The 220,850-nt window shown below is 38.3% G+C and overlaps 8 protein-coding genes across 23 annotated transcripts in view; 4 read left to right on the top strand and 4 right to left on the bottom strand.

The window, feature by feature from the left end:
• Nucleotides 1-5,620: 5,620 nt before the first annotated feature.
• On the bottom strand, nt 5,621-9,668 carry ACOT13 (acyl-CoA thioesterase 13). Its single transcript, XM_039325412.1, has 3 exons — nt 9,396-9,668; nt 8,070-8,254; nt 5,621-6,618 (listed from the first exon to the last, which is right to left on the bottom strand). The coding sequence occupies exons 1-3, from the start codon at nt 9,477-9,479 to the stop codon at nt 6,456-6,458; spliced, it is 432 nt and encodes a 143-aa protein (XP_039181346.1). The 5' UTR covers nt 9,480-9,668; the 3' UTR covers nt 5,621-6,455.
• A 111-nt stretch (nt 9,669-9,779) lies between these two features.
• TDP2 (tyrosyl-DNA phosphodiesterase 2) lies at nt 9,780-21,798 on the top strand. The gene is made up of 7 exons (XM_039325411.1): nt 9,780-10,120; nt 10,576-10,658; nt 12,520-12,690; nt 14,798-14,889; nt 15,596-15,714; nt 17,402-17,572; nt 19,243-21,798. Exons 1-7 carry the CDS (start codon nt 9,914-9,916, stop codon nt 19,522-19,524), a joined length of 1,125 nt encoding a protein of 374 aa, XP_039181345.1. The 5' UTR covers nt 9,780-9,913; the 3' UTR covers nt 19,525-21,798.
• A 740-nt stretch (nt 21,799-22,538) lies between these two features.
• On the top strand, nt 22,539-56,014 carry KIAA0319 (KIAA0319 ortholog). 3 transcript variants are annotated; one of them, XM_039325433.1, is made up of 20 exons: nt 22,539-23,625; nt 29,427-29,595; nt 30,446-31,200; nt 32,616-32,808; nt 34,726-34,823; nt 37,557-37,644; nt 39,422-39,514; nt 40,306-40,438; nt 41,140-41,368; nt 42,437-42,560; nt 44,642-44,774; nt 47,202-47,350; nt 47,656-47,807; nt 48,728-48,866; nt 49,536-49,695; nt 50,384-50,526; nt 50,654-50,776; nt 51,189-51,279; nt 52,291-52,382; nt 53,117-56,014. In XM_039325433.1, exons 2-20 carry the CDS (start codon nt 29,496-29,498, stop codon nt 53,293-53,295), a joined length of 3,174 nt encoding a protein of 1,057 aa, XP_039181367.1. In that variant the 5' UTR covers nt 22,539-23,625; nt 29,427-29,495; the 3' UTR covers nt 53,296-56,014. The 3 variants fall into 3 exon arrangements, with proteins under 3 accessions (XP_039181367.1, XP_039181370.1, XP_039181368.1); XM_039325436.1 differs by having other exon boundaries at nt 22,540-23,625; nt 30,458-31,200; XM_039325434.1 differs by lacking the exon at nt 22,539-23,625 and adding an exon at nt 23,723-23,855.
• A 193-nt stretch (nt 56,015-56,207) lies between these two features.
• Nucleotides 56,208-70,887, bottom strand: ALDH5A1 (aldehyde dehydrogenase 5 family member A1). Its single transcript, XM_039325443.1, has 10 exons — nt 70,361-70,887; nt 68,478-68,561; nt 64,840-65,010; nt 63,941-64,057; nt 63,523-63,666; nt 61,161-61,304; nt 59,382-59,540; nt 59,076-59,245; nt 57,865-57,923; nt 56,208-56,787 (listed from the first exon to the last, which is right to left on the bottom strand). The coding sequence occupies exons 1-10, from the start codon at nt 70,700-70,702 to the stop codon at nt 56,579-56,581; spliced, it is 1,599 nt and encodes a 532-aa protein (XP_039181377.1). The 5' UTR covers nt 70,703-70,887; the 3' UTR covers nt 56,208-56,578.
• Nucleotides 68,568-133,672, top strand: GPLD1 (glycosylphosphatidylinositol specific phospholipase D1). 6 transcript variants are annotated; one of them, XM_039325438.1, is made up of 29 exons: nt 70,909-70,958; nt 72,651-72,851; nt 73,448-73,619; nt 74,327-74,423; nt 74,863-74,968; nt 75,962-76,017; nt 77,192-77,270; nt 78,142-78,239; nt 112,056-112,166; nt 112,750-112,798; nt 113,560-113,614; nt 114,794-114,901; nt 116,496-116,523; nt 116,613-116,752; nt 117,175-117,240; nt 118,029-118,149; nt 119,396-119,535; nt 120,861-121,047; nt 121,877-121,987; nt 123,163-123,237; nt 123,952-124,108; nt 125,781-125,922; nt 128,065-128,167; nt 128,282-128,375; nt 129,763-129,939; nt 131,099-131,259; nt 131,862-131,888; nt 132,881-132,931; nt 133,537-133,672. In XM_039325438.1, the coding sequence occupies exons 5-29, from the start codon at nt 74,875-74,877 to the stop codon at nt 133,612-133,614; spliced, it is 2,508 nt and encodes an 835-aa protein (XP_039181372.1). In that variant the 5' UTR covers nt 70,909-70,958; nt 72,651-72,851; nt 73,448-73,619; nt 74,327-74,423; nt 74,863-74,874; the 3' UTR covers nt 133,615-133,672. The 6 variants fall into 6 exon arrangements, with proteins under 6 accessions (XP_039181375.1, XP_039181372.1, XP_039181373.1 ...); XM_039325439.1 differs by lacking the exon at nt 74,327-74,423; XM_039325437.1 differs by lacking the exons at nt 73,448-73,619; nt 74,327-74,423.
• Nucleotides 132,984-170,617, bottom strand: MRS2 (magnesium transporter MRS2). 4 transcript variants are annotated; one of them, XM_039325452.1, is made up of 12 exons: nt 170,253-170,617; nt 153,737-155,567; nt 148,429-148,502; nt 147,662-147,698; nt 147,303-147,415; nt 145,897-146,070; nt 143,834-143,964; nt 142,794-142,910; nt 139,506-139,658; nt 138,108-138,225; nt 137,369-137,482; nt 132,984-136,018 (listed from the first exon to the last, which is right to left on the bottom strand). In XM_039325452.1, exons 2-12 carry the CDS (start codon nt 153,951-153,953, stop codon nt 135,908-135,910), a joined length of 1,359 nt encoding a protein of 452 aa, XP_039181386.1. In that variant the 5' UTR covers nt 153,954-155,567; nt 170,253-170,617; the 3' UTR covers nt 132,984-135,907. The 4 variants fall into 4 exon arrangements, with proteins under 4 accessions (XP_039181386.1, XP_039181385.1, XP_039181387.1 ...); XM_039325451.1 differs by lacking the exon at nt 170,253-170,617 and adding an exon at nt 163,896-163,996; XM_039325453.1 differs by lacking the exon at nt 170,253-170,617 and adding an exon at nt 151,695-151,786 and having other exon boundaries at nt 153,737-153,875.
• Nucleotides 163,552-207,540, top strand: DCDC2 (doublecortin domain containing 2). Of its 6 annotated transcripts, none has more exons than XM_039325446.1 (12): nt 163,552-163,731; nt 165,526-165,882; nt 167,276-167,327; nt 173,832-173,846; nt 183,716-183,792; nt 184,157-184,288; nt 192,914-193,060; nt 194,920-194,974; nt 195,315-195,465; nt 202,047-202,147; nt 204,218-204,514; nt 205,373-207,540. In XM_039325446.1, the coding sequence occupies exons 2-12, from the start codon at nt 165,590-165,592 to the stop codon at nt 205,475-205,477; spliced, it is 1,425 nt and encodes a 474-aa protein (XP_039181380.1). In that variant the 5' UTR covers nt 163,552-163,731; nt 165,526-165,589; the 3' UTR covers nt 205,478-207,540. The 6 variants fall into 6 exon arrangements, with proteins under 6 accessions (XP_039181380.1, XP_039181382.1, XP_039181379.1 ...); XM_039325448.1 differs by having other exon boundaries at nt 163,552-163,768; nt 165,560-165,882; XM_039325445.1 differs by having other exon boundaries at nt 163,552-163,768; nt 165,529-165,882.
• Nucleotides 207,541-215,233: 7,693 nt separating this feature from the next.
• NRSN1 (neurensin 1) overlaps nt 215,234-220,850 on the bottom strand; it is an 11,667-nt gene continuing 6,050 nt past the window's right edge. Inside the window, exons 2-3 of the mRNA XM_039325499.1 lie at nt 218,822-219,022; nt 215,234-217,506 (exon numbers count right to left, since the gene is read on the bottom strand). Of these exons, the coding sequence (XP_039181433.1) occupies nt 217,108-217,506; nt 218,822-219,013 (591 nt within the window). The 5' untranslated portion in view covers nt 219,014-219,022 and the 3' untranslated portion in view covers nt 215,234-217,107. The remainder of the gene's footprint in view (nt 217,507-218,821; nt 219,023-220,850) is intronic.

Here is a 220,850-nt window from a genome sequence, read left to right as displayed (position 1 = left end):
TGGAACTCCCCCTCGCTTCAGGGTTGGGGTCTCTGGCCGGTGAAGGCAGGGTCTGACAGGCTTCCTGCTGGGCTCCCCCAGTTGCTGTAGGCCCCAACCTGGTTGCAGATTTATGCCCAGGGGTTGCACGTTTGGGGGCTATGGCCAATCTCCTTGCTGTGGCTGTTCTCCCAACAGCTGCTGATCTCCTGGCATCTGTACCACTCCAAGGCATTGCAAGGCCTCTATTAGCTGTGGTAAGTTCAGAGGACATGGATCAGCCACCTGCTTGAAACCCAATCTCCCCATTGCTGCAGAGGATTCAGACTGGATTCTCTCTCTCTTCAGGGCTGGAGTCCCTGGCAGGTACATTTGCAATGGAAGGGCTGTAGGTTTCACTTTGTAGGAACTGATTTCTGGTTTTCATTGAGAAGATAGTCTGTCTTCTGTTTTCTAGATGGAAGGGATCAGATGATGAGCCCTTTAGGCCTGTTCAGGTATGGCATATGCAGATAAAACTTGAGCAGATGGTATTTCAAATGAAAACTACTGCCTTTTAATGCTGATCAAATTTGACTTTTGGATTCTTGAAGCTGCAGTTAGCAATCTGGTGCTTTAGTGTTACTTTGAATACAACTTCCATGTGCTTTCCAACGACTCACCCATAACTGTGTTATCTTTCCATTCTGCTTTTGAAGTCTTTGCTCTCAGCTGGGAAATCTGCCAAATTCCTCTCTCCACCAGCTTGCTGGCTGTCGCTTCCCCCCCCCCCCCATTGGAGACACGGGGCTGGCCTCAGGCTTTCTTTTTCCATAATGAGATCTTCCCGGAATCTTTACCAGCTCCTCTCAAGCATAGAGAGACAGTGGATGGGGCTCGGGACCCCATTGAAAAGAATGTGAGATCCTAGCATGATGTTGTGGTTCCGGCTAATGAAACATTCCAAAGAACTTCCAGGCATTTATTTTCCTAAAAGTCTTTTATTGTTACAAAAACAACGGAGGGATGCTAGGATCTAAGTTCTCTTCCTCTGAGCAGTTAAATTATCAGCATGTTCCCTCCCTAAATTAGCCATCATATCTCACATTACCCAGTTAGTGTGAAGGTCAAATGTTTTCTTCCTCTTTCTTTCCCAGGCTTTACCCCCAACCCCCCTTCTGCTCTGTATTAACCCCATAATTACCAGACAATTCTACATATTGTCAAAAGCAAGAATATGTAATATTTGCAGCGTTGACACTAAGTTGCAACAAACCCCAAAAAAGGGGACTTGCAACTTGGCTCTGAAGTTATGGCAGTTGCCTCCCCTGTGGCCACGTGATTGGCAACATGATTGCATTTACAGCCATTTGAGATTTTCTGTAATCAAATGATCATGTTTTATGATGGTTTTGCAAAACCACACTATAGAGAACAATGGGTTTGCTTAGTGATCATGGCATTCACTTAATGACTGTAACATTTGTTTTAAAGTCACAGCATTTGCTTAATGAACACCGCTAAAATAGGTCACAACTGACCCATTTTACAACCATTATCACTGACAACCATAATGTGTAGGTTCCATTACAGTCATCACTTGACTATCTGTATAAGCTACCCATCTCATTATGGTGACTAGGGGTCAACATCTAAAAGTGCAATGCAATGAACACCAAAGTGATAGCTTATTGAACCTAGAAAGACATAACCACATCCCCACCATATAGGTTCCTAGTGAAAATTCAATCTCCATCCATGTCTTCAAATCCTTCTGAAAAGCTGGCAAGGTTTGGACCAATCTAATTTTGGAACGGATGGAATAGGTATGATGTTCCAAAGGACAGGCACTGCAACCAAAAGAGCCCACTTTCTGGTTCCAGATGACATTTTTCAATCAATGCCTCCTGTTTCAACCTGCCTGGACAAGTAGACAGAATCGGAGAGGTGACCTTTCAAACAATCCAGCCCCAAAGCACGGGTACCTTTGTAGGTGATAACAGCAACCCAAATTGCTTCTGAAAGCACCCTAGGAACTTGGGAAACTGAGGTATTAATATGGGTTCTCCAAAGTGCACCTGTTTTGTTGCATTCTGGAGCAGCTACAGCTTCTGGATGTTCTACGAGAGCAGCCCCATGTAGAGCTCGTTAGAAGAATCCATTTGGGACATGAGCAAGATATGAATAAGTGACCTAATTCAGGAAACCGTGCAGTTGGCACACCTAACAATGTGTAAAAGCACTTCTAACCATAGTTGCTACTGGCTCTTTGAACAGGAGCCTGTACGTTAAACTCCCAAATTGCACAGTGGTTTTGTCTGACGCAATGCTATTCTATCTAAGATGGAAAATTACCCAATTTAGGAAACCTTAAAAGCTTGCTACTCAATCTTGCTACTCAATCTTGCTAGAGTTAAATGAAGCCTGTTCTTGTCCATTCTTGTTCATTCACCGCCTCCAGATACTAAGACAGCACTCAACTGGTCCAGCTGGGGTGAAGATTTAAAGCTGGATATCATATACAGGTAGTCCTTGACTTACGGCCACAATTGAGCCCAAAACCTCTGTTAAGTGAGATGTTTGTTAAGTAAGTTTTGCCCCATTTTAGGACCTTTCTTGCCACAGTTATTAAGCGAATCATTGCAGTTGATAAGTTAGTAACCCGGTTGTGAAGTGAATCTGGCTTCCCCATTGACTCTGCTTATCAAAAGGTTGCAAAAGATGATCACATGACCTTGGGACGCAGCAGCGGTCATAAGTATGAACCAGTTGCCAAGCATCTGAATTTTGATCACATTTTGATCATGGGGTTACTACAAAGGTTGAAACTGTAAAAAATGTTACAAGTCAGTTTTTTCAGTGCCATTGTAACTTTGAAAGTCAAGGGCTCTATGTCCCTCAACCTTCTGCTGTTGAATGGTCAACATCAAGGAGTGAGAAGAGCGTCCAGCTGCAAGGGACCCCACAAATTAATTAGCTAATGAAACTCTGGCATAGAAATATTTTTTAAAAAATACATTATTTTAATCATTGGTCTTCATAAGAGAAAAAATTAGTTTAGGTGCCCCTCTTTATCCAAGAACAAAGGAGCCAATGTTATGAAGGCCGACTACTGAGTACTGAACATTAAATTTCCTTTCTCCAGCACTGGAGATGGAGAATCCACCAATGGGTTTAGACTGTGTTCCTGCCCAATCAGATCAAGTCAGCCAAAGTTGCAATGCCAGGGTAGACTCCTTGGAAAAAACTTGAGGGGCCTTATCTGGTCTGCTATCAGTGCCCATTCTGACACAATGCATTAGATTCATTAGTTTTGGGGTTTTTACATATTCCATCTTTGTAATTATGGTTCCAAAAAACAGTAATTTTCTATCTTTGTGCAATTTCATTCCATTTGTTGTTCAACACGCTGTCTTCATTTTAACAACTTGATTGGCTTTCCTATAGGACAGTGGTGGCAAACTTATGGCACAGGCGCCAGAGGCGGCACTCAGAGCCCTCTCTGTGGGCACGCGCACCGTCGCCCCAGTCCTAGGCCTTCAGCTGGGTTTTATAAAACCTTTTCGCTTTAGGCCTCCGCCGTCGTGTACAAAAAAAAAAAAAAGGTTCAATCAATCAGTCAATTTCAACTTCTCGTGGGGAAAAAAAAGATCTTGCAAAGTTGGAATTGATTGATTGAACTTTTTAGCCCCACCTAGTCTGCTGTTACCACTGCAGCCACGCCCACCCAATGGGCCACACCCACCCAATGGGCCATACCCACCCAGCACCCGACGATGCATAACTGGATTTTGGGTTGCAGTTTGGGCACTCGGTCTCTAAAAGGTTCGCCATCACTGGTATAGGATCTCTTGTATTTTTTCCCTTCCTGCTCAGAATGAGGACAGGGAATAACCACAGAAGTGCAAAAGTCAAAACTGTAAGCAATTGAGTAGTTGTTTAAATTGAAACAGCCCACTCAGGCAATTCCAGTTCTAGATGTTTTAACAAGCATGGTATCTTTTTTGTAGGAAGCACCAAGGACCTATTTCATCCCCTGCTATTTTACTGAAAGGCTTTATAAGCACTTTGCTTATAGTTGCAACGTAAGGGCAGATGACTGCTTGCAGAATATCATAGAAGAGTTTTGTTAGTCGATGGCAATAAAAAAAATCAGGAAAGTGGTGGTATTTTTTCAGAGCAGTGTGAGCTATAGCTCACAAAAGTTAATGCCTTTTAATAAAGTTCGATAGTCTAAAACAGGCATGTCAAACTCGCGACGTCATGAGACGTTGCGCAACGTATCGGGACTGTTTTGCCATTGCCGGCAATGGGGTGGGCGCGGCTTTTGTGTGATGCATCCAGCCCGTGGGCCAGCAGTTTGACGCCCCTGGTCTAAAATATACTACAAGGCTCCTGATTTTTGATTTGTAGAAATAGTATTCTTTCATTCCATCCAGATCTACTATGGTCATCTATTTCTACAGTGTAGTCCACCACCTATACAACCCTGGTAGACTTCACTGACGCAGGCATCTAATCTCTGAATAAGCTGGAGAGGAACAGTCTAAAAAGACAAATACTGCAATTTGCTGAAAACCACAAGAGGCATATTTATCTTCAAGCAAATTCACAATCAATGAAAAAGTCTTGGGACACGTCAAAATGTAAGAGAGTTGGGTGCTGAAATGACCTAAAGAGATGACTCAATAAGAGAGGACCACACTGGAGATGGCTACAAGATACAGGTGCTGACTAATTAGCTGACCACACTTCCTCCCCCCGCACCCCCCCCATGCTTTTTGCTTTCCTCCACCTATCTTTTAAATTCGTATCATTGTATTTTCCTTGTTTCTTTTTATAGTTTCATTGCTTTGCTATTGTTATGTTTACATTTTTAAATTATTTTTCCCATTTTACTGTTGTAAGCTGTCCAGGGTAGTCCTGTGGCGAGATAGGCAGTGAATAAATTTAACAAATAAATATATAGCCCACAGCCCTGAGATTTCCCAGTGCTCTGCCATCCAATTACTAAAGAGGGCTGATCCCCTTAGCTTTTTTTCAAAATAAGCCAAGGTTGTTAAGTTCTGCCACCTGCAGCGAATAACCCTCAGCTGCAATAAAACAGTGAACCCAAGCAAAATCACTAGGCAGAAGCTGAGCAATGCAAGGAGTTTCTTCCTTTTAGAAATCTTTCTAGAGATCATCACAGTTATGGGATCAAGAGCAACGGAAAGAGCAACTCAATGTCTGAAATATAATTAGCCAAGTATCACAAAAGAACAGAGCACCCAGAAGTCCCACAGGCACAAAATCACAAGGACCAAGCTATTATTATTATTATTATTACATTTATTGACAGCCCATCTTATCCCAAGTAACTCGTGCACTAGCCTCTGCTTTCTCCTTCCACCACTTCTTAGGCTTTTTCTGCACTCATCTACATTCAGTATAGCTGATTCTGGGACAGTCTTTGAATAAAAAGATGTAAGTATGTGTGCCAAAGTAAGGGATAAAATGTTCTTGCTGGTGTTGTGGTAAGCATAGCAGAAATGATTTTACACTGAAATTAAAACGTCTAGATCAAAATGTTATTGAATAACATTTCAGCAGCCTTTCTCATCCCTCTCAGTACTTTTTAACAAAACAAATTCTTTTGGAAAGAATACTGCCATTTAAAAGATTTCGGACTTTCACCTTCTTTTATTAGGTGGGCACTCATTCAACACTCTATTAAAAGAAATACATTCAGGTGAATCCCGTGGCTTAAAGGCACCAATACAAAAGGCAACTGGAGCCCCCTGAAATCACAGTGAGTTGAATCCCATGTTACCTTTTTGAAAACCCTCCTAGCATCACCTTTTATGCTCTTCCCAAAGATGGAAAACCACTTCCCTGAGTGTTTTGTCTTTCCCAGAGCTGCAGGGGAAGAATTACATCTGGGGGGAAAACAGCTTCTTTTGATTCAATCCAGTGCTTAGAACAGTGTTTCTCAACTTCAGCAACCTGCAGCTATGTGGACTTCAACTCCTACAATTCCTCAGCCAACCATGCTTAAAAATTGCTGAGGCTGAAAAATAGTGGCTTAGAAGCTGCTGTCATCATCTGTCCCTCCCACAACTGAAACTCAAAAGCAAACTTTGAGTTTCAGGAGAAAAACTATTTTCTCTATATCTTTTCTTCAGTGCTTCAAGGTTCACACTTATATTAGCTCCACTTTACTATTTTTCCTAGCAGGAGAAACATTTATTTAACATGTATGTTCTATTAACAAACAAAAGGCCGACCTTATTTATTCACCCTAGACATGGTGCACATAAATATAAATACATGTACAGACATGTGTATACATTTATACACCAACACATCTGACCTTGGGCCAACAATTTAATTTAAACAGAATTCAATGTTGCAATATTATTTCATTACCCAACGACTGCACCTCAATTTTTGAAACTTGCTGTGGTACACTCCTCCATCCTATGTTCTTGGATTTCTCAGGATTTTATTTTATTTTTTTATGACTGGTGTCCCAGGTGCTTGGTGTGCCTCCCTTGAGCTATCAATCTTCCTGTTGCCTTATCTGTTAAATTCACATTGGCAAAACCCAGAGTTTTTCCTTGCTTCAGAACCTCAGCAGTGATCAGGATTTCCTCTCCAATTTTACCTGATGACATGTACCTAGAATACAGAAGGGAAAAATATTTCTTACATTTACAATGAAAGGCAATATGTGTTGTTGTCATCCTTCAAGTCACCCTTACAACTGTCCTCTAAGCGTTCTGAGGCAGGGCGACAGAAGAAAGAGACTGAATTAAAATCAGCCACTAAATTTCCTGCCTAAGCAACTTTTTGACTGTTTAATAAAAGTCAAAAAAAGAGTACTGAATAAATTGTTGGATATTTTTGTACCTGCTTAGCTGAGATATTCGCAGAGGGACTCAATCCATCACTTTTAGTCATGCTTATCCAACACTATTTTGGGGACAGCAGAATGATATATGCCACCCTAAATTTCTTAATTTCATTTTGCATATATAAAAATCTTTCTGAATGACACGTACATTAAAACAGAATGCAGTGAAAAGGATGTTGTTCAGAGTGATAGGTTTGGAGAAGCTTTCAGACATAAGAGTAAAATGTATATGTTGCATCCAGAGAATCCTTGTCCAATCTCCATTTTTTTTTCTTTTAACAATCCTGTAATCCTTGCATTAGGGTGGAGTCAGGGCAATTGAATGGAGCGGAACGTTCACTGGCTGGATGCCCTTCGTGACGCCTACATGGATCTCAAGAGGGAGAAATCTCTGCCACTACCTAGGATCAAACTCATAGCCTCCTGACAGTGAGGCAAGAGCTCCACCTCTTTAAACATCCAAGCAACGTTGTCAGCCAGTCCAATGGTAAAGAGTTTCCGGGTTTCCAAGCAGAAGTCACAGAACAAGAGATCAGCAACAACACACACACAAAACTCCAAGGAATCAGCGTTTGTTCCCGACAAATGCCTCTCCCCACAGCATCTCCTTAAATCTCAGTCTCCAGGTGTGCCTTGTGGAAAGAGGCGGGACGCTCTCCTCCCGAGTAGTTGAGCCTGCCTGTGTTGTTCCCTCCTTCTCTCCATTCTCCCTGCTCGAGGATCCAGTGGGGGTGGCCCTTGCTCATCGCCTGAACTCTGTCTCTCCTGTTCAACCTGTTCTACTTCAGAAGGGCCCTGGCCTGCCTTGGCCTGCTCTTCCCCACGTTCCTCTGAAGCCACAGACACCTCTCCCTCGAGATTGATATAAGGCAGATGGGTCTGTTAGTTCTTGTTTCACTTCCTTACATAGTAATAGTAATGAATAGTAATGGCTTACTACAAAAATAAAGCTAAAATAATGATTTGGGTACTTCAAAACAAAAGCGTGACTAATGAATATTTCACTACCTTTTAGAACCCCTGAAGAATCTGGATATAGAAATCTAGCTTTCCAAAAAGTATTTAAATTTATACAGCCAGTAGTATCACAGCATTGGACTGGACTGATGATGTCTTGGAATTAATACAAGTTGGATTTGTCACACTCAGTGCAGAATGAAGGCTCAGATAAAAGGAAACAAGCATGGAAATAACCTTCGCCAAGTTTGATACCTACGTAATGTTCATGTCCACACTGACGCCAGGTGCTCCTCTTTCAGAATACATTAGCGCAGCTGTTGACACAATATCTACTAAAGTTGCTGTCAGGCCCCCATGCAGAGTTCCTCCTCTGTTTGTGTGCTGTTCTTCAATTTTCATTTCACAGACAACTTTTCCAGGGTTCGCGGAGACCATCTTCATCTGGAAGAGAAATAGAAATCTAGTTCCATAATGTCTCAGTGAATTTTATCTGCACCCTATAAGCACATGCTGGCTTTCTATTGAGTAGAATAAAGATTCCATTCTACTTTACTTCCACTTTCAGTCAGCATTCACACATCCTGAATAACTTTGAGTTACTTTATTTGCAAATTTACTTAAATATTGGGCAGAGGATAAGTTTGTACTTCTTGGAAGTTCTTTCCAAGGTAACTCTTTTACATGGATGATGGTAGAATCTTTTGCTGCAGTTGCCCCTGGGTGGCCATAACTTTGCAAATAAAACTGATCTGAACATTGTAGAAATTTAAATTCTTGGATTATTTTATACATTTTTAGAATTAGTACACTTTAAGTACCTTGATTCAAATTTTGTTGCAGTACAATACACCATTTGCACTAACTTGAAGTACAAATAGGGGCACCGATAAACACAAAGGGAGTTTTAGTAGTATATAGATACATATATGAATTAGCCCACTCAATAATCTCTAGGTTGACAATGTAGTTCTCCTGTTTCAGATCTTGACTGATAAAAGCTTCCCTGAACATTGTTTATACGTGTTGCGGTGAAGGGGAAAGTTATTTCTTTATATATTTCTTTTGTCTCTATTTTTCTATTCTTTTTTTTCTTTTCTTCACCTCCTATATTTTCGATTTGCATTGGCTTATCTTTTTAATTGTAACCTTTAATAAAATTATCATTTTAAAAATTTCACACTATCTCAGGTCTCAGCAAACACAGTATATTTTAACACATTATAATTGTGATTGGACAAGGTACTTGTAAGCTGTGTCACATGTCACCTGCGTGACCATTCTGTTTTCCCCTTGCCCCCCCATCTGAATTTAAATTCTGTATCAGTCCAGCCATTCCATTGTGTCTGAAAAAGTGAGTTATGGTTTACAAAAGCTTAATACCTTTTAATAAAATGTGTTCGTCTGAAAAGGGTCTTATCAGACTCCTGATTTTTAGCTAACCCAAAAGATTAAGGTGGCTCTACTTCAACATCCTTGAAAGGATACAGTAGGCCATGATTTACAGTAGCTGCTGCAACCTTTCGGTCAGTCTGTTCAAGGTCAACCCGGGAAAATCAGCAACATGAACCCAACACCTCATTACCTTATTCGCCACCCGATCGAAGCCGGGCGACTCCAACATGACTTTCATCACCTCGCGAAGAGTTTGAATGGTGACGTGAGCCATAGTGGCATCAAACGTGGAATTCTTTCAGAGCAAGAACGATCCCCAAACAGGCAGTTACGAGCAGCTTCAAACTGCGGCGGTACCACGAAGCAACGCAGCGCTATATGAGAAAATCTACGTCCAGTTCCCAAAAGAACAGATGATTAGCATATGCAGAATCGCAAATCCCTCCCCCCCCCCAGCGCTTTTAATCCGTGGTAGTCAGTGCAAACCAGCGCGTCGAACGTTCAGCATTTTTTCGAATCGCCTGTCCGCACCTCCGCGTTCCGACGACCTCGCGCGCGCTGGAAAACACAGGAAATTCCGAGCATGCAGATTCTCTGTAACGCATGCGCAACCTTTTCGCTTCGACGGGAAGTGACTGGGGAACGCTGGCGGGCCTCTACTCGTTTAAGCGCTGCAGAAGAGTCTTTTAGAAATAACTATTCCAGGCGATGGAGGGCGGCCGTGCGGACGGGGAGGTGGAGCAGGCGGCCTCCGAGGCGAAGGAGCGGCCGCGCGTCCACTCGGCGGAGGGAAGCGGGCCGCGGCAAGACCTGGAGGAGCAGCAGAAACGGCTTTGCTTGGAGTTTGCCTCCATCAGTAATAGTGGCGCAGCCGCGGCTGAGCGCTACTTGGCCGAGAACGGCTGGGATATGCAGGTAGGTGCCGTTTTGAGTCTTTCTTCCTGCCTCGTTCTGCGACTTCCTGGACCTCCACCGCGATACAGGTAGTCCTCGACTTACAACAGTTCGTTTAGTGACCATTCGAAGTTAACAACGACACTGAAAAATATGGCTTATGACCGTTTTTCACATTTACCAACGTTGCAAGCATCCCCATGGTCAGGTGATCAAAATTTAGATGCTTGGCCTTTATGATGGTTGCAGGGTCCCGGGGCCCCTGGGACCATCTTTTGCGACCTTTTGACAAGCAAAGTCAATGGGGAAGCCACATTCGCTTAACAAACAGGTTACTGACTTAACTGCAGTGATTCGCTTATCAACTGTGGCAAGAAAAGGCGTAAAATGGGGCAAAATGTCTCACTGAACAGTAGAAATTTTGGGCACAATTGTGGTCGTAAGTTGAGGACTAGGATTTGACTTTTCTTTTGTAGAAGGCGCTGAATTCGTTCTTTGACTCCTCTCCTGAGCAAGATGTCAACAGGATGCCTCACCCAGTTCCCGCCACAGGGGCTCCGTAAGTTATGCCAAGGCTCTTTGTGGAGAAAAGGAGGGAAAATCTTTCGTTCCCTCAGTTATATGGCCATGCTAATCCCTTTTATTTGTTATTTATTTATATCCCACCTTTATTATTATTATTACGAATAACTCAAGGTGACAAACATCTCCAACATACCTTCCTCTTCCTATTTTCCTTATCACAACTTTGTGAGGTGATTTGGGATGAGAGAGAGAGAGAGAGTGACTTTTCACTCTTTCCTCATTTTCAAATTTGTTAAGGGATTTTTTTTTTACAGCCACTGTTCATAATTATGAGGTTGAAAGTTGACAGAGAAATGAAACTTGGTGTTGTGTGGAGCAGAACATAGTTCCCCATGCAAAATGACATACCTACAACCCTGCTTGCTGACTTGGACCCTACCTGATCATTTTGGTATTTATGCATAAATTATTTATGCATAAGTTCTAATATAATGGATTTCTTTAAAAAAATTATTGCATGCTACTGCATGGAGTTAGTGCAATATGATTCACAGCAACCAAACTTTTTAGGTCAGCATTGGTTCCAAGTCTTAACAGGGCTCTGACTTTCCTCTATTTGTAGTGAATCCCTATAGATCTTTAAATAGGAGTACTATAGTCAAACTGATATACTTGAGATGTTTTGAATTTCCCTGCCAGTTGACCAGATGTCATAGCCATTGCCAAGGGATTGTAGGAATAGTCTAAAACACAGGCATCCAACTTTTGACTTGCCTGAGCTGCACTGAGTTGTCTTGGGCCGCATATAAAATATATAACTAGTTAATGTATACAGATAGTTCTTGATTTACAACTGGTTGTTAGGTGACAAAATTCACTTAACTGTTTCACTTAGCAACAAACATTTGGGGCTCAGTTGTGGTTGTAAGTCGAGGACTATCTGTATAAATAACAAACTTCCTTTTTATATTTTAAATGACCTTGTGGGGCCGTATTACCAGCTGTCCAGGGTGGGTGGACATGTTTAGCCTAAAATATTTGGGGGGGGGGAGAAACTCTAGTTTGTCCCTGTCTTAGGTAGAAATAGTTGTGGTGCAGTTGGTACTATCCTTTAAATAATTGTTCAAGCCATTGTAGAAAATGAAAATGGTAGCACTGATGAAAAGCTATAGTTAACATTTCTCAGCTTGCTTAAAAGTTATAGCTAGATACATGTAATGTGCTATGCCTTATTTTTCACATATAGTTAAACAAATACAGGTAGTCCTCGACTTTAGTGACCGTTTGAAGATGCAGCAACACTGAAAAAGTGACTTTTGACCATTTTTCAGCATCCCTGTGGTCACATGATCAAAATTCAACCACTTGGCATATTTATAATGGTTGCATTGTCCCAGGATCATGTGATCACCTTTTGCAACCTTCTGACAAGCAAAGTCAATGGGGAAGCCAGATTTACTTAACAACCATGTTATTAACTTAACAACTGCATTTAACAACTGTAACCAGAAAGGTCAAAGGGCAAAACTCACTTAACAACTGTCTTGCTTAACAGTAGAAATTTTGGTAGTTTTGAGAACTATCTGTAATTTATCTGGTTCAGATAGTGTGAAACCAAGAAATCATGGCTAACAAATTACACTTGATAAGTTTCACATGCCAAGCTAAAACCTTAGGGCACCATAGGGAAATTGATGCCCACATAGCTTCAAGGCTGATCTCTGATGTGAAAAATTCTAAATGTTTCTGTGACAACCATAGCATGTTATGTAGTAAATTGGACCTACTGCAGATGGCAATTTTCTAAAATTAGTTTTTAAAATCTGTGGATAAGTAAATGTTCTGGAGAAAATTGCTTTAGGTAATATGCTTTAATTTGTGTGTGTGCATTCCAGTGTTGAGCTAGCTGATCATTCAACTACCAGTACTGTAGCTGCTGCAGTGGAAGCTGCAGGCATCTACCCACAAGATGACAGCACTTTTTCTTTAATTACTTGGAATATTGATGGCCTGGATTCAAATAATCTGCAAGAAAGGGCACGGGGAGTCTGTTCCTATCTAGCTTTGTAAGTATCTATCATAGTAATCCTATGGGCATCTAGTAGAAATAAGCCCCAACGATTGAATGAGATTAATTATAGAACAAGCATGCTCTGGACTATATTATGCTTTTGTTTTGTACTAGCTACTTTTTTAATACGAGTTGAATATTTTTGTAATACAATGCTAAAATATTTATGCATTTAAGTCTCTAAGTAACAAAAAGGTTTAGGTTCTCTAAGGCTTTGCGGCAAAAATGTGTTACTTTGCTTGATGGCAAAGTTCTTTATTTCTTTTGTATCAATAAAATATAACTACTCATCTAGAATATGGTAGAAATAATTATTTTTAATTTGCATGAATTGGAGAGTAAGTTACTGTGCTTCTAAAACATTAATCTTAGATTTGTGTTTCTTCTCTGTTTTATTCAGTCATTATTCTCGATTTAACATTCTCCTCATATTTATAATCTTAGTAATTCTAGAATGCTTATTAAAGCATGTTTTGGACAAGGCTACAAGCAAATTAAAAGGACCTAAATCAAAATTACTATTGCAAAATTTCTGCCAAAGACAGCCCTCAGATGGCTCCCATTATTTCTAATGACCATTTTCTGTATTTGGATGATGGTATTGCGTGGGGATCTGGGTTGATAAATATTAAAGTTAGCTAGCACCAGTCATTTATGCTATTTAAGGTTAAAAAAAATCTGAAATCTTTAAAGCATGTCATCTATAATACACTGCAGTAATACATAGAGAAGATTATTAAAGAATTGCAGTGCTTCCTCTGAGTAGATGCAGTTGTAGTTAGCAAGTTACTTTGGAAAATGAAAACAAAAAGGGGATGAGGGTCAGTACTATGGAAGGAAATAAGGATAAAGGGGTGGTGGGGGAGATGAATGTTAGTAATGAGATAGTGGAAGGAATGATCCGGAAGAACCATAGAAGGAAGAGCAAGGAGAGTAATAAAGAAACATCTGGAACACCGGCCGGGACTGGTGACGCGGTCCATGAGCCGGGTGCAGATGCCGGCAAAACCCATTTAAGTCATCATTGTTTACTGGCTCCTTAGCCCTGATGATGTTTGGAGTTTCCAAACGAAAGCTTGGCAGCTTTTAGTAAAGTATATTTTTATATTTATATTCTCCTGGTGTTCGTATTTTATTCGTACTATAGACATGCCCAGGAGTCGTATTTTTATGCAAATTTTCCAGCATATATATATGTATGTATGTATGTATGTATGTATATATGTATATATGTATGTATGTAGGTCTTTGGTTATTTGGGTTTTCTCCCGCGTCAAATTGGGAGTGTCTTGGCGACGTTTCGATGAAGTCTCATTCGTCATCTTCAGGCTGGTGTTTTCGGCTTCATGCTCCTAGAAGCCAAGACACTTCCAATTTGACGCGGGAAAAAACCCGAATAACCAAAGACCTACATACAAACACCCACGAAAACCTCAGAAAACATACACACACACACACACACACACACACACACACACACACACACACACACACACAGAGTATACACAGACAGACAGACAGACATGGTTAGAAGTGTTATCAAATGCCCACAGACATGCCCACATAGTTTATCAAAATTGCCATCTTAACTTTATGAACTGTATAAGATCAGATTGCAATATTGTAATGAAATAAGCTAATTTCAAAGCATGAGTTTTAAACTGGATTCATGTAAGAAAAATTAAAATGGTTTTAAGATTTATATATAAAACTAGTCCATGATTAATGAATTAAAATGTCTAGTCTCATAGCTGCATTGCAGGAGTGCAGAATTCTATGAGACAGAGGTTTGCTTACATTATATAGTTTTATCATATGCTTGAATATCATTGATACGTAAGTAACATTCAGAAATAACTTTTGTGAGAGAATCATCACAAGGTTTTCACATCACATCTCAAGCAACCCAGAACTTTTAGTACCCTAAATAAAACCTGGAAAGTGTGAATTGATGCACTGGTTATTTTAAAAAGGGCTAGAAGAAATTAAGTTTGGAAAATTGTGAAATATTCTCCATTCAGTTGCTAGTACCAGTACCATAACTTTGCTTTTCTTCCTACAGTTACAATATGTCTCATTATAAATGTCTCTTTTTAATTTAGATACAGCCCAGATGTGGTGTTTTTACAAGAGGTTATTCCTGTATATTTAAGTTACCTCCAGAAGAGAGCAGTCAGTTACACAATTATTCCAGGTAAATGAAGTTATCAATTTAATGCATGAAGTTATAGTAGTCCCTCCCAGCTTAATGCAACAACTGCAAATACAATGGTATTTTTATGATACTGTATAATGCCACTATATTGAGCTGCAGAAAGTTGATTATACTAGTTTCCTAGGAAGAGGTAAACTATGGTTGGAATACATAAATGTGAGTTAGTGAATTTCATCCTGATGTATCTGGTGTGGCTGTGTGAACTTCAGAAGTTTTTACCTAATTACACTTCATTATAACCAAGACTGAAAAACATGTTGTTAACCTTGACATATATAATCCCTTAAACTAAACCTTTGGGGAACTTTCCAGAATACTCCAAAAGTTGTGTACCAGTTCAGTGTATAACTAAAACTAGAAATTATTAAATGCATGGGAAATAATTGGATTAACTGTGCTTAAATAATATAAATTAAACCCAATTTACTTCCTTTTGCATGCACAGCTTTGGGATTGCAGGTTTCAGCTTCTCATGCAAAGTCCAAGTGTAATCTTGGTCCAAAAAAAGATGAAACTTTGTTTAATGGGGTTAATTTAAAATGAGAAATAAAAATAAGGATGTAATACATGTCTGAAATTCCTCCAGACTCAAGGCTAATGTCTTCTATTGTGTGGAAATTCTGAGTGAAATACCATGATGTTGACGTTTCTTTTTTTGTGTATGTTTGACCATCTGTCTCTCCAGGTAATACGGATGGTTATTTTACCGCCATCATGCTAAAAAAATCAAGAGTAAAAGTTTTAAAACATGAAATAACAGCTTTTCCTACAACCTCTATGATGAGAAATTTATTAGCAGTATATGTAAGTGAGTTTTACATCAGCTTTATGGAGAAAATTGTTTAAAACATGAAAAAACAGCTTTTCCTATAACCTATAGTCAAGATTTTTTAAAAGCAAGTTAATGGGACATTAGTATGGAAGGAAATGGGTATTCTCACTATAAACTTTGAACTGTTATTTTATTTTTACAAGTTAGTTTTGTATATTAGCTCTTTGTATTATGGAACATAAATATGTTTGGACAAAATCAAAATATATGAGAACTTTTCTGTAATATTACAAATGGATTGAAAAGCTAAATTTTCACTTATTGCCGTATTAGGTTTAGCACTATATGTGAAACGATCAACTATACTTGTGTTTTTTCATTTTCTCTTATACTTGACAATAGTGTAAAAAAGTATGTCATTACTATTCTGCATACTTTGAAAAAACGATGGACTGTGGATTAAAATGTCACTATGGATGTGCTAACTTGGGTGACCTTTAGTATATTAATCAACCAATTTCGGGGCTCTAAAACATGAGCTGTGACCTCCTAGGACAGTGTTTCTCAACCTTGACAATTTTAAGGCATGTGGACTTCAACTCCCAGAATTCCACAGCCAGCATTGCTGGCTGTGGAATTCTGGGAGTTGAAGTCCACATGCCTTAAAATTGTCAAGGTTGAGAAACACTGTCCTAGGAGGTCACAAGGAAATTTGAGAGGGTTGTGCTCATTGCTGTTACACTTGAGCGTGGTTAATGAGCTGTAGGCAGAGGGATTTATCTTTGCCACTCATCTGCCACAGCCTAATTCCAAGTGTTTCCCAAGGTGATCCCCTAAAATCAAGGCACTCTTGCCTACTTTCATATTCCAGTTCTATGTAAGAAAGTGAAGCCCCTCTGAAAAACTAAACAGAATTGGGAAGCAGTTGGGAACACCAAATATATCTATGCTAGTGAGTCCCAGTGGGGCTGGGAAGTGGAAGGACCTAGAGGGACCACTGGACTGATGGACCTCTAGGCATGATATTCCCTGCCTAAAGGAAACAAAGCAATTGGGTAGTATCTGCCCTTTGGATCAGTACTGCCTCATTGGGAGTTGCATTTGGGACAGACAGACGTCTTGTTTACTTACAACAGGGGTGTCAAACCGCCGGCCCCCGGGCCGATTTCATCATACTAGAGCCGCGCCCACCCCATTGCTGGCTATGGCGAAAAAGCTCCGATACGTTGTGTGACGTCGCAAGTTTGACATGTCTGATTTACAAGGATGTCTGAGCAGGCAATATGGTAGGCAACACAAGGAAAGAGGAAAAGCTACTTCCTCAGTTGTTGGCAAGCATTCTCAGAAGGAATAGCGTTCAAATATGGGTTGAGCTGTTTCTGGGGAAAAAGCTATTGAAGGAGAGTCCCAATCCAGAGCAGCTTCTGCAGGTGGCTTGTCCGGGAAAAATGGGAGTCCTGATAGAATTTGGTCTGAGTGTGTTATTTAGGGGAAGAGTGGTTGGCAACAAATTAATTTATTATTGTAGGAGATCACTGATAACTTAAAATAAATACAGCTTGCATCCTTATTTAGTTTCAATTTAAATTAAGGGTAGGTGGATTTACAAGCTTTAAAAGGCTTCATTTTTGTGATGATCAAAAATAAAAGGTGGAATGGGAGAACTGAGTAATGTAAATTATTTTTTTTCATGCTATGCATCTTTTTTTTAAAAATCAGGTAAACATTTCTGGCAATGACCTGTGCCTTATGACTTCCCACTTGGAGAGTACTAAGGATCACAGTGAGGAACGTTTAAAACAGTTGAAACTGGTGCTTGCCAAAATGGCGGAGGTACCCGAGTCAAGTTCTGTGATTTTTGGAGGTGATACAAACTTAAGAGACAAAGAGGTAAGCTAGGACAAATATTTTTCTTTTCTCTCAGACCCTTCTTTGCATTTTCTTTCTCAGTACCTACGGGTAGTCCTTAAATTAAAATACCAGTTGGGACCAGAACTTCCATCACTAAGCAATGTGGCTAAGCAGTGTCACATGACCTCATTGCTTAGCAAGGGCAATCCCAGTTGACATTGTTAACCAAATTCCACCAGTTGTTAGTTGAGGGCCCTCTCCAATCCAAGCCATTCTGGGCTACGTCCCTCCCGGCCTTGAGCCTCTGTTCAAGGGGCAGTAAGGGACTGCCTCCTCTTCACTACTACCCATCTATTCATCTCCTCCCCATCTTTGCCCTTTTGGCTACCCTGTACAACAGCAGTCTCAGAACCACATCACTCTGGGGCTGCAAGAAACTCCTAAGGGGCAAAACAGTGGAAAGCCCCAGTAGTGCGGTGTAGCACAAAGCTCCAGCCATCCTGGGAAACACCAGCCGCTCCAGGAAGCATCAGCAGTGTGGGACAAAACTACAGCCCAGCAGCATGACTCAAATCCCAGCTGTCCCAAGAGCTTCGGCTATCCCAGGAAGTCCCAGCAGCATGGTGTGAAGCTGAAGCCTAGTAGTGCCGCATGAAGCTGCATCTGCCTAAGGAAGCCACAGCAGTGCAGCAAAAAGCCCTAGCCACCCCAGGAAGCCATAAGTCAAGGGCTACCTGTCTAGACAAGATATTTTCCCCATATATTACATGCGTTTTCCCCCTCAATGAATTATTCATGGTATTCTTTACTGAGCAGGATATTGGTGGTGGTTACAGATCTAAATGTTGATTGTTATATATCTCTATATTCCCAATTGTGTATCCCAAAAATTGCTGTTACTGTTACCTCTTTTTATCCCGCTCTCAGTCTGCTTGATCACTGTTAGTTCTCTAGTAAGGTGGCCGGATCACTCATTCTTTGATAGCTAAAAGCATTGGCATACTTTTCCTTAATGTAATATCTGGATTATTTTTCTATAAGAACCAGCCCATACTTAATCAAAGGCAGGATTTTTGTCTTCAAATTGATGCACAATGACCAGGAAAAAATACTGATCTCCAAGTTTATAAAAATCACTTGGATAGGGCCACTGATTTTAGAGAAGAAAGAGTGTGAATTACTTTAGAAGATAGATGTTTTTTGCTTTTCTGTAATTTTCTATGGTGTTAGATCAGTGATGGCGAACCTTTTAGAGACCGAGTGCCCAAATTGCAACCCAAAACCCACTTATGCATCGTCAAGTGCCGGGTGGGTGTGGCCCATTGGCTGGGTGTGGCTATGGTGGTAACGGCAGACTGAGTGGGACTAAAAAGTTCAATCAATTCCAACATTACAAGATCTCTTTTTCCCCGCAAGAAGTTGAAATTGACTGATTGGACTTTTTTTTTTTTTTGAACATGGCGGAGGCCTAAAATGAAAAGGTTTTATAAAACCCAGCTGAAGGCCTAGGACTGGGGCAATGGCGTGTGCCCACAGAGAGGGCTCTGAGTGCCGCCTCTGGCACCTGTGCCATAGGTTCGCCACCACTGTGTTAGATAATATTGTATTCCTCTGACATATCAGATGAGAACGTAATTCAGACTTGAAAGCAACATGATGATTACTATGTTTACTGCTCTATTATCGCTTTCTGCTCTTATCTTTATCAGGTTGCTAAAATGGGTGGCTTACCTAACAATATTTTGGATATTTGGGAGTTCTTGGGCAAGCCTGAACATTGCCACTACACATGGGATACAAGCCAAAACAATAATTTGAATGCAAAGTACAAGTGCAAAAGTCGGTTTGATCGTCTGTTTTTCCGAGGTGCAACAGCTGGTGGACAGATTATTCCTCAGAGTTTGGATTTGATTGGTCTGGAAAAACTAGATTGTGGCAGATTTCCTAGTGATCACTGGGGACTGTTTTGCAATTTAGATGTGATATTGTAAGAAGAAAACATTTCACTTTTCCGATTTTTATGTTCTTCAAAATTTTAAACCAGTTCTAATGTTAATTTTGATTCACAATCGTGTAAACTAAGCAGTTCATTTTACTTGTTTGGAGAATTCTTGCTTAGCAAAGATGGAACATTCCATTTAAAATATTAAGATCCCATGCAATGCAGAAGACATTTTAGTTAATTTGTGCATGTGTGGGAGGAAATTATTTTATGTTGTGTATATTATTCAAAAGAATAGAATAGTTTACTAAACACATCATAATTTGTTTTTAATAAAGCATTCTTGTGAGTCCACTTTAATGACACTATGTTTTGGTAGCTGAAATGGGGAGATTATAAATTCAGGAAGAAAAAGATAGACTATAATTTCAGGACTATTAATCCATTGCTGGGATATCCTCTAATTCCTAGTTCTTCTCAAGAATCAAGGGTTGCTGTTAGTGAACACCACCCAAACCTGTTCTTCAGTGCTCAGCCCCTAACTTTTCATGGTCCTACTGCTGCTTATTTGTTCCCTGAGCTTTCTAACCAGAGGAAAATCAAAAGCCAAAGAAGCACCTTCTGCATGACATACTTCTTCCAGGAGATGATAGGACCTGGGGCTAAAAGAAGAGACAACAGTTTTTTTTCATGGCAGAAAGGTGGTAGGGACACTGAAGGAGAGAGAGCTAATCTGAGCAAGGGCTGTGTTGCAAAAGAACAGGCCTCTTCTACTTGTATTTCTGTTTTCAAGCCAAGGCTTCGATTAGTGGAATTTATGGCTCCAGTGTTAACTGTGTTTTCAACATTTCCAGCTCTCTAATTAGCCAACTGCTGATGCTAATATAAGATGTCCTGCTATACAGAAGCTTAGTAGTTTATTTCTTAACCTAACCACTAGATGGATATGAAAGGAATGCATATTACAATTGAATTGAATTGAGTACTTTATTTGGTCAAATATGATTAGACACACAAGGAAGTACAGAAGCATTTAGTGTACTTGCAAAGCAATAGAGAGAAGAACAACAATAGTAATAAGTAAAAGGGAGATCTAAACATAATAAAAGGATAAATAATACTACAGTCATACCATATGAGTTAATATACATACACATTAGACAGGACTGTGAGAATTAGGTGTTCAGCAGAGTAACAGCACAAGGGAAAAAAACTTTCCCTGTGTCTAGTGGTCTTGGCATGCAATGCCCTAAAGTGCATCCCAAGAAACAGTTTATGTCCAGGAAGGGTCTGTAGATATCATTTCAGGCCTCCTCCTGACCCACACAGTATACAGGTCTTCTGTGGAAGGTAGACTGGTTGCAATTCTTTTGCAGTCTTAGCTATCTGTTGGAATCTGTACCTGCCTGTTTGGTTGCTGTATGAAACCAGACAGTTATAGAAGTACTAATAACAGGCTCAATAATTCCTCTGTAAAACTGTTAGCAGCTCCTGGGGCAGTCTGAATTTCCTGACTTGATGCAGGAAGAACATTCTTCATTGTGCCTTTTTAATGATGGTTCTAATGTCAAGTGTCCATTTCAAGTCCTGGGAGTTTATAGAACCCCAAAACTCAAAGGACGCTACTGCTGCTACTTTGCTGTCAACTATAATAATATAGTAATAATATAGTAAACCACTCCATATTAAGACCACTCCGACTTGCTGGCTTCCTATTCTGAGCGATATAGCACCACCGGTTTTACAACGGAAAGATGCACTAGTGAGGATATACAAAAAAATTACGAACAGCTCACTCCTACAGGTGCATGCACTTATCAGTCAGAAGACTCAAATCCAGGAAGTCCCCACTGGCACTTGCAGAACATCTGCCTGACAATTTTAACTGCTATTGCCAATGGAAGCCAAATGGGTCGCTGAACGCTCAGACATAAGAAGACATAAATGACCATAAAAAAGGTCATTTGAACTTTGAACTACCGTGTCAGCAATGAGCAATCCTAAATAGGATTTGCACTTTACATGGCATCTGCTGGGACTCTGTATAAATGGGGCATGGTATCCTCCCCTCAGTATGACTATGGGGTCCTACGTCAAACCATAGATCACAGGTGAGGGCATACAGTGGTCCAATATCTAATTTTTTTTAATATAAACGATGCTGTGCTTCAATGGTTATATGGCCTTGACGTTGGTATTTCAACATAGATTGTTTTAGCATTTATATTTTATTGTGTTTTACTAATCTAGATGAAATGTTAATATATATTGCTAGTCTGTGTATGATATGCCATATGTTAAATAATAAACAATTGGAAATCATGAGGTTGCTTAAATATAAAGTTGGTTGGTGCATGGTTTCTGTTGTGAGAGTCTTTCCTGCAAAGCGATTTCTCAGCAGCCTTTTCTTTACATTGTGAAAAAATGCTCAGGACACATGATAAAGAATGCTGCAGTCCTTTTATTTTTTATTCCCCTGCTAGCTGAGGAATTCTGGGAGTTGAAATCCACACACCTAAAGTTGCTGGGGTTGAGAAACAATGGTCTGTTAGAGAGTAGCCTTCCCCAGGTCTGACCCTTGCAATAATCCTGTCTCTGAGCTCTGAAGACAGTTCCTTTGACCTCATGACTTTTGCTTTACTAAAGTATGCATTGTCAGCTGTGAGGCCTTCTATAGAGAGGTGTGTTCCTTTTAAAATCATGTCCAATCAATTTAGTTTACAACAAGTGGACTCCAATCAAGGTGTACAAACATGTCAGCAATGATCAAGGCATCTGAGCTAAATTTCAAGTGTTGTTGCAAAGGGTCTGAATACTTATGCCAATGTGATAGTTCAGTTTTTTCTTTTTAATACATTTACAGACATTTCTAAAATTCTGTTTTCACTTTGTCATTATGGGGTATTAAGCGTAGATTAATTAGGAAAAAAATGAATTTCAATAACTAGAATCAGGCTGCAGCATAACAAAACTGACAAAAGCAAAGGGGGTCTGAATACTTTCTGAATGAATTGTATAAAGAATAGAACAGAATAGAATAGAATAGCTTTATTGCCCAAGTATGATTGGACACACAAGAAATTTGTCTATAGTCTGTGTATTTCCATATATAGAGAATATCATCATTTTAGCCATTGTCTATCACTGCAGAATGAAGGCCTCTTCCACATGTTTCCAACCAATACGATTGTGAGCTGTCTTTGGCAATTGGGCCTGCAATACTCGCTGTCATTGATCCATCTTGTTTTAGGTCTCTTTCATGGACACTTTTTATCAAGTGGGATCCATTCTATTTATCAAGTGGGATCCATTCTATGTCCACCTGCCTCAGTTCTTCTCGCTGTGTGACCAGCCCGTTTCCATTTCAATTCTTTACTCTCTTGATGATATTGTACACTTTCGTTTGTTCTCTAATGATCCATGTGCAGGTCTTTCTATCCTGTCTTATAATGCTGAGCATGTATCCTTCCGTGGTTCTTTGCACCACACGTAGCTTTTGTATCGATTGTGAGGTTAGTGCCCGTATTTCACCGGCATATGTTATATAAATATGTTTTGTTATGGTATTGCTTTTTTTCTCTTTCCCCCTGTATTAAACAAAGCAGCAGCAACAACATCCGTAAGAGAAATATGGAGCTTTGCTATTGCTTTCCGCATAAATACGAAATTACCAAAGTATCCAGTATAAAATCACCGAGTGTTTACTATGTTCTCCCTTTCCGGTCTCCTGTGTCTGGTGCACAGACGCCGATTATCCTTGGGACGCTCCGAGGCTTCCACGGGTGACTTCTGGGGTCCCGTAAGAGAACGAGGGGAGTGCAAAACCGGCCCCTGTGAGCGAGGTTGGGATTGGTCGCCGAAAGGGAGGCTGGCGGACGCGGGATAATGGGTCTGAAAGAAGCCAAGCGAGGAAGGCGCCGTCCCCACACGCGCGCACGCCCAGAGCCTCCCTCCCACCTTCCCGACAAACATCTCCCGGCACTGAGCATCCTTCACTAGTTGGCCCCTGACTGTCCACACCCATTTTTTTTTTTTTTTCCTGGACCGCGCACTGAACGGCTCCCCAAGTCCTGGGGAAGAGAAGCGGATGGAGGCGGCTTCGTCCCGCGGATGTCGCCGTCGCTGCCTGATTTCCGCCGACCATCGCCAGGTAAGACGAAGCGGAGCTGCCCCCCCCCCTCGCCTGCTGCCGGGTGGGGGGCGGGGAACGGGCGGCTGGGGTGAGCGCAGCAGCCGTGAGCCCAGGGAAAGCGCCGTCTGCTTCTGCTGCGGGTCTTGACGGGGTGCTTCTGGGTAAGATCCGAAGCCCCTTCAGCCGGAGTTTCCCCAATCGATATATGGCTTGCCGGGAGGAAATGCGACAAGCCTCACCGATTCCAGGTAGCGCCTCCCTTCCCCCGGGCGGTCGCACAAAAAGCCTCGATTCATCTCTTCTCATCTTATCTCATCTGAGGAGCTCGTGATGCTGCTCTGAGCCCCCCCCCCCAGATCGATATTCCCTAAAAACATGGCAGATCGCATCGCAGATCTTGCAGTGGCGACTAGGCGGGGAAAAAAAATCATACAGACCCGCCTAGGCCGCTGTGAGAAGCCCACCGCTCCCTCCCACCTGGCTGAAGTTGAAGAAAAACAAATGTATTAGGTTGATCCGAAGGATGGGGACATTGACTTGATTAGACTTTGTGAAATGATAGGCTCTTGGTAAAAGCAGGCTGGCCAACAGTAGGCTGAGGGCAAAGGATAGGATTGCTTGCTTGTAGGGGGTGATTTATCATTTCCTATATTGAATAGTTCACAATGTTTACGGGATGCATGGTTACAATAAGAATTCAGAACTGGTGCCCACCCTTTAAAATTGAGTATTAGACTGAAAAAAGCACCCAAATATAGAATACATATATATTTTAGACAGCTTGTCCTCCCTTTAAAATTGACACAAAGTATTAGACTGAAAAAAAGCATCCAATATAGCATACATATATATTTTAGACAGCTGCATAGAGTGTCAAAAACTGGCAACTCTTAAGCTGGTTGTCAGGATTTAACAGAGCAATCCTATGAGTGATGGGGAAAAAGTAAATAGCATTGAGTTTAGTGGTGTTTACTCCTTGGGAACTGGAATAGAATAGCATTCACTTATTTTCACATACAGTATTTAATAAGGTCCTTCTTTTTGCATCCAGGTTTTGAGATAGAGTAGTAAAATCCATATGAGCTAACAAGTATTTTCAATTTCAAAGTGATTCTGATGTGTGATCACAAAAGTCACTGACAGACCTCAGACCATTTTTATATGATTATTTCTCAAAAATATTTTGTGCTGCATTTTATATAACTTGTGCAATGAGGAGAAAAAATACATTACACTGGTATAACTTGCTTAAGGAGAGATAGTTGCAATCTTTGCTGCATATTCTAGATCAGCGGTTCTCAACCTATGGGTTGCGACCCCATTTGGGGTCGATCGACCATTTCACCGGGGTCGCCAAGCAAGGCTGTCCGCCATTTTCCCCCCCCTTTTCCAGTGGGTACCTTACCTCCCTTGGGCTGGGCCAGCTGGTGGCCCAGCTGGTGGTTGGCCTGCTTCGTCTCTGCCTCTTGCCAGCTACGCCTCGGCCGGCGCAGGGGGCGGCACCACGCATACGTGGTGCTCCCGGGCAGGGAAAGTCCTTGATTTACAACCGGTTGGGTAGTCCTCGACTTACGACCGGTTTAGTCCTCGACCTACGACCAGTTTAGTCCTCGACTTACGACCGGTTGGGGGTCGCGGCATTAAAAAGGTTGAGAACCACTGTTCTAGATAGAATATTTTGATTTCAGTTCCTTAACCTCACATCATGTTTCATTCAAACTGTTACTCTATCTGTAGACAAAGAATGTGTTAAAAGCTAACCAGGACTTTAACTCTGTGATAAGAGTTATTGCAGGGGAACCTGGGGTTTCTCTACTCGGAAGATTTTCCCCATTTATCTCAATGGAGGTTTTCCATTCCCACGGTAATAAAAAGGGTGGGTTCACTTGGCAAGAGTTCCATTTGTATTGTTTTAAGGCTATGGATCACATGTTTCTACTATTTTAAAATCTGTTAAGTTACCTTTGGTATACACTATGCATTTATGTCTAATCATGACATTAATGTCACAATCTTATACATGTCTACTTGAGCTCAATGGGGCTTAGCTTGAATAAGGAAGTGACTGAGCTGCAGAGATAGTATTATTTCAGCCAATGCATGATGAGCTGCTTAACCGATTGCATGGTCAATCTTTTCGTAGTTTGAGTTGTACACTTTGCTTGAGGAAATACGGCAATCTTTTTGTAGTTTGGGTTGTACACTTTGCTTGAGGAAATACGGGGACTAAGCTGATTCATAGAACCCAGTGTTAAGCATCAAAATCCTTGTTAGTTGTATTTGTCAGCGGAGAGCCAATGAACAATGCTGGTACTATAGTTCCCTAATAATGAGTTTTGTACACTACACATTTTGAATGGGATGGTGTCCAACTCTCTAGGTCTAAGAATAGCAACTCTCCATTGCTGGTGCCAAGGTACCCTCTAGGCCAGAGGTGGAGAACCTTGGCTCTTTTATGACTTGTGGACTTCAACTCCCAGGAATTTTGAGAGTTGAAGTCTACAAGTCATAAAAGAGCCAAGGTTCCCCACCCCTGCTCTAGGCTGCTTCAAGAGATCCCCAAGAGAAAATAGTCATTTTTTTTTTTTTAAAGCCATTTTAAATAATGGTAAAATTGTGTTGCAGTGGTCTCAGAAATTTCTCACAGGTGGGGTCCCTGTAAGTGCTGGTGACCTCATGAGACTTTTCAGATGATTTTTTTTTCATCTGAACTAACATGCAATGATAACTGTTCTGTGCTAGGGTTGCTAATCTTTTTTTCAAACTAATCATATATATCTGAACCTTGGTCTGCTGAAACCATACTTCCCACTTGTGGTCTTATTTCCTTCAGCTTTTAACCAGAGGCATATATTGTATGCTCATGTTTTGTCTTTGTTTTAGAGCTAACCATCTGGAGCCTTGTCTGGGTGATGATTATCTCAGAGCTAATTCTTATGGCAATTGTTTAATTGACAGAATTACCATAAGTGAGAATATAGCAGCAGCGCAGAACTTGCACTTCCTAACTCCCCCCCACTTCAAGTCAGTGTTGACTCTTTCCTGTTGCCTAGATTAGTTCCTGTTGTTTTCTTTGCAAGGTTTTTTGGAAATGGTTTTCCATTGCCTCCTTCCTCAGGTTGAAAGTGATTGGCCCAAGGTCACCCAGCTGGCTTTGTGCCTAAGGCAGGACTAGAGCCCCCACTCTCCCACTTTCTAGCCTGAAGCCTTAAATCATTACACCCTACTGATTCTCTCTTCCTAACTGTAGATAGATAGATAGATAGATAGATAGATAGATAGATAGATAGATAGATAGATAGATCCATTTTATTATAAAGAGCACATTTTTAGATCTGTAATGTTCATTTCTCATTGTGCACATTTTTCCACCATTAGCCTTTTAATTGGTTAAACTCTATTTTTGACTAGAAGTAGGAATATTGCAGGAGAGTGATTTTTTTTTAACCTGTTTCAAATGCCGTTGTCAGTCTTAACTGTTCTTTTTAGATAAGGCATTGATTTCATGATTTAGATGAGGCATTGCTTATGAAAAATATTAGACCTTCAAGTACAGATGTTGAGTGAGCTAGCAAAGAAATAGAACGGTTTCTCTTTTGTTAACGTGCTCTGCTCTTTGGGGAAAACCGTGATCTGTTTTTTTATTCATATAGCACAGTGGTTCTCAACCTGTGGGTCGGGACCCCATTTGGGTTCGAACGACCATTTCACGGGGGTCGCCAAACAATGCAGTCCACCATTTTTTCCCCCTTTTCCTTAGCTGTGCTACTCCCTTTTATTTTATTGGCTTTTGAAAGCCAATAGAATAGACTCTCTTGAATAGAGTCTAATTCTATTGGCTTTCAAAAGCCAATAGGAATTGTCCAGGCTGTCTCTGCCCTGCTGAGCCCGCCAAAAGTCCCATTCTGCAAACGGTGCTGCACCAGTTGAGTAGTCCTCGACTTATGACTGGTTGAGTAGTCCTCGACTTACGACCGGTTGGGGGTTGCGGCATTAAAAAGGTTGAGAACCACTGATATAGCAGGTGAATAAAAATATTTCATGGTTTAATAACTACGTAGTTTGATAACAATAGACCAACAATCAAAAAGTAAACAATTCACCAGGGGTAGGCAATCTTGGCTCTTTTATGACTCGTGGACTTCAACTCCCAGAATTCCTGAGCCAGCTCTGACATTCAAGACATTTAAAAATGGAAAAATGGTGATTGAGGAAATTTTAACATCTAGATTGCAAAAAAAACCCCAAAACCCCTAGGTTTTGATCCCAGTTTGCCAGCCCTCATTTATAGAAAAATGGTCAATCATGGGCAGATAGCCTGCAGCCTAGTTTTGTATTTAGATCTATGTCTCCAATGATATGATGCACAGAATCAGAGGGAATCTCACTCACATTTCTCAGCTGCCGCCACTGCATGGATTTCAGGAAAAGCAAGTGATCTAGAACAGGGGTTCTCAACCTTGGCAACTTTAAGACTTGTGGACTTCAACTCCCAGAATTCCTCAGCCAGCTGGCTGAGGAATTCTGGGAGTTGAAGTCCACAAGTCTTAAAGTTGCCAAGGTTGAGAACCCCTGATCTAGAATGAGCTGCTGAAAGGAAAGGGACATGGGAGAGAAGGGCTCAGGGATAGCTGCAAATGGGTTAATGTCTTCAAAGTTTTAAAAGTTGCCTTTTTAAAAAAAATAAATTGTTGCTTCTCTGCTTGGGCATCAGAGGAAATTTCTGTTAAAAGAGGGGGAGGTTTCAAGCACTACAACTCACAGTCTTTGGAGAACAACCGGGAGGATTATTTACCTAATTAAAATTATTTTTGGCAAATGGTGGATAAACCATATCAGATGTGTTGGGTGCAGATGCTTGTAAAAGAGCTAGAGTGAAGGGATATTCATAATCTTTCTATTAGTATTAATAGTATATTATTACTTGCGAAAGGGTGTTACTGGAGTGCCTAATGTATGAGGGCAATTCAGAAATAAACCTCGCAGATATAGAACTTTTATTATACACATTAGAAAACTACAACATTACATTACTTTTCGACATAATCACCATTCAAATTGAGGCACTTGTCATAACGTCTTACAAGATTTGAAATTCCTTAGTAGTAGTCACTCGACGCCAAATTTGGGCTAGGGGGGTATGTGTGATCAAAAAACATCCCAACAGAACTGCTTCAAAAGTTCTTGGGTGCGTCTAGTGCAGTGTTTCTCAACCTTGACAATTTTAAGGCATGTGGACTTCAACTCCCATGCCTTAAAATTGTCAAGTTTGAGAAACACTGGTCTAGTGGCATGCGGGTTAGGGTCAGCATGCCGTGATGCTTGTTATGGATGGCTCGTCTGAATTTTTGTAATGTTTCACTGTAGACTTCTGAATTGATGGTCGAACCACGCTCCATGAACTTCACTAGCAGTACTCCTTTGGCATCTTCACATTTGGCAGGATTTTCTATGGCAGGGTTCATTTTCAATTCATCTAGTGGACGAGTCAACTTCAACACAACCTTCTCTTTCCACTCCTCACTGCCTACTGAACTATTGCGCATGACACCATTGGATGGGCGTCACTATCCCTACCTATTTCTCGCACATGCTCAAACGGAAGTTTATTTCCAAATTGTCCTTGTGTAACTCTTCCATAGTTTTATAGGAAGACAGGCCCAAATTATAATCTCATTTCTCATTTTCTTTTTACTTTCTGCAACTACAATTGTCCCTATTTCTATAGCCAGACGGTAATAAATATACTTCTGTCTTCTTGTTTTTTTTTAACTTTTCAACTAATACTTATGGCTTTCTTTTACTCCTTATTTTGCCAGCCCTGCAGATTCCCTCTCTTGAAATCAGGCTGTGTAAGATAAAGTTTACAATAAGATTGTATAATTTCCATGCTACCATCTGAACAGGATTTGGTACTTCCTCCTTATGAAAGGATGTCTCTTCTGCCAGGTCTGAGAATCTTCTGTTTACTCTTGGTGGCTCTAATAGGTAAGCCCTCCCTCCCACTATTCCTGTTGTTAAGATCAATTCCTTCCAAAATCATAGGAGAAAAGTAAGGATGTATTTGGTCAAAACTGAGCATAGAAGCTGGCAAAGCTGTTAGGAGAGGAAGTGCTTAATCATCCCTGTGCATCTTTCCCATTCTGATTCCCCACTTTCTTCATCCATGTAGCCTTGACATTTGTAAACTACAGTGGATATTAACAATAATAAGAACAGAGATACTGCAGATCCTTAATTATATATTTGTCACAGAAGCACCCCTGTATTGAACACTTACCACTTGGAGGTAACATGCAGGCTTCGCATGGAGAAAACTCCAGCTGCTCAACAAACAGAACTATCCTTTTTTTTTTTTCTGGATGACTCAGCAAGCTGCTTTGTTATTTAGTTTAGCTGAAGTGTCCTACTCTTGGCTTCTGTAGCAATTTAAAAATACATGAAATTTGAGTTTTGGGGTTTTAATTAATACACACTTTAATAAGTGTGCTCTGCTAGGCAAGAGTTGAGTGTTTTTCTGGTTTTATTTTATAGCTTTCTTGAATTGCTTTTCTCTCTATATATATCTCTGAACTCTTATATTTCCAAAGATGAAAGAGAAAGGAAGGAAATAATGACGGAACCATTGAAAAATAGAACTATATGAATAATAGCTATCTGATGCTGTGATAGCCTAGTAATAATTGTAAAAAAAAATCCATGAAAAATTTAAATGGACATTCATTGAGTTACATTATACTATATAAAATGTAAATTAATAATAGTAAATTCTCCCCTCCCACCAAAAACCTTAGCGTTTTCTTAGGGGTAAATGCTTATCTTCTCTCTTATACCAAAGTCTATTTTTCAGGGTGTTCCTGTCAGCAGTGCAGGGAAGGAACCAAGTACACCGACGCAATACTTCCCAATTTAGAAACAACTAAAATTATGCGGGTCCCACGTGCTGCGTCCATGTCAGATTGCCTGGCAGCCTGTTGTGATCTTTCAGATTGTGACTTGGCCTGGATGTTTGAGCGGCATTGCTATGTGGTCAGTTGCCAACATAAAGGAAATTGTGAGCCCAAGAAAATGGAGAAGGTGAAGTCCTATCTAACCTTTGTGGTCAGAGCTCCCCAGAGACCAGCCAGCTTGCTAGGATACGGGCAAGTGCCATCCAATGTGATCCGCTCCATGGCATTGGCAAGTGACCCCTCTGAAGAAATTGGTAGCCTCAAGGAGCTGTCATTCCTCAGCAAAGACCACAGTCTTGAGGACTATCCCAATGAATATGCTGAGATGGATCAGAATCCTTTTCACCTCAGCCTCAAGCCTGAGGAAAAGGAGACTGTTAATTATGCGGAATGGGGATCAGTGGTGACCACTGAAAATGGCTTCAATTCTTCAGGACTCGGTAATGGAGACAAACAGGAAGAGGTACCTCAAAATGAAGAAGTTCATTTGGGAAGCCCTATGAATGTCAATACATCTGAAAGTATTCCTGTCACTGAACATCCTGAAAAGTTGACAGGAGCTTTGGGCTTGCTGGATAAATCTGCGAATGATTTTGATTTTCATCCACCTACCAATGAAGTGAACAGCAGCTGGGAGGAGGAGGTATGTGTTTTCACACACACACACACACATCACACATCCCTAATTATTTGCTGTTACCATTGGTGCATCCTAAGCCTTATGTGTATATACCTTGATGGAAGGTATACACAATTAGTGTGAATGTGTACATATTCCCATTGGGTTAGATCACAAGGGTGTCTAAATCAATAATTTTGACACTGACCAAGATGCCGTTGGAAGATGAACAAACAGGCAAAGGCTAAACTTGGAACTGTAACAGCCTTCCCTACTTTGACAGACTCTAGATATCTTGGGCCAAGAGAACCTGATAGCAGTTGGAATATAAAATATACTACTAAATAATTAATGCTGAATTCCCTAGCCAGTTTGGAAGGCTGCCCTACGATGTGACAAATAGCGCTTGGCAGATGTAACCTTTATTAATTCAATTGTCACGTTAACCAGTGATCGGAACTGTATCTTGTGGCAGCAAATTCCATAAACTAATACTTTCATAAAGCATTGCACGAGAAGAAGTATTTCTTTGTGTCTGTCTTCACATTTTATCTTTTTGGATGTCGCATGTATTCTAATAACCAGGCCTGAGCGAGTATTGCAAATTCCATGCAATATTATTTGATGCTAGTCAGCCTCCAGAGGACCACCAATTCCACACCCAAATAACTTAGGAGTGGCAAATGTCTTCATTCTTGATGAAATTCTGAACTGGCATTAAAAAAAAAAAGACAAAGCAGATTTCTTTAAATATCCTTTTATGAGCAAAGAAATAAGTGTGCACATGTGATAGGAAAAAGATTAGTCGCTTCCTAGCATGTAGACTGAAGCTACCTGCCATTCAAGTACGTTACCTAAATGAAGCCAATGTAATTATTCAGTTTTGATTGTTCCACTAAGAGGCTGCATTAAAACAAAAATAAATTTTGTTAGAGAGCCATGGTATGCAGTGGTTAGAATGCAGTATTGCAGGCTAACTATACCGACTGCCAGCAGTTCAATCTTGACTGGCTCAAGGTTGATGCAACCTTCTATCTTTCCAAGGTCACTAAAATAAGGACCCAGATTGTTGGGGGCAATATGCTGATTCCGTAACTGCTTTGAGAGGGCTGTAAAGCACTGTGAAGCAGTATATAAGTCTAAGTGCTATTGCTATTGCTAAATCAGTAGAACTGCTGCTTGTATTGTACATTTTGGCTAATTATTAAAAGAAGAATGAAAAGAGAAGGGATAAACCTGTGTATATAAGGGTGTTTCTGCAATTCTTGGTATTTTGCAAAATATAGTATTTTTCCAGATTTTGCTGATAATATTGTCGATTCTAGCTAAATTAGAATTTTGAATCTAGAGCTTCCAATACATGCTTATTTTTCAACATTGTATACCAGAATGTGAAAAAAAATTACAATAATGATATATTCCTGCACTTTGTCTTGTAGGTGGTAACACCTCCTCATAATCCTCCTTCTTCGGGAATTCTGGAATTTCTCTCCACCATCCCAGCACAAACTGAAGTATCAAACCCAGATAATTTCATACAAACTAAACCCACAACCTTTCCTACCGGGGCTCATAGCACTGCACCTTGTGCTGCAGGTGAAGTTACGTCTTCCACAACGGCCACCAAAGCAGGTAACATGGCTTCATTATGACTGAGATTTTGAGAGCATATTCATAATACCAATCTCTTCCTTTGTTGAGATAGTCTTCAAATTATGGTTGAAGGCCTTCCTGGTTTAAAACTGCGATGTTGGAAGAATATCTCTTGGTTAAATTGCCAAAAACTAAGATTTTCCCAGAGGTTCTTATCCAGATACAGCTGCTGTTGAAGCAGATGGTTACCATGGAGAAGCCATCATTGCGTAACTCCTTTCTCTAAGAAGCTCTTGCTATTGAGACACTTGAGTTCTTTTTAATAGGCTAAAACCTATCTCCCTCCTAAATTCCCCCCAAACTTTAATGTCTGATATATTTTTATTTATGATGTAATCATTGTTAACCTTTAGTTTTAACTATGGACAGCCATTCCGTTGTTCTTGTTGGCTCTTGATATATTTTAATGAAAAGGCAGTCCAAATTATTTAATTATTTCCGAATAATTAAAAAGAAAAGGATTGGCTTCAAGCAAACAGACAGAAATGTTGATTTAAACGTTCAGCCAAATGAGAGTCTGCTGTATGTTCTTCTTTTGGTTTGAGTTTGTATTTGTAGTTTATTTATTTAATGTTTCTCCATATTTTTGGTTTTTATTAAAATTAGCACATAAAGAAGAAGGGTTGTAATCTATCCTGTTTTATTAGTCTGTTTTATTTTGTTTCTGGGAGATGTGTATTTTCTTGCTATTGTTTTTTTTTTTGGGGGGTGGATGGGGATATTTTAAAAACATTTATCATCTGCTTGTATTCTGAAGTGATACGTCCAAATTCTCTACAGAGTTCCAACTTAATTCTGTCTCATATGGAAATAAATCCACAGAAATTGAGAAAAATTGGAATTATTATCATCCACAAATGATTAGCCTACACCAGATATCAGGAACAGAAAATTGCCCTTCAAAACAGTATCTTCAGCCCTTCCCTTAAATTACTTCCTTTAAAAATTTTAAAATTTCATTATGTGTATAGGTTTTTGGGAAGTGTACTTGGCCATTAAATAGAAAGATCCTAGACTTTACCAAAACCCTAACATAAAGCTGTTAGAATTGTTTCTTGGTTAATAACTTTTGGTGAGCATTTTGCAAGCCTGATTTAAACAGAAGAGAAACATGAACAGTTAAATTCAAAGTGAGAACTACAGTAATCAGCCATTGTTCCTGTCTCGAAAGAAAATCCCTGCATGTCTATGAAGATTCTCAATTATCCAGGAAACTTTCTGTTTTTCAAGAAAGTCCAGTTGCCTCGTGAAAAAGCATTTTTGGGACAAAAGACCTGCATGTTGGAATAACCTAGACAGCTATCTGACTCAAAATTAAATCCTATCACTTACACTGAATATCAAATCAAATCAAATATCTTTATTATGGTCTTTGACCAGCCTTTACAATAAAAGAGTAGAAAGAGAAATAGTTATTAGGGAATGGAAAAATAATAATAATGGGACAATAAAACAGCATATCTAATTTAAACATTATACATTTGTTTAACTTAATGAAAATATACTGTATATGGCCACCTGATATGTGCATATAAGATTAGCGTCCTTTAAAAAATAATAAACATAAAATATATCTGAGCTTGGTGGTTTCCTTACAGACACTTCATTTCTAAACTAGGTAATATCATCAGTGCTGAGAGACCAGGTCTGGCAAGAATGTATTGCATAGTAAAAGTTGTAGGACAAGGGGAGAGTTACAATTCCTCTATCCTATGAAAGTGACTAGGCTGCAGGGTAGGGGACTTTGGCTCTTTTATGATTTGCTGACTCAGGAATTCTGGGAGTTGAAGTCCACAAGTCATAAAAGAGTCAAGGTTCCCTACCCCTGGTAGGGCTATTTGAATGTTGCATAATGGCAGACATAATTATTTGTGCTATATTTTCTTTTTTGTTTAGAAACAGACTATATTTATGAATGGAGCTTGATCACTTACCCTGATAGCTATGACGGTGAAATGAAAGAGAAGCACACGCCAACTCTAAAACTTTCTCAGGTGAGTAGGCTCTTACCCAATCAAACCTGTATGAAGTCCTGGAGATCTGGAAGTATTCACATTTTCTGATATGTGTAATCCTCCCTGAATAGCTGTTTTACTAAATACAATCATGTTTATCAATTGATAAAGCAGCTGCTCATATAAGATTCCTGATCTATGGATGTGGGTACTAGTATAACCATGGCTTCCAATCGTATAAAATCATGATGTATGAATGTTCAACTATTTGAAAATCATTTCTCTCACTTTAGAAGAGAAATTAATATGTGATGATGAGCATCCACCCTGTTATTTTCAGATTCTAAATGTACAGAACATTAGCTAATAACACAAGAAGAATCCTGCTGAATCAGGCCATTAAGTTCAACATTCATTGCCACAGATCAATTAGAATATAGTAATTGCTAAATTGGGAAAATCCAAGAGTTTTCTTAATTAGCTTTCTGCTTTTTTAATGGAAGTTATATTAAAGTTTATTATAATATAAAATGCCATGAAAGTAAAGATTAAAAAAGGGGGAAGTGCAAGATTAAAAACAAGAAGTGAAAAAAGGGGTTGATTTTGACTCTTTTCAACACAATAAAATACTAACACATTTATGATCTCAACTTTTTACATTATTTATAACTATTACAAGCCAGTTCTATAACTACACAGTTATTAAATCTTCAAATTAAATTCTAAATTTTATTTTTTTTCAACTTCAAACCTAAAAACCAGAAGCAATAAAAACAAGACTAAATAAAATCTCTTTGTTAAAAACAGTTTACATCACTATCTTAACCAAGTCCATTTTTTCCCTGTTATGGGAAATCATATGTAGTTCTATTTACACTTATTAATTCATGAAAAATGACAAAATAAAATCATAATTTTTAACTGTGGTTAAATGGTGCAGATCTTCAAAAAGGAATAACAGGCTGTGACGGAGAAGAACCTTTTTTTAACTTAGCAAAGATACTGTGTTTCCCCAAAAATAAGACAGGGTTTTTTTTGCCTCCAAAAGAGACTGTAGGTCTTTTTCCCCGAAACCTGCCTCACCTCGCAGCGGCGGCACCAATAGCCCCACAGAAGGCCAAGTGGCTGCTAGCCCACTTCTGCAGCCGCTCACAGCAGGCTACATGGCCGGCTGTAACATAATGCTGCCATGAGGCGGGGAAGGTGGGGTGGGGGGGAACTGCCCCAAGTGCCCCATAAGCGCCCAAACACTTTTCCCCTAAATGGAGATCTGACGGAGCCTGGAAGCACCGTCTGCTTGCGATTGGGCTGCTTTGAAACGGAGCAATTAGCTCCATCTCCAAGTGCCCCATTTGCAAGCAAATGGAGCTTCCAGTGTCCATCAGATCTCCATTCGGGGGAAAAGTGCTTGGACACCTATGGGGTGCTTAGGAACTGAGTGAATCGCTTCATTCCCAAGCACTCTATAGGCGCCCAAACACTTCCCCCTGCCTCTGCCTCGGCGCACGGACTTACTTGGTCTGTGCCAAGAGGCCAGCAGGCTGTGGCTATTGCTGGACACTGTCAGCCCCCATGCACTCACCACCGTTTGTGCTGGCCAAACCCACTCCTGGGCTTATTTTTGGAGTAGGCCTTATATTAATCCCACCCTTAAAAAACCAAGTTAGGCCTTATTTTCAGATGGGTCTTATTTTCAGGGAAATACACGTAATAATCAAAGTGTTTAAAAAGCGAAAGGCATAACCTACTGCCCATCTGAAAAATAAATTCCTGTGCCGAGGTGGCGCAGCAGTTAGAGTGCAGTACTGCAGGCCACTTTAGCTGACTGTGTTCAGCAGATCAGCGGTTCAAATCTCACCGGCTCAAGGTTGACTCAGCCTTCCATCCTTCCGAGGTAGGTAAAATGAGGACCCAGATTGTTGGGGGCAATGTAAATATATATATATATATATATATACATACATTGCTTACTGGTGTACACCACTTAGAGAGTGCTTGCATTTAAAAGTGGTATATAAGTCTCATAAATAAATAAATAAATAAATAAATAAATGACTGCTTTTTCAACAATGACATGGTTTTAACCCCACCGCCCAGGTTATGGACGACTCACCTGGCTACTTTGGAGTGCCACTCCAGAATCTCTTTGCAGATCACTGCTGTATTGAGGATCTTATCGGGGTGATTCTGGGACGTACCCTAACCCAGGAAAGTCATATGAACTGACAGAATTCAGTTCCTTGTTTATAAATTGAAAGAGCTTCATGCCAGAAAGAGCTTCCCAGACTGGTCAATTGGCCATATTCACTGGGAAGCCAATTTCAATTAGCTTTCTGTTTATGACTATGACAAGCCAATTGTCTTAGCAGAACTTACATTGAGAAGGTGAAAGTCTGTCATGTCAAACATGCTTCCAGATCTTGACATGGTATTGGTACCGGTAGGTTTGTAAATAGATTACAGTTTTGTTGACAGACCTGCCCATACTTCCTTAAATTGTTTTCTTCCTAAATAATTTGCTGGTCATTCTGGGTAATAGTCCAGGTCTAAAGCAGTCTTCTCCATCAATACTGATTGGGAATACAGATGTGCCAGCCTCCACACTTCTGAAAAACAATTAGGCAGGCAAGGCTGTGCTAGGCATATGCTTATTATTCTGGATTTGATATGAGTAGACTCACCCATCTTGGAGTGATTTGAACTATGCCCTTCAGATGCCCTACCTTTATTCAAAATTAATGCACCCATACCAACACACTGTTTCTCTACCAGCTGCCAGAAGGTGCCTATGTCTTCAGAGTGACTGTTTCTGCTGAAAATGCATTTGGAGAAGGATTTCTAAATGTTTCTGTCCAACCAGGTAAAACTGCTTTCCAGACAGTTCACTTAATTTCTACTTTGGTGGATCTATATTAAATTCACTGTTGATACTTTATTATTCCCAAATGTTTTCACGTAAGGAATAACAGTGAAAAGTTCCCACCTCGTCCCTTTCCTTGTTTCTTTTTAAGGTAGAAGAAGGTTTTCTTGTGAATTCTTCCTGGTAATTTGTTATTTAAAAGATGGAAGGCAATTCTCCAGGTGACCATTTAAAGAAATTTTGCCTGCTTTAAACCTTCTTCTTCTACTTTATAGCAAGGGTCCCCAACCCCCAGGCCCAGCCCATTATTGGGTTGTAGTTTATTTGGAACCAGGCTGCACAAGTGGCTGTGCACAGCTGTGTGTGTGTGCTGTGCACAGCTTGACTTGTGCAACTGACGGGCCGGTACCCCTCTCACCCCCCCCCGCCAGGCCGCCAAGCCATAATGGTTTTGGGGACTGCTGCTCTATAGTACTTCCTAATTTTGAACCTAAAGGAAGAATAAAATCAAGTTGCCAAGGATACAGTTTATTTCTAGCTGAATGTAAATGCAGTCCTCAACTTATGGCCACAATTGAGCCCACAATTTCTGTTGCTAAGCAAGACAGTTATTAAATGATTTTTGTCCAATTTTATGATTTTTCTTGCCACAGTTGTTAAGTGAATCACTGCAGTTGTTAAGTTAGTAATGTGATTAAGTGAATGTGGCTTCTCCATTGGCTTTGCTTGTTAAAAATTCATAAAAGGTGGGTCACCTGTCCCCGGGACACTGCAACTGTCATAAATACATGTCAGTTGCCAAGCATCTGAATTTTGATCCCATGATCAATGGGGATGCTGCAGTGGGCCAAAATGTGTAACATGATCATAAGTCACTTTTTCCAGTGCTGTTGTAACTTAGAATATCACTAAATGAATGGTTGAAAGTTGAGGTCTGCCTGTACTTGCAGCCTAAGTTAAACACCAGGCATAGCCAATATGTTTGAATTGGTAATATAATTTTTTCCCCTGCATGTATTCCTCTGCCTCATCATTTTTTGGCATTTGTAACAATCCTAGATAGGACATATAAAATAATCTTGGATTTACAGGTATCTACACACACACACACACACACACACACACACAGGCCAATGTTGGATGTAATCCTCCTGGGTTCCTTCCAAAAGTTTCTGCTGAACTATTTTTAATTCAGAAGAGAAGGGAAATATGTGGGGAACAACTACTGTATATTAAGTTGAACGCTTTCCAAATAGAAAGGCAAGGTAAAATAACTTCAATAATAATCACAACAATACAGGTGTGTTTAAATTGATTTAATTAAATGAACAAATTAACATTTTAAGGATGTAGGCTTCTTTTTGAAATGCAATTTCTAGCACACTAGTTGAAAGATACTGATCGTTCTCGGCCTCCTGAAGTTGGGCAGGATTATTGTAGAGTTTGTTCACCTAAGGATATTGAAGCAGAATGATTGATTGAGCCACTGTTTACCATTAGGATAATCCAGCATCACAAATTCCAGACATGATACAATTTCCTTCATTTGGACCAAGTGTGGTCTTTGTTTTTTTTTTTCAAATAGCAATTTGCAGTGATCTTTTTTAAAAATAAATAAATATGATATTGGTCAAAATCTACTTATTTCTCATGATAAGAATTTAATATTTTCAACGGTCAAGAGGTGGTTTCAGATTTTTTAACAAGCATGGGTTTGAAAGGCATGCAGTGCATTTATTTAATTATACGAGGTATTCTGGTTCTTATCTTTATCCAGCAATCCGAATAAATCACCCTCCTATTGCTATTGTCTCTCCCAAAGTCCAGGAGATTTCTTATCCTACAACTTCTGCTTTCATTGATGGAAATCGTAAGTACCATTGTTGTTTTGCATTATAATATAGGGATGTGGAAATTAGTCTTAATCTGAGCCATTACGGCATGGAATATTCCATTCCTTTCCATTATTAGCTAATTATAAACATTTTTTCCACACTTACGGTAGATAGATAAATGGATTGATAAAGATTGCAGTTTACCCTAATTGCCATAATGCATGTTATTTCTTCACAAAGACACTCTTCTTCTAATGCACGGGTGTCAAACTTGATTGCATCACGTGACATATAGTGACATATCGTGATATTTTTTTGCCTTTGCTGAGCCGGGATGGGCGTGGCCTGTGTGTGATGCATCCGGCCCATGGGCTGCCAGTTTAACACCCCTATTCTAATACAACTTTTTCCAATTTACTATTAAATGTAATTTTCCAAACTCTGTCCTTTTTATAAACAGTCTGTCATGAGATAGATATTGGCATAGTCTGTGAGTTGCTGGCATGTTAGTGATGTAGAAAACTGGTAATTCTGGTAGAGAACCAATATAATTAGTCATTGAGGGGAGGGGATTTCTAAATCATGGAAATACAGAAACCATGATTAAAAAGTTCTCTCTGGATGGCTTTGGACCTGGTGCTATTTCTCAGCCCAAACTACTTCACAAGGTTGCTCTTGTTATGAAGAAAAATTGGGGAGAAAGTACTTTTTATGAATCTAGCACATGAACAGATTAAAAAAAAAAATCATAGCATAGTGTATTAATAAGTACTTACTGAGATATTTGCTTATTGACCTACGGCTCTGATATTTTCCTCAAACACAGAAAGTGTAGATGATATTAAAATTGTGAGTTACCACTGGGAAGAAATTGAGGGTCCCTTGTGGGAAAAGAAGGCATCAGCTGATACACCTCTTTTATACCTTTCTAATCTTATTCCTGGCAATTATACTTTCAGGTGAGTGATTCTAATTATTGCTTTCCCAACAAAATACAAACTAAGCCAAGGAATCCTTACTTCTGCGTTTAGAGAAATTACTCAAATTGTTTATATTTAGGGTTAGATCCAGATTGGCCTTTCCATCAGTGAAAGAGTTCCTTCTATTCATGGAAAGCAAAAGGATTGAGTAGAAGATCATTAGTGGAGACATTTTTATGATTTTTCATTCTTCTCTCAGACTGCTCTAGAAGAAATTCTTTGGAATAAAACCAAGTGAGTAAGGTTGGAGTTTACTTCCTTAGCCTTATTCAATTCTGGTGTAGTTTGAATCTCTGACTTTATAGCTTCAGAGGCAGGTTGAGAGAACTAGCATTTGTCTTTTCTCAGATGTGTCTGAGATTTTACCATAAAATAAATACAAAAGCTTAATTTCTTATTCTTGTAATTGTGGTTATGAACATAATATTGTGTCAATATATATTTTGATTCAAATGTATTAGATCAGAAGGAGATGTAGTAGGCTCAGCTGAAATTGGTCAAAGGACCAGATCACATCCAGCAGTCAAAACTGAATATCATGCAGTACCATGAATTTGATCGAATTTTCTCCCAGTTAAATATGCATGGAATTATAGCTTGCATACATAGCTTGGAGATGTGATTAGGATAATGGCACACTTTTTCTTCACATATTATTTTTTTTTGTTTTTGTTGTTCAGGCTAATTGTCACTGATTCTGATGGAGCAGTTAACTCCACAATAGCTTCCTTGAGAGTCAACAAACTGTTGGATTCTCCTCCTGTTGCCAATGCTGGACCAGATCAGGAAATTAGTTTGCCTCAAAATTCAGTCACATTAAATGGAAACCAGAGTAAGGATGATCAAAAAATTGTCAGCTATGAGTGGTCCCTGAGTCCCAAAAGTAAAAGCACAGTGGTAGCCATGCAGGTAACTGAAGGACATCTTGCTTTATGCCATACTGTTTGTGTTATATCTGAAACTAGTTTGAAAAGGAATTTGTGGTGCTTCTGAAAACAAGCCAAAAGCCCTGAAATTGATTGAGATGCTTGCATTGGTGCCTGGTCCTATGTTGACTATCTAAATACATTTTAACTTTTAAGTTTTACAAAGGAGATTCCTTCTGATTTGTAGAACTTGAAGTTTTGTGAAAATGTGAATTAAAAACAGGGTATTACCTAAAAGCATAGAATAATTAGTCTTGCTGAAGCTAAGCAAGTTTGGGTCTGAACAATGTTTGGATAGGAGCTTCCCTGGAAAACCCACATATATTGCCTTGAGATACATAACAGAAGAAATATAGAATATTCTATATTCTATAGAATAAATATAGAATATAGATGAACTAAGTCTGTAAAAGAAATAAGGATGTAATTAAACTTGCCTGCATTTCCAATTCCTTTGGGTAGGGCTGCATATGTATCCTTTGGGTATTACCGGTAGTTCCTGAGTGGCATTACATGACTTACGAGTGCATTACCAGCCACGAAAGGTTAAGTTGTATTAACATGGCAGAGAATGTTATAACTCTTCTACTTGAGTAAGGCTAATGGACATGCCTTAACCATAAATTGCCAGTCAAGTATTAAGCAGCAAATTGCACAGAGCACTCTAAAATTTATTTGACTATTATACGTGAAACATGTTGTGCTTTTAGTTTTGATGCCCATTTTAATTTATTTGAAAGGTAACTGTGTTATAAGTTATAAGAGTGTGTTGGGTTTCATGCATAGTAAGCCATAATTGATTGGACAAAGCATAATGTGCTGTATTCAGTCAACCTTCCAAATCATAAATCCTACTTTATAAAACACAATGACTGTATTCTTACACTATCCTAGGCCAGAATTAAACAAGCCACAGGATGGTTAATGCAACGTGTACACTCTGTATCAGTACTTACATGGAGATCAACAGCAAATATTTCACATGGAAGAGCACACATATTGCACTTTTTCCCCCTCACCTCTAATTTGTGTTCTCTGTGTGATTTTCTAGGGTGTAAGGAGTCCATATCTTCAACTGTCTTCAATGCAAGAGGGAGAATATAAGTTCCAGCTGACAGTAACGGATTTGGCAAATCAGAAGTCAACAGCTGAAGTCACAGTAACAGTCTGGCCTGGTAGGGCATCATATAGCTGCCTGACATAGTAGAACATCTGGGCTCGTGAGCTGATGCATCTGACTTTGATGTTAAAAGTAGGAGAGAACAGTGGCCTGCTTTGCAGTGTCCATTATAGGTACCTGCACTGAATAGAAATTGGACCATGGGAATGGAACGCATATAGCAAGTCTCCTATATGGGAGCAATATAACTGCCTTGTGGGAGAAACCCTGAAAAAATATGGCTTGGAAGGATGGAGTCAGGCACAGGACTCTTGAATTAGAAGGGCCGCTCCCTCCACTGCTCTGGATAAAAAACCCAGCAGTGTAGGAAAATTAAATCAAGTCTTTATTTCAGCCATAAAGCAGCATAGGGTAAGAGAATCATGAATGGAATTGGGGAAGAGATCACTGTTGTCGCTTCTGCTATCTTCTTCCATAATTGAAGGGGGTAGAAATCATTTTCAAGGTGAGGAGGTGATTCCTTACTTTCTTTGTTTATTTCTTAATATTCAGCTTCTTCAATTTGCTTACATCTTTCCTGCCAATCTCTCTCTATAAGGAGATGTTTCTTTTATGTTGGAATGTTTACATTGTCTATAAGCAGGTTGGTTAAGAAATGAGCTAGACATATAAAAATAGACATGAAACCAGAATTGCTTATTGAGCAATCTATGTACCATTTTTTTAAAAAGAAACACGCACGTCAACCTTCACCAATCTCCGGCTGCCCAGATAGATTGGATTTACAAACCTTCATGGCTATGCTGGTTAGGGATGCTGGGAATTGCGGCATAGCATACGTTGGGGAAAGATGGTTATCCTTCAATATATTGTTCTCATTTGAATGTTCCCACAGGCACACAAATAATAAAGCAACAGAAGTAGAAATTAAAAGAAAGGAATTGTAAGTATTCCCAGAAGTGGTCACCCTAATTTTAAAGATCCTCTCCTCAGTTAATGCCTCTGAAGGCAGAGACAGCTTGGGGAAGGAAGATGACCTTGATACATTTCCTCTTCAACATCCCCAGATAGATTTGTACTCTATATATACCCCATCTTCTCAGGAACTCGTGCAGGAACTGATTTCAGCAGACGGCATGTCTAGAGGTCCAGAATAAGATATTTTAATTGTATGTTCAAGTTCTTGAGTTTTAGCTACGGTACATAACCTGCTTGCAAAGCAGCCTAAGTACTGCTGTTATGCAGGTATTTTGATGGCCACAGTTAAGAAGGGATCTGATTGGGTAGCTATTTCTCTTTTAGTTTTGTCACTGTACAATGGCAGCGGCATGATTTATCACAGTGGAATTTCACATGAAAGATCCTCTGGCACTAGGCAAGGATAGGATGTATACTTGAGCTCCTTATTAGTTTCCATGAAGACATTTGGTTCATCTTCTCTGGTCCTGGCCAAGACCAGAGAGATACCATAGAGGCACTGTTGTGTGGTAGGTTGCACCAGGTCAGTTGCAAGCTATGTACCGTGGAGGCCTACTCTAGAAATACTTGTTAGTGTTTAAAGACACCTGCATCTAACCTGTATGCTTTCTACCTTTAGTTCTATAAATATAGGAAAGCCTATGGGCTGAATCTGTCAGCAAGAATGATTCCCGTCAAGGGTTAAGGTTAAATTACATGGGATCAATTTTCTGGAGTCTATTTTTCCATTGGAATTTTTGTAGAAGTAAAAGAATTTTGTAGAAGAAGGCAATAAGGAAAGAATATAAAAGAATCTAACCATCCTCCCTAATCCTAACCCCAACCCGTAATCCCAACTTCAATCCTAGCCTTGATCTAACCCCAACTCTAACCCTAATCCCAATTCTAACTCTATTCCCCAAATCATAAGCCTAATCCTAACCTAACCCTTACCCCTAACCCTAATCCTAACCCCAATCCTAATCCTAACCCTAGCCCCAAACCTTAAGCCTAATCCTAACCTAACCCTTACCCCTAACTCTAATCCCAAACCTAACCCTTTCTGTTCTCTTTACTGATGTTAAAGTTCCGGTAATTCCTTAAAGAGGAGGAAATAGATCTCATTAATACATATATAGAAAGAACATTTGGATTGTATTGTTTTTGACTTTGTTACAGGGCAAAACAAGCCTCCAGCAGCCATGACTGGCCCTGATAAAATGTTGACCTTTCCTATCCGGAGCACTAATCTCGATGGGAGCATGAGCACTGATGACTTAGGGATTGTTTACTATCACTGGGAGAATATCAGGTATTTTGTATGGCGAGAAGATGTACTCCAAGGCATGGGTGACCCTGGACTGAAAAAGTTTAAGGAAGGAGTGGAAAGCTAAAGTAAACAAATATTTCATGTGGGGTGACACAGAGTGTCCGGGGGAAGGTTACGTAATAGTCAGGATGGCAGCTTTGCCTATGTAATTATAGCCACCACCTTAACTTCGTTGACCCATGTTATAGATGCCTGTATTTAAATCCTGCTGATTGTATGATTTGAATAGGAAATCTTAATCGTTCTTAATCGCCTATTTCTAGTTTGAAACATTATCAATGCTGTTTCCTACAGAATTGTGACCTCTTGGAAAAAATAACGTTTCCAGAGCAGTTCATGGTGAAGTAGGTGCCAAACATGCTACACTTTATATTAATACTTGCCCGTTAACTTGGTTACGTTGACAAAGTCAGGGAAGGTGTCGTAATAGATGTACAGGTAATCCTTGACTTACAACCATTTGTGCAGTGACACGACCATTGCAGCATCCCCACGATTATGTGATTCAAATTTGGACGCTTGCCAACTGACATGCATTTATGATGGTTGCAGTGTCCCAGGTTCCCCTTTTGCTACCTTCTGACAAGCAAAGTCAATGGGGAAACCAGATTCACTTAACAACCCTATTACTAACTTACCAACTGCAGAGATCCACTTAACAACTGTGACAAGAAAGGTCGTAAAATAGGGCAAAACTCACTTCACAACTGTCTTGCTTAGCAAAAGAAATTTTGGGCTCAGTTGTGGTTGTAAGTCAAGGATCACCAGTGTAGTGATTAAGGTACTAGATTAGAAACCAGGAGACTCTGAGTTCTAATCCTGCCTGAGGCAAGAAAGCCACCTGGGTGATTTCGATCCAATCATTCTCTCTCAGTCCAACTCATTTTACAAGGTTATTGTTTGGGGAAAATAGGAAGAGGAAGGCATATTTCTGTGTGCATACTTATCAGCTTGAGTTATTTATAAAGTAATATGAGCAGGCACAGGAATTCTGGGAGTTGAAGTCCACGAGTCATAAAAGAGCCAAGGTTGCCTACCCCTGTCCTAGGATTACAGTTTTTTGATGAATCTCTTAAATAATTAGTTCACCAAGTATTTGTTCAAAATAGTGTTTACAAAGCCATTTTAATTTCCAGAATTCTCTCCTTTTGAACAAAGTTTAGCAAGAGAAGATACGTTCATTACCTTTGCTATGATGACATGTAACTGAACTAGTGGCAAATCATGTAACTAGAATATTTGCAACCTGAATTTGGGTTTGCTTACTTAGAAACACGTTGAGGCTTCCTCCCTTATAATTAATGCTGGGATTATTGACTCAAACTCAACTTTTCCTGTTTAGCCATTTTGAGAATGACTGTGATGAATTAAGTTTGCCTCTTGAAGAATCAGAGCACTGGATGCCATTGTTGTTGAGATTTGCTCCATGTAGTTATTCATTTAATAAATAACTACATGGAGCAAATTTAATGCATGTACACCCATCTTAAAACAAACCTCTGGGCAGCTCACAGCAGTAATAAAACTACAAACCATAAAACTCTAAAATCATACAAACAAAACTAAAACCAAGGACTAAAATACTTGACACTTCAGTCATCTGGGATGCCCCAGCAGCTTGCAATAATTTTTTAATAGTTGTTTATTTGCTAAGTCACATCTGACTCTTCATGATCCTATGCCAGGATCCCTGTCCTCCATTGTTTCCCAGAGTTTGCCCAAATTCATACAATAACAGAGTTGGAAGGGACTTCAGAGGTCTTCTAGCTCAAGCAGGAGACCCTTACAGAATCATAGAATAAGAGACCCTATTACCATTTCAGACAAATGGTTGCCCTATGTATTGTTCCAATTAGTAATTAATATATTACAGTAATCATGGCCAGTAGGAACTTTTCCTTTTCTGCCCGTTTGCTGCCAGCCAGGACCTCTGTCCCCCTGCTTTATAAGGGGGGGGTCTAACTCCTGCCCCCCGGCCAGCCCAACTATTTCCTGCCCTCTCCCGTCACCATTCCCACGGCCGCGGTGTCCACTCAGCAACTTCCTTCAAGGTGACCGGACTCTCCAACATCCCATCATGTGCTCCCCTTAGCAACCGGCCCCTCACAACGCCTAGCGACCGCCCTCCCCGCCCTCCCCGCCTCCAGGCGACATCGCACTCACGTTCATTCCATCAATGACACTATCCAACCATCTCTTCCTCTGCTGTCCTCTTTTCTCCTTTTGTCTTCAATCTTTCCCAACCTCAGGGACTTTTCCAATGAGTCCTCTCTTCTCATTATGCGGCCAAAGTATTTTAGCTTCGGCTTCCAAAGAACAGTCAGGGTTGATTTCCTTGCTTGCGATAATGCTTTTAAATTTTGAGCTGAAATTGGATCCAGCATTATGGGTTACTTTGTTTTGCCACAGTGGGCCAAGTTCTTTGCATATGGAGAATGCTGATAGCGCAGTGGCAACTGTCTCAGATCTACAGATTGGAACCTATCATTTCAGACTGACAGTCAAAGATGATCAAGGGCTGAGCAGCACTGCCACACTTTCTGTGGTTGTTCGGGAGGGTAAGATTTTCTGTCCCACGTTTTTGAAGACATTTCCCGACTATATGTTTCTATTTTTCTCCTATATTTTAGATATTCAGGGCTTCCATTTTAATCTTTCCAGTCCTGATCCAATTGTCTAACCATGGATAAGCAATTTGGGGCTTGCTAAATGGTTGGGGCTGTTTTGATCCATCACTTCAGCATTTAAATTCAATTATCTGGCATTCTTAGAATCTTCTTAATACAAGCTTTACCTTTGGGCTATGTCTGTATTATCATCCTCTTTTCTTGTTTGAACAAATTTTTCCCTTTGTTGTATTTAGGCAGCAACTCTCCACCAAAGGCCCTTGCAGGGGGCAAACATATCCTTATCCTCCCCAATAACTCTATTGCTTTGGATGGGTCCCACTCTGTCGATGACCAAGGAATTGTATCTTATCTTTGGATCCGGGATGGTCAGAGTCCAGCAGCTGGAGTAAGTATTTAAAGTATCTAATTGGACCAAATGGAATATTTTTCTGTGTTTATTTTTATCAGGCTATCTGTTTACTGCTTATAGACGCTAATATGAGCCATCAAATTGAGAATTTAACTAAATTGGGATGGAACAGCTTCAGGCAAATCAGCTGGAGATGCTTCTGTTTTGAAAACAGGAGTAAAGACAAGATTCATGGTTTTGAGGGTGCATACTTCATGGTGTACCTGTTAGCCAGTACAGGTAGTCTTTGACTTACCAGCACAATTGAGCCTAAAATTTCTGTTACTAAGTAAGACAGTTGTTAAGTGAGTTTTTGCCCCACTTTATGATCTTTCTTGCCACAGTTGTTAAACGAAGCACCGCAGTTGTACATGACCTCAGGACACTGCAACTGCCATAAATATGAGCCAGTTGTCAAGCATCTGAATTTAGATCATGTTACCGTGGGGATGCTGCAATGGTTGTAAGTCTGAAGAACAGCCCTAAGTCACTATTTCAGTGTCACTGTAATTTCAAACGGTCACTAAATGAACTGTTGTAAGTCGAGGACTACCACTAGGTCCTAGACCAATTTTATGACATTCAGGCTGGCTGTCACTGCCAGTTGCAGAGAGAGAGAGAGAGGGAGGGAGGGAGGGAGAGAGAGAGAGAGAGAGAGAGAGAGAGAGAGAGAGAGAGAGAGAGAGAGAGAGAGACTTGTGGGACTTTATGCCTAGCATGTCCTAGTAACTCAGTTAACTGGGGGCACAGTGAATCTTGGTTGGTGTGAATCTGAATGTGGGTGAGGATAACTGCTGTTTGATCAGGCAACAAGCTTTTGAGAGATGGGCCTGGGAACAGAGACATCAAATAATTGGCTTCAGAGAAGAATATATTTGAAAGTGGTCTTTTGAGTGCCAATTTCTTTGCTTTTGCAGGATGCAATTCTTGGCTCCAACCGTGAGGCTGTCCTACAGCTAACTAATCTTGTAGAGGGGAACTACATGTTTCACTTGAAAGTCACTGATGCCAAAGGAGAGTCAGATATTGACACGGCTATTGTGGAAGTATGGCCTGGTAAGCTGTTTTCTAAGACATTTATATAGCCTAAGCTATTTTTCCCAAAGGTGTTTTTTCCCAAGGCAGCAGGACTTTCTTGTTTTTCTTTGAAGACGTTTCAGTTCCAATCCAAGAAGCTTCAGAGCTGAAGAAGCTTCTTGGCTGAGAAGAAGCTCTTCAAAGAAAAAGAAGAAAACCTCATTGCCTCAGGAAAGAAGCACCTTTGGGATAACTATAAGCTGGAAGACTGAGAATCTCCATAGACACCTAAGCTATTTTATTGCATTATTCCCAAATTCCTTTTCTTTGGTAAAATAGTTGAAGATCTTTCCAATCCAGATGATCAGGTCTTGGGTCTGATTTTCTTTTGATGCAGAGGTTTTAGGGTAGCTTTTCAAACTTTCCATTTCAGTTCATAGCACATGCTTAAAGTAAATCAGAAGCATCATCCAGTCAGATGCTTTGAACTTTTGTTGACTTATGAGCATTTCAACAGTATGGAAGTATTTGCCATCTTCAAGTTATTTTTTTTTTTAATTTCCTAGCTTGAAACCTTGGAATTTCCTGGCATTTTCTCATTTAAGTATCCAACTAAGGTTAGCTTGGTGTTACCTCCAAATGTTACTGTCATGTAGTTAGGCATTATGTGACAGGCTCTCAGGAAAAGCTTTTTTTTTTCATTTACAGACCCAAAGAAAAATGGGCTTGTGGAATTGATCTTGCAAGTTGAAATTGGTCAACTAACTGAACAACAGAAAGATACCCTCATACAACAGCTAGCAGTGCTCCTGGATGTCTTACAAACAGACATTAATATCCGGAAAATACATGCTTATTCTGATATCAGGTACAAGGAGATAGGAAAAAAATAGTTTTTAGACACACCCATACACACACACACACACACACACAGAGAGAGAGAGAGAGAGAGAGAGAAATTATTATTATTTTGTACACATCTACTTGGATATTAGTCCCATTGAACTTATTCATAGTAGACATTAAGATTGGGCATTAAACCTTAATTAATTATTCATATACAAATAATTTTATATATAATTTTATATATAAATAAAATCCTGTGGTTCTGAAACTTTATACTTTGCAATGTCTCATTTTTCATATTTTATTTCATGGGACAGAAACTTCGCAACTTTACCAGCAGCCATTGTAGGAGATGACTAGACTGAGCTTGAGGGAGTGGTCAGATGTGTCATCAGTCATGAGTCCCTTTGCCCCCACAAGAGATCTGAGTCCAGCCCATCTTGAATCCTTATTTACGGCCAATTTCCTTTGGCCATTGGTAATTCAGATTCTTGTAGAGAGCTTAAGCTTGCAATAAAACTTGATACCCATTTGAACAGCCTAGATCTCCTGATTGCCCTAGTGCTTGACAGCCAATTATATGTTTACAATTACAGGGTTATTCTAGGAAGAAAGAATCATAATTGGGATAGGTGGTGCTAATCCTAAAGAAAGATTTCTGATTGCTGTAATAAATCTATTGTTGTTTAATCTATGCATCTTCCTTTCAGCACTGCTGTTGTGTTCTATGTTCAGAATGGGCATCCCTACAAAATCATAAAGGCTTCAGATGTTGCCCAAGTGCTGCGTTTGCAACTCTTGAAGGAAAAGCCAAATTTTCTACTTTTTAAAGTGCTTCGTGTTGACACAGCTGGTATGTATTTGAATGCCCTTGTCCAGGGCAGGAAAAAATATATATCAAGGGGTAGTTTTCACTCTTAAAAGTAGCCCAGTGTTAATTTTAACTACGTAAATAATTTCAGTTGCTTTGTGATTTCCAGCTTGCCTCTTAAAATGTTCCGGACATGGAAACTGTGACCCCATCACAAAGCATTGTATTTGCTATCAAATGTGGATGGAAAATTTGATACAGCGATACCTAAGCGATGGGGAGAGCAATTGTGGTGAGTTGGGATAATATGTTTCCCAGTAATAGCCCATGTCTGTTAAGATATTATTTTAATATTGATAATGCACTGTAGAAGAAAGACATGTACTGTGGTAATGAAGTCTATTAAACCAACAATTTGTCAAGGGTAGTATGTGGATTCCTGCCCTTGAATTAGATGACCTCAACCCTCCCAACCCATTTTTCATATTTATATCCCAACATTAGATGCAAGTAAGTCCTGGGATTTGCATCATAGTGACATAATGTGGAGTTCTTTTTGGTGGATGGGCAGCTATAATGTATTTGTTTAATAAATGAAATGCATTTTATACGTGCCCTGCCTTGCCTCTCCTTGTAGATTAGGTAGACCCTACCTAAATAGGTCCTTTGATTCTAACTTCAAATGTTCCAATTTTGTCTTCTAGAATGGAGTATACTCTACGTATCAGCATCCGCTTTCCTCGTAATTGCATTGGTGGTAGGGTTAATTTGGCTTTGCATCTGCTGTTGCAAAAGGTAATAGTCCTCTATTCAGTTTAAACCAGGGATGAGGAAAGTCAAAGTATTGTTGTTGTTGTTTTTTTAAAAAATAAACATTAGTAGCTGCCAGTGTGATAAAATGTCATGCAAATGGTGGCCCTGATTTTCTGTTGTTGTTTTTTTTTGTAGTAAATAGTATCTCAAGTAGCACTAAATCTATCCAAAGCTTACAGCAGTTTGAGACTGGTGTGAAATTAACATTGTTATGTCTGATAATTTGCTACTGATTTGTAGGAATGTAATGATGACAAGCTTTGGGGCCACTTCCCCCCCCCCTAAAAATTGCAAGTTTAGACTGTAGGTTACTCATCTTTGGTTTGTGATGCTCACTAGCATACGTTAGACGGTCATATTTAATTATAAAGATGTTTTAAAAGGACAGAACTACTTGCTCTTAATAATTCCATGGATTTGGAAAGTTAATGAAGTTATTAAACAGATGTGCTGTTTAATACTCCCAGAATTCCTAGGCATCCTGGCCAGTTAGTTCCATCATATCTTGAAGAATCTGATGAGACAATTTAAAAATAAGCTCTCCCCCTATATTTGTGATTACTCATAACACAGTAGAATGGGCAAAATGTGTAATAAGCTGTCTAGCTGGATAACATATTACATGAAGCTATAGTATGATTTACCTAAGCTTTTAAATGTAAAACACTATTATCAACCATGCTTTATAAATACATTGCCTGCTTTCATAAAGAGCCACAGCCAATTAAACTAGTTTTATGTCTGTGAACAGGGTGAACCCAATCCTTTTGGGCTGTGACTATCCAAAGTGCCTTTAACTACACTCAAGACATCCATATAGACTTGGTAATTTGTAAATGGGCATAGGATTATACTGGGTATGGTCACACCTGTAGGGCAGCTGCACTTGCCAAAAGACATGAATAGCAGTTTATGAATGAGGCTTGTGGGTAAAGGTATGCATCGTTAGGAAGTTGGTTTCCAAGAACCTAATTAATACTCTTTAATTCATAGCCAAAAGAGGACCAAAATAAGAAAGAAAATGAAATATACAATTTTGGACAACATAGATGATCAGGAAAGAATGGAGCTCAGGCCCAAATACGGTATGACATTCCTTTATTATTTCTTTCATTCTAAACTGAATGAATGGATTATGATTTTACAGTTGAGGGGAGATTTGCCTCTGATGGAACAAGCTGGTAATAAAACTTCATACCATAACAAATTAGTAATATTATAAAACTATAAAGATCTTTAGCATTGTTCACAGATAATCACTGTGAAAAAAAACACTGATTTTATAAATTTATTTCAGTCACTTTGAATCTCTTTGCACTGAAGTAGAAATAAGATCAGGGTTTCCCAACCATGGCAACTTTAAGATGCGTGGACTTCAGTTCCCAGAATTCCTCAGCCAACCATGCTGGCTGGGGAACTCTGGGAATTGAAGTCCACACATGTTAAAGTTGCCAAGGTTGGGAAAACTTGAACAAGATGTTTCAATTTAACTGTTCCTACAGTTCCTTTTGACTGTAGTTAATTAATTTTGCCATTAATGCAATGGTTTTATTTTGGGTCAGTCTATGAATTCAACCAACCAATTACAATTAAAATAAAACACGAAAGACTAGTTGAACATTATGTAGTTCAGTGTTTCTCAACCTTGACAATTTTAAGGCATGTGGACTTCAACTCCCAGAATTCCACAGCCAGCAATGCTGGCTGTGGAAGTCCACATGCCTTAAAATTGTCAAGGTTGAGAAACACTGATGTAGTTAGAAGGATTTCCTAAGAGGACCGCAGTGCAACCTAATCCTCATGCTTTCCTTCCACACAGGTATCAAGCACAGAAGTACTGAACATAATTCCAGTTTGATGGTTTCAGAGTCTGAGTTTGAGAGCGACCAAGATACCATATTTAGCAGAGAGAAGGTTGAAAGGGAAAACTCCAAAAACATGATGAATAGTGACATGAAAAATGGGATCTCCTTCAGCTACAGCTCAAAGGATAGATAAATGGATGCACGGCTTTCTTAGGAAAACGGTTACTTCAGGGCAGTGAAGCCTGGACAGCTCTCTATTTTCCTAAAGTACCAAAGAGGCAAACAGACTCATAAATTTCCAGCATGGCAAAGGAGAGGGGAATACCATCGATATTTTGCCTTTTTTTCAAGCAGTCTTTTAAAGCCACGTTGTTTAAAGCCTGTTTATCAGAGATGGCATTTACCTCATGTCTTATGGACTTCTAAAAAATCACTATTAAAATCTCAACCAAGGCTTTTACGTTACAAGATCATAGAGGAAAACCTCCTTATATTAGTCTTCTTAGAACAGAGTGAACTTGTCTGTATAGGAAGCCACTTCTATCAATATGAAAACTTATCAGAGTTATTAAAACTGACATGTAGACAAAACAGTTCTCTTAACTTTCATTTGCTAAATAAATGAGAGTGTATGAGTGTGGGGATGAATAGGGATCAAGTTAAATATCTGCTAAACTCTGCTTTGAGAATATCATGCTGTTAAACATAAATCGTGTTTAGCTTTATGACAGGATGAGTCATAAAACATACAACTACTGATTAGCAGTAATAGTGCAATATAAGGTGAATATATGGAAGGAACATATGTTCAGATATGAATATGTTTTGGAGGGAATAAAAACTGACTCCGTGCAAAACCTTGCTTTTTGCCAATCTGTGTGGGAGTGAGCACAAGGCTTGCTTTTCTTCCTGTTGGATGCAGCAATTGGAAAACTCGTGGCAAGCTATGTGTGGCATAATCCTCTCAACTGTCTCCCATCTTCAGGATCCTCTTCTAGAAAGCTAGATCTAGGATTAAAGATTGCTTTGGCTGTTCAGAAAAATAAGTACCACTTCATACAAGGATCTTTCCAGGATAACTTGGATGAGAGCTGTTACTCAGACCTGCACTTTATTCTACCTAGAGGCTCAGTAAAATTTAGTTGGGATAATAATCTAGTATTTTCCTTAGTGGTTATCATAAAAAAGCTCAAACTTTTAAAATTTTGAATTAGCTGTTGAATAATTTCTTATCGTGTCATCTAAACTAATCTAAATGTGTGTGAAATTATTTTGCAGGACATAAATAGGATGATTATATATGAACCCAATAGTGGATGTATATGCATGTACATTCTGTACATAAATAAGATTACAAATTAGATGTTTTATTGGATATGAACAATGATGAATGGAAAAGAATCTTAAATGCATCTATTGGCCAATAAAACCACACACATCTCAAGCAAAAAAAAAAGGAGATCAAGCTATTTACACAATTAAGTGATCACAGATGTTATGTGTAACCTCAATTTCCTCAAAATCTAGATCAGCTATAGGAGCTTTCACATCTACTAACTTTGTTCAAGTAGAAGGCTTAGGGAAACTATTTTACCATCAACATTTGTTCTAATAAAGTGTGTCGTTTCCCCCCCTCCCAGTTTTTTCTCTGTAGTCTATGAGAACATGACAGAGAAGAAATAGTATTGCAAATCAACTTTGACAATAAATGTAACTGTCCAATTTTTATTACATTAGCAATTCGTTGTTAACCTTCATATCTGGTAAACAATGTAAAAAAAAAGTTGATCATGTAATAAAAAAAAACCTTAATTCAGATGTTCCCTTATATGAATGTAAACATATACTGTATAGTATTTTCCCTGAAATTAAAATATATAATAGATCGTTACAGTATTCATTTGTGCTATAATCAAACAGTTTGAAATGTCTTTCATACCCCTAAATGGCACAATATTTTATTTATGAAATATTCCATTTGCTAATATTATGTATCAAGCATATTTGGCTTCTACTCTTTTTTAAAGAAAGAGTAAGAATGTTACAAATGGTACTTTTGGGAACTGCCAGAACCTGAATTTTTCAAGTTGTTAAGAAAAAAATAACGCACAGTAATGACAGCTGATTTAAAACAAGTACTCTGTATAATTGAACTTCATGCTGTTCAGGAGACTATGCAGAGCGCTTCTGAAACCAAGGGTTGATTCTCAGAAGCAGACGTTATACAGCAGAGGGGTTTAAGGCCCAAGGAGACCTTAACTGCCTCCCCCAAAAACATGGAACAAAAAAGTAATACAACATTTCAATGCAATTTGGACATATAAAGTGCACATTCAGTTTAATGCAGCACTATGTCAGGGCCATCCAAATTTTCCCATCTCATTTAAAAAATAATCAGTATTTATTACAAAGAGAATAATAAACCATTCAAGTTAATTCTGCAGGAACCAAACAATTCATCCATAGAGCACTGACAAGTTTCCTATAGCAGCCCCATGGATCAATTTTTATTTTTTTAAAAATGAGCTTATGAACATGTATCAATGAAATCTAACTATTTATATAGCTACTGGTCCCAAGCAGGGTCTGAATGAATCTATTATGTATATTAATATTTATTGTTATAATTTGGCTTTCTTACACTGTCTCATAAAATCTATAAGGATTCCACTTTTCTGCCAAATCAAGAGTCTCTGAAGACTGTATACATTATAGTTTGGCAGGAATGATTACTGCCCATCAATCTGTGCTTAACCACAGGCTACAAATTGCAAATCAATTCTTAAATAAGCCTAGTCCTATTGATGAATAGGATATTAGAAATGAATATATATCCACCAGGAAACCTATATTTCAGACGATAGCTGAAGAACAACTATTGGTATAAAAACTGGATTTTTACCCAATTAATTAAAAAAAAAAAGTATTAGAAAAAGAGTAAAATTCAAAATTTGGCACAACTATTTAAGATTCCGTCATTTTTATAACCCTCCACATGTGCAGTGCTTTTTTTCTTATAGAACGTCCAGAATGGAGTTCCGCCACCATTTTTGGATGGAACCTTATAGGGTAGACAAGGCGGGTTGTATGACGTGTGTGAGTTTCGGCACCTTTTTTTTTTTTTTTTTTTTTGAAAAAAAGCACTGCACATATGAGAAAAAATTAGTAGCAATGCTGCCCTATTTGTTCCAAAAATATTAATACGGTCTTCCAAATTCTTCCAAAGGTCAACAGCACTTAGGATTTGTTTCCACATTAGGACCAAGATAGATAATACTAACATTTGTGATCACAATGTAAATATGAAGAACTGTTTTATATGTACTGACATAATTTCAAGTACAGACATTGCTACACGTAAACCTGATCACAGTTATTTTAGGAAAAGCGAAAAAAAAAATCCAAGTTAGCTTGCTAAGGAAAGCCAACGAAAGGCCAAAACTATAGTCCTAGTTTGTCTATTGTGCTAACAACGGCTATTGTAAACCTCCCAAACAAACATATTTTATTTCTAAGTACTCATCAATACCGTATTTAGAACCTTCTCTTCCTAGCCCGGATTGTTTGACCCCACCAAATGGACACTCCACAGAAGATATAATCCCTTCGTTAACGCCGACCATTCCAACTTCCAGCTTCTCAGCTACTCTCCAAATCTGGCCTGGGTCTTGAGAATAGAAATAGCCTGCAAGTGTGAGTAAAGGCACAGAAAGTAACTATAATGCCCAATGCATTTGAAAGCTTTACTAAAACACAAACACAAAAAGGCCAAATAAATCCTAGTGACAACCAGGAAGGCTCTCATATGTTCCAAACTCCTGCTGAAGAATAGAAAGACTAAAGTACCATTGCTGTCCTTCCTCTTTTTTTTTTTTTTCACAAGAAACAAGAAAAGTCCAATTATTTGCAATGTAACGGAATTAAAGGTTAGGACCATTCACTTGGCGACCATTCAAAGCCACAATGGACCCCCCCCTTCCCAAAAGGTACTTACAACTCAGATTTGGTCGGTCTGTTCTGATGGCCCCCTTCAGATTTTGGGTGCTTAGCAATCAGCCTGCATTTACAGCTGGCTGACGTGTTCCATGGTCATGTGACTGCAATTTATGGCTTTTTTGCCAGAAACCCCTCCCCCCCCTTGCTTCATGACTGTTGTATTCATTGCAGAAAAGTTTGGAAAATCAGGTGCAGTCATGACTTGGCATTACTTATGACTTAATTATGGTAGTAAGTCAAAGGAAAAGGTTAACAACTCTCTGTGGATTTTACTCTGCTAGTCCTTGATGACTATAAGGGGTGGTGCTCATCCCCCATTTCAAGGCCATTGAGGCAGCGCTATCTGAAGACATTTCCATGGTCATGTGGCCAGCATGACATCACAGAGTGCTGTTATACCTCCCCACCAAAGTGGTACCTATTTATCTACTTGCATTTGCATGCTTTCAAACTGCTAGGTTGGTAGGAGCTAGGGGTGGGAGCCCACCCTGTCATGTGGTGCTCAGGTTTTGAACCTGAGCCGCTGACTTTCCAGCCGACAAGCCCAGCGTCTTAACCACTGAGCCGCTGCACTGCCAAATAGTAAGTCAAGGACTACCTTTATTTCACACCAGCTCTACTAGTAGTCTGCATTTTTCTCATGTTTGGGAATTCAGTTAGCTACAACCTCAGAGATGCTAGTCAAAGTATGTATGAGTATGTATCATCTTGACTTCCTTGAGCATATCAATTTTTTCTACCCTACTAACTATTTAAAAGCACATACCTGCTAAACCCACATTGGCTGAATTTGCAATGGCGAGTGCTTCCTCCTCTGTATCAAATCTGAAAAAGTGGAAATATGACATCATTGGGTGAAAAAATAATTTATCCTAAAGTAAAGAAGCACATTGTGATATTCTTATACCGTTGCGTAATAGAAACTTCTACATTTCCCTATAAGATAATTTGGAAAAGCATACATTTAGATGAACTTGTTTATTTTGGAAAAGATCTGAAAATCTTGAAGATCTCTGGCTAGGGGAAAAGATCTAGGCCTACCCAAGAAAGTACACAGAGATACCTTCGTCTCATAGTCATTTAAAGATAGTTAAACAAATGACAGCTCTGATGTGGTACATTTATATGCAGAATTCCTCTATGAAAGAGAGAAGAAATAGCAACACATGAACATCTTCAGAAAAGTATCCCAGCAACATTCATTAATGCAAGATGCTTTTCCTTCCCTTTCATCTGGTCACAAAATTTGAAAAATGGAATGAGCAGCAAAATCTTACTTCACAGGCAAATTTTTCCAACCTTTCCTGGCTGTGATGATTCTAAAAAAATGTAACCATAACTGAACCATCACAGAACTAACAAAATCATTACATTTTCTCTAGAATCTTTAATTGCAGAATGGTTGGGAAGGATAATAGAATAACAGAAAGATTGCAGGGGGCAGAATGTGTGTGAGACAGGGAAAAGAACAGTATGCCAACAAGTGATTGAAAAAATATCTATCTCAAGAAATACACAGACCCATACGCACACAAAATGGGCTAATAACAACCCAGTTTCCTTTCCAATATGTTTTGTGGCAAAATAATAAGTGTACTGTTTCACTGATTTTATTGCAAAATCTTTTATTCTTGTTAGCTGCCCAGACTCTTGGAGAGGCATGCAGAATACAAGTCTAACAACATATTGTTATTCATAGAGGAAGATTTCTGACAGCAATTTAATGATCTGAGATGATTACATAGTTACTGTATATGCCGCCGTATTAGGCGACCCGGCGTATAAGATGACCCCCGTCTTTATAGCCGGGCCGCATTCCTAGAACGTCGTCTTATACGCCGGAAACTACCAGTATTTCCGGCGTATAAGACGACTCGGCGTATAAGACGACCGTCTTTGGCGCTGATTTCAGCGCTCGCGGAAGTCGTCTTATATGCCGGCATTTACAGTATCTGTTTGAAATGCTTAATGACTTACTTGATAACTGGAGCCAAAGGCCCAAAAGTCTCCTCTTGTGTACATAACATATTTGTTGACACATTGCAAAGCAGAGTTGGCTCAAAGAAATTTTTCCCATAACTGTGCCTTTTTCCTCCGGTAATTATGGATGCACCTTGGGACACTGCGTCATCAATGTGACTTTCAACCTAAGAATGCATCAAACTTAGGACAAGCTCTTAATTCAAAGTAAAATGTTGTAGTAAATGTTATTGTATAACAGCAAATAATAAACATGACTTTGGTACGCATTTTAACCATTTTTCTTTCATAAATAATTCTTACTTTTTCTACTGCTCTTTCATTAATTAATGGCCCTTGGGTAGTCCCTTCATCAAATCCATGGCCAATACATAGTTCCTTCTCAATGGCTTGGGCAAACTTCTTGACAAATTCATCATGGATTCCTTTCTGCACCAAGAAGCGGTTTGCGCATACACAGGTCTGGAAGGTAAGCAGGACGGGGTCTCTGTGAACAACAGCTGAAATATCTAGAAATTAGAATTATACAACTCTTCCCCATTCATCCTTAGTGTATCTCTTATTTTGTTCATCTTTCATCCAAAATATGGAAGCCATTTAATTATTATGGGTTGTTAGCATACGCGACTTGGGAATTAGAAGCTTACAGATAGCAATTTACATGTTTTCATAAAGTTTCTATGTAATTCTTTCATCTGCTTATTCAAAAGATGCTATTTCAGCATATCATTCTTATATTTTAGCTTCAATAGCAGTACAGATTAGCCTTTCCCAACCGGGATTCTGCCAAATATGTCAAAATTGCAAAAACGGCAGCCCCACATATAGGTGATTAAGATCTTCCAATTTCTTAATAGTCTGGGTCAATTTTTCTCATAAAGTCAAATTCCAAGCTCTCAATAATTTTTGCCCTAACAATTCTAAGCTGTAACCTCCAAAGAAGATGCAGATAATAGGAATATTATCAAAATTTGATGCAACAATTATTTTCAACAAACAAAGAAGCAAAAGGATTTTTCAGTTTTTAAACGTTATTTCATTGATAAAATATAAGATCCCCTCACAAACTGCTGGGTATATACTGCCCATTCCTCCACATCGTCTTCATCACACTGGAGAAGATATGACAATATTCTTATAGGAGTTAAATGCTCCCGTAGTAATTTAAGCAAAGGCTGAGTACAACTGCAATAGCTAGGTTCACATGAAATGCAAAGTAAAAACCTAACAAACTATGCTATTTATTTAATTTATATTTTATTTATATCCCCACCCATCTCATCGGAGACAATTCTGGGTGCTTACAAACATTAAAACTAGTACACATTAAAATAATAAACAATAAATAAACACAGTATTAGATACTGTTAAAAGATGAGGAGAGGGGCACACAAAACACATGGAGAGAGGTGGTGTCTTTCCTAATCCAATAGTCGCCTCCACTGTGATACTCTCCCATTGGAGCCCCAAGCTAACTGGCAGACCCAGATCTTTAGGCTCTTATGGAAGATCAGGAGAGTTGGAGCCAACCTCAGTCCAGGGGCCAAGATATTCCAAAGGACAGGCGTGATGGCAGAAAACACTCTTCTCCTGGACCCTGCCGGCTGGAATGCTCCGGCTGACAGGGACTGCCGCATGCCGCCTCGCTGGCGAGGGTGGAGCAGGCCAATCTCAGTGGGACGAGACGGTCGCTCAAGCAGCCTGGACCCATGCCATGAAGGGCTTTAAAGGTGATTGCCAACACCTTGAATTGCACTTGGATGCATACCAGCGGCCAATGCAGCTCATGGAACGGTGGGCCACCCAAGGAAATGCCTGTGTTGCCGTATTCTGCACTTAATTGTAGCTTCTGAATACTCTTCAAAGGTATACTGGCCTATTATACTTGTGCCGTTAAGATCCTAGTGAAAAAGTTTTACTCGTTGCCATTAAGTGAATTGCATACAAATTTAAATAATAAATATTATTGATACTATTTTCCTCAAATGTAAGAAGCAATCAAAACTTAACAAGGTTTTATGTAGCTCCATGCTTAGCGGGGAAAAAAGGTTCACAAGATTAAACAAAATAAGACAAGCTCACCTGCCCTGAATTTCTGTATTTAGAAATTAAAGCTCCAGCAACTGCTTTGTCTACGTCAGCACTGTCAAAGACTATGAAAGGAGCATGTCCTCCGAGCTCCATGGAAACCCGCTTTATCGTGCCAGCAGCATGGTGTAGCAATACCTGTAAGTATAACAGCAGACATGAAAAGCTAATTACTCTAAGAAGAATATTTTCCTAAAACCAATGTTACAACTACCAGTTTCTTAAATTACCAGTTTCTTAAATAAATATCCATTTAAATCTTGGATAGACCAGTGTTCATTTTCATATTATAGCTCATATGCTGTGCTTGTGTGCACTTGGATCCCTTAATCTGCCCCAATCCTATTTGATTAGAAAGACATGCTGATTTTGTAGCTCGCAGGATCCTGAACCAGTGAAAATTTTAGAGGGTATAGTATGAGAAACTACTCAGGATGGGGAAAGTGGTCTGAATCAAGATTTTTTCAAACAGCTACGTGGAACCTTAGGGTTCTGCAAAAGCTCAATGGGTTCTATGAGAGACCAAAAAAAGAGTTCACTAATGTTCTACCACTAAAGCTTTGCCGCTTGATCGAGGAAGTTCCACTTGTTTTAAATAGTAACTTTTAATCCAGATTAAACATTTTCGAAAACCCCAATTAATTAATCTTAAATCAATCAACAGGGATTATGCTTCTTAAAGGTTGAATTTCAAGAAATGAGTTTAAATGCATGCATTCTGAAATTTTTTAAGGCAAATACTCAAAGCCACAAATTAGTTGCTCCAAAAGGTATCCGTTAAACCAGGGGTAGGCAACCTTGGTTCTTTTATGACTCGTGGACTTCAACTCTTAGAATTCCTGAGCCAGCTTGGCTGGCTCAGGAATTCTGGGAGTTGAAGTCCATGAGTCATAAAAGAGCCAAGGTTGCCTACCCCCTGCGTTAAATCAAGTCATGAATTTTCTCCAACCTCTTCTCTAGCAGTGGTTTTAGGAGGCGTTTATATTTTCTTCTTGTCTGTGCATGTGTGCATTTTTGCTTTCTGCTCATGCTGTGTCAGCACATGCATGTGTATGCTGGGAAACAAAGGGCAGAGGGGGCATATGCTATACTCTAATCCAGTGTTTCTCAACCTCAGTAACTTTTAAGATACGTAAATGTCAACTCCCAGAATTCTCCATTCAGCATTCTGGGAATTGAAGTCCACACAGTTTAAAGTTTCTGAGGTTGAAAAATACTTATCTAGATTATGTGATCTAGAAGGAGGGGCTCAGAATTCCAAGCTGCTGCCCAACTGCATTGTGGGAACTTTTTCTAGCAAGATTACCCTGCAGCCTCCATAATTTTTGAATTTAATACATTTTTTTTCCTGGTTTCTCCACTCTCTCCTCTTTTAGTCTTTTAGTTTTAGGAAAGTTATCCTGTTAATGGACAGTGTCCTGCCTTTGTGACATTAAAGGATACATTTAGTCTATTTAAATATACATACTTTCATTTACATATTTTTCCAACTTTCTGTGGGGTTGAAAGGAAGAAAAACAAGACAAGAATAAATTTCCTACTTTAATAGGAAATCTTAATTAGACTCGATATGACTGATAACATTTACATAAATTACATTTTTCCTGAGACAAGACTTCAAGTGTCATAAAAGTCTTGATATTAATATACCAAAATTTAAAATTATTCCCTTAGTGCTTTTCCTCCCAAATGAGTAATTCTTTCATATGTGAAAAAAGCTTGATGGCCTAGAGCAGATTTCCGTGATTTGATATTTTTCATATCCGTGGAACATCAAATCTCTAGCCAACATTACCCATGGCTTTGAAGTCTGCAAGAGGGGGCTGGTGAAGGAAATGGGCATTGTGACCTTGTAATAAAATGTCCACTTTTTATGTTCTTGTGAACAGACTTGAGACTCAACTATGAAGGGTATGTGCTGTGATGTCGCAATGTACGCAATGTCGTTCGGGCTTCATCATGGCTACCTGCTGCACTATAGGCAAGTATGTTGCAAGAGGTTCATTGCATCTGGAGATCAGCAAGCTGGGAACAGGTGGGGCAGGGCATGTAGAAAGTTATGACAATGCTTGAAGAATGAACAGATTCTACAAACCTTTCCAAGACAGCTGAACTATGGAAATTGTTAACATTTATTTAAAAATGGTTAGCAGTGTTCCAAAAATACTTTAGTTACAACTTTGTGAAGATTAAAAAACCTAGAGCAGGGGTCCTCAAACTTGGCCACTTTAAGACTTGTGGACTTCAACACCCAGAATTCCTCAGCCAGCCATTTGAAGTCCACAAGTCTTAAAGTGGTCAAGTTTGGGGACCCCTGACCTAGAGTATAACACTTGAAACACGTGAATCTGCATACCTTTCCTGTAGTTGTTGAGCCAGTAAATGAGATTTTGGCTACCAAGGGATGAGTACAAAGCACCTCTCCAACAGCTGCTGCCTGTTGTCTGGAACATGGAACAACATTATATACTCCGGCAGGAATTCCAGCCTGATTTGCAAGCTGCGGTGAGAAATAATTGGCGGGAGAGTCACAGATCTGGATACTTGCATTAAAAACATGTATCCCGTATTAAAATATTGTCACAACAGCATCCAACAGTTCTTATTTAAGAATTTTATGGTAAAAAATTATCTCTGGCGTATCATATTATTGCTTTTTTACTGTATTTGTATTGGGCTTTTATCTTTATAAGCAACTTAGGAGTGACTGAGAGCGAGCTGGGCAGCCATATAAAAGTTTCATAAATAAATAAATATCAGTACAAAAACCTTACCTCGGCTAGTGCTAAGGCAGATAAAGGTGTGTCTTCAGCTGGCTTCACTACTACTGTACAGCCAGCTGCCAAAGCAGCACCTACTTTCCGGGTAATCATAGCGCTTGGAAAATTCCACTGTAGCGAAAAGATACACACAAGTTTAATATCAACAGAATTAGGGGCACACGGAAATAATCGGCAAGTCCTAAAATTTCTAGCCAAAATACCAAGAAAAAGATAATAAACTTAATCTCCCATCTACTATTGGAAGTAACAATATTCTGGAAATCATTGGCTGTCCTGCCCTGCATAGTTGCGCCCGCTTTTTACTGTAATTAATGACCTGTGAAAGCAGATTCTCCAAATATCTCCAAATAGACCTGTTTGAAAAAGTCAGAGATTTCTGGGTCTGGCCTGTTATGTGCGTTTAAAGGAGGCCAAAAAGAATCTGATTCTAAACACTCTTTTAAGTTTTGATCACATGACCACGGGGATGCTGCAAAGCATAAAAAGTGATAAGTCACTTTTTTCAGGGCTGCTGCAACTTTGAACATTCACTAAATGAACACTTGTAAGTCGAGGGCTATCCGTATTTAGATTTATATGAGAAATACGAAGTTCTGAATTGGATAGAAATCAGTGCAAGCTGAATCAGGCTCTACTTGAATTCATCAATTCATATCTTCCGATTGCACATCCTGTTATGTAAACCTAGAACAGCTGGAATGAGATAATCTGAGAGTTGCCAGAGATTCTAAGTTTCAATGGTCAGCCTACGTTCTCTCTGCCACTCAGTGTTTGTTTACATTACAAAGTACCAAAACTAGAGTCTTTTCTGGGAAAGCCCCTTGTTTCTGGAATCCCTTCCTCTCTTTAAGTGGATCCCTAGTCTGATTTCAACAAAGCAGCCAACTCACAGGTGTAATGATGGCTGCAACTCCCACAGGCTGCTTCAAAACAAGGACTCTCCTGTTTTTTGCTGAAGGTGGAATAATATCACCATAAATACGCCGGGCTTCTTCAGCAAACCATTCCAAGAAAGAAGCTGAATACAAGATTTCCCCTTCGGCTTCCTTCAGTGGTTTTCCCTGTGATACATTCAGAACAAATAAATGAACACAGTCAAACATCTCTTCTTAAAAAAATAATTATTAATACTTTTCATTCCATTGTGCCTCCATTTAAAAATGTTTATTTTCATTGTTGTTTACTCCATATGATCAATCTGGTACATCTTTTAAATAGAGAGTTCTCCCCCTCCCCTTTTTTTTCTGTACATTGGAATAGTTGCCTGTCCATTATAAATAACAAGATATTGATGCAAGTATCTGGAGCAAGTATGAAGGCTTATATGAAGTAGCTTTTTTATTTTTAAATAAATAAATAATAGTGAATGCAAAATGGACATTCTTTTTGCTTTACTAGTACCTTATTAACTTTTCTAACCTCAAAACTAATGAACAAGCACATCTGTATCCAATTTCACCTTATATAAGGAAACTTTATCTCAGGACCTGTGATTTTACACTTTTGTCAGATTTATTTCAATTTTTGCATTTAATCTTTAATTTAAAATATAAACAAAATGCCAAGATTAAAAAGTTGAACAAAAAAGGCTTTAAATCTAAAATATGTGATAGAAATGAGAAAAAGAGTACAAAAAAAAATCACAGGCAAAAAAATATATCATTTGCCAAGGTACACAAATTAGAAACCTTTATCTTTGTACCATGGGTTCCAAAGACAAGTTCACACATTGAGCAAGCAACAATTTGCTCAGTGAAAATTCAATCAATGAACTTCAATACACTAACCTGAAAACTATGATTTATAATTTGTGGTGACTGGATTTATACTATATTTATCACACAAGACCCGAAGCAATCAAATCACATTATAGCTATATACAGTATGCCAGGGGTGTCAAACTCAATTTCATTGAGGGCCGCATCAGCATTGCGGTTGCCCTCAGGGGGCCGGGTGGGTGCAGCCTACTGGGTGGGCGTGGATGGAGTGGGTATGGCCTACTGGGTGGGTGTGGCCAGCTCTACACCGTTCACGTCAAGGGTGTCTGTGAGGGCCTGGGCAGGAGTGGGACAGATCTGAGGGTCTCTGGCAGAAGGAGGTGGGACCAGGGCAAGTGCCAAGGCATGGTCCACTGGAGGAGCCTCACTGTTCCTCTCAGGCCATGCGGGGGGGCGGCTTATGGAGCTAAGACTGAATGCGTTTCAGTATAGATGGCCACCACAAAATTGTACATTGGCTCCCGGCTGGTCTGGGCCAGGGCCAAGGCAGAGGGGGCTGTTCCCTCACTGTTTCCAGGATGGCTTCGCGGGCCACATGAAACCACTTCGCGGGACGCATCCGGCTCCCGGGCCTTGCGTTTGACATGTCTGCAGTATGCAATGAAAGACCCTAGCCCATGGAGTCTTTGTATTCTTTGGCTAGCCAGGTAATTAAATGTCGGTAAGTAAACCACCAAGCTTAGGGAGCACAAAGGACTCCACAGTTTAGCTTGAGCTATATATATATTCTCTTATATTAGAACCTAACCCAATTCTTTTCTGTAAGCATCTTGTCTCTTAGGCTGTTTCCTTCTGGCTGAAATAACCATTTATTTGCCTGAATAAAAAGGAGGAAAAAAACACCCCTTGATGAGATGGTTTGCAAGGAATAACCCTCTAACAGAGGAAGGATTAAGCAAGGCATGCCATTTCTGTGTTGTAAATATCTGGATGATCACCAGATGGCAGCAAAATGACCACATTTTCACCACATTTTTTAACCAGATCTTTAATTCTACGTTTTACTGAATTTTTGGATAAAAGCAGCAAACTCACTTGTTAAACCCACAATGTAATAAGGTTCCATGCAGGCGGCATTAACATTTCGCCAACACTGTATGGATAATCTATCTCAGCTATTAATTTGGAAACATTATATGACGGTGACACAAAGTAATTACTAGAAGGATATATAGAAGTGCATTTTCCACTCCTTTCTTTTAGTAGGAGTCACTTCTTTTTCTTACATAGGAAAAATCTGAGGGCTTACTTGCAAATTCTGATGGCTGCATTCCCAAGTGATTTCCAGTTTTGATGATTTCATGGTGGTTACCTCATTGGATAGTTCTGTGTGACAGATTACCCACAAAGGTATGTGATTATTGCTACCTACACTTAATGAAACTAAACTTTAAATAGCTGTCAATAGATTTCTGATCCAAGAGGTTTTAGCTACTTATTTCTAATACTTTACACAAAGTTTTGAATGTTTTTATCAGTTGCATATCCTATAGCATTCTTCAAGCCTTTTTATTCCTATTCAAACTGAAATTATTTTTTAAATCTTAGTTAACCTAAAAAACTGTACAGGTGGTCCTTTTTATTTGTGGTTTCGTGTATTTTGACCCTTTTTTTCTGTTCTCTTATTTTATTTGCTACTTTTTTTAAGGCTTAGGTCATCTGATTGCCAATAGTTAGAGCTCTCCTTTTACAAGATTGCTGGAAAAATCACAGCTGGAAAACTCTGGTTGGAGACAAAAGAGTGGGATTATTTGTACATTTTCCAAGGACTGTTATTTTATATTTTACAAGGATCGTGCCAGGCCCCAAACCACACTTTAGGAAATACTAATCCAGAGAGCAATTTCAGCCCTGCTGACTCCCAACATGCCACTGTCAGCTCACTCAGCAAACAGATAATATAAGTAACAGCTATTTCCATTACCTTCCAGTTGCCCCATTTAGGGTTTCCTGTCTGCAAGGCCCAGGAGGTTTTTTGCCTATGTTATTCTGGCTACACTGCCGTTCCTATTTTTTCCTCCATCTATTCAAACAATATATATTGGAGATGGCTGTTGTATTGATGGCAGATTCCACTTCCCCCCACCTCACTCTCTGCATTCCTCCATCTTTTTATTTTATGTTCTATTACTTTACTTCTGTACTGTTAACACTCCTTTTCTTTTTCTTCCTTATTATTGTAAGCTGCCTAGAATGGCCCCATGGCAAGATAGGCAGCAAATAAATTTAACCTAAGAAATAAATATAAAAGAAATGTTAACGTGGCCCCCTATTTCTTTTGTAGCATCCATTTATTTCTTAAGCCCTTGGTATTGAATCACTTGGCTAACAAATTTTGATTCAAAAAATTCCATAATATTAGAAGATTAGCTGCTTAGAAGCAATAGGCTTCACTTTTAACACTGCCCTTAATTCCATTTTGATGGTACAGAACAATAACATGGGCTGGAATCACACAAGACTAAATAAGATTCAATGTGTTTGGCAAGCACTGCCGCTACCTTAGTACATTGTCTATGTGCTATGCTATAATGTGGTTTGTTTTGGTTTAATGTATTGTGGGAATATAGCTGCTATATTTTATGAACCAGGATATATAATTTAGAATATAGTGCAAACACAAGCAAGGAAGAACATTTGAATTCCGTCTATTGGTTGCTTCAATCTTTCTTCTAAGCAAAACTGTACTCAGCAAGCTAAGTTTCATGCCTGCAGCCTCAGTGGAAGATTTTTCTTCTTTGTATACTTACATTTTCTGCTGTAATGATCCTTGCAAGCTCATCTTTATTCTCTATCATCAAATCATACCATTTACGAAGCAAAACCGCTCTATCCTGAATAAAAAATAAAATTGTACTATAGAAGAATCTTTGTAAAATTTGAAAACAAAAGCAAATTTGTCTAAATATAATTGTAACTTAGAGTCTTACTTTATTCAATTATGATCATTCCAAATCTATCAAGTAGATCAAAGTTTATTCCTAAAACTAAAAGCAGATTTTAATACATGAGCCCCATAGTCAAGCATCTTCAGTAGCTACATTTTACATTATCCCACCTGTAGTTAATTTAAGCAGTTTACTCAGTTAATTTAAAGTCTGAATTTTTTTGACTCACTGAGTTTGCATCATAAGCAATTTGTAATTAAAAAGTCATTGATTAGTTTATAGTACAGTAGATCTACTGTACTGTACAAACACAGGCCAAGTGAGGTCTGAAACAATGCAAGAGGTGGAAAGATACTTTGTGTAAAAAAACAGACAAAATAATTAACATTTTAAAAGCATCCAAGAGTATTCCAAGATATTCAGAGGAAAATGCTATGCATGTCTATGCAGAAGTAAGTCTGACTTAGTAAAGAATTTACTCGTTTTAGGCTCCAGAATGTAAAAAAAAAATGCCCAAAAATGTCTACAGGAAGTTCAAATCATGAAAGTGTTCACACTGCAAACCCCGTCCCTTTTGTACAAATGTGGTGATACGTATACGAAACGAGCAAGTTTGTGGAACAATGATCCAACATTGCTGATGAAAGATTTTGATCCTGCAGGTACCCCTGGAGAGTAAATGGCTTTTTATTTAGAGACTGGATAAAACACAATTTGAAACTATATAAACATATGAATACATGATTTAGAAATAAGAATCCATTAAAGCTGAAAACTAGGGAAATACCTTGTATTCTTCTAATGGGCCTTTGCAGTCTATCATCACGCTATTTACATACCAGAAACATATAAATATTACACGTGTTCCTTTTATCTTGTACAAAGTACATGTCCCAATTTAGTTAACAAGTAAGCCAAGAAACTGCTATTACAGCAATTTCTTTCACTGACTCTGCAAACTGGATTTTAATCTACTGGTGAGTACGGCATATCTGATTTTTTAAATCCACAATCCAACCACAGGACCATACCAGTTTATCTAAAGTTATGGGTGCTCCATCCGTGGAGGCTTTTGAGAAGAGACTGGATAGCCATTTGTCTGCTATAGGGTTTCCTGGTTGAGCAGATGGGTTGGATTAGAAGATCTCCAAGGTCCCTTCCAAATTTGTTATTCTGTTATTTTCTGAATACAACTAGCACAATTTGGAAAAAAAAATTAACTCCAGATACCAGATATTATTACGACTGAATACCCCTGCAGGGTGTCTGCAGGGCTGATGGGGAGAAATGACAACATCAGCTTTGACATCAGCATATACATCTGGATGTTTCCATCAGATGTTCTGACATAAAGCATAACAGCAGCATTGGTGTACAGTAATGACTAATTGATGACTCTGCCATTGCTTTGGAGGCGAACCTGTGGTTTGCTATAGAGGCTGCAGATAAAACACACTTATTAGAAAGTGAACACGTTATGCTGAATTTGAATCAACCTGCAAAGAGCTATTCGGGAAGACTAGGTAGCGCGTGGCTAATTAGAAGCCAGCATTCTGCACACGTGCAGAAACCCGACTGACTGAAACCATCCCCGGGCTCTCAGATCGCTTGCTTCCTGGGAAGCATTTCTTTCCGCACCCCGCATCCCCTGCCTTCCCAATTTGCTTATCGCACCCCACCCCCCACCTCCTCTCCTGCAGCCTCTCGTTAGCCGGGACGCCGCCGGGCGCCTTCTCTTCGCTCACCTTGGCAGAAGCTGCGCTCCAAGCTGCGCCGGCTTCGTAGGCGGCCTTCACCGCGGCCTCCGTCTCCGCCACACCGCAGTCCGCTACCTGGAGGAGTTCCGTGCCGGTGGCCGGGTCCCGCACGGGGAAAGTGGCTGCCGCCTGGAGCCAGCGGCCTCCCACGAAGCCTCCAGAGCGCGCCAGGGAAGCAGCCCCAGTGGCGAAGCCTGGGCCGGTACTTCTCAGCCGGCTAGGCGACGGGCTCGCCATAGTCGGCCTGGCCTGCAGCAGGGACCGGGGACTGCGGCAGGAGCGGTGGGCCAGCAACCCCCGGAAATGCGGCCACGCAATCCTCGCCGCCATCGTCCTTCCCCTCCATGGAAGGCGGAGCGCGGGGCGGGCGAGCGCAAAGGGCTGGTGAACGTCCCTGAGGAGCGCGGCGACCCTTTGAGCTCCTCCGCTGCATAGCAAGCGGTGGCCGTAAAGGAGTCGGCTAGGCTGCCACAAAGAGGAAGGGGTCAACTTATTTTCCAAAGCAACAGAAGGCAAGACGAGAAACAATGGATGGAAACTAATCAAGGGGAGAAGCAACCTGGAATTAAGGAGAAACTTCCTATCAGTGAGGACAATTGATCGGTGATACAGTTTGCCTGCAGGAGTTGTGGGTGCTTCATCAATGGAGCTTTTTAAGAAGAGACTGGATAGTCACTTGTCTGAAATGGTATAGGGTCTCCTGCTTGAGCAGGGGGCTGGACTAGAAGACCCCCAAGGTCCCTTCCAGCTCTATTTTGATTCTGATTCAGGCTGGAGGAGCCACAAAAACCCAGGAGTATGCTCTCCTGGGAATAAGAGCCTCTCAACTCAGTGGGGTATACACACATTGATAGAGATAATGCCATTTACATGGTGGTACTCAGGATGGCTTAAACTTTAAAGTCACCCAGTGATCTGATTGTCATGAACTCTCCCTCTGGAGCTGGCAGTTACAGTCACTCTACTGTTTTATATGGGATTTAATTATGCTAAGCGGTCATGCCGCTGTAATTTAATCAACACGCATCTGTACAGGCAGTTTAGGAGGAACCATTTCTGATGGTCATTGGGAATTTTTTCTGGTGGAAGAAATATCTCTGCTGAGAGAAGTCTGCACTTCAGAAGAGTAATACTGATCCAGTTATTTTGGACTTGTCATTGGTTCTCAGTGCAAGACTATTAATATTAAAGGGAATCTCTGAGGGAGATGTGCAGTTAAGAAGTATGAAATACAAACAAAACAAGCCTCCCATACGCTATATTTAGCTATTAGAGAAAGGATGCAAAAGGATGGGGCACAAATGCAAACATCTTTAAAAAGTACTTTTACGGCATGTTAACAGCTCATATTTTTTCCTGCCATGTGCTTTTAGAGAATGAAGCCGTCTTGATCAGGACAATCACTGAAATATGAGCCAACAGTATGGCAGGAGCCAAAAAAGCGAATTCAATCCTAGATTGAATTAACAGAGGGATAGAATCAAGATCACATGAAGTATCAGAATAACTTTATAAAGCCTTAATAAAACCACAGTTAGAATACTATATCCAGTTTTGGTCACCATATTATAAAAAAGATGTTGAGACTCTGGAAAGAGTGCAGAAAAGAGTAACAAAGATGATTAGGGGGCTGGAGGCTAAAATTAATGAAGAATGGTTACAGGAATTGGGTATGTCTAGTGAAAAGAAGGACAAAGCAGTGTTTCAATATTTGACAGGCTGCCACAAAGAGGGATCCATATATTTTCCAGAGCACCAGAATGCAAGACAAAAAGCAATGCTTGAAAACAAATCAAGTAGAGAAGTAATCTGGAAAAGAAATTTCCTAACAATAAGGACAATTAATCAGTGGAATGACTTGCCTTCAGAGGTTGTGGGTGCTCCATCACCAGAAGCTTTTTAAATGGACAGCCACTTATCTGGAATGGTAGGGTCTCCTGCTTGAGCAGGGGGTTGGATTAAAAGACCTCCAAGGTCCCTTCCAACTCTGTTATTCTGCTATCCTGATTGTAAATCTATGTGGTGAGAGCATAAATTATGAGCAATTTAGTCCAGGGAAAACAAACATGCAGAAATACAGATGGGAAAGATTATTAACTTGGCCATTCAAATATAGATCTGTAATAATATAGCTGTCCTTATGCATCAATGAGCTGATTAGTATACATAATGTGATTTAATAAAATAACAAATAGCATTGTATTTTGCTGTTAAACCTCTTAATAAATTTGTGCTTTGAAAACTTTCATTTGATTGAGAATGCCCTCTTAAATTCCAGAAATTAAATGTCCCCAAGAAGTTTAAATGATTCATCATTATAAGTTGCCGTTTTCTGTTGCCAACGGAGAATTGGATCCAGCATTTCTTTCTGATCACTCATTTGCCACATTGGATCATGGAGTTGGATCGTGACTATGCAATGAGGAGGGGACTGGACTTAACTTCTCTCTTCTGAGTCCTCCCCATCCAAAAGACATTGGTGTGTAAATCCAGTTTATGATTCAGTGTATTGAGCAATAGATGGTTTAACCTTAGATACATTGGTATATGAATCCACAAAGAGGAGTGATGAAAGGATGAAGCAGTTGTTCTGCCATTCTCCACAATAGTTTAAGTGGTCAGGGAGGAAGAAACAATATGGCAGGGTCCATTATACCTCTTATGCTCTTTAACATTTATACAAAGGTACTGAATGAGGACATTTTAAGAATTTGGAATTATTGGACCAATCTTTTGGTCTCAGGGTATTTAAAGCTATTTCTCTGGGTCCGCACAGACTACTGAAGTGGTATCTAGATTTGATAATGGTCTGGATAAGGGCCAATAAACCAAAGTTTCAAATGGTCTTAGTGGCATGGATAATATTAGTCATGGTTATTTTGCAACAAAAATGATCTTACTGTGGTCATCCATGCTCTCGTCGTTGCCACAAAGATGACTTAGAAATTCTGTGTAGAATGTTGACAGTACAATGCAATTCATTCAAATATTAAAAGAATTCCAATCAGAAGAACAGCACTGTTGCCTTATTTTACTTTTTTAGTCAGTTTAAGGTGCTATTTCTTTCATTTCTAGCTCTTTGGAACAACTTTGGAACCAACTTGTCGTGCCAAGCTTTGATTTAAGAACTTCCAAAATGGCATTGTTCCAAATTCCTCCCATGCAGGAAGTGCGATTTTAAAGCAAATAATTTCACTTTGGGAGAACCTCAGTTTTGGAATCTTTTCTTCCTCAAAAGATTCAGCAAGTAACACCTTCTTTATAATCTTGTCAGCCTCCAGTTAAAATGGATCTGTTTCCAGGCATTTCAATTTATATAATCTCTCACTCTGGCTTTATCATTGTACTTGTCACTGAAAAGCTTATTGTTCCTTTAAATCATGCTTACTGAATACTTCTTGTACCATTATTTGTTTTTTAAACAAATTATTGTGTTTATGCACTATGTTACCAATGGTTCTGGTATTACATGATGAAAGTTGTAGACATATTTTAAATAGGCAAAATAAGTGGGCAGAGGCAGCTGCTGATAAAAATGATATAAAACTGTGGGTTCAAATTTCACCCCACACTTGGCAGAGAAAAGCCAAGGGGTGGGGGTGGGGAGGTGGGATGGAGTGAGGGACTTCTTGGCTTGGATTCCCTCCTTCAGTATTTTCCAGACTTTTCTAGCATTTTGAAATGAGAAACGATTGCTGTTTAATATGAATTACTGCATTTATTGCAGAACTGCATTAACAGCACTTAGTTTTTATTCCTTTATTAACCCATGAATCAAGATATATATAAGCTGCTATCACGCAGACCTCTTGCTCGTGGGCAGTTTATCTCATAGTGAGTAAAATAAGCACTGCATCATTGCATTAGTGGAAAAACGGAAGGCAGATACAGTCATTTCAACTTTGCTTTTTTTCAAAAAGATGGATATTGTTTGGTAATATTTTTTTGATACAGATACCATATTTGGCAAGAGAGGCTTCCAGATGTTCATTTTATTATGTAAACACACAACTCCTAATTTTAACGCAGATAAGATCTGCCTTTAAGGCAGGTAAGATCTTGTATTTTTAACCTGTTATATTTGTCTTTAGCTTCTCCTTTATTTTATATGACAGAAACTCCATTAAGCAATGACTTTTAGTTGAAGCAGAGGAGCTATCCAGCTGGAGATAACTCTTGATTGGCTAAATAATCGAATTAGAAGAGAGATTTTTTAAAGCGTTCATTTCAATAACAGTTCACCTTCTCCATTTTAGGCATGATTTGACTCATTACCAATGAATAAGGGATTTTAGGTTTTTTTTAGTCTAATTCTTGTCGGTAAAATAAAATAATCTGTTAGCTAGCTTATAGAAATGGGGAATTGAATTTCAAGCATGAGACCTCAGTGCCATTGTCATATTTGATTTAGAACTGTAGTCTACTTTCATGTTTCAAAGGTTGCAATCTTCCTACTGAACACATCTTCAAAATTGTGGTTTTTACTACAGATTATCAGTGGCATGGAAGCTTTCAGGAGTTGGTTGATTCTGGCTGTACTTTGCAATTTTTGGGAAAGAATTATACCATGTGGCCTGTCAACACACATTGAAATAGGTAAGCTATTAGTAGTAGTAGATAAACAGTAGTAGTAATAATGATAGAATAGAGGACAAAGAATTGGAGAAAATCACAAAGTATCAAGATCTAAAAATCTAAACATGTACTATAGTCTGCGCTTTAGTTGCTTGTTTTGACTACATATTTAGAATCCTTTGGAAAAACATTGGAAAAGCAGAAGCTGTTCTGCTTTCCTAGGTTGCTGTAATAATCAACTGCTTGGTTGGCTTTTTTTTTGACACAACTCTTTGGACATCCATTGTCAAAACAAGGCCATTGATCAGCTAATATGTCTATGAGAGGTGGGGCTTTTCCTTATGCAGATATTTTGATCAGATGCGGGGAAGTTTTATTTGAAGACTTGAGTTTAGAACTAAACTCGCTGTTGAAACAGGCCTGCTTGAAAGCAATCGATCCATGAATTGAGAGGTGCCTGCTTGGCCTCAGCCTAAACCGAGTGTCAAAACAAGCCTATCAAGCAGATGATCATCTGGATTGCCTAATAAAACAGGAGAGCCTTTTCTGTCTTAGAGAGACCACTGCCCTGGCTTACCCACATTGAGGATTTTTGACAGCTGACTATATTCATGATTGGCAGATAGAATCCTGCTGGTTGAGGTAATTCAGGAAAAAGCAGCAAAATCAGAGACAATAGTAAATGTTTTGATTGACCTGCCTGGCACACATGAAATCAAGATACAACTATCTGGTCACAAGCCAGAGCAGAGGACGGAGAAGCCGGTGAGGGATCTGTAATGGGGACAGAACATTTTATGTCAGTATAATTTTTATTGGCTGAAGGACAGAGGGGATAACATTTTAATTGAACTGTGGGGAAAGACCCAGCATTTTTGGAAAGCATGTGTGAGTACCTATATAAAATGTGGATCTTTATTCACTGAAAAGCTGTAGCTGATCCCTCCTTACAGTTTCTCTATCCCATTACAAATGTACATTGCTAAATGTATTGTGATCTTATTTATTTTTCAGCTCATAGAGCGCTGGAATTTTTCAGCCAGCAAGATGGACAAGTTGACTATCGTAAGGTAGAGGGTTTAATTATTGTAACGTGAATCAGTTGTTCACATGACCTCAGGACACTGCAACCTTCTTAAATATGAGTCAGTTGCCAAGCATCCAAATTTTCTCATGTAACCATGGGGAAGCTACAATGGTCATAAGTGTGAAAAAGTCATACGTTACTTTTTTAGTGCCGTTGTAATGTTGAATGGTCACTAAACAAATGGTTGTAAGTCGAGGACTGCCTGTATAACAACAAAAGTAGAATAAGAATTCAAAAACAACTAGGAAACACCAATAAGAAAAGGAGATGAAGAACAAGATGTTGAAGGTAGCCAAGATGGAACTCAAAAGGGATTCTAGCCACTCTAATCCAAGGCCTGGAAGAAGAGCCAGATCTTCAAGACTGTCTAGAATGTTATCAGAGTTAGAGCCACTCAGATTTCAGGATGAACTTTATTTCAGAGGATAGATACTGTAATGGAGAAAGTGTGCAGCCTGGGTCCCAAAGGTTGACACCACTTAATTGAACGAACTGAAGCATGCCATCCCTGTTGGTTTATATCAACCAGGAAAACAGCATACATAAATATGGGATAGGTTTTAATTGCGTTTTTAACTGTAGTCACTTTGTTGGGTGGGAGGAAAAATAAATAATAATTTAAATACCAATCTGTACAGTGTTTTACTGTTTCAGCTACTTAACTACGTATGTAAGCTATTAACTACATGTGTAGGAAGCTCTTTCACTGACCAGCATAATCGTTTCCTAAAAGTTGATAGATTCCAATAAGCTTCTGATTTTATGCTTGGAAACGAAAGATAGATATCTATAGAGTGTATTGTTGTTGAAAGATATGAGGAGGGATAGTAAGGGTATGTCGAGGACAGCTCTCAGAATTTTCTGTAATCATGTTCAAGGGCATCATATTGAAAAAGGTGGACATTTGGATTCAAGATAAGTTACTTTACTGCAGAAATTACTGTTAATGAGTTTTAGTCAAGGGAGATCCCTATGAAGAACAACTTTTTAATAATTTGATACTAAAGATAAATCATGTGGAGTGACTTATCTCTGTCATGCCTTCTGTAATCTTTCAGGGGAATGATTTTGATTTTGCTAAATAAACATAAAATCTGCAGCATTATAATAATAGCCTTTCAATACTTACATATTTGTTTCTTTGTTCTATTCTGCAGCTAATACTAGCTCACCAAGATGCATATCAAGCAGGAAGTCTGTATCCTGATGCTTTTTATTCTGGCCTCTGCCAAAATGGTAGGAGACCCTAGGTCAAATATTATTTTTTAATATGATCACATTATTGCAAAAGTAGACCAGTCCATTTATTTATGAAATTGGAAAATACATCAATAAGTGTACAATGAGAACCTGTCTTCTTTACACTCTACTGAGGCATTCCTCTTCTTGACTAATTGTGGTTTTACTTTATTATCTTGGCTTATAAAGATAAATCATATTTTAAATAGCCCATGTTCGGATCTAACAATATTGCATATCCAATGGTGGGATTCAAATATGTAAACAACTGGTTCTCTGTGTGGATGCCACTTCCGGAAGTCCATTCTGGGCCTGAGCAACAAAAATTAGCTACCAGTTCTGCCGAAGTAGTGTGAACCAGCTGAATCCCACCACTGTGCGTATCATATTAAAATCAGGGCACGCACAGTGAACAGATAAATTCTATTTTAAATCAAGCTTGACGTCTGGTGATTTTGTGGATATACCAATGCAGTGCAGAATTTGCTTCCCACTGCATTCTTCAGGGAATTTTTAATCTTGGCATGGGATCTTGGATGTTTTTATTATTCACATTATTTGGGTTTTATTAAATGTTTTGCTGCATACCTTAAAATATTTTCATGTAATATTTTGCCGTCAAAATGTTACTGAATGTTATATTCTGTATGACTAAAATGCAACATGTAATCAGGCATGTCAAACTCACGACGTCATGTGATATCGCACGACGTATCGCGACTTTTCCCCCATTGCCAGCAATGGGGTGGGTGCAGTTTCATTGTGATGCATCTGGCCCACGCGCCAGCAGTTTGACATGCCTAATGTAGATTAAATATGAGTTGTTATGGTTTTTGAAAAAAGTAAGCCTTGTCCTCTGAATTGTCAGGATTGTTCCATTATGTTTCTGAAGATACTCATTGGTCACCTTTCCTCAACACAAGTATCCATTACATCAGAAAGAACTATCCACAGCCATGGGAAGAGGTAATACATTTTCCATCTGTTGTTCCCTGTGAAGCCCTGAATACTCTTTTCAAAAACTGTGTTTCTCCCTCGCCTTTTCACCCAAAGATAGAAAGTAAAGAAAAAAATTGACAATTCTTTTGGTGATCAATTAGGCAGCTGTTTTAATTAGCTAAAAGCAGAGCTTTAGATCAGGGGTCTTCAAACTTGGCCCTTTTATGACTTGTGGACTTCAACTCCCAGAATTCCTCAGCCAAGCAATGCAAGTCATAAAAGGGCCAAGTTTGTAGACCCCTGCTTTAGATTCTGCTCTCATTCTATCTGACTTCTGGTGGAAATACGTACTACTTTACTAAAAAAAAAAAAAATGTAGTTGAATATGTAGCAGTCAATAAAAGCTACCCCAGGATCATTCAGATAAGGTAAACAAATAGTCTTTTGGAATTATCCTTTATTCTTCTACTGCTGATTCTCAACTAGTCAGCTATACCGTAATTACAATGATCATATTTTTCTGGAAAAAATAAAAGACAACCCTGAAAAGGGGGGGGGAATATAAAAGAGGTTCATAAGGATAAAACATTTTAATTGTTTATATTTATAACTTTTTACAAATTTACAAATGCAAATTCAAGAGCAAAACTAACTTTAACCCTAAGTGGAATTTCTCCAATGGGATTTTTCCATGTATTTTACAGGAAACATTGATAGTATAGGCTCGAAAAGTCAATGCCCACCTAAACATATCCAAGCACTCCAAGTTTGTTGGCGATATGCATTTTGGTCTCCGAGTTCATGGTGACCTAACCCTAACCCTAAATGGAATTTTCCCCAATGGGATTTTGCCATGTATTTTACCAGGAAACATTGATAGTATAGGCTTAAAAAGTCAATGCCCCCCTAAGGATATCCAAGGACTCCGTGTTTTTTTTTTATTGAAAATTTTTTAAAATTTTTACAAAAAAGAAACAACCCTACCCGACCCACCCCAACCCTCCCACTCCCTCCCTCAACCTTCCCAGAGCTGAATATAGGCTTAATTAAAGTTTCTAAAATCTTACAAAAAGAATATGAATCATAAATATGTCTAAATACATTACTTAAACAATTTATAAAATACAATAATATATATATATAAAAAAGCATAAATATTAGAAGAAAAAAAATTGCTTAAAAAGAAAAAGAATAAAGAAAAAGAAAGAAGAAAAGAAATATAAGAAAGTAAAATAAAAATACAAAAATATAAAGAAAGAGGGAAAAAAATACAATCTCTAAAATATTAAAATTTGTATATAAGTTATTGAAAAACTAAGTAATATTTTTTATATCCAACTTATATTGTATAAAATCTATTCATTTTTCCCATACCACATAAAACTTCTCTTGCGATTGGTCCTTTAAAAAAGCCGAAATCTTTGCCATTTCCGCCAAATAAGAAACTTTAAAAAACCACTCTTGCAAAGTAGGCAAAGATTCCTTCTTCCAATATTGCCCTACTAACAACCTTGCGGCTGTAATTAAATTTAGCATCAATATAACCTCCTTAGTATCACAATCAGTAACAATACCTAGCAAAAACAATTGAGGAGTAAATTTTACCCTCCTTCTAAAAATTCTTTGAATATTCCACCATATCTTAATCCAAAAGGCTTTTATATTTTTACACGACCACCAGATATGATAATAAGTAGCATCCAAACAACCACATCTCCAACATTTAGGCTGTAAGTCAGGATACATACGAGACATTTTTTGTGGATCAAGGTGCCATCTGTAAAACATTTTATAAAAATTCTCCCTTAAGTTCTGGGCTTATGTAAATTTAACATTCCTCACCCAGATGGTTTCCCAGGTATCTAGTAGAACTGGTTCACCAAGATTTTGTGCCCATTTAATCATACATTCTTTAATTAATTCTGGTTCTGAATCCAATTCTACTAGCACCCCATAAATTCTTTTAATATGAGTTCGTCTTTGATCTTTTACTTGTTTAAGAAAATTTTCATCTTCTCTAATCAGGCCCACATTACGATCTATCTTCCATCTATCCACTATTTGTCTATACTGAAACCATGAATATATAATATTTTCTTGTGCTAAATCTTCCAAAGATTTTAACTGCCAATTTTTACCATCCCATCTGAGTAGTTGTGCGTAAGAAACACTATCCATCTTGACTCCTCTCCTTATCCCCTCTATCGCATGCCAAGGTATAGTCCATAATGGTATTTTAAAATCATTTCTATAATATTTCCTCCAAACCCGAAGTAAAAAAATCCTTATAATATGAGATTTAAAAACCCAATCAACTTTTTTATTAAAAATTAAATAGGCATGCAAACCAAAAAGTAAATCCCAACCCTCCAAGAGCAGTATTTCTGCATTTGTTAAATTAACCCAATCACTAATTAATGTTAAGGTCACAGCATCATAATACAATTTCAAATTTGGTACCTTGAGTCCACCTCTCTCACGAATATCTTGTATAATTTTGAGCTTTACTCTTGGTTTTTTCCCTGCACAGATAAATTTATTGATACCTTTCTGCCATTCATTTAAATTAACCTCATTCTTTAAGATGGGTATCATTTGAAATAAAAAAAGGAACTTAGGCAGGACATTCATTTTAATCGCCGCAATTCTTCCCAAAAGAGATAATTGCAACTTCTCCCAATTTTTCAAATCTCTTTGTATCCTGACCCACAACCTTTCATAATTATTTTTATACAATTTTACATTAGAGACAGATAAAGTAACCCCCAGGTATTTTACCTTATCAGCACGGGTCATTCTTTGCTCTTTGATCTCTGTTTGTCACGACCACTCCGCCAGTAGCTTTCCAGCAACCATCACACCTTGTCCTTCAGACTGCTGTTCCACCTCTTTACCATCCAGAACTTTCTGCATCATAGGTGATGGTGAGCCTGCTCCCAGGACCGAACTGTAAAACTCCTTTGCTTTAGTGACTGTATTAAGTCTATAATGCGTCCCCGCATGGCTCACGACAATACCCATCGGGATCTCCCATCTGAATGGCATCATTCTTGTTTTGAGTTCATTAGCTAGAAAAGCAAAATCTTTTCTCTTTCTTAAAATTTTAGATGAGATCTCCTTTAAAATAATAACATCTTGAGCAGCAATCTGAAACCTCTTATTATAGAAAGCTTGTATTATTTCATTACGCAGAGATCTCTTTGCAAAATAAATCACCACATCTCTTGGTAAGTTCTTCTGTTTTGCGACCCAGGAGTTAACTCTGTAAACTTTTTCCACTTCTCTACGTATTCCATCTTTCTCCCTATTCAAAATAACGGCAAAGTCATTTACCACAATCTCTGTCAGATCTTGATGCATATCCTCTTTCAGGCCCCTGATTCTTAAAGCACATTCCATTTCCCTGTACTGAGACATAAGAATGTCATCTTGTGAAATTTCCATCTTTTTTTCCATGCCTTCAAATTTATCTTCCAAAATGTCGACCTTATCTACGACCACTTCAACTCTAGAATCAAGCTTCTCAACCACAGAAGCAAGTCCTGATAGAGCCATAACTATATCTTGCCTCAATATAGTGTTATTCTGCTCTAACAGGTTCTTCATTTCTCCTCTGGGATTTTGCCATGTATTTTACCAGGAAACATTGATAGTATAGGCTTGAAAAGTCAATGCCCCCCTAAGGATATCCAAGGACTCTGTGTTTGTTAGTGATATCTATTTTGGTCTCTTAGTTCAGGGGACCTAACCCTAATCGTATGTGGAATTTTCCCCAATAGGGGTTCCCCATTTATTTTACCAGGAAACCTACATTAAGCATGCTCGAAAAGTAAGTACGCTCTTAAGCATACCCAAGCACTCCGAGTTTGTTGGCGATATGCATTTTGGTCTCCGAGTTCACGGTGACCTAACCCTAACCCTAAGTGGAATTTTCCCCAATGGGATTTTTCCATGTATTTTACCAGGAAAAATTGATAGCATAGGCTCTAAAAGTCAATGCCCTCCTAAGGATATCCAAGGAGTCCGAGTTTGTTGGCGATATCAATTTTGGTCTCCACGTTCACGGCGATCTAACCCTAACCCAAAGTGGAATTTTCCCCAATAGGATTTTCCAATGTATTTTACCTGGAAACCTACCTTAGACAGGCTCGAAAAGTAAGTACCCTCCTAAGCATACCCAAGCATTCTGAATTTGTCGGCAATATTCATTTTGCTCTCCGAGTTGACGGTGACCTAACCCTAACCCTAAGTGGAATTTTCCCCAATGGGATTTTTCCATGTATTTTCCCAGGAAACATAGATAGAGCAGGCTATAAATGTCAGTGCCCTCCTAACCATACCCAAACACTCCGAGTTTGTTGGCGATGTCTATTTTGCTCTATGAGTTCATAGTGACCTAACCCTAACCCTAAGTGGAACTTTCCTCCTATGGGATCTTCCCATGTATTTTTCCAGGAAACATAGATAGGGCAAGCTAGAAAAGTAACTGCCCTCCTAACCATACCCAAGCACTCCGAGTTTGTTGGCGATGTCCATTTTGCTCTATGAGTTCATGGTGACCTAACCCTAACCCTAAGTGGAATTTTCCTCCAATGGGATTTTCCCATGTATTTTCCCAGGAAACATAGGGCAGGCTAGAAAGGTCAGTGCCCTCCTAACCATACCCAAGCACTCCAAGTTTGTTGGCGATGTCCATTTTGCTCTATGAGTTCATGGTCACCTAACCCTAACCCTAAGTAGAATTTTCCCCAATGGGATTTTTCCATGTATTTTCCCAGGAAACATAGATAGAGCAGGCTATAAATGTCAGTGCCCTCCTAACCATACCCAAACACTCCGAGTTTGTTGGAGATGTCTATTTTGCTCTATGAGTTCATAGTGACCTAACCCTAACCCTAAGTGGAACTTTCCTCCTATGGGATCTTCCCATGTATTTTTCCAGGAAACATAGATAGGGCAAGCTAGAAAAGTAACTGCCCTCCTAACCATACCCAAGCACTCCGAGTTTGTTGGCGATGTCCATTTTGCTCTATGAGTTCATGGTGACCTAACCCTAACCCTAAGTGGAATTTTCCTCCAATGGGATTTTCCCATGTATTTTCCCAGGAAACATAGGGCAGGCTAGAAAGGTCAGTGCCCTCCTAACCATACCCAAGCACTCCAAGTTTGTTGGCAATGTCCATTTTGCTCTATGAGTTCATGGTCACCTAACCCTAACCCTAAGTAGAATTTTCCTCCAATGGGATTTTCCCATGTATTTTCCCAGGAAACATAGATAGGGCAGGCTAGAAAAGTAACTGCCCTCCAAACCATACCAATGCACTCCGAGTTTGTTGGCGATATACATTGTGCTCTATGAGTTCATGGTGACCTAACCCTAACCCTAAGTGGAATTTTCCTCCAATGGGATTTTCCCATGTATTTTCCCAGGAAACATAGATAGGGCAGGCTAGAAATTTCAGTGCCCTCCTAACCATAACCAAGCAGTCCGAGATTGTTGATGTTGTCTATTTTGCTCTATGAGTTCATAGTGACATAACCCTAACCCTAAGTGGAATTTTCCTCCAATGGGATTTTCCCATGTATTTTCCCAGGAAACATAGATAGGGCAGGCTAGGAATGCTTAGGAGAATATCATAAGAAACTTGGTAATATCATAAGAACTTGGTAATATTACAAGAAACATAGTAATATCTTAAGAAACTTGGAGAGCAAAATTGACATTGCTAACAAACTCTTGGGTATGGTTAGCGTTAGGTCACCATGAACTCATAGAGCAAAATGGACATCGCCAACAAACTCGGAGTGCTTGGGTATGGTTAGGAGGGCAGTTACTTTTCTAGCATGCCCTATCTATGTTTCCTGAGAAAATACATGGGAAAATCCCATTGGAGGAAAATTCCACTTAGGGTTAGGGTTAGGTCACTGTGAACTCATAGAGCAAAATGTATATCGCCAACAAATTCGGAGTGCTTGGGTATGGTTAGGAGGGCACTGACATTTCTAGCCTGCCCTATCTATGTTTCCTGGGAAAATACATGGGAAAATCCCATTGGAGGAAAGTTCCACTTAGGGTTAGGGTTAGGTCACTATGAACTCATAGAGCAAAATGACATCGCCAACAAACTCGGAGTGCTTGGGTATGGTTAGGAGGGTACTGACATTTCTAGCCTGCCCTATCTATGTTTCCTGGGAAAATACATGGGAAAATCCCATTGGAAGAAAATTCCACTTACGGTTAGGGTTAGATCACCATGAACTCATAGAGCAAAATGGACATCGCCAACAAACTCGGAGTGCTTGGGTATGGTTACGAAGGCAGTTGCTCTATGAGAAATTTCAGTGCCCTCCTAACCATAACCAAGCAGTCCGAGTTTGTTGGTGTTGTCCATTTTGCTCTATGAGTTCATAGTGACATAACCCTAACCCTAAGTGGAATTTTCCTCCAATGGGATTTTCCCATGTATTTTCCCAGGAAACATAGATAGGGCAGGCTAGAAAAGTAACTGCCCTCCAAACCATACCAATGCACTCCGAGTTTGTTGGCGATATACATTGTGCTCTATGAGTTCATGGTGACCTAACCCTAACCCTTTTTTCCTCCAATGGGATTTTCCCATGTATTTTACCAGGAAACATACATAGGGCAGCCTAGAAAAGTCAGTGCCCTCCTAACCATAGCCAAGCACTCCGAGTTTGTTGGCGATGTCCATTTTGCTCTATGAGTTCATAGTGACCTAACCCTAACCCTAAGTGGAATTTTCCTCCAATAGGATTTTCCCATGTATTTTCCCAGCAAACATAGATAGGGCAGGCTAGAAATGTCAGTGCCCTCCTAACCATACCCAAGCACTCCGAGTTTGTTGGCGATGTCCATTTTGCTCTATGAGTTCATAGTGACATAACACTAACCCTAAGTGGAATTTTCCTCCAATGGGATTTTCCCATGTATTTTCCCAGGAAACATAGATAGGGCAGGCTAGAAAAGTAACTGCCCTCCAAACCATACCAATGCACTCCGAGTTTGTTGGCGATATACATTGTGCTCTATGAGTTCATGGTGACCTAACCCTAACCCTAAGTGGAATTTTCCTCCAATGGGATTTTCCCATGTATTTTCCCAGGAAACATAGATAGGGCAAGCTAGAAATTTCAGTGCCCTCCTAACCATAACCAAGCAGTCCGAGTTTGTTGATGTTGTCTATTTTGCTCTATGAGTTCATAGTGACATAACCCTAACCCTAAGTGGAATTTTCCTCCAATGGGATTTTCCCATGTATTTACTCAGGAAACATAGATAGGGCAGGCTAGAAAAGTAACTGCCCTCCTAACCATACCCAAGCACTCCGAGTTTGTTGGCGATATACATTTTGCTCTATGAGTTCATAGTGACCTAACCGTAACCCTAAGTGGAATTTTCCTCCAATGGGATTTTCCCATGTATTTTCCCAGGAAACATAGATAGGGCAGGCTAGGAATGCTTAGGATAATATCATAAGAAACTTGGTAATATCATAAGAACTTGGTAATATTACAAGAAACATAGTAATATCTTAAGAAACTTGGAGAGCAAAATTGACATTGCTAACAAACTCTTGGGTATGGTTAGCGTTAGGTCACCATGAACTCATAGAGCAAAATGGACATCGCCAACAAACTCGGAGTGCTTGGGTATGGTTAGGAGGGCAGTTACTTTTCTAGCATGCCCTATCTATGTTTCCTGAGAAAATACATGGGAAAATCCCATTGGAGGAAAATTCCACTTAGGGTTAGGGTTAGGTCACTGTGAACTCATAGAGCAAAATGTATATTGCCAACAAATTCGGAGTGCTTGGGTATGGTTAGGAGGGCAGTTACTTTTCTAGCCTGCCCTATCTATGTTTCCTGGGAAAACAAATGGGAAAATTCCATTGGAGGAAAGTTCCACTTAGGGTTAGGGTTAGGTCACTATAAACTCATAGAGCAAAATGGACATCGCCAACAAACTCGGAGTGCTTGGGTATGGTTAGGAGGGCACTGACATTTCTAGCCTGCCCTATCTATGTTTCCTGGGAAAATACATGGGAAAATCCCATTGGAGGAAAATTCCACTTAGGGTTAGGGTTAGGTCACTATGAACTCATAGAGCAAAATGGACATCGCCAACAAACTCGGAGTGCTTGGGTTTGGTTAGGAGGGCACTGCCCTATCTCTGTTTCCGGGGAAAATGCATGGGAAAATCCCATTGGAGGAAAATTCCACTTAGGGTTAGGGTTAGGTCACTATGAACTCATAGAGCAAAATAGACATCGTCAACAAACTCAGAGTGCTTGGGTATGGTTAGGAGGGCACTGACATTTCTAGCCTGCCCTATCTATGTTTGCTGGGAAAATACATGGGAAAATCCCATTCGAGGAAAATTCCACTTAGGGTTAGGGTTAGGTCACTATGAACTCATAGAGCAAAATGGACATTGTCAACAAACTCGGAGTGCTTGGGTATGGTTAGGAGGGCAATTACTTTTCTAGCCTGCCCTATCTATGTTTGCTGGGAATATACATGGGAAAATCCCATTGGAGAAAGTTCCACTTAGGGTTCCAGTTAGGTCACTATGAACTCATAGAGCAAAATGGACATTGCCAACAAACTCAGAGTGCTTGGTTCTGGTTAGGAGGGCACTGACATTTCTAGCCTGCCCTATCTATGTTTCCTGGGAAAATACATGGGAAAATCCCATTGGAGGAAAATTCCACTTAGGGTTGGGGTTAGGTCACTATGAACTCATAGAGCAAAATGGATATCGCCAACAAACTCGGAGTGCTTGGGTATGGTTAGGAGGGCACTGACATTTCTAGCCTGCCCTATCTATGTTTGCTGGGAATATACATGGGAAAATCCCATTGGAGGAAAATTCCACTTAGGATTAGGGTTAGGTCACTATGAACCCATAGAGCAAAATGGACATCGCCAACACATTCGGAGTGCTTGGGTATGGTTAGGAGGGCAGTTACTTTTCTAGCCTGCCCTATCTATGTTTCTTGGGAAAATACATGGGAAAATCCAATTGGAGGAAAGTTCCACTTAGGGTTAGGGTTAGGTCACTATGAACTCATAGAGCAAAATGGACATTGCCAACAAACTCGGAGTGCTTGGGTATGGTTAGGAGGGCACTGACATTTCTAGCATGCCCTATCTATGTTTCCTGGGAAAATACATGGGAAAATCCCATTGGAGGAAAATTCCACTTAGGGTTAGGGTTAGGTCACTATGAACTCATAGAGCAAAATGGACATCGCCAACAAACTCGGAGTGCTTGGGTATGGTATGAAATTTCCTCCAATGGGATTTTCCCATGTATTTTCCCAGGAAACATAGATAGGGCAGGCTAGAAAAGTAACTGCCCTCCTAACCATACCCAAGCACTCCAAGTTTGTTGGCGATGTCCGTTTTGTTCTATGAGTTCATAGTGACCTAACCCTAACCCTAAGTGGAACTTTCCTCCAATGGGATTTTCCCATGTATTTTCCCAGGAAACATAGATAGGGCAGGCTAGAAAAGTAACTGCCCTCCTAACCATACCCAAGCACTCCAAGTTTGTTGGTGATGTCCATTTTGCTCTATGAGCAAAATGATAGATAGGGCAGGCTAGAAATGCTTAGGGTAATATCATAAAAAACTTGGTAATATCATAAGAACTTGGTAATATCATAAGAAACATGGAGAGCAAAATGGACATTGCTAACAAACTCTTGGGTATGGTTAGCGTTAGGTCACCAAGAACTGATAGAGCAAAATGGACATCGCCGACAAACTCGGAGTTTTTGGGTATGGTTAGGAGGGCCGTTACTTTTCCAGCCTGCCCTATCTATGTTTCCTGGGAAAACAAATGGGAAAATCCCATTGGAGGAAAATTCCATGTAGGGTTAGGGTTAGGTCACCATGAACTTATAGAGCAAAATGGACATCGCCAACAAACTTGGAGTGCTTGGGTATGGTTAGGAGGGCACTTACTTTTCTAGCCTGCCCTATCTATGTTTCCTGGGAAAACAAATGGGAAAATTCCATTGGAGGAAAGTTCCACTTAGGGTTAGGGTTAGGTCACTATGAACTCATAGAGCAAAATGACACCGCCAACAAACTCAGAGTGCTTGGTATGGTTAGGAGGGCACTGACATTTCTAGCCTGCCCTATCTATGTTTCCTGGGAAAATACATGGGAAAATCCCATTGGAGGAAAATTCCACTTAGGGTTGGGGTTAGGTCACTATGAACTCATAGAGCAAAATGGACATCGCCAACAAATTCGGAGTTCTTGGGTATGGTTAGGAGGGCACTGACATTTCTAGCCTGCCCTATCTATGTTTGCTGGGAATATACATGGGAAAATCCCATTGGAGGAAAATTCCACTTAGGATTAGGGTTAGGTCACTATGAACCCATAGAGCAAAATGGACATTGCCAACAAACTCGGAGTGCTTGGGTATGGTTAGGAGGGCACTGACATTTCTAGCATGCCCTATCTATGTTTCCTGGGAAAATACATGGGAAAATCCCATTGGAGGAAAATTCCACTTAGGGTTAGGGTTAGGTCACTATGAACTCATAGAGCAAAATGGACATCGCCAACAAACTCGGAGTGCTTGGGTATGGTATGAAATTTCCTCCAATGGGATTTTCCCATGTATTTTCCCAGGAAACATAGATAGGGCAGGCTAGAAAAGTAACTGCCCTCCTAACCATACCCAAGCACTCCAAGTTTGTTGGCGATGTCCGTTTTGTTCTATGAGTTCATAGTGACCTAACCCTAACCCTAAGTGGAACTTTCCTCCAATGGGATTTTCCCATGTATTTTCCCAGGAAACATAGATAGGGCAGGCTAGAAAAGTAACTGCCCTCCTAACCATACCCAAGCACTCCAAGTTTGTTGGTGATGTCCATTTTGCTCTATGAGCAAAATGATAGATAGGGCAGGCTAGAAATGCTTAGGGTAATATCATAAGAAACTTGGTAATATCATAAGAACTTGGTAATATCATAAGAAACATGGAGAGCAAAATGGACATTGCTAACAAACTCTTGGGTATGGTTAGCGTTAGGTCACCAAGAACTGATAGAGCAAAATGGACATCGCCGACAAACTCGGAGTTTTTGGGTATGGTTAGGAGGGCCGTTACTTTTCCAGCCTGCCCTATCTATGTTTCCTGGGAAAACAAATGGGAAAATCCCATTGGAGGAAAATTCCATGTAGGGTTAGGGTTAGGTCACCATGAACTTATAGAGCAAAATGGACATCGCCAACAAACTTGGAGTGCTTGGGTATGGTTAGGAGGGCACTTACTTTTCTAGCCTGCCCTATCTATGTTTCCTGGGAAAACAAATGGGAAAATTCCATTGGAGGAAAGTTCCACTTAGGGTTAGGGTTAGGTCACTATGAACTCATAGAGCAAAATGACACCGCCAACAAACTCGGAGTGCTTGGGTATGGTTAGGAGGGCACTGACATTTCTAGCCTGCCCTATCTATGTTTCCTGGGAAAATACATGGGAAAATCCCATTGGAGGAAAATTCCACTTAGGGTTAGGGTTAGGTCACTATGAACTCATAGAGCAAAATGGACATCGCCAACAAACTCGGAGTCCTTGGGTATGGTTAGGAGGGGAGTTACATTTCTAGCCTGCCCTATCTATGTTTCCTGGGAAAATACATGGGAAAATCCCATTGGAAGAAAATTCCACTTACGGTTAGGGTTAGATCACCATGAACTCATAGAGCAAAATGGACATCGCCAACAAACTCGGAGTGCTTGGGTATGGTTACGAAGGCAGTTGCTCTATGAGAAATTTCAGTGCCCTCCTAACCATAACCAAGCAGTCCGAGTTTGTTGGTGTTGTCCATTTTGCTCTATGAGTTCATAGTGACATAACCCTAACCCTAAGTGGAATTTTCCTCCAATGGGATTTTCCCATGTATTTTCCCAGGAAACATAGATAGGGCAGGCTAGAAAAGTAACTGCCCTCCAAACCATACCAATGCACTCCGAGTTTGTTGGCGATATACATTGTGCTCTATGAGTTCATGGTGACCTAACCCTAACCCTAAGTGGAATTTTCCTCCAATGGGATTTTCCCATGTATTTTCCCAGGAAACATAGATAGGGCAGGCTAGGAATGCTTAGGATAATATCATAAGAAACTTGGTAATATCATAAGAACTTGGTAATATTACAAGAAACATAGTAATATCTTAAGAAACTTGGAGAGCAAAATTGACATTGCTAACAAACTCTTGGGTATGGTTAGCGTTAGGTCACCATGAACTCATAGAGCAAAATGGACATCGCCAACAAACTCGGAGTGCTTGGGTATGGTTAGGAGGGCAGTTACTTTTCTAGCATGCCCTATCTATGTTTCCTGAGAAAATACATGGGAAAATCCCATTGGAGGAAAATTCCACTTAGGGTTAGGGTTAGGTCACTGTGAACTCATAGAGCAAAATGTATATTGCCAACAAATTCGGAGTGCTTGGGTATGGTTAGGAGGGCAGTTACTTTTCTAGCCTGCCCTATCTATGTTTCCTGGGAAAACAAATGGGAAAATTCCATTGGAGGAAAGTTCCACTTAGGGTTAGGGTTAGGTCACTATAAACTCATAGAGCAAAATGGACATCGCCAACAAACTCGGAGTGCTTGGGTATGGTTAGGAGGGCACTGACATTTCTAGCCTGCCCTATCTATGTTTCCTGGGAAAATACATGGGAAAATCCCATTGGAGGAAAATTCCACTTAGGGTTAGGGTTAGGTCACTATGAACTCATAGAGCAAAATGGACATCGCCAACAAACTCGGAGTGCTTGGGTTTGGTTAGGAGGGCACTGCCCTATCTCTGTTTCCGGGGAAAATGCATGGGAAAATCCCATTGGAGGAAAATTCCACTTAGGGTTAGGGTTAGGTCACTATGAACTCATAGAGCAAAATGGACATCGTCAACAAACTCAGAGTGCTTGGGTATGGTTAGGAGGGCACTGACATTTCTAGCCTGCCCTATCTATGTTTGCTGGGAAAATACATGGGAAAATCCCATTCGAGGAAAATTCCACTTAGGGTTAGGGTTAGGTCACTATGAACTCATAGAGCAAAATGGACATTGTCAACAAACTCGGAGTGCTTGGGTATGGTTAGGAGGGCAATTACTTTTCTAGCCTGCCCTATCTATGTTTGCTGGGAATATACATGGGAAAATCCCATTGGAGAAAGTTCCACTTAGGGTTCCAGTTAGGTCACTATGAACTCATAGAGCAAAATGGACATCGCCAACAAACTCAGAGTGCTTGGTTATGGTTAGGAGGGCACTGACATTTCTAGCCTGCCCTATCTATGTTTCCTGGGAAAATACATGGGAAAATCCCATTGGAGGAAAATTCCACTTAGGGTTGGGGTTAGGTCACTATGAACTCATAGAGCAAAATGGACATCCGCAAACAACAAATTCGGAGTTCTTGGGTATGGTTAGGATGGGCACTGACCATTCCTAGCTGCCTATCTATGTTTGATGGGAATATACAAGTGGGAAAATCCCATTGGAGGAAAATTCCACTTAGGATTAGGGTTAGGTCACTATGAACCCATAGAGCAAAATGGACATCGCCAACACATTCGGAGTGCTTGGGTATGGTTAGGAGGGCAGTTACTTTTCTAGCCTGCCCTATCTATGTTTCTTGGGAAAATACATGGGAAAATCCAATTGGAGGAAAGTTCCACTTAGGGTTAGGGTTAGGTCACTATGAACTCATAGAGCAAAATGGACATTGCCAACAAACTCGGAGTGCTTGGGTATGGTTAGGAGGGCACTGACATTTCTAGCATGCCCTATCTATGTTTCCTGGGAAAATACATGGGAAAATCCCATTGGAGGAAAATTCCACTTAGGGTTAGGGTTAGGTCACTATGAACTCATAGAGCAAAATGGACATCGCCAACAAACTCGGAGTGCTTGGGTATGGTATGAAATTTCCTCCAATGGGATTTTCCCATGTATTTTCCCAGGAAACATAGATAGGGCAGGCTAGAAAAGTAACTGCCCTCCTAACCATACCCAAGCACTCCAAGTTTGTTGGCGATGTCCGTTTTGTTCTATGAGTTCATAGTGACCTAACCCTAACCCTAAGTGGAACTTTCCTCCAATGGGATTTTCCCATGTATTTTCCCAGGAAACATAGATAGGGCAGGCTAGAAAAGTAACTGCCCTCCTAACCATACCCAAGCACTCCAAGTTTGTTGGTGATGTCCATTTTGCTCTCTGAGCAAAATGATAGATAGGGCAGGCTAGAAATGCTTAGGGTAATATCATAAAAAACTTGGTAATATCATAAGAACTTGGTAATATCATAAGAAACATGGAGAGCAAAATGGACATTGCTAACAAACTCTTGGGTATGGTTAGCGTTAGGTCACCAAGAACTGATAGAGCAAAATGGACATCGCCGACAAACTCGGAGTTTTTGGGTATGGTTAGGAGGGCCGTTACTTTTCCAGCCTGCCCTATCTATGTTTCCTGGGAAAACAAATGGGAAAATACCATTGGAGGAAAATTCCATGTAGGGTTAGGGTTAGGTCACCTAGAACTTGATAGAGCAAAATGGACATCGCAACAAAAATTGGAGTGACTTGGGTATGGTAGGAGGGCACTTACTTTTCTAGCCGCCCTATCTATGTTTCATGGGAAAAACAAATGGGAAATTCCATTGGAGGAAAGTTCCACTTAGGGTTAGGGTTAGGTCACTATGAACTCATAGAGCAAAATGACACCGCCAACAAACTCGGAGATCTTGGGTATGGTTAGGAGGGCACTGACATTTCTAGCCTGCCCTATCTATGTTTCCTGGGAAAATACATGGGAAAATCCCATTGGAGGAAAATTCCACTTAGGGTTGGGGTTAGGTCACTATGAACTCATAGAGCAAAATGGACATCGCCAACAAATTCGGAGTTCTTGGGTATGGTTAGGAGGGCACTGACATTTCTAGCCTGCCCTATCTATGTTTGCTGGGAATATACATGGGAAAATCCCATTGGAGGAAAATTCCACTTAGGATTAGGGTTAGGTCACTATGAACCCATAGAGCAAAATGGACATTGCCAACAAACTCGGAGTGCTTGGGTATGGTTAGGAGGGCACTGACATTTCTAGCATGCCCTATCTATGTTTCCTGGGAAAATACATGGGAAAATCCCATTGGAGGAAAATTCCACTTAGGGTTAGGGTTAGGTCACTATGAACTCATAGAGCAAAATGGACATCGCCAACAAACTCGGAGTGCTTGGGTATGGTATGAAATTTCCTCCAATGGGATTTTCCCATGTATTTTCCCAGGAAACATAGATAGGGCAGGCTAGAAAAGTAACTGCCCTCCTAACCATACCCAAGCACTCCAAGTTTGTTGGCGATGTCCGTTTTGTTCTATGAGTTCATAGTGACCTAACCCTAACCCTAAGTGGAACTTTCCTCCAATGGGATTTTCCCATGTATTTTCCCAGGAAACATAGATAGGGCAGGCTAGAAAAGTAACTGCCCTCCTAACCATACCCAAGCACTCCAAGTTTGTTGGTGATGTCCATTTTGCTCTATGAGCAAAATGATAGATAGGGCAGGCTAGAAATGCTTAGGGTAATATCATAAGAAACTTGGTAATATCATAAGAACTTGGTAATATCATAAGAAACATGGAGAGCAAAATGGACATTGCTAACAAACTCTTGGGTATGGTTAGCGTTAGGTCACCAAGAACTGATAGAGCAAAATGGACATCGCCGACAAACTCGGAGTTTTTGGGTATGGTTAGGAGGGCCGTTACTTTTCCAGCCTGCCCTATCTATGTTTCCTGGGAAAACAAATGGGAAAATCCCATTGGAGGAAAATTCCATGTAGGGTTAGGGTTAGGTCACCATGAACTTATAGAGCAAAATGGACATCGCCAACAAACTTGGAGTGCTTGGGTATGGTTAGGTGGGCACTTACTTTTCTAGCCTGCCCTATCTATGTTTCCTGGGAAAACAAATGGGAAAATTCCATTGGAGGAAAGTTCCACTTAGGGTTAGGGTTAGGTCACTATGAACTCATAGAGCAAAATGACACCGCCAACAAACTCGGAGTGCTTGGGTATGGTTAGGAGGGCACTGACATTTCTAGCCTGCCCTATCTATGTTTCCTGGGAAAATACATGGGAAAATCCCATTGGAGGAAAATTCCACTTAGGGTTGGGGTTAGGTCACTATGAACTCATAGAGCAAAATGGATATCGCCAACAAACTCGGAGTGCTTGGGTATGGTTAGGAGGGCACTGACATTTCTAGCCTGCCCTATCTATGTTTGCTGGGAATATACATGGGAAAATCCCATTGGAGGAAAATTCCACTTAGGATTAGGGTTAGGTCACTATGAACCCATAGAGCAAAATGGACATTGCCAACAAACTCGGAGTGCTTGGGTATGGTTAGGAGGGCACTGACATTTCTAGCATGCCCTATCTATGTTTCCTGGGAAAATACATGGGAAAATCCCATTGGAGGAAAATTCCACTTAGGGTTAGGGTTAGGTCACTATGAACTCTAGAGCAAAATGGACATCGCCAAGCAAACTCGGAGTGCTTGGTATGGTTATGAAATTTCTCCAATGGGGTTTTCCCATGTATTGTTTCCCCAGGAAACAATAGTATAGGGCAGGCTTAGAAAGTAACTGCCCTCCTAACCATAAGACCCAAGGCACTCCAAGTTTGTTGGCGATGTCCTTTTGTTTATATGAAGTTTCAGAGTGACCTAACCTAACCCTAGAAGTGGAACTTCCTCCAATGGATTTTTCCATGTATTTTCCCAGGAAACATAGTAGGCAGGCTAGAAAAGTAAACTGCCCTCCTAACCATACCCAAGCACTCCAAGTTTGTTGGTGATGTCCATTTTGCTCTATGAGCAAAATGATAGATATGGCATGCTAGAAATGCTTATGGGTATATATCATAAGAAACTTGGTAATATCATAAGAACTTTATAATATCATAAGAAACATGGAGAGCAAAATGGACATTGCTAACAAACTCTTGGGTATGGTTAGCGTTAGGTCACCAAGAACTGATAGAGCAAAATGGACATCGCCGACAAACTCGGAGTTTTTGGGTATGGTTAGGAGGGCCGTTACTTTTCCAGCCTGCCCTATCTATGTTTCCTGGGAAAACAAAGGGAAAATCCCATTGGAGGAAAATTCCATGTAGGGTTAGGGTTAGGTCACCATGAACTTATAGAGCAAAATGGACATCGCCAACAAACTTGGAGTGCTTGGGTATGGTTAGGTGGGCACTTACTTTTCTAGCCTGCCCTATCTATGTTTCCTGGGAAAACAAATGGGAAAATTCCATTGGAGGAAAGTTCCACTTAGGGTTAGGGTTAGGTCACTATGAACTCATAGAGCAAAATGACACCGCCAACAAACTCGGAGATCTTGGGTATGGTTAGGAGGGCACTGACATTTCTAGCCTGCCCTATCTATGTTTCCTGGGAAAATAAAATGCATGGGAAAATCCCATTGGAGGAAAATTCCACTTAGGGTTAGGGTTAGGTCACTATGAACTCATAGAGCAAAATGGACATCGCCAACAAACTCGGAGTGCTTGGGTATGGTTACGAAGGCAGTTGCTCTATGAGTTCATGGTGACCTAACCCTAACCCTAAGTGGAATTTTCCTCCAATGGGATTTTCCCATGTATTTTCCCAGGAAACAGAGATAGGGCAGGCTAGAAAAGTAACTGCCCTCCTAACCATACCCAAGCACTTCGAGTTGGTTGGCGATATACATTTTGCTCTATGAGTTCATAGTGACCTAACCCTAACCCTAAGTGGAATTTTCCTCCAATGGGATTTTCCCACGTATTTTCCCAGGAAACATAGATAGGGTAGGCGAGAAATGTTAGTGCCCTCCTAACCATACCCAAGCACTCCGAGTTTGTTGGCGATGTACATTTTGCTCTATGAGTTCATAGTGACCTAACCCTAACCCTAAGTGGAATTTTCCTCCAATGGGATTTTCCCATGTATTTTCACAGGAAACATAGATAGGGCAGGTTAGAAATGTCAGTGCCCTCCTAACCATACCCAAACACTCTGAGTTTGTTGGCGATGTCCGTTTTGTTCTATGAGTTCATAGTGACCTAACCCTAACCCTAAGTGGAACTTTCCTCCAATGGGATTTTCCCATGTATTTTCCCAGGAAACATAGATAGGGCAGGCTAGAAAAGTAACTGCCCTCCTAACCATACCCAAGCACTCCAAGTTTGTTGGCGATGTCCATTTTGCTCTATGAGCAAAATGATAGATAGGGCAGGCTAGAAATGCTTAGGGTAATATCATAAGAAACTTGGTAATATCATAAGAACTTGATAATATCATAAGAAACATGGAGAGCAAAATGGACATTGCTAACAAACTCTTGGGTATGGTTAGCGTTAGGTCACCAAGAACTGATAGAGCAAAATGGACATCGCCGACAAACTCGGAGTTTTTGGGTATGGTAAGGAGGGCTGTTACTTTTCCAGCCTGCCCTATCTATGTTTCCTGGGAAAACAAATGGGAAAATCCCATTGGAGGAAAATTCCATGTAGGGTTAGGGTTAGGTCACCATGAACTTATAGAGCAAAATGGACATCGCCAACAAACTTGGAGTGCTTGGGTATGGTTAGGAGGGCACTTACTTTTCTAGCCTGCCCTATCTATGTTTCCTGGGAAAACAAATGGGAAAATTCCATTGGAGGAAAGTTCCACTTAGGGTTAGGGTTAGGTCACTATGAACTTATAGAGCAAAATGGACATCGCCAACAAACTTGGAGTGCTTGGGTATGGTTAGGAGGGCCCTTACTTTTCTAGCCTGCCCTATCTATGTTTCCTGGGAAAACAAATGGGAAAATCCCATTGGAGGAAAATTCCACTTAGGGTTAGGGTTAGGTCACTATGAACTCATAGAGCAAAATGGACATCACCAACAAACTCGGAGTCCTTGGGTATGGTTAGGAGGGGAGTTACTTTTCTAGCCTGCCCTATCTATGTTTCCTGAGAAAATACATGGGAAAATACCATTGGAGGAAAATTCTACTTACGGTTAGGGTTAGGTCACCATGAACTTATAGAGGAAAATGGACATCGCCAACAAACTCGGAGTGCTTGGGTATGGTTACGAAGGCAGTTGCTCTATGAGTTCATGGTGACCTAACCCTAACCCTAAGTGGAATTTTCCTCCAATGGGATTTTCCCATGTATTTTCCCAGGAAACAGAGATAGGGCAGGCTAGAAAAGTAACTGCCCTCCTAACCATACCCAAGCACTCCGAGTTGGTTGGCGATATACATTTTGCTCTATGAGTTCATAGTGACCTAACCCTAACCCTAAGTGGAATTTTCCTCCAATGGGATTTTCCCATGTATTTTCCCAGGAAACATAGATATGGTAGGCGAGAAATGTCAGTGCCCTCCTAACCATACCCAAGCACTCCGAGTTTGTTGGCGATGTACATTTTTCTCTATGAGTTCATAGTGACCTAACCCTAACCCTAAGTGGAATTTTCCTCCAATGGGATTTTCCCATGTAGTTTCCCAGGAAACATAGATAGGGCAGGCTAGAAATGCTTGGGATAATATCATAAGAAACTTGGTAATATCATAAGAACTTTGTAATATCACAAGAAACATGGTAATATCATAAGAAACTGGGAGAGCAAAATGGACATTGCTAACAAACTCTTGGGTATGGTTAGCGTTATGTCACCATGAACTCATAGAGCAAAATGGACATCGCCAACAAACTCGGAGTGCTTGGGTATGGTTAGGAGGGCAGCTACTTTTCTAGCATGCCCTATCTATGTTTCCTGAGAAAATACATGGGAAAATACCATTGGAGGAAAATTCCACTTACGGTTAGGGTTAGGTCACCATGAACTCATAGAGCAAAATGGACATCGCCAACAAACTCGGAGTGCTTGGGTATGGTTACGAAGGCAGTTGCTCTATGAGTTCATGGTGACCTAACCCTAACCCTAAGTGGAATTTTCCTCCAATGGGATTTTCCCATGTATTTTCCCAGGAAACAGAGATAGGGCAGGCTAGAAAAGTAACTGCCCTCCTAACCATACCCAAGCACTCCGAGTTGGTTGGCGATATACATTTTGCTCTATGAGTTCATAGTGACCTAACCCTAACCCTAAGTGGAATTTTCCTCCAATGGGATTTTCCCATGTAGTTTCCCAGGAAACATAGATAGGGCAGGCTAGAAATGTCAGTGCCCTTCTAACCATACCCAAACACTCCGAGTTTGTTGGCGATGTCCGTTTTGTTCTATGAGTTCATAGTGACCTAACCCTAACCCTTAGTGGAACTTTCCTCCAATGGGATTTTCCCATGTATTTTTCCAGGAAACATAGATAGGGCAGGCTAGAAAATTAACTGCCCTCCTAACAATACCCAAGCACTCCAAGTTTGTTGGCGATGTCCTTTTTGCTCTATGAGTTCATGGTGACCTAACCCTAACCCTACATGGAATTTTCCTCCAATGGGATTTTCCCATGTGTTTTCCCAGGAAACATAGATAGGGCAGGCTAGAAATGCTTAGGGTAATATCATAAGAAACTTGGTAATATCATAAGAACTTGGTAATATCATAAGAAACTGGGAGAGCAAAATGGACATTGCTAACAAACTCTTGGGTATGGTTAGTGTTAGGTCACCATGAACTGATAGAGCAAAATGGACATCGCCAACAAACTCGGAGTGCTTGGGTATGGTTAGGAGGGCAGTTACTTTTCTAGCCTGCCCTATCTATGTTTCCTGGGAAAACAAATGGGAAAATTCCATTGGAGGAAAGTTCCACTTAGGGTTAGGGTTAGGTCACTATAAACTCATAGAGCAAAATGGACATCGCCAACAAACTCGGAGTGCTTGGGTATGGTTAGGAGGGCACTGACATTTCTAGCCTGCCCTATCTATGTTTCCTGGGAAAATACATGGGAAAATCCCATTGGAGGAAAATTCCACTTAGGGTTAGGGTTAGGTCACTATGAACTCATAGAGCAAAATGGACATCGCCAACAAACTCGGAGTGCTTGGGTATGGTTAGGAGGGCACTGCCCTATCTCTGTTTCCGGGGAAAATGCATGGGAAAATCCCATTGGAGGAAAATTCCACTTAGGGTTAGGGTTAGGTCACTATGAACTCATAGAGCAAAATGGACATCGTCAACAAACTCAGAGTGCTTGGGTATGGTTAGGAGGGCACTGACATTTCTAGCCTGCCCTATCTATGTTTGCTGGGAAAATACATGGGAAAATCCCATTCGAGGAAAATTCCACTTAGGGTTAGGGTTAGGTCACTATGAACTCATAGAGCAAAATGGACATTGTCAACAAACTCGGAGTGCTTGGGTATGGTTAGGAGGGCAATTACTTTTCTAGCCTGCCCTATCTATGTTTGCTGGGAATATACATGGGAAAATCCCATTGGAGAAAGTTCCACTTAGGGTTCCAGTTAGGTCACTATGAACTCATAGAGCAAAATGGACATCGCCAACAAACTCAGAGTGCTTGGTTCTGGTTAGGAGGGCACTGACATTTCTAGCCTGCCCTATCTATGTTTCCTGGGAAAATACATGGGAAAATCCCATTGGAGGAAAATTCCACTTAGGGTTGGGGTTAGGTCACTATGAACTCATAGAGCAAAATGGACATCGCCAACAAATTCGGAGTTCTTGGGTATGGTTAGGAGGGCACTGACATTTCTAGCCTGCCCTATCTATGTTTGCTGGGAATATACATGGGAAAATCCCATTGGAGGAAAATTCCACTTAGGATTAGGGTTAGGTCACTATGAACCCATAGAGCAAAATGGACATCGCCAACACATTCGGAGTTCTTGGGTATGGTTAGGAGGGCAGTTACTTTTCTATCCTGCCCTATCTATGTTTCTTGGGAAAATACATGGGAAAATCCCATTGGAGGAAAGTTCCACTTAGGGTTAGGGTTAGGTCACTATGAACTCATAGAGCAAAATGGACATCGCCAACAAACTCGAAGTGCTTGGGTATGGTTAGGAGGGCAGTTACTTTTCTAGCCTGCCCTATCTATGTTTCCTGGGAAAATACATGGGAAAATCCCATTGGAGGAAAATTCCACTTAGGGTTAGGGTTATGTCACTATGAACTCATAGAGCAAAATAGACAACATCAACAAACTCGGACTGCTTGGTTATGGTTAGGAGGGCACTGAAATTTCTAGCTTGCCCTATCTATGTTTCCTGGGAAAATACATGGGAAAATCCCATTGGAGGAAAATTCCACTTAGGGTTAGGGTTAGGTCACCATGAACTCATAGAGCACAATGTATATCGCCAACAAACTCGGAGTGCATTGGTATGGTTTGGAGGGCAGTTACTTTTCTAGCCTGCCCTATCTATGTTTCCTGGGAAAATAAAATGGGAAAATCCCATTGGAGGAAAATTCCACTTAGGGTTAGGGTTAGGTCACCATGAACTCATAGAGCAAAATGTATATCGCCAACAAACTCGGAGTGCATTGGTATGGTTTGGAGGGCAGTTACTTTTCTAGCCTGCCCTATCTATGTTTCCTGGGAAAATACATGGGAAAATCCCATTGGAGGAAAATTCCACTTAGGGTTAGGGTTATGTCACTATGAACTCATAGAGCAAAATGGACATCGCCAACAAACTCGGAGTGCTTGGGTATGGTTAGGAGGGCACTGACATTTCTAGCCTGCCCTATCTATGTTTCCTGGGAAAATACATGGGAAAATCCCATTGGAGGAAAATTCCACTTAGGGTTAGGGTTAGGTCACTATGAACTCATAGAGCAAAATGGACATCGCCAACAAACTCGGAGTCCTTGGGTATGGTTAGGAGGGGAGTTACTTTTCTAGCCTGCCCTATCTATGTTTCCTGAGAAAATACATGGGAAAATACCATTGGAGGAAAATTCCACTTAGGGTTAGGGTTAGGTCACCATGAACTCATAGAGCAACTCCCCTCCTAACCATACCCAAGCACTCCGAGTTTGTTGGCGATGTCCATTTTGCTCTATTAGTTCATAGTGACCTAACCCTAACCCTAAGTGGAATTTTCCTCCAATGGGATTTTCCCACGTATTTTCCCAGGAAACATAGATAGGGTAGGCGAGAAATGTTAGTGCCCTCCTAACCATACCCAAGCACTCCGAGTTTGTTGGCGATGTACATTTTGCTCTATGAGTTCATAGTGACCTAACCCTAACCCTAAGTGGAATTTTCCTCCAATGGGATTTTCCCATGTATTTTCACAGGAAACATAGATAGGGCAGGTTAGAAATGTCAGTGCCCTCCTAACCATACCCAAACACTCTGAGTTTGTTGGCGATGTCCGTTTTGTTCTATGAGTTCATAGTGACCTAACCCTAACCCTAAGTGGAACTTTCCTCCAATGGGATTTTCCCATGTATTTTCCCAGGAAACATAGATAGGGCAGGCTAGAAAAGTAACTGCCCTCCTAACCATACCCAAGCACTCCAAGTTTGTTGGCGATGTCCATTTTGCTCTATGAGCAAAATGATAGATAGGGCAGGCTAGAAATTCTTAGGGTAATATCATAAGAAACTTGGTAATATCATAAGAAACATGGAGAGCAAAATGGACATTGCTAACGAACTCTTGGGTATGGTTAGCGTTAGGTCACCAAGAACTGATAGAGCAAAATGGACATCGCCGATAAACTCGGAGTTTTTGGGTATGGTAAGGAGGGCCGTTACTTTTCCAGCCTGCCCTATCTATGTTTCCTGGGAAAACAAATGGGAAAATCCCATTGGAGGAAAATTCCATGTAGGGTTAGGGTTAGGTCACCATGAACTTATAGAGCAAAATGGACATCGCCAACAAACTTGGAGTGCTTGGGTATGGTTAGGAGGGCACTTACTTTTCTAGCCTGCCCTATCTATGTTTCCTGGGAAAACAAATGGGAAAATTCCATTGGAGGAAAGTTCCACTTAGGGTTAGGGTTAGGTCACTATGAACTCATAGAGCAAAATGACACCGCCAACAAACTCGGAGTGCTTGGGTATGGTTAGGAGGGCACTGACATTTCTAGCCTGCCCTATCTATGTTTCCTGGGAAAATACATGGGAAAATCCCATTGGAGGAAAATTCCACTTAGGGTTAGGGTTAGGTCACTATGAACTCATAGAGCAAAATGGACATCGCCAACAAACTCGGAGTCCTTGGGTATGGTTAGGAGGGGAGTTACTTTTCTAGCCTGCCCTATCTATGTTTCCTGAGAAAATACATGGGAAAATACCATTGGAGGAAAATTCTACTTACGGTTAGGGTTAGGTCACCATGAACTTATAGAGGAAAATGGACATCGCCAACAAACTCGGAGTGCTTGGGTATGGTTACGAAGGCAGTTGCTCTATGAGTTCATGGTGACCTAACCCTAACCCTAAGTGGAATTTTCCTCCAATGGGATTTTCCCATGTATTTTCCCAGGAAACAGAGATAGGGCAGGCTAGAAAAGTAACTGCCCTCCTAACCATACCCAAGCACTCCGAGTTGGTTGGCGATATACATTTTGCTCTATGAGTTCATAGTGACCTAACCCTAACCCTAAGTGGAATTTTCCTCCAATGGGATTTTCCCATGTATTTTCCCAGGAAACATAGATATGGTAGGCGAGAAATGTCAGTGCCCTCCTAACCATACCCAAGCACTCCGAGTTTGTTGGCGATGTACATTTTTCTCTATGAGTTCATAGTGACCTAACCCTAACCCTAAGTGGAATTTTCCTCCAATGGGATTTTCCCATGTAGTTTCCCAGGAAACATAGATAGGGCAGGCTAGAAATGCTTGGGATAATATCATAAGAAACTTGGTAATATCATAAGAACTTTGTAATATCACAAGAAACATGGTAATATCATAAGAAACTGGGAGAGCAAAATGGACATTGCTAACAAACTCTTGGGTATGGTTAGCGTTATGTCACCATGAACTCATAGAGCAAAATGGACATCGCCAACAAACTCGGAGTGCTTGGGTATGGTTAGGAGGGCAGCTACTTTTCTAGCATGCCCTATCTATGTTTCCTGAGAAAATACATGGGAAAATACCATTGGAGGAAAATTCCACTTACGGTTAGGGTTAGGTCACCATGAACTCATAGAGCAAAATGGACATCGCCAACAAACTCGGAGTGCTTGGGTATGGTTACGAAGGCAGTTGCTCTATGAGTTCATGGTGACCTAACCCTAACCCTAAGTGGAATTTTCCTCCAATGGGATTTTCCCATGTATTTTCCCAGGAAACAGAGATAGGGCAGGCTAGAAAAGTAACTGCCCTCCTAACCATACCCAAGCACTCCGAGTTGGTTGGCGATATACATTTTGCTCTATGAGTTCATAGTGACCTAACCCTAACCCTAAGTGGAATTTTCCTCCAATGGGATTTTCCCATGTAGTTTCCCAGGAAACATAGATAGGGCAGGCTAGAAATTTCAGTGCCCTTCTAACCATACCCAAACACTCCGAGTTTGTTGGCGATGTCCGTTTTGTTCTATGAGTTCATAGTGACCTAACCCTAACCCTTAGTGGAACTTTCCTCCAATGGGATTTTCCCATGTATTTTTCCAGGAAACATAGATAGGGCAGGCTAGAAAATTAACTGCCCTCCTAACAATACCCAAGCACTCCAAGTTTGTTGGCGATGTCCTTTTTGCTCTATGAGTTCATGGTGACCTAACCCTAACCCTACATGGAATTTTCCTCCAATGGGATTTTCCCATGTGTTTTCCCAGGAAACATAGATAGGGCAGGCTAGAAATGCTTAGGGTAATATCATAAGAAACTTGGTAATATCATAAGAACTTGGTAATATCATAAGAAACATGGAGAGCAAAATGGACATTGCTAACAAACACTTGGGTATGGTTAGTGTTAGGTCACCATGAACTGATAGAGCAAAATGGACATAACAAACTCGGAGTGCTTGGGTATGGTTAGGAGGGCAGTTACTTTTCTAGCCTGCCCTATCTATGTTTCCTGGGAAAACAAATGGGAAAATTCCATTGGAGGAAAGTTCCACTTAGGGTTAGGGTTAGGTCACTATAAACTCATAGAGCAAAATGGACATCGCCAACAAACTCGGAGTGCTTGGGTATGGTTAGGAGGGCACTGACATTTCTAGCCTGCCCTATCTATGTTTCCTGGGAAAATACATGGGAAAATCCCATTGGAGGAAAATTCCACTTAGGGTTAGGGTTAGGTCACTATGAACTCATAGAGCAAAATGGACATCGCCAACAAACTCGGAGTGCTTGGGTATGGTTAGGAGGGCACTGCCCTATCTCTGTTTCCGGGGAAAATGCATGGGAAAATCCCATTGGAGGAAAATTCCACTTAGGGTTAGGGTTAGGTCACTATGAACTCATAGAGCAAAATGGACATCGTCAACAAACTCAGAGTGCTTGGGTATGGTTAGGAGGGCACTGACATTTCTAGCCTGCCCTATCTATGTTTGCTGGGAAAATACATGGGAAAATCCCATTCGAGGAAAATTCCACTTAGGGTTAGGGTTAGGTCACTATGAACTCATAGAGCAAAATGGACATTGTCAACAAACTCGGAGTGCTTGGGTATGGTTAGGAGGGCAATTACTTTTCTAGCCTGCCCTATCTATGTTTGCTGGGAATATACATGGGAAAATCCCATTGGAGAAAGTTCCACTTAGGGTTCCAGTTAGGTCACTATGAACTCATAGAGCAAAATGGACATTGCCAACAAACTCAGAGTGCTTGGTTCTGGTTAGGAGGGCACTGACATTTCTAGCCTGCCCTATCTATGTTTCCTGGGAAAATACATGGGAAAATCCCATTGGAGGAAAATTCCACTTAGGGTTGGGGTTAGGTCACTATGAACTCATAGAGCAAAATGGATATCGCCAACAAACTCGGAGTGCTTGGGTATGGTTAGGAGGGCACTGACATTTCTAGCCTGCCCTATCTATGTTTGCTGGGAATATACATGGGAAAATCCCATTGGAGGAAAATTCCACTTAGGATTAGGGTTAGGTCACTATGAACCCATAGAGCAAAATGGACATCGCCAACACATTCGGAGTTCTTGGGTATGGTTAGGAGGGCAGTTACTTTTCTATCCTGCCCTATCTATGTTTCTTGGGAAAATACATGGGAAAATCCCATTGGAGGAAAGTTCCACTTAGGGTTAGGGTTAGGTCACTATGAACTCATAGAGCAAAATGGACATCGCCAACAAACTCGGAGTGCTTGGGTATGGTTAGGAGGGCACTGACATTTCTAGCGTGCCCTTTCTATGTTTCCTGGGAAAATACATGGGAAAATCTCATTGTAGGAAAATTCCACTTAGGGTTAGGGTTAGGTCACTATGAACTCATAGAGCAAAATGGACATCGCCAACAAACTCGGAGTGTTTCGGTATGGTTAGGAGGGGAGTTACTTTTCTAGCCTGCCCTGTCTATGTTTCCTGGGAAAATACATGGGAAAATCCTATTGGAGGAAAATTCCACTTAGGGTTAGGGTTAGGTCACTATGCACTCACAGAGAAAAATGGACATCACCAATAAACTCGGAGTGCTTGGGTATGGTTACGAGGGAAGTTGCTCTAGAAGTTCATGGTGATGTAACCCTAACCCTAAGTGGAATTTTCCTCCAATGGGATTTTCCGATGTATTTTCCCAGGAAACATAGATAGGGCAGGCTAGAAAAGTAACTGCCCTCCTAACAATACCCAAGCACTCTACGTTTGTTGGCGATGTCCTTTTTGCTCTATGAGTTCATGGTGACCTAACCCTAACCCTACATGGAATTTTCCTCCAATGGGATTTTCCCATGTATTTTCCCAGGAAACATAGATAGGGCAGGCTAGAAAAGTAACTGCCCTCCTAACAATACCCAAGCACTCTACGTTTGTTGGCGATGTCCTTTTTGCTCTATGAGTTCATGGTGACCTAACCCTAACCCTACATGGAATTTTCCTCCAATGGGATTTTCCCATGTGTTTTCCCAGGAAACATAGATAGGGCAGGCTAGAAATGCTTAGGGTAATATCATAAGAAACTTGGTAATATCATAAGAACTTGGTAATATCATAAGAAACATGGAGAGCAAAATGGACATTGCTAACAAACTCTTGGGTATGGTTAGCATTAGGTCACCATGAACTGATAGAGCAAAATGGACATCGCCAACAAACTCGGAGTTCTTGGGTATGGATAGGAGGGCCGTTACTTTTCCAGCCTGTCCTATCTATGTTTCCTGGGAAAATACATGGGAAAATCCCATTGGAGGAAAATTCCATGTAGGGTTAGGGTTAGGTCACCATGAACTTATAGAGCAAAATGGACATTGCCAACAAACATGCAGTACTTGGGTATGGTTAGGAGGGCAGTTACTTTTCTAGCCTGCCCTATCTATGTTTCCTGGGAAAACAAATGCGAAAATTCCATTGGAGGAAAGTTCCACTTAGGGTTAGGGTTAGGTCACTATGAACTCATAGAGCAAAATGGACATCGATAACAAACTCGGAGTGCTTGGGTATGGTTAGGAGGGCAGTTACTTTTCTAGCTGCCCTATCTATTTTTCCTGGGAAAAGAAATGGGAAAATCCCATTGGAGGAAAGTTCCACTTAGGGTTAGGGTTAGGTCACTATGAACTCATAGAGCAAAATGACACCGCCAACAAACTCGGAGTGCTTGGGTATGGTTAGGAGGGCACTGACATTTCTAGCCTGCCCTATTTATGTTTCCAGGGAAAATACATGGGAAAATCCCATTGGAGGAAAATTCCACTTAGGGTTAGGGTTAGGTCACTATGAACTCATAGAGCAAAATGGACATCGCGAACAAACTCGGAGTGCTTGGGTATGGTTAGGAGGGCACTGACATTTCTAGCCTGCCCTATCTATGTTTGCTGGGAATATACATGGGAAAATCCCATTGGAGGAAAATTCCACTTAGGATTAGGGTTAGGTCACTATGAACCCATAGAGCAAAATGGACATCGCCAACACATTCGGAGTGCTTGGGTATGGTTAGGAGGGCAGTTACTTTTCTAGCCTGCCCTATCTATGTTTCTTGGGAAAATACATGGGAAAATCCCATTGGAGGTAAGTTCCACTTAGGGTTAGGGTTAGGTCACTATGAACTCATAGAGCAAAATGGACATCGCCAACAAACTCGGAGTGCTTGGGTATGGTTAGGAGGGCACTGACATTTCTAGCGTGCCCTTTCTATGTTTCCTGGGAAAATACATGGGAAAATCTCATTGTAGGAAAATTCCACTTAGGGTTAGGGTTAGGTCACTATGAACTCATAGAGCAAAATGGACATCGCCAACAAACTCGGAGTGTTTCGGTATGGTTAGGAGGGGAGTTACTTTTCTAGCCTGCCCTGTCTATGTTTCCTGGGAAAATACATGGGAAAATCCTATTGGAGGAAAATTCCACTTAGGGTTAGGGTTAGGTCACTATGCACTCACAGAGAAAAATGGACATCACCAATAAACTCGGAGTGCTTGGGTATGGTTACGAGGGAAGTTGCTCTAGAAGTTCATGGTGATGTAACCCTAACCCTAAGTGGAATTTTCCTCCAATGGGATTTTCCGATGTATTTTCCCAGGAAACATAGATAGGGCAGGCTAGAAAAGTAACTGCCCTCCTAACAATACCCAAGCACTCTACGTTTGTTGGCGATGTCCTTTTTGCTCTATGAGTTCATGGTGACCTAACCCTAACCCTACATGGAATTTTCCTCCAATGGGATTTTCCCATGTATTTTCCCAGGAAACATAGATAGGGCAGGCTAGAAAAGTAACTGCCCTCCTAACAATAACCAAGCACTCTACGTTTGTTGGCGATGTCCTTTTTGCTCTATGAGTTCATGGTGACCTAACCCTAACCCTACATGGAATTTTCCTCCAATGGGATTTTCCCATGTGTTTTCCCAGGAAACATAGATAGGGCAGGCTAGAAATGCTTAGGGTAATATCATAAGAAACTTGGTAATATCATAAGAACTTGGTAATATCATAAGAAACATGGAGAGCAAAATGGACATTGCTAACAAACTCTTGGGTATGGTTAGCATTAGGTCACCATGAACTGATAGAGCAAAATGGACATCGCCAACAAACTCGGAGTTCTTGGGTATGGATAGGAGGGCCGTTACTTTTCCAGCCTGTCCTATCTATGTTTCCTGGGAAAATACATGGGAAAATCCCATTGGAGGAAAATTCCATGTAGGGTTAGGGTTAGGTCACCATGAACTTATAGAGCAAAATGGACATTGCCAACAAACTTGCAGTACTTGGGTATGGTTAGGAGGGCAGTTACTTTTCTAGCCTGCCCTATCTATGTTTCCTGGGAAAACAAATGCGAAAATTCCATTGGAGGAAAGTTCCACTTAGGGTTAGGGTTAGGTCACTATGAACTCATAGAGCAAAATGGACATCGATAACAAACTCGGAGTGCTTGGGTATGGTTAGGAGGGCAGTTACTTTTCTAGCTGCCCTATCTATTTTTCCTGGGAAAAGAAATGGGAAAATCCCATTGGAGGAAAGTTCCACTTAGGGTTAGGGTTAGGTCACTATGAACTCATAGAGCAAAATGACACCACCAACAAACTCGGAGTGCTTGTGTATGGTTAGGAGGGCACTGACATTTCTAGCCTGCCCTATTTATGTTTCCTGGGAAAATACATGGGAAAATCCCATTGGAGGAAAATTCCACTTAGGGTTAGGGTTAGGTCACTATGAACTCATAGAGCAAAATGGACATCGCCAACAAACTCGGAGTGCTTGGGTATGGTTAGGAGGGCACTGACATTTCTAGGAGGGCACTGCCCTATCTATGTTTCCGGGGAAAATGCATGGGAAAATCTCATTGGAGAAAGTTCCACTTAGGGTTCCGGTTAGGTCACTATGAACTCATAGAGCAAAATGGACATCGCCAACAAACTCAGAGTGCTTGGTTATGGTTAGGAGGGCACTGACATTTCTAGCCTGCCCTATCTATGTTTCCTGGGAAAATACATGGGAAAATCCCATTGGAGGAAAATTCCACTTAGGGTTAGAGTTATGTCACTATGAACTCATAGAGCAAAATGGACAACAGCAACAAACTCGGACTGCTTGGTTATGGTTAGGAGGGCACTGACATTTCTAGCCTGCCCTATCTCTGTTTCCTGGGAAAATACATGGAAAAATCCCATTGGAGGAAAATTCCACTTAGGGTTAGGGTTAGGTCACTATGAACTCATAGAGCAAAATGGACAACAGCAACAAACTCGGAGTTCTTGGGTATGGTTAGGAGGGCACTGACATTTCTAGCCTGCCCTATCTATGTTTCCTGGGAAAACAAATGCGAAAATTCCATTGGAGGAAAGTTCCACTTAGGGTTAGGGTTAGGTCACTATGAACTCATAGAGCAAAATGGACATCGATAACAAACTCGGAGTGCTTGGGTATGGTTAGGAGGGCAGTTACTTTTCTAGCTGCCCTATCTATTTTTCCTGGGAAAAGAAATGGGAAAATCCCATTGGAGGAAAGTTCCACTTAGGGTTAGGGTTAGGTCACTATGAACTCATAGAGCAAAATGACACCACCAACAAACTCGGAGTGCTTGTGTATGGTTAGGAGGGCACTGACATTTCTAGCCTGCCCTATTTATGTTTCCTGGGAAAATACATGGGAAAATCCCATTGGAGGAAAATTCCACTTAGGGTTAGGGTTAGGTCACTATGAACTCATAGAGCAAAATGGACATCGCCAACAAACTCGGAGTGCTTGGGTATGGTTAGGAGGGCACTGACATTTCTAGGAGGGCACTGCCCTATCTATGTTTCCGGGGAAAATGCATGGGAAAATCTCATTGGAGAAAGTTCCACTTAGGGTTCCGGTTAGGTCACTATGAACTCATAGAGCAAAATGGACATCGCCAACAAACTCAGAGTGCTTGGTTATGGTTAGGAGGGCACTGACATTTCTAGCCTGCCCTATCTATGTTTCCTGGGAAAATACATGGGAAAATCCCATTGGAGGAAAATTCCACTTAGGGTTAGAGTTATGTCACTATGAACTCATAGAGCAAAATGGACAACAGCAACAAACTCGGACTGCTTGGTTATGGTTAGGAGGGCACTGACATTTCTAGCCTGCCCTATCTCTGTTTCCTGGGAAAATACATGGAAAAATCCCATTGGAGGAAAATTCCACTTAGGGTTAGGGTTAGGTCACTATGAACTCATAGAGCAAAATGGACAACAGCAACAAACTCGGAGTTCTTGGGTATGGTTAGGAGGGCACTGACATTTCTAGCCTGCCCTATCTATGTTTCCTGGGAAAATACATGGAAAAATCCCATTGGAGGAAAATTCCATGTAGGGTTAGGGTTAGGTCACTATGCACTCACAGAGCAAAATGGACATCGCCAACAAACTCGGAGTGTTTAGGTATGGTTACGAGGGCAGTTGCTCCATGAGTTCATGGTGACCTAACCCTAACCCTACATGGAATTTTCCTCCAATGGGATTTTCCCATGTATTTTCTCAGGAAACATAGATAGGGCAGGCTAGAAATTTCAGTGCCTTCCTAACCATAACCAAGCAGTCCGAGTTTGTTGGTGTTGTCCGTTTTGCTCTATGAGTTCATAGTGACATAACCCTAACCCTAAGTGGAATTTTCCTCCAATCGGATTTTCCCATGTATTTTCCCAGGAAACATAGATAGGGCAGGCTAGAAAAGTAACTGCCCTCCTAACTATACCCAAGCACTCCGAGTTCGTTGGCAATGTCCGTTTTGCTCTATGAGTTCATAGTGACCTAACCCTAACCCTAAGTGGAATTTTCCTCCAATGGGATTTTCCCATGTACTTTCCCAGGAAACATAGATAGGGCAGGCTAGAAATGTCAGTGCCCTCCTAACCATACCCAACACTCCGAGTTTGTTGACGATGTCCATTTTGCTCTATGAGTTCATAGTGACCTAACCCTAACCCTAAGTGGAATTTTCCTCCAATGGGATTTTCCCATGTATTTTCCCAGGAAACATAGATAGGGCAGGCTAGAAATCTCAGTGCCCTCCTAACCATACCCAAACACTCCGAGTTTGTTGGCGATGTCTATTTTGCTCTATGAGTTCATAGTGACGTAACCCTAACCCTAAGTGGAACTTTCCTCCAATGGGATTTTCCCATGTATTTCCCCAGGAAACATAGATAGGGCAGGCTCAAACAGTAAGTGCCCTCCTAAGCATACCCATGCACTGTTAGTACACACTCCACAGTGATTTATTTATCTCTAATTTGATGGTGGATGCCTTCTAAGTCAAATAGGTCTTTGGTTTCTACCTTTTCCGTTCTGTAGTTCATATTATTCTTTGGAAACCATCCCTTATATCAGTGGTTCTCAACCTTTCTAATGCCGCGACCCCATAATATAGTTCCCCATGTTGTGGTGACCCCCAACCACTTATACATCACCGGGTGCCAGAGGCGTGGCCAAAGAAAAGGGGGAAAAAATGGCGGACAGCCTTGTTTGGCGACCCCCGTGAAATGGTCGTTCGACCCCAAATGGGGTCCCGACCCACAGGTTGAGAACCACTGCTTTATATGAAGTGTGAACATTTCATCTATTAAAACTAAACTTACGTAATTCATATTTGCAGTCAATTTTAATCACCAAATAGATTGGCTCTGAGATGTCATGTATTGTCTGTCTTTTGTCCACTTGCTTTTAATAATGTTTTTATGGAGTTACTTTTTTTAAAAAAAAATGGTACTTAGGCTACAGAGAAGCTGGTGGCTTTTCTCTTTGGGATTGCCTCGCACATGGTGGCAGATGTAAGCTGGCACAGCTTGGGGATTGAACAAGGATTTCTTCGGGCCATGGCAGCTGTAAGTAGTGTCCTGTTTCCGTCGTAGGGTTTTTCCATGTGCTTGTTTTAAAGTTGCATTTATTATTTTGCTTCATCCTCACAAATGTCAATAGAATATTAAAAAAATAAATCAGATCCTTGCAGTCTGCAGTGCTTTTATGAACCACAGCTAAAAACTATATATTTTAATGAATAATATTTCAGTCATCTTTGAATATCCATATGTTGCTCTTTTAAAGGATTTATATAGTTTATAGCAAAAAAATGTTTGCCTATTGGATTTCTTTTTTTAGTCTTTTATGGATGAAGGCTGCTCACTGCAGAGCTGTTTATATGCTGAGGCTGAATTAAAGCACTTGGGCAGTTCTGAAGATAGAGATAGACAAGTAACAAGAAACATAAGGGATTTTTGCAATCAATTGACAACAAACTATTGGTAGGAAATTCCTATATACACAAGCAGGGAAAAGGCCACAAGGGAGTGTTTTATCTCTACAATCCGGATTAGTTTAGAAAAAAAAGAAATTTTTAAAAGCAGTTAACATTTCTTTAGTTGTTAAAGTGATAAAGAATTATAAATAATATTGTTCTTTTTTATTTAGATTGATTTTCATGGCTCATATTCACAAGCTCATTCTACTGGCGATTTTGGTAATTTATGTACTTATAAATCCTAGAAAACTCTCCCCAAATTTCCTTTGAATGTCTCAAGGTTATGAGACTCTGGAGATGGCATTCTCTAATTTTATTTGAAAAGTATATGTGTATGTGAATGTCATTATTACAGTACATATATATCATAGGCATTCTCCATTTTGGTTTCCCGTCTCTAGAACTACTTGATGTTTAATATATATCAGCTGCTGTTTTCCATTTCTGATATATTCACATTAGATATATTTTAATGGAACTATAAATTATGGATTTCTATTACATTGTATTATATTATAGGTGGAACTTTATATTATCCACAAGTCTGCTTATAACCAGTGTGATTTTCTAAAATTGTAGATTCCCATGATGTATCACAAGGTTTTTCTGAAGTTTCTTTGAGTTTCATGAGCTTTGTTGCCCAAGGGCTGACATTTCAAAGACTATCACTGGCATTCCATTTGCTTTGATAGTGTCCCATTATGGCTATAAAACATGTGTTGCAATGTGTAAGAGAGAGGGAAAGCCCCCCCAACCCATATAGAAGGGCTACCAATCTTATAGGAAAAGCCCATGTGACCTATCCAATATTACTGCAGTGCTCATAATATGTCATATGAATGGTTGTCCTGTGTCAATTGTGTTAGGTTAAATCACAGGATATAAGGGATTATATTCATCATAACATTTCAACATGAAGCTGCATCTTTTTTTGTTGTTAAATAAATTGATGACATACACTCCTTTCATTCTCATTTTAGGGGGAGATGTGTTAAGCCAATATGAACTTGATTTTGATTACTTGAAAGCAAACTGGTAAGAGCCACAAATGCGATCATTAATGTTTGATGCATATGGACGTTGATACACACACTCACATAGTGTTGCAAATTGCAGAAGGAGGATGAGAAACAGTTACTGAAATCTATTATTTTTTCTTCTCAGCTAGTCAGGTCCTCAAGAACCATTGTGAATTAGACTCTAATGTTGTACTGGATGAAGGAGATTGAGGGTAACTTGTTTAGTTCTGTAGAGGCCTACAACCATATATAATAGTAGATGGATCATACTAGCCTCTAAGTAAGAGGGTCCACTTAATATAACCCTCATTTCTGGTAATGGTGTCCATACTTCAATTACATTCTGCCCTGATTACTTCAATGCACTCTGTATAGGATTACCTTTACAATTGGTACAGATTGTGGTAACAAGGCTATTAACCATTGTCGGGTACACAAAGAACATATAAAACTTGCATTTCTGAGAATTCTTACACCATTTGCCAATCGTTTATTTCAATTCAGTTTTACTTTTACTAATCTTTGAAGCCATAATCGTAGTTTGTTGAATGTTTCTATTTAAAAAAAAATGGAGAGCAGGAGAAGAATTTGAACAGTTTAAATCAGACCATACTGTATTTACATCCAAGAAAATAAAGCCAATAAATTGGGCATAGTGATGTGCAGTTTAAGTGTCTAGTTTAACTCTGAGTGTTGCATTATAGAGCAGAGTATTGCTTGTATCAATTCTTTTTCATTTATATTTGTTTGTTAGATTTCTATTCAACTTTTCCTCCTTGAGCTTAAATTCCTAGTCCTGGGGGAGTCAACAATTTAGTCTGAGATTTTTGGAATACAAAACCTGTGCTCTACAGCAGTGTTTCTCAACCTTGGCCATTTGAAGAGGTGTGGACTTCAACTCCCACAATTCTCCAACCAGTTTGCTGGCTGGAGAATACGAGTAGTTGAAGTCCACACCTCTTCACATGGCCACAGTTAAGAAACACCGTTCTACAGTATATCTAAGCTGCATCATTTTACCAGTTACCTATTACTGACATATTGCTTGATTAGTGTTTGATTTATATAATATTACCAATATTTATCAAGGAATCTAGAAAAGGAGGGAAAGAATGTGTTTAGATAATTTATAATGCCATTTTTACCAGTGCATTTTTGTTGGCTTCAATCAAAGTTCTGATATTAATACTTTTAGGTATGTACCTGTTAAAGATTTACTGTCAATCTATGAGGATTATTATGGAAAGGAGGTGATAACTCAAAATACAATTGTTGACTGCACATATATGCAACTCCTTGATCTGTAAGTCAGAGTAAAAGTTAACACATTTTAAAACAAATGAGAGTTTGTTAATTACTGATGGGTTTTCAAGCAGGGGTTGAAGAAACACTGGTATATGTAAATGTTGGAGAAGATCAGGTATAAAAAATGGGAAATCTTACAATGGGGATATTTTTATATTTTGAAAGCGGGTCTTCAATAAGGTAGATGGACTAGTAGGATGATAAATAGTTTGGTAATTTTATCTGATAAAATACATCTAAGAGCTTAAATAAACTATGAAAGATGTACAGGAGTTTTTGATTTATGACCACAATTGGGACTGGAATTTTGGTTGCTAAACTATGTGGTCATTAAGTGAGTCATCACATGACCAGTCTCTATTTTATGACCATTTTTACTGCAGTTGTTAAGCGAATCATGCAGTTATTAAGTCAATCATGCAGTCAATCAAATCCAACCATAAACTTTGCTTGTTGGAAGCCAGCTGGTTGCAAATCATGATCACATGAACCTGGGACACTGCAACCACTGTAAATGCGAGCTGGTTGGCAAGCACCCAAATTGTGATCCTGTGACCTTGAGAGTGGACCAAAGTCATAACTTTGAGGACTGTCATTGGTTATTTTTTTTCAGCATCATTATATTTTCAAACTGTCATTAAATGAATGGCCATAAGTTGGGGATTATTGGTAGTGAAATAAAATATATACGTATAAAGAAAAGTGGCTAGAATAAAGGGGGAGAGTCTTCCCCAGAGAAATTCACTGATCTGTCTCAATAGACATGGAAACCCTAATCTTTTCAGCTTATAGTTTGATTTTTTTTGTTTCATTTTAAGAACATACATTGTCTTAGGATAATGGCTATTGTATCTTTTCATTTTCTCTTTCCTGGCCTACTTATTAAGGTGTTTTATTGCTTTTATTGTTTCAGTATTTTTGCTGGTTGTTTAATCTTTAAAATAATGTCATAACCAGGCAACTGTAATTATTGGTCGTAGTCGAAAGCAGACAATATACAGACAATATATATTGTTTATGATAGCTACTGTACAGAAAATGCCTTTAAAGTTGCCAACTGTATATTGATCTTATTAAATAGGGTGGACTTTGTTTATATAAATATCTTCATTTTAAGAGGGAGTCCACAGTATGAGTTTGAAGTCAAGTGTCAGAGAGATGAGGAAATATTTCAACATTTCTAGGTCTGTCAGCAATCATTGCTTCCCTAGTAAACATGTATAATGCACTAGCTTCAATAAACTATAATGAATATTTATGATAGCTTTTTTGGTATATAGGTATAATACTAAATTGTGGGTAATCAGAACAAAGGAAGGAAAAGAGGGAGAAGAAAGCAGGCAGGAAAAAATAAGAGTATGACACTCGTAATTTATCTCATAATGACCTGTACTTCATTAATAGGAATTGGCTCATTATGTTCCTAATAAAAAACATTACTAGCAGTCATTTAAATAATATATAAATGTTATGAGTTTCAAAATACCCATTGTGTCTTTTTGGTATAGTTAAAGGCAATATACAAAGAAACATTTTTTTCTGCATTGAAAAGTTATATAATGATAGTAAATTATAAATAATTGCTTCCATAGCTATGGCGAGATCATTGCTATTGCCAATGTAAGTATATTTTTCTAAAAAAGAAATTTTTGGGATGTGAATGTTGAAATAGCCAATTTACTAATTAAATTGCATCTTATTCTTCACAGCTTTATCCCATATATGCCAATAAATCCCCATTTTTAGTGGACAAGTTCTATGACTATTTCCTTGGCGGAGTAGACGATATGGCATTTTCATCGAATAATATTTTACAGTTAACCAGTTGGATGTTAAACTATGGGACTAGGTGAGGTATTTGTTAATAATTCCAAATGATCATCCTAGAAAAAAACATACTGTTTCAAAAAAAGAAATTCTACCTGGAATTTTTCTTCAAAAGCTTGATTCAACCAAACAGTGATTCAGAATGTGGACAGTACAGAATGTGTATTTCATTGCTACTTGTTATGATTTATCTTTAATTTTAACTTGTAGAGTATTATTAATAAGCTAAAAATACAGATCTTACTTTAGCTTTCCCTTGCTTTACAGATCTGTGAAGGTCATAAATGCATGGATTGGTTGTAAAGTTACTTCATCATCACTGTTGTAACTGAATGGTCACTAAATAAAACAGTCACTAAATGAGGACTATCTGTAGGGGAAGTTGTGGGCATGCTAAAAAATGAAACATATTAAATACAATTAATCTATTAATGTTTTCTTCAGTGGCTGCTTTATTCCTGAGAATCCTTTGTTCATACGGTGTGAAGATGAACAGAGAAACTTTTCTGTGTGAGTATAGTAATTAGTCTAGTTTAACTAGTGGTATGAATTAACTCCAAGATTGATATTATTTTTTAATGTGGGAAATTAAGACCATATAGTTTTATTTTCTGGCCATGACTTGGCAACAAAGAAAAATACCCATAGCTATGCAAAACCCAATAATACTTCTTTGTTCATTTTTGGAACTACTGTCAAAACTTCACTATTGCAATGCAGTTGTTCTTTACGGATATGTGATACATTTATGCCAATCCTGGTTTCATGGTTTCATTTCAAATTATTGTATTTTTCTGCCTTTAAACAAGATGTATTTAAGGCAATCATGGAAATGCACAGCAGGAAATAGATGTTGCTGAGATATTATTTTATTTATGCAATTTATCCTCATCAGCTTCAATTTCTTTTTCTTTTATTTTTCTTTTGTTAAAAAAAATATGGCTGCCCATTCACTCCAAGTGGTTTAAATAAAGGGCTGGTATAAACTTTATAATCAAGAACTGTCATTTTAAAAAACATTAAAATACTAAAGTCTCCAGTGTGAAGAACTGCAGAGACAACAAGGGAATGAGTATTTAAATTAAATACAAACTTGATTCAGCATTATTTAAGAGCGATCACAGTCTCAATTCAGAAAAACAGGAAAACCTTCTATTATTTTGTAACTAAAATATTTGAATTGTTTATTCATTCATATATTTTTGCTGACTGCAATGTGAATTTAGGCAGCCCCATACTTATCTCGTTTTTATCTTCCTATACAGAACCTTTCTACTTATTGTATCTTATTTCAATAGGTTTAAAGAATCCAGAACTCAGTACCACAGGAAGATAAGTTCTGAAGTGGCCAAATCAGTTGAAAAGAATATCAGTTATACAGAAAGAGGAGTTTATTTAAAAATTCCCCATTGGACAATGGTAATTTCTTTTCGGTCTAAACATAAATCGCAGGAACCAAATATATGATTGCAATTTAGACATTAATTGCTGGAGATCTGCAGGATTGGACATCTTTTGTTTGTTTAATTCTTTAAATATGATTCTTTAAATAATATCCTAGCTCAGTGATATGTACAAGGGAAGTCAAAAAAGGCACAGTGGTGGTTGCAGCAGAATGATCAAACCCTTCCACATTTGCATATATGTGTGCCATTGGCATACATGCAGAATGGCCTGGACTTTAAACTTTGATGTAAGTTTTATTCCTTTGTAAATGTAGAATTTGTTCTGACTCTAAAATTGCAGCTTTGAGTGTAGTTGGGCAAGATTTGCTGGATGGATTCAGAAGAGGGAGAGAAATGAAAGCTGATGATGGGGAAAAGAGAAAGGGGCCATGCAGAAAGTGAAGCAGTTTGTCCTTGCTGAGAAAATTAGCAGCTTTCTGTAATCCTCACCAGTTTTTGAGTTGTTCCCCAGGCTTTTCTCAGCAACTCTATTGGCTACAAAATGAAACTGAGAATCTGAGGAGGTCTAAGAATCAGTAGATTAGAGCCACGTTTTCTTCCATTAATAGGGGTATACTCTAGCAGTGTTTTACTCAAGGATGGACTACTTGGTGTTTCTTGAGGACAGGAATGGACATGTTCCTCAGCCTGTCCGGACCCACCGTGAAGGCAGACTCTGCCTGTAATTTGTTGCTCCAGTACAAATGTGATAGTTTCCCATTGCTGCTCAGACAAGCTAAGTGAAAAGTCAGTGAATAGTTTAGCCATGTGTGGGTGTAGGGATGTAAGGAAGCAAGTCTTTCTGGTGCTGGGAAAATTGGCACCAAAAAGATCTACTTCGCTTCTTCTCTTTTTTTTCATTTTTCTTATCCTCATTGTATATCAGACTAAGTATTGTAGCAATATCTACAGCACGAATGAGCACTGTGCTGGTATTTAATTGACAAAATGGACAGGATATATATTTTTTAAATTTCTTCCTGGAAAACTTCTCTAGTTAGCAAACAATTCAAGAAACCAGCGCCATGTGTTGCATTGATATCTTTTATATAATGAAACAAACACTAATACATCATTAGCTGTGCCAGTGTCATACGAGGCTTCTTCGCTGCAATAATGTCTCTGCAAAATGAGAAATGGACGTTTACATCTAATATAAATTGCTACTCCAGCATCCAGTAAATGGTTACGCTGCTTATTGGTCACATCTTATTTCCCAGAATTATCTTCAGTTCCAAAATAGTGACACAACAAAGAGTTCAGTGAAAGAGCTGGCAGTCCCACAGCAACAGTCACCTAAATACATCACCAAGCCCAGTGCTTCATATTTTCTGAAAACTCCATATGCAAAACTTGGATCGTGAGTACTGATTTATACATTTGTTTCTGCTATCTTTATAATAGATAATTGCTTCACTGGTTTAGAAATAACCTTGTCAGTGAATCAATATCTATGGAGATTTTCAATCTTTTTTTTTTCTTTCTCAAAGGACCACTGGACTTTGTTGCCTTTTTCCTTTTCCCTTTCGCTTCTCATCCAAGAAGCTTCTTCAGTTCTAGTTAACTGGGTGGGGAATGGAAGGATTTATATTATTTGCAGCCAGCTGGCTATTACCATACTGAGAGTCATTGAGGCCATTTGGGGGTTTATCTGTATCCCTCAGATACCCAATGGGTATGGAACCTTCTTGGGACTGCTGAAAGGACTGTGATGAAAATAGGAGATAATGGCTGTCCAGTCTCTTAAGAAGAGACTGGACAGCCATTTGTCCGAAATGGTGTAGGGTTTCCTGCCCGAGCAGGGGGTTGGACTAGATGACCTCCAAGGTCCCTTCCAACTTTACTACTATTATTATTATTATTATTATTAAGTAGTATCATACCCTTCCTCCTGTGTTGAGGGAGGGCTGTTCAGTTTTAATATAGATAGCGTCTTTGACTCCTCTTTCAAACCAGTGGTCTTCTGTATCCAGAATGTGAATTTTGCTGTCTTCAGAAGAATGAAGATGCAGATGAATCTTGTCCTAATGAGTTTGTTCTCCTGTGTTGTGCCATGCATTTTTAAAATAGTTGTTTAGTTTCCCCAGTGGTAAAAGCCTACACATTTCTCACTGCATTGCGCTGGACATACCACATTACTCTATTTGTCTCTGGGTGTTTTGTCCTCAGGGTGGGCAAACTTATGTCTTAATGTACTCCTGGGTTTAAAATGTGCATTTATGTTGTGTTTGTTGAAAATCCTCCTGAGCTTTTCCGATATTCCTGCAGTGTATAGAATGACAACGTTGCTCCATTTGTTGTTCTCTTCTTTTCTATTTGTTGTGAAGGTGCTCCTACTGGATCTTTTTGTGGATTTGATGAAGGCTCAGTTAGGGTAGTTACAAGTTCTGAGGGCTTCCTTGATAAGTTTTTGTTCCATCCCCCCCCCCCTTAAAGTAACATTAAAAAAAAAAGCAAATTGAAAATGAGATAGATCTGGCAATGTAATAGGCTGTTAGGCAACTACCAAGAATGGTGTCTGTAGGTCTGTTGGCATTTCTGGGTGCTAAGTTGGGTCCCTTGATTTTTCTTCAGGATTTCTATGGAATTACATCTAACTCTAGAAACTATCCAATTTTTTTTTTTTAAATCTGCACAGGAAATGTCATACAAATGGACATTGGCACCATCTTCTCTCATATGCAGGGCTATGGCTTCAGCTGACCTAAATCAGGATGGATACGATGACCTGGTGGTTGGGGCACCAGGTTACAGCCTGGTTGGACACATTCAGTTGGGACGTGTCTATATTGTTTATGGCAATGAATCAGGTTTGCCTCATTCCAATCTGGACCTTGATCAAGAAGCAGATGAAATACTAGAAGGCACTAAGGTAACAAAACAAGTCAAACATGGATAATTAAATATGTTTTGTCTTTATTTTTGGATCGCTAGTTCCATTATTATTTTCCCTATTGTAATTGCATTAATGAGGCTTCTTCTGTAACTAACTGAACCTAGACTACTGTAAGCCTTTCCTTCTAGATGTGTAGAAACTATAACAACCAGAATTTCCAGCCACTGTGACCTCTGTATGCTCCAAGTCATTTATAGGGCATAAGGTTGAGGAAGGCTGTACATTAATTGCTACCAAAATCAAATAATTGGGAGACCTAAGTTAGGTTCACAACTGATACTACATTTGGTCATTGTTTTTGTCCTTTACATGGCTTATTCAGGCAGCATTTATAATTTATAAACTATTTCATAGAAATAAAATGAACAGAATAACTTGATGTATAGAAGTGCTAGGAACATACTCATAAGGATTGACAGTTCAAATAAATTGTATATAGATGGCAAACAAATAAGATGTTGTTCTCTTGGTAACTGTGAACAGAGTTCACTGGTGATTTAAATTAAATTTGTAGTTAGGAATACAAGAACTTATATTTAAAGAAACAAAATTTAACAGAGTTTAGTGCAGCATCAACCAAATCCATTTTAGCTCTTAAATGCTTCCTACTTAATGAGTTAAAGAATAATTTGCCATAACGTGTTACTATTGAAAAAATAACAATGTCCAATATATATATTATCTAAATGTGTCTTCTTTTTAAAATAGCTTTGGCTTCATGAAATGTATTTGAGTGTGTGTGTGTGTGTGTGTGCACATAAATGCCTGTGTGTCTATGCAATGAATATGTCTATCTTCTATCTAGCCTTCAGGAAGATTTGGTTCTGCCATAGCAATTTTGGACTTCAATGTGGATGGAATATTGGATCTTGCAATAGGAGCCCCATCAGTAGGATCCCGGGAGCTTAGTTACACGGTAGGCAACTGTAAAATGCTAATATAAAAATATAGTTAGTCTGGTGCAGTTGGCCTAGAAAGCAGGAGACTGTGAGTTCCAGGCTTCCCTTAGGCATGAAAACCAGTTGGGTGATCTTGAATCAGTCGCTTTCTTTCAATCCAACCCACCCCTCAAAGTTTTATTGTGAGGAAAATGGGAGGAGGGAGCATTTTGTAGGCTGCTTTTTTAAAAAAAAAAATTATTTCAATTTTCAATACAATTCAATACATTATATATAAAAAAATAAAAAAGAAAAATCCCTTTAAAATAAGACCTTAGGTGTCACTCGTCTATCTCCCCCCGACTGCTTCCACCCTCTCAACCTTCCTTCCTACTTCCCTACTCCCTCTCTCATCTCCTCTCTCCCCTCATCCCTTCCTCCCATCCAACTTCCTTCCATCTCTTCCTCCTCCCCTCTCATCCCTCTTCGGATACAGTTCAGGGGAAATACCCGAGTGGCACCTCGCATTTTGTAGGCTGCTTTTGTATAAATAAAGGTGGGTTATAAAAATAATAATAGTAACCTTGCTAATTAGATTGCATTTAATGTAGGCTTATATTTTGATTGTCTGAAATAAAAAATAATAATGGGAACAATTTATTGGCCATCTTAGAATTCATCTACATACAGTATAGTCCTCACTTAGCAGCTGCCTTGTTTAGTGACCATTTACAATTACAATGGTGAAGAAAAAGAAACTTTGTGACCAGTCTTTGCATTTGAATAGCATAGCTGCCCAGAATCTCTTTGTGGTGAGATGGGCAGCAAATAAATGTAATGAGTAAATAATAAATAAATGTGTGACTTTTGTGGAACTGTAAGCAAAGGAAAGCTGAAATAAGATTATAAGTAGTTGCGGTTTCTCTTAGTGACCGCTTCAATTAACAATCAAATTGCTGGTCCCAATTGTGGTTACTGAATGAGGGTTACCTGTATTTTATATTGACCCATATCTTACAGAGGAATTGATTAGTTTAATCTGGATTACAAAGGTTTGAGTGGTTTTTGTAGTCCAATCCTTTTATGCGGTTTGCTGCATTTTGACATTGTATCATATTTTAACTCACCTAATTATGAGAAATGCAGTTTAATGTGAAGATGAAAAGAATAAAAAATAAAAGAATCTATTACAATGTTATATTTTCTTATTTAGGGTTCTGTATACGTATTTCTTGGCAACAGAGGAGGAGGTTTCCACAACCTTCCAAATATTACAATAATTTGTCAAGTAAGTTTGCTGATGAAAAGGCAAAGCATGGAATTCAAATTTAATCCACTTTTTTTTTGCTCAGTCACAAGCATCTTGAAAATTAATTTCCCGGATATTCAGTACAATTTTTACTCGGGATGAAAGCACCATTCTTATGTGTCCTCCTTCAAACACAATCAAAGTACGTGTGTAGGGCACATTCTTCTTTAATGGATACATTTTAAACATATATTCAACCATTCAGGAATGGATAGTGCTAATACAGGGCGGATTCTTTTGATAATTAAAGGTAAACTATCGCTCTACGCAGTGTTTCTCAACCTTGACAATTTTAAGGCATGTGGACTTCAACTCCCAGAATTCCACAGCCAGCAATGCTGGCTGTGGAATTCTGGGAGTTGAAGTCCACATGCCTTAAAATTGTCACAGTTGAGAAACACTGCGTCGAATGTGTCTAGTAGTTATGCTTCAATATTCAGTAATATTACCTATTCTATAAATAAATTTTACCGAAGATGCTGTATTTCAGCAAGTGAGTTGTATATTCTTTTATGTGGGAACCAAATTATTGACAATAGAAGTTGTGGGTGCTTCATCGCCAGAGGTTTTTAAGAAGAGATTGGGCAACCAGTTGTCTGAAAAGATATAGGGTCTCCTGCTTAAGGAGGGGGTTGGACTACAAGAAGATCTCCAAGGGACCCTTCCAACTCTGTTATTCTGGTACTTTTGCAGGAAATATATTGTAATCTAGGCTGGTCCCTGCTGACAGCTGATGTTGACAGGAATGGAAATAATGACCTGCTGCTTGGTTCCCCATATGCACCTGCTGGTGGAATACAAAGAGGATTTGTGACTTCTTTTTATTCTTCCTCTTACAGAAATGGGCAAAGTAAGCTTGTTTGGAAAATGTGTTTGTTTCCTAAAGTATCCCATACTGGCACTTTCAAATTCTTGCTGAAACATTGTCAGAATAATATATCTGGGTCCTTCTTCAGGTTTTTAAGTAGCACTCACAGAAATGATTCCTAGGCAACATATTTAATGTTAGTTCACATATTAAACGTATAACTTGGTTAATTAATTTTGTATTAATTTACCCTCATCCCAGGTTGAATTAATGCAAGAGATTCATATACCATCCCATAGCTTTTCACACAGAGTGTACTGGGTTCCTTCCTGAAGCAGTTGTCTTCATGGCTTAACATAGTATTTCTCAGCTTTGGCAACGTTAAAATGTGTGGGCTTCAACTCCCAGAAATTCTGGAAGTCCACACATTTTAAAACTGAAAGGTTGAGAAACTCTGGCTCAGAAAAAGATATCGAGATTCTTTAAAATCTTAAGTTCCTCCCCAAATCGAGCATTATTTACATCCAAATCTTAGCCACTGTACCCAGCCCATTTTAGGAGCACTTCAAAATAGATGCATGCACATGCACGCACACACACACAAAGACAGAGGAGGAGAGAGAGAGAGGGAGGGAGGGAGGGAGGGAGGGAGGGAGAGAGAGAGAGAGAGAGAGAGAGAGAGAGAGAGAGAGAGAGAGAGAGAGAGAAACGGGACATTTGTTTATATAAGCAACACAGAGATGTGCTGGATTGAACCCTGATATTTACAAGGGGGTTTGTAGATCGTACATCCACAATCATCTCCTCCTATCTCAAATTTCAGGATACAAGTAGTCTGTAGAGGTGAGAGACAGGCAAAGGTCGTGTGCAGAACACTGCCCCTCCAAAGCTTGTGTTTCTCTTCTCTCTGCATCTATCTCCCCCCTCCCTCCGCTTCACATCACCTTGGCGATGTGAAAGTGCGCAGGTCTATGTGACCTTGCTTGCCTGTCTGATAACAGCTAGCTCGTGTCAACAAGATGTTATTAACTATTCCCTGTTTCTGGCCTCTGGCTTCTATATTCTTGAGGATTGGTTGGGAGTTTAACCAATGAAATGCTATTGCCATGTAGAAACTTTTGCTTCCTGTGATCTCTATATAAACAATAAAAAGCTGCGTACCAGCGGCCATTTTTTGCACCCTGCAATGACTGAGCACTGATTACTACAGTAGTCCTCAACCTACAGCTGTTTAGTGACCGTTCGAAGTTACAATGACACTGAAAAAAGTGACTTATCACTGTTTTTCATAGGACCATGGTAGCATCCTCATGGTTACATGATCAAAGTTCCGGGTTCATGCAATTAACTTTTGTGACCTTCTGACAAGCAAAATCAATGGGGAAGCCAGATTCACTTAATCACCATGTCACTAACTTAACAACTGCAGTGATCCACTTAACAACTGTGACAAGAAAGGTGGTAAAATGGGGCAAAACTCACTGAACAAATGTCTCGTTAGCAACAGAAATTTTGAGGTCGATTGTGATCGTAAGTCGAGGACTACCTGTATTCATTCTGATGGGAAATTCTCCTATCTGTATATTTATCTACATGTATTTAAAGTAATGGTTCATGCTACACAGAAAGATTGAACAAAGCAATGCTTCTTGTATGTAATCTGTTTCAAAAACAGAACTTTCGGATCAGCACTAGTTTTCTCCTTATTTCTCAGGCCTGCTTTTTGTATCAGATGCTGACTGGATGGTAAAAGGAGAAACAGATTATGCTTGGTTTGGCTCATCACTCAGCAGTATCCAGCTCCCAAATAAAATCTTGCTGCTTATTGGAAGTCCTTTTGGGAGAAATTGTACAAGGTGTATGCATTTATTTTTAAGTACCTATGTATGTGATTGTCTTCTAGGCTATCTTCACAACCTATCTGCTGTACTTTCTCACTACAAATATATGCAGCAGATCCACTTTTTCTCCAAATGTTGATCTGTTACATACAAACACACTAAGCTCTAATAATAGACATTTTTCAAGTATGACCTTGTTTTTTGCAGCTGAATCAGAGATATAATTCAAGGCCCCAGGGTTATATGCCTTAGCTACAATTCCTAGAAATTTCAAAAGATGACCTCAAATTATAACTTAATGTGTTAGAAGGGGAACATTATTAAATGCATGACTGGAAAATAATCATATTTCAATTAAATATAAACATATATAAAATAAAACCAGTATCAATTTTACTCTGGCTCTGCCCATGACTTTTAGGATTATTTCCCTGGTATTTCCCCATTCAAAGGCTATGTAGAGCCCTTGGAAGAGAAAAATGGTCCACCTTTGATTTAAAGCAAGACTAGTCACACAAAGCCTGAAGCTGTGTCTATCCTAACTAGGTTTTACAACTGATTGTATTATAGAGCGCATATAGTTCTGCATTAACAGGTATATATTAAGAGCTGTGATGGTGCAGTGATTAGTATGCAGTATTGAGGCTGATTCTACTCACTGCTGGCAGTTCGATCCTGACTGGCTCAAGGTTGACTCAGCTTTCCATCCTTCTGAAGTCAGTAAAATATGGATACAGATTATTGGGGACAATATGCTGACCCTGTAAACTGCTTAAAGAGTGCTGTAAAGCACTATGAAGTGGTATATAAGTGCTATTGCTATTGCTATATAATCAGCTGCCCGCAGTTCTAAATACTGGATATATAATCCATTCATCTGGTTCAAAATATTTTTTTCTGTTAAAGTTGTTCAGTAACTATTTTTCTCCTAAAATAAAATGTTTATCATTTTAAAAGTATTTGCAACTCATTCGGGATGAAGGCCACGAGTCATTTCCTTGTTACAAGTAGAGCCCAAGCCTAAGTATTTTATTTATTTGAGAGTGAGTTTGCTTTGTTTGTCTGTCGAATTTATAACCTGTCTTTGTGAGGAGTACAAGTTAAAAACCATACAATAAAACAGATAAAAGAAGGCAGTCACTTGGGGGCAAAGGTAACCAACACATTAATACAACCCTCTCATAAGCTGCATACTCTCTTAACAGAAAACAGTGTTTATCAAACTTGGCAGCTTTCAGATGTGTGTATTTCAATATACTGAGGAGCTGGCTGGGCAATTCTGGAGTTGAGGGCCACACATCTGAAAGATGCTAAGGTTGAGAAAGACTCAAAGATTGAAAACTTGAAACAAATCAGATCTTTAAAGCTTGTTTAAAGGACAGAAGGATTGGGGCTCTTCAAATCTCTAGGCAAGAGAAAACATTACTACAGAGGCAGGCACTGTAACAGATAAGGAATGTCTATTAGGTCTCTGTTTTAGGTTGATGACACTGTTTTAAAGATTGAAACTGCAGCATAACCACTCTGTCAACGGGATAGATGGCTAGACTTCACGCCATGAAAGATTTTATAAGTCACAACCAACACTTTCAATTGCACCTGATAAACACTATAGAGGTAATTCAGACAATGGAGGTGTTATGTGGGAAAAGTGAGATACATTCATAACTGTGTCTTCATTGCTGCATTCTAGATCAGCTACAGCTTCCAAGTGATTTTCAAAGGTAGAGCCATGTAGACCATGTTCCAGCACTCCATCTGTGAGATACTAAGACATGAGTAACTATAATGAGTTCCCAGTCCAGAAAAGAGTGCAATTGGTATTCTGGACAAAACCTCTCCAGAGAGTTATAAATTCATTTATAAATCTATCTGCCTTTGGAAGAAGTAGATATTTAAATGTGGCACCTCAAGCAAAGAAAATGAGCAATGATCTGGAGGATAATGGGAAATGTAGTCTATATATTTGGGGATCACTAGTCATATTAACCTGACAAGTTGAGATGAATAGCAGAATAGTCCAAAAATTGAGATTCTGAAATGAAACTGATATTGATGATGATTCTATAACATGTCTTGCAATTACTATTTTTTTTTAGTATTAGTGTTTATCCTAATTGTTCTGTTTTTTTTTATTATAACCATTTTGTATTCTAGCCTAGGGTGCCATTTATCCGAAAATAACAGGCAAGCTGTTGGAATGGTATATGGCTATATCCCACCAAACACCCAAAGCTGGTTCACGTTAAGTGGGGATGATGTAAGTCTTTGTGCTGTCCTTTGAAATAATATAAAAAACAAGAATGAGAAAATTTTTGATTTCATGAGACTAACTATATATATATGTATATGTGCTCATATTATAACCATGCAGGAAAATGGGAAATTTGGTTCAGCTTTGGCAACCGGTTTCCTTTCCATAGAAGAACTCTCTAAGCAAGTACTGATAGTTGGTGCACCGACACAAGGTATGCAACTCTGAACTTGGAACAAGATTTGGCAGCATTTTTATTTCAGTAATGCATTATGACAGAGGATAAAGAAATTCCAATAGGCAAAGAATCATAATACGGAATCTAAATTTACTTATACAGAAAGTTTATTAAAATCCATCCAACTTAATATACATGCATTGTTTATATACAATGATGCAGACCTGTTGTGATGTGTGTTGCTTTTATGTTGAGAAATTGATATTTCTGTAATATTTTGTCATTGTTGGTTCCCAGACCAATTCATTTGAGTCCTTAGCCCTATACAACTTTACATAATATTGCACAAATAATTGTACTGGATTTGTTAGGGGATCTATTTTGGATTGTTTAGGTCTTTTATATCAGGAAGTAGATCTTGATGTTCAGACATGTGATTTCAGGTACCTCCAGAAAAATAAAAATAAAATTTGGGGGATATGGGTTGTCTACTTCTGATAGAACATGAAGATGCCTTCTAGCTGAATCAACTCCTCATGACTGCATCCATGCAAATCTGTTGGAAGTATTATTAAATAGTTCTTCTGGAATGTTTTTCAGTTCCTCAGTCTGGCAATTTCAAGTTTCGCTGTAAATGAAAATGTTGATCACAATGGCATTACTATTGGAAAATGAAAATATCTCAGTTTTAATCTGTAAAAGATTCCAAATCAAAGATCAAAACACTCTGAAATACTTCCCAATGTTTATTGCAGAAGATGAATGGGACCATATGCAGCAATATACTCAATATAGGGGTTTCCCACTGCGTTAGACTTATACTCTTTTATTGCTGATTTCATTCCTTCCCTTTAACTAGTGCTTTTGCATTTTACTACATGTGTCCTGTTTTACTATAGGTGAAGATCTAAACTGAGCCATGCTTAATATTAGAGCAATAGTCCAGCTAACTCATAACTTGCATCTCTGTTCTCCAATATTCTGTTCATTTCAACTTTTTGAATTTTGTGGCTTGGAAATATGCAACCATTTAGTGCAGTGTTTCCCAAACTTGACAATTTTAAGGCATGTGGACTTCAACTCCCAGAATTCCACAGCCAGCGTTGCTGGCTGTGGAATTCTGGGAGTTGAAGTCCTCATGCCTTAAAATTGTCAAGTTTGGGAAACACTGATTTAGTGCAACCTCTAGCTGAAAGAATATCTCCTGGCTGAATTACAATATAGTTTTCATTAAGACTGGAAGCTCTGCACATGATTATTCTAAAAGCAGGTCTTTGTTGATAAACTACTTGATCATTACTTCAAATAGATTCAGTAGAGCCAGTGTTTTCTGCATTTAAATGTGGATTCGTAACTCAACAATGCTTTCTTGACATTTTTTTATAGCAACCATAATTTTGTCACCTTTATTGGTTTTCTTCAGACAGTGTCTTCAGGATTTCATTTATATCCTCTACACTACACCAAGCAGGAAGTGTTTTGATATATGACTTGATGGAAAATGGCAAGCCTTCTATACTTAGCACATTCAATGGAGATAGGAGATTTTCACGCTTTGGAGAAGAGGTGCACTTATGGGATCTGAACAACGATGGACTTGGTATAGTTAAAACTTTTTATTGTGAAATATCAAAAAAATTGCATAGTAAATTCTACTGAGGGTGAGTTCAGTATTCCACCATCCTCTTTTTCTTCCGGGGAAGTAAATTTGAGGATTGTCCTCCTGTGTCGCTCCAGGACTAAAACAGTAAATCCAAAGACAAATCCCTGTTTCCAAACTTGCATTCTAAGATCACAACTGAGAGCTTGGTTGCATCCTGGAATAGGTGGATGATTGAGGCTGGACTAGATTGCTCCTTTGAGACCTCTGTGTGCACTGATCCTAGGGTATACCTTAGTTTTCTGATGAGCCCCACAGATGAAGCGCCAGAAGTGACACTTCTGTTTCTGCAGAAAGTCTAAAGAGTGAATCTAACTGAACATGAATATTTTGTCCATATTTAGTGATAAGAGCAGTGAAGCATTTTTAGTTTTCTGCCCTTATTGTTTCTGCTGATAGCTAACCAGTAGCTCTGGGTAGAGTGATCCATCCATCTATAGAACTGCAGTGAGTATTCATGCTATTTGGTGAAAAAAGTGACTCAGTTTATTTGAAGCTGGTCTCTGGCCAGATCCAAGTGAGTTGCATAGTGCATTCTTTCTGAGGGTATCTGGACTGAATTAAATTATGTAACACTCTAAGAAGTGAATAAAGTCCTCCAATCTGCCAGCTTGGCCACCTGTTGGTTAAATTCTAGCTCTTTCTGGGCTATCAAAGAAGCCCAGAAGGTGACTATGGGACGGGTCCATGTAGTATATCACCCTCTGAGGGAGTGAATGGACCTCTGGCAATGAAAAAGGTGGGTGGTACGCCTCAATAAACCACTGGACCCCTTTGGTTGCTTCCAATTTTGTGAGCTGCAATAGCTGCCAGTTGGATTCTGGATGCAACTCAAGGTTTTGGTTGTTACCTATAAAGCCTTTCATGGCACAGAGCCCAAGTTATCTGACCGTCTCCAATTGTTTCTCCCTACTCAATATTTTCATGCAGAATGGGTTGCTCCGGGACAACCCCACAAGAAGTCATGTGGTCATCATGCTTAATGACTGCTTTGCTCAACGATTGAGATTCGGGTCTCAACTGAGCTTACAGGTTGAGGACTACCTGTACAATTTTGCTAATATTTATAGTGTGAATTTTTTGCTGTGCATATTGGCAGATGAAATTATTGTATCATCGCCTCTTCGAAATGAAAAAAATATGGGTGGATTGTTTGGAAAACAAGTTGGATATATTTATATATACAGTGGAAACCAGACCACTTCGGGTCATGTGACAGACGACTGCAAATCATGGACTTCCCCTTGTCCTGAAGACTGGGTAAGTTGTTTGTTAACTACACTTAAGCTAGTTTTAAGAAAACTAGTTTTAAATTATATGTTTATTTAAATGTAAAACACTACATTTAAAATTCCTTTTTAAAGTTAACTCTGATATTACATAAAACTAAGCAGCAATATAATAGCACAACCATATTACTGCTTTATAATAAAACTGTATTATTTCAGAAACATACCTAATCTATTACATATATGTTGTGAAGCTGAAGAATAAAAGCTATACTAAGTTACCTAAAAAGAAACAAAACAAAACCTAACAAAAATAAGGCTTCAAAAAAGGTGGAAAAAATACCTGACTATACTAACTAAAAAAAGCAAAACACCAAAACATTTATCTTTTTTACACACAAGGACACAAATTGATTAAAACATATGCATGTGTACCAAAAAATGTATGATTGTATACTGCTCCTGCTCAGCAGATAGTACCATTATATATAATCAATTTCTGCACTGAACTGAGTTTCCATAGTAGAAATCATATTCATCAACTCAGAAACCCTTTAGAAATATTTGTAATTGATTATTGTACTAGTAAAAAATAATGGTAGCTTTTCATTCTTTTCTTTTTTCCTTTCCCAGGCACAGTATGTTATCATCTCTCCAGAGGTATGATAATAAAATGTTTTGATGGGATTATTGCTTTAACACTAAGGAATCTTTAACTATTAAATTGTCAATTGATTCAAATATTAAAACACCCAATTACTCGAGCTTCAAGTTATAATAAATGTCTTGCTGTTTCTAATCTAACATCATACTAATAATCCATTAGGACCAGGAAAATAATCCTTCCATTTTCACTCAACTAGACCCAAGCATTAAATTATCACAAGTAGAAAAAGGGTTTCAAACAGTATGGATATGTAACTTTGGGACCATATTTAACATAGATTTACTAATTTAATCAATCATGATTAGCATAAGATATAGTAATTAAAGTAGGATAACTTTAACAACTGCAATGTTTAGTAAGTGTAGAGCTTGTTCCTGTTATTGAATCATTGATTTCAATCAGATGTTTGGCTAAGCAAAAATGTTTAGAATCACCATTTTCATCTTATTTTGATCGAGGGCAGTGGCTTTTGGAGAACTGAAGCTAAAGCACAGCTAACAGCCAAATAAATCATGTCTTTCCATTTACCTAGCACAGTGGTTCTCAACCTTTCTAATGCCGCGACCCCATAATACAGTTCCTCATGTTGTGGTGACCCCCAACCACTTATACATCACCGGGTGCCAGGGTCGTGGACAAAGAAAAGGGGAAAAAATGGCAGACAGCCTTGTTTGGCGACCCCCATGAAATGGTCGTCCCGACCCACAGGTTGAGAACCACTGACCTAGCAGGTTGTCAAGAGAAAGATCCTTGCCAGAGAACAAATTACAAATTAGTTTAACAACATTTGATATTGCTTAAATGTTATGTGACACAATCTCAGTGCTATAACATGTATCTTCATTCATTTGGTCACTAGAAGCTGTTTGCTCAATAGATATTGTATTCCAATACTGCTGTTCCTCATTGTAGGAACTCGTTAGGAACAGCATTGAACACCTTAATTACAGAGTATGACATTGGTGGCTATATATTCTCATTGCAGGAAAAATCAAGATTTGGGAGTGCTCTTCTTACAATAAAAACTGGAGAAAAGGTAATTAAAACAAGTAGTACTGGTTTTTCTCACAATGGAAAACAAGGCCAGATTGAAAATCATTTGCTGTTTATTACTAGTAAAGGAAACATACAGAATTGACTGTTTCAACTCACAGAAAACCAAAATCATTTGTAGAAAAAACTCCATGCTAGCTACATCTTTTTTTCCTGATCATTTAGCATTTAATGGAAGCTTTCCAATCTGACTTTTTAATCTTCCGTTCAATGGTGTCTGATTCTTGGATGACTGCCTGGACAAATCCCTGCAGTTTTCTTAGCAAGCTTGTTTAGAAATGATTTCCCATTGCCTGTTTCCTAGGTCTGAAGAGAGAGTGATTGGCCCAAAATCACTCAGCTGGCTTTGTGCCTAAGGCAGGACTAGAACTCCACTGCCTTAATCACTAGACCAAATTGGTTCTTAAAGTAATTTAGTGCCCTCCAGATGTGCGGAAAGTGTAATTTCCCCAATTCCTAGAAGGCCATGCCGGCTGAAAATTCTGGCTGTCATTTTCCAGTCAACAAAATAACCTTGTCACAAAAATTTCAGGATATAGTTTTTTCCTTAGGATGCAGAGTATTAATACCTGCTTTCTGCCTTGACAGAATGAAGTTGTTGTAGCTGCTGAAAGAAGTTCAACTAAAGCCCGACTTAGTGGAAGGCTTTTTCTTTACACCTTCTGATTATCATTTTGTGCTTCAAAGAACCTCTTCAATGAAGTAATCCTGAGTTTTGTGCACCAGTAATTCCTGCATAGCAAATCTGCTCCTGACTTAGTATGTGAACAATACTAAACCTTTTAAGAAGTTAATCATGCCTCTTAAAATTAGTGTATTTTTTAAGATATTCATGTTAAATGGAATAATGAGAGGAAGTTTTTCTAAATCTTTTGCAGCTTTTGGTTATTAGTTATTTTAACAGTTGCATGACAACAGATATAGTCTTATTTTTTAAAAAAATATTCCAACAGACTTGGATTTGGTATATTGGAGAACAAAGTCAAGAAGAATCCTAAATGTTGAGTTAACAGCATCAGTAAAACAGATTTTCTCTTTATCTCTATCATTATAACTTTATACATTAAGTAGTGTTAACAATACTTCTATAAATAAATGAGTTGAGGCTCCAGAACTTTGTGACCTTTAAGAGAAACTGTCTCAGGCTAACAGCTATTTAAAGAATATTTTTTATTACTGATAACTCATTTGTCCTCCATTGCATCAAACTTAAGTTTGCTATCTTGCTCAGTTGTTGAAAACTGTCCCCTAGCCATGATTCATGGCTAATCATATTGACATGACAACCTGGAGAGAATGCAAGGTATTAAAATGTTTTTCCTCCAGAACAGATAGCTACCTAGCATATTTCCAGTCCAAATTAATTGTCCAGTGATAGGAGTTTGTACATCCTCTAAGCATGATCCTTTCTAACATTAGAGAACCAATATTGGATAAATTCAGTAAATTTCAGAAGCTGGCTCAATATTCCAACTACGCCGTTAAATAATTTCTATAGCTCATGTACAGAAAGCCCTAGGCTTGATCCCTAACACTTCTAGTTAAAAGGATCAAATAACAGATGGCAATACAAAAAAACTACTCAAAATTCAGACTTGTTGTTGTTAATCCGTACGGACAATAAGTCAAGACAAATATACATGTCTCAGGATAATGTTGCAGGATCCAATCTGGGATGGTCACCAGGACTAGAGGTTTAGTCTTCTGAGCTTTCGGACTTGTGCTGGACCCTATTCATGCATTCTGGTGAGAGAGAAGTTCCCCGAGGATAGGGTCCAGCACAAGTCCAAAAGCTCAGAGATGAAACCTCTAGACCTGGTGACCAACCCAGATGGGATCCTGCAATAAATGAAGGACCCAAGCTAATACTATTGCAGCTTATCCTCCAAACCAATTCATTCCCAATTTTGTCTACTGTGAATCAGGTTTTCTTGATACTATTTAGGATAATAATTAACATACCATCTTAAGTTAAATGATCTACACAATGGCTGATTTATTAATTTGCCTCTGATGCAAAGCAAGCAGTAAGTACTGTTTTTCTGACTGAGTAGCATTTTGGAACCATTCTGAATAGAGTCATATTACAACAGCTGTCATGAGACTGATGCTGCATTGAGATAAAAGTACAGATAACTCTTGACTTACAACCATAACGGAACCTGCCCATTATGGTGACATGCCATGACAGCCATTGAGTGTCTCACTTAACGAACCCTATTCCTGCTCTCACCAATGCAATCATTAAATGAATGTGCAGGTTGTTAAGAGGAGCATGGAGTGCCTCAACAATCTGGAAAGCTGTTTTTTAAGGAGGCTCCACAAACTTCTCAAACAAACGAAGCCTCCTTAAAAAGGGAGAGCTTTCTCCTAAAACAGTACTAGTAACTCTATTTTTGGTAGCTATGACAGAAATATAAAACTGAGTAAAATAAGCTTTTTACCTTTCGGAATCCAATAACTGAAGAGTTAGCAATAAAACTATCTTTACAAAATACTAAATCTAAACAATAGAACATGAAATTAACATTCTGGTATATTATTTTCAAAAAAAGAATTTGTTATCAGAGATAACACTATTTTTACATAAATATATCTTACTCTTTAGAAAGAATTTAGACAACATTTTTGCCTTCTATGAACTATGCCTGTGAAGGAATACATGTAAAACAATTATTATGGTTGACATGGTTTTCTTATATTGGCAAAAGGTTAAATTTTATCAGAATTCCCACAGAAAGCATTAGTTAAAGAAAAAAAGGTTGTTTTTTAACATTTACATGATTTAAATTTTCTACTGTAGTATTCAAAACTCTGAAGTCTTCTCTCCATTACTGAAGATTTTTAACTTCTTATTTTTGGGATATAACACAGTCAAATGGTAAAGGCTGCTACATTTTTTTAAAAAACGAAATCCAGGATGATAGTCTCAAGTTCAAGTTATCCTGGCGTATTCATGTCATTGGCTGGTCATTGTACTTCTGCTTGACTCAAAGGATTCTGTTTTGAAAACATTTTTAAACTCTACTTTTCCATTGGCTGTCTGCGCTTTTTTCAATAAAGTTGGCATCTAAAGAAGGAAAAGATAACAGAATGAGGATTGTAAAAACGGGTGGAGAAGCTAGCGTTGTGCTTAAGTAAGCAAAAGGAAGGTTGCTTGTGGACTTCAACGCCCAGAATTCCTGAGCCAGCTATGTTGAAGTCCAGAAGTCTTAAAGTTGCCAAGGTGGACACCTCTGATCTATACCGTACTGCTATTTATGAACATTGGCAGCATATCGCTATTTACTTGCTTAAAATATATCAAACACTAAATATAATATAGTATCCTTGGAGAGTGTAAAGTCATATCTAATTAAGGTACAATGGGGAAGTCTGGCTTGTTCCTTAGTCAACAGCTACGTACACCTAAAATATGCTCTGAGATTCAAATGGAGGTTTATCAATCGTGTGCACCTCTGCTAAGTTATGTACAACCACTGTTAAGCAGAATAAGTTCTTAAAGGACTACATTTGACCTTTTAAAATTGGAGCCTCCCTTCAAAAGCCTGCCAGAAAGCAGAGGTTCATTCTGACTGTTATTAAGAATTCTGCCTGAAATTAGGATGCATTGTCTCAGAGGGTAAATGATGCTGTGACCACAACAGGAAGACACAATTTAAGGCAGACACAGCAGCAAAGCCAGACTGTAACAAATACTCATACACAAAATAATTTTTCAATTCTTAATATCCTTGCAAGCATTTTCAAGAACCAAAAGCTAAGCAATAGAAATAAGAATCTGAATAAAGCTTGTAGATTAACATCACTTGGATTGAATACAGAGGACAGAACTAGAAATATGCAATAATTCATCGTCCTGTTTGTTTTATTGATATCCCACTTTTATTCAGGAACTCAAGATAAGTGTACAGTATTCCTTTCTCTCATTTTTCCCCCCATAACAATCCTGTGAGGTAGGTGTGAGAGAGTGACTGGGCCAAAATCACCCAGTGGGCTTTTATGGCTAAGGGTGGATTTGAATCCGGGTCTCCTTGATGCTAGTCCAATATCTTAGCCACTACAGAACACTGGATCTCGTGTACTTAAAAATCTAATACTCCAGCAAGATACATGGCAAACTAAGCCTCTTCCATACAACAGACACAGAAGAATGGTTCTCTTCCGAGGTTAACACAAAAAATCAAATCACAGTTGTCCTCTGTAATCTCAGAATGCAAAACAAGGAATAACACCCTGAAGTTATAGGAAGACAAGAATCTGATCAAATATTAGAAAAATATTATACGCTACTCATGATTCAAACTGAATTTTGTTGATGGTTTTATTCCCAATATACTGTACCTTCATATGAGATTTAAGCTAAAATGTTGGGGAGGAATGAGGTAGCTTAATGTAGTAATAGTGAAAACATACTTACTGGTGGAAGCATTGACGGTTCTAGATGCCGCCCAAGAAATGTAAGCAGGCGCCGCCAAATTAAGCCACTGCCTAGGAACATAATTCCTGTCACCAGCCAAAACATTCCATGGTTCTAATATGGTAAGAGCACAGAATGAATAATTCTCACCTCAGACCTTTCATTAGTTTTTAAATCTTACTGCATTTTTTAAAATGACTCTTAACTGACAATATTAGATTTATTTACCCAGGGGTATCACTTAATATATCAATCCTGTAGGAATGTGACATGGAAAGTGAACAGATCCCTGGCATACACAATGGATCCTTTTCTTTCCACTAGGGTTCATTAAACAAAGACAAGGGCTTTAAGCTTTCTCTTTTTTCCTCATTTACTCCATTGGACCTTGCAGAAACTTTTTCTGTCCTTTAAAGAGGACTGGCTAAAGAAGACAGCTTTCGTTCAGATATGGTTCTGATCACTAGTACAAATTTCACCAAGTTGAAATGCCAGCCTTTTGATGTAACCTCACATAAAACAAGTAAGGCTGCTATTCATCCCATAAAGAAAAATACAACACATAAATAGCTTGAGCATAGTCTGAAACAATGCTCTCACGACATTCATTAAACAACAAATATTCTATTGTCAAGTTCTAATAGCCAATTAGTACAATGCAATTAAAAGCAGCCTTTGTGGCTTTACCAGAATATTTTACAAAATATCTAGAAATGTTGTTTTTAGTATTGTTTCTCACCTCTTCAAATGATGATTCCAAATTCATACCAAATGCTACTCCTATCAATCCAAAAAGTGAGATTGAAAAAGTACCCATGGTCAGCTGCAGGTTTAACCTCATCATAACATTGCGGTGGCTAAAAAGGTAAAATATAACTCTGTTAAATTGAAGGATTAAATGTGACCGTTAACATTTGCTTCAGAGATTTAAACAACTTTAGAGAAGATGCTCTTTCATACTTGCTTCTAGGAGTAGCAACCCAGTTTACAACCAGTTTTTTTTTAAAAATAAACCACTAGCCACTACCACTTACATAGTTCAGCCCAGCCTATGTTACCATCAATTTAATGCTACTGTTGCTCTAGAACAGAGTTTTTCAAGCTTGGCACTTTTAAGAATGTGTGGACTTCAATTCCCAGAAGTCCTCAGTCCACACATCTTGAAATTGCCAAGTTTGAAAAACACTATCCCAAAAGGATACTATTCCCCTATTCCCCCTATCTTGCCGGTTGGCCACCTTGCATTCTGCTGTCCCTGTTTTTTCCAGCTGATCTTCTTCCCATTGCTGAAGAGGTGAGCCTGGCCAAAGAAGCTGCTATTTCTCCCTGAAACTTCACTGAGGCCTATAAAAGGTCAGCAGCTGCATAGCAGGTACACCTCTGTGGCAAGAGAAAGAAGATAGAGAAATTCAGCTGGGGGGAGGGGAGGGGTGGCCAGAGTGCAGGGCAGAGATCCAAAATGGGAGGAGAGATAAGTGGGTGGCACACCCTGCAGTTATAAATGTAGGTGGGCTGCCAAGCACCCAAATTTTGATCATGTCACCACAGGTGTAACTTTGAGGATTCCTTTAGTGCCATCATAACTTTAAATAGTCATTGAATGAATGGAGTGGCTGTGCAACTTGTTTAAGATATGTGTGAAGACCTGACTTAACGCAAACTTAACTTTGTGGAAACTTTTTTGAACATGTACAAAAATGGCAGATGGACACAATGCTAATAGCAAACCGACATATATGTTGGTTAACTTGCTTACTAGTTTTCTGCAGTGGAACAGTTACAAAGGTTAGGGACTGCTTATGTAATCATAATAGCTTATGATTAAGTTCATTTCATTATTGACAGAAGACTACCAGTCCATCTCTAGAACCATTAGCTTCATTCAAAAAATTAATTCATCAAAAGCAAAACAGACTTTGTCAAGTTAGCATTGATAATGGAATGTCTCAAAGCAAAGCAATATAATTTATTAAAATAACCAAATAATTTATAGGAATAAAAAATAAATTTATTCATTTCCTCTGAGAAAAAGCTTTATAAACAAAACTATTTTATAAAGAAAACTATTTAATCTAAATGTCAAATGAGTTTTAAAAAGTGTATGTTAAATTTTAACAATATGTTCCACACAGCTGACCTGTCTAAGTTGATAAAGATGATACTTTCAGAATCATCAATCAGTATTTTAAGTTCCCGGGTTTCATTCATAAGATCTTCTGCCTGCCTGTAGTAATTTTCCAACAGCAGTTCCATCTCCTCCACATGGTCAATTCCAGAAAGACTTGCCTCACTGTGAACAATAACCGTAAGACCATTGCAAATAGAAGCCATAGTGATAGTATATATGGCAATAATACTATACAATAATGGAAATTCACTTTTTATCGACCAAAGAAAGGTCTTTCTAGCAGTGTTCAAATTAGAGGATCACTATCACTTGAATGATATCTACAATGAATGTTGTATCACGAGTATTTAGCAATTAGGAAGAACCTTTAGCTGTACATTGGATCAGCGACACTATCATTCATCTTCCTCTAAGCCAGTGTTTCTCAACCTTGACAATTTTAAGGCATGTGGACTTCAACTTCCAGAATTCCACAGCCAGCATTGCTGGGAGTTGAAGTCCACATGCCTTAAAATTGTCAAGGTTGAGAAACATTGCTCTAAGCATGTTCAAATTAAGGTTTTCACTTATGGCAGGAAAAAAAATGTTTCTCTATCCTGGCCATGGAAATATATATGTACTTATTGGAGAAAAATCTAACAAACTCCTGATTAACCTGTTTACCTAACAGATCATATTCTGTTCTTATTCTGCAGGGTTTATATTTCAAAATATTTTTAAAGTGAGATTTTCAAACTAGAATGGCTTTATTAATAGTCCATGTGGAATACAAGCTTGTAAGCAAACTAACCTTGGGCCTTTTTAATGATTATAAATTATCTTTACCCAGAAGACAAAGAAGATAAATGGATAAAAATATCTTTAGTAAGAAGCGTAGAAATGGTACAATAATGTGGTAAATGTTGTGGATATATAGTACTATATTGGAATAAATATAATATCCTGTACACTGGTGATAACATAACTACAGCTAACAAAACCCTGACTTCTTTATTGCTTTGATCTTGAGAAAATCCCGTTACGTACATATTCTACAGCTCAAATAAAAGAGGATATTAGGAGAAGGGTGAAAATGCCCTATGAGTTTGTGGGGAAGAATGTATGAAATGAGCATAGCTTCAAGACTTAAACACATTTTGGGAATATTTGTTGTGTTAATTCTATTTATATATTTTAAACGAATTGACAAGTTAATAATAATTCTTAATTGATGGCAAAAAAACACAGGATTTTTCTGTAAAACTATAGCTTTTATATGAAAATGGTGATTTCAATGGCGACAAAAGCTCTGAATGGCAATGAAAACATTATGTTTTGTTACTATGACTTATATCCTTATCACTCCCGACTTAAGACTACTACAACATGTCCCGCATGGGACTGCCTTTGAAGATTGTTTGAAATCTGAAGCTGATCCAGAGCACAGCAATTCAGGTGCTCGCTGCAATTCATTGGTGGGAGCGCATTACACCAGTACTGTGGGCCCTGCACTGGTTTCCAACACTCAGCAGAACTGCTTTTCAGCAGCTGCATCAGCTCTTTGGAATGGCCTCCAGCACACATCCAGTTAGTTCCTATCCTAACTTGGTAAGCTGCTCAGAAAAGAGTACTTCAGAGCTAATTTTGGCTTTGGTTTCACCTTCATTTGGCTATATTCTGGTTGGATTAATTTATTATTATTTTATATTTTCATTAGTTGCTGAACCTTTCCTTTTTATTTACTGCAGTGTAAATATACATGGATGTCAACTCCCAGAATTCTGGGAGTTGCATGAATTAGAGTAGGGGTACCCAACCTCCAGGCCATGATTCGTTGAGAACCGGGCCATGGAAGTGGTGGGTGAGCATGTGTCCGCCGCTCGCACAAATGCAGCTGTACGCACTTGCTTGCCCGCTGCTCACTTGGAACCATCCTCCCCCACCGGTCCGCAAAGCTGGAAAGATTGGAGACCGCTACATTAGAGTTACCAAAGGTTGGGTAATACATCTTATATATTCTTATTTTTTCCTTGTATCCATGGAGATTATAGTAGTCTACATATGAAATTAAGGAACAGCAAATATTTTGTTTGATTTGAAAACTAGGCTGATTACAAACAAAATCTTTTGGGCTTTATTGGGCTTCCCAACAGATGTTTAGAAAGGGCTGGCAATCATCCTACATGAGAGATTAAATAAATTGGAAGCCATTCTAGCACACATGATCTGGTCACGTTCTCCAGTAAAATATTAATACAACGTTGTATTTTGGAAATTAAGGTTTAAAGATGTTAATGTTTATTTTAGTATATTTCCCAAACAGAATTTGCCTACTTCTGGGGAGGTTTGGATATATTATGCCTGGATTAGAATAAAAAAGGTAATTATGCCATTTAGGAAGTTTGGGTTTCAGATTCTAAAGGATGGGTGTCCAATCTTTTGGTTTGCCTGTGCTGTGCTGATTGAAGAGGAATTGTCTTGGGTCACACATAAAATATATAATAGATGTATATAAATAGTAAACTTCCTTTTTTAAAAATATTTTTTATTATATCTTGTGGGGCTGCATTATTCCAGGGCCACATTATTCCAGGGCCACATGTGGCCAATGAACAGAAAAGGAAGGTCTTGATTTACCAAAGTGTAAAACCATGTTGCAGCAATTTGAGGTTGTAGAAAAATAGATAACATTTGCCACTACTATATTATTTGATTTTATTGCTCATATATTTTCTCATCTTTTAATTTTTTGCTTCATTTTTCTTCTGCTGTTTTGCTTTATGCCTTGCTAGTTTTACGGTATTCAACTTTTTTTATTACACAGTTTGGGGTGAATTATCTGAATGATATTCAGGGTTCTGCTTTTTATTTATATTCCACCTGTACTCAAGAAAATCAATTAGAATATTTTTAAAAATAATGAAACCAAACCAGTTTTGACTCAAGTATACCAGAATTCTATTGTAAGTAGATAATCAATCAGATTTTGGTGACAGCCCACTGAAATACATTTGTTATCCTCCGTATTTTACAGAAACCACAAATTTTCAAAGGTCACAAGTCATTAACTAGTAGCAATAATAATTGTCAGACAATGGTTAATTGGTTTCTGATAAAACAGCATTTGACGTGCTTTTGAGGGGAGCAGTATATGTTCTCGGTACAGCTATGCTGTGCAGTTGTTTGTGCAATGGAAAATTAAGACATTTGGAAACATAACCAGTTTAAACAAACAAAGGAACTTATGCTTCCTCCATCACAAAAACTTTGAAGTATAATTTGGACCACCAGAAACACTCTTTTACAACCTATACTTACAATACTTCTGGATCTGTCCATTTAGTCAGACACAGTTCTTCCATGACTTCTTTGTCATCTAGGATTTCCAATATTGTCTCTTTGAAAACTTTAAGATCAGTTTCTAATTCTGACAAACTAAAAAATAAAAGCATAAGAGATATATCACAAAACATACTATGTTTTTCAAATTAACCAATATTTCACTGAAGTTGTTTGTACATATGAGCTTGCTGTTAGACCTCTTTCTGGGTCAAGTCAAAATCCAAAGTGCAAGTCATTCTTGAAAACTCTTCACAGCTGAGCAATAATGTGGGCCATTTATGCTTAGACATAAACATTTACAGCAGCTTCATGTTATATGAAGCCACTGAAATTAGAATCTGTTATCTGGTTTCACAGATACAAAAATATCTTTCATTTAAAATGTAATGAAGTTGGGATCTGCTACCTGAAAGACATCGTTGCCTTTATGAATCAGTTGGGATTTGTAAGAATCTGGTTACCTCTCTAATGTAGCAGAAAAGGTTAAGTGGTAATAGCTTTAACACTATACTTTAATACTACTATAGTGGTATTAATATTTTTAAATTTCATTATTAATACACCAGTTTCAAACAACTCTGTTAACCAAGACTTTTAAAAGTGGCTATTATTTGATTTTCTGCGATTGTTAGTTCTTAGATTTCAAAGGCATTAAAACATTTTCTCTTCGTCACTCTAATAGATTTGTAATATAAAAGTAAAAGAGAAATTTAGGTAGTTTGTTTTTATATCGGGCTCAAAATATTCATCTGTTTCAGCAATGGTTTACGTTGTCTTATTTCCACAACCATGTGGTGTTAAACTGTTGCATCAAAAAGATTATTAACTGCATCAAGTAGAACTGAACAAGTCAATTCAGCATTCAAGACAACAATCTACAGTGCTTTTATCCCTGCCTAATATTTAGTTTAAGCGATCTGTTGTAATAAGTGTAGTTGTTATATAATTCAAGAAAATGGCTGACTACAATTTACATTAACAAGGTTATAGAAGAGACTGAAGGTAGACTTGCTTACCTCTTTCCATTTTGCAGTAAGATATGGACTTTACTCCTATCCAGGGACAAAAGCTTAGGGTCCACTAAAGCATTCAGCGTTTCAAGAATTTGAGGCTGCAGATGGCTAAGTTTGCCAGTCAGGTAGCTGATCTAGATAACAACATGATCCTTTATAAGAATTAAAACAATTCTTTTAGAATGCCTTCTAAAAAAGTTCTTTTGTCCAGCAAAACAGACATATCATCTTGAAGTTATAGCAAACTTGATAACGCAGGCTGAAATATAGGCAAAACATCCTTCCACTGGAATTAAAACCTATACCAACCTTATAAGTATACGATGGATGCATGGTGAAATCTTTTTATTATTTTATTTCTCATTGCCACTGATTTAAATAATGAATTTAATGTTATTATGATATTGACTTGGATATGTATGCAATAACATGCAACATATAAATATTTAAAAGTAAACATTCGTGCTCAAAACTGCTTCTGATACATGCCAGTTATTACACTGCACAAAATAAGCGACTTGTTTTTTTTAAAAAAATGAAAACCAGAATATCTTCACTTGTGGTCAAGTCATCCCTTTTCACTTTCCTTCAAGGATCTCACAATATCCTTTGATTATTATTATTATTATTTGCATTACACTAATTACAGGAGTTGTCAGGAAACTAGCTCAGAAACACAATCTTTAAATACAGAATACATTAATAAGGATAGCCATTTGAAGTAACCTATAGCAGGGCGTTTCAACCTTTTCACCCATTGTACCACTTTTAGGATATGGCAATATCTGAGTACCACCAGTCGCCTAGCAAGGTGTCAAAAACTTGATGACGAAAAAAAAGGAAAAAAGTGATAAAGTACAGGTAGTCCTCGACTTACAACAGTTTGCTTAGTGACTGTTCAAAATTACAATAGCACTGAAAAAAGTGCCCCCCAAGCCACAGCCAAGCAAGACACCTGCCGGCCCGCCCGGCGGCGCTCTTCCTCCTGTCCAAGGTTTTCATTGTGATGAGCATTTCTGTTAGGGAGTGGCAGTGGAGGTGGGGTGGGGGGTGTTTGGTTTTTATTCCCCCATCTACTGGGTGGTTGCAGCAGGTTTTGGTCACTTCACATGACCCTGGGACACTGTGACCGTCATAAATATGAATCAGTTGCCAAGCATCTGAATATAAATCACAAGACCCTGGAGATGCTGCAACATTCCAGCTGATCAGGGCTTCTTCTGGGCTCAACAGAAGCGCCAGGATCAGTGCCGAGCTCCAGCTGGAGCCTGGCACTGATCCTGGCGCTTCCACTGAGCCCTGACAGTCCTGCAGCTCCAGCCATCTCTCGCTCAAGCTTGTGTGGTGCTGCCACTGGTTCAGTTCATTCCCCTCCCCCACTACCACTTTTCTGGGATGGTCGCATACCACCTGCCAGATGCCAATGTACCACAGGTGGTACCCGTACCACTGGTTGAAACACCCTGATCTATAGAAAAGGACTGCCTTTTAGCCACGATTCTCATACAAGTAGTCCTCAGCTTACAACTATCCATTTAGTGACCATTTGAAATGACAACAGTACTGAAAAAAGTGACTTATGACTGTTTTCCACACTTACGACCATTGCAGCATCCCTGTGGTCACGAGATCAAAATTTGGATGCTTGGCAACTGACTCGTATTTATGATGGCTGCAGTGCCCTGGGGTCATCTTTTGCAGCTTTTCCACAAGCAAAGTCAATGGGGAAGCCAGAGTCACCTTACAACCGTGTTACTAACTTAGCCACTGCAGTGATTCACTTAACAACTATGGCGAGAAAGATCACAAAATGGGGCAAAATTCACTTAACTGTGTTGCTTAGCAACGGAAACTTTGGGCTCAACTGTGGTCATAAGTTGAGGAGTATCTATATTTATCTGCCTCCTTCAAAAAATGATTATAATGTTCTCAACCCAAAATCCGATATATATGTTGGACTTAAAAAGTCTCGGATCTCTTGGGAATTTGGAGTTCACCATGTCCAGAAGTCTCCAGTTTGGGAAAGGCCACAACAATCACTCTCAGCACACCATAAGCATGCTCACCCAAAACTGCAGTATTGCTTCTATAGCTCTGAATTCAAAAGGCAAAGAATATGTAACTAGTTGACCTTCTCCAGCTAGCTGAGATGCCAGTTCTTGGAACAGCCATTTTTCCAGATTTGAATTGCGATAATCTAGGATCAGAAGATACTCTGGTGTTATCACAGCCTTCAAAAACTAGAAGAAGCAGAGAAGAAAATTAGCCAACACCTAATACTTGTTACATATTCTTTAGTTGTTACACTTAATACTATCTAATCCAGTGTTTCTCAACCTTGACAATTTTAAGGCATGTGGACTTCAACTCCCAGAATTCCACATGCCTTAAAATTGTCAAGGTTGAGAAACACTGATTCTAATCACAAGCCCAAACAGATTTGTCTAACATGCCCTTTGAACTGTTAGTTATACTAAGTGTAAGGATTTCAAGAGGATTTTCTCCAAAGCAAATAGGTGTAAAATTCTCAGCTGTTTCAGTGAAGGTGTTTCTTTGGTAATAGCTTTGGATTTATATGACTTGTGTTTTGTTTTCTTTATTGCCGTGATCCTAACCTTCAAACTGTCCCCTATTTTTATTTGTTGCTTCTTTTTTTTATGGTTTTGCTCATTTAACCTTAGTTGCACTTTTTTTTTTACTGTACACCTTCTGATTTCATCTTTCCCCTGAGTTCTCCTATCACATACTCTTTGAAGTCGATTAGGTGAAAAAAAGACTGTCTCAAGATTTTCAACCAGGCTTCTTGATAAAATAAAAATATGACCGTAGGTCTCTTTGACGCAATTTAGAGGTTTTGTATTGGCTCATCTCTGCTGTATTTTTTCTCTCCCATTTCCATCATTTTGCTATTTTAAATAGTACTATTCAACTCACGAGTTTACCTCATCTCACCTCATTTCCCATTCTAATCTTTTCTGTAACACTGGCACAGCACAAACTCCTTTGTTTTACTGATTATATACAAGGCATTTTGGAAGTCTTTGGGAAGAAGGAGGAGATAAACAATATCTTACTTACTTATCAGTAAATAAAAGAAAAGAAATACGTTGCTTCAAATAGCCATGTGTAAATATTTCAGAGGTTTTCCAAATATTTATTTATTTATTTATTTATGAGACTTATATACCGCTTTAGTGCAAGCACTCTCTAAGCGGTGTACACCAGTAAGCAATATATATATATATATATTTACATTGCCCCCAACAATCTGGGTCCTCATTTTACCTACCCCGGAAGGATGGAAGGCTGAGTCAACCTTGAGCTGGTGAGATTTGAACCGCTGACCTGATGAACACAGTCAGCTAAAGTGACCTGCAGTACTGCACTCTAACTGCTGCGCCACCTCGGCTCTTATTAATTAATAATTAAAAGCTGCTAAACCAACATTTGTATATGCATGTGTTTTTCTTACCTCCATTCTCATAATAATTTTGTTGTTCCTAGGTGTTATATTTACTTGATGTTGAAACCGTAGATCCCGTGCTTGAAGATTTAGTTCCTGATGTAGTTCTGTTTTCTTTCTTTCTGCCCCCAAAAACATTTTGTATAGAAATATGAAATGAAAATGTAGACCACTTGAAACAAGCAGATTATTTCTCAAAGTTATCGCTTCAACAAATACAACAAATATCTGAAATTTAACCAAAAGTATTAACAGTTGATGATAAACTGCCCCCAAAATATTAATGTTGCAATTACCTATTTAAAAAATTCTAACATGGCTGTAAAATATTTTTCTTGAAGTCGTAAGTAAAAAAGAATTCTACATACCATAGGAGGTAACATTGCCTTCTGTATCAAATTTCATCTAAAAGAAAGGAAATGGAATATTTTTAAAGACAATAGCACTGAAATTAAATAAAATTTGTCCTATTTAATATGGGTGGTATTTCCATTATTCCCTAAGTATCAAAATAATTAAGACAGATTTCTATTGAATTTTATATATTCAGAAATAGGGCAATAATTGTAAAATGAATTTTACAATTCACGTAATAAAGAGTGCTTTGAAAAATGCACAGTTTTCTCCTATAGATTAGAATAGTAGATGTGGACATTGTTTTATAAACTAAAATATCCAAATGTCTTAGCATAGTGGTTAACAGTATGAGAATAAATCAGTTGTGTAAAAGTTTTATTGCAGTTTAATTCTAAAATGATAGACCTCGAGATGTCTCTGGAAGGATTGGACTTCAACTCCCATAATCCATAGCCAGCAGGTTATCTGGAATGTCACGACTGGAGAAGGCTGTCCAAAAAAGTGCATTTAGATTTATCTCTCAATTCATTTATTGACAATTGAGACATGCATACTTTCTCCTAGCTAGTGGCCCAACGCAGGATGAATTATTTTTAGCCCTTCCAATTTTTACAAATTATTCTTTTCTACCCCGACTGCAACCCAATGTTGTAAATGAACCCTGCATTTCATCTATTACTTTCCATCTCTATTCCTGCAGCATTTTTTTTCCTCTGTGAAGCGTGAGTAATCCTTCATCTATGCTTTCCACTTCATGGCCTTGCAGGGGAACACTTACCACTGAAAACACTGGTGCCACACTGGCTAAAGTAGCCTGAGTCACCTCTGTGCTGCAGTGCCGAGAAAGAGCATCTAAAGTGAATAGAGAGAAGCAGAGGAGAAACACTATGAATAAAGAGTAGCTAATATGAAGAGTCAGCAGGAAAGTTGTTCAATAGTAAATACCACCCACCTTGAGAAAAGATGCCATAGAATAAAAGGTATTTTTTTTTCCAGTTCAATTCCTGGTTACATTCCACAGGTACAAAGCAGTTTTATTGGCAACAAGATAGAAACGACGGACATGGTCTTCCAAGATGTTTTTTCAAATTCTCAGTTTAGGCTATAGCCCTGGTAATCCCTGAATATCTCCATTCAAGTACAGCTAGTCCTTAACTTACAAACAGTTCATTTAGTGACTGTTCAAAGTTACAATGTCACTGAAAAAAGCGACTTATGACCATTTTTCATTTATGACCGCTGCAGCATTCCCATGGTCACATGACCAAGATTCAAATGCTTGGCAACTGGTTCATATTTATGACGGTTGCAGTGTCCTGTGGCCATGTGACCCCCTTTTGCAATCATCTGACAAGCAAAACCAACGGGGAAATCAGATTCACTTAACCACCATGTTATTAATTTAATAACCACAGTGATTCACTTAACAATTGGAAAGAAAGGTCTTAAAATGGGGCAAAACTCACTTAACAAATTTCTCACTTAACAACATAAATTTTGACAGATTAGGTTGCTCTCAGAAAGTAAAACAGTTTGATGATTTCTAATGAATGCCTTGAGACAGCAAAGGACAAGAAATATTTGTACATGCAAAGGTCTCCATCTCTTTAAGGTATGTATCTTTTTTTTGGTATAAATTTCTGCACATTCTAAAATTTTCTTAATTAGTACTTCTTCAGCTGGTAAATTTTCATTTTTCCAATGTTGGGCAAATACAATTCTTGCTGCCGTTAGTACGTGTAATATTAAATATATGCAATCTTTCTCATAGTTTGCTCCTATTATTCCTAACAAAAATAATTCTAGCTTAAAGTCTATTTGTTTTTTAGTCATTTTCTCTAACCATAAATGTATTTTAATCCAAAATCTTTTTGTTTTAGGGCAGTGGTGGCGAACCTATGGCACGGGTGCCAGAGGCGGCACTCAGAGCCCTCTCTGTGGGCACGCGTACAATCACCCTAATCCTAGGCCTTCAGCTGGGTTTTATAAAACCTTTTCGTTTTAGGCCTCCACCACCATGTGCAAAAAAAAAAAAAAAAAAAAAAAAGTTAAATCAGTCAATTTCAACTTCTCACGGGGAAAAAAAAAAGATCTTGCAAAATTGGAATTGATTGAACTTTTTAATCCCACCCCATCTGTGGTTACCACTGTAGCCACGTCCACCCAATTGGCCACACCCACCCGGCACTCGACGATGCATAAGTGGGTTTTGTGTTGCAGTTTGGGCACTCAGTCTCTAAAAGATTCGCCATCACTGTTTTAGGGCATGTCCACCAGATATGATAAGTATCTAGTCTTTGTTTGCATTTCCAACAGTTGTTTGAAGTATTTTTAAACATTTTTGCTAATCTCACTGGTGTCATATGCCATCTGTAAAGCATTTTATGTAAGTTTTCTTTATATGCCACTGCTTTAGTTAATTTAACATTTCTTTCCCAAGATATGTATTTTCAAAATTGCCCTCAAACTGTCCGGTGATCGAGACAATGTAAGAAAATGAGCTCCTTATATTACAGCAAATTTATAATGCTTCTATTTAAGCCAAAGAAATGATTTGAGAAATCATAATAATTTGTACACATGCAAATATATAATTTCTACTGAACATGGATGACAGGCCTTTCTGCATTAAAAGCTGAAGAGCTCATTCATCTTTAAGTCAGCATCAAAATGAATTGACATGAGGTCTGTGGCCAATCTGAATCTTGACTCTACTGTCTTGTTCTAATCACTGTGGACCCTTACCTCCCTCCAAGGTAATGTCTGATGAACTCTAGATTTTACATACCTTAGTTTTTCCAATGATGCTGCTGAAACGAGGCATGTATTTGGGGTGGGGTGGGGGACACTATTTTAACTCCAAGTCTGTTTCCTTTTTTGGCTGGCCATGAGGTGATGGGGACAGAGCCCACTCCCTTCCCAAGAACATGCTTGTGCTGGGGCTAGCTACAAGTGGGGCAAAGCCCTTTTTCATTTGCATCTGTCATTTTGATGGTAAAGCATGCTGAAGAAGAGGGATAATGCATTATTCAGCCCGTGATGGCAATTCTAATTCAAAATCTCACCTCAGAAGGTGGGAAGAGAAAAATGGTATTTTGCCTGCCATCCTTTATCCTGATTTTGGCTGCATGTAAACCTCTGGGCTTAACTGGAATTCTTGAAAGCACAGAGAGTTATATAGCATCCCACTATTTCTTACAGCCAGCTTGATCTGGTAGAATTGGGGCACTCCACATTCCATTGATTAAACAATACTATCTGTCTAGGCTCTGGAAACATTTCTGTAGTAGCATTTGCCCTCTGGAATGAAATTCCACCCAAATGGCTCCCTAAAGACCACTAAAGACCTGGCTCTTTGCCCAGGCCTTTGGCTAGGCTGGCTAATGTCTCTTTCATCTTTTTTTTTGTGTGTGCCTCTATTTTTTTTTATTTTTGGGGGGGTGATTTTTTTTGCTATGTGCTGTTTTTGTGTGTTGCTTTTTATTCTTAAATGTTTTTAACACCGTATACTACCTAGAGTTGCTGGGAATAAGGTGGCACATAAATTTAGTATATTATTACAGCATTATTTATATGCTAAAGGTTTCAACCCGACTTAAATTAACATTGGAACAGTAAGCGGCTCTCTGAGCTGTTTGCTTGCAAATGATTCATTACTCAACTAGATACCATCACCTGTACAATACCAAGCTCAGATAACACCATGGAGTCCACAGTTCAAGCCTGAGTAACATCTATTTTCTTCTATTTTAACATTTAACCATTTATTTTGAATGTTGTTAGTAACCATCCATTTATCCATTCATCCATTCAGTTTTATAAAGCAAATGAGTCGCATTTATATTACAGGAGTATCATAAATTCCTAAAATTTACACAATTTGTTCTGAATGCTCAAAATATGAGTAAAATATAATTACAATATATCCCTTGGAAAATATTTAGACAGGATAAGAAAGGCATTGCAAAGAAATACTTCTGAGCAATGTATACAAGGCACAAATAATTTGAAACTTCTCAGTTTGAAACAGTTGGGCATACATACAGTATGCATTTTCCAGTTACATTCTGAGTTGAGCAGCAGCATTAGGCAGAAATTATCTTGCTGGCTCTTCTGTATCCAGGCTGTTATGAACTCTGCAATAGAAAAACACAGGTTTCTCTACCTTCCATGCCTCCTGCAGGGCCAATAATAACTTTGGGAAAAAAAGGCACTGGACATATCTTGAAAATGATGCACACTCCTCAATGGAATTTTCTTAGCTAGTTAAAAAAAATAATTGGAAGAGCCTGCACTACGAGACTTGTTGGCCACTTCATGTGTCAAGGTAAAGCTAGCTGTTTGGTGCTTTCTGCTCTGTTCATTAATGAAGATCATCCAGATACTAGTTGCAGACTACTTGGGATTGGTTCCCTAATCAGCCAGCATTCTAAGCCAAATACAGGTAGTCCTTGACTTAAGATCACAATTGAGCCCAAACTTTCTGTTGCTAAATGAGACATTTGTTAAGAGTGCTTTGCCCCATTTTAAGACCTTTCTCGCCTCAGTTAAGTGAATCACTGCAGTAGATAGGTTAGTTAACACGGTTGTTAAGTGACTCTGCCTTGCCCATTCACTTTGCTTGTCAGAAGGTTGCAAAAGGCGATCACATGAGCTTGGACACTGCAATTGTCATAAATATGAAGCAATTGCCAGGCATTTTGATCACGTGACCATGGGGATGCTGCAAAAGTAACTATGAAAAATGGGTGTCACTTTTTTCAGTGCCATTGTGACTTTGAATGGTCACTAAATGAACTGTTATACACTTTCAACATACTGATGGGAATATGTGAATGGTCTTCAAAATTTAATATTGAAAGAGAAATTTAAAATTGAATTTGCTGCAGTGGAGACTTAATGAGTGGAGAAACAAGCTTACCAAAGAAACTACAATGGATGGGAACCAGGAAAGAATAGCATAGAGTAGGGGTGTCAAATTGCCGGCCCAGATCCGTCATACTGAAACCGCGCCCACCCCAGCTCCAGTAATGGGGAAAAAGTTGCAATACGTCGCAACACATCACATGATGTTGCGAGTTTGACAACCCTGGCATAGAAGGAGGATATAGGCAAAATTATCTGGGTCTTCAGAATGGGAAAAGGAGCTGCAAGAGGAGATAACTAGCAAAACAAGAAAGAATCTATTTTTCCAAGAAGTCATTAAAAAAAGGGGGCCCAGAACTCAGACAACTGAGCATGTGCAATTAGTTGATTAATATTGACACACCTTGCATAAATTCTCTTAATTTTAATGTACATGTGATGTATGATTTAGTATGTAGCAGGAAATATGTAGGAGGCGGTCAGAAAGAGTATAACCTCATAGTACTTCTGGGAAATGGGGAAAGAGGAGGGATGTGGCGGCCGGAACATGGTTGTATAAAGAAGGGAATATTTTAGGTTGAAACTTTGGAGAGAACCAAGCTTTGATAGCTTCTCTCCCCGCTTATTGCAATAAAGGAAACAAAATGCCTTCACTGTGTCTTGGGTGGTTATTGGTCAGGCGAGCTTGCCTCTGGTCACGGAAGGAAAGTGGCCAGGAGCACATAACAATACAATGCAGTAGGTAGCTTAACAATGCCTGAAAACCCCATCACTTAAGTTTCATTCATCACATTCTGCCATACACCATCACTCAAGAACTGTAATGACTGGATTCAAACCCCACATTGATCCAAACTCCAAACAAATCTGACTGGACTGAACATCCAAATACGCACTTCAACACTCAATCAACTTTTTTTTTTCCCGAGTACAGGCAAGTTCAGGCTAGTTGGTCTGTGCGGAAAAGTTCAACGCCTCAAGAGGCAAAGTTGCAGACACTTTATATCCTCGCTGGGGAACTTCGGAGCACTTTGAGGATATCCGCCCAGGACTCCCAATGGCTCAATCATGATTCATACTCAGGTGCAAAGATTTCTGATGGAGTTTACAGGATTTAGTCAACAACAGGCTTTGCGCCTGTTCTCCAGAGAATAAACCGCTGTGATTTGTTTCTCACAACGGCAGTCCAGACGGCCACAACGCCTGCAGGCACGACTTACATGCGCAAAGTAGAAAGGTCTGTCCGCCACTTCGGCGCCACCGGCATTTTTCGAAGTTGCAGCCAAGCGGCGCACCACCCGCCGCACCTGGAGAGCGCCACGAGCTCCCTCCCAGGAGAAGACCATAGCGGTGGCTGCAGCTACAGCAGAGCCGCCTGCCAAACAAACAGTACACGCCAGGCCGCAGCCGCTGCCTCAAAACCCGGACGCACTCCATGTCTGCCCACCGCTCCGAGGGCTTTGCGCCTCCAAAACGCGCAGCTTCCGGTACCGACGGACGTCGAGGGGGTGGAGTTGCAGCCAAGTTCGCTCCGGACTAGGGGGCCGTCAGCTTCGGGGAGCGGCTGCTGCTCGGCGGGTGCAAGAGCGTGCGAATTGGGAAGGATGGAGGGGCGCGAGTGTGGCTGCGTTCTTGAATACCGCAAACGGGGCGACCCACAAGTGCAAGATAAGCGCTGAGCTTTGTGCACGTAATAAAAGTTGAAGCAGGGCCGGATGTTGAATACATTCAGGCCTTAAATTAAGCGGAGTTTTGAGCCTGCTCCTCCTCCCCTCTCCCAGCATTATAAATAAATGAACAAAAAAAAAGTTTATTTTTTTCACGTGGACTTGGCGATTGCTAATTAATAACCTACCAAAACAGGGTATCCTTCAAAAATGCTATTTGCGCTGGAAATATTACTTGAGAATGCACAAGGATACCTTGCAAATTTCGAAGATGCTAAATTTTCGATTCATAAACGGTTACGTAGCACTACTAAGTTAAAAAAAAACTGCTGGGTCGTTTGCAGGCCACGTGTATCTTACTTTTTTGTAATATTTGGAAAGCGAAGTCGAAAGACGAAAAAATGTATAATGTTCTACGATAATACTTTGTGTAGAACTCTTGTACACATATTTAATACAGAAAGCTTTTGTAACATTCTTTGTGGTTCAGTGAACAGTTTCAGTAGTTACCTTTCTCTAAGCAGTGTGTTACCATTAGGCTCAAAAAAGTCCCAACGTTGTTCCTACATTTGGGAAATTAATGATAACTCAGTAGATCCTGACACCATAAGTATTTGAATTACTTGGATAATTTTGTGACTGGAATGGGATGCATGTTTCTGGGGCCATGAGGGTTTTTGCTTTCTGCTTTTAGCTCTTTTGACTAAATGGCAGGCTGATAAAAGCATGGAGAGCATCTATCTTAACTCTTGGTTTGCAGAGAAGGTTGAGAGATTAAATAACAAAATTTTATTATTTTTTGGGAAGAGAATTATGAACTTTTCTGTTAACTAGTTGACACTTAAAGCAGTTGTAACTTGTAACCTAGATTGTCCATGAACTGTCAAGTTATCGGTATAATAAATTCATGAGCAATACAATGCACTCATTTTTTCCATTTTTCTTTCTTAATCTCTACTCTCTCTCTCTCTCTCTCTCTCTCTGTGTGTGTGTGTGAATAGACATGAGATATAAACACAAGTGTGTTATAGGTGGAGAACAATCCACTTAGATCTCTAAAACCCTGTAAATTATTCTTGTGTAAAAGAACTGTCATTTTGTGTGCCTGCAGCAGGTGGCAGTATGTTAAATGCTTTATGTTAGTACCGGTAGATGTCAGGACATGGTTCTCAAACAGCTCCCCCCCAATTAATAGTCTTTGGACAGTGATGTGGGCAGCATATAAGTTTAATAAATACATAACAAAAACTATTGTATGGAAAATAAAAGCACCAAATCTTCTTTATTATCTTGAGCCTGTAAATCATTCCTATTACTCTTGAGCACATTCAGTAGAGTTGCACAAATCAAATATTCTCATCCATTTTTTCTTGCCAGAACATATCTAGAAAAAGAATTAGATTAATACCAGACTATTAAAAGAGCATAGTTTCATAAAATCATAGTGTTAAGAGAGATCTTCAATATCTTTCAGACAAAGGTTTGTGTTTTCAGCCTTGACAACTTTTAGATGTGTGGACTTCAAATAAAAAAAATCCCCAGCCAACTTGTTTAATCCATACATCTTAGAATCTTGAAGGCTGGTCTAGTCTAGACCTTGGTATTTCCTCTCCTCAGACTGATACTTTAATATTCTTTATAGGAGAGTTCTTTGAAGTGCAGCTATATTAAAGAAAATAAATCTATGTTTTTCATAATTCCAATCAACAGCACAGGGAGAAAAGATTGCTATGGAGAAGGAATTAAATGTTTTCCTTCTCTAGAACAGTTTTGAAACAGAATACTGAGCAATATTCATGTGGTGCATTTACCCCTGAATAATTGAACTTGAACTTGGTTTTACTGAAGCCAATGTTATGAACTTGAAGGATATACTGAATTTCTATATAAACTAATGATAAAGGTTCATACAATACACCAAGAATAGTATGTGATTGTTTAAGCTGCCTATCTCATTCATTTAATTTCTTTGTACTTGGAGAGATAATTTAAAACACAGGAATACCATTTTTCTGGTTATCTCCTTTTTGTAGTCTTAGATTGTATTGTTTTTGTGATCTGGGCTATTTTTCATAATGTTGATCTTAAATATACCCTTAGAAAAGTGTGTTTATTTAAAATAAAACACATAGTTACTTTCATTTATGTATATTGCAGCTCTTTCTTATGGGGTACTGGAGCAACGTCTTGCAAAATCCACTACAAATATTCAGAACACGTTTGCAGCACAGCAGTTTAAATATTCTCAACATACAAATCACTGAGAAGCTATTATTAGTGGCACTAAATTCAGAAATAATAATATTCAAATGAAACTTACAGTGATTGTACCTAGGGATATGTAGATATACCTGTCAATGCAATATATTCATGGCAGTGATTGTGTGTGTGTGTCTCTTTGTGTGTGTGTGTGTATATAAAACCTTGAAATGGTTGGGTTTATCAGGCAAAACTGATTTTACTCTAGTTTACTTAAAATTGATTTTTATAAGGACAAATATTCTAAAGAAGAATAAGGGGAAAAATGTAAATAATAGAAGATTACCATTATGTAATCGCTGTTAAAAAAAGGGGGAGGAGTATATGCTGTGTGTGATGTTTTGCTTTGTTTTGCTTTGTTTTGTTGGTTAAAAATAAAAAAAAGAGAAAGCAAAACTAATTCTATAACATTGAATAGAAGTAATAATCATAAAATATATAAACCCCCCCCAAAATGATTTTAATAGATTAACTATCCTTAAGTATTTAAACACTATTTCTTGCCTTCCAAGTTTTACATTATAAGCTTTTTCCAAACTTGAGTTAAATAGCATGAACAATAACTATAATTGACATAATCTTTATATTTATATATTTAAGAAATGTATATAAATATTATAACATTTATATAAATGGAAAGTGGCTTTATTTATAAACAACTATGAGAGAATAGCAATTCATTGTTTTCAATTGTATTAGATACTATTCTATATACCATTGTACAGACAATTTCAAAACTAAAACTGAGCACTGCCATGATTAGCACTATCAAAACCAAATAACTTTTTCTCTATGTGGCAAAACCTTTCTTCTCCAGAGCTTATAGGTTGATTGGACACGAAGCATGGATCAAACTGGGCCATGTTCCTTAGCAGTATTTTTATAGATATTAATTATGGAATAATGTGAACAAATGGTATCTTTGTCTAATACTTCTCAGAGCTAGCTGGGATACTGAGTACAGCAGCACAAACCTTTAAACATTGCAATTTGTCCCACTGATTAAAAAAACAAATCATATAAAATTAAAAAGCACACATGTAAGGAATTTGTAGATGAAATGATAATGTCCACTTTCATGTGTATTAATTTAGGACTAAATTGAAAAACACAACTAGTGTTAACCAGTAACTGCAGTACATCAAAAGCTGCTTTACACCAAATTACTTTTTTGGTAATGGTTAACTATCTTCTTTGTAGCTCACAGCAGGGGAGAGTTTATTTTCTTTCCTGAATGCTGAGATAAAAAGAAAGGAAAAATTCCTGAGCGCTTTTATCATCTATTGAGTTGAGCTCATATCTTGTGACTTAACGAACACATCCAAATTTGGATTTGGGTGGGGGTTGGGCAGCAAAATGGAATTGGTTTGCCATGTGCTTCCTTGGGGATGTGTTCTAAACTTCCCAATCTAGCCTAGACCATGGTGGTCTTCCTTCATCATGTTACCCAGGCCTGATGTTTTTTTTAGCTTTGGAGCCTACTTCAGCTCAGCTGATTTGATATTAATTTTGAAACCTAGTTAATCATGTATTGCTTGTTAACCACTTATCCAATTTAGAGTACGAGAAAGGTCCACTGAGGTAAAAATCTTAAGTTGATTTTGAACAGTGTATTGCAATCTTTATTCAGAGAGGAGGAAGAAAGTTCATTTATAATATTGAGTGTTTGAATAAGGAGTCTTCAAACTTGACGCTTTTATGTGAACTTCAACTCCCATAATTCCTCAGCCAGACATGCTGGCTGAGGAATTCTGGGAATTGAAGTCCACAAGTCATAAAAGGGCCAAGTTTGAAGATCCCTGGTTTGAATACATAAGCTATACTTTTTTTAAAGCGTGAATAATCTTGTTGATTCAGAATAATTTTTCTTTTAATTTTAGTAGCATAGTGTTATAATCAGTGCTGCTATGTGTGGAACTACAGTGTGAGGACTTTTAAAATGTACATAAGAAAGCTACAAAAAAAGGTTAAAAGTATAATTCACCCATTTTTTTTTTAAAAAAGTATATATTCCTCTATGAGTGAATTGCCAATAGATGTAGATTTTATATGGACAAATATAACAACATATAGAATTCATTAATACAAAATACAGTAGGTTTTGATAGTTATATAATTATTAGAAAAATATATGTACTTGAATAATAATTGCTTTATAAAATATAAAATATATACACACACATATAGAATTGTAACTATATACTGCTAAAATGATAATACTTTTTTTTCTTTGTTGTATTTTTCAGATTTTTTAAAAGCACATTCTATACATTTTGTTTCTTTTCTTTGACAATGTATGTACTTTTATGATAATTATCTTTGTATTTTTTCATTTTTTTGTCTTTTTTAAAAACAAATATATTAACAATGTATTAATTTGCTAGATCACCCAACTACTGTGACAATCTGACATATAAACTAATAAAGTATGTTTTTGCTGAAACTTTTTGCTGAAAAAAGGAAAACTCAACCTGTGAATTTTGGATTTGATGATTATAAAAGGTAGATTATAGATAGAAGGAAATCATGATGTAACCTTAGACAGAGTAAAATAAAATCCTTCAATTCTTGTTCCAGTTTTACATATGGTGTTTTTACATGATTTTATACACACAAATCATTCTGATCAGTGGTGGGATTCAGCCAGTTTGTACCACTTCAGCAGAACCCGTAGCTAATTTTTTGTTGCCCAGGCCCAGAATGGACATCCGGAAGCAGCATCGACACAGAGAACCGGTTGTTCACATATTTGAATCCCCACTGATTCTGATCTGTTTTAACTAGAAATTCATATATTTCCTATTTGATTCCATTCTATCTGCTAGCCATTGTACAGTAGTTCTCTCAGTCTTGCCAAGTGCAATTATTTTTTCATAATCTATGTTCTGCTCATAACTCTCCCAAAGTACAATATGTACAATATACAGATTCTTTTTGTTGATAACTGCTACAAAGGAGCAATGATCCAGGGTTGATTGATTGGTTGTCTTATAGTCCATGACCCCTACCTCCAAATCCTTAATTTGAAAATGTCTATTTTTTTACTCTCTTTCTCAGAGTCCACTTCCACAGCTGGAAATGTTATCATTTTAGCAGTCACAATGTTGCCTACATCAAAGGTTGCCTACAGTAACTATATTTGACCTTTCCTGAGCTAAAATTTAACCATGAAATCACATTTGGTTCACTAATAACTTCTCATAGATAACATTCCACAACACTGTCTCACATTTATTTGGATCCTCTTGTTTGTGTATCACATCTTTTGTGTGTCAGCTCTACTGCATGTCAGCAAAAAAATGCCCTATGACTTCAACCTCCTCCTTTCCTACTTCCTCATTCTGCAATTCAGCCATTTCTCATAAAATGAAAGGAAAACATATTATTGACCCACAAGAAAAATACATCTAGACCAGGATAGTATCTTTATTACAAAAAACAAGAGCATTGGAAAATTGCCAATAACCCTTTGATTTCTTAAAAAAAAAATCAATAAAATTTGTATTGGTAAAGTTTTAAGACTGAGCATGGGAAGAAATTCTGATCTTTCAAATGAAAGTTCCTACCATAACTATTTGAAGATATTGTACAATGGTCCATATTTTTTTCCTGTCATGCACAGAATTGTTATGTAGAATTCATCTAACTCCACCTTATTTTTTGAGTGGGGTGATTCCATTCAAACAAATGGAAATATTCTAGATAATGACAGAGCTTGAAGCATAAACCAAACCTGAATTAAACTTTAAAATTATCAGCTCCTAGTTAGATGCTTGTTATTGTTCAGTCGCTGTGTCTGATTCTTTGTGACCCCATGGGACATAACAGGCCAGGCCCCCGTTTATACTGTCTCCCAGAGTTTGCCCAAATTCATGTTCATCACGTTGACAACACTATCTAACCATCTTTACCTCTGCTGTCCCCTTCTCCTTTTACCTTCAATCTTTCCCAACATCATAGTCTTTTCCAGTGAGTCCTCTCTTCTCATTAGGTGGGCAAAGTACTGGAGCTTCAGCTTCAGTATCTGTCTTTCCAAATAATTGCTAGGTGCAACACACTGCTATTGAAAAAAGAGAGAGAGTGTGTTTGTTGGTCGTAGCAGATAGCTGATTTTGAGGAAGTTAAATCCAATTTGTTTTTGGATGGGAGGCTCCTAAACATCTCAAGACTGTAGTCTAAACTTGGAAGAAAACATTTCAGAAGAAGGCAATGGCAAACTTCTCTATTGTTGCCAAGAAAACAGCATGGGCATGTTGAATGAAATCATGAGTCACGCCTTTGACTTGAGAGACTCTTCCGCTATGTTTTGGAGTGGAAGAATATGTGTGCCTATTAAAAAATAACCTTCTGTCTTCAGTGGGAGATATTCCAATTCCACACTAAAGATATTGCTTACATGCCCTCATCCACACCTTTATTTCTTGGATCCATCTGTTGGTCATATACAAACTAATTCCAAGAGTTTGGAAGAGTGGAACTGCAAAGGGTCAATTCACTTGTTTCCTCAAAAGATCTGAAGTCCTGCAGCTCTGAGGCAGTGCTTAACAAATGGGGGAAACAGATCACGTCCAAGTTCCAGAATCACAATATTATCCTCCCTCACCCCCAATAACAGACTTATGTGCTCTACAAAAATTAGAACTACTAACAGTTAAAACAAACAGGCAGTAAAAAAGAGCCAATGGAATTCACTGGGCTGGACTTAGATCTCTTGTGGGCGTGAAGGGAATCGAAACTGATTACGTGCTTGACCCTTCCCTCAAATGCAGCCTAGTCATTTCCTACAAAGTCCTTGATAAAAGTACTCAGTAAAAGTACTCCTAGATAAGAGGGTATAGGAAGGCATTCAATTTTATCCTACTTTTTAGAAGTTATTGTCCCCCAAAGTATCCCAAACCTGTTAAAATTGAAAAATAGGCCCTTCTGTCAGACTAAGCGATCAAAAGCAAAAGGATAATGGAGGGGGTAGTTCTTCATATTGGCATTCTTATCAAATGATTTTCACTTGCTATGCTTGACTGAAAAGGAAGAGGTTGTTCTTGGACCAGTTGCCAATGAAAGGGGCAATTGCCTAGCAGCTCGTCTATCAGTGGTTGATGTAAGAGTCTTCTTTGTTTTGCTCCTTTCCGTAATGTTCTTCCTGAGAAGAACACAGAGTCCATAGCTGAGAGATGGGAGCAGAGTGTGCTTCTCTCCGGTTTTTTGCTTCCAGAGCAACACAGAAGAATGCAAATTTATTGGTTGGTGAGTGTCAAAGCCATGTCCTGGCAGAAAGCAAGAGCATCCAAGAATACATGGCATCCAAAGATGAACTACTGAGGCAGCAGTAGACTTGGGAGGAAAATCAAGCAAAGAAAACACCATGGCAAAACATGATTTTCCATGGGATATACCACTGACAGACTAAGGCAAATAGCTAAGCTGGCAGACATTGGGAAAACCTAACAGTAGTTGGAAAGGACTGGACTAAAAGACAGCACTGAAGCGTTGATCATTGCAGCACAAAACAATCACCAGATCCATAGAATCAGGGATCTACCTTACTAGAGAGGACCTGAGGTACAGACTATGCAAAAAGGCCTCAGAGACAGTCCAACATATAATGGCAGAATGTAAGACCAGTACACAGGACCAGCATACAGGGAATGGCACAAGCAAGGAGCTGGCACTGTGTAAAGGAACATCAGTGCAGTGTACAGGCTAGATCTTCCCAAGGCCAAATAGGAGATCCAAGAGAAGGTTGTGGAGACTAAGAGAGCTAAGATTCTGTTGGACTTTCAGATCCAGACAGACAGGCAGATATTGGCCAGACATCATGGTAGTAAACAAGGACTAGAAGACAGTAACTGTCTTAAATGTACTGGTACCAAATGACAGCAACATCAGGAAGAAGACATATGAGAAGCTGCAGAAATACCAGGGCCTGAAGGAGAAACTAGAGAGGATGTGGACAGTAAAAGCCAAAGTAATCCTAGTGGTGATAGGCTGGATACTCAAGTCTGGAAGAATGGCTCCAACAAATCCTAAGAACAACACTCAGAGACCATCAAAAACAAACAAGTGCCAAATATATTTTTTCATCCAATCTCGAGGTGTTTTTTAATGACTTACCCCTTTGGATTTGCTTCTTATAAAAAGTATTTTTAATGGCACAGCTAACTGATTATGAATAAATGATTTTAAAGATTATAAATGTAACCATTATAAAGATTTTAAGTATTCTGTAATAAGAAATCCTTTATAATTCTTAAAATAAATAAACTGGATTAAAAACTTTTTTTTAAAAGGTTATCTTGGTGCTCATCTACAAATTGGGCTGACAATGACTGACTCAAATCACTCCCCAGGGTGGACTTGAACCCACTATTATCACTAAATCACACCACCTCTCTGTCAGAGGAACACTGTTCCATGAAAGGTTGCCAAATTATCATTTCCTTTAATTCTTATTCTGGGAGGAGGGGAAGTATGCCAAATGCCTCTCTACTGAAGTGGTAACCTTGACACTCAGTAGAACATCTTGGGGGCAGTGGGGCAGTGAGGGACAAATGTTCCAAGGACATAATGGAGAAGTGAATAATGGCTGACAAAAGCAGTTTGGAAACCCATCCACTAGGGAGCAATCAGGGAGTGCCAATTACCATTTTTGTTTACAACAGGGGTCTCCAACCTTGACAACTTTACGACCTGTGGACTTCAACTCCCAGAATATGTCAGCCAAGCCATAAAGTTGCCAAGGTTGGAGACCCCTGGCTTACACGAATCTCCTCCATTCTATCTCCCCAGGCGCAGACGATTCTCACAAGTACTTGAGAGTTCACCCTGCTTAGACCAGGATATCAATGGTGCCGTTTGGTCCTCTTGTCCCTAACTCTGCAGGTGCCATCATCCCTCCTTTCTCTCCCTTGTTCGGGGATCAGGTTAGGGAAGCCACAGCCCCGAACAATCTTCTCCCGAGAGGTCCCTGGCAGGGCCTCCAGGTTGACTCACGGGGTTTACTACAACCCCCCCCCTTGCTCCCGAGCCAGGTGCGTTGCCGTGGCAACGGCGGACAGGGAAAAAAAAAAAAAGTCCAGCATTCTGGGAGCAGAAACCCGCGGCCAGGAACCGCCACGCCTTCCCTGCCGCCTCTCTTCAACTTGGGGAAACATGAGGGCGCTTCTTGCCTGTGGCAGCCACGGCTCCAGCACCACCCCGAAACCTCGGTCGCCCCTGGGGAGAGCTCATGGTGCCCAAAGCTGAACCCCTGGTAGGCGGAGAGGAAAAAAGAGAGGGCAGCCGAGTTCTCCCAGTGAAAAAGAGGCTTCGGGACTTTGCTGCGCTCAGGTGCCTCGCTCGCTTTCTCCCTCTCCGCTCTTTGCTCGAGCCGGGACGGCGGTCCTGGCTTGGCGCGGTTCCCTTCCCTCTCCCCCCCCTCCCGTTCCCGGATTTATGGCTTTGGAGGCATTCTCACCCAGGGAAGTGCCTGATTCTGCAAAGCCGACGGCATGGTCTAAGGTGGATGGAAAGCCGCCTCTTTCTCCTACTTTGACAGTTACGGTAGCTCGTGGGCGGAAACGGCAGAGTGGCTTTCGGTCCCGTGGCAAAAACCTCTCTCCTTTGGGAATCAAGTTCCAAGTGAATAAAATTAGCGGTGGTGAAATGCAAAGACCCTCTTGGGAGATATAAGAGGGGGGGAAAGTGTGTTTTTGCGTGTGTGGGGTGTGTGTGTGTGTGAGAGAGAGCAGACTTAATGCGTTTGCAGGAAGAAAGGAAACAGCTCAATTTTGGGGTGGTTGGATCCTGCTGAAGATACAATAACATTGTAGTAGCACCAAAGCAGCCTTAGGCCTGGTGTTCACTCGGGTGTGTGTCTGTGTGATGTATGTAGTAGGGTGCATCTTTGCAAAAAGTAGACAGAAGTTTGGACTAGCAGATTGTTTTCCTTCTTACCTTAACTCAGGTGGTGGAGAACAAAATCTGAATGAATTAAATGGGCCAAAATGGAGACTATAGCCACATACCTTGAAACCAAATTACAATGAAATGTAGTGATCTTGAGGTGATTCAGTGTATGATAAATTTGGAGGGTTATTTTTAGGGAACTCATAATTTTTAAAGCTACTCTTTGTAAAAAAAAAAGCACCCCTTTCTGTTAATATAAATTGATAAATAGTATAAGCAAAAACTTTTCTTCTCAATATAATCAATTCTGGGAGTGGCATTTTAATATGCTGGGAATCATCGTACCTTTTAACTTCAGTATAGGTGAATTGTATAATTGAAATCATTTTTAAGATTGTCCCTTTCTGCTTACTGTTTAATCTCTTCAGTAGAAGCAGTGAAGAATGCTAATATCTCATTCTACTCTGTTTTATTTTTTTCACTTTTTATTCCATTGAAAAATTTCCATTTTAATACGAACATCTTTAAATAAATTTGGAACCTCCCCACTATTGACCCTATGTGATTTTTCTATCCTTTGCCATTTTTTGTGTGCTTCTGCCAGCTGCTATTAAAACCACTGTAACTTACATTATGCATGTCTTTTAATATTTGATAATAAACACTTCCTTTGTCCTTCCATCTCTGAATGTCACGGTAGGCTTCTTTAGACAGCCACCTTATGGCTATTTATTTTTTTTAAGTGAAAAAGATAAGCAAACCAGAACAGAATGAATAAAAAGAGACATGAAGATGTGATATTTAATTGCAAAATTTTTAAAAATGGGTTTTCTGGGGCTTCCATAACAGCAGAGTTGGGGAGGAATGTAGTTTCTTGAATGTATGCAATAAGCATTTCTGCTTTGCATCTTTAGTTTGTGTGAATATGTAGGGAGAAGGATGACTTTATTATTCTTAAGAGACTGGCAAGAATTGGTTGCCTAGCAGAAGGACTCTTTGAACTGTTATGGAACTGAAACCTTTGGGAGAACTTAGGAGCCTCCCTGTTTTTTTAGAAATAGAAATATTATTGGCGGTTGCTCTGGCGTGCCAGTCATGCTGTAGATATGTATGCAGTGCCTATACTGCAAACTGGAATTCAAAAATAATTGTCAGAGAAAAATAGTGAAAGAAAATAAATTCCATTCTTCTTAAACCTACAGGTTTGCAAACCATTGTGTTCATTACCAACAGGACCCAGGATAGGAGAGTGCAAAGACGGCTATGAGTAGTCCCAGTGCCAAGCCAACATGTCTGTCACAGCCTGTGGTGAAGAGTGTGATGGTGTATCGCAATGGAGACCCTTTCTTCCCTGGGCGGCGTGTTGTTATCCATGAGAAGAAGGTTTCCAGTTTTGATGTCTTTCTAAAGGAAGTGACAGGTGGTGTGAATGCTCCTTTTGGGGCTGTGCGGAATATTTATACACCCCGTGGTGGGCATCGCATTCGTCAGCTAGATGAGATTCAAAGTGGAGAGCACTATGTTGCTGGTGGCAGAGAAGCTTTCAAAAAACTAAAGTAAGTAGTCTTATGTTCATTCCAACCAACATGATATAGAAACTGAAATGTGCGATCTTTTATATACAAGTCCTCCAAGGAGGGGTGACAGCATTATTTTTCCTTAGATTTAAATGTTTTAACTAGACAATGGTTCATAGGCCCAGTTCCCCAGTCTTTCTCTTTGTCTTTCCATGTATGTATCTTTATCTCCCTATACATTTTTTCTTTCAGAAATGATGGAACATTTATATGAAAAGTACCATTCCAACATCATTAACAATTTTGATTAATTGAATTTTGATTTAAAGCTACCATTTGGAATTCTTTATATATCTTTAATGTCAGTGGTCCTAAATGCAGTTGCTATGACCAATAAAAAAAAGAGTTCGTAGATCTAGTCCTAAATCTCTGAAAGGTGCCACATTACCTATTTCAGTATACATACCAGGGTGACTAAAATACAAAAGTGGACTGATAACAGTAGAGGACTGATAACAGTGGAACACACTGGTATGACAGACTTAGCTTGTCATGCATGCTACTCCTGATGAAAGTTCATGGATCATTAACAGAACATTTACGGCATTGAAGCCAAACTACAATTCCCATAATTCGTCATGTGAAATAGAAATGGGGCTTATTATAAAATAATGTAAACCAATATGAATTTAGAAAATAGGTATGCTTTAGTATAAGTTTGCCCTTTGTTGCCTACTTTTAGAAGTAAAACTTGCTGATGTTCTTGTGTTTTTCTAATATGTTTTTAAAAACTAATGTCAGAGGTAATATATATATACTGTATATATACACACAAACCCTTTTGTTAGTTCCAAACCTGCACTTTGCATTGTCTTTGGTTTAAACACTATTGCCTATAATCTTCTCCTATGGCTAATTAATTCCAGTCTAGTTAATCAGTTATTAAGAAAAAAAAATCCAAATTCTCCACAAAATTATACTTTTTAAATTAAGCAAATATAGTACATTACATCAGTTTACAAGTATATATTTATATATTATATATAATAAAATATCTTAAAATGTAGCGTACCCCATCATCATATAATATTAATTCCTTGTCATTATTACTTGCTGGAATCATAATTCATATTAAGCTTATAATCACTATAATGTGGCTTATTGGTTAAGCACTTGTCTAGTGAATGCACTAGTTGTCAAACCTTTGTAGTAATTAAAAATATAAGGAAATATTCCTAAACAGCCTACTAAGAATCAAGTTTGTCACATAGATATAATGTTTTGGCTGGTTATTAGGAAAAACCATATATAAGAAAGTATGAGACAAGAAGAAAAAGAATATTCTGGTAAATATAGTATTGAATAGCTGAAACTTTACAAGATTTTTCATTTTATATTAGTATATATCCTCTTTTGTTTTCTTGTTTTTCAGCTATTTGGATATTGGAGAGCCAAAGAAAAGACCGATGGAAAATAATAATGAGGTAATGTATTTTACATATTAATATAAATCTGTATTACACTTGAAGTATAAACAAAACAAAATTTTATTGATTTAAATTTCAGTCTGCTCTGATTTATTTGGAAATCAAAGGCACATTTCTAAGCAAACGTCTATAGTTGGGGTCCCCAACCCCCGATCCGAAGACCGGCACCAGGCTGTGGCATGCCAGCAACCGGTCCGCACAAACAAGCAAAGCCCCATCCGCGGGATGCAGGTAGCACACAAAACCATGCCCCCTCCGGTCTACGGAAAAACCTTTCTCCACAGAACCGGTCCCTGGTGCCCAAAAGGTTGGGGGCCTCTGGTCTATAGCTTTGTTTTATAAAACAGCATTTATATATTAGATTAAAGCTTAAGATAATTGTTTGGTCTGATTTATTGAGATTTGTGAACACAGATATTTTTGTTTGCCCATGTAGCAATAGTAAAACAAATAGTGTGCTGTCTGAGCTCAGCAATATGCTCTAATTTTTAAAGAGATTTAGAAAGCGAAAATCTAGAAAACTGCATTGTCAAACCAGTCTGATTAATAGATGCTATTTTTCCTGTGCTCCTGCTACCTGCTCTGTATCAAGCTAGGATATCCATCTCTGAGATGGAAGCAAAGAGATGGCTTTCTGTTAATCTTTGCTATCTTTAATAACCTTGTGAATTTTTAGAGCCTGGATACTTGAGGGACTTGGCAGTTTACAAATAAGACAAAGCAACATGGTAACTCAGTTCATGCAGGTGCAATGCCAAATTGTTTTCCATATTGTAACTTATGTGAGATTTCTACTGCTTGAAGTGGGCTCCTGGAAATTGGGACTTTATGGTCTTGAGGTGATGGAGAATTGCCTGGCTATTCCTCCAAAGCCAGGACTTGATTTAGGTTAAAATTGGGATTTGCACCTAATTAAACAGAGATCCTAAAACCCAGACTATGATATGCTATATTAATCTGCATCAAGAAATAAAACAGCTTTGCAAAGCGGTTTGTATTGTTGACAGATTATGATAGTGGCTGTTGTTCAGCTGTTGAAAGCTCTTATCGCCTAAGAATGAATTGTAAAATGACAAAAGTTGAAACAGGCAACTTTTGAGTATCCTATACAAATATGTTTTATATATTCTGAGGCATTGACTTGACTATTGATGTTTGGTTTCACAATCAGGGGAACCAGAAGTATAAACCATAATTTGTCCACCACTGATATACGACAGTGTAAGATTATGTTAATATTCAAATATATTCTGCTCTAGATTTATACTTTTTTAGATTTTTTTTGGTTACGTTGTCTTACTCTTTTCGAGGTCTTTTTGTCCCTAGAGAAAAGATTTTAAAGAATGAAATATTGAGAACACTAAGCAAATAGAATATCTACTGTTATTTGGTACAATATATGTGAGAGAATGAAAATGTGTCTTAAAAATAAAGAAGTATTGTAATTTGAATGACTGTTTTGTGTGAATCAAAATGTATAATATACTCATTTACATAATATGGAGGATAGATGGAAGGATAATCTGAAATTTAGATGAAATTAAAAAGTAATGCAACGCTGTTGGATTATTTAGATACTTTTTTCTTTAGAATTCTTTCCATGATTATTGCCTCAGTTGTAGCACTGATAAATTTTGAAGATGAGCACTTAAATAATACTAATATTTTTGCCTCTTACCAGTTGTCATAACTTGGGGTTAAAAAGTCATTGTGATTGAATCTAACTGATTTATAATTGAGAATTGTTTTTAATTTTTAAATGGACATTTTAAATAGGATTTAAAGTGGTTTACCTATAGAATTTTATTCATCATAGGCACAGCTAAATTCCTTCAGTATTTAGAAACATATGCTTTGCAAGCTTTTAAAGGAATGGTATGATTTCTGAAATGCGTTAACTCAATTATAAGATAATTTATCCTCTTTGTAATAGATCTACAGATACACAATTTAGCACCAGATTAGATAATTTCTGTCTTTGCAAATAAAAGCTTCTGTTGGTGATAGAAGAACATGGCATTTTTGGATCTTGTTCATTACTTGAGTTAAAAATTTAAATAGGATTCCCCAAAAGGTCTTGAGATATATTGTAGGAAATACCATCAAGTCTGGAGATTAATTCAATTTCAGTTTCTGTATTGCTTCTTTGATTTCATCTTCTGTTATTAATTAAATAAGGTTTCCTCTTGCTGCTCTGTGAATTTTATGAATAGCATTGAATCTAAATACTCATCAGTAATTAGATGTCTATTTACTAAGTAATCTCAAGCAATCATTAACAAATTGCCTGCCCCAACATCTCTTTCAGCTTGTCTTCAAATAGTGTCTTTGCCACATTTCAGTTCTTAAATGGATACAACTTCTGCAACTATTTACCACATTAGTCAATAGCCAACCATCTATATTTTGAGTTGTCCATAAGCAGTACTTTCATTAACTTGAAAACTGGAAGTACTATATAACCCTTATGATTATCTAATGTCTAATTAGCTGCCTAATTTTGTGACAGGTGTTAAAAAGCTGTTTTCTTTATTTTGAATACATTTTGGATAATTTCCAAAGCTATATCATGTTAGCTACCTTTTTCTCAGCTAAGATTTCCCAAAGGATGTATCTTTCTTAGGGAAACTAACGTGCCCGCTCCATGTTTATCACAGTTGCTATTTTTGTGCACCTTTTCTCTACTGGGACAATTTTTTTTCTTTTTTTTTTTTTTTGCTTCTTGAAAATTTTTATTTTTTAAAACATACAATCATTTATAAAAATACAATAAAATTTTAAAATAGAGAACCCCCCCCTTTCCCTCCCTCCCACCCCCACCCCCCCTCCCTTCACTTTCCAGAGCAGAATACAGGGTTAAAAAAAAAAAAAGAAAATTATAATAACTTTTTCACTTAACAATAGTGTATATTTGCAACTTACTGAGAGAGGGGAGGATTTTGGAAGTACTTGAGCTTCAAATTATTACTTTTATAAATGTGTGCCTGGTAACCATCATGATCATTCATTCAGCAACCATTTGAAGTTAGAATAGTGCTGAATGAATGGTATTTATGACTAATTCTCAAACGTTATGCCCCCTCCATGCTCACATGATCAGAATTTTAACCCTTGGCAGCCTGCCCACATAAGATCTCAGAGGTGCTGTAACTTTCCCCATCTGCCTATCTTCTCCCCATCTTTGCTGTTTTGACTGCCTTACATTCTGCTCTGAAAACACCCATCCCACTATGCCCTCTGTTGCCCCCATCATTCCCAGACAGATATTTTCTGTCTTCTTTTCCCTGATGCTGCCGAGGTACACCTGGGGCTCAGAAATGGCCAAACAACAGGTCATTAACTTCTATAAAGCTATCTTTGTAATCTTTTCACTGGTGTTGTGCTGTTCTTCAGGTTTGCTCAGAGAGAAGATAAAAAGTCTATCTAAATAATGAGCTAGTTCCTTTAGTACTCATAAGGCAATTCATTTTGTCCTGTAGATTTAAACTCATTTGCAGTAAATATATATTCTTTGACTGGGTTTCTATCAATCTCATCTTCTTTCTGCCTCATGGAACAGATGCTCTCTTCTTAGAGAAGACTGAATCAAAATAAATGTTGAATAGTTCCTTCTTTTTTATCTGTTAGCAATTTTTCATTTTCCCTGAGCATTTATGTACTGATTTTTTCCCCCCTCTTCCTTTTGTTCTGAACATAGCTAAAAAAATCCTTTTGGATTTCTTTTGTATTCTTTGCAAATCTCAGTTTAAATTGGTTGTAACTCTTCTGATACATTTCTACAATTCTTAACGATCTGTACGTAATCTTCCTCTTTTCATCTCATATAGGTATCTTTTTTATAAAAAAAAATATTTCAGGGCTCCAATAAATCTTTTGTGCAGTTACTTTGGCTGCCTCTACTGTCCTACATTCTTTTCCTCATTAGGATATTTCCAGCTGTGTTTTTAATATCTCCTTAGAAACTCTCACCAATCTTGAGTTCCTTTTCCAATTAGCTGCTCTTGCCATGGAATCCTATTTATCATTGCTTGAATTTGTTGAAATATGCTTTTTTTTGAAACTGAAATATGTGTTCAATTACATTCAGCTTTGGTTTCCTTAAAATCAGGAATTCCAGCATTATATGACTGCTTTCCTTTGAGCCTTCTGGTATTCTTGCTTTCTTCTTTAACAGTGAAAATATTCTCTTTTGGTTATCATCAAGTCAGGAATAGCTCTTCTTTATCCCCTGAAAGAAAAGCCATCAGTAAGAAAAGTAGGCAATTCTGCAGAATATTTAGCAGAGTTTAGCTTCTAGTAGTTATCATGAAGCTTCCCATCACTACTACTTCATGTCTCTTGGAAACATCTGCAATAATTGTTGTTGTACCAATTGTTTTGTTTTGGATTATAATCTTCTCAGAGGATAATTGTTAATAACAGCCTGACTATAAATATAAAGACTGTAAATATATGTCATTCCACATGTACAAAAAAAGTTGCTGCCCGGAATCTTATGGGAACCTCTTGTTTTGTAAGATGCCAGAACAACAATTTTCTTTTTGTAAGACAATTTTTTTTTAAAAAAATGACATTCAAAATAATTGTTGTTTCATGAACGCTTTGTGCTCTTTTAAAAAAATGCATCTTTTGAGCAGCACTGTAAATAATAAACAAGAAAATATTGTAATCTTACAGGAGAGGGAGAAAAAAAACACTTAATTTTTATATGATTTGAATAATCCAGCTCTTAACTACTGCATGTTTTTTAAAATGTAGCTCGGTAAGTTGTTTGGTAGTTAGTATCTTGGTAACCTAATGAGCACTGCAAGACATACACTGTTATTCTTTTGAAGTGAATACCTTGAGGATTCAATGTACTGTAATATTGACCAGAATGCCTGTGAAAACAAAAATGTTATTTTTAATTTACATGCGTACTGATAATTGTAATTGTGTCTGAAGAAATGATTCCAACCTTCAATAAAATTGCATAAGCTGATTTATTAATGTACAGTACATTTAGAAACTCATAGTAATTTCAACATGTAAAGTACATCTCATTATGGTGGACATGTCTGTATATTTATTTATTTAGAAAATTTATATGGCTGTCCAACTCACAGTGACTTTTGGTAGTTTACAGAAATAAAACCCCAATATAAAACTCAATAAAGCAACCTAGAACTAAGAAAAAATTTCCTGACAGTTAGAACAATTAACCAGTGTAACAACTTGCCTTCAGAAGTTGTGGGTACTCTAACACTGGAAGTTTTTAAGAAGAGATTGGACAACCATTTGTCTGAAATGATATAGGATTTCCTGCCTGAACAGGGTATTGGACCTATTCTATTCTATTCTGTTCTGTTCTGTTCTGTTCTAGTCTAGTCTAGTCTAGTTTAGTCTAGTCTAGTCTAGTCTAGTCTAGTCTAGTCTAGTCTTTCTATTTCTATTTCTATATTTCTATTTCTAAATCCCCGTCCCTTTGGTAACAAAAAATCCAACCATTTGATGAGCTCCATATCATCTTGGGATCCTTAGGCACATTGGCAAAACCATGTCTTCAGCTTGCCTTTCGAAAGAGAGTCAAAGTGGGAACCAATCTTATTTATGCAGTGGTGATATTCCACAAGGAGGAAGCCACATGAAGAAAGACCTTCTTCTTGGTCCCATCAGATGACCCTCATTTAAGAGAAGGGATCCAATATATATCCCTACATCTTTGTTCTAATGGGTTGAATAGATATAACTGGGAAAAGATGGTCCCTTTGAATAACCTGACTCCAGATCAGGGATTTAAAGATAACAACCAACACCTTGAATTGAACCTGGAAGCAAACTGACAGCCAATGCAGAATAGAAGTATCCAACTCTTGAAGCAGAAGCTTGAATCTTGTCTCAGAACAGGCATATGCTATATATGTTATATGTGGCATATTGCAAAGTTATGACCAAGGTGCTAAATATATCATTTTGATTTTTACAATCTTGGTTAATTAACATCACATTATGATACCATAATCAAAAGAGCTGAAAAATATTATAATATTAATACTGTTAATTTAACATTTAATTTAACATTTAAAATTTAACATTTTCAGGCCATATTTTATAAACGGAGTTTACTTTACACTTCTGTTTGTACCCTATTGATTGGATAGTTATGGAAGGTATTTATTACACATAACAAAATCATTGAGGAAGTTACACTTTTTGCACCTTATTGATTGACTCAGAGCCTTAATGAAAGCCCCAAATGCTAAAGGCTGAGGCCTGAGAACGTGAGAGTAATAATTAATAACATTATTTAATTTTATTAATTGTTCTTTAAAATAAAAAATAATTTTCATTTCTGAGCAATGTATATCTTGTTCATTAATATTGAAATGACGGCATCAAGAAAACGTTGTTAATAAACATGATATTGGATGAACTGCATAACACTTTATATACTATATGTGGTGTATTGCAAAGTTATGACCTAGATGCTAAACGTGTTTTTTTTTTTTTTTGTGCCAACAGTTATCTCTGGAAGATGTAAGTGTCTAACCTGGATATTTATATGTTTAGTATTAAAATATTGCCCAAATATTTGACAGTCTGTACGGCTGCATGTAAAGTATCCAACTCTTGAAGCAGATAGTAGATTGTAAATATCTTTAATAAAATCAGGATGAATGTCATCACATGTCACTATGAATAATGTCTGAATATATGTACATAAATTGAGAATTGTTAATGTATATAATGACTTTCCTACATCCAATCAGTGATGTAGGATTTTGTATGCATAGTCCCTAGGAACTGCTTTTTCATTGGGAAACTGATTTTAGACCTTTCTTTTGCCCTGCACTCCTCTTAAAATTTCACTTTGCAGTTGTAGACAGTTAATCACAGCTACTGTAGAATTTCAGAATTCCAGCATGCCATGGATACCTCCATATCATTCAAGGCAATATAGATGTGTGCAATACAGTATATTCCTATATCTTTTTATTTGAAGGGTTTTTAAAGTATTTTCTATTTATTGGCATTTATTTTGGGTCTGCTGAGCTCATACTGGGAAACTGTGTTCCTTTTTGGTTTTACTGTAGTTTTTCAAACTGAGGTCTGGTGAAAAATAATAGTTCTTTTCCCACAGTATTATGCAAAATATTTAATATTCTTGCAGTATTTTTTTTTCTTAATCACTACTGCCCATGAGAAATGAAGAAGAACCCTGGCATGAATTGTTTAAACTGTACAGGTAGTCTGCGTTTAGTGATCATTGTTGAAACTGGTAACTTGGTCATTAAGTGAAGTGCTCACTAAGTGAAACCATGACTGTGTTAAAGATCTTACTTCACAGTACTTACTTCACTTTACAGACCTGTGAAGGTTGTAAATGTGAGACTTGGTCACAAAGTTTCTTTTCTGTCACAATCATAACTGCAAATGGTTGCAGTGTGAGACAGTCACTAATTGAGGATTACCTGTAGCTTTATTTACTGTTTCTGGCAAGGAAGTTAAGGTCAAAATTTAAAATAAAATATTGAATCAAGCAAACACTTTTTAAAATGAATATGTCATTTTTGAAATGGCAGATTGTCTGAAAGGTCATTTACTTTGTTAAACCAACTTGGTTAGCGTCTTGGTGGAAATTTACCAGGAAATACTATGGTTATAGCCACATTTGGAACTAAAATAAGCAGAAACCATTAGCAAACTATTTCCACATTGTGGTTTGGTAAACTGCTTGCAGGTGTCCATGAAGTCACCAGAAATTGAACTACACTAGAAAGAGAACTTACTTTTTCTATTGTATCTCAGATATTGGAAAAACATTCCATATTACTTTTGGGGCTAAAGTACTAATTTACCTACAGGTAGTCCTCGACATACAACCATTCGTTCAGCGACTACTCGAAGTTATGATGGGACTGAACAAAGGGATTTAGGACTTGTGTCTAAAGTTATAGCCACTGCAGTATCCATGTGCTCATGTGATCAAAATATGGGCCATGGACATCACCCACACTTACAACTACAGGGGTGCTGCAACTCCAGCCCCTCCCACCTCCCTTTCTGTATGTCCTTTGTGGTACCTATTGCCCTATGCTCTGTTGCCCCAGCTCACCTTTACTGTTTTTGTGTTCCCATTACTAATGAGACATGCCTGGCATGGCTGCTGGGCCAGTCCAGGACTGGCTTTGCATTGTAAAGAAGAAAAAAGAAGATGTTTTTGCCTCCCCCCCCTCTCTTTTTCTCAATGAAAGCCAGTCCTAGACCCACCCAGCAGCTCTTTGCAAAGGGACCTGTTGGCATGGTGCAGTCGGGGATTGCTTTCAGGTTTTCACCCCTTTTTCACAGCATGAAGCCAGCCCCCAGTCTGGCTCAGCAGCCAGGCCCAGCAGGCTTTGTCAGCTCTGGGATAGCAAGAAGGAAGTGAATGTCATCTGGGGTAGCAGAGGACAAGACAGCAGAGTCTTGAAGTGCCGGGTGATGTAATGAAATATGAGCATGACTTTGCGGGATGGTGGGAAGAGATACTGCCTAGGAAACAATCTTGAAGAGGCAGGACCCCAATAGATTAACAGCGAGAGAGAGAAACTTACGAAGGACCTGCCGTAATTGTTTAGGCAATTACAGTAAAATGATGACGAGGGGTTTATACCTTCAGACTTGCAAGATTCTGTTAATGTAGCTTCACAATAAAGTAGAATTAGTTCATCTATTCGTGTTTCTTATATGGTTTACTTGGGCGGGCCGACAGGTAGTAAGTGTGACTTGGACTAAGCTGTGGTGACTGAGGTTTCCCAGACTATGGAAAGCAGCTCCAGAGCTATCCGGTTCTGGGGCTGCTTGCCATCCTGCATGTAGGGTGAAGGGCAGCTCAGAGGGCAAAGATGAGGAAAAGGTAGGAATGGCTTGGATTAAGGCATGTCCTTGGCTAATGACTGGTAAAATTTGCTGAACAATGGCAATAGGGTTTGCTGGGATTGCAGTTGCTAAGCAATGTGGTCACCATGAAGAAAACCAATCCTCCCCCAAATTTTCAGGGCACGCTACTCTATACAAATTGTAAGCAAACCCCACACTCATGATGATGTTATCTACTTGTGTAATGCAAAGAAACAATAATGAGCCGAGGTGGCACAGCAGTTAGAGTGCAGTACTGCAGGCCACTTTAGCTGACTGTGTTCAGCAGGTCAGCGATTCAAATCTCACCGGCTCAAGGTTGACTCAGCCTTCCATCCTTCCAGGGGAGGTAAAATGAGGACCCAGATTGTTGGGGGCAATGTAAATATATATACGTTGCTTACGGGAGTACACCGCTTAGAGAATGCTTGCACTTAAAGCGGTATATAAGTCTCATAAATAAATAAATAAATAAAATCAATTCAGAGAGCATCAAGAATTCCAGATTAAAAAAAAATAAAACATATCTAAATCTAATTGACAGCAACACTGTTATTCATTTCTCTCCATACCTTATTCTTGGAATCTATCTTTGCTCCCATCATGTCTATCTATGACTTTGTAAAATGCTTTTTATTTTTTAGACTTTATATCTGTCTCTTTGAGAAGCTCATCAGCTCTCTCCAATCACAACTTTCTTGGTTTTTTTCCTCTTCCTCTCAAACCATTCAGTCATTTTGTGTGTACAATATATAACATATTATAATATGATATGATATAAGTATTGAAATGCAATCATGATTTATTCTCTCTGTAAAACCAAACTCAATTTATTTTTTTTGTAATGGTCATATAACCATTCAGTCAAACATTCATTTAGTACACATCTATTCTTAACCCTACTGCTTCATTGTTGACCATATTGCTTCATTTTTGATCCTATTCAATTTTTAATACTCCAGTTAATTGTAATTATGTAATTTCCCCCACTCCTTATTTTTGATGGAACCTACTTAGAAATGACAGTCATCTTGAACAGAGAATGTCAGAGTTGTTTAATCTTCTCCCTATCACCCATTTGTTTACTGAGTATCTTATAGTTTCTGCTTCAACCTCACTGAAGGAAAGACACTCAAATGTGTGGGATAGGAATGAAATTTAGATCAGGCAAATGATTAACAAGACTAAAGAATTCCTTTCTTTTCCCATGTTACCAGTTTTCCCCTTAATATTTCACTTTTGTGCAAGCTTTTCATTAATGGAGAAAGAGCGAATTGCACAAAAAATGCAACTATTTATGCTTGTTCATAAATAACCTATGCTGACTGTAAATGATCTAACAATATAAAATTAAATTTTGCTAGAGAACAGTACCAGAATGCACTGTTGGCTCACTGGACTTATCATATGGATTCCTTCTTGTGCTTAGGAATGCTGATTCTCAGGAAAGATACATATAGGTAGGCAGGCAGACAGATAAGATATATGAGTAGTTACTCTGTCTGTGTATGTACTTATGCGTTCAGTATAAGAATTTGTTACAATACTGTATAGTAACGAGAAATCTGGCTTTGAGGCCCATGTTCTTTCATGTCTGCTCCTTGAAATAAATTTCCCAATTTATCTATGATTTGTATGTAAATTATAATTATTTTGGCTCCCTTATTATATTTTTGCCATTTGGTTTAATAATTTTTGTAGTAAAAATAAAACTTGTCTTTAAGAGTAATAATTACTTCAATTGCAATGGGAGGAAAATTGTATGAAATTAAATGTTTCAAATACACTGTTTTGAACAATCAGTGCCCATTTTCTATCTGTCTGTCTGTCTGTCTGTCTGTCTGTCTGTCTGTCTCTCTCTCTCTCTCTCTCTCTCTCTATATATATATATATATATATATCTATTATCTATCAATATCTGTCTATCTATCTATCTATCTATCTATCTATCTATCTATCTATCTATCTATCTATCTATCTATCTATCTATCTATCTATCTATCTATCTATTGACATACATTTTGCTTTCAAAACAAAATTAAAGCTGGGATACCCAGAAGATAAATTCATTTTTTTGTGTTCTAGAATCACAAAATAGATATAACCTGTCTCACACGTGAACATAACAGAATAACAAAGTTGGAATGGATCTTGGAGGCCTTTTAATCCAAACCCCTCCTCAAACAGGAGACTCTGTACAAATGGCTGTCCAATCTCTTAAAAACCTCCAGTGATGGAGCACTCAGAACTTCTGAAGGCAAACTGTTCCACTTATTAATTGTTCTGGCTGTCAGAAAAATTCTCTTTATTTCTGTATTGGATCTCTTCTTGATAAGTTTCCATACATTGCTTCTTGCCTTGCGTTCAGGTACTTTGGAGAATAGGTTGACTCCCTCTTCTTAGTGGCAGCCTCTCAAATATTGGAACACTGCTATCATGCCACTCCTAGTCCTTACTCTTCTTTAGACTAGAACATACCCAATTCCAGCAACCGTCTCCAGTCTCCTAATCATCTTTGTTGCTCTTCTCTGCACTCTTTCTAGATTCTCTTTTTATATCGTGGTGATCAAAACGGAATGAAATATTCCAAGTGTGGGCTTACATCACACTACATGCTACATTTTGAACGAAAACACTTGAATTATAAAACATGTTTTGAGTTTTAGTACATTTTAACGTATTCCATTTGGTATCTAAATGTTGAATAAATAATTTTTGAGGAATGGAATGAGGTATAGGCTGTCCAATGGACTTTACAAATCAGCATAACTTTGCAAATCTCAAATGCCCCAGTCATACCATATACTCCCGTAGGATTGCCTTATTTTAGAACATGTTGTTTTCTAGAAAGGCTAAGGCAGTCTGAAGTATTATTGATTTATTATTAGAGACTTGTCTAAAAAGAGATTTCTGCAATATTTATATTTGTGATACAGAATTTTCCAGAAGTATTTAAAGATTTGTGTATGTGTCTCTGTGTGTGCGCGTGCATGGGCGTGCACGTGCTCGCACACTTTTGAGTCAGTATTGACTCCTGGCGACTACCTGGACAATTTTTTTTTTCAGTTTTCTTGGCTAGGTTTTGGAAGCGTTTGTCATTGACTTTTAATTTCTAGGGCTGAGGGAAACAAAAATGTTGGGACAGGACGAACACTAAGTATGATTTTATCCCAATTAATTTAAACATTATTTACATTAATTAAATTCAGTTAATATGAGTACAGTATTTCTTGTATACTTATTCTATTATCATGTGTTTATTCTGTTATATTAAAATAATAAATTGAGAGCAGTTTTTGAAAGGACTCTAGGGAAATTTCACATTTAAGGCTCTTGTGGGTACTGTTGATGTATGTGTAGCTTAGACAACTGTCTTCTATAATATGTTGCCTTGTTGAGACACTTTGTTAGGTTTCATCAGCATGCAGAGAATATAATTGCACACTCCTGGGAATATTTTGAGTGGGTTGTTATAGTATAGCTCTTCAATATATAGGACAAAGATTTTTTAAAGAGTCATAAAAATGCAGAGTATATAGAAAAGTGTGGTGGAATCTCCAGCTAGACTGAAGGGAGGTGTTAAGAGGGGCCAAGCTTAGAGTCCTTGCAGTGCAGGAAGCAGCACAGGCCTGACTTTCCCCAGAATCCCTGAAGCCTTATCTGACCATTCCCAAGGGAATGCAGTCAGTCCGATGAGATTCTTGTAACATAGGTGACTAACATTAAAGCTTCTGCTTGAGACTAATCACGAGTGGTTCTGGTTGCTTGCGCCTGACAATAAGTGTGATTTTAAAGTAGTGGTACATTTCAACTTTGTCAACTAAGTTTTTAAATGGTTTTTAGAATAAGTGGGCAGTTTGAATCTCTTATAATTGTACATATTGGTTACTGAATATCTCCAAAGGCCTCTCAGCATTGGATTTTTGAAAGGATTGAAATTGGAAGCATATTTAATGAAAAAAATTGTTTTTAGAATACGCATGTAAAAATGCTGATGCTATATGGGTTTTACCTTTTGTTTCTAGTAATTAGTACCCAAAAAGATTTTAACTAGGTTGAGTTGAATTATGGATAGCTATCAAATGGGAGAATATCTTCAAAGAAAGAAAACATGTTATATGATTTCCTATATATTCTCAAATGCTTATTTTATTCATTCATGAATGTGTTTAAAGAACATAATTTTATAAATTAATAATTAAGAAAAAGATGAAAACAATTCATATTTATATAGACATCTAAATATATAATCCTGAATAATATAGCACAATTTGTATGATTTTCAGGTTTACGTTCTGCACAAAATCTTGGTTCCAAATAAGGAACCTATATCAAAACCCAATCAATTTCAACCAATTAAGCTACAAATTGGAAATTACTATGCTTCAAAGCAGAAGCAGCATGAAAGAAAAAATTGATTTATTTCAACAATAACAAAGCTAAAAAGCTATTATGTCAATATAAAAATCAGAAAAAAAAATTCAAAACCCATTGGATTTCAGAATTCTGGAAAACTTAAGCACTGCTTTGTGGCAGTTCGCTCCTAATTATTACTGTACAATAGAGGAAGAAAAGCATGGACAGGCAGTTCTTGGTTAATGATAGAAATTGGGACACAGATTTCTGCCACTAAGTCATGGGGCCATAAAGTGTGATGAGCTGAGGTGGCGCAGCAGTTAGAGTGCAGTACTGCAGGCCACTTTAGCTAACTGTGTTCAGCAGGTCAGCGGTTCAAATCTCACCGGCTCAAGGTTGACTCAGCCTTCCATCCTTCTGGGGTAGGTAAAATGAGGACCCAGATTGTTGGGGGCAATGTAAATATATATATACATTGCTTACTGGTGTACACCGCTTAGAGAGTGCTTGCACTTAAAGCGGTATATAAGTCTCATAAATAAATAATAAATAAATGTGGCAATCATACAATGCAAGATGCAAATTCTTGTTGATGTTGTTAACTGAATCCCATTGGTTGTTAGGTAGGATCCATCCTTATCCAAGCTGGCTTGGTCTCTCCCAGCTCTGAGCCTTGGTAAGGTAAAGGGCTGCCTGCTCTTGAACTCCCTTCACCTCCCTATTTCCCCCACTATCTGACCGTTTGGCCTTCCATCTGCCTGCTGTCCACAACTGCCCTCAACATTAAGGCTGTTGGCATGAAAAAAGGCACTGGTGAGAACAGAGATACTGAATGCTGGAATGCCAAAGGACATCCTGGGCAGAGCACAGAAGAAACCCCGGCTGCACCATCATGAAAGAAGTCCCTGTCTAGTACAGTAGTTGTGTGTTATGCGGTGGGCATAAATGGTGATGGGCAAGGCTGGGTGGTAAGGAAAGTTGACCTCAGTGGAGGGCAGGCAGCCAAAGGGTAGTCATAATTGCAGGTGGGTCTGAGTGGGCTTGAATTTTGTTCATGTGACCATAGGCACGCTGCAACAGCCAGAACTTTGAATGGTTGGTGAACAAATGGATGTTCAGTAGGACTACCTGTATTCTGCTTTTTGTCAGTTTGAATGCAGTATGAAAAGTCTGACATTGCTACTTATCTAGGTAACTTATAACATTATATTTAATCATACTATATAATATAACATATTTAAAATGGGCCTGTGTATGTATAGTATAAAAAAGTACACATACACACGTACAAACATAAACACAAATCTTGTTTAGTAATAGTAGTAAAGTTGGAAGGGACCTTGGAGGTCATCTAGTCCAACCACCTGCTCAGGCAGGAAACCCTACACCATTTCGGACAAATGGCTGTCCAGTCTCTTCTTAAAAACTTCCAGTGTTGGAGCATTTACTGCTTCTGGAGGACGGCTGTTCCACTGATTAATTGTTCTCACTGTCAGGAAGTTTCTCCTTAGTTCTAGGTTGCTTCTCGCCTTGATTAGTTTCCACCCATTGCTTCTTGTCCTGCCTTCAGGTGCTTTGGAAAATAGCTTAATTCCCTCTTCTTTATGGCAGCCCCTGAGATATTGGAATACTGCTATCATGTCCCCCCTTGTCCTTCTCTTCGTTAAACTAGACATACCCAATTCTCGCAACCGTGCCTTATATGTTTTAGCCTCCAGTCCCCTACTCATCTTTGTTGCTCTTCTCTGTACTCTTTCTAGAGTCTCAACATCTTTTTTGCATCGTGGTGACCAAAACTGGATGCAGTATTCCAAGTGTGGCCTTACCAAGGCATTGAAGAGTGGTATTAATACTTCACGTGATCTTGATTCTATCCCTCTGTTAATGCAGCCTAGCACTGTGTTGGCCTTTTTGGTAGCTGCAGCACACTGCTGGCTCATATTTAAGTGATTGTCTACTAGGACTCCGAGGTCCCTCTCACAGTTACTACTATTGAGCATGGTGCCACCTATGCTGTACTTGTGCATTTGGTTTTCTTGCCTAAATGTAGAACCTTGCTTTTTTCACCATTGAATTTCATTTTGTGAGTTAGTGCCCAGTGTTCAAGTCTGTCCAGATCCTTCTGTATCTTAAGCCTGTCTTCTGGAGTGTTGGCTATTCCTGCCAGCTTGGTGTCGTCTGCAAATTTGATGAGTTCCCCATCTATCCGTTCATCCAAATCGTTGATGAAGATGTTGAAGAGTACTGGGCCCAGAACAGAGCCCTGGGGCACCCCACTACACACTTCCCTCCATATAGATTCTCTTACTCCTTCTGGTTCTGTGTCCTGATCGAGTTCTAAAATAACATTGTCATGCAATATCTTTTCCATTTCCTTATATTTTTGTCTGCTTGTCATGGTTACAGTTCCATAATGTTAGTGAAGCATATTCTTTGTATTTAAAATGTAAAACTGGTTCTTGGGTTCAAATAAAACACAGTCTGAAAGCATAGGTGGAAGTTTTCTTTTCAAATCTTGGTGAGTTCCGTATCTGGTAACTCCAATTTCTTATTTTAGGTATAAAGAAAATTTACGAATTAATCTCAGGAATCATGGTGTGTTGAAAGAGCACATTGCAGTTTAATAGTTTAATACATATTGCATCCAAATCAAGCTTCAGCAGCATTTACAACAGATACCATATTTCAACATTTTTGAATATAAGAAACTTTAAAGATAAACATAACCTTTCCCAGTTACTGGCACTAGGTCATAGTGACAAATGAGAGAGATGTCTTTCCGAGCCACTGAGCAAGAACTATGTAAAACAGCTAAGAAATTAGTAGAACTGACAACAGTGGGAGGGCAGCATTTCTGTGATTGCTCATTCCACAACATCCCCTGGCATATTAATAATGGCATTAATTCACTTCTGAAGCTCAAGTCAATTACGTAGCAACAAGAAAAACCAAAGTCTGGATGAGAAAAGCAAAAGAGAAACCTTGCAAATGCATATCTAAAAGGTAACTATAATTACACAGTGGCATGCACTGTATCATTGTTTAATAATGTGCAAAGTCTTTTAAAGTACTGATGGAAAAGTTTTTTTAAAAATAGTTTTAAAACAAATTAATGTAGGATAAATACTTTCCTGGGTGGGGGTGTCTTTCAGGTGAAGCCAGTTACCCACAGCAGAATTAATGTGTCTGCACGCTTTCGAAAACCACTTCAGGAGCCATGCACTGTCTTGTAAGTATTTATTTAAATCATTTATATTCTTATTTTAGCCGGAGAATCTCTCAGTATAATGTACAGATCAATGAAAAGAGTTCCTGCCCTGCAGCTTACAGCCTAAAAAACATAATAAAAAAGGAAAAGGTCGTAGAGTATAAAAAAGAAATAAAGATTATTCATGTGACGGTTCTTAACGTTATAAAGATGTAAGTAGAATGCTTTTTTCTTTCCTTCACCTGGTGAAATGACCATTAGATGGCCACTGGTGGTGTGACCAAGTCTGAAAAAATTGACATATAAGCCAGCATTGCTTGTTTTCTAATAAGCATGTTTATTGCTGAATATTCAGCTAATTGTTATTTTTCTATAATTTTTTTAGCCTGGTTGCTAATGGTGATCTTGTAAGCCCAGCAGTGCGTCTTTTCATCCCAAGAAAAGCACTAAATCAGTGGGATCGGGTTCTTGAAATGGTTACTGAAAAAGTTACACTCAGAAGTGGAGCTGTACATAGGTAAGATAAAATTGTCTATCACAGATACTATTGTACTTTCTGATGCCTTCCTTTGAACTACAACTCAGCAGGTACAGCTTCTAATGTGAATGTGCTGTAGAATTTTATATTTCCAACAGATTCTTTGTCACCTTTGTTACTTGATAGTAATAAGTTCATGAAGCTTCTGTATGTGCATTTTCAGTATTCATTTGTTTGACAGTTGTTGCTGTCAAGAGAAAATCCACAGGCTTTGGGGACATTAAGTATTTTCTGATTACAAAGGAGTGGTTGATGCTAAACATATTGCAGAAGTAAGTTTTGGTAGAGATAATATTATGAAAGTACGTCTTTACATTGGAATGGGACAACTCAAGGCGGCCGACTTGTTCCGGCCTACTCACTGTTGGGACAAGTCAACACGAGATAACTTAAGTAGACTTCAGCTTACCCCAGCCTTGAGGTCTTCTGCCTTGAGAAGGTTCAAATCTAAAGCAAGACAAGGCCTGCTGCAATTCACATCTCTCTCTCTCTTGAGTTATCCCCCATTGAATTGTCCTGTGGTGAATTGGCTGTGGTGAATTGTCCCACTGTGAGTTGGACGGGGCAAGTCAACCATGATGAGATAGCTGTGGCGAGTTGTCCTACACCCTTCTTGCATTACCAACATTTATGGTGTTAGGGAGAAATCCAGATAGCATGCATATTATTAAGATCTATATAAGAAAGAAAGGCCCAGAAAGTGAAAGGAAATGTTTTATTTAGATATCTGTCAATAGTTTCTTTGCTTTAATTGTTTCTTTGTTATTTTCAGAAATGTGTGTTGATTCAGTAAAGGTATTATCTAAATTAAGCAATAACTGGTTTTGACCATAATTTGACATGTTATCCCCTTATGGCTGAAAGGGGCAGGGGTCAAAATCTTAGTTATAGTCAAAAGAGATTTTCCTTATTCTCTGAGCATCTACTTTAGAACTGAGTTTTTCTAAAGTCAAGTAGAAACTCATTGCTTTCGTGGATGTTATGATCAGGCATAGAATCAACTGATGCTGATCAGAAAGCTGTTTCATTGGTGCTGGAGATAATATACAAGAACCTAAGTTTTAGATCTTCAGTGCAAAATGTCTGTTGTCTTATATTTAAAAATCAATGCTTTAGCAACAAAAAGCTTACTAAACTCTAAGATATCAGAGATTTCAAACCAGGATTATTCTCCATTCTATAGTTTTTATATCGCTTCCTCCAAACATTAGATTTGTGAAGCTACTTTTATAGTTTCTGCTGTTGCCTTAGACTTTCCCTGCTCATATTTATAGGCTATTGCTTGTGAGAGACCAGACAAATCTCTCTAATTTGAGTAATGTCATTTCACTATGAACGGATTCAGCATGAAAGTGCTTTAAAATAGATTAAAATATATGATTTCTGTTAGCCTATGAACTGCATCTCCATATTAGATACAAATAGCCTTTTCTTGTTTCATTCACTACACAACACATTCCATTTCAAATACTAAAAATGTAGGAACAGGAATGTACAAACTACCTTTTCATATGGAGCTGGTTTCTCTCATAGGTAGTGGGGAAACTCATGAAACTGACACTTCATGATCATATTTGGCATGAAAAGATGATTAGAACTGTTCAAAGAGTATGCAGTATAAGAATGTGCAGGTACTTGTTTGGGGCATAAAAGTAGTATGTTACCATAATTGTTTTTTTTATACTCATCGTTATATGATGCTTTCATTTTCAGGAAAAAAAAAACCTTATGAGCAATTTGTAGGAATTGGACTAAATCAGATAGATTATACCTCTGGATTCAGTATAGCCTTTAGTTTGAGAAAATGATTGTGAAATGGACACAAATTTTCCAAATTTATATCAGTACGATACCTCAATTCATTTGGCATTTTTTTAGTACCACATAGAATAGGTCTCTTTAACATCCTGTTTATCTCATCCTCTTTTCATATCATGTTTGGGATGGAACTTATTACCCAAACTATTTATTTTGGTTTGTTTTACTGTATTTCTGCTTTTTCTGTTTGAAGTAGCTCAAATATTATAAAATATGTCTTTTGGGGGTTTGAGCATTTTTCTCATGAATAGAGTAAACTGAGGGAACACATTTATCCAACATTTGTTAAGAACAGTTTAGCCCTCTGTTATAATCCTCTTCTCCATTCTAGCCAAACAAGTTATATTTGACAAAGCTTAAAGTGATGTCATTTAATTAATAATTGACAATATTGATGATCGCTTTTCCTTGTGAATGCTTTCTACTACACTGCAGTCTTTCTGCTTTTTCGTTTGTATTTTACAATTTTGAGAGCTAAATTACTTTATTTCTGCAAGATTTATGATGTGATTCTCAGTTACTTATCTTTAATCTTAGAAACTGCTTTGGAGGGTATATTAGTTTTGGAAGTGCTGTATAGGATTATTGCATTTTAAGCAATTCTTAGGTAAGCTACTCTTAAGCAACTATTCAACACAAAGAATGAAAAACAAGTTCCAAATTGATAGTGCCTTCTATTGCTATTATTCTTTTTTTAGTGATAGTAACTGAAGGACATAAATTTCCAAATTACAGTTTTTTTTTTTTTTTTTTTAGAATTGCTAACTCAATCCAAATCACTCCCTTTGTTTGTGGGGAAATTGTCACAAATGACAAACCCATGATTCCGGGATGTGTGATGTTATAATTGCAAAGCTTGTTGCCAAGCACCCAAATTCCAATCGCATGACCACAGGGATGCTGCAATGGCCACAGCTATGAGCATCTGTCATTAGTAGCTCTCATTCAGTGCCACTGACTTGTGAGAAGCTGTCGGGAACATTGTAAATGAGGATCACGTGACTATGGCAGCCTGGCAGAGGTGCTGAACACACATGAAATGGCAAGAATTTTTTCAAAATTTCATTTTCATGGGAGTAATGGGTCCTAGCATTCTGCAAGTTAGCCCATTTGAAGTACCTTGGTTGATAAAATTGTGTCCTATGCTGCACCATTTTGCCCAGTTAAAGGTTTCAGACATAAGAGTTTTAGTAGTGTGTAGCTAAGAGATATTTCAACAGTGCATTGTGCTTATTTATTTGGTTTTCTTAGTTTTCTATAAATCAAGTTTTTGTATTTGATATCTTAAGAGAGCACACTAAAGCTACTAAAATTCATTACTGTTTAATAATTAACAGGTTAGTTACTGTGATTTATGGTAACTCCATTAGTCAAAATTCCAGTAAAGACCGTTAATTCTGATAAAGACAAAACTCTGTGTTAAATGAATGGGCAATTAATTTTTCAGCACAGCACAGCAACAATACTGTTTCTTTTCCTCTCTCAGTTATGCACTTCATTTATAGGATTAGTGATATTATTCCTTGTATATGAAAACAAATCCCCAATTCACAGTCATTTTTAACAACTCCTTAAGCTAAAGATAATAACAGAAAATTAATTGCTGTTAATCCCAATCTATAGTAGCACAAATAATTGAGCCCATCTAATTGAAATATATTAGATTTGAAAATGAAGACGGAAATCCACTTATTTTATTGGCAAATAAAAATTACACGAGCTAGGGTGTCAGACGAGGCAGTGTAGGAAAACAGGAGCATGGTGCTAAAAAAGGGATGGTTGATTTGCAGCCCATAATCTCTATGTTGCTTGTCAAGCCCTCCAGATTCAGTTTGCTGAAATCTAATAGAATTGTCAATTTTTGGCATGGATTTTTTCAATTTTAAAAGATAATGGGTGCACTAAGCTTTTGATAGTGCATTTTTTTCTTAAACCAAATGCTAAAATAATACAAAAGCAATAAAAAGGACCATTGGTGAGATTCAAATATATGAACAGTCGGTTCTTTGTGTGGATGCCGCTTCCGGAAGTCCATTCTGGGCTTGGGCAACAAAAAATTAGCTACCGGTTCTGCTGAAATGGTGCGAACTGGCTGAATCCCACCACTGAAAAGGACAGACATTTCTATTCTGACCTGTCAGTCAACATAATTGTATCACTATCATTGTGACCATAGAAGACTAAAATAAAACAGATTTTTTAAAAAGTGATCTCTGATTACAAAAATGTCATTTGCCAGTGGTCTAGGAACTGGGTGTCAAAATAGTGGCTATCAGAGACACATACAGTAATGCCAAAACTCTTTGTTTTTTTCTAAATACAGAGTCCTAGAGCAGTGGTTCTCAACCTTTCTAATGCCGTGACCCCATAATATAGTTCCCCATGTTGTGGTGACCCCCAACCACTTATACATCACCGGGTGCCAGGGGCTTGGCCAAAGAAAAGGGGGGAAAAATGGCGGACAGCCTTGTTTGGCGACCCCCGTGAAATGGTCGTTCGACCCCAAATGGGGTCCCGACCCACAGGTTGAGAACCACTGTCCTAGAGCTATCTGTCAAGCATATCTTTCACCTCTTCTGGCTTTCCTTAATGGTTTTTTTTAACTCATTAAAAAAAGGATAGAAACAATAGTAGGGAAAGATACAATACAATTATACTTGGCTTTCCCTCTCCAAATGACATTCTGTGAATAGCTTAGACGAATTGGACAATAAAAGCTGTACATAGAAGCACATTAAGGCTCATGTCATTATCTTTTTCATGAATTTTGAAAACCAGTGATAATCCCCATCTTAAACAGTTCTGCTGCACAGCTTTAGTTCATGGAAGACTAATTCTACATCATTGGTATGTTAGAATCACAGCACTGGAAAATTAGCTAAAAAAAAATTTTTTTTTAAATGAGGTACTGTGTATATGATAAATTCTGTCCATACAACATATTTTTGTTTTAGAATATCATGGTGAATTTCAGTCAGCAAGCACCATTATATATCTGAGACCCTCTACGATGAATATTTGTTTTGAATGTCAAAATGTTGTTCTGCTAAGTACATAATAGCTGAATAAGGTTATGAGAATTATGGAAAGCTCAAATATTTAATATTTGTGTTCCATTTAACAAATCTGCTACTAGGTAATCCATATAAATCTAGCAATTTATGTTGCTTTTAGTTTTAGCTTTATTTTATGTTTTTGAAAAGCTAAAACATTTTTCAATCTGAGAAGCATATGGAAAAATTTAAATATATCAAGGACCAATATGGAGATCTGTGGAAGAACTCCAGTCTGTGTACTTACCCTGAAACTGTGCTTGATCCTTAAATACTTGCATCTGCAGAAAATTTTAAGGGTTTGATTTGTATCTTTATAACTGAGTGTATATTTTGAACTACCTTATCAACATTTTGAATAATTTGGTAAATAAACTGGCCTAATGTCCCATCTAGTGGTTATTGTTAGCGGTGCAGATATGAATCTATTTCTCAAGCTATAGATCAGTGGTTCTCAACCTGTGGGTCGGGACTCCATTTGGGGTCGAACGACCATTTCACGGGGGTCGCCAAACAAGGCTGTCCGCCATTTTTTCCCCCCTTTTCTTTGGCCAGGCCCCTGGCACCTGGTGATGTATAAGTGGCTGGGGGTCACCACAACATGGGGAACTGTATTATGGGGTCGCGGCATTAGAAAGGTTGAGAACCACTGCTATAGGCATTCTATTAAATCTGTATTTTTTGTTAGCTATAATTTAGGTTGAGAGAGAGAATGTGTATGTGTGTGGTGGGGGTGTCTTCAAGTCAGTGTTGACTCCTGGTGACAAATCCCTGCAGTTTTCCTGGTAAGATTTCAGAAGTGGTTTTCCATTATCTGCTTTCTAGGGCTGAGAAAGAACGAGTGGCCCAAGGCCACCCAGTTGGCTTCATGCCTAAGGTGGGACTTGAACTCGCACTCTCCCAGTTTTCTAGCCTGATGCCTTTACCACAGCACCAAACTTGCTCTCAATTTAATTAATAGTAAAGTGCTAAAATCAAGGCTGCCTGTATACAGTACTAGTATTTTATGTACAGTAAAAAGCCGTGTTTTCTGGTGCTTCAACTTGAAAAAAAACCCCCAATGCTTATTAGTAACTTCAAGCCAGTTTCAAATCTATTATCCTGGCCAATGTATTTGAGAGACAGCTAGGAATAGTTTTAAATACTTCTCCATTGGACAGATTATTAACATCTAGTTTTGGTCTGCATCATAGCACAGATATGGCATTGGTCACTCTGATGAATGACCTGCTAGAGCTGGGGTGTCAAACTCGCAACATCACGTGACGTGTCACAACATATCGTGACTTTTTTTCCATTGCCGGCAATGGGGTGGACGTGGTTTCAGCATGATGCATCCGGCCCATAGGCCGGCAGTTTGACACCCCTGTGCTAGAGCACGATAGTAGTAACATGTACTCAGTTGTGCTCCTAAAAATTGTAGTGGCCAGGGTATCCTCTCTAGTGCCCTCATATTGGAGATACGAATTCAGCAGGAATCTTTGTTAGACGATATGTTCCTGACATAATCAAATGCTGAATATATTTCATGTATTTATAGTAAAACATTTCTCAAGAAAAACACGAAGGTAGAAACTTGCTTTTATTTAACCTATATCCAGAAGAGAGAGATGACAACAATTAAGTCTGAAGCATAGGTGAATTCCTTTGCCTCTTAAACATAGAGAGCCATTTAATTAACACTAGGACAGGTGGGAGTAACTGCGACAGTTATGTGAAGACTTTTCCCCTCATCCCCATCTCCCTCCCCCCTCCTACCTTTTGCAAACTGGATGAATTATGATAATGGCTCTGATAATAGATTGAAACTAAATTTAGAGTAGTATGAGGTTTGGGGTTGGGAGAGGTCTCAACCAATCTGAAGGGACTTTTCCTGTCAAACAAGAGGCTGAAGGTCAGATCTGCAGTTCAAGGAAGCTTCTATTCTTACCTTGAATGTTTTGGTCAGCATGGTAGTCAGGAATGCTCATTTCTATCTGCAGATAATTATTAGCTGTATCCCTTCTTTGTGGTTCCTGTTACCCATTTGATTACTGCTCCAGGTGGAAATGGCCTTGAAAAAGATTTGCAAACCAGAGGAGCGTGTATTATTTGTTTTGATTAAAGTGCATAGGTTTCCTGTGTCTTCCCAAGTTAAATTCAGTGTTTTTCTTACTACATTTAAATTTCTATATACAATTAGACCCCTTCAACTTAATAGAACATCTTCCTCTGTATGCTGCTACTTGAGCATCACATTCTGAGCATCAGAGCTAAAGTCTATGGCAGACGTGTCAAACAAAAGGCCTGGGGGCCGGATGCGGCCCGCAAAGTGGTTTCATGTGGCCCACGAAGCCATCCTGGAAACAGTGAGGGAACGGCCCCCGCTGCCTTGGCTCTCCCATGGAGAGGGAATGGGCCTCCCTCTCACTTTGCCCTTGTACCCATCATGAGCAATCTGGCTAAGGAGAGCAAGCACAGCCGCAGCAGCCTTGAGGAGGAGGTAAGTACAGCTGCACGCCCCCTTGGGGAAGTGGGGCTGGGCTTGATGCTGCAGGTGCTTGAGGGCCAGGCTGGGTGTTTGACTTCTGCTGCCCAGGGCTCTGGGCAGCCCATACCACCATCCAGCCCCCCCTGCATGGCCTGAGAGGAATAGTGTGGCTCCTCCAGTGGACCTTGCCTTGGCACTTGCCCTGGTCCCACCCCCTTCTGCCAGAGACCCTCAGATCTGTCCCAGTCCTGCCCAGGCCCTCACAGGCACCCTTGATACAAATGATGTAGAGCTGGCCACGCCCACCCAGTAGGCTACACCCACTCCATCCACGCCTACCCAGTAGGCTGCACCCACCCTGGCCACACCCATCCAGCCCCCCAAGGGCAACCGCAATGAAATTGAGTTTGACACCTCTGGTATGGAGATTCTTAATCATCCAGGTCATGGTTGTCCCAAACGTGCTTTTTCAAGAGACAACTGGACTTCCTTGTTTTTCTTTGAAGATGTTTCGTTTCTCATTCAAGAAGCTTCTTCTGCTGTTATAGTTTCTTGCAAATGGCATCTTGGGAAGAAGTCCTCCTAGTGTCAACTCGGGCTAGGATTTTGTTGGTGGCAGTTCCTCTATTTCCAATCCCCCCCCCCAGTTTATTTGCTCAATCATTACATTGAAATGATTTAAGAAATTGTGAAAAAATATTTTTATTCTTTAGTTTTTTCCTCCATAGTATTTATATCTTAATTACTCACAGCGATAACAGATGATTTTGTGTTTTTAATGTTCCTGGCTACTGTTCTTTTACAGCAATTTTGTGACATTTGCTTGATTTTAGATTGTGTTATGTTACTACATTATTCTAAGTTGTTTATTCTTGACATTGTTATTGGCTCTGTGAGGCAAGCAAACTTTTCATACTGGCTGTATGCAGAATACAAATTTACTTTTCATTTTTGCTATGGAGCAATAGTAGACAATTTTAGTGAATACTGCTGATGATCATAGCCTTGTAAACATGGCTTTGGAGATGTATAAGGCCAGTTTTCTACAAAGTAGAGCACATTCATGAGAACTTTTCTTATACAAATTTCTTTATGTATAGTTTATATTTTTTCCTGTGATGAGACTCAAGATTTGTTTTCTGAAATAAAGTTCATAATCTGTTATGAGATTTATTAGGTGTTTGTTGGTTGGTAGTACAATTCAACTGTTAGAGAACATATTTACTAAAAGGTTATTATGGTACTATTATGTCTCTTTTACAGGCTTTACACTTTAGATGGAAAACCTGTGGAAAGCGGGCTGGATTTGGAAAATGGACAATTTTATGTAGCAGTTGGCAGAGATAAGTTTAAGAAATTGCCATATAATGAACTATTGTTCAGCAAGTCCACGGTGAAGAGATCTTATGGGTATGTAAATGTGTTTTTGCCCTTGTTTTATTGGTGAACAAAAATTCTGGTATTCGTACTTGATATTAACCTGGTTAATTACCATAGTATTAATAATTCTGAGTCCTTAACAACAAAGAGATATCACCAGAGTGGTCACAACTGAGATTCTGCTGACTCTAGATTTCTATGGATATATGAAGGAACAGCTGGTATAGTGACTGATACTCTTTGTTCACTTGATTGCCTAATTCATGTAGTAAGGAAGCATTTATACCTGGCAATGTTTGAGATTACATACAACTACATTTTTTAGGCTGAACCTTTAAAGCCATGGTATAACACAAAAAAGCTTGTGTAATATTCCTTTGCAGATTATATAAGATTACATAGGATGAATAATTCCTTGTGAATGCTGTTTCCAGCCATTTTGCAGAGGTTGAGTTAGGCTAACAGCATTTTACCTGGTTCTCTCTCTCCCTCTCCCCCTCCCTACACATACACACGCGCGCGCGCGCACACACACACACATACACAAACGAGAGAGAGAGAGAGAGAGAGAGAGAGAGAGAGAGAGAGAGAGAGAGAGAGAGAGAGAGAGAGAGAAGCACACACACAGAGAGAGAGAGAGAGAGAGAGAGAGAGAGAGAGAGAGAAGCAGGCACTAATAATACTTGTTTGTTTCTCATGCTACCAGTGCATAGATAACTATAATTAGTGAAATAGTTAAATGTTGTAATATTTAATAAGATTTTTTATTTATGAAAATAAGTGTTGCCCCAACACATTACAACTCTAGATGGCTTGTAAAATCTATAGTAACAATATATAAAACATCACAAAAACTTCAAAAGTCCAGAAAACAACAATAATTTAGAAAAAACAGAACATCATACAAGTGGTCTATTACCCAGTTTAACCCAGAGTCTGGGAACAGAGCCAGATTTTAAGGGCTCATTTAAATAGGACCCAGTAGAGAGAGATGAACAAATCTCAGGGGGAATGGTGTTCCAGAGGACAAGCATAATGATAGAAAACTCCTGCTTCCAAGTGAAGTTGTTTGCTCAATTACACCCAAAGTAAGCCGAATCTGTCAGATTGTGTGAGATAAATAGAAACTATAAGAGACAAGCAGTCCATGGATAAACAGGTCCTTTTCTATGAGGGTTATTATACATGGAAGCTTACTGGCAAACAATGCAGCTCAAAGAGCAGATGTGTCATATGGGCAGGTAGTGTTCAGTTCAGTTCATAGTTCAGTCATGAAATGATCAGTTCTGAGGGTCTATGGATTTGTCAAAGGACTTTTCAGTCATGGCAGTTGCATACCGGTCTTGAGGAAAGAAGTACAATCACATTCAGGAACAAAGATGAAACTGTTCCAGGTTTAGGAGGTCCAAACAGCCACTGTATCTAATCAGAATTGAACCAAAATCAGTTCCTCCCTATCCAGACCTATTCAACCTCTAAACATTGGGACAAGATTTTATCAGAATCAGCTGACTGATTCAGGACTGAGCTATATAGTTGGGACTTATTAACATACTGATGATATCAGATCCTAGGTCAACATATGACCTAACCCTGTGGTCTGATATATATGTTAAATAGGAAGGACAAGAGCATCAGGCTCTGAAATACCATCCATAGGAGGACTTCCTGGCTTGATCTTTCCATCCAGCCAACACCAACTGGACCCCACCTCAGAAAAATTAGGAGAATTCTTGCAACTTTGCGCATCATTTTTGGATATGCTATAATATTTATTACAGAAACTACAGCAAAATATACCACATCATAATTTTGTTTCTATACATTTTAGCAATAGTTGGGTGTTTTAGTGTACAAATAAATAAACATTTATGTATTTGTTTTTGTAGCTCAAAGGCATCGTCGCTACCACCTATTGGTGGATCTGGAAAGTCAAAGGGGAGTGTAAGTATCAAGTATAATACGGGTTTCGTGATTTACTGTGTTTAATCCAATCAGAAAAAAATTGTATTTCCTTTATAGATTCACTCATAGATATATTTTGAGACATGGCAAGGAAGCACATAGACAGGGATTAGGCTTGACCTTTTTGTTTGCTTGGAATTTCTGTAGCTGTTAACAAGTTGCCTTTTTCATAGTAAATCTAAAGTACAACGGTGTTAAAATTGCAATTTAGGAATGATTATATTAAGGACCTTTATACACATACATTTGAAGTTTATATTTAATAACACTTTTTCAGGTTTCCGCAAATAAATTATCTGTTTTCCCTCTATCATATTAGTCAAAATCTACTGACACAGGAGATACATTGTCTTCTCCTCAACCTCCAAAGAGAAAGGAAAAGATTGGACACAATCAAGAGTTTAAAAAACCTACAAAATCAAAAGAAGATGCAAACATTATAACCAAATCTTACATTTTTCCTGTTAATGGTAAGTACATAAAATTAGGGTACCATTTATTTTGTATTTGATAGATTTGTTTTATATATGGTCTTTATTTTGTTCAATAAAGGCTTCTTTTTTCTCACATCAAGAACAACTCAGTAAAATGAATAGGGCTGAGAGAGAGTAACTGGCCCCAAACCACCCAACTAGTTTCTACACCTAAGGGAGGATTAAAACTCACAGTCACCTTGGTTTTATTCCTGCACCTTGTTGCCAGACACATTACAAATATAATTAAGTAAGTATGTAATAATGAACATTAAAAGTAGCTGTCACAAAAATCCCAATTTGCTATTTCTGAATTTGTATGCTTTATTTATTCAAATCCATTCAGTTAATGAGATAAGAAACGTAAATAAAGAAGACTCATCGATATTAGCAAGACTGCTGCTCATTAGTAGTGAGTCATGCTACTCAATTACATTACTACAGTGGAAAGAGTTTTGACCATTTTATTAATCAATCATAATATAGTCGATTATACTGGATTATATAAATGAAGTAAGAAAACAGAGTTCATATATCAACATTTAATGACAGGGGTTTGCATCATTTAAGTTCTATTTTCCTCATAATGCGAACGTACAAGTGCACAACTTGGTGATGAGAACTTCGTGATACGTGGCTTAAAGTAAACAACTAAGGTCAATAGCAAACTAGAAAGACTGGATTGATAATATGATTTTTCAGAACTATTGTAGGTATCCTACCTGTAGACTTCAGAATCAAACACAAGGAACTTCCATTCTTTCCTACAATCAGGGAAACGAGGAAAAAATAAAAGGTAAGCAAGGAAGCATTGTAGTCCGGGGAATTCTGGCTTTAAATTGGGTCTTCTAAATCTAAATCATGGCCCCAAAACGATCTCTGAGATTTGTAGAACAAAGCAACACGCAAGATTACAGTGTGTTTTTATGTGCTCCTTCAGAATATGTGGTATGCTGTCTCATTTTTTAGAGAGTACAGTCTGAGAGACCTTGTTCTAACAAAAGCTCAGAGCTCTGTATGGGGTAGACGGTGGGGAACTCAGTTTCTTTTCTTATTGAAAAATAGATATGGAGCCAAACATTGCTAACTCATTATTTCTTATAGAGGCAAAGCCAAGGCACATGGCACATGGTTGCAGAACAAATTAGAAACCATAAATCAAGTTTTGTTCAATTCTCCATGGATGGGTGAGTATTAATTTATTATATTTATTATTACATGACCTAGGTTTATATCCCTGGGAAGGGTGGGGAAATTTGATTGTGAGAGATGAAATAAAAAAAATACTCAGATAAGTATACCTTTTCAGTCACTTGTTCAATAATCATACATTTACAATTCTGTTATAACTACTATGCATTATGTAGCACTATTTCTCTTGTCTTTCCACAGACAATGGCAGCCACCGAACACTCCCAGCAGCTTAAGTATTTCCCACAAGAACTTCCACAGATTGAAAAAAAAAAAAAAAAAAAAAAAAAAAAAAAGGGATTAGCAGCTGTTCCTTTCTGAAGTTGCTATCTTTGTCCTGAGACTCTTGGGCCTTTCACAGATGGAAATGTAACAGGTGCAGTTATAGTCAGAAAAAAATATATGATGGAAATATCTGCATCTGTTACTTGGCTATCTTTTCATGGGCCCTCCATGAATGAATGCATTGTATGTCATTAATATTTTTCAATAAAAGTTGTGACTCTTTCAGCTATGGCTCTGTTCTTGTACTTGTACTGTTAGCAGATATGGGTCCCTCCCACTTGGTGCTCATTTCAGATATTTCTAAATAGATTCTTTAGCATGAGAATTTACCTCCATTTTGATCATCTTACTATTAAGAATGTCACAAGAGAAATGTTTGTACATTTTTGTGGGTGTTTCAGTGATGCTGTTATAAAATTATGCTTAGTGTATTAAGTTCAGCCTGTTGGCAGAAAGTTAGACTCTAGATGTCATAAATTAACAGATTAATAAAAGTATTACATTGACAAAGTTTCCTTTCTATCTGGTTCTGGCTGTTTGTGGTGAAGTGTGGTTATAATCCTACCCACCCTCATAGAGCTTTTCATGAAGGGATATTAAATTTGCTTTGTGCTATATATGCATGCTAGATTCTGTGACGTCATTACTTTTTTCTTTCCACTAGTACATTTAGCACTTGTCAAGCAAGGGTAAAGTGGCATCATTGCAAACAAGATCATGATTGAAGAAGTGGCATAGAACCCTTTGTCAGGACAGGTAGTCCTTGTTCAAGGACCACTTGTTCAGCAATGTCTGAAGTTATTGAACAATGGATCTTTGTGGTTACAGCTGTTATAGCATCTCCACAGTCACATGATTGCAGTTTGGGTGCTTAGCAATGAGCTTGCAACATTTCATAACAACATGATCACCATTTGTGATATTTGCTGCCAGCTTTCAACACGCAAAGTCAATGGGGAAGCTGGAAAGATGTTGCAAGCAGCAATCACATGACCGCGGAATACTGCAACCGTGAAGGAGTCACCTAATGATAGCACCGGGGAGTGCTGCAACTGCTGTCCAATGGCACAGTCATATGGCATCATGCTTTATGACAGTGTTGCTCAGTGATAGGGTTGTCTATCCCAAATACTATCGTTAAGCAAGGACTAACTAGCAAGTGATGTAAGTTCTAATAGTGTTCCCATATTTTCCTGTTATTACTATTAGCAGTGGGATGTGTTATACCTTCATTTTCATCTCACATACGTTTTGTTAAATAAGTGTCATCTTCTTTTGCAAGAAGTTTTGTACCCCAAAATAACTTGGCTTGAACTGCTTTTTGTATAGAAAACTGTCCCATTTTCGTGATAAATGTATAATTCTCATAGGATATTTTTTTAAAAAAATATTTAGAGCAATGACAATTTCTCTACCTCTCTTTGTGTCTTTGTGTTCTGTTGTAGAGAATAGGATAGAATCTTTTCTCTATTTCTTTTAAATATCTATTAGAGCTAATGAAAAATATGTTCTTTAAAAAAAATAAGATAGCATGTGGTAAATTACACTGATTTTTTCTTTTGAAGTTATATTAATTCTCCTGCTTACTTACTGAACTTAAAGCTTTTGTAAATGTCCCTGATTTACATAAAATATTCAGGGGAAACAAGCTATTATTACCAAGATTATTTTCTCCCTAATGCTGAACTTCAAATTTGAAATTCATTAAATGGTTCTAAGTATTATTTATCATTTGTGTGCAATACATTTTTTATTGTTAGCCCTGCTTAAGAAATAAGCTTATGCAAGGAACATTAATTTTCTAGATGTAATTAAAGTATATTGATTTCTTATTAATTCTTTGAAACTCTAATTAATGTGTTATTTAATATTTCCTTTTATCACAATACATCAGTTTCTTTCAAACTGAATGCAGGAGCTGAGTGTCATAAAAGAAGAAATATTTTTCAGTAGATAGAAGAATTCACGGTGTTTTCACAAATTATTGGACTTCTGGGGAAGAAATGGTAGACTGATTATTGTGGTGGGTTGAAGAGCCTGCTAGTAGACTGGCTGTTCAATAATTCCTCTCCAGACAAGGAGAAGACTTGAGATTACCTATAAGTGATCCAAACAGTTGCTCCTCAACCCCTTCATTGGGGGTTGAGAGCTCTGGAAGATGAGGGAATAACCATCATGCCCAAACCGCAGTTGGCATCTCTGAAAGGACACTACGTTTGCATATTTCCTTTTCTAAACATTTTTCATAAATTGGTTGTTGACTTCTTTTCAACTGTTAGGAACCCAAATGTCATGGGTTTGCCTTCTGTGTAGAACTATTTTGGCTCTGCAAGCAGAAACAGTTACCTCTAAAGAATGAAATTATTGGGAATGATCAATTAGTGTAGACCAGTATTTCTCAGCCGTGGCAACTTGAAAACATGTGGACTGTATGGCTAGTTGGGGAATTCTGGGAGCCTAAGTCTACATATCTTCAAATTGCCAAGATTGAGAAACATTGCTGCAGACAGATACTTCATTTTCAAATGTCTTTCTCAGCAGACTCACTGCCTATTAACACCTCAGATTTATTAATATTATAAAAAGTAGTGGCAATTATAACTTTGTGTGTGTGATGTGTAATGATTTGGTTCATTGGTCTTCGTACTTAAAATTTAATATCCATCAATGCCATTCATAAGATAGATGAACATAGCACACAGATTTAAAACTTTAGTTTCAATCTCCCATAGCCAGGCAGGGAATTTTGGGAATGATAGTATCCATTAAAGCATACTTTGCATTGGAAGCATCTTATATGAGCTGTATGAATTGCTGATAGATGGCATGTATTGCTTAATTGCTTTATAATTTAGTTTATGTTTAGCTATACTTATTTTCATTGATGTTTTTAAACCTTGCAATACTGTGACCCCCTAAAACGACAGAATGAATTTGTGCAACACCACCTTATGAATAAAAGTAATGATTTAATTGGGGTAAGAACTGATTAAGAAATATACTTTTAATAATTAGATTTTAGTCCATGCATTCAGCTAAACAGTGATTGATCTTTAAAAATTATAAAGATAAAACTGCCACTAGGAATAAATGAAAAATGTTACAGGAGAAAAATGATATTAAAGGTGGGGCTTGAAAAAAACTGCTAGACGGTAACTTGCTTTTTGCACTCTTTTCTCCCAGTGCAGCCACAGTAAGATGCCAGTTATAACCTGTTTTTCTTTGTTTTCCAGCCTTGTGCTGTCTGCTTCTAACATTCTCTATCCATTCTTGCAATTTCCTCCTTGTTGTAATCTCACTTCTACTTTGTTCCCCTTTGTTGTAATTTCCTTTGTAGACTGAGCTTCAGATCAATGTTCAGAGCTTTACACAGAAACTTTGTGCCCTCCATGTGTTATTCCTTTGAAAAATGGTATATGTTAAAAAACATAAATGGTATTTAAGTTCCATATGGGTTCTTGAAGCTGATGGGCCATTTTGCATTCAACTTGCTATTGAATGCAAAGCAACATGCAACTTCCTGCTCAGAAAGAACATGTGAAAAAAACTCTTTCGGGTGATCACCCATCTATTATCTTGATGCGCTGTTTGAGAAATAATGCTTTAAAAGTATACTTTGGTGCAAAGTAAAAATTATCAAACATATGATACAATAAAGTAAAACAAATAAATAAGCAGGGACATCATAGCATGCCACTTAAATAAAACACCAAAAAAATGTCTTCAGCTCGATAGTGCAGAGGCCTAACTGAATTTTTCACCCAGTAGCCAAATATTTCCCTAAAGAGAGCTGTGCAGTCACTTTGTGCTAGAATCGGTACAAGTAGTCCTCAACTTACAACCGTAATTGGGACTGGATTTGTTACAATCCCATTGTAAGTCATTATGGTCATAAGTTGAGGCACCATGTAACTGAAAGTAATATTCCGGTTTTTTTTTGGCAGTCATTAAACACAACAGTTATTAATTGAACCCACTCATTTGAATGACCATTTTTTTTTGCCAGAAACTGACCAAAACCATGAACCACAGCCATGTGACTGCAGAACAGTGACTGGTCATAAAGCTGACCCCCTGATTTGCAGTTATGTGACTGCATGAGGGCTGGTGCAACCATTTATGACAGTTGGCGTACTTTAACGGTTGTATAGCACCCCTTCTGTGGTTGTTGTAACTTTGAATGATCATAAGTAGAGAACTATTTATACACAACTACTGAAAAAAGCCTCTCCTGTGTCCATGTTCAGTTTCAAAAACAAGGGGTGGATTTTATCAGCTTTTAAGGAGCTCAAAATATATTTATCTTTGCTTCTACTTTCTAAATGTATATTAGATCAGTTATAATTTTCTTCTCACTCAAGCTTACCAATATTAAAATATTTTTCTAGCTTTTCTATTTTTCAGAGAACATGTAGTATTGATAATTTAATTAATAAATTACATAATGAAATACCATTTTTATTTCTAGTAAATCCAAACATTGTTTTCAAGTAGTTCAACAGTAGATTTGCTGGCAGTTATTGTATTCAGATGGTTATAGTGGGCTACCAGTTGTTCATTCATTTAGTCATTCTGAATGGACATCTTTTCACTAGGATGACCTTACAGTAAGTGCTTCTTTGAGTTCTCTAAATCAGGGGTAGTCAACCTTGGCTCTTTTATGACTCGTGGACTTCAACTCCCAGAATTCCTGGGCTGGCTCTAAATTAATGCTTGTGTCATCAGTGATGTTATTCTATCCACTTTGTCTTCCTGAGGCTTTATTGATTGCATAAATAAAGCAAACCTAAGGAAAACCTCAAGGGTCATTTTTAATATGTATAAGTGACACAGATATGGAGTTTCTCCACAGGTAAGTCTTTATATCGATAAAACTGTTAATACTTATCTGTGTGTTATTTTCATAAATGTTATATACTGTATATGTTTGGAAAAAACAATTTTGAAGAAGAAACAGCTTCAAGTAACTTTTTCATTAGTAATGATGGTTAGTAACAATGGTTATAATGCAAAAAAGATAACCAGTGAGATATCATTTAGATGCAGTGCTATCATTTCACCACACAGTGTCACAAAATTGACTCTGCTTCTTTCCACTCCAGATGATGGTGTTTACAAAGCTGGAAAAAAGCGATCTGAAATGCGAGGGGCAGCAGAAGTCCAGGAAGATGAAGACACTCAAACTGAGGTCCCAGTTGACCAGGTAATCTCAAAAGTTTGGATAAATGCCAGCAATTTAAATGTTTGCACTTTCACATTGATATTGCATGCTTTGGATGTGTACTAATGTGATGTTCTAGGAAGTTCTGGGAACTTTAATGCAGGGAATGCAGAAGACAAAATATAGCTTTTAAAAGAACCACTTTTTGATGTAGCATTAGAAGAAGAAATCTGATTTTTTTTTCTTTTGGCAGATTTATGTAGCAGAAGAGCAAGCAGAGCTGAGGGACAGAGTTAAGTGCAACATCAGCTTAGAGTTATTACATTCCCACAAGTGATCCATGCCTAGCTCCCCCCCCCCCCCCGAGTTCTGTTGACTCTTATCTGGCTCCATCTTAATGGATTTTTCTGATCCTTTACACTTAAATTAATGTTAAGTTGCAGCATAGAAGATTTATTTAAGTTGATGACATGCTTAGCTCTGTCCTGCAGCTCTGCCCGCTCTTCTCCTACAATTTATCAGTCTCCATAGGTAATTTAGCCCTTCTTCTGGGTAGCTTTGGACAGTTTAAATTTGATTACTTGTTTTTTTTTTTTTTTTTACATAAAAGGTACAGCAAGTTTGCAGAATTGAAAACTGAGCTTTCCCTCTTAAATCAGTAATAAGGCATTCTACATATCATTTCAGTGTTAAGAATGCATTAGCCACTACTGAAAAAGTCAGGATGCAGATACCAATTTATTATAGTATCGGTGGGCAACTGGACATAAGATAGCAATAATGCCCACTATTGTTTTGAAAGATGGTTATATTTGCTAAGGAACAGAGTCATATCATTGGAGTGGGTATGTTACCCAAATCAATCCCCCGCTAAACATATACATTTTATCTTCTGTTTGTTTATGAGTTTTCCTATATATTTCCTTTTGGCTGAAAATGTAATGTCATCTGTATATCTCAAAACGTGTCCCTGCTTCCTGTTTTGATTCAACTGACATATCTTCCAATTCTGCTATATTTATAGTATGTTTGTTATATATTTTAAATAGATATGTCTATTTCAATATTTTCCCTATTCTGAACTAATCAGTATTCCCAAATTCATTTTATACTGTACATATTATATTGTTCTTTGTAAAAGTTCTTCAAAAAATAGGTGTTCTAGCAGATGTATTGTAGTCTATTATATATTCTAACATGATCTACACCAGGGGTGTCAAACTTGCAACGTCATGTGACGTATCACGATGTAGTGTGACTTTTTTTCCCATTGCCGGCAATGGGGTGGGTGCGGTTTTGCCTTGACGCATCTGGCCTGCGGGCTGGCAGTTTGACACCCCCTGATCTACACAGTCAGAAAACTAGTGTAGCTGACAAAACAAAGATAATATCTTTTTATTTTGTTTTATTCATTATCCACTTTTGGCCTGAAACTTCACTGTTTGTTTGGTATTTCATTTTGTAAATTTGGTATATTCTTTTTGTAAATTTTTTAAGCAAATGTTTGTGACATGAGGAATTAGTGCCGATTAAATAATTTGCTTTTTTTTCTTACATGTTTAGGTTTTCCAATCTCCAGGCCGCAGGGTCTTGTTTCATATTTGTTGATACAAAATTTCTAATACTTTAACTGGCCCTCTGCCACTTTAAACAATTCAGTGGGTGTTTTCTTTTACTTGATAATTGATTTGACCTATTGTCTGACATTTCACATTTCACAGTTCTAATGGAATTGATTTATGAATATATTCTTTCTCTGCAAATATTTATGTTATTTAACACCCTGTTGGTAAAGGATCTGTAAGGTCCTTCTGACATTTCTTAAGTTTTTTTTATTCATCTATGATTACTGTTGAACATTTTTGTGCTGGTTGTAAGTTTTCCTTGATTGCTTTAATCTTCTTTAAAAAACCCTCTCACTTCCCTTTTCTTTATATTCCACTATTTGTTGACATTTTTGACTGATTTTTTTCTTAATGTTGGAAGTCCAGATTCAATTTTGGCAGTTTAATACTATATCCTGCAATGTGTATACTATAATGCTTTTACTTTTTGTTTTCATAATTCTCTCTGGATTATTTCAATTAAAAGTTTTTTTCCTGTATTCATCAGCGACCAGCAGAAACTGTGGATGAGGAAGAAAATGAAGCACCAGAACATAAAGCTTTAAACCAAAGAGAATATGCAACAATGAATGGGGAAAATGGGGAGGCTATTAATGGAAAGGAGGAAGGCAAAGAGAAACAGAATGACCATTATGAAGATGAATTACAAGGGCAGAACCTTGACCAAGCAGGACAAGAGTCTAATGACCACATGCATGGTAACACAAATGAAGAAAATGGTGAGGAAATGGATCCCAGTAGTCATCCAGAAGAAACAAAAGAAGGTATTGATGATCAAATCCAGGTAACATGTCTTTGTCTTTTATGTACCTGTGTGAAAATGCTTCCATTTGTCTGCTATAGCAATAGGTTAGTCTGCAATCAATCTACATTATCCTTGGTATTGCAGTTTTAGGGAAACTGTTCTCATTGTGGATGATTCTACTGGTATTTTCATAAGGGATGCTGAATCCAGTAACAAAAGAATGTTGGATATTATCTGCAAAACACCTCTATGCATTCTGATCAAAGTTTTACACTAGAATTGATAACACTGTCTTTCAAATAATGCACTTAATGCATTTGCTAAACTGAGTGTGTTTGCTTTATGTGAAACCACAGAAACATACATCCACAAAAGTATTGATATCTGTGAAGCATCATATACTTTATCTTTCAGAATGTCTGATACCAGTCAAAAACAGATGCTGCTTAGTCACCATGATGGATTTTCCCAGAATAATCTGTAGGAAGTTATGTTAAATAGGATGAGTTTGTTTTTTTCTAACCATATAATTAACTTAATCCTCAGTTGTCCCATTTCCTTTTATTTCTGCAAGATAACTAAGAATGCAAACCTATTCATTTTTACTATTATTTTTTACTAGCAAGAAAAATTATTTTTCTGATCATCCATATATATATATATTGTGGATTAGTTGCTTTATCACTAGACACTATGTTTGTTGTGATCTAATTAAGCTAATCCATACATATAGAGAAGGGTTAGAACTTTGATAAGCAAAAGCAATTGGCATGCTCAGTGATGACTTCCAACTTGCAGAATTCAGAGCTTCTTTATCACTATGAATACAGATACACACTAAATATTACTTTATGACACAAATATGTCAAATTCAAATGTGTTTTTTCTCTCTTCTAGGTTGATTCCAATTATGAAAAAGTCCCAGCTCCAAGAGTCACCATCACCAGTCCACAAGAAAGTGAGAAAAATGAACAAACCAGTGACTATGCAGCAGTAGCATAGGGATATTTTAGAAGATGTATGTTCTCAGAAAATGAAGAATTTTATGTTTGGAACAAAGGGCATCATCTTCTGCATTTGATTAATTTATAATATAATAATATGATGGAACTTTTTACCCATTAAGGCTTGACATGAAAATAGTATTCAGACATACATCGTTAAAGGGATGTTTATTAAAAGGAAATTTAAATTGTAAATGCTGACATGGGATACAAAATTTAAGGTAATATATTAATGAATAGGGTCATTATGGAAGATGAAATATTGAAACATTAGCCCTAGGTAAGTTCACAAGAAAGAGATTAAAAAAAAAACAGGTGAATGAGCTAAATCATATTTTTGTGTTTTTTTAAAAGACTTTAAACATTTTTAAGGTGATTTAATCTCTATTTATATAAGCTGCAGTGTATTTAAAGAATTTATATTACTGTTAGAGGTATGACTCTTTGTGATAAGGTGAATGTGGGTAGGAAATTTCAGTAGTAAAGACTACATTAGACTTGATCCATAACTTTAACCGACCTCTGCTATATTTAAGGGCTTTTCCTATTAGACTCATTTTATATTTACATGTGTATCTTCTCTCCCCACTGAAAGGAATGGGAAACCACTGCCTATATAAGATATATCATATATTGATTGAAACCATGCCTGGAATGAATTGCTGAATTGACAGAATGTGGTCACAAGACAGAGAATGTTTATTAGGTCAATTAACTATAGAAATCCCACTGCATGCACATTAATTGACATATCTTATATCCAGTTACATTATAGTGAATGTTGATGGTTGGATCCAGACTGTTTTTATGCAAGTAAACACATTCATAAGTTCATCCAACATTATTTTGTTCTGTGCATGTTATGCTAGTTTAAGTTTAAGATTCCTCCAAGTCAAAAGATTCCTCCAATTGTTCCCACAAGGAACAATTCTGAATAATCACGGCAAGTTGCTATATAAACTTACCATTTATGTCCACTTTTTTAAACCCAGGACACATAACCAATCACAATATTATGGCTTGGTAATTATTTTTTTAAAAACCCATTATTTCAAAAATTAACTCCAACTTGCAAATCATGTTCCCTTTGGCTTAAAGTTCATTTCATGAAAAACTGATATTTTCAAATACTGAAAAAATATTGATGGTTTGTATATAGCTCCATTTATGCTGGATTCACAGACTCCAGAAAGAGGGTTAGTATTAAACTGTCATGGGAATTAATGCTCACTAGGGTCATATGTTTGTTTTATGTGAGATTGTAACCTACTACTTCTAAATTTTGCTAATAGCCCTTGTTGAAGCCATTTTAATTATATAAGTTGCATCTTTATTTTAAGTTGATATGTTTAGCTTGTTTTTTTTATAAATAGTTGGACCCAGCTTAAAATATCTTGGGTTGCTAATACTTTGTTGTTATTGTTATATATGAATATCTGAACATGCTTTAATATGTAATCCTGAGACTGACCTACAGACAACTAGTCTGAATCTTGCTATCTTGCCTATTCTAATAGCAGTATCCATATTTATGCTATAGTTAGCCATTGACATTAGCTAACTATGCACACAGCATAGTTAGCTAATGTCATTTTAGTCAGAAAGAATGTAACTCAATTCAAAATGTGTCCCTTCCAGTTCAATGAGTGTTCCTAGAAATTAATTTATCTCTAAACTGATGTGACACTGAATAAATGCTGTCTGTAAATCCTCAACCCTCCGTTTTCAGTGATAGAAGTAATAGAGATTGTTTTGTGGCCACCAAACACATTTTTTCATTATATACTGATGTTTCAAATATGGTTAATTGACCTTTGAAAATAATTCTTTTCCTGTCAGATTCTGGATTTATTTTGGTACTAATTTTGAAACTGGTTTGGTTGTTTGTACATAAGATGAATAAATGGATGCAGCTTATTAAAACATCAATATTTTTTAAAATATATTTTAAAGAAAATATACTTTTGGAAGCATACACACATATATATAAATAAATACTATATTGTAAGATTTGTCAAACATGTTTAATGAAAGCATTAAAAATAAAATTATATGCCCTGATTCTAGTTGATGCCTTTTTCTAGTATCTCTGGTAGTTTCCTTTCCCAGAGGAATTTCAAATGTGATGATTAATTGAAAAGAAAGATTTAGTAAAAGCAATCATTTTTGTCCCGCAAAATGGTATAATCAGTTAAATAATAAAGTAAAAATATTTGCTACAAGAAACAAGGCGAACCTTTCACTAGATTAGCTTATTAAATACTACTTTTTTTGTGGAATAACAACCATCTACAGATACCTACTTACCGCTGTATTCATTTTTGTTTGCTTGCTTTATTTATTTATAAAACCTTTAAACCACCTCAATATTAAAATTGGTGGTTCACAAAGAATAACAGCAACAAGCCAATGCAACAATAGATAACAATAATATCAAAATTACATTAATAATATAATTATAAATCAAGGTATTTGCCATTAATTATTCCTGTCAGTCCCAAAGGTCTTCTGGAACAATCATGTTTTTGATAGTTTTCTAAAAGGCAAGCTATTCCATAGAAGGAGAGCTCCACTTGGAGTTCCTGTCTTTGGGTTCCCTTCTGCCATATTTTTCAGTAGGGCTGGGAAGACAGAAAGTAGTTTCATAGATACCCAGATGCCTGAGACATTTGGGCCTTTATATAAATAATACATTGAACTATATTCAGAAACAAACTGTTATCTTATGCAGTTACCAAAACAATGGTTTTACCTGACAGTAAGGAAACTGGGCCTTAAGTATACAGGTCACTGCGTTCTGCATCATTTGAAGTTTCTGAATGCCCTTCATTGCAGCTATCCCAATAAGTGAAGGGTGAAACAGAGCTGGACCTTGGCTCCCCTTCAACAACTGCAGTGTCTAAATTCTATAATAGCAGCCCTAACTAAAAGAGAATTTCATCTCCTCCTCCACCTGCAAATTCAAAGACGGACATCTTGCTCTGCTGCTTTATGCAGACAATGCTGCCATCTTTTCACTTCCTCAGGTTACCCTTAGAAGTCTGGGTCTTGGTGGACTTTTGTAGGGAGAAAAAGCTCACAATTAACTACCCTAAAACCCCAAATCAAGATATTCTCAAGGGGACTTAGATGCTGAAAAGATTGATGACACGGTGATAACAATAAGTTCCTGCCTTTCATTATCTTGGTGTTGTATTCCAGGCCTCTGGAGCCTGGTAGAAACAAAGTTGTCTCTGACGAAGCTAATAACAGCACCAAGGCAATATTCGGCTGGTTTTTTCCTCACTCTAGGGGCAATAAGGATACTGTTTAAAGTCAAACCTAGTTTGCAGATGCTTTACAGTTTGCAAGTCTGCATCTATAGTACCTTTAAATGCCTAGAGATTGTCCACTCCCAAGTTTTTGTGCACTGCTTTCAGATCCCATGTTGTGACTTAAATGCTCTGGTTTGTGTGATATCAGGAATGGTTCTCCTTGAGGAAAGAATACTCATTTGTTACCTGTCATAGTTCTTAAAAGTTTACTAACTGTTCACTGACCCTCTTAATTTTGACAACTCTGCTTCATAACAGAAGATAACTCTTTTGAACAACTTGTTTTTCTGTGTTTCTGTGGTCTCTGTCCTCCCAGCTTCTGTTGTTTTTAAGTTTAGAGAAAACCCAGTGCAGAAATTCAGCAGTATGTTTATGATACAGCAAGGCAGATGGACTTAAAGATTATGGGCAATTCTTACAGGCAAGTGCCACACCTGACCCACTTGCTCCTGTTAAGCATTTATTCCGTCTTACATCTGTTTCACATCACAGAACATCTTGCCTCGTCCATTTCAACATATTCCCTATAATGATATTGGAGAATAGATGCCAGAAAATCCTTGTAGAGAGGCTCTGATCTTGTGATTTTATATAAACCTGAAAACCTTGCCCTTTTTCATGTCTTCTATAACACCATTCATTCTACCTTCATAACATCCCTCATTCATAAAACTGATATCTCATTCACAGGTAGAGGTTGTATACAAACCTCTGGCAGTATCAAAACTCACTTACAAAAACTGGTTAAGTTCTTATCTATCCTTTTCTTTTTTTTAGGCTTTTCTTCTGTTTTAGTCTTTACCTGTATTGTAGTTTCGTTGCACTTTACAGGTAGTCCTTGACTTACAATAGTTCGTTTAGTGTCCGTCCAAAGTTACAACGGCACTGAAAAAAGTGACATATTTTTTATTACCCATAACCATCCTGTTACCAAAATTCAGATGCTTGGCAACTGGTTCATATTTATGACCATTGCAGGGTCCCAAAGTCATGCGATCCCCTTTTGCAACCTTCTGACAAGCAAAGTCAATGGGGAAGCCAGATTCAGTTAACAACTGGGTTACTATCTTATCAAAATGCAGTGATTCAACTGTGGCAAGAAAGGTCTAAAATGGGCCAAAATTCGCTTAACAAAGGTCTTACTTGACAACAGAAATGTATTGTCTACCTGTATTGTCTTTTAATTCCCTTTTTTAACCTGATGGTCATTGATCGTATTTTATTTTATTGCTAAATAAATCCTAACCAGTCCAAGATATTATTCTGTTTCCAATTCAAACTGGTAACTGAATGATACATCAGCTGTGACAATAGGACAACATCTTCAGTGCACAGGAGGGCAAACCCCGCCCAAACCCTCATGTATGAGTGATGCACAGCAGCCCCTCACAGCTCTATTCTTGAAGTGATGATGTTACCTAGTTTGGGTAATGAAAAGTCTGCAAGAAAACAACCAAGCTCAGAGAGCACCAAGGACCCCTCATTTCAATCCTGAGCAACAAATATACTCCTTTATTAGAATTCTGTTCTTCATCACCCAGCATAGGCTGTCTGAAATGTCTAACTTACTGTGGCTAATAGTAACATTGATTGTGTTACTTACATTTACCTCATGAATGAAGGCGAATATATGTGTCCCAGGATAATAATTAATGTGACTCTTTAACTTTTGAACAATATACAGAGATAGAAAACATACCGCACGGTGTCTGCCCATGCTAAGACCTCCTGCCTGGAGTCAGCTAATATTATGTGATACTGGGTGACTGTTTTCAGATTGTTAACCCAAGTGACAGGAAGGCCTGCTCTTGTCCCTTCCATTTCCCATCAACTAGAGTGCTGATGTTAAGAGACCCTCTGGCTAATGGGGTCACTATCCACATTCACATCTGTCTCCCAGTGATATGTAAGTCATGCGTATGTAGACAAGAAGAGCTAAGGTAGCCTTTCTGTCTCCGTCTCTTTTATCTCACTATGAGACATTACTTAAGGCTCTTTCTTCTCAGTAGGGTGTTGATAATTCATGTAAGTCAAGCTGGGAAGAAAACCACTGTAAAAGATGGTCTAAAGGAGACTAAGAAGTCACAGGGTTGAACTACCTTCCTAGTAATTCTATCAATTGTATCCATACTGGATGCTGGTTCTGTCATAGTTAGTTCTATCATACTGGACTGGTCCTATCATAGTTAGTGTGCCATGAAGGAGAACAAATTATTAATAAATTAAAATTGTACCATTAGTACTATATCAGGATAGATAAATATCCCTTGGACAAAGGATTCAGATGTTGCAATGAATTAGCTGGCTTGATTAATACGTTCTTTGCCTTGAGGGAAATACAACCTCAGGCAGCAAGATTTGTTGGCAAACTCTGCCCTATTTCTGTTGTCTAAGAATGAATTTTCCTAAAAGGAGCTTGTCAGACAGTTGAAGTCCTTCTTCGCCATCTGCCAATTGCTGAGGTCAGTTTTTTCTATGGCTTGCTTATGACATTTTGGGCCTAACTTCTTTCTTTTATTTTGGCCATACATTTGAATTTAGTATTTACTGCATCTGGTTTAAATGATGTTTTAATCTATTTGCCTATTCTTATTTTTATGCGTTTCTCTCAATTTACCAATAAATTCTCTCAACGCAAATATATCTAATGCCTTTTGGAAACAGGATAGCAAATCTGTTAAATAACAAATGCCTTTATGAATGGATCACACAAATGGAACAATTTAACAATGCAATATTATCGATTTTGTTTAGTTCAGCTTTTAATTTATAAACAGGGATATATTTTTGGGCTTTGACTTATGATGCTGTTTAATATGCCATAGGTAGTCCTTGTTTAGTGATCATCATTGGGACCAGGAACTTAGTCATTAAGCAGTCCCTAAGTGAAGCTGCAATTATGTTTATGAACTTATTTCAGCTTCCCTTTGATTTACAGACTTGTAAAAGTAAAAAATGTGAGTTATTTTCTCACACCATAGTAACTGTGAAGAGTCTCTAAACAAGGCAGTCACTAAATAAGGACTACCCATATATTTACAGATGCTATTACAAAAAATAAGTTATGATAATTAAGAAAATGGCAACCAAATTTTTATGTTCCCCTCCTCTTTTTTTTTTTTTTTACAAAATACTATAAAGATGAAATGCATCAGGCTACCAAATAATGTTTGTGATGCTATCAAAACCAACTTGGAGCTACTGCACAAAATCATAATGGAAACTTTTCTATTGCCACATTGCCACTGAAGAAGAGAGAAGAGATGTTCCCATCCTTCAGCTCATGCTATGGGAATAATTATATTAAAAAACAAAACAAAACAAGGAGAAGAGGCTCATCATCAGCAAATGAAAGAAATGGCCTAAACTGAGAATGCATTCATCAATATGAAGTAAAAAGCAGTGATTGCTAATCAAGCTATGCTACTATAAATCAGAGCTCAGCATAAATTGAACAAGCTATTTGTCTTCTGCTCTATGTGTTTGTTGGATTTCAAAATCCAGAAACAATGGTTGGAGTTGTTTGGTAGAGAACTGAGAGGATTGGTTGAATGCTACAGCGCAACAAGGGGAATTTATATTATATGGTAATATGGATTGTGATTCAGCCAGGTTGCCCTTAAGAGGTAGCAGCATTTTCTTGCTTGCCATCTTGTTATGCTCAAGGTTATTTGCCTCTTATTGTGTGGGTCAACAATATTCAAGCTTTCCCCTCAAGTTGTTTCTTTTTTATTATTTCTGCATCTGCAGTCATAATGATGAGATCAGATGTAAGTTGACTTGCAAAGCTCTCTAGGAAAGGACTTTAGTGCAAAATATTGTATTCGTCCTTTGATAGAAAGAATCAAGATAAATGCTATTATGGGGGTAAAATTCTAACATTACTATTTTTATTTCTGTGTAATCTAATTAAGGGTGAAACATTTTCCTGTTGGGGAGGAAAGTAATAACAATATGAGAAAATGCTTTGCTTCTGAAACTATGTTACTGAAACAAGTTAAAATAGGTTATTTTTTAAAAAAAAAACTTAATAATTTAGTCCTAGTGACCAAAAGCCAGCTTTGTCCCTTAAGTATCTATAAAAGTGGTTTATGCTTGCTCCCACAACTATGGACATTGAAGAAGGTCAAAAGCTGATTGCCCAAGTTTTAAGAATTTGTATTGACCAAATATGCCAAAACATTGAAATTCTAGAGGGCTTTTCATTCTTGTCAACATTGCTGTTTGATAATGCATCTGCCCTTTTCTGAACAATTCTCTTCTTGACAGCTTTAGGGGTTTTCTCCCCTAGAAATTCATGTAAATTATTTTTTAAATCTAACTTCAAGGCACTATATGCTATCGAGATGTAATTGAGAGAAATGTGGTGACTATCTCAGATGTCACTATGAATGTCCTTCATGGAATTGTTACCGGGAGACTCAAAATGTCACATTTCTGTTCTTCCCAATCTTTAATTAAAATTCCACTGGAAAGGCCACAGAGCCCTATCTTGCTATTGCCCTTATGTTGCCTTCTTGACAGAAGTGAGGGAAAATTACAGTGCATAAGACATCCATGAAAAGAGCAAGATCAGTCTTACAGTTAAGGTTTGCTACAATAGCTGTAAAGTACATCCTAAGAAAAGACTGATAGGATCATTTTATAGAATTACTTCATGAGGAATTACTAAATTATTTCTTGAGGCATTTCAAGAATTACCGAAATTCTTACCCAGTTATTTTTTTTGACACATTTCAGATACCTTGTTTTAATAATAGCTGCAATCTCTCCCATAAGATTGACTGCTATGATTAACTTTTTTAATGCAGAAAAGGATGTTGTGGGGCAGTGGGGTGCTTAACATTTTCCATGACATTTGTAGCTGAGGGCATTTTCCCATGATACCTTTCCATTTGCCAGTCCCTCTAAAATATTTTGAAGTGGGCTGTGCGATTGTCATCACTACTGCTGATGCAAACTAATCAAGGAGAGAACCAACAGGAACTAAGGGAAAATTTCCTGACAGTTAGACCAATTAATCAGTGGAATGGTTTGCCCCAAAAAGTTGTGAATGCTCCAACATTGGAGGTTTTTAAGAGTTTGGACTACCATTTGTCTGAAACGGTGTAGAGTTTCCTGATTTTAGCAGGGGGTTGGACTAGAAGACCTCCAAGGTCCCTTTCAACTCTGCTATTCTGTTATTTGGGAATGACCTTGGCAAAGAGAAGAGCCACAGATTGAACAACTATCCTGTAAAAGGAATCTCAGTCCACAGGGAGAAGGAGGGAGCATAGGAAGCATTTCAGAAGGAACCCTCCCTAGTTTTTCAGAAAATAAAAGGAGGGGAAGGAAAAAATACTGTCTTGCAAGAGTCTGTTCATGTAACCCTACAGTAAAGATAGAGTTAGTGTCATAATTGTGCTTATTGTCTGTCTACCTCGGACTAATGAAGTTCCATGAAGTGCTCCTTTCAACTAATTGATGATAGAGTACAAAATCTGTGGTTAGGGTTTAATGTCTAAGCCAGTGGTGGCGAACCTATGGCACGGGTGCCAGAGGTGGCACTCAGAGCCCTCTCTGTGGGCACGCATGCCGTCGCCCCAGTCTTAGGCCTTCAGCTGGGTTTTATAAAACCCTTTCACTTTAGGTCTCCGCCGCTGTGTGCCCCCCCAAAAAAAGGTTCAATCAGTCAATTTCAGCTTCTCGTGGGGAAAAAAAAATCTTGCAAAGTTGGAATTGATTGATTGAACTTTTTAGTCCCACCCTGTCTGCCATTACCACCGCAGCCACGCCCACCCAATGGGCCACATCCACCTGGCACCCGACGATGCATAAGTGGGTTTGGGTTGCAGTTTGGGCACTCGGTCTCTAAAAGGTTCGCCATCACTGGTCTAAGCTATGGCAGTTCCTAAAATAACAAAATCCCTCAGGCTTGTGTTTTCAGTATATGCTGTGTGTATTTGTCTAGCTGTTTTGCAAACAACAACAACAACAACAACAACCTTCTTAAAGGTTTCTTAGGTTAAACTTTGCAGCCAGGTCATGGCTGTCCCAAAGGTGCTTTTTCTAAAAGGCAACTGGATTTTCTTGTTTTTTTTTCTTTGAAAACTTTTTGCTTCTCATCCAACAAGCTACTTCAATTTTATTGTAGAATTGAAGTCCAGTTGCCTTTTTTCCAAAGCTGCTTCTGAGATATCGCTGTAAAACTGTGTGTTTCCTTTCCCCAACTTCCATAAAATAAAGTTGACAAATTACTCTAAATCATAGCATTGTTTATTTAATGTATAGCTTAATGTGTTTTGTGAACCCAAACAACGGTAATTTGCTTAATAAACTAAGGCTAAACATACAAGGTGTGAACCCAATCAGTAACTCCTAGATGACACTGTGAACATTTAATAGCTATAACTAATTAACTAACTAAATAAATAAAGAAAGAAATCCCACATCAAGGAAGCTAGTTCTCAATAATTTTATTAGTCCATTGGAAAAAATATACGGAATTGTAGGGGAACACATGTTGTCAAATAATACAAAGTTCACATTTTTACATAGGTTATTTTTTTAGTTCCATTGATTAAAGGGTTGACAGTAACTGTCTCTTGAGACAGGTATGATTTATATTTTTAATAACAAGGTAAAACAGTGAGTAAGCATTTTCACAGCTGCTCTCTGCTTCAGGAAAAGCTTGCTTTCTTAATCAGAAATGTAATATCTGGTACTTCAACTCAAGATCAAACAGATTCAAGGGAAGATGGAAGAATATCTCAGACATCAAACTAAATGTGATACTTTCTGGCATTTTTCCTACAACAGTCCTGCTGAAATTAATAACAAATCACGAATAGGGATGTTGATGGTGGTTCACAAATGAAGTAGGCCAATCTTGCTCTGGCTTTCTCTCTCTGTGTATGCAGGTATGTATGTATGTATGTATATATGTATGTATGTATGTATGTATGTATGTATGGGACATTCTTCTTCTTTACTCCCTCTTTTACTGCTTTGGATGTCGAGGGAGATACAAAGTTCTGGTTCTTGCTCTTCTGATTATTTGATGCTGTTGTAGTATGTCTTTGATGACCATGACATTAAAAGGAAGAATTTCCATATGCCTATGTACAGTATAAGAGCTCTATGTACACATCCAAATGCCTGGGATGAGATTTTTATTGCCCTTACCTTGTTCTAGTAAACCTGTGCACCCTGTCTAGCATAACCAGGCCTTGTTTTTTCTTCTTCATAAGGGCTCAAGGCCAGACCTGCAACTGATCATGCTAAATATTGGGTACCTTTCATTATAGCCTTGGTGAATGTTAATAGAAACGAAGAGTTAAAAAAAAATAAAGATATATGTTGGCTGAGGGATTGAGAATGACCCCAGAAGAAATCGGTTTGATGCAGCCTTTGTTTCAATGATTAAAAAATTGTAATCTCTTTAAAAAGATGAGCTTTTGATAAATATGATAAAATAACTGGCCTTCAATATTATGTATTTTGACTTAAAAATGGCACTGCCACTTGCTACTGGGAATGAATTTGCATGGTGAAGCAAAGAGCTGGCTGCAAGAGGAAGTGACTGTAGTTTTCTGGTTTGGGGAGTGAGGTTTTCTATGTCTTTAAAACAGTATTAAGCCTCTCTGAAATACAAAACACAAGCAAATTGTGTTCCCTTCTCAAAAGAATGGCAAGCTGAAAAATCACAATTGCAATAGGAAGAAGCTTTGAAGGCCAAAGATAAAGGGGTTTAAATTTCTAAATTTAGAATGGATAGAAAGCTTTGGGTATTAAAAAAAATAGAATCACATGCATATGATGGCTTTTTTTTAATGTTTGCACAAGGTGTGCTTCTGCTTGCTCTCCAGGAGAATAAACATGTCTAATAGAAACAGAAATTGCCTGCTTTCTACTGTCTGATACACACACACACAGCGTTTTTGTGGGACTCTGACAGTTCTTTTTGAACAGGATACGATTTAAATTGTTCACACTAAACAGACAGACATATTCATTATTTAAAAGGAATAAAATATGTAACAAGGAAGAGATAAGTGGAGAAGAATGAACCAGAACCTAAATGATTCTGTTCACTTTTTAAAAAAACAAACCCTTCACAACATACACGATAATGCTTTACTGAAACCAGTGATGGCTAAATCTTCACTTCCTTATCATTCCTGTAGTTCCTATCAAAATAGGTTTTTTTCCTCCCTGCCTGCTTCTTTTTCTGCTGAGTGCAGAACTGCCGCACTACAAACCCAGGTTGAAGTGCTAATCAAGGCAACCTTTTCAAATTCACAAGAAAGGTGTATTAGGATAGAGAGAAGAGGAATCAGGTCTCAGATAATGGCTGGATATTTTGAACTTTGGACAATGTAACGGGTATCTTGGATTCTCCAGGCGCTGGGGCTTTTGTGACTGGGTATGTTTGGGCTTTCATATTTGCTATTCTCTCTTTAAATTTCTGTTGCAGGTATTTTTCTTCTTTGGAATAGCTTTTTGCAAATGCAGACATAAGTAAACAGGCTGCCATCGTGGTCCCTCCAATGCAAAATAATATTGCTCCTGCCAACTTGCACACATCAAGGGCTCTGTTAAATTGGACAGCATGGGTATCCACTACCACAAAATCTTCTACTCCAAGGGCTTCAATTTTGGGGGTTACTAGAAACCCTACTATAAGAACTATGATCCCTGTCAGCATAAACATTGTCCCCGAGATGAGTCCAACCTGAAAAACAGAGAGATTTCAGAAATCAACAAGGCAATTTTCTATTCTGATAGCTTTTGCTTTGTGGCTATAGTCTTAGATGTTAAACATACCTAATGTGTCACTGATATTTATAGTCACTTCTATGAAACTTAAGTTGCTTAAGGCTTTCATCCTGTTGACTGATGAATCTGTTCTCTTGTGGAAAAGTTTGGGCTTTTGCTGGCAATTGCTGTCTTATCACATCTGGAGAGTTTTGAGATCAGCGATAGCTGTCTATAAACACCATAATTTTATCAGTGCCTAAGTCCCATGAAAATCAGTAGGGTCTTTATCATCCTACTGACCATAGACATATATAATAAGCAAAAAAACACACCAATAAATAAATTTCTGAGGTTTTCGCGGGTATTTGTATGTAGGTCTTTGGTTGTTCGGGTTTTCTCCCGCGTAAAATTGGAAGTGTCTTGGCGACGTTGAGCAATGCTCAAAGCACGAAGCTGAAAACACCAGCCTGAAGATGACGAATGGGACTTCGTCGAAACGTCGCCAAGACACTTCCAATTTTACGCGGGAGAAAACTCGAATATATATATATATATATATATATATATATATATATATATATATATATATATATATATAAGCTTTTGATTTAATAATTTGATTTTCTAATTTGAATGCTGTATTTTCCTTTTATTACTATCCCAATAATGGAATTTGGGACAATTTATTCTGAAGCAAAAAGGCGTGCTTTTTGGTCCAATATTCATTTTGAATATCTGATTTTTTTTATGTTCCAGAGTTATAGATTCCTGTATCTTGAAGGGGGAATAGTTTAGAACAGAGGTCCCCAACCTTTTGGGCACCAGGGACCGGTTACATGGAGAGAGGTTTTTCCGTGAACTGGAGAGTGCATGGTTTTATATGCTGCCTGCATCCCGCGGATAGGGCTTTGCTTGTTTGTGAGGACCGGTTGCTGGCATGCTGCAGACTGGTACTGGTCCATGGACTGAGGGTTGGAGACCCCTGGTTTAGAAAATAGTTTGATGAAGATTTACATAGCTTGTATCTACCATTTGGCCTAACATGCTGCATCAAAGCATTCCAATTTTCTGCTTTCAAAATAAAAAGAAATGGACAGCTGAGAATAAATACATTTTGTATTTACTGATTTATTAAATAAACATCCCATCTTTCCATTGAAATGATTAACTATGAAGTTATAATAGAAAAGCTAAAAACTCATCAGTCATTAGTGCCGATGGGTTGTGAGGTCTTTGGAGTCAACACTCCACAGATCTGCTGCAAGACAATTATTAGGTAGGAGCTGTACCTTCCAAAATGTAGAGCTCCATTTGTTGGGTGATCTCTGGATCTGAAAATCATCATCGTACTCCCAAATGGATCCTGTGCAGTCTTCATAAAACTGATGCAGGTAAGAGCGAACTCCATAGCGCTGGTAACCACCTTCAGTGGAACCCTGATGTCCTTGCTTTGATGCATAAATGTCAGCATATGCACTCATCCTTCCCACCTGCAACGAGACAGAATGGACACTGGGATCCCACAGAGCTAGAATTGGGTTGTGACAATTATTAGCATGATTTCTAAAAAGTTGAAAAACCTCACCAGAGAAATTTTCTAATGAAATATATTTAGTGTTAGATATTTAGATTAGAATAGCTGGTTCTTAAAATAACACCAACACATGCTTATGGATTCTTTCAGACCTCTTATTTTCTAGATGACCGGGTCAATAATTTAGAGAGGACCTATTAAAAGTCCACTCCCCCATCAACACTTTATGAGGTTTGTGGATTATGGTTGGATGACAGGCCTTCTCCTATAAAATATGTACAGCCTCAATCAAAGCCTCAAACCAATCAATTAAATGGTGGTATTGTTTTAGCAAGATTCTAGTGCCTAAGGATTCTGAGTAGAGACATTCATCTTTATTTTTTATTTTATCATTTTATCATGTATTATTAGGGTTTTATGATTATGTATTTTTTTATTTTATTACATTTCTTTACACCACCCAGAGTCCTCTGGGATTAGAGCAGGTGATCAATATTAGCTAAACCATTTAGGTAAGCCAATAGCAGACATAGTTTGCTTGGTATATTGTCCTAACCATAATTTCCAAAACCATAAAATATAGTTTGTTAAATTGGCAGGGTTAACATAACATGCTATAAGCTGTGGTTTAGAGAGCAGTATAGTTCACTTTTGTTCACACATTAAGCAAAACAAAACTATATCTTAGACCCACTTAGTAAATCAGACAATATTGACCATTACTGACTTATATTTCTTCAATATAAGAAAGCTTTTCATGTTTCTATAGTCACTGAAAAAAATGTCTATATCATTTATAGTTTTTCTTTACTAGCATACCAAACCAACTTGCAGGAAAAATGCTCGCAAACTTTCCTCATGTCATATGCTTGATCCATAAGATTCTTTATTGTTAATAAATATAGCATCTAAGACTCTTAAATTTTAAATCCATTCATATTTATAAATAACTAAAATATGATTTCAGGCAAAACCCAAAAGTCATATGGTTAAGATTATTGCAGGTCTAATGGAGCTGTGAATATAGTCAAGCACTGAACCATGAAAATGAGTTTAATCGGAAGAGTGTTAAAAAAAAGTGTGAAGATCAACAGAATCTGAAGTGAATCACTGTACTTGCTACCTAAAACTGGATGTGATTTCATTTTATAGAACTCCTTGAAACATTTTGATTAAAATGTCTCATACTCTTGTTTTTAAGTTTATTCTTATAATGAGTTCAGATGTCACATCCCTTTTCAATTAGGCAATTACAACAATTTGCTGCAAAACAATTTGCTGCTCAGATAAATTCTGAAGGGGAAGAACATCAACCTTCATATTTAAATTATATGAAAATCAGAAGGCAATCAGTTTCAAATGACAAAACCTAGCAAAGATCCTGATATTTTCATCACTATGACAACCATCCTCAAATTCTACAGATTATATCAAGGTTTGGGGTAAATGTGCACTGTATTTTTTCAACCTCTTATGAGTTATATTTTTTTAACGAGCATAGGACAGCAATTCTGTATAAAATTGTGTTTTTCGGCTGTAACAGATGGATTCCTTTTTTAATGTGCAAACATTTTTTTCAATAGCTTGAATTTAGAACCTCCAGAGAATTTCAAAGTCTGTAACATTGGTTGTTAAAGTTATTCAAGTCTTTTAAAAACAGTATTGGTAAATATTTGCTTTGATGTTCCATTACTTTCTTTTATCATGAACTGTCCTTTCAATGGGCAATTTATGGCCTAATATTGTATGTGGAGTTATTTGTGAGGATGGCTTGTTGCATCAGG

This window comes from Crotalus tigris, unplaced genomic scaffold (genome assembly GCF_016545835.1).
Source record: "Crotalus tigris isolate CLP2741 ecotype Arizona unplaced genomic scaffold, ASM1654583v1 scf7180000024337.5909745, whole genome shotgun sequence".
Taxonomy (NCBI): domain Eukaryota; kingdom Metazoa; phylum Chordata; class Lepidosauria; order Squamata; family Viperidae; genus Crotalus; species Crotalus tigris.
The sequence above is the reverse complement of the archived record's forward strand: the minus strand, read 5'-3'. Positions and strand labels throughout refer to the sequence as shown.

Bases quoted from the DNA above. Each gene is read 5' to 3' on its own strand.
- ACOT13 (XM_039325412.1), bottom strand. From the start codon at position 9,479: ATGGCTCACGTCACCATTCAAACTCTTCGCGAGGTGATGAAAGTCATG. The intron at 8,255-9,395 runs GTAATGAGGTGT...TTTCTCTTCCAG, and splicing joins TCGATCGGGTGGCGAATAAG to ATGAAGATGGTCTCCGCGAA. The intron at 6,619-8,069 runs GTAGGTATCAAA...TCTGTATTCTAG, and splicing joins AGTGTGGACATGAACATTAC to GTACATGTCATCAGGTAAAA.
- TDP2 (XM_039325411.1), top strand. From the start codon at position 9,914: ATGGAGGGCGGCCGTGCGGACGGGGAGGTGGAGCAGGCGGCCTCCGAG. The intron at 10,121-10,575 runs GTAGGTGCCGTT...TTTCTTTTGTAG, and splicing joins AGAACGGCTGGGATATGCAG to AAGGCGCTGAATTCGTTCTT. The intron at 12,691-14,797 runs GTAAGTATCTAT...TTTTTAATTTAG, and splicing joins GTCTGTTCCTATCTAGCTTT to ATACAGCCCAGATGTGGTGT.
- KIAA0319 (XM_039325433.1), top strand. From the start codon at position 29,496: ATGCTACCATCTGAACAGGATTTGGTACTTCCTCCTTATGAAAGGATG. The intron at 29,596-30,445 runs GTAAGCCCTCCC...CTTATACCAAAG, and splicing joins ACTCTTGGTGGCTCTAATAG to TCTATTTTTCAGGGTGTTCC. The intron at 50,527-50,653 runs GTATGTATTTGA...TGTGATTTCCAG, and splicing joins GCTTCGTGTTGACACAGCTG to CTTGCCTCTTAAAATGTTCC.
- ALDH5A1 (XM_039325443.1), bottom strand. From the start codon at position 70,702: ATGGCGGCGAGGATTGCGTGGCCGCATTTCCGGGGGTTGCTGGCCCAC. The intron at 59,246-59,381 runs GTAAGAATTATT...ATGCATTCTTAG, and splicing joins ATGAAAGAGCAGTAGAAAAA to GTTGAAAGTCACATTGATGA. The intron at 57,924-59,075 runs GTAAGTCATTAA...CCACTTTTTCAG, and splicing joins CCTTTGGCTCCAGTTATCAA to ATTTGATACAGAGGAGGAAG.
- GPLD1 (XM_039325441.1), top strand. From the start codon at position 74,875: ATGGAAGCTTTCAGGAGTTGGTTGATTCTGGCTGTACTTTGCAATTTT. The intron at 114,902-116,495 runs GTAAGTCAGAGT...TTGCTTCCATAG, and splicing joins TATATGCAACTCCTTGATCT to CTATGGCGAGATCATTGCTA. The intron at 119,536-120,860 runs GTGAGTACTGAT...TCTCATATGCAG, and splicing joins CCATATGCAAAACTTGGATC to GGCTATGGCTTCAGCTGACC.
- MRS2 (XM_039325452.1), bottom strand. From the start codon at position 153,953: ATGGAGTGCGTCCGGGTTTTGAGGCAGCGGCTGCGGCCTGGCGTGTAC. The intron at 147,416-147,661 runs GTATGTAGAATT...TTTTGGGGGCAG, and splicing joins AGGCAATGTTACCTCCTATG to AAAGAAAGAAAACAGAACTA. The intron at 137,483-138,107 runs GTGAGAAACAAT...TTACCATATTAG, and splicing joins TGGAATCATCATTTGAAGAG to AACCATGGAATGTTTTGGCT.
- DCDC2 (XM_039325446.1), top strand. From the start codon at position 165,590: ATGAGTAGTCCCAGTGCCAAGCCAACATGTCTGTCACAGCCTGTGGTG. The intron at 184,289-192,913 runs GTAAGATAAAAT...TCTCTTTTACAG, and splicing joins AGAAGTGGAGCTGTACATAG to GCTTTACACTTTAGATGGAA. The intron at 202,148-204,217 runs GTAATCTCAAAA...TGTATTCATCAG, and splicing joins CTGAGGTCCCAGTTGACCAG to CGACCAGCAGAAACTGTGGA.